Source organism: Oncorhynchus kisutch, linkage group LG17 (genome assembly GCF_002021735.2).
Source record: "Oncorhynchus kisutch isolate 150728-3 linkage group LG17, Okis_V2, whole genome shotgun sequence".
NCBI classification, from domain to species: Eukaryota; Metazoa; Chordata; class Actinopteri; order Salmoniformes; family Salmonidae; genus Oncorhynchus; species Oncorhynchus kisutch.
This window is the reverse complement of record NC_034190.2, coordinates 22,418,532-22,681,031: the sequence shown is the minus strand read 5'-3', so window position 1 is coordinate 22,681,031 and position 262,500 is coordinate 22,418,532. Positions and strand designations below refer to the sequence as shown.

Sequence of the window (262,500 nt, the reverse complement as noted above, 5' to 3'; positions counted from 1 at the left end):
TCCTTCAGCCATTTTGCAGCAACTTTGGAAGTATGCTTGGGGTCACTGTCCATTTGGAAGACCCATTTGCGACCAAGTTTTAACTTCCTGACTGATGTCTTGAGATGTTGCTTCAATATATCCAACAAATTTTCCAGTCCCTCATGATGCCATCTATTTTGTGAAATGCACCAGTCCCTCCTGCAGCAAAGCACCCCCACAACATGATGCTGCCACCCCTGTGCTTCACGGTTGGGATGGTGTTCTTCGGCTTGCAAGCCTCCCCCTTTATCCTCCAAACATAACGATGGTCATTATAGCTAAACAGTGCTATTTTTGTTTCATCAGACCAGAGAACATTTCTCCAAAAAGTACAATCTTTGTCCACATGTGCAGTTGCAAACCGTAGTCTGGCTTTTTTTATGGCGGTTTTGGAGCAGTGGCTTCTTCCTTGCTGAGTGGCCTTTCAGGTTATGTCTATATAGGACTCATTTTACTGTGGATATTGATACTTTTGTACCTGTTTCCTCCAGCATCTTCACTAGGTCCTTTGCTGTTGTTCTGGGATTGATTCGCACTTTTCCCACCAAAGTACGTTCATCTCTAGGAGACAGAACGCGTCTCCTTCCTGAGCGGTATGACGGCTGCGTGGTCCCATGGTGCTTATACTTGCGTACTATTGTTTGTACAGATGAACGTGGTACCTTCAGGCATTTGGAAATTGCTCCCAAGGATGAACCAGATTTGTGGAGGTCTACAATTATTTTTCTGAGGTCTTGGCTGATTTCTTTTGATTTTCCCATGATGTCAAGCAAAGAGGCACTGAGTTTGAAGTTAGGCCTTGAAATACATCCACAGGTACACCTCCAGTTGACTCAAATTATGTCAATTAGTCTATCATAAGCTTCTAAAGCCATAACATAATTTTCTGGAAGTTTCCAAGCTGTTTAAAGGCACAGTCAACTTAGTGTATGTAAACTTCTGACCCACTGGAATTGTAATACAGTGAATTGTAAGTGAAATTATAGGACCGTAAACAATTGTTAGAAACATTACTTGTGTCTTGCACACGGTAGATGTCCTAACCGACTTGCCAAAACTATAGTTTGTTAACAAGAAATATGTGGAGTGGTTGAAAAACGAGTTTTAATGACTTCAACCTAAGCGTATGTAAACTTCCGACTTCAACTGTATGCACTAGCAGACACACGCACACACACACACACATGCACGAGCACATGCACACACAAACACAGGCATGTAGTCATGTACAAACACACACACACTCATACACAGGCACATAGACACGTACAAACACACACGCTCACACACAAGCCTCTATCCCAGCCAGACTGGGTCTCAGCTGTGTGTGAGCTGTAGTGCAAATACAATGTGAAATAGTGATGATAAACTAATCCTCTCCAGTGCGCCAGCGGGCTAAACACACACACACGCACACACACACACACACACACACACACACACACACACACACACACACACACACACACACACACACACACACACACACACACACACACACACACACACACACACACACACACACACACACACACACACACACACACACACTACGCATTCACTCAGACAACCTTTGCCCTGAGACACACACACCCAAACTCTGAATATTTTTCACCCCATAGAAAAAGCAGAGGTTCATTTGAGGTTATACATTTCTACCTTAGGAAGGTGCGGGATGCTACTGGGGTTGACATCAATATGCGAGTCGGGGTGCATTCTGGGAACGTGCTGTGTGGCGTCATCGGCCTCCAGAAGTGGCAATACGATGTCTGGTCGCATGATGTCACTCTAGCCAATCACATGGAGGCAGGGGGCGTGCCAGGGTAAGATCTGCTGTTTCTTGAAATATTTCCCAAGAGATATTTGCATTCACAAACCATTTGGCTTATGTTCATTAATCAACCTCCACCTCTTCCTCTCTCTTCCTTCCTCCCTCTCTCCACCTCTTCCCTCTCTCTTCTCTCCTCCCCCAGGCGTGTCCATATCTCCTCAGTAACATTGGAGCATCTGAAGGGCTCCTATAAGGTGGAACCAGGGGAGGGACAAAGTAGAGACTTTTACCTGAAGGAACACGAAGTCATCACCTACCTGGTCATCAACCCCAAGGTGAGACATGAGAATGTGGTCCAAAGGTGGTCCAAACACAACCACAGATATAATATACACTAAAAACTCACGTTTATAAACTACCGATTTATTGGGTATATGCTACTGTTTATAATACATAAAAACTGCATGAAGCTGTTTGCTTGATTTGAGAAATAGATCTTAGAGAAGATAAAAAAGGGGGGGAGAAATTATACTGCTCTCCATTTTCATTGGTTCACCAGGCTGAGAGGCGGAGCCCCCACCTGTGTACACGTTCTCGTTCTACATTGGACGGAGGGAAGATGAGGGCATCGGTCAGAATGACTCGATACCTGGAGTCGTGGGGGGCTGCAAAACCCTTTGCTAACCTGCACCACAGAGATAGCATGACTACTGACAACGGCAAGATTAACACTACTGTGAGTAAACACACACACACACACAAACACATTGATAAACACTCGTGTCCAGCCTCACCTTCTGCGATTGTGTGTTTCAGGATGTTCCAATGGGCCAGTATCACTACCAGAGAAGAGAGAGGTGAGACTTTACCCCTACAGATCTGTCATCTTTACTCTACACCAGACCACCAGACTTTACCCCTACAGATCTGTCATCTTTACTCTACACCAGACCACCAGACTTTACCCCTACATATCTGTCATCTTTACTTTACACCAGACCACCAGACTTTACCCCTACAGATCTGTCATCTTTACTCTACACCAGACCACCAGACTTTACCCCTACAGATCTGTCATCTTTACTCTACACCAGACCACCAGACTTTACCCCTACATATCTGTCATCTTTACTTTACACCAGACCACAGACTTTACCCCTACAGATCAGTCATCTTTACTTTACACCAGACCACAGACTTTACCACCTACAGATCAGTCATCTTTACTTTACACCAGACCACCAGACTTTACCCCTACAGATCAGTCATCTTTACTTTACACCAGACCACAGACTTTACCCCTACAGATCAGTCATCTTTCCTTTCCACCATTCACGTCTTAAGAACATCCAAACAGGATATAATATTGATCAACGTACTCATATTGTTGGCATCGCTGTACTGTATGTTCTGAATACAGAAAATTGCCTGTTGTTATTGTTCGTATATCAAAATGTATTAAAGAAGGGTTTGATGGGTAAGATCATTCAGGCCTAACCTTGGTTTAATGTTATGACTGTTATGTTATTGGTTGTGTAGAACAATACACGGTTGATGTCACTATTTCCTGTGTCAAGACTGTCTAACCATCTGAGTAATGTTGTTCTCTCATCCTCCTCCAGGAATAGATCTATCTATAGACACCAACCTATGGCTCCTTTCTACACCACTATAGATTCCATTACAGATGTAGGACCTTAGTTTCAGCCAGTTTGCTACAGCAGCAAAATAATCCTGCAGCAACAGGAAATGTGTATTATTACGTGGATATTCTTTTAGGAGTTGCTAAAAAAAAATGTCTTAAGGGAAAATCAAGTCTGAAATTTCAATGTGGAAATGACAAACTTCCGAAGCTTTTTTAAACCTCAAATACACTACATGTTTTACATTTCCTTCATTGCAGGAAAGTTCTCCTGGAACAGGGTGATCAAATTAAGATCCTAGATCGGTGCATGATTCCTATTCATTACAGGTCATCCCCTCTGTTTGTAGGGCTATCTATGTTTGTCCTTGAGTATGCTGTGTCTTGTTCTTCCCCTCAGGACTAAATCTCAGAAGAGACGCTTTGAAGAGGAACTGGAAGAGAGGATGATCAGAACCATCGACGGCATCAACTCCCAGAAGTTAGTACGACTACAAACCTGCTTTATTACTAGAACAGTGACAGCCATGTTGTTGTTATGCATCATCAAGTGTGGTAGGTGCTTCACATTGGTGGTAGATGAGGTGAATTCCCCACCTTATTAACTAAAGCTCTTTGAGACCTAGTGAAAAGCCTGTTGTATAATCCATTCATCATCATTTGCATGAAGCACTTAGTTCAGTACCTTTTATGTGACAAGTGGATTTACGTTCAATTCAATTCAATTCAGGAGTGCAGATACTTAAAGAGCAACATAAAATAACAGACAAAACAATAGTTATTAAAAACATGACGTGTAATGGGGGGAAAAACGTCCCAATTGCATCGAAATGATGGTTGGAAGGGAGGAAATTGTGAGGTGTCTTGTTTAATATCACTGATGAATTGCTGGTGTCTGTGTGAACCGCTGTCTGAGTGTCTCTGTGTTCTCTTCTCTGTAGGCAGTGGCTGAAGTCTGAGGACATCCAGAGGATCTCACTCTTCTTTCACAACAAGACTCTGGAGAAGGAGGTGCTGTAGGACAACACAGCACTGCAGTTCAGTCAAATGCAATTGACCCACTGCTGCCCCCAGACAAAAATGCAGTGACTCCATAAAAAAAAAAGATGATTGCTGTGAAAGTTAGAATGTGTTAGAGAGTTAGAATGTGTTAGAGAGTTAGAATGTGTTAGAGAGTTAGAATGTGTTAGAGAGTTAGAATGTGTTAGAGAGTTAGAATGTGTTAGAGAGTTAGAATGTGTTAGAGAGTTAGATAGTTAGAATGTGTTAGAGAGTTAGAATGTGTTAGAGAGTTAGAATGTGTTAGATAGTTAGAATGTGTTAGAGAGTTAGAATGTGTTAGAGAGTTAGAATGTGTTAGAGAGTTAGAATGTGTTAGATAGTTAGAATGTGTTAGAGTTAGAATGTGTTAGAGAGTTAGAATGTGTTAGAGAGTTAGAATGTGTTAGAGTTAGAATGTGTTAGAGAGTTAGAATGTGTTAGAGAGTTAGATAGTTAGAATGTGTTAGAGAGTTAGAATGTGTTAGAGAGTTAGAATGTGTTAGAGAGTTAGAATGTGTTAGAGAGTTAGAATGTGTTAGAGAGTTAGAATGTGTTAGAGAGTTAGAATGTGTTAGAGAGTTAGAATGTGTTAGAGAGTTAGAATGTGTTAGAGAGTTAGAGAGTTAGAATGTGTTAGAGAGTTAGAATGTGTTAGAGAGTTAGATAGTTAGAATGTGTTAGAGAGTTAGATAGTTAGAATGTGTTAGAGTTAGAATGTGTTAGAGAGTCAGAATGTGTTAGAGAGTTAGAATGTGTTAGAGAGTTAGAATGTGTTAGAGAGTTAGAATGTGTTAGAATGTGTTAGAGAGAGAGTTAGAATGTGTTAGAGAGTTAGAGAGTTAGAATGTGTTAGAGAGTTAGAATGTGTTAGAGAGTTAGAATGTGTTAGAGAGTTAGAATGTGTTAGAGAGTTAGAATGTGTTAGAGAGTTAGAATGTGTTAGATAGTTAGAGAGTTAGAATGTGTTAGATAGTTAGAGAGTTAGAATGTGTTAGAGTTAGAATGTGTTAGAGGTAGAATGTGTTAGATAGTTAGAGAGTTAGAATGTGTTAGATAGTTAGAGAGTTAGAATGTGTTAGATAGTTAGAGAGTTAGAATGTGTTAGAGAGTTAGAATGTGTTAGAGAGTTAGAATGTGTTAGATAGTTAGAATGTGTTAGAGAGTTAGAATGTGTTAGAGAGTTAGAATGTGTTAGAGAGTTAGAATGTGTTAGAGAGTTAGAATGTGTTAGAGAGTTAGAATGTGTTAGAGAGTTAGAGAGTTAGAATGTGTTAGAGAGTTAGAGAGTTAGAATGTGTTAGAGAGTTAGAATGTGTTAGAGAGTTAGAATGTGTTAGATAGTTAGAATGTGTTAGATAGTTAGAATGTGTTAGAGAGTTAGAATGTGTTAGATAGTTAGAATGTGTTAGAGAGTTAGAATGTGTTAGATAGTTAGAATGTGTTAGAGAGTTAGAATGTGTTAGAGAGTTAGAATGTGTTAGAGAGTTAGAATGTGTTAGAGAGTTAGAATGTGTTAGAGAGTTAGAGAGTTAGAATGTGTTAGAGTTAGAATGTGTTAGATCGTTAGAATGTGTTAGAGAGTTAGAATCTGTTAGATAGTTAGAATGTGTTAGAGAGTTAGAATGTGTTAGAGAGTTAGAATGTGTTAGAGAGTTAGAGAGTTAGAATGTGTTAGAGTTAGAATGTGTTAGATCGTTAGAATGTGTTAGAGAGTTAGAATCTGTTAGATAGTTAGAATGTGTTAGAGAGTTAGAATGTGTTAGAGAGTTAGAATGTGTTAGATAGTTAGAATGTGTTAGAGAGTTAGAATGTGTTAGAGAGTTAGAATGTGTTAGATCGTTAGAATGTGTTAGAGAGTTAGAATGTGTTAGATCGTTAGAATGTGTTAGAGAGTTAGAATGTGTTAGAGAGTTAGAATGTGTTAGAGAGTTAGAATGTGTTAGATCGTTAGAATGTGTTAGATCGTTAGAATGTGTTAGATCGTTAGAATGTGTTAGATCGTTAGAATGTGTTAGAGAGTTAGAATGTGTTAGAGAGTTAGAATGTGTTAGAGAGTTAGAATGTGTTAGAGAGTTAGAATGTGTTAGAGAGTTAGAATGTGTTAGAGAGTTAGAATGTGTTAGATCGTTAGAATGTGTTAGATCGTTAGAATGTGTTAGATCGTTAGAATGGGAAGTTACAGTAAAGAATTGTTCATTTTGACCACCAGCTGTTGACCATGTGTGTGTTGATGTCCCCAGTATCGAGCCACCACTCTGCCAGCCTTTAAATACTATGTCACCTGTGCCTGTCTCATCTTCTGCTGCATCTTCATAGTGCAGATACTGGTCCTGCCCAAGTAAGTCTGGACCCTACATAGTACACTTCATAGTTGACTACATAGTACACTACATAGTATGGATGCAGTACTTGTCCTGTGCATCTGTACTCTTCACAGTGCCTTTCATAGTACTCTTCATGGTACCCACCAGTTCAATGCTACTTAGCATACAATCTGAAAAGTATGGTCTCATAGTAGCCCTCATAGTGGGAATAGTAGATGTGCTAAAAGCCATTAAAGTCAGTGTTCTTTTCTCTATAAAAACCCAGAACTTTGCAATTACAGTGTCAAGAGACGAAATACATCTTTGATCGATTGAGTCTCACATCAATAAGGTCCCCAACTGCAGCTGCAAATGATACGCCTTAAGATACAGCAATTAAGAGAAGAAAGAAAGAAAGAAAAGAAAGAAAGAGAATAAAGAACAAAAAAGAAAGAAAACACAGATGAAAAGATATGAATAACGTCTGATTGTTAGAATGTTAATCAAAAGGTCTGAGTCTGAGATGTCGATGATGATGATGAAAATCTCTTTGATGATGACAAAGATAATGATGATGATGAATTCTCGTTATGAAAGGAAAAAAGGTCCAATGCACTGCGTCATCATTTAGTTAATTGTGTGTGTTTACAGGAGCCAGGAGGGGTAGAGCCATAGACAGAGATACTCTAGCATCTGAAAGCATCATTGATTTTCTCATTCAGACTAATGTCTCTTCCATTTAGACATTACATCATCATTTTATGACACGCCTAAATCAGCCGTCTACTTGGATAACTTCTGTTAGAAAATATAAACTGTATTCAGGAAATATAGGCCTGCCCTACTGCATAATAGGGGGAAGTATGTCGTACTTAGTGGAAGTGGGTCGCAGTTCACTGGTTCCAATTCAAATACATTATCGTTTTACTGCTCTCTATAGTACCCATCTGGAGGTAGTTAACACATTGTGTGTGTGTGTGTGTGTGTGTGTGTGTGTGTGTGTGTGTGTGTGTGTGTGTGTGTGTGTGTGTGTGTGTGTGTGTGTGTGTGTGTGTGTGTGTGTGTGTGTGTGTGTGTGTGTGTGTGTGTTACAGAACAGCAGTGTTGGGGATCTCCTTCGGCATGGCTTTCCTCCTTTTAGCTCTGATCTTGGTCATATGTTTCTCTAGCCACATCTTGGTAAGTTACACACACACACGCATGCAAACACATACACACACACACACACACACACAATTTATCAGAGTACCCACATCATCTACTCCTTTCTCTTCATACCTCTTCTCTCTCTCTCTCTCTCTCTCGCTCTCTCTCCCTGTCTCTCTTGTACTCTCTCTCCCTGTCTCTCTCTCTTTCTGTTTATCTCTCTCTTTCTCTTGCTCTCTCTTCACTGTCTCTCTTTGTTCTCTCTCTCTCTCTCTCTCTCTCTCTCTCTGAAATCAACAAAGCATGAGAAGACTTTGCCTTTGTTTTGGTTTGTTTGTTTGTCAATTAGGGTGTGCAGGGTGAATACGTGGTCTGTCGTATGATAATTTGTTAAAAAGCCAATTTGACATTTGCTCAGTACATTGTTTTCACTGAGGAAATGTACGAGTCTGCTGTTAATGATAATGCAGAGGATTTTCCCAAGGTTGCTGTTGACGCATATTAGTTATTGGGGTCAAATTGGTCCTCACTGTTGTCGATTGGGGTGATCAGTCCTTGTTTCCAAATATTGGGGAAGTTGCAAGAGCTAAGGATGATGTTAAAGCGTTTTAGTATAGCCAATTGTCTGTATATTTTATCATTTCATTGAGGATACCATCAACACCACAGGCCTTTTTGGGTTGGAGGGTTTGTATTTTGTCCTGTAGTTCATTCAATGTAATTGGAGAATCCAATGGGTTCTGTTAGTTTTTAATAGTTGATTCTAAGATTTGTATTTGATCATGTATATGTTTTTGCTGTTTGTTTTTTGTTATAGAGCCAAAAGGATTGGAGAAGTGGTTTTAACCTATACATCTGAATTTTGGATAGATAATTATTTGTGTTGTTGTTTGTTTAGAGTTTTCCAATTTTCCCAGAAGTGGTTAGTCTATGGATTCTTCAATTACATTGAGCTGATTTCTGATGTGCTGTTCTTTCTTTTTCCATAGTGTATTTTTGTATTGTTTTAGTGATTCACCATGGTGAATCTCTATCTCTCTTGCACTCTCTCTCTCGCTCTCTCTATATCTCTCTCTCTCTCTCTCTCTCTCTCTCTCTCTCTCTCTCTCTCTCTCTCTCTCTCTCTCTTTCTCAATGGGTCAGGCTGAATGAACGAGGTTGTCAGTGATGACCTTGAGTTTACTGTTGAAACCGAAAATCCTGTCTATTGTATGCAAGTGTGGAACACACTGAGAGAGAGAGAGAAGTGGGAGGGGGGAGAGAAGAGAGATGGATGAAGAGGAGGAGAGAGAGAGGAAGAACGAGCTGGGGAAGAGCGAGGGAAGAATAGAGAGGAATAGAACGAGAGTCACTTTAGACTTTCTGTCTTCATTTAATGAGCCATCTTCATTTGACTAAAAACACCATAGTAACCTCCTCGCACCCAGAGAGAAAGAGACAGGAAGATAGAGAAGGGAGAGAGAGAGACAAACTATGGAGAAGGCTTACAGTGTATATTTGATTAAAGCTGCATGGTATTGCAGTCACACCGTATCATTAATTTATCAGCATATGGATTCTCAGATTGCAACAGCTTTGTCTGTCACACCAGCACTGGAGAACAGAGTGTGTGTGTGTGTGTGTGTGTGTGTGTGTGTGTGTGTGTGTGTGTGTGTGTGTGTGTGTGTGTGTGTGTGTGTGTGTGTGTGTGTGTGTGTGTGTGTGTGTGTGTGTGTGTGTGTGTGTGTGTGTGTGTGTGTGTGTGTGTGTGTGTGTGTGTGTGTGTGTGTGTGTGCACGTGTGCGTGTGTGTGAGTGTGCGTGCATGCGTGCGTGCGTGCGTGTGTGTGTGAGTGTGCGTGCATGCGTGTTTGCTTCAAAGACAGGCTGTATTCAGCCTGGAACATGGGGTTTTAAACGACAAGACACACACACTCCTGCATTAGCTGTGTCCTTACAGCAGCAGGGTGAGATGAGATGAAGATAAGAAAGACTAGAAAGTAAACAAATAACAAAGAACCCATAAACATTTTTCTCATCCTCTCTGAAGGCTTTAACCTGAGACCAGACAGTGGAGGAGAGATGAAGCCTGAAAGACTGTAGTCTGGGACTCATTATTTGGTGAAACACATTATTATACAACAACAGTCTGTCTGGCCTTGGTCCCTGCATGGTGTTCTGCCTTGAGATTTGTCCTAAAACCATTTGTGATGTCTCAGAGTGTCTCTGTATACTCTATCTGAGCCAACCCAAATCCTGTGATTGGTAGTAAACACATTATAGACAGAAAGACAGAACAAAAGACAGATGGGAGGACATGGGATAGTATAGTGCTCAAGACTGCAAACAAACCAAACTGTTTTCAATATTTGAATTGCAAATTCTTATGATTAACAGTGACACGCTTACTTACACTCTCTTCCCAACAATGCAGAGAGAAATAACATGGGTTACCAGTACCGAGTCCATGTGCAGGAGTATGACGTAACTGAGGTAGACATATAACTAGGAATAAAGTGACAGATACTACACAGCAGTATGTGATGAGTCAAAGTTAGTGCAAAAAGGGTCAATGCAGATAGTCACAGAGTTAATTATTCACCAGTCTTATGGCTTTGGGGTAGAAGCTGTTCAGGGTCCTGTTGGTTCAAGACAGTACCACTTGCCCTGCGTTAGCAGAGAGAACAGTCTATAACTTAGGTGGCTGGAGACTTTGGCAATTTTTAGGGCCTTCCTCTGACACCGCCTTGTATAGAAGTCCTGGATGGCATGAAGCTTGACCCAATGATGTACTGGGCCGTACACACTACCTTCTGTATCGCCTTGCGGTCGGATGCCAAGCAGTTTCCATACCAAGTGGTGATGCAGCCAGTCAAGATGCTCTCAATGGTGCAGCTATAGAGCTTTTGGAGGATCTGAGGGCCCATGACAAATCTTTTCAGCCTCCTGAGTGGGAAGAGGCGTTGTCGTGCCCTCTTTTTAAATGTTCTGATTTCACCTTTATTTAACCAGGTAGGCCAGTTGAGAACACCTTTATTTAACTAGGTAGGCCAGTTGAGAACACCTTTATTTAACTAGGTAGGCCAGTTGAGAACACCTTTATTTAACCAGGTAGGCCAGTTGAGAACAAGTTCTCATTTACAACTGTGACCTGGCCAAGATAAAGCAAAGCAGTGGGACAAAAACAGCAACACAGAGTTACACATGGGATAAACAAACATACAGTCAATAACACAATAGAAAAATCTGTATACAGTGTGTGTAAATGAGGTAAGGAGGTAAGGCAATAAATAGGCCATAGTGGAAAAGTAATTACAATTTAGCAATGAACACTGGAGTGATAGATGTGCAGATGAGGATGTGCAAGTAGAAATATTGGTGTGCAAAAGAGCAGAAAAACACAACAAATATGGGATGAGGTAGGTAGTTGGTAGGATGGGCTATTTACAGATGGGCTGTGTACAGCTGCAGTGATCGGTAAACTGCTCTGACAGCTGATGCTTTAAGTTAGTGAGGGAGATATAAGTCTCCAACTTCAGTGATTTTTGCAATTCGTTCCCGTCATTGGCAGCAGAGAACTTTAAGGAAAGGCGGCCAAAAGAGGTGTTGGCTTTGGGGATGACCAGTGAAATATACCTGCTGGATCACGTGCTACAGGTGGGTGCTGCTATGGTGACCAGTGAGCTGAGATAAGGCGGGGCTTTACCTAGCAAAGACTTATAGATGATCTGGAGCCAGTGGGTTTGGTGACGAATATGTAGCGAGGACCAGCCAACAGGTCACAGTGGTGGGTAGTATATGGGACTTTGGTGACAAAACGAATGGCACTGTGATAGACTGCATCCAATTTGCTGAGTAGAGTGTTGAAGGCTATTTTGTAATTGACATTGCCGAAGTCAAGGATCGGTAGGATAGTCAGTTTTACGAGGGTATGTTTGGCAGCATGAGTGAAGGATGCTTTGTTGCGAATAGGAAGCCGATTCTATGTGTCTGGAAGGAGAGTTTACAGTCTAGCCAGACACCTAGGTATTTATAGTTGTCCACATATTCTAAGTCAGAACCATCCAGAGTAGTGATGCTAGTCAGGCGGGCGAGTGCAGGCAGCGATCGGTTGGAGAGCATGCATTTAGTTTTTCTAGCATTTAAGAGCAGTTGGAGGCAAGGGAAGGAGTGTTGTATGGCATTGAAGCTCTTCTGAAAGTATGTTAACACAGTCTCCAAAGAAGGGGCCAGATGTATACAGAAAGGTGTCGTCTGCGTAGAGGTGGATCAGGGAATCACCTGCAGCAAGAGTGACATCATTGATATATACAGAGAAAAGAGTTGACTCTTCACGACTGTGTTGATGTGTTTGGACCATGATAGATCCTTAGAGATGTGGACACAGATGAACTTGAAGCTTTCGACCCGCTCCACTACAGCCCCGTTGATGTGAAGGGGGGCGTGCTCAGCCCTCCGTTTCCTGTAGTCCACGATCAGCTCCTTTGTCTTGCTGACGTTGTCCTGGCACCACACTGCCAGGTCTCTCTGACCTCCTCCCTATAGGCTGTCTCGTCGTCATTGGTGATCAGGCCTACCACCTTTCTGTCATCAGCAGCATATCACCCTGCATCCCAATCCTGGCTTTCCTCTGAAGCTAAGCTGGGTTGGTCCTTGTCGGTCCCTGGATGGGATACCAGATGCTGCTGGAAGTGGTGTTGGACGGCCAGTAGGAGGACCTTCTTCCTCTCTTCAAAAATAAATAAATGTCCCAGGCCAGTGATTGGGACATTGCCCTGCGTAAGGTGCTGTCTTTCGGATGGGACGTTAAACAGGTGTCCTGACTCTTTGTGGACACTAAAGATACCATGGCACTTATCGTAAGAGTAGGGGTGTTAACCGTGGTGTCCTGGCTACATTCCCAATCTGGCCCTCATACCATCATGGCAACCTAGTCTTCCCCAGCTTCCAATTGGCTCATTCATCCCCTCCCGCTCCCCTGTAACTATTCCCCAGGTTGTTGCTGAAAATGAGAATGTGTCCTCAGTCAACTTACCTGGTAAAATAAGGGGGTAAAAATGTATGATGGTGTTGGAGTCGTGGGTGAATAGGGAGTACAGGAGGGTACTAAGCACTCACCCCCGAGGGATCCCTGGGTTGAGGGTCAGCATGGCAGGTGTGCTGTTGCCTACCCTTACCACCTGGGGGGGGGGGGCAGTCAGGAAGTCCAGGATCCAGTTGCAGAGGGAAGTGTTCAGTTACAGGGTCCTTAGCTTTGTGATGAGCTTGGAGGGCACTATGGTGTTTAACGCTGAGCTGTAGTCAATGAACAGCATTCTCACATAGGTGTTCCTCTTGTCCAGGTAGGAGAGGGCAGTGTGGAGTGCAATAGAGATTGCGTCATCTGTGGATATGTTGGGGCGGTATTCAAATTGGAGTGGATCCAGGGTGTCTGAGATGATGGTGTTGATGTGAGCCATGACCAGCATTTCAAGCACTTCTTGGCTACAGATGTGAGTGCTATGAGGCGATAGTCATTTATACAGGTTATTGTAGCGTTTTTGGGCACAGGGACTATGGTGGTCTGCTTGAGCATGTAGGTACTACAGACTTGGCCAGGGAGAGGTTGAAAATGTCAGTGAAAATACTTGCCAGCTGTAATTTGTCTGGCCCTGTGGTCTTGTGAATGTTAACCTGTTTAACCCTTTACTACATAGGCTAAATCAGGGTCACACAGAGTGATATTACACTTTATATTCATCACATAAGACTGAAATATAACAAAAGTGTTTGACATAGAAACACGGGATTTTCATCATTTAAAAAATATGAACATTCCACCCATGAGGCCAAAGAGGGAACTTTTGGTAATTGACTGCAGGAAAGGGCTACAGGTCGTACAACGGGCTACAGAGAACGTAATCAGCTTCAATGATAGTTTGTAAGCCCTGCCACATTCTCAGAGCCGGCATAGTAGTAGTAGTTTCATTGGAGGGTAGCGGGATTTCTTAGAAGCATCCAGATAAGTGTCCTTGAAAGGGGCAGCTCTAGCCTTTAGCTCAGGCCAAGATGTTGCCTGTAATCCATGGCTTCTGGTTCGGATATGTACATACCGTCACTATGAGGACGACATCATCAATGCACTTATTAATGAAGCTGGTGACTGATGTGGTAAACTTCTCAATGTCATCGGACGAATCCCGGAACACATTCCAGTCTGTGCTAGCAAAACAGTCCTGTAGCTCAGCATCCACTTCATCGTACCATCTCCGTATTCAGCGCGTCACTGGTGCTGTTTGAGTTTTTGCTTGTCAGCAAGAATCATGAGGATAGAGTTAAAGGCAATTTATGCTCGATCCAAAAATGTGGTCAGAGGCTCCGTATTGAGGGTGTGACGCAGCGCCGTATAGCTCTGCATTGACATGTTTGGTTGACGGTTGGTGGTGTTGGTTGGTGGTGTTGGACCTCACTTCCTTGACAACTTCCTTCACACCAGGTAGGCTCTGCTACGCGAAGCACAAGAAGTATGAATGCCCTGACTTTTGCAGAAGTCATATTGTAGTAAAGGCTGTGTGGCCACTGCAGACATCGGATTGACCATGTAGAGCATTTTATGGTCATATTTGCCAAATGGAGGGCCAGGGAGAGCTTTGTATGTGGAATAAAGATGATCTAGAGTTTTTTGCCTTTAGTTGCACTGGTGACATGCTGGTAGAAATGAGGTAAAACAGATTTCTGTTTTCCTGCATTAATATCACCGACCACTAGGAGCGCTGCCTCTGGATAAGTCTTTTCTTGTTTGCTTATTCCCTATACAGCTCATTGAGTGTGGTCTTATTGACAGCACCAGTTTGTGGTGGTAAATAGAGAGCTACGAAAAATATAGATGAAAACTATTTTGGTCAATTGTATGGTTTACAGCTTATCATAAGCTATTCTAACTCCGGCGAGAAGAACCTCCCACCTTGAGCTTACCCGACGCTGCCGTCCTGTCGTGCCGATGCATATTATCCATGTCCTTATTCAGCCACAACTCAGAGAAACATAGGATATTACAGTTCTTCACGTCCCGTTGATAGGATTTATGTAATTGTAAAGTAGAAATCTTCATCCAAATCGAGATTAGTGGTCACTGTTCTGATGTCCAGAAGCTCTTTTCGGTCATAGGAAATGATGGCAGAAACATTATGTACAGTTAAGATCAGCCAACAAAAAAGCCCCATAAAATTACAGAGTTGGTCAGGAGCCCGTAAAACGATAGCTATGGTCTCTCTTTCTCTGGTCTCTCTTTCTCTGGTAACTCTGTCTCTGGTCTCTCTCTCTTTCTCTGTCTCTGGTCTCTCTCTCTCTGGTCTCTTTCTCTTTCTCTCTACTTAAGATTTTACTCACTATTCTGATCTCTTTTCCCTGTCCCATTGTCATTTTATCTGTCCCCCTGCTTGTCTCACTGTCCCCTCTCTCTCTCTCCCTTCCTTCCTTCCTTCCTTCCTTCCTTCCTTCCTTCCTTCCTTCCTTCCTTCCTTCCTTCCTTCCTTCCTTCCTTCCTTCCTTCCTTCCTTCCTTCCTTCCTTCCTTCCTTCCTTCCTTCCTTCCTTCCTTCCTTCCTTCCTTCCTTCCTTCCTTCCTTCCTTCCTTCCTTCCTTCCTTCCTTCCTCCCTCTCTCTCTCTGTCTCTCTCAGCAGGGAGGTAAAGGATCGTGGTGCTCTCTCCCCTGGCTCCCTACTTCCTCACGCATCATCATCGCCAACAAACCCTGGCTCCGATTGGTCCTCACCATGACAACCACCGCTCTTATACTGGTCATGGCTGTGTTCAACATGGTGTGTGTGTGTGTGTGTGTGCGCGTGAGTGTAGAGGATGTGCCAGGCAAAACTGGCAGGCGAGTCTTCCGTTATAGTACCAAAATGGTACTTGCAATATAATGAATGTCATTCCACTGGTAGATCACACTGGAATACAGCCTAGTAGGGCTAAAATCTAACTTCTCTTCTTTCTCTCTTCAAAAACCTCTTTCCAGTTCTTCCTGGAAGATGAGGTTTTGACCACACACCCTACCATGAACCTGACCAATGACAGCATTCTCAGCTCCCACAGCCACACCCACCTCACGGATGGAAATAAGTTCTACTTACCTGTGAGTACATCTACCAGCCATGTAGGCACAGGTGGGCCACCCACAGGGAAGCCAAGCCCAAGTCGAATCAAACTGGAAAATCTGTTTGAAAAAATGTATGCTCTCTACTTGTCAGTCAAATCAATAAAATGTCATTTGTCACATGCTTCGTAAACAAAAGGTGTAGACTAACAGTGAAACGCTTACTTTCGGCTCCTTTTCCAACAATGCATAGTTTTAGAAATATACAAATAACATGGCTATATACAGGGAGTACCAGTACTGTTGTGTCGTCAGCAAATTTGATGATGGTGTTGGAGTCATGTGCTCCCCTGTAACTATTCCCTTGGTTGTTGCTGAAAATGAGAATGTGTCCTCAATCAACTTACCTGGTAAAATAAGGGGGGAAAATGTATGATGGTGTTGGAGTCGTGGGTGAACAGGGATTACTGGAGGGGCTAAGCACACACCCCTGAGGGGCCCCCGTGTTGATGCTCAGTGTGGCGGATGTGTTGTTGTCTACCCTCACCGCTTGGGGGAGGCCCGTCAGGAAGTCCAGGATCCAGTTGCAAAGGGAGGTGTTCAGTCCCAGTGTCCTGAGTTTGATGATGAGTTTGGAGGAGACTATGGTGTTGAATGCTGCGCTGTAGTCAATGAACAGCATTCTTACATGGGTATTCCTTTTGTCCAGGTGGGTGAGGGTAGTATGGAGTGCAATAGAGGTTGCATCATCTTGATTTTGATCTGTTGCGGCGGTATGTGAATTGGAATGGGTCCAGGGTGTCTGGGATGATGGTGTTCATGTGAGCCATGCCTTTCAAAACCTTTCATGGCTATAGATGTGAGTTCTAAGGGGTGAAAGTAATTTAGGCAGGTTACCTTGGTGTACTTGGGCACAGGGACTATGGGGGTCTGCTTGAAACAAGTTGGTATTACAGACCTTGTCATGGGTCCAAAGATCCCCAAAAGTTGCACCATCAGGAGCATCCTGTTGGAATCGGCTAAACTTTGAACATTGAGATATTAAATACATGATAGAGAAGAAGCCTTGAGTAGAAAGAGTCTGTAGAAAGCCAGAAGGCTTTGGAATGTGTTTGATGGAGGAGAGGAGAGCGACGTGTTGATATAGGGAAGACAGATGGATATGTGTGGATTTGTTGAAGGAGGGTTTGAGGTCAGGAGGTGAGGGGTGAGGTCAGTTCCCCTTAAGGGAGTAATCAGGGTTTAGTATCTGGTTACCTTGTTCCTGTTGGGCATAAACTAAGGATGGAGAGAGGGAGTGTCTTAAGTAGGATGTATATAACTGTGATGGAGAAAAATGTTTTGCGGTCTGATTACAGCTGTACAGAACCTTTGGGTGTCCGTGTGTTATTAACCTCTCTAGTGTCCGTGGGTTATTAACCTCTCTAGTGTCCGTGGGTTATTTACTCTGAAAAATATGAACCAACAATCCTGACCGGTTGCATCAGCGCCTGGTATGGCAACTGCTCGGCATCCGACCTTTAGTCACTACAGAGGGTAGTGTGTACGGCCCAGTACATCAGTGGGGCCAAGCTTCTTGCAATCCAGGACCTACAGTTGAAGTCGGAAGTTTACATACACCTTAGCCAAATACATTTAAACTTAGTTTTTCACAATTCCTGACATTCTAATTCAAGTAAAATTTTCCCTGTTTTAGGTCAGTTAGGATCACCACTTTATTTTAAGAATGTGAAATGTCAGAATAATAGTAGAGAGAATGATTTATTTCAGCTTTTATTTCTTTCATCACATTCCCAGTGGGTCAGAAGTTTACATACACTAAATTAGTATTTGGTAGCATTGCCTTTACATTGTTTAACTTGGGTCAAACGTTTCGGGTAGCCTTCCACAAGCTTCCCACAATAAGTTGGGTGAATTTTGGCCCATTCCTACTGACAGAGCTGGTGTAACAGAGTCAGGTTTGTAGGCTCGCATATGCTTTTTCAGGTCTGCCTACATATTTTCTATAGGATTGAGGTCAGGGCTTTGTGATGGCCACTCCAATACCTTGACTTTGTTGTCCTTCAGCCATTTTGCAACAACTTTGGATGTATGTTTGGAGTCATAGTCCATTTGGAAGACCCATTTGTGAGCAAGTTTTAACTTCCTGACTGATGTCTTGAGATGATGAGATCATGATGCCATCTATTTTGTGAATTGCACCAGTCCCTGCTGCAGCAAAGCACCCCCACAACATGATGCTGCCACCCCCGTGCTTCACGGTTGGGATGGTGTTCTTCGGCTTGCAAGCCTCCCCCTTTTTCCTCCAAACATAATGATGGTCATTAACAGTTCTATTTTTCTTTCATCAGACCAGAGAACATTTCTCCAAAAAGTACAATCTTTGTCCCCATGTGCCGTTGCAAACTGTAGTCTGGCATTTTTATGGCGGTTTTGAAGCAGTGGCTTCTTCCTTGCTGAGCGGCCTATCAGGTTATGTCGATATAGGACTCATTTTACTGTGGATATAGATACGTTTGTAACTGTTTCCTCTAGTATCTTCACATGGTCCTTTGCTGTTGTTCTGGGATTGATTTGAGCTTTTCGCACCAAAGTGCGTTCATCTCTAGGAGACAGAATGCGTAATAAAATAACATGTCTGTAAACAATTGTTGGAGAAATTACTTGTGTCATGCACAAAGTAGATGTCCTAACCAACTTGCCAAAACAATAGTTTGTTAACAAGATATTTTTGGAGTGGTTGAAAAATGAGTTTTAATGACTCCAACCTAAGTGTATGTAAACTTTCGACTTCAACTGAATATACTAGGCGTCAGTGAAGGCCCCAAAAAATGTCAAAGACTCTAGTCACCCTAGTCATAGATTGTTCCCTCTGTTACAGCACGGCAAGCGGTACCTGAGGGCAAAGTCTAGGTCCAAAAGGCTCCTTAACAGCTTCTACCCCCAAGCTACAAGACTGCTGAACAATTAATTAAATAGCCACCGGGACTATTTACATTGACACCCTCCCCCTTTGTTTTTACACTGCTGCTATTCGTCACTGTGCTTCTATGGCTATATGCACCATGTCACTGTGCTTCTATGGCTATATGCACCATGTCACTGTGCTTCTATGGCTATATGCACCATGTCACTGTGCTTCTATGGCTATATGCACCATGTCACTGTGCTTCTATGGCTATATGCACCATGTCACTGTGCTTCTATGGCTATATGCACCATGTCACTGTGCTTCTATGGCTATATGCACCATGTCACTGTGCTTCTATGGCTATATGCACCATGTCACTGTGCTTCTATGGCTATATGCACCATGCCACTGTGCTTCTATGGCTATATGCACCATGTCACTGTGCTTCTATGGCTATATGCACCATGTCACTGTGCTTCTATGGCTATATGCACCATGTCACTGTGCTTCTATGGCTATATGCACCATGTAACTGTGCTTCTATGGCTATATGCACCATGTCACTGTGCTTCTATGGCTATTTTTTTTATTTTTATTTCACCTTTATTTAACCAGGTAGGCTAGTTGAGAACAAGTTCTCATTTGCAACTGCGACCTGGCCAAGATAAAGCATAGCAGTGTGAGCATACAACAAAGAGTTACACATGGAGTAAACAATTAACAAGTCAATAACACAGTAGAAAACAAAGGGGGGGTCTATATACAATGTGTGCAAAAGGCATGAGGAGGTAGGCAAATAATTACAATTTTGCAGATTAACACTGTAGTGATAAAAGATCAGATGGTCATGTACAGGTAGAGATATTGGTGTGCAGAAGAGCAGAAAAGTAAATAAATAAAAACAGTATGGGGATGAGGTAGGTGAAAAGGGTGGGCTATTTACCAATAGACTATGTACAGCTGCAGCGATCGGTTAGCTGCTCAGATATGTATGCACCATGCCACTGTGCTTCTATGGCTATATGCACCATGTCACTGTGCTTCTATGGCTATATGCACCATGTCACTGTGCTTCTATGGCTATATGCACCATGTCACTGTGCTTCTATGGCTATATGCACCATGTCACTGTGCTTCTATGGCTATATGCACCATGCCACTGCCTACTTAATTTGTTCATTTAGCAAACAAGACAGCTCAGAATCCAGTGCCTTTATCACAGTAAACACACTTACAGTATATTTGAACTTTAATTAGCTTAAAAATGCAATATGTTTGCTCTGCCTCATGGCAAAATGTGTAGAATAGCATAAGATTGACTATAAAACAGCATCATTTTCTCTCAGTCTCATGGCAAAATGTGTAGAATAGCATGAGATTGGCTATAAAATAGCATCATTTTCTCTCAGTCTCATGGCAAAATGTGTAGAATAGCATGAGATTGGCTATAAAATAGCATCATTTTCTCTCAGTCTCATGGCAAAATGTGTAGAATAGCATGAGATTAGCTGTTTCCTCTCCTAAAAAATACAGTACCAGTCAAAAGTTTGGACACACCTATTCATTCCAGTGTTTTTCTCGAAATAACACATATGGAATCATCTAGTAACCAAAAAAAGTGTTAAACAATCCAAATATATTTTAGATTTTAGATTCTTCAAAGTAGCCACCCTTTGCCTTGATGACAGCTTAGTGCGTTTGAGCCAATCAGTTGTGTTGTGACAAAGTAGGGGTGGTATACAGAAGATAACCTTATTTGGTAAAAGACCAAGTCCATATTGTGGCAATAAGAGCTCAAATAAGCAAAGAGAAACATACATTACTTTAAGACATGAAGGTCAGTTAATACTGAACATTTCAAGAACTTGGAAAAACCATCAAGCGCTATGATGAAACTGGCTCTCATGAAGACCGCCACAGGAAAGGAAGACCCAGAGTTACTTCTGCTGCAGAGGATAAGTTCATTAGAGTTAACTGCACCTCAGATTGCAGCCCAAATACATGCTTCAAAGAGTTCAAGTAACAGACACATCTCAACATCAATTGTTCAGAGGAGACTGCGTGAATCAGGCCATGGTCAGATTGCTGCAAAGAAACCACTACTAAAGGACACCAATAATAAGAAGAGACTTGCTTGGGCCAAGAAATACGAGCAATGGACATAAGACCGGTGGAAATCTGTCCTTTGATCTGATGAGTCCAAATTAGAGATTTTTGGTTCCAACCGCTGTGTCTTTGGGAGACGCAGAGGAGGTGAACGGATGATCTCCGCATGTGTGGTTCCCACCGTGAAGCATGGAGGAGGTGGGATGGTGTGGGTTTTCTTTGCTGGTGACACTGTTGGTGATTTATTTAGAATTCATGGCCCACTTAACCAGCATGGCTACCACAGCATTCTGCAGCGACACGTCATCTCATCTGGTTTGCGCTTTTTTCATTTGTTTTTCAACAGGACAATGACCCAAAACACACTGTGTAAGGGCTACGTGACCAAGAAGGAGAGTGATGGAGTGCTGCGTCAGATGACCTGGCCTCCACAATCAACCGACCTCAACCAAATTGAGATGGTTTGGGATGAGTTGGTCTGCGGAGTGAAGAAAAAGCAGACAGTAAGTGCTCAGCATATGTGGGAACTCCTTCAAAGACTATTGGAAAAGCATTCCTCATGAAGCTGGTTGAGAGAATGCCAAGAGTGTACAAAGTTGTCATCAAAGGCAAGGGGTGGCTACTTTGAATAATCTAATTTGTTTAACACTTTTTGGTTACTATATGATTCAATTTGTGTTATTTCATGGTTTTGATGTCTTCACTATTATTTTTTAATGCAGAAAATCGTACAAATAAAGACAAACCCTTGAATGAGTAGGTGTGTCCTAACTTTTGACTGGTACTGTATATATTGTTACTTTTTTTCACCCAACTAATGTCTGGCTACGCTACTAACATCTACTCTGGGTCATACCTGGGTTTCAAATATTTATAATACTTCAGGTGAAAAATTTGCTTTTGCTTTCCTTTCAGGAAGAGTCTGAATTTTGGGGATTATTCCATGGTTCCAATATTGGATTTCATTAAGTTAGTGTTCGTCACTAGCGTTCTGTTTTTATTAGTTCACAGTAGAAAAGTCCGTCCTTTGTAAAACATTTTAAGTCAACACTCATATTTCTTTAACCAGGGTCACAAAAGTATTGTTTGTTTACATTGTCTATCATAAACGTTGCGTTACATCAATCACAATCAATCCGTTTGTGTTTGTGTGTGACTGTGTAGACTATAGATTGTTGATCTACTCGGTGTGTTTTCACAGCAGGCTTACAACTGCTGTCAATGTGTCGTGGTGACACTGAGAGGCCTCTAGAAGTGGCCTTGTTTTTGACTTGGATAGTATCTCAATAGTATAAAGTGGCTTCCTCTCCGTGTTTCCTCTCCTTCATCTTAATAGTCAAAAGTAGTTCAAGTTCATGGGAAACTGGCTCGCATCTGGTGTGGTGTCGCAACTGTTTTTCCCTCAATTGCATTTGAATTACTTGTGCGACAGCCCTAGTCTTCCCGCCTTGCTTCACACACTTCACACACAGCCTACATAATCACTCACTCCTAGCTACGTCTGTGGCAAGATCATCTCTGTCTGTAGGAAACAAAAACTCTGTCCTCCTGAGATTTTGTATTGATTTAGTGTTTATCAGCACTAGAGAAGAGCCTTGCTGAATAGGGCTTGACAAGCTCATTACTGATGTTTTACACCTCATGGAACTCATGTGAACTGAAAAAAATTAATGAACAGATCCAGTCCATTTTCATACACAGTTTTCATTTTAATTTTCTACCTTCTGTGTACAACTTTATCTAATAGTTAACAATAATATCTTACACATCATGACCCTCCTCCATAGTGTCCAACACCTCAATCTCATTCCCCTATTTTATAAATAGTTTTTCTTTATACACTGGACCCATTTCTTTTGAATAATTGTGGTTATCTACTTTTCACCACTGATGCATATGCCCCTGTGGCCATTCACAGCCCGCAATCTGATTTAATGTGGCCCATACTTCTAGTTCAGGCTTTCATTCACACATCTCCCTTCACCATTAGTCTTGACTGGGAGCCAATTCCCTCTATTTTCTGCATCAGTATTATTCCTTTATTTTTTCTCTCTTTTTTTCACTTCTCTTGCTAATAGAGACACTTCTCTTCGCTAAAAGAGACACCTCTCTTTGCTAATAGCCCGGACCCATTTCTCATATCTTCTAAATGAATGGTGTTTACCCTCTTCAGCCAGTAATAGCTAGTCCTGATTCACTGCTCTCTACATAATTCAGTTATACTATATACTTCGCTCTTTATTGCTGATTCCTTCCTTCCTTCCTTCCTTCCTTCCTTCCTTCCTTCCTTCCTTCCTTCCTTCCTTCCTTCCTTCCTTCCTTCCTTCCTTCCTTCCTTCCTTCCTTCCTTCCTTCCCTTCTTTCTTTCTTTCTTTCTTTCCTTCCTTCCTTCCTTCCTTCCTTCCTTCCTTCCTTCCTTCCTTCCTTCCTTCCTTCCTTCCTTCCTTCCTTCCTTCCTTCCTTCCTTCCTTCCTTCCTTCCTTTCTTTCTTTCTTTCTTTCTTTCCTTCCTTCCTTCCTTCCTTCCTTCCTTCCTTCCTTCCTTCCTTCCTTCCTTCCTTCCTTCCTTCCTTCCTTCCTTCCTTCCTTCCTTCCTTCCTTCCTTCCTTCGCTCCCTACCCTCCTTCCTCTAGTTCAGTAACTTGTTCTGATCCATTGCTCTGTGTTGGTCCAGCTCTCCCTTAATGGACCATAATACTCCCTCAGTGAAGTGACACTCAGCCCATAAAGAGCCATATTCCATTTTTTTATAGGATATATGATATCCATTATAGTTTTGGGGGGGGAAATGTTGACTGGACATTTTTGGGAGGAACTGTTGTTATGGCTTGCTAATGTAGACTCATAAAGTAGAGTCTAGTCTATTGTTTGACTCTCTCCATCTGTCTACAGAGCCTTCAGAAAGATTTCATATCCCTTGATTTATTTCACATTTTGTTGTGTTACAGCCTGAATTCAAAATGGATTAGATATACATGTTTTTTCTCACCTATCTCCAACAAATAACCTATAATGACAAAGTTCACATTTATTTAAAATGAAATACAGAAATATCTCATTTACATAAGTATCCACACCCCTGAGTCAATACATGTTTGAATTATCTTTGGCAGCGATTACAGCTGTGCGTCTTTCTGAGTAAGTCTCTAAGAGCTTTGCACACCTGGATTGTACAATAATTACACGTTATTATTTTGAAAGTTCTTCAAGCTCTGTCAAGTTGGTTGTTGATAATTGCGAGACAGCCATTTTCAAGTCTTGCCATAGATTTTCAAGCGGATTTAAGTCAAAATTGTAACTAGGCCACTCATGAATATTCAATGTTGGCTTGGTAATATACTCCAGTGTATATTTGGCCTTCTTTTAGGTTATTATCCTGCTGAAAGGTGAATTTGTCTCTCAGTGTCTGTTGGAAAGCAGACTGAACAAGGTTTTCCTCTAGGATTTTGCCTGTGCTTAGCTCCATTCCATTTATATTAACTCCCTGGTCCTTGCCGATGACAAGCATACCCATAACATGATGCAGCCACCACCATGCTTGAAAATATGAAGAGTGGTACTCAGTGATGTGTTCTGTTGGATTTGCCCCAAACATGATGCTTTGTATTCAGGGCATAAAGTACATTTCTTAGTCACATTTTTTGCAATTTTACATTAGTGCCTTGTGCATGTTTTGGAATATTTGTATTCTGTAGAGGCTTCCTTCTTTTCACTCTGTAATTTAGGTTAGTATTGTGGAGTAACTACAATGTTGTTGATCCATCCTCAGCTTTCTCCTATCACAGCCATTAAACTCTGTAACTGTTTTAAAGTCACCATTAATTAATAACTTCACTATGCTATAAGGGATATTCAATGTCTGCTTTTTATTTTACCCATCTACCAGTAGGTGCCCTTCTTTGCAAAGCATTGGAAAACCTCCCTGGTCTTTGTGGTTGAATCTGTGTTTGAAATTCACTACTCGACTGAGGGAACTTACAGATTATTGTGTGGGGTACAGAGATGAGGTAGTCATTCAAAAATCATGTTAAACACTAGTATTGCACACGGAGTGAATGAATGCAACTTATTATGTGATTTATTGAACACATTTGTACTCCTGAACTTATTTAGGCTTACCATAAGAAAGAGGTTGAATATTTATTGACTCAAGACATTTCAGCTTTTCATTATTAATTCATTTGTAAGAATTTCTAAAATCATAATTCCACATTGACATTATGGGGTATTGTGTGTAGGGCCAGTGACAAAATCTAAATCCAAAATCAAAATCCAAAATCTAAATGGGTGGGAATACTTTCTGAAGGCACTGTATATCATCTCAAAAGATTGGATATAAAATATTTGATTGACTTCTCATCCCTTCTTTCCCCTCCTCTTTCTCCCTATCTTCTCTCTCCCATCCACCCTCTCCTGCCTCCTCTCTCTCTCTTTCTTTCTCCCCTCTCCCCCTTTTCTCTCTCTCTCCACCCCTCTGTATCTCTCACTGTAGTATTTTATCTACTGTTGTATCCTGGGTCTGGTGTCATGTTCTGTGTTCCTGAGGATCAACTACGAGCTGAAGATGGTTGTCATGCTAGTTGCCGTGGTGACCTACAACATCATCATCCTCCAGACACATGCACACCTGCTGGACGGATACAGTACTGCACTCTATAGCACACAGACACTGGACAGGTACACACACAAACACATGCACACACACTGAACAGGCTAGAGAGACAGCTTTCCTTTTATGAAAACCCTGTTATTAACACAATGCTCCTTTCCTTCGGCCCTGATGTAATATATAGGGTAGAAGCCATAGACATACAGCCTTCAGGGAATGACTGTGCATGTGTGTGTAGGGTTGAGGCACACACACATTCACACACAAGCACACAGAAACCAACCAACCCACCCACCCACCCACCCACCCACCCACCCACACACACACACACTGTTAACACTGTTTCTTCCCTTACTGTGATTTGTGCAATAATAGGCCAGGATTCAGAGCCACAGACAAAGTCATTAGGGAATGTCTGTCAAAGCGATATTCCTTTCAACTGTCAATCAAAAGTTGTCACTATGGAATAGAACTCGGTTGCCGGGGTAATTGTTGTTCGGATCATGACTGACAGGTTCTATGATATTGGGTTTTTGTCTTCATAGAGTGGAATTTATTTTGCTGATATGAATGAGAGAGAGAGAGAGAGAGAGAGAGAGAGCAGAGAGAGAGCAGAGAGAGAGAGCAGAGAGAGAGAGAGAGAGAGAGAGAGAGAGAGAGCAGAGAGAGAGAGCAGAGAGAGAGAGCAGAGAGAGAGAGCAGAGAGAGAGAGCAGAGAGAGAGAGAGAGAGAGCAGAGAGAGAGAGAGAGAGAGAGAAGAAAGAGAGAGAGAGAGAGCAGAGAGAGAGAGAGAGAGAGAGAGAGAGAGAAGAGAGAGAGAGAGAGAGAGAGAGAGAGAGAGAGAGAGAGAGAGAGAGAGAGAGAGAGAGAGAGAGAGAGAGAGAGAGAGAGAGAGAGAGAGAGAGAGAGAGAGAGAGAGAGAGAGAGAGAGAGAGAGAGAGAGAGAGAGAGAGAGAGAAAGGATTCACTCCTGAGATCGATCAAGTTATTACATTGATTGTAAGTTGCACTTCATGGTGGTGAAAGACTTTAATTGTTTTGTTTTTATTCTTTCCTCACTCTTTTTCTCTCTCATCCCTCTCTCCTCAGGCCAGGCATTCTAAAGGACCTGAAGACGATGGGTTCTGTTTCTCTCTTCATCTTCTTCATCACTCTACTGGTGTTAGCACGACAGGTACAGTACCTGTTATACCTGTTATAGCTATTTTTTTAACATTTGATTTCACCTTTATTTAACCAGGTAGGCCAGTTGAGAACAAGTTCTCATTTACAACTGTGACCTGGACATGATAAAGCAAAGCAGTGCGACACAAACAACAACACAGAGTTACACATGGGATAAACAAACATACAGTCAATAACACAATAGAAAAGTCTATATGAGGTAAGTTAAGGGAGGTCGGGCAATAAATAGGCCATAGTGAAATAATTACCATTATTAATTAAACACGGGAGTGATAGATGTGCAGAAGATGATTGTGCAAGTAGAGATACTGGAATGCAAAGGAGAAAAAAAAACGTATGGGGATGAAGTAGTTGGATGGGCTATTTACAGATGGGCTATTTACAGATGGGCTATGTACAGGTGCAGTGATCTGTGAACTGCTCTGACAGCTGGTGCTTAAAGTCTCCAGCTTCAGTGATTTTTGCAATTCGTTCCAGTCATTGGCAGCAGAGAACTGGAAGGAAAGGCGGCCAAAAGAGGAATTGGCTTTGGGGGTGACCAGTGAGATATACCTTCTGGAGCGCGCGCTATGAGTGGGTGCTGCTATGGTGACCAGTGAGCTGAGATAAGGAGGGGCTTTACCTAGCAAAGACTTACAGATGATCTGGAGCCAGTGGGTTTGGCTACGAATATAAAGCGAGGGCCAGCCAACGAGAGCATACAGGTCACAGTGGTGGGTAGTGTATGGGGCTTTGGTGACAAAACGGATGGCACTCTGATAGACTGTGTCCAATTTGCTGAGTACAGTGTTGGAGGCTATTTTGTAAATGACATCGCCGAAGTCAAGCACCGGTAGGATAGTCAGTTTTACGAGGGTATGTTTGGCAGCATGAGTGAAGGATGCTTTGTTGCGAAATAGGAAGCCGATTCTAGATTTAGTTTTGGATTGGAGGTGCTTAATATGTGTCTGGAAGGAGAGTTTACAGTCTAACCAGACACCTAGGTATTTGTAGTTGTGCACACAGTCAGAACCGTCCAGAGTAGTGATGTTGGACAGGCAGGCAGGTGCGGGCAGCAATCGGTTGAAGAGCATACATTTAGTTTTACTTGCATTTAAGAGCAGTTGATGGCCACGGAAGGAGAGTTGTATGGCATTGAAGCTCGTCTGGAGGTTTGTTAACACAGTGTCCAAAGAAGGGCCAGAAGTATACAGAATGGGGACGTCTGTGTAGAGGTGGATCAGAGAATCACCAGTAGCTATGGACCATGTACTACATATGTATTAACTATGTAGTATCTATGTGATAGCTATGTACTGACTGTGTAACTTCTGACTTCTGCCTGCTTCAATGGTATCAGTTCAAAATAGAACTCAGTAATTCACACAGATGGAAGACAGAGAGAGACAGCAAGATGGAGGGTGTTGTACTGTCTCTTCACTGAGGCAGGGGCTTAGGCATGGGTGGGTCTGGGTAGGCATGGGTGGGTCTGGGTGGGCATGGGTGGGTCTGGGTAGGCATGGGTGGGTCTGGGTGGGCACAATCCCACCAACTTTGGAGCCAGGCCCAACCAATCTGATTGTTTGCTCTATGTGTCAGTGTTCCAAACGGGACATTATTTGTCTTTTTACCTAAGTTAGAGAGGCACGAATATTCTACCCCCAAGATATGCTAACCTCTCACCATTACAATAACAGGGGAGGTTAGCATTCTTGGGGGATATGATATTTATGCCTCAGTAATTTTCTCACTGATCATTATTCACGCTTCATTCAGGATTATCCGTAATCATCCATGTTGAAGTGTTTAGAAACTTATTATACTCTTATTTACAGTAAAAGTGACTTCAATATGACACAGTACATTATTTACCATTAGTTTATATTGAGCACAAAATCATCTAAAACACAAACTAAACAAACAGTAAATTCATCCAACAAGTTTGTAGAGTCACAAGCTTGATGTAGTCATGGCGTAATTGGAACATGGGACCAAATGCTAAGCGTATGAACACAGTGGCTTGCAAAGGTTCTCACACCCCATGGCATTTTTCCTATTTTGTTGCTTTACAATTTGGAATTTAAATATATTTTTGGGAGGTGTTTGTATCATTTGATTTACACAACATGCCTACCACTTTGAAGGTGCAAAATATTTTTTTTTGTGAAACAAACAAGAAATAAGTAAAAAAATGTTTAAAAAAGACAACCTGAGTGTGCATAACTATTCACCCCCCCCCCCCCCCCCCCTCTTGGGGTATGTCTCTATACGCTTGGCACATCTATCTAGCCACTGGGATTTTTGCCCATTCTTCAAGGCAAAACTGCTCCAGCTCCTTCAAGTTGAGAGGTATTTGGTTTGCGCTAGACATAGTGTTTTCTTTGATGGCCAAAAAGCTCAATTTTAGTCTCATCTTACCAGAGTACCTTCTTCCATATGTTTGTGGAGTCTCCCACATGCCTTTAGGTGAACACCAAACGGGTTTGCAGCTCCTTCAGGGTTATCTTTGGTCTCTTTCTTGCCTCTCTGATTTAATGCCCTCCTTGCCTTGTCCGTGAGTTTTGGTGGGCGGGCCTCTCTTGGCAGGTTTGTTGTGGTGCCATATTCTATCCATTTTTTAATAATGGATTTAATTTCTCCCGTGGGATGTTCAAAGTTTCTGATATTTTTTTATAACCCAACTCTGATCTGTATTTCTCCACAACTTTGTCCCTGACCTGTTTGGAGAGCTCCTTGGTCTTCATGGTGCCGCTTGCTTAGTGGTGTTTCAGACTCTGGAACCTTTCAGAACAGGTGTATATATACTGAGATCATGTGACACTTAGATTGCACACAGGTGGACTTTATTTAACTAATTCTGTGACTTCTGAAGGTAATTGGTTGCACCAGGTCTTATTTAGGTGAATACATTTACACGCACCACTTTTCAGATTTGTATTTGTTTGAATTTTTTGAAACAAGTTATTTTTTTCATTTAATTTCACCAATTCTGACTATTTTGTGTTTGTCCATTACATGAAATACATATACAAATTAATTTCAATTACAGGTTGTAATGCAACAAAATAGGAAAAACACCAAGGCGGATAAATACTTTTGCAAGGCACTGTACTGTATAAGTGAATTTGTGCCAATACCTTTTGTCCCTTAAAATGGGGGACTATGTACAAAAAGAGTTGTAATTTCTAAACGGTTCACCCGATATGGAGTAAAATACCCTCAAATGACAACTGACTAACTGCACTAACCTCATAGTCATTGTATCATTTCACATTTCTGGAGCACACAGCCAAAACAAACAAAGAAATGTCACTGTCCCAATACTTTTGGAGCTCACTGTATATTGATAAGAATAATACATTTTATTTAGCAGATGCTTTTCAGGATACTCAAGGACATGTTTAAATAAAATCTATTTCATTTAGGCCTATGTAAGGCATTTTTATTATGCTTGTGATTGTTTACCAGGGGGGGGGGGGGGGGGGGGGGACGAAACAATCAGCGTATCAATTTCAGAAGAATGGGCGGGTTCTGGCACGTGTCACTTTGCAGTGATACCATGTGCAGTAAACAGTAGCTCCACCTGTGTAGTCTAGGGTACATTGTGTGGGCTACACACCGTTAGCTAGCTAGCTAAGACTCACTAGCCAACTTGGCAAAAACAAGTCAAATGGCCAAACAAATCTCACAGTAAAAACATTTCTAGAGACTGTGTATAGAGAGGATGTTCTCGCATTTGCCGAGTTATTTGATATCAGTGATTGATTGCTTTGATCTAATCGGGGGCCTTAAAGAGAGTTTCAGGACATTCAGAGACAACGTTCAGCACTACAACACTGTTTTAATTCCACACTGTTAGAAACCAGGGAACACGCCTCCCCACTTCAACTCGCACTCTGTCCCATCCTCCACTCCAGTGGAATAAAACAAACAGTTACTTCAGCAACATTTTTATTTTATTTATTTATTTAACTAGGCAAGTCAGTTCAGAACAAATTCTTATTTACAATAACGGCCTACCCCGGCCAAACCTGGACGATGTTGGCCCAATTGTGCGCCGCCCTATGGGACTCCCAATCACGGCCGGATGTGATACAGCCTGGATTCGAACCAGGGACTGTAGTGACACTTCTTGCACTGAGATGCAGCGCCTTAGACCGCTGCGCCACTCGGGAGCGCCGATGTGCCTCGCAAGTAGTAGGCTACAACAACTGACCTCTGACCAGTATTATCATATAGCTTAGCTACAACAACTGACCTCTGACCAGTGTTATCATATTACCTAGATACAACAACTGACCTCTGACCAGTGTTATCATATAGCCCAGCTTGAGACTCAAGTTTTGAAATATAAGGGACTCTATGTTATTTATAATAAGAGAAAATGGGCAAATGCATGAAACAATATTTATTTACAGTCAATGTAAATAGCCTATTATTTTGGGGAATTTAATTGAATTGGAAATAGATCATTGCCCTGTGCTTCTCTGCCCATGCATTATAGTTAGGCCCTATAGGCTCTTGGTCATTTAAAATACATTGTAGGCACACTTGATCTCCAGCGCCCAGCAGAGAATTGCACTCGGCTTGCATTTTGGCTCAGTGATCTCAACTTTTTTCACATTTTGTTGTCTTTTACAGCCGGAATTTAAAATGGATTAAAATGCGATTTCGTGTCATTGTCCTACACACAACACACAATCCCCAATAATGTCAAAGTGTAATTATGTTTTTCGAAATTTGTACTAATCAATTAAGAATGTAAGTATTAAACTTTGTAATGGCAAGCATAAATACGTTCAGGAGTAAAAATGTGCTTAACAAGTCACATAATAAGTTGCATGGACAGCACTCTGAGTGCAATAATAGTGTTTAAAATGATTTCTGAATGACTACCTCATCTCTGTACCCCACACATACAAGTATTTGTCACTACAAAGACACTCACTTGCCGGAGAGGAGGGAAACCGTTCAGGGATTTCACCAACTGGCCAATGGTGACTTTAAAACAGTTACAGAACTTACTGGCTGTGACAGGAGAACACTGAGGATGGATCAACAACATTGTACTTACTCCACAATACTAAATTAATGCTAAAACTGCAAAAAATGTGGCAAAAGAAATTACATTTATGTCCTGAATGGAAAGATTTGTGTTTGGGGCAAAACTCAACACATCACCGAGTAGTAGTTTTTTTATGATAAAAAGAAACAGAATAGAGCTAAGTGTTATAGGAAAACCTGTTTCAGTCTGCTTTCCAACAGACACTGGGAGACAAACTCACCTTTCAGCAGGACAACAACCTAAAACACAAGGCCAAATATACACTGGAGTTGATTACCAAGACGACATTGAATGTTCGTGAAGGGCCTACAGTTTTGACTTAAATCAGCTTCATAATCTATGGCAAGGCTTGAAAATGTCTGTCTATCCATGATCAACAACCAACTTGACAGAGCTTGAAGATCTTTTTAAAGAAACATTTTCAAATATTGTACAATCCAGGTGTGCAGAGCTCTTTGAGACTTACCCAGAAAGACTCAGCTGTAAATGCTGCCAAAGGTAATTCTAACATAAATTGCAAACATTTCTAAAAACACATTTTCACTTTGTCATTATGAGATATTGTGTGTAAATGGGTGAGGGAAAAAAGCAATTGAATCCATTTTGAATTTAGGCTGTAACACAACAAAATGTGGAAAAAGTCAAGGGGTATGAAACCTTTCTGAAGGCGCTGTAGTCTATGGCTGCCTATTGTGATTATTACTGTTATATCAGGACATTATGTTCTAGTCTCAGTCTATTAATTATAGACCTATGGTTTATTATGTGTAGGTCTATGTGAGTCGCATTTTAAGAGCAAGACACGTGGATTAACGTAGGCCTACAATACCTTTTATCTGTAATGAGAAATCACTTATTCGATGGTTTGTTGTGTGCGATCGATTAAAGTACACAGCAAATTGGCCAGTGTTACCGTGTATTGATTTTTCAGTGTAACATTTCTAGTGTTGATTCAGGAGTTAAATGAACCCTCAGGTGTAAAAGAACCCTAGTGTTAGTGTTAATAACCAGTGTTGAGTGGAGAGTAAAATGTTCCCATCAAAACTTCGCCCATCTAATTTCACAGCGTGCTCTACTGCAGCTCGAATTTGGTTTTGAATTAGTATCTGTGTTTTTACATGTACATTGATTGATTTCTTAATCTTATGCTACAGAAAGACAAATAACATAGAGTTTTCTCAACTAATTCAATCAGTTAGTTAGATGTATTGCATCCGTTACTGAAGTGGCTGTTACAGTTGAAGTGGTTTAGGCCGTCTCCTTTCTTAATATTCCTTACCCTGACAGTTATTTTGGAAACAGGCTGCAGATGAATAAAGATGTTGGATGTGCTAACTCTGTCTGTATTTCAATAGGAATAACATATCACTTTACAAGCCAGCATAATGTAACTTTAAGGCCTGATGTCAGTGATGATTTAACATTGGAGAATTTGCTGTCTAGGGTATAGGATAGGCTATGCTTTTATGATAATGAAATGATGATTTGAGTGCCTAAATCTGGCCCTGCCATCATCATATGTTTGCCAAAGCCACTGCTCTGGAGTACCATCCATCAGAGGTTTTCAGAGACAGTTTTGTGTACCCAGATATACCATTCCCAGTGGACCATAGCCAGCCCATGCAGTTCCCCCTGTTGTCAAACTGGGTTATAGTCACCAGTAGGGTAGGGGCTGTGTTTTGGGGATGAAGTACATGTTTAATTTAATTGCAGTATTTGGTTAGCTGTATTTTAAACGATTTTACAATTGTAAACCTTTGTTTATTTAAAATATTTTCTGGGGGTGTTAAATAGTCTCTCCCTTGCAGCATCTGGCTCTAAGCCTGAGGTAATGATGAATTAAACAGATTAATGATTCATTAATTAAGCATCATCAGTAGTTGCCTTCTAAACAGCCTCTCATAATACCACTGTTCCTGCCTGACCTAGTTACTAGGCTTTCTCAACTCTTCGCAAGGATGACCTAACTAGTACACACACACACACACACGTATATAAACGTCGGCCCACAGGTACCCATAAGCTCTAATACAGGGCACAGACACAAACATACACACATACACCCACACACACACACCGGGGTTTTTTGACCACCATCTCACAAATAACCAATGAGAAACCAACACCTATACTTTATGCTAATCAGGCTTGGTGCTCAGCGTTTCCTGGAGTGAAGCTGCTATCCTCTGCTTCGTTGTCTTTTTACCAGAGCGCTCATTTTCCATCAATACAAATCATGCTCAAGGGCCAGTTGGTGAGATAGTTCTATGTCCCAAACGGCACTCTAATCCCTATAAAAGTGCAGTAGTTTTGACCAGGGCCCTTGTCAAAAGTAGTGCGCTATATAGAGAAAAGGGTCCCATTCGGGACAGAGTCTCTTATTCTGCCATCAGATTATCTCAATTTTGGATGGAAGGGGGATGATTAGTTGACAGTAGAAGTATTGTAGGTCTATGGGGGAGGAAAATGCCCCACATTTTTTCCATGTCGTTAAAGTTAGGAGAATGTGTGAGAGGAACGGTTATAGATTACAGGTGTAGCTTGAAGCAGTGACTCTCCAAGTGGACAGTAAACGTTTTAAAAAACACTTTGAGAACGATGTGTTTGACCTAGCAGCACATTGACCCTTGTGTTCCGTTTTCAATTCTTTCATTGTTTCAGAAGTCTAGTCAGCACTGAGTCAAGTCCAGTCTCATTTGAATTAACTTGATCTGTTCAGCAAATGAAAGCGTAGTCATTTCAGAGAGTAAAGTAAAATGATTTATAAATACTTTATGACCACCGTATCTTTACCGTCTCTGTGTCCTCCTGTTAACAGAATGAATATTACTGTAGGTTGGACTTCCTGTGGAGGGACAAGTTCAAGAGAGAGTGTGAGGAGATTGAGACCATGGAGAACCTGAACAGGGTTCTACTAGAGAACGTTCTACCGGCCCATGTTGCAGAACACTTCCTGGGACGTAACTGGAAGAACGAGGTGAGGCAGCAACCATTCACAGGACATCAGAACCTTGAGAACTCAGAATCATAGATCGAAGCACATTCCCATTCTAAAATTCTTCAAAGAAGACACAAAGTAAATGCATTCTAGAACTAACTTTAGAACCACACATTCTAACCCTATATGGAACCAGTAGCATAGATCCATTCCACTGACCTCTGTCTGTGTGCTTGTTTCTCCAGGATCTGTACCACCAGTCGTATGAGTCGGTGTGTGTGATGTTCGCCTCCATCCCAGACTTTAAGGAGTTCTACACAGAGTCAGATGTCAACAAGGAGGGCCTGGAATGTCTCAGACTCCTCAACGAGATCATCGCTGACTTTGACGAGGTGAGTTACTCTGTCCTTATTGGCTACTAATCACATCTGTGTGTTGGGCTGTTGTAGAATGTGTCACAGTAATATTACATGTTACTACTGATCATAACCGGATGTTAGACAATAGAGAGCATCTTCACTGATAACAGGAACAAATCTGAAACCGAACTGTCTGTAACATCCTCGTTACAGTATTCTTGCTAATTGTCTACCCTCTCCCTCCCCCTGTGTGTGTGACAGCTGCTGTCCAAGGCTAATTTCCATCCTCTCTCTATCTCTGTGTGACAGCTGCTGTCCAAGGCTAAATTCTACCCTCTCTCTCTCTCTCTCTCTCTCTGTGTGTGTGACAGCTGCTGTCCAAGGCTAAATTCTACCCTCTCTCTCCCTCTTTCTCTCTGTGTGACAGCTGCTGTCCAAGGCTAAATTCTACCCTCTCTCTCTCTCTCTTTTTCTCTCTCTCTCTCTCTCTCTCTCTCTCTCCCTCTCTCTGTGTATGACAGCTGCTGTCCAAGCCTAAGTTCAGCGGGGTGGAGAAGATAAAGACTATTGGCAGCACTTATATGGCTGCTACTGGTCTCAACGCAACACCTGGACCTGAATACACACAGGTACATCTTTTACACACACACACACACACACACACACACACACACACACACACACACACACACACACACACACACACACACACACACACACACACACACACACACACACACACACACACTGCAGAGAACACCAGAAGAAAATGATCAGTTAATTATTGTAATGTTTGTTTATGTGTCAATTAATCCAATTAGGGATGGGTTGCCAACTGTAGATTTGACACACAAAAAAAAATGTAATTAATTGATTACTTCACAAACACACATATACACACACGGTGGGAACTGGATGACATATACTGTATTTTAAACCCACAGAAATGATCAAACTCAGCTACAGCATCAACTCACCTCCAATTACAGGTTTAAAGTTGTGTGATGGTGCTAAACTGAATGATTCTCCCTCTCTCTCCATTCCTCTACCCCCCTCCACTTTCTTGCCCTTTTCTGTCTTCCTCGTCTCTCTTTCCTCTCTCTGTTCCTTTCCATTTTTTCTTTCTCCCTCACTCAATCTTCTACTCTCTCTCCCTCTCAGGAACATGACCGTCAGTACATGCACATCGGCACAATGATGGAGTTTGCCTTCGCTCTGGTCGGGAAACTAGACGTTATCAACAAACACTCTTTCAATGACTTCAGGCTACGAGTCGGTAAGGGAGAGAGAGAGTGTGTGTGTGTATGAGAGAGAGAGAGAGAGAGAGAGAGAGAGCGAGGTATAGTGTAATTGGTACAGTCCGACTCTGTCTTACATGTGACCTCTAACCCTTCTTCCTGGTTGTGTCAGGGATAAACCATGGTCCGGTGATTGCGGGGGTGATCGGAGCTCAAAAGCCTCAGTATGATATCTGGGGTAACAGTGTTAATGTGGCCAGCAGGATGGAGAGTACTGGGGTACTGGGAAAAATACAGGTACTCAATTAATACAGTTATACGAATAGTAATGCTACAGCAGTTTCCCAAACTCTATCTTGTTTCTTTTCTCCCTAGCACTACACACCTGACTCAAATAATCAACTCATCATTAAGCTTTGATTATTTGAATCAGCAGTGTAGTTCTAGGACAAAACCCAAAATGTGCACCCTTGGGGAAACACTGCTACAGTAATAATAGCTCCGTGCAGTTTTATGTTATACCACTAGGGGTCGCTGCAGAAATAGATCAAGGTTAATGAGAACGGTTTACAGGTACAGAGCAGATGTTATGCAAATGTAGATATATAATAATGCAGAACTATACAATATACTCGAAGCCACTATGAACTTATCTCTTTGACTATTCTCCTTTCCTGATTAAGTCTCCAGTTATTACTATGAATTTACCACAGAGATCCATTAAATTAATTTGAGTTAGATATGTACGTCTATAGAATATCCTGCCTACATGTGATGTTTTGGACATGCTGCTTTGTGGTCCCTTTCAGTCACTTGATATAACACACTATGGGGAGCCAACGACCAATCATATTCACCTGAAGAAATTACGCCCAACGGGCTAATGAATGTCGAGACCACCCTCAGAAGCCCCGCCTTCCTGGCTATAATACCAGGGCGCACATTCATTTCCTCTATTCTTCGCTCTTCATCTCGCTTGAAGGAAGAACGTGTCACGCAATTTACAAACTTTTCAAGCACACGAGGCTACGAGATTCGGCTCCGACTTAGGTGTCTGTTGGTGGGGAGAGAGTACTTGTCCCTCTAGATATTATGAGTTTTTGGTCTTGGTATTGTTTTTTGTGTTTGTTAAAAACCCACTACTTTCCGCTCCACTTGTGTAGACTGTGCTTCCTTGCTTGAGTAAGATGGCCAGTGGTAAGAGTAAGTTAAAAATGGCTAACCAGCCAAGTTTGAATCTCCGACCGTGCCCAAGGGCATGTGGTTTCACAATCAAAATGAAAGATACTCATGAGTGCTGTAATGTTTGCCTGGGGTGGAAACACGCTCATGTGACCATTGTCCCCGGCTGGGTTCAACTTCCATTTTGCGTCGGGTTGACTTTGTGAGAAAGATTGGGGCTGCTGGCGAAGGGTCTTCCGGTGAAGTGACCTCGGGGACGGGGTCGTCTGAGGCTGGGAGAGAGCAGCAGCAGCGGTGGGTTGACAGGCGTGTCATCACAGCCCATGTAAGGTATCATTCTGGTTTCTGTGGCAGTGGCAGTGTTCAGGGGATGATGTACCCCTGGTTGGCTCTGCAGGGTTTTCAGAGTGTGAAGCGGATGACATCAGTTCGGGGCAGCCTAAGCCTCAGCTTTGGATTTGGCGGGGGAGAGGGAACCATTGGTGGTTAATGCGCCTTTGATGGAACTGTGTCGTAGGGCGGCAGATCACCTGGGTGTCTTCTCCCCCGCAGAGCAGCTCCTCCAGGTTTGGGGGAAGGGAAGCGTTGGTTACTCCTGTCTAAAGATTTTGCAGATGAGATAAAGGTGATCTGGGATTCCACTCATTCAGCCAGGCTGGTGCTACCAGGTTATAGTGATTTCTTGAATGTAGACAAGGGTTTCCTAACTGGCAACCCACGGGTTGTCTTATTCGGCCCCCTACGTTTTTTGAATAGAGTACACATACACAATATACATATACATACATACAGTACATACATATATACAGTTGAAGTTAGAAGATTACATACACCTTAGCCAAATACATTTAAACTCAATTTTTTAAGTAAAAATTCCCTGTCTTAGGTCAGTTAGTATCACCACTTTATTTTAAGAATGTGAAATGTCAGAATAATAGTAGAGAGCTTTTATTTCTTTCATCACATTCCCAGTGGGTCAGAAGTCTACATACACTCAATTAGTATTTGGTAGCATTGCCCTTACATTGTTTAACTTGGGTCAAACATTTTGGGTAGCCTTCCACAAGATTCCACAATAAGTTGGGTGAATTTTGTCCCATTCCTCCTGAAAGAGCTGGTGTAACTGAATCAGGTTTCTGCTCACAAATTTTCTATAGGATTGAGGTCAGGGCTTTGTGATGACCACTCCAATACCTTGACTTTGTTGTCCTTAAGCCATTTTGCAACAACTTTGGAAGTATACTTAGGGTCATTGTCCATTTGGAAGACCCATTTGCGACCAAGCTTTAACTTCCTGACTGATGTCATGAGATGTTGCTTCAATATATTTCCCTCTCATAATTTCCCCTCTCATGATGCCATCTATTTTGTGAAGTGCACCAGTCCCTCCTGCAGCAAAGCACCCCCACAACATGATGCTGCCACCCCCGTGCTTCACGGTTGGGATGGTGTTCTTCGGCTTGCAAGCCTCCCCCTTTATCCTCCAAACATAACGATGGTCATTATAGGCAAACAGTTCTATTTTTGTTTCATCAGACCAGTGAGCATTTCTCCAAAAAGTACATTCTTTGTCCCCATGTGCAGTTGCAAACCGTAGTCTGGCTTTTTTATGCCGGTTTTGGAACAGTGGCTTCTTCCTTGCTGAGCGGCCTTTCAGGTTATGTCAATGTAGGACTTGTTTTACTGTGGATATAGATACTTTTGGACCTGTTTCCTCCAGCATCTTCACAAGGTCCTTTTCTGTTGTTCTGGGATTGATTTGCACTTTTCGCACCAAAGTACGTTCATCTCTAGGAAATAGAGAGGTATGATGGCTGCGTGATCCCATGGTGTTTATACTTGCGTACTATTGTTTGTACAGATGAACATGGTACCTTCAGGTGTTTGGAAATTGGCTGATTTCTTTTGACTTTCCCAAGCAAAGATGCACTGAGTTTGAAGGTAGGCCTTGAAATACATCCACAGGTACACCTCCAATTGACTCAAATGATGTCACTTAGCATATCAGAAGCTTCTAAAGCCATGACATCATTTTCTGGAATTTTCCAAGCTGTTTAAAGGTACAGTCAACTTAGTTTATGTAAACTTCTGACCCACTGGAATTGTGATACAGTGAATTATAAGTGAAATAATCTGTCTGTAAACAATTGTTGGAAAAATTACATGTGTCGTGCACAAAGTAGATGTCCTAACTGACTTGCCAAGACTATAGTTTGTTAACAAGAAATTTGTGGAGTTGTTGAAAAACAAGTTTTAAAGACTCCAATCTAAGTGTATGTAAACTTCCCACTTCAACTGCATATTTATTTTTAATTGTTGGACATAAAAGACTGTAAAAGCACCAGAAATCTGTTCCAAGCGATTTTAATTTTTTTAATCTGTTCCAAAGTGTTCCTACGCATAATAGAGAGACACGTGATGGTAAAACAATGTTAGTATTGTTTGAAAATGTTATGTTTTCATCAAATATTATATATGTTTGGGCATCTTGTGGTCAATTTGCAGTGTACTAATTCGTCGTTATTATGTTTCGGCGCCCCGACTATCAGCTCAAGAAGATAGGCCCGCGACTGAATCTAGTTGATGATCCCTGAAGTAGAGGGTGGATCGGTCGTTAAATGTGGTAACAATGCTGCAGCGGTATCATAATATCGGTATGCTGTATGAGCTGAATAAGACCGTGGAGGCGTAGAGTCGGATTCAGAGCTTTTCTCTACAAAATCTGTGCTATGGCTGTTTTTGTGCTGCGTCTGTCCCGCGGTACTATCCTGGCTGTCGGGGAAAGTTACTGGTTGCCGAAGTCCCCAAACCCGGTGTGGGCCTGGTATGAGAAATGCGGTACCATGAAAGCCCATTGTTTCAACCCAAGGTTCCTTGGTGTTCAGGGGTATTGGGAGAGCGGTATCGTCCAGATGTGGGCATAATAAACACAGTTCCTTCCGCACGTTCAGACACACGGTTGTCAAGAGTGGTGGATTTGAAAACAAGCATGACAACAACAACAAAAATGATCCCAGTCCTCATGGTGGTGCTCGGTCCCTTCAGGACATAATGTAGAGAGACTGGCAGAGTGCTCCGTCCAGTGTCCGGTTCTGGCATCACTGCTCTGTCTGGCACGGTTTCAGCTGGGGCACTCGGTGCCTTTTCGCAAGTGCCTGAGCGGTACTGAATTGAAGGAATAAATGCGAGCCCCGTTATTATAGCTAGGAAGGCGGAGCTTCCGTGATTTCAGTTTTCCTCTTGGGAATAGGACTGGTTGTTGACTCCCCATAATATGTTATACCTCGTTCCCTCCTTCAGGGAATAGTAGTTATATTCATAACTGTATGATTTCCCTGCTTCCAGGTAACTGAGGAGACAAGTCGTATCCTAGCGACGCTGGGCTACATGTGTTCGTGTCGAGGCATCATCAACGTGAAGGGGAAGGGAGAGCTCAAAACCTTCTTCGTACACACGGAGATGACCAGATCGCTGTCTCAAGGGACTGTGATGCCTTGAACATCATACACTGAACATTACACATACACACACATGAACACACACACATGCAAACACACTTAAACTATACAAACAAATGTATCTACATACACACGGATAGACTTGCACACACATACGTGCATGCACAAATAAAGCACATACAAACATACGAGGACCTACACACACACGTAACACACGCACACAGTACTGCCTGCTGTAGTAGAACATATCAAACAACAGACTTTGTTTACAACAGTAACTCCAGACCACTTCATCTAAACCAGACAGAATGGCAGACAGACAACATTTAGAACAACAAACAGAACAACAGACAGACGGCTGTACATACAGTATTACCTGCATCGTCCCTCCTTAGCTGGACACAGTAGTAACTGAACTTCACAGGGTAACGTTGTCCCTAGATACTGATCTTAGGTCAGTTTTGCATTCCCCTCTCCCCTAATGGTTAAGGTTAGGATGTGTTTAGGGTAAGCTGATCTTAGATCTGTGCGCAAGGGAAATTTCAACCTGGAGTGGATTTCATTGACTACCTGAGCGGTCGAGTGGTGCAGTGCAGACACAGATAGTCGAAGCCATCTTGGCACCGATAGTCCTTTCACTATTACAGTACTTTTAGTCAGAATTCTATTTAAAATGTGGTGCCAACATGAAGTGTTGTTTTCCAAACTGTCTATGGCTAGCCTCTCTCTATGGCTCTGGAGCAGAAAGCGACGTGGACCTCAAGAGCAGTCGGGGAATCAAGAGCTACTGGACTTTTGTAAGAAAACGAGAAAACAATATCAACAACAGGAGAATGTTTCCATGTTTTGACGCCATAATTTTCTTACTCATTAAAACATTTGTATATAAGTGAACCAATGTGCCTCATGTCATTGAAAGTCAACTATTTATGATTGCACTGAAAAAGTCCACTAAGTAGTTCGATAAAGAGGTAGTTTGATCAAGTATTGTACTTTATTATGTACAGTTGTAGTCGGAAATGTACATACATTTTAGCCAAATACATTTAAACTCAGTTTTTCACAATTCCTGACATTTAATCCTAGTAAAAATTCCCTGTTATTGGTCAGTTAGGAGCACCACTTTATTTTAAGAATGTGAAATGTCAGAATAATAGTACAGAGAGTGATTTATTTAAGCTTTTATTTCTTTCATCACATTCCCAGTGGGTCAGAAGTTTACATACACTCAATTAGTATTTGGTAGCATTGCCTGTGCGTCCGCACAGTTTGGGCTACACACTAATATGACCCCTCTATGGAAAGTGCGTCTCTCAACAACACATACAGTACCAGTCAAAAGTTTGGACACACCTACTCATTCAAGGGTTTTTCTTAATTTTTTTACTATTTTCTACATTGTAGAATAATAGTGACAACATCAAAACACTGAAATAACACATGGAATCATGCGGTATCTAAAAAAGTGTTTAACAAATAAAAATATATTTGAGATTTGAGATTATTCAAAGTAGCCACCCTTTGCCTCGATGACAGCTTTGCACATGCTCGGCATTCTCTCAACCACCAGTCACCTGGAATGCATTTCAATTAACAGGTGTGCCTTGTTAAAAGTTAATCTGTGGGATTTATTTCATCATTAACGCGTTTGAGCCAATTAGTTGCGTTGCGACAAGTTAGGGTTGGTATACAGAAGATAGCCCTATTTGGTAAAAGACCAAGTCCATATTATGGCAAGAACAGCTCAAATAAGCAAAGAGAAACAACAGTCCATCAATACTTAGACATGAAGGTCCGTCAATCTGGAAAAGTTCAAGAACTTTGAAAGTTTCTTCAAGTGCAGTCGTGTCCAAACTTTTGACTGGTACTGTACATGTTGGTTGTTTTGCTCTAGGATGCCCACAAGCCTCACAAGACTCATCTGATGGTCCCTCGGTACCAGTTGAAAAAATGAATGGAAGTATACTGTATATGGAGGTAGTCCCCTTTTTTAGCACTAAACTATCTGTTGTTTCATGTAGTGAATCTATTATTCATTGCGTTTGTATAGGCTAATAGCAGTAAGACCAAATAACATTTTTCATCACATAATTATTTTCTTTTTTTGATATTTCAAGGGGTCTTAAAATTCAAACTCAAATAGATAAGTGATCCTTTGTATGACCTTCTTAAAACAATGATGTATAGTTTATTAGGAATCCCTGTTCCCAGTGTCAACAAAACTCTCTCTATCCTCTATATTGTTAAGTGTGTTCAGATGTGTTGGCCACGCCCACTAATTGGCCACGTTTGATCTTAATGAGTGCTTGTTTCCTTTGAAATGTGGTCTATTTGAATAGACTAAAATGAACTGATTTTTATGCCAGCATGGCATCCTGTTGGCGCAGTGGACTAGTTCCACAGATAGAATACAGAAGATCACAGCTTTGAATCTCACTGTTGCCATGTCACAATAAAAAAATACATGTGTTTGCATGATTAATGCCTAAACAAACACATTTCCATGGCTGTGTTTAGACAGGCAGCCCAATTCTGATTTTCTTCTCACTAATTGGTCTTTTGATCAATCAGATCAGCTCTGAAAAGTTCTGATGTGATTGGTCAAAAGACCAATTAGTGGGAGAAATATCAGAATTGTGCTGCCTGTCTAAACACAGTCACAGTGTTCTAATGGTTCATCCAAACTAAACTGGCAGTGTTATTAAAAGTCTTACTGAAACATGTTCTCAGAATGTTATCTAATTAACTTGAAATAACCTACAATGTTAATAAAACGTCCCAGGATAACTTTCAGGAACACATAGTAAAAGGTTCTCAGAACCTCCATGCAACCTAAAAATGTATGTTCCGTTTTACCGGTCGAGAAACGTGTGGCTTTGTTCACAGAATCAATGGGAAACCAAAAACGTACATTCCCAAAACGTCAAAGGAAACAAATCTGCTAGCTGGGCTGGTTCTACTATTTTTGGACATTTTCTGGTGTTTTGTCGTGGAAAACTGAGCAGGTCGAACATAACATGTCAACCCTGTTATAAATAGACAGGCTAGAAAACAATTAAAAAACCATTTGTGAAGCTTGTGTAACAAATAGATGCCAGGAGTCATCAAAGAGAGGAGGGGAGAGTGTAATGGGTTGAAAACAAAGTCACTAAAAACAGACAGCCCTTTATTATAGGTTGGATCGTATCCAGCAAGGGAGTACAAATCAACCCAAAATACTTTTGGAGGCTGTGTTGCGGCTAAAGGAGAGGGAGCCACAGACAGTTGGAGACGTCAGAACACTGCTGGGATTTTTTGGCTACTACACGTCATTCGTCCAAGATTTCTCCAGGATGGCCAAACCCTATTTTAGCTGCTACAAAGTCCATCAGAAGAAAAGGGGGAAACTGCCAAGCCCAAATCAACCAGAGGGAAAACCCAGGCCAAAAAGGTTAGCAATGGACAACGGCATCCCAAGAATCCAGTCCAGTGGACAGCTGTACATGCTACATGCTGACATGCTAACCAATCCACCCATACTAGCATACCCAGACTGTGACTTACCAGTTGTGCTACACACTGACGCTTCCAATGAGGGTCTAGGAGCTGTCCTTTACCAACAGGAGACTACGTGTAATCGGGTATGGGTCCAGAACGCTAAGTCCAACAGAGAAAAACTACCACCTCCACTCTGGCAAACTTGAGTTTTTAGCACTTAAATGGGCAATCTGTGACAAATTTAGAGACTACCTATTGTACTATGCACCCACCTTTACCATATATACAGACAACAACCCTTTGACCTTTGTTCTGAGCACAGCTAGACTCAACGCAGTAGGTCACCGCTGGCTCGTAGAGTTGGCCGACTTCCACTTCGACCTGAAATACAGGCCTGGGAAAATGAAAGCAGACGCTGATGCACTGTCTCGTTGTCCTGTCGTTCTCCACAACCACTTGGGTGAATACACAGAATCTATGCCACCAGCAGTCATCTCAGCGGTATGGCAAGGAAGCAGAGCAGTGGAAAACCACAGGCCTACCCAACGAAGAACAAGTCAGGAAAAACTGCAGCTGAGAAGATATTCCAAGACTTCATTCCTCGGTTTGGCTATCCTAGACAACTTGTTCCAGAGACTCCAGCAGCTTGCATGGATCTCACACTCTCGAACTACCCCATACCATCCACAAGGTAACCCTGTTGAAAGGATGAATAGAACACTCCTACAGATGTTCCGTACTCTGCAAGAAGAGAAGAAGACAGAGTGGAAAGACCATCTACTAAACATCGTCCATGCCTATAACTGTACAAGGCACGAGGCAATGGGATACTCACAATTTTTCCTCCTGTATGGCAGAGCCCAACACCTTCCTATCAACCTACTGTTCAACCTCGAACCAGAAATAGTGACAAGAACCCAACAAATATTAGCAGAGAAGTGGGCAACAAAGATGCCAGACGTATATAAAATCGCTCTGAGAACAGTCAAAAGTCCTCCCCGAAAGGGAAGAAGTACTACGATAAAGGTGTGAAAGGTGCAGCTCTACAGCCAGGTGATCGAGTCCTTGTGAGGAACCTGCCGGAAAGAGGTAGACCCGGGAAACTCCGTGCTTACTGGGAGAAGACAGTACACAGAGTTGTGGAAAGAATTGAAGAGGGTCCAGTGTATAAGATCCAGTCAGAGTCTGGAGACAAAGCTCCTCGTGTGCCGCACCGGAACCTCCTGTTACCTGTAAATGACTTGCCAGTGCATCAAGCCACTCCAACCAAACCTGTGTAAACACCAAGACAAAAACAAAAACAAACAGTAACCTAATTGACCAAGAATCTTACAGTTCAGATGAAGAGGAAAGCTACTATACTAACAAGCACAGTCCTCGGGTCTATCAGGGCAATGTCAGACCACAACCAAGTCAACCAGAGTGGCGTACCAGACTGCAAGCTACAGGAGCTCAGACCTTCAGCGGCACAGGATATAGAACAGATCTAGCAACAGTCTGAAGGACCTGAACAGCATGGAGTGGAGGATATAGTGTAGGAGGAACTCCAGGATGTTGTTATTGTACAGCAGCAAGAGGTCAATGGAAAGGAAGACTTACTGTGAGAAGATCCATGCGCACTGGAAGGCCCAGATACATTTTTAGCTCTGAGAGTCTGGGACAACCGTCATACCAGTCATGGAGACAAGGAGCAAACACAGTTGTGCTCAATTCTTACATGGTGCATGGAAACATGATGCCTTATCCAGTGTTACAAGGAGGTAAAGGAAAAACACTTGTCTGGACATGCAAGACACTGACTAGAAATTGACTTGACTATAGACAGACAAACAAATTGATGCCAGGAGTCATCAAAGAGAGGAGGGGAGAGTGTAATGGGTTGAAAACAAAGTCACTAAAAACAGACAGCCCTTTATTATTTTTATTTTTAACTAATTTGTTTATGTATTTGTCTTAATTAATCTAAATTGTATATTCTACATGCTTTAGCATTAGTAGTCCATCAGGCCAATAGATGGCGATGTTGCAACGTGGTAGAAGGAGAAACAGCAAGTTCTGGCCAAGCGCACGCATCATTCTTCAGAATAAGAAAGCGCCAGAACTTTGTAGACGTACACTTGTGTCCGTTCTTTTTTACTATGACAGGCCACTTCAGCTACAGACTGAGGCCGGTAACAGTTGCCTTCAGTTGCCTTCATAACACCATAGTGCCCTCCAAGCTCGTCATCAAGCTCGAGACCCTGGGTCTCGACCCCGCCCTGTGCAACTGGTACTGGACTTCCTGACGGGCCGCCCCCAGGTGGTGAGGGTAGGCAACAACATCTCCACCCCGCTGATCCTCAACACTGGGGCCCCACAAGGGTGCGTTCTGAGCCCTCTCCTGTACTCCCTGTTCACCCACGACTGCGTGGCCACGCACGCCTCCAACTCAATCATCAAGTTTGCGGACGACACAACAGTGGTAGGCTTGATTACCAACAACGACGAGACGGCCTACAGGGAGGTGAGGGCCCTCGGAGTGTGGTGTCAGGAAAATAACCTCACACTCAACGTCAACAAAACTAAGGAGATGATTGTGGACTTCAGGAAACAGCAGAGGGAACACCCCCCTATCCACATCGATGGAACAGTAGTGGAGAGGGTAGTAAGTTTTAAGTTCCTCAGCGTACACATCACAGACAAACTGAATTGGTCCACCCACACAGACAGCTCTGTACCATCACTCATTCATATATCTTTATGTACATATTCTTTATCCCCTTACACTTGTGTCTATAAGGTAGTAGTTTTGGAATTGTTAGCTAGATTACTTGTTGGTTATTACTGCATTGTCGGAACTAGAAGCACAAGCATTTCGCTACACTCGCACTAACATCTGCTAACCATGTGTATGTGACAAATAAAATTTGATTTTTGATTTGATTTGCCACTCCCTGTTGCACACAACATCCATTCTACCTGTCACAAGGGGATTCATGTTTGATTTAAGAAGATATCAACCCTGTTACAGTTCCATCAATGTCTCGCCAAACATGCACAGAACATGTTTGCCTTGTTATCGTAACAAAATATATTAATGTTCTAGACACGTTTCAAATCAAATCAAATCACATTTTATTAGTCACATACAAATGCTTAGCAGATGTTATTGTGAGTGGAGCGAAATGCTTGTGCTTCAAGTTCCAACATTGCAGCAATATCTAACAAGTAATATCTAACAATTCCACAACAAATACCTAATACACACAAATCTAAGTAAAGGAATGGAATATGAGCATATAAATATATGGATGAGCAATGTCAGAGCTGCATAGACTAAGACGCAATAGATGGTGTAGAATACAGCACTGTATATACAGTCATGGCCAAAAGTTTGAGAATGACACAAATATTAACTTCCACAAAGTTTGCTGCTTCAGTGTCTTTAGATATTTTTGTCAGATGTGACTATGGAATACTGAAGTATAAATACAAGCATTTCATACGTGTCAAGGGCTTTTATTGACAATTACATGAAGTTGATGCAAAGAGTCAATATTTGCAGTGTTGACCCTTCTTTTTCAAGACCTCTGCAATCTGCCCTGGCATGCTGTCAATTAACTTCTGGGCCACATCCTGACTGATGGCAGCCCATTCTTGCATAATCAATGCTTGGAGTTTGTCAGAATTTGTGGGGTTTTGTTTGTCCACCTGCCTCTTGAGGATTGACCACAAGCTCTCAATGGGATTAAGGTCTGGGAAGTTTCCTGGCCATGGACCCAAAATATTGATGTTTTGTTCCCGAGCCACTTTGTTACCACTTTTGCCTCATGGCAAGGTGCTCCATCATGCTGGAAAAGGCATTGTTCATCACCAAACTGTTCCTGGATGGGTTGGGAGAAGTTGCTCTCGGAGGATGTGTTGGTACCATTCTTTATTCATGGCTGTGTTCTTGGGCAAAATTGTGAGTGAGCTCACTCCCTTGGCTGAGAAGCAACCCGACACATGAATGGTCTCAGGATGCTTTACTGTTGGCATGACACAGGACTGATGGTAGCGCTCACCTTGTCTTCTCAGGACAAGATTTTTTACAGATGCCCCAAACAATCAGAAAGTGGATTCATCAGAGAAAATGACTTTACCCCAGTCCTCAGCAGTCTGTAACTTTTGCAGAATATCAGTCTGTCCCTGATGTTTTTCCTGGAGAGAAGTGGCTTCTTTGCTGCCCTTCTTGACACCAGGCCATCCTCCAAAAGACTTCACCTCACTGTGCGTGCAGATGCACTCACACCTGCCTGCTGAGCAAGCTCTGTACTGGTGGTACCCCGATCCCACAGCTGAATCAACTTTAGGAGACGCCCTGGCGCTTGCTGGACTTTCTTGGGCGCCCTGAAGCCTTCTTCACAATTGAACCGCTCTCCTTGAAGTTCTTGATGATCCGATAAATGGTTGATTTAGGTGCAATCTTACTGGCAGCAATATCCTTGCCTGAAGCTTTGTGCAAAGCAATGATGACGGCACATGTTTCCTTGCAACCATGCCTGACAGAGGAAGAACAATGATTCCAAGCACCATCCTCCGTTTGAAGCTTACAGTCTGTTATTCGAACTCAATCAGCATGACAGAGTGATCTCCAGCCTTGTCCTCGTCAACACTCACACCTGTGTTAACGAGAGAATCACTGACATGATATCAGCTGGTCCTTTTGTGACAGGGCTGAAATGCAGTGGAAATGTTTCCTTGGGATTCAGTTAATTTGCATGGTAAAGAGGGACTTTGCAATTCATCTGATCAGTCTTTATAACATTCTGGAGTATATGCAAATTGCCATCATACAAACTGAGGCAGCAGTTTATTAAAATATTCATATTAAAATATTCATATTAATTTGTGAAAATTAATATTTGTGTCATTGTCAAAACCTTTGGCCACGACTGTACACAGATTTTTTTTTTACATAACATGTGAAGTGTTGGTCCCATGTTTCATGAGCTGAAATCAAATGTCCCAAAAATATTCCATAGGCACACAAATATGATTTATCTTAAATGTTGTGCACACATTTGTTTACATCCCTGTTAATGAGCATTTCTCATTTGCCAAGATAATCCATCCACCTGACAGGTGTGGCATATCAAGAAACTGATTAAACAGCATGATCATTACACAGGTGCCCCTTGTGCTGGGGACAAAAAAAGGCCACTCTAAAATGTGCAGTTTTGTCACACAACACAATGCCACAGATGTCTCAAGTTTTGAGGGAGCGTGAAATTGGCATGCAGACTGCAGGAATGTTCAACATAGCTGTTGCCAGAGAACCAAATGTTCATTTCTCTACCATAAGCCACCTCCAACGTCAGTACATTGAAACGGCCACACAACAGCAGGCCACGTGTATATGGTCGTGTGGGCGAGCAGTTTGCTGATGTTGAGAACAGAGTGCCCCGTGGTGGTGGTGGAGTTGTGGTATGGGCTGGCATAACCTACAGACAATGAACACAATTGTATTTCATTGATGACAATTTCAATGCACAGAGATACTGTGACGAGATTCTGAGGCCCATTGTCGTGCCATTCATCCGCCGCCATCACCTCATGTTTCAGCATGATAATGCACTGTGGCATTGCCATGCTGAAACAGGAAAGGGTCTTCCCCAAACTGTTGCCACAAAGTTGGAAGCACACAATCGTCTAGAATGTCATTGCTGTAGCGTTAAGATTTCCCTTTACTGGAACTAAGGGGCCTAGCCCAAACCATGAAAAACAGCCCCAGATCATTATTCCTCCCCCACCAAACTTCACAGTAGGCTCTATGCATTCGGGCAGGTAGCGTTCTCCTGGCATCCGCCAAACCCATATTCTTCCGTCGAACTGCCAAATGGTGAAGCGTGATTCATCACTCTAGAGAATGCGTTTCCAGAGTCCAATGAGCTTTACACCACTCCAGCCGACGCTTGGCATGTCCATGGTGATCTTAGGCTTGTGTGTGGTTGCCCGGCCATGGAAACCCATTTCATGAAAAGTTACTGTGCTGACGTTGCTTCCACAGGCAGTTTGGAACGTGGTAGAGAGTTTCAACCGCGGACAGACTATTTTTTACGCGAGCTGTGCTTCAGTGCTAGACGTCTCGGTCTGTGAGCTTGTGTGGCCTACCTCTTCACGGCTGAAACGCTGTTGCTCCTAGACGTTTCCACTTCACAATAACAGCACTTATAGTGGACCGGGGCAGCTCTAACAGGGCAGAAATTTGACAAACTGACTTTTTGGGAAGGTGGCATCCTATGGCAGTGCCACTTTGAAAGTCACTGAGCTCTTCAGTAAGGCAATGCCACCTTCCCAAACATTGCCAATGTTTGTCTATGGAGATTACATGGCTGTGTGCTCGATTTTATACACCTGTCAGCAACAGGAAATTGCAACTTTGAAATTGTTGCATGCTGCATTTATATTTATTTTCAGCATATGTTCGTGTCATTATTTGGCAACAGTTACAACATACCTATCTGATCTCAATAAATTATAAAACTGGGTGGTTCTCGCCCTGAATGCTGATTGGCTGACAGCCGTACTATATCAGAACTTATACCAACGGTATGACAAAATATTTATTTGTACTCCTCTAATTACGTTGGTAACTTTATAATAGCAATGAGGCACCTCAGGGTTTGTGGTATATGGCCAAGAACAGCACTTAGCCGTGGTATATTGGCCATATGCCACACATACTTGTGCCTTATTGCTTAAATATACCATGGGTGGGTCTAATCCTGAATGCACATTCCTGAATGCACATCTATGATGTTAAATGCCCATTTACTCTGTTCCATTTAACTGCACAATCCACTGTCTCATCAGCCTAGCCAGGCGATTTATAAACTTTATCTCCACTATAAAAAGCATCTAGACATTATCTCACATTTCTTTTAGACTAACATTTAGTTTCAACAGCGGAGATTTGTATAAACCTTGCTGTTTGTCTCTCCGACATTTGCAACATTGTTTCAATATTCAAATTTGATCTCCAGCTGTCCCATAGTAATGAACATGTCGTGAGTCGTGACGAGACAGCGTTTCTCAACCAGTCGAAATCATAAATCAGCTGGCATCGTTTTTATGGATATATACACAGAAATGTTAATTGAAAAAAGGTCAAACGAAACAAAGTGCAGCTAGTTTGCAGTCTTTCAGCTTCAGTTGGAAGTGATTGTGTTAGCTGTGTTGTTGGCTAGCTCCTCTGAACAACATGTTCCTGGAGAGAGAGCACATTTTCTATGCCAGGCAAAATCGTGCCTCATTAGCTCATTGTTATGGATGTATCCAAATAAATGTCACTATAAAACAGCTTAAACAAATGCAAATGCAGGTACTGTTGTTATTCTGGCTGCACTGTTTGATGTGACTAAGTTAGCCGTAGTTGGCTAGCAAGCAAGGGATAAGAAAGTTGCCAGCTAGTACGGCCATGGAACATTTAAAACGAATGACTGCGTCGCATCCATACAGTAGATACAGAACAAAAAGAGAAAACGACTGGGTCGCATCTCTGGCAACCGAACTGATAGAACTAACCACCAGCCGGCTTGGGTAGCAATGCTAGATTTGTGTTGGGACTATATCTTGAGGAGGATGAAATAGTATTAATAAATTAAACAAAATAACATTTTTAATGAAAATATGTCAATCATTATTTGAATATATTCGTAACCTGTTGAATTAAAGTGATAATGCCCCCAAAGCCGGTGTTTGGAGGATATATTGACTTCGTCTCGGGCCTAACAACACCCATGCAAATATATCCTCCAAAACACTGGCTTCTCGAGCATTATCACTTAATTCGTTTCTCATTTAAAGACGGAGTTGATAGAATTCTAGATAGCTGAGCATCTCAAAAATAATTCTCTATCATCTTTCACACCCAATATAACATGTAGAACAAACATATGTCTCTGATACGGAATCACATCAGCTCTCGTCATTGCATTTCTATCTGGAACATTCCAAATTTGTTTCTGAAACATGGCTCAGGTTGTAGTGTTGCTTCTGATAGAAACCAACCCAGAACATGGTTGCCATGTTCTCAGAATATCAGAAATTGATATATTTATAGTAGCATGTCTGTATTTTCTCACATTGGACATTTAGGCAATGATGAAGCCAGTTATACCAAAACAAAACAAAAACACATAGTTACATCTCAGTTTTAATGTGGAAAAACACAACATGTGAACAAATGTAATGTGGACAAGTTACAACAGAATCAATTGGGACCAATGTTTGGGGTAATATATTACTTACAGATATATATTCATTTTATGATTTAACGGAGTAATAAAACAAATTACTGTCTTCAAATGACCTGTTTATTACGTTCAGAAGCATTTTTCTACCAACATGTTATATACAGTGGGGAGAACAAGTATTTGATACACTGATGATTTTGCAGGATTCCCTACTTAGAAAGCATGTAGAGGTCTGTAATTTTCAACTGTGAGAGACGGAATCTAAAACAAAAATCCAGAAAATCACATTGTATGATTTTTAAGTAATTAATTTGCATTTTATTGCATGACATAAGTATTTGATACATCAGAAAAGCAGAACTTAATATTTGGTACAGAAACCTTTGTTTGCAATTACAGAGATCATCCTGTAGTTCTTGACCAGGTTTGCACACACTGCAGCAGGGATTTTGGCCCACTCCTCCATATAGACCTTCTCCAGATCCTTCAGGTTTTGGGGCTGTCGCTGGGCAATACGGACTTTCGCTCCCTCCAAAGATTTTCTATTGGGTTCAGGTCTGGAGACTGGCTAGGCCACTCCAGGACTGTGAGATGCTTCTTACGGAGCCACTCCTTAGTTGCCCTGGCTGTGTGTTTCGGGTCGTTGTCATGCTGAAAATCCCAGCCACGACCCATCTTCAATGCTCTTACTGAGGGAAGGAGGTTGTTGGCCAAGATCTCGCGATACTTGGCCCCATCCATCCTTCCCTCAAAAACGAACAGGTCTGTAAGAGACGGAATTCTTACTGGTTGGTAGGTGATCAAATACTAATGTCATGCAATAAAATGCTAATTAATTACTTAAAAATCACACAATGTGATTTTCTGGATTTTTGTACCTATGATCAAAATTACAGACCTCTACATGCTTTGTAAGTAGGAAAACCTGCAAAATCGGCAGTGTATCAAATACTTGTTCTCCCCACTGTATATATTTTTAAACCTTTGTCTAATGCTAACGGTATTCATGCTGTAGGCTAACTCTTTTTCAATAGGCTATTGTAAAGCCAAAAATCTAAGAAAGGATATCAGCGGTGTTGTTATAACCTTTTCCTTGTGGAAATGCTCCCATTATTTTGAGTTAATAGAGGAGAAAGGGAAAAACATTTTTGTCAAATACAAACTCAATTACAAATTTGACCATATCATGTTAGAATTCAATGGCCATAGTTCATTTTACATGTTTTGTTTGAGCAGCATTTTAAAACAAAAGTCGAAGTAAAAACACTATGGGTTTTGTTTAATTTGATTTTCATAATACCGAGCTAGGACTGATGGTTTGGTTAGCTACACTAGCAGGTCTGTTTTTCTGGTTACCAAGGCAACTACTGTAGCTAAACTTGCCAGCTACTTCAGTGGATGTTGAACACATTTCTTGTGGTAAATGTGTTAAATTATAGTAATGGTATAAAAGAGATAATCAACTTGGGGCTCTAAGCGTTCTCTGGAAAATAATGCAACTCTGTGGAAGTTCATTCTTTTCTATAGAACACATAGGCCCTCATTTAAATACCATGTCATGTGCGTGTTTGGTGAGATGTTGATGGAATATTTTCCTCAGAAAACTGGACACATGAATGTTCTTGCAACGTCCTATGAAACGTGTCTAGAACATTAATATCATATATTCTGAGAACCTGGCAACCAATTCCTTTGTATGTTTGGTGCAGTGGCGATATTAGCATGTAAGTCTTGGTGGGGCAAAAAAATCAATAATTGTATATGCATGCCAGCAACGCCACTACACAACACTAAACAATACATGAATTACACTATAACGGTGACAAACAGTGCCCACAAAGTGTTAGGGCCGACATAAAGCTGTCCCAATAGCAGTCTCAACAGCAGTACCAACACCTTACCACTGCTACACCTGGCTATCAGCGGAGCCTTGTCTGTCAACAGTTCATTCAGCCTCATTTACTGCCTTTTAAAATAACATAGTTGATGTGGGTGACTTGCTTAAACAAATGTGGTTTCTAATGACATTTGAGATGTACAAACTATAGCATAAAGGGAAGATGAGCGGATAAGAGGTAATCCGTCATTTCGATTAAGACAATAATGAGTGAGCAAGGATGGACATAGTCAATATAACTATTTGAAAAGAGACCAAATTATTAGGATGAGGCACATGGGCTATTAACAACCTACCACACAACATACACTTAGTATTACTTTCTTAGCTACAGTATACATATCTCCCTGGAATATAACATAATTTATGCAGCAACATACAATACATTTTTGGACTCACATTGTTGTACTGTGCTCACTTGAAGAGGAAGGTGGTGCGGCATTCCTTTGTGGGCAACTTTTGTCATCAAAGTCTGGCATTCTTTGGATTTATGGTGCTTTGAAGACAACTGGGAACTCAGAAAGAAACAAGGTTGAATCATGATTTCAGTGATCTTCAGGTCAGAGCTCTAGAAAGAGGCCAGAGTTCCCGACTTGCAATTCCAAGTTGGATGACCGTTCAAAACATATTTTCCCAGTCGGAGCTTGTTTTTTCAGAGTTCCCAGTTGTCTTGAACTCACTGAAGTCTGAGATTTCCCAGTTCCGAGTTTCCAGTTGTTTTGATTGCGGCAGAAGTCTGATGGATTGACAGCATTGCCAATGTTGAATGTTTATCCTTTTAAGCTTGGAAAAGAGACCCTTAAATGCAGAAATGGACCACACACCCACTCCACTGAATAGCAGGATATTAATTGCTTTACAATGCTTGCAGTTAGCAACCGATTCATTCCAAACCACTCATTTTTGAATTTGCGATTTCCAACATGTTGTGTAATGTTTATGTCCAATGGCCGATGAGCACCAATACGTTTAATCTATCATTTCTCTTCATTATTTATTTTCATATGACAAGGATTAAAAAGGATTTGTCAGTAGATTGTCGACTTGATTCATGATGATGACTGCTATCTACGTTTTTGAATGTATGATGTTTACATGATCAATCCAATCAAAGCTACTGTACATATAACTTGATTTGATATCATTTTATCTGTGGCCAATGACCTTGAGCCTTCTTGGATGGGCACTTCTAATGTAACTCTATGGCAGCACCCAAGGGGCTAGAAAATGTTGAGATCTAACCTTAGACTTGGCGGTGACGAAGTGTCCCCATGAGTGACAGAATACTGAGCCAATCACGGCGCAACGCTCCGTATTTTCTGCTGGCTTGCCCCACCACCACAGAAAGCACTGAGCTAGGCTGAAACACCTGCATTTTGAAGCTGCCTTACTCACGAAAACAAAAAAGAGACCATGTTTGTATGTGGCTTGTGTTAACTCAAGGATAAATATATTTTTTACATTGTTTACAAACTGATATGTGACACGTATTCATGCCAAAATATCCCGTAAGTTGTAGTAGCAGTGGTCGAGTGTTTTAGCAGCTCGAGTACTGCAGTCATTGTGTTGATGGTGATGGTGCTGTATCAGATGACCTAGCCTCCACAATCACCCGACCTCAACCCAATTGAGATGGTTTGGTATGAGTTGGACCACAGAGTGAAGGAAAAGCAGCCAACAAGTGCTCAGCATATGTGGGAACTCCTTCAAGACTATTGGAAAAGCATTCCAGGTGAAGCTGGTTGAGGGAATGAATGAGTAGATGTGTCCTTGACTGTTACTGTATATTTTTTTGCTAAACAGTTGGGGCTCAAAACCTGAATCCCTGGTCGACACTGGTTTGGTGGAACGTTGATGGAATATTCTCCTAACCCTCAGAAAACTGGAACATTAATGTCCCATAAAACATGTCTAGAACATTGTTGTATGTTCTGAGAACATTGTAATCATGTACTAAATCATTTCTGCTTGACATTAAGTTCATGTTCTCCTAACTTTAACACTCAAACATGTTAAAAAGGTAGATTTTTGCTAACAAACAGTAGATAGAATGTTCCCCTAACTAACAGAAAACTGAACACTCAAACACTTGGGGAATATTACAGGTAACATTACAAAAATGTCCTCTCTCCCTAGAATTGTTAGCTGGGCTGTAATTATTTTTTGCCACTTAATAGGCACTTACTATAGTATATATATATTTTTTTATTTAACCTCCTGAGATGGGAAAATGTGCTCTTTTTTACAGAATGTTAAAATTAGGTGAGATCTAAAGTTTTTTTTGACCAAGTTACACTTTCAAACGGTACCGAATTGGTGGAACGACCCAGAATCTCTGTGTTTTACAACTGTAATTGGAGGTTGGTTGATGCTGTAACTGAGTTTGATCATAACTGTGTATCTATCTCCCCCAGTTCACACCACTCTCAGAAAGATAACACTTAACTTTACTGTAACTCTACAAGGATGTGTACGTACTGTATGTATGTGTGTGTGCATCCACTCGTTTAGCTAGCCAGCTTCTCCACTGTCCCAGAAAATAGACCAACCACTGATGCTGCTTCCTACCTGACAAGCATAATCACTCTGACATAGTTGCAGCACAGCAGGCGTTGGGAAACATCCACCTCGCTAACAACCATCAGTGGCATACAGTGACAGCCAGCTGTTAGCTGTAGCTATTTACTCCATTCGACCTAACTACGCACTTGCCGGCTAGAGCAGATGCTGCCACACCTGCCTCCAGTCAAACGCACTGTCAACAGGGGAAGTGTAGGACTAGTTTCATGAAACTACAGCTAGATTTGGACTGGTCTAATAACAGGCTATTCAAATGTGCCTGGTAGGAATTGTCATAGACAGAGGTCTAGGGGCAAAAACTCTGTGGTTTCAGAGTGAGCGCATTAACACCTGTGCCATAAAGGTCCAAACCCATTGACAGAGGTTATAACACACTATGGTTCAAGTACACATAGTGGTCATAATAACCGTATCATGGCATACAGGGAGGCTGCATCCCTTTACCCTCCCCAAATCCTAACACCACCCACTTAGATCAGCGTAGGAGCAACGGGTGTTACTGTACAGCTGCAGTATATTAATTTGCTCCAGTTTCTCACAGTTGGAAAATAATCCTGCAGCAACAGAAAATATGAATTATTATGTGTATTACAATTAATGGAGAAAAAAATTATTCTCGAGATTGATAGGTTTTCCGTTAGGGCAAATCAAGTATGACATTTTAAAGTAGAAATTGTAATCATTAGAAACCTTTTGTTTTATCCTGCAACAACAGGATGACCAAATTAGCTAACTACCCACTGGGCACAGACATCAATTCGACGTCTATTCTATGTTGGTTAAACGTAATTTCATTGAAATAACGTGGAAACAACATTGATTTTACCAGTGTGTGCCCAGTGGGTAGTTACCTTAGAGTACATGTCTAGTCCCCTGCTGTTGGAGTGCTCTCTATCGTTGCGGTGTAGTTTGTTGTCATCGTCCTCCACCGTAGGTATATGCAGTCGCATAAGAATGCCTCTCGTGCTTATGGATTATTGGATAAGAAATATGAATTATAGGTTGCTGGATGTGTTTGTGTGTGTGTGTGTGTGTGTGTGTATGACAGAGAGGAGGGTGGAGGGAGGCAGCTGCAGACAGACAGACAGACAGACAGACACAGAGGGAGGACGTGGAAGACAGTGGGATACAACATTAGTGATTATATACTGTAGCTAGCCAGCTAAATGTGTTACAGCAAGAGGTGTGATAGATGAGAGGGGGTGAGGGAGCAACATTAGTCTTGAAAACACCACCCTAGTGTGGCCTTGGGTCGGGTTTTCAAAACTACCGTACTGAGAGGGAGAGAGGAAAGGTGAAGGGAGAGAGAGAAAAGAGAGAGGGAGAGACAAAGGGGTTTAGGGAGAGAAAGAGAAAAGGTGAGGGTAAGATGGACAAAAAAATAGATAAATATATTTTATAACTAGCTAGCTAAGGAAGTTAGCTAAACCGTTAGCTAGCAAGTAACTTAGCAACCATCCATACCTTGGAGTCACCGTTAGGATATGTTCTCTCTTTTGGTTCAGTTCGTCGTGGTGGAATGTAATACACAGATAGGATAACAAATCAAGTTTAGACTATAGCTATCTAGGTCTAAACAAAGAACTTTCCACAGCTAAAACTATCTTCACTAATTAGCTAACCTAAAACAAAATAGCTACAAGGGGCGTGTATGGTTAATAAGACTCGAATCCAGTGCACACTCCACAGGTACACCACAGATATTTCACCGGATGTATAAATGTGAAGCATCCGGTTGGCGTTTTCACTCACTATCAAATATGGTGGCAAGAGGAAGCCCAGTGCCTGGCAGTGGGGGAAGATGGTGTGAGATGGATTTGGGTCAACGTTCTGCAAATTTTCTCAATTAAACATTTGATCTATAGTAGAATATGTTATGAACAGAATGGACTAAGTTTTGTAGACTACGTTTGCCAAGTAAAAAAAAAAAAGGCATTGTTTAGAAAGAGTGCAAGGTCGAATTGAGTTATTGCACACGGGCACTTCACATAGCAAGCGTTCCCTAACCGAAAAAATGCATGCTAGAACATGCCTATACTGTAGGTTTCCACTATCTCATGTTTGGCTGTCCACCACCTTGCTTGTTCTGCCCATTCATTTGCTCCCATTGGAAATGACAGATTGTGGTCTATGTTGGGTTAGTTATACAGATCTTTGGGTGCAATATCACCTGATAGATCGCTGCAGCTCAATGATCTAAACGTGGCTTTCTCTTTTCATCCCATCTCCTTCATCTGCACTTGATCAATCTAAAAATAGTTACTTGAAAGCAAAATGGTGATATGCACCTTTACAAAATCACATGAAAATGCATTACAAAAATGACTAACAGTAACTGATATTATGCCAAATCTCCTAAAAAGTGTTGATCAAAAGGAGAAATAGACAGTATTTAGTTGTGAGGCATTGACAGCTCTCCAGCTCTACAAAGAACATAATGCCCCCAAAGAGTGCTAAATGGGTGTGATTATGAGCTAACATAATGACCAGTCCTGTCCTCTGCCTGGTCCACTGATTGCTTTGAGCTAGCAGTCTGTCTGTCTAATGTGTGGTCAGCTCACCCCAGCTCTGATTGCTTGTGGAACAGGCGGCGTGCGTGTGTGTCACGGGTGGCTGGTGGCACCTTATTTGGGGAGGACAGGATCATAGAAATGGCTGGAACGGAATTAATGAAATGGTATCAAACACATGATACCACTCCATTCACTCCATTGCAGCCATTATTGTGAGCCGCTCTCCCTTCACCAGCCTCCTCTGTTGTGTTGGTGTCAGGTCTCTGTCACCTCTCCTTTAGAGAGCTGCTGGTACAGGTCTCTGTCACCTCTCCTTTAGAGATGTTCTGGTACAGGTCTCTGTCACCTCTCCTTTAGAGAGGTTCTGGTACAGGTCTCTGTCACCTCTCCTTTAGAGAGGTTCTGGTACAGGTCTCTGTCACCTCTCCTTTAGAGAGGTTCTGATACAGGTCTCTGTCACCTCTCCTTTAGAGAGGTTCTGGTACAGGTCTCTTGTCACCTCTCCTTTAGAGAGGTTCTGGTACAGGTCTCTGTCATCTCTCCTTTAGAGAGCTGCTGGTACAGGTCTCTGTCACCTCTCCTTTAGAGATGTTCTGGTACAGGTCTTTGTCACCTCTCCTTTAGAGAGGTTCTGGTACAGGTCTCTGTCACCTCTCCTTTAGAGATGTTCTGGTACAGGTCTCTGTCACCTCTCCTTTAGAGATGTTCTGGTACAGGTCTCTGTCACCTCTCCTTTAGAGAGCTGCTGGTACAGGTCTCTGTCACCTCTCCTTTAGAGATGTTCTGGTACAGGTCTCTGTCACCTCTCCTTTAGAGATGTTCTGGTACAGGTCTCTGTCACCTCTCCTTTAGAGAGGTTCTGGTACAGGTCTCTGTCACCTCTCCTTTAGAGAGGTTCTGGTACAGGTCTCTGTCACCTCTCATTTAGAGAGTTGCTGGTACAGGTCTCTGTCACCTCTCCTTTAGAGAGGTTCTGGTACAGGTCTCTGTCACCTCTCCTTTAGAGATGTTCTGGTACAGGTCTATGTCACCTCTCCTTTAGAGATGTTCTGGTACAGGTCTCTGTCACCTGTGTGTGTGTGTGTGTGTGTGTGTGTGTGTGTGTGTGTGTGTGTGTGTGTGTGTGTGTGTGTGTGTGTGTGTGTGTGTGTGTGTGTGTAATAACACCAATGGTCAGGTTGCCTGTCCTGTATGTTGGGACATATCAGAGTGGTGTGTGAGTTCTAACCACTTGACACGGAGCGACAGTAGCACAATTGGAAATCCTAGTTAATCCTAACAACTCAAAGTGATGGCTCTGCACACACACACACACACACAGGCGCACAAAAAGCACATATGATAACGCACTATAAGAAGGTGTAAAAAATATGGGCACTTACAAATGGGCATACACACATACACAGATGCATCAATCTCTCCATCAATCTCCACACACATACACAGATGCATCAATCTCTCCATCAATCTCCACACACATACACAGATGCATCAATCTCTCCATCAATCTCCACACACATACACAGATACATCAATCTCTCCATCAATCTCCACACACATACACAGATGCATCAATCTCTCCATCAATCTCCACACACATACACAGATGCATCAATCTCTCCATCAATCTCCACACACATACACAGATGCATCAATCTCTCCATCAATCTCCACACACACATACACAGATACATCAATCTTTCCATCAATCTCCACACACACATACACAGATACATCAATCTTTCCATCAATCTCCACACACACATACACAGATACATCAATCTCTCCATCAATCTCCACACACATACACAGATGCATCAATCTCTCCATCAATCTCCACACACACATACACAGATGCCCTATCTGTGTATGTGTGTCCATCTCACCCCCTGTTGATCTCTCTCTCTCTCTCTCTCTCTCTCTCTCTCTCTCTCTCTTTCTCCACCTGCTGTTGTTTTTCTCTCTGTCTACCATAATTACAGAGGAACAACAGGAGATAGGCCAATAAAAGACACACTGTGCAGCAAGCTGGGATGGGGTATCACAGACTCGCGAGGGAGACGGGGAGCCCACACACACACAGACACACACAGACACCCCCCCCCCCCACACACACACACGCATTTACTCTAGAGGAGAAAACCAAAGAGAGAGAAAGAGAGATAAAAAAAGAAGAAAGAGAAATGTTCTATCTCATCATTCAACAAAGCTCTAAGATGTTAATGTCCCAGGCTCCCACAGAAAGACACCACAGATGGTGATGCAACTACTGGCCATTCAATCTGATAGATGTCTGGCTGTATCAGGAGCCCATGAAAGGCAGCATACACCTGTTTGAATAGATCCCATCTTATGAGAGAGGGAAAGAAAGAGATAAATGAGAGTGAAGATAGAATGCAAAAAAAATCCCCTGTGTACAGCGTAAATCACCAAATAATGCATGCAGAACAGAATTAGGCCGATACCTGCTAATTATCAAAATCCAGAAAAGAGACGTTAAATTCTACAACCACCTAAAAGGAAGCGATTCCCAAACCTCCCATAACAAGAGAGATTAACCTAGTGAAGCAAGCTATTCCTGGAGTTCTGTTCACAAACAGACCCCACAGAGCCCCAGGGCAGCAACACAATTAGACCCAACCAAATATTGAGAAAACAAAAACATAATTACTTGACACATTGGAAAAGATTTACCCAAAAACAGCTAACTGAAATGTTATTTGGCCCTAAACAGAGAGTACACAGTGGATGAATACCTGACCACTGTGACTGACCCAAAATTACGGAAAGCTTTGTCTATGTACAGACTCAGTGAGCATAGCTAGGCAGACTTGGCTCTCAAGAGAAGACCAGCTACGTGCACACTACCCACAAAATTAGGTGAAAACTGAGCTGCTGCCAAATGTATGACCTTATTAGAGACACATATTTCCCTCAGATTGCACAGACCCACAAAGAATTTGAAAACGTATCCAATTTTAATAAACTCCCATGTCTATTGGGTGAAATACCAGTGTGCCATCACAGCAGCAAGACTTGTGACCTGTTTCCACAAGAAAAGGGCAAAGAGTGAAGAACAAACACTCGTATTTTCCCTTTTGTACTTTGCACATCGTTACAACACTGTATACAGCTATAATATGACATTTTAAATGTCTCTATTCCTCTGAAACGTTTGTGAGTTTGATGTTTACTGTTCATTTTTGATTGTTTATTATCTATCTGTATTTGTGTTATCTACTTCACTTGCTTTGGCAATGTAAACATGTTTCCCATGCCAATGAAGCCCTTTGAATTTAATTGAGAGAGACCTTCTTTCTTTCATTAGTTTCAGTGTGTTCTCTGCCCAGTAGAAACCCAGGAGTAATCCAATTATGGGTCTGACATTTGAGAGGGAGATGGTGATATTTGGTTAGTTTCTCTCTTTCGCTCTCTCTCCCTGTGGGAGGGGAACACCTGGGGGTTCAGGTCATTCAGTTGTCACACACACACACACACACACACACACACACACACACACACACACACACACACACACACACACACACACACACACACACACACACACACACACACACACACACACACACACATGCTGTGTCATGCACACTCACTCACACTCGGACGGACAGACACACGCACACAGACACATGTCGAACCCACAATGACATGTCATTCATACACATGCATCTGTTTCATGCACTTCTAAGAAGAGCAGTGATTCAGTATGGTTAGTGTGCCCTCTTCTGTCTGCTTTTGGCAGTGCATGCATCAGGTCCATTCACTAATCTACTGTACTGATAAGGCAGGTTTATTGGTTGATAATAAATCCAATAACTGCTAACAAAGGCTTGTCAGATTATTTATTGCGCAAATAAACATATAAAAAGAAGGGCTTGTTACTGATCACTGATATGTTTATTACACTGGTTCAGTTGTTACAATGTTCTCACACAGCTTAGTTTACGACATAAATCATGATGACCTATGACCATCACAATCTGGAGACATTGCTGGGAGGTGAATTGAAGCATGACCCATGGAGGGGGTTGATCAAATGGTGTGAAGTTCTATGTTCCATTAATAACCAAAGTCCTACAGATGTGGGATCTTAATTTGATCACCCTGTTGCAGGAGAGCATTAAATGTATAGTGTGTTTGAGGTTTAAAAGGCTTCTGAATTTGATTATTTCCACAATTCAGAATACATTTTCAATTATAAAAAATGTATCAACCTCTATAAAAAACTGGCTCAAATTAAGATCCTACATCTGTACTGATTAATACATCAGTAGCATGTCATTTCAGCCATTATCCTTCCTCGACAATTACTCATTAAAAATCCATATACTGTACCAGTCAAAAGATTGGACACACCTACTCATTCAAGGGTTTTTCTTTATTTGTACTATTTTCTACATTGTAGAATAATAGTGAAGACATCAAAACTATGAAATAACACATATGGAATCATGTAGTAACAAAAAAAGTGTTAAACAAATCATAGTATATGTCACGACTTCTGCCAAAGTCGATGCCTCTTCTTGTTCGGTGTGCGCCCAGTGTAAGACTCCTAGGCACCTACCCAGAGGTAAGTTACACCCCTTACCCGTTCCACAGCGGCCATGGTCACACCTGTCGATCGATTTCCTGACCGATCTTCCCCCATCACAGGGAAACACCACGATCCTGGTCATGTGGATCGTTTCTCTAAGTCCTGCTGTCTCCTCCCTCTGCCTGGTCTCCCTACGGCCCTACTGACTGCGGAGGTCTTGTTTACGCACGTCTTCCGGCACTACGGGGTGCCTGGGGATATAGTGTCTGATCGAGGTCCCCAGTTCACTTCAAGGGTCTGAAAGGCGTTCATGGAACGTCTGGGGGTGTCGATCAGCCTTACCTCAGGTTTTCACCCCGAGAGTAATGGGCAGGTGGAGAGAGTTAACCAGGATGTGGGTAGGTTTCTGAGGTCCTATTGCCAGGACCGGCCGGGGGAGTGGGCAGCGTTCGTGCCCTGGGCAGAGATGGCCCAGAACTCGCTCCGCCACTCCTCCACTAACCTCTCCCCCTTTCAGTGTGTATTGGGGTATCAGTTCCTTGGCATCATAGTCAGACTGAAGCTCCTGTGGTGGACGACTGGTTCCGGCGTGCGGAGGAAACATGTGACGCCGCCCCTGTTCACCTTCAGCGCGCCGTGCTGCGCCAGAAAGTTGGTGCAGACCGTCCTCATAGTGAGGCGGACTGGGTCTGGCTCTCGACCCGAAACCTGCCCCTCTGCCTGCCCTGCCGGAAGTTGGGGCCACGGTTTGTGGGGCCATTTAAAATCCTGAGGAGTGAATGAGGTTTGTTACAGGTTACAACTTCCCCCCATTACCGCATTAACCCCTAGTTCCATGTATCTCTCCTCAGGCCGGTGGTGGTTGGCCCGCTCCAGGAGTCTGAGGTGCGGGAGGTTCCTCCGCCCCCTCTGGACATCGATGGGGCCATGGCGTACTCCGTTCATTCCATACTGGATTCGAGATGTTGGGCGAGGGGCCTCCAGTACCTCGTGGACTGGGAGGGGTATGGTCCGGAGGAAAGATGCTGGGTTCCGGTGGAGGACGTGTAGTATCCTTCCCTGCTGTGAGAGTTCCACCGTCTCCATCCGGATCACCCTGCGCCTCATCCTCCGGGTCGTCCCCGAGGCCGGTGTTGACGCACTGCTGGAGTCATGCGTCTAGGGGGGAGTACTGCCATGACTTCTTCCGAAGTCGATGCCTCTCCTTGTTCGGGCGGTGCTCGGCGGTAGACGTCGCCGGTCTTCTAGCCATCGCCGATCCATTTTTCATTTTACATTTGTCTTGTCTTGTTTTTCCACACACCTGGTTCTCATTTCCCTCATTGTGGGTTGCATATTTAACCCTCTGTTTCCCCCATGTCTTTGTGTGGTATTGTTTATTCTGTTTCATGTTATGCGAACGTTAGTCTGTTGCGCTGGGTTATGTTAACCCATATTGTTATTTCGTGTTCACTTTGCCGTGTGCTTTTGGTTCGCCTAAATAAAAGGCTCCGTTGGCTACCCAATATCTGCTCTCCTGCACCTGACTCCCTTACAGCCATTTACGCATACCTGACAATATATTTTAGATTTGAGATTCTTCAAAGTAGCCACCCTTCACCTTGATGACAGCTTTGTACACTCTTGGCATTCTCTCAACCAGCTTCATGAGGTAATCACCTGGAATGCATTTCAATTAACATGTGTGCCTTGATAAAAATTAACTTTGGGAATTTCTTTCCTTCATAATGTGTTTGAGCCAATCAGTTGTATTGTAACAAGGTAGGGGTGGTAAACAGAAGATAGCCCTATTTGGTAAAAGACCAAGTCCATATTATGGCAAGAACAGCTCAAATAAGCAAAGAGAAACAAAAGTCCATCATTACTTTAAGACATGAAGGTCAGTTAATACTGAACAGTTCAAGAACTTTGAAAGTTTCTTCAAGTGCAGTCGCAAAAACAATCAAGCTCTATGATGAAACTGTCTCTCATGAGGACCGCCTCAGGAATGGAAGACCCAGAGTTACCTCTGCTGCAGAGGATAAGTTCATTAGAGTTAACTGCACCTCAGATTGCAGCCCAAATAAATTATTCACAGAGTTTGAGTAAGACACATCTCAACATCAACTGTTCAGAGGAGACTGCGTGAGTCAGGCCTTCAGGGTTGAAATGCTGCAAAGAAACCACTACTAAAGGACACCAATAAAAAGAAGAGACTTGCTTGGGAAATGGATGTTAGACCGGTGGAAATCTGTCCTTTGGTCTGATGACCAACAGCTGTGTCTTTTTGAGACACAGAGTAGGTGAACGGATGATCTCTGCATGTGTGGTTCCCGCCGTGAAACATGGAGAAGGAGGTGTGATGGTGCTTTGCTGGGGACACTGTCTGTGATTTTTTTTTTATTCAACGCAGACTTAACCAGCGTGGCTTCCACAGCATTTTGCAGTGATACGCCATCCCATGGTTTGGGATGAGTTTAACCGCAGAGTGAAGGAAAAGCAGCCAACAAGTGCTCAGCATATGTGGGAACTCCTTCAAGACTGTTGGAAAAGCATTCCAGGTGAAGCTAGTTGAGAGAATGCCAAGAGTGTGCAAAGCTGTCATCAAGGCAAAGGGTGGCTACTTTGAAGAATCTAAAATCTAAAATATATTTGGATTTGTTTAACACTTTTTTGTTACTACATGATTCCATGTGTGTTATTTCATAGTTTTGATGTCTTCACTATTATTATACACTGTAGAAAATAGTCTAACTAAATAAAAACTCTTAAGAGTAGGTGTGTCCAAACACTTGACTGATACTGTAAGTATTCCTATAATTTACCACTGTGCAAAGAATAAGGCCTCTCATTGCTAATGTATTCACTAAAACATTAATTAAGTTGTAAAGGAGAGGGGCCATTTCAATAAAACACTGGGGCATATTCTGTAGGGAATAATACATGGTGTTAAAAAAAGACACTGCTTCATTTTCATTGGGCACCAAATAGATGAAAATGGACTGAAACGGGGAGGGACTACATGGGACATGTCCAATAAGAAACACTCATTTTCATTTTCTCTTGCAAACTATTCAAAACGCATCCATTTTGTGCCCTAAAGGTAGTTCCACCCCTTGTAGAGAAGACAGTGGGCCTGATGTCATAAAGAAACTTAATCAAATTATCTTAATTAATCTATTAAGCTAAAGGTCCCAAATTTTTTTTTTAATGATTGGCTGTTAAAGTGATGGATATATTTTAAAAAATGTAGAAAAAAATGTCTTTTATTTCCTGTAGTTTTGGGTGAAATCTGTTGAACACAGTTTTTTATGTCATTTATACTGTTATGGTAATATTGTTTATTTTTGTTTGTTAAATTTAGTCACAAAATGTCTCAATGTACAGTATGTCAACTAATCAGCTGAGCAGCTTGACTTGTTTGCACCATTTATTTGAACCATACAATTTTTCAATTCATCATCGATCCAACAATGTTCAGGTCAACAAGAAAATACTTTTCTCTGTTAGCGCCTTATCTAACATCACACACATATTGTCCAGATACTGACAGCTTGTACCTGGTGGACTATAGCAGCATTCTAAAAGAAGAGGCTTCAGATGAGGCAGGTGAACCTGCAGCCATGTCACCTCTTCATCATTTATCATGAGATCCTCGCTGAGCTTAACAGGAATATGACTCTGAATATATTCAGCAACACCTCCCACATAGACATACCGGTCTTATTTATAGATGTTATATCCTTGTATTCCTACTGCTGTATCATCAAAGGTGCTGTCTAAGTGAGTCTCAGAAATGGCTAATATATTAATATTATCTAAGATTAGCAAATCACTAATCTCATGAATTTTGTTTCTGAGGCTACATATATTTATACAAACTCATTTTAACCTTAAACACACAATGATAATAGGTTGTGTTACTAATCATTCTACTTCTGATAACAGTAAGAAGGAATTAATGGATTTTTTAGCAGATTATGTGCAGCAGATGCCTTTTTTACAGCAGGGTGTAAGTAGGCACATGATCTTCTTGCAGTTGTCTGTAGGGTCTTCATTAGGCCTAACCAATGGTTATTGGTTAGGCTATACACTTTAGGCCTACGACCAAATCAGAATTAGTTTATTCTGCACCATGACATTTGAATTTGAAAACTCCACCCAAAAACTATATTTTGGTATTTGTTTCATTAGTACATTGTTGATATAGTCCCAAAATGTTGTGCATGTTAGCAATCAAGTTCTCAAGATATATAACCACAGAAAAAACAATGAGACATATATTTCCCCGGAAGTATAAATGTGAAGCATCCGCTTGGTGTTTCCACTTGTGAGAGGAAGCCAAGTGGCAGGCACTGGGTGAAGATGGAACAAGATGGATTTTGGCCGATATTCTGCATTCTCATCAATGAAACATTTGATCTAGAATCTGTTATGAACAGAATCCCGTTGTTTAGGAGTGCAAAGGCAAATTGAGTTATTGCGCACATGCATTTCACAGAGTATGCGTTCCCTAACGGCAATATGCAAATATTTGCCAGAATGGCCAATAGGATCTTGCTAGCTTGTGCTTGGCTCTGCCCACCTCCTTGCTTGTTCTGCCCACTATTACTAATTTGTTCCCATTGGAGACGAAAGGCTGTGGTCTATCTTGGGTTAGTTATAAAAAATCTTTGATATGACTTTCAAAATACAGAAATACAGCCAGTATGATGCTGTATTTAAAAAAAGCACAAATCACTGTCATGTTCATTAATGACTCACAGACAGTCGTTGCCGGTCAACCCGTGCTCGCCCGCTCTCTGTCTGGCAGTTTCCGAATGCTTCCGGAGAGTCACCGAACAGAGACCCAGCCCCTCCCGAATACCATGCCCCTCTGCCCCCCTCTTCGCGTCTACAACGACTCTCTTTTCGGCTCGACTCGGAGGAGGAACCCGGCGGCCGCCCGGCTGTGCGTTTGCATTACCCAAGATGGAGGTTTGCTTATGGCGCTAGCATCTAGGAACGATTCTGTCAGTCCCGGTGTCTCTTGGCCTACGCTTTTCCGAGGAACGAACTGATTTTTGTCTTCCACCGCATTGGGAATTTAGTTGGGATCGCGGCTGTTGGTGGCCACCATCATGAGCTCTGGGGAAGGAGCTGATGAGACGTCAAAGGACGCAGCCGATATAGCGGCGTTCTTTAAATCTGGTAAGTCCGAAAACGGATCAGAGAGAGCAAATGAGCCGTCCCGTAAAGGCGACATAGGGGTGGGGGGGCATTGTTCCTGGTTGAGCACTGTGTTTTCGGTGCAATGGTGGGGTGGGGGAGGTTTCAACTAAACATTCGCCCAGGTGTCCTTATTCGTTTGTAGAAGCGACAATGGATCATAAATGGGTGGCTGTTATGCAGACATAATGGTGAGAGCTGTCGTGCATTTGTTACACAGTCATTAAAATGTAACTAACCATGTCAACCAGCCATGAGAGCTCTCGACTCCCTTAGCAGCCCAACTCCGTCCACAGACACATGCTAAATAATGTTAGCTTGGTTAGCTTTTATAACCGACTCACCCCGAAATTAGCTAGCTATCGTGCTTACATTGGGCAAATACAAAGACAATAGCCACATTAGATAGATAGCCAATATACTTGTGTACTACCATTGACGTTTATAAAAATAGATAAATAACTACATTAGGTCCGCTAGCTGGCTATGTTCAGAATCAAATATAGCTAGGTCGCTAACTAGGTAACCAAGGGACTGGGAAATCACAAACAGCTCACTGTCTGATTGCTAGCTATAACGTTAGAGACATATTTCATTGAAACCGCCGAACGTTAGTTGATTGTTACCTAAAACGTATGTAACGTATGTATAGTTTCCGTGCTGTCAAAATAGGAAACAATCGAGCGTGCTATGTAAACAATACAGTGGCATGCATTACTCTATCTGAACTGTGGCTAGGTTAGCTTGCTACCTAGTTATACGGTTTCCCCTATGACCCAATATGATCATATGATGCATGCATTTGATTTATATTGCAATGCATATCTTAAACAGTTCAGGTAACGTACTATTTGCTCAATTAGTAGTAGTGACTGCACAATGTGTGATTTCATGGTAGATTAAATATGATCATAGTCATTTTCTCGGCTAACGTTAGTCATGCTAGCTAGCTTAGTGAGCTATGAGCAATCATCATTTCTGGATCTATCCTGATCAGTAGATGGATAACAGCTCGCCCGTGGATATTTGACATTCTTCAATTTCTATTCCATTATTCAATTCTGAATTCTAGACTGAAGGAGATCATTTATGTGCTTTGAATAAGGAGCTCATTTGGGGTTAGTGTTTATCATCTGTGGTGTATTCATTAGTCAGATTATGTTGCAAACGTTCTGCAATGGAAACCTTTTACTGTAGGAACCAAGCAGAAAAAACAGTAAACTGAACGAAACGGAGAGGGACCTACCTGAATTTGTCCAATGGCAACTGTCCTTTGTTGCAAAATGTTTTCTGTTTGGAGTAAATGTTTCCGTTGCAAAAGTTTTTAACAGACGAAATGTTGTGCAACGGTATCCGACATTCTGCCGATTCTGTTGCAAAACGTCTGTTAAACAAGCAGACTGATAAAACGGTGAGGGATGTACCTGAATTTGTCAATTTAAAAACATCAGTTTTGTTCTGTTTGCTTACGTTTGGTTCTTAAACGCTAAACTGTTTCCGTAATGAATACACCCCATGCCTTTCGTGAACTAACACTCGCACTTGACTTTTTTCTACCTTACTGGCTCTGACTTTGCTGATAGCTACATTGAGGAAAATGTACTTACTGTGACAGCTAACGTTAGGTGGATCAACCACCTATCCCAATCTTAAGAGGAATGAAATGATACAACAACCATATGCTGAAAATCAAATGGGACTTATCATTATTGCTTGATGATTTTATAGATGGGTTCTATGTATTGGTGCTGCATTATAGGCCTACATGACTACTGTATTGCACTAAACTACCACTGTAAAAAATCTATTACTTAGATCAATTAGAGGGTGGCATTTGGGTTGATGGGAGGGTGACATTAACCCTTTGTGTGTTTGTTCAATGGCTCACTGTTCAGGCTAAACCTCAGTGTGAGGAGATGAAGGGGGAAGGTAAGGGACGGCAGGTAGCCTAGTGGTTAGAGCGTTGGGCGAGTAACCGAAAAGTTGCTAGAACGAATCCCTGAGTTGACAAGTTAAAAATCTGTCGTTCTGCCCCTGAACAAGGCAGTTAACCCACTGTTCCTAGGTTGTCATTGTAAATAAGAACTTGTTCTTAACTGACTTGCTCAGTTAAATAAAGGTCAAATACATTTTAAAAGGGAAGCCTTTGACTCCACTCAGTGTCTGTAGATAATAGGCCACATGGGAAGTGCTGGATCCTCATTATGACTGCAGTTACTTCCTCTGTAAAGATGGATCCAGTCTTCCTGCTTTGAGGGAGACATGATAGAAATTCCCAGTCTACAACCACATCCAATTTTAACCACCAGGCCCATCAAACTCAACCCTGGACCTCAAAGCCAGTTCCACTGGAGTTTTTCATTGTTCCCCTCTAATTAGGGACTGATTTTAGACATGGGACACCAGGTTGGTGAAATGAATTATCAGGTAGAACAGAAAACCAGCAGGCTCCGGACCTCATAGGGTAAGAGTTGAATACTTTTGCACTAGGCTTGCCTAAACCACTTGTCTACCCTAACCTTAACCATTACCCACACCCTACTCCCTATTTCTTTTGAGTTGAAAAACTTCCTATGGAGATCGGTTAAAATGTTCATTTGTGCTTCCTTCAGCTGTTTGTCTGTACCAGCTGTTTTGGCGCTCTCGTAGAAGTAGCCCATAGGCACAGATCTAGGATCAGCTTACCTTCCCTCCCAACTTTTAGGGGGAAAAACTCAAAGCTGACCTTAGATCAGTGTCTAGTGTCATCTTTTGTGGCTGGATTATTATGGGTAATTATTATGGGGTGTCATTGCAGTGTTTTGATCCCCCTAGGGAGAGTTCTTGGTAAGCTGCAGAGCTGTGCCCTGTTATCACTGCGGGCAAACAAGCTCTGATTGACAGCTGAGCTCAGGTTGAGTCGTCTCTGTGTGCGTCTGTCTGTGTTTGTATTTGTGTGTGTGGATGCATGCAAATTGGAGCTGGAGAAGATTCAAGCCCTCTCACTCTACAGTCTGAAATCATCTCTATAATACGCAGCAATACTACAGGAACAGAGATAGTTCAAGTGAAGTGAAACAAGGAACTGTGTGTACTATTACGACGTCCTCATCTGAATTCATAATATAGTCTGAGTATACAAAACATTAGGAACACCTTCCTAATATTGAGTTGCAATCTCCATCGGGGCATCATGTACAGGTTCCAACATGTACAGGTTTAAGACCTGCCTGCTTAGTAGTGCCTAGCCATCGGGTATGTTTTTATCCTCACTCTCCCTCTCTGTCTTCCCTTTGTTTGTCTCATTCTTGTTCTCTCGCTCATTTCTGTCTCACTCTCTCTCGTTTCAGACGTTGTGAGGATCCAGCCTTACGTGTAAAAGCACTCAACCGCCCCAGACTTTTGTTTATGATCGTTGTACATGAATGCGTAAAGGATAATAGTTATCTTTGATCTGTGAATGGATGAGCTCACACACTCACTTACCTTTACACTGAGCTATAGGAGCAGAGCTGTAACTAGGACCATGAGATGTCTCTCACTACATAACATGGCTATGACTATAACATCATTGTAACACGACAGGATGACTATAATAAAACATGATGAACAAAGGTGACATATAATTCACCTTTATTGTGTTTAGCCTATGACACAACTATAACTTGGTAATAACATTCTACTAACACGATGAGAGCATAACTACATAACTATAAGGAACTGCATCTCTCTCTTCTCCCAGCTTGAGAAACTGAGCCAGAGCTCAAATTCTCCCCAAGCCCCCAAGCCCACACCAGAGAAATTAGTGAAAGAAAGTAGGACGACCTCTTTTTGGTGAGAGAAAGGTCTGTGTGTGTCGTGTGTGTGCGATGCCAATTTAGCAGACTGCAAAATTCACACTAACTACCACAAACAAATCACTTGAGTAATGCTACACGGAATTGAATTTATTGATTGGTTGCTTAAATGATTGATATAGATTAATGAACAGAGGACTTGAAATACATTGACACCTGCTGGGATGTTAATTAATAGCCTCTGTTTCTCTCTGCTTAATCAGGACTGTACACACCCTACATATCACTGTCACACCTTTTCAGTTGACCTGCTTCCTTATCTTGTTGCAAGGTGGTGACGCAATTGCGTGTCTGTGTTAATGTCTGTAAGGGAGTTCAGTACAGCTGCAGTGGGCCACACGGTAATGTGCTGTACAGGTAGGAGGCAGACATCACTTATACCATGGGAACAGACTAGCGCCACATACACACACAGTCCTTGTTCTGTGAAAGTGTAGGCTATGTGTGTTTTCTCTTTGATATCAGCATTGGGATCAACACAGGAAAGATCTCTCTTTATTACTTTGACATTTTGTCTCTCGCTCTCCTTTCACTCTCTAATTTTTCTCTGCCACTCTCGTTGCCTCAGAGGGTCAGGCTGACAACCAATATCACACATCCCTCTTAGTGTGTGTGTTTGTGTGTGTGCTTGCTTGCGAGCATTAGTGTGATTTATGAGTTTGTGTGTGTGTGTTAAAGGCGGCAGGTAGCCTAGTGATTAAGAGCGTTGGGTGCCACAAACCAAAATGTTGCTGGTTCGAATCCCGAGCTGACTAGGTGAAACATTTTGATTTGCCCTTGAGCAAGGCACTTGACCTTAATTGCTCCTGTAAGTGGCTCTGGATAAGAGTGTCCACTAAAATGTAAGTATTAAATATAACTGTGTGGCATCTCAAGGCTGTAATCCCAGGGAATGGTTAGATTAGAGGATAGGTCAGTATATAATAAAACTCAACACTCACACTAATGCTGTTAGTCAGGACAGTCTGGTACACAGTACACACACTAGTGCTTTCTTCTCCATGTTCATCTCTTTCCTCTCCATCAGACTTGCCCTGTGTGTGTGTAGAGGAGCAGTGACTTTGGGGTGAAGTCCCCTGTGCTAACACACGTCTGAGTTTCAGATCAATTTACCCCAAACCTCGCACCACACACACACACACACACACACACACACACACACACACACACACACACACACACACACACACACACACACACACACACACACACACACACACACACACACACACAGAGTGTGTGCTGGCCACAGCACTCCACTGTCTGAACTCAGGCATCATCTCTTAACCCACTTTGTATGCTGGTTTTCTGTTTGTACTGGATTCAATTCATTCAACACACTAAGTTTTGTCTAGAATTGTGTCTTGCTTCACCAAACATTGTATTTGTCAGACTCAGTCATGCTAATAAAGCTTGATTGAAACGTTTATAATTGAATAGCGAAAGACTCCAGATTGATTGATTGGTTGCATGGAGACAGAACGCTGCTCCTATTTTAAAGTGACACCAGAACAAGAGAGAGGTAAAGTAGGACAAGTCCTCGTGGACCATTACACCCTTTCTTTGTCTCTCTGGGCCACTGGTGAGCTTTAACATGCTGTCTCACTCACACTCTTTCTCTCTGTTCTTTATCCTTCTATCTATTGTGATCAATAGCATTGCTATGCTGAGTTGAGAGGGGTTCAGTGTGTGTCAGTCAAGTGTGACTGTGACTGTGTGTATGTGAGTGAGTCGCAGTGATGACTAGCCCTGCAGAGAAGTCGATGGGGGAACAGAGGCCTATAAAAAGTGTGTGCGCGTGCATGTTCGCCCGTCCCGTAATGTGCTGTCTATAGCCCCAGTAAAGAGGGGGAATATCAGAGAAAAGCTGTGTGTATCAAACGGACGGTGACACCATCCTGAATCATACCCACTGTTTAGAAGGTCAAAGGTAGAGAGTGGGGAGGGGGTTACACTTCTGACTGTGCTCTTAGTTCTGCTTTGTCATTTCCTCTATGACTCTCGTGTGTGTGTGTGTGTGTGTGTGTAGGCCTATGTCTATGTTAGGCTGTCAGCTGGCCTTGCGCTCTTCACTTCAAGTGTGTGTTTGTGAAGAGTGTGTATCTCAATAGATTAGCCCACTTCTGATCCTGACAAACCTCTTGGTTTCTCTCTCTGGGATCTGACACACCTCCACACCACGTGTGTGTGTGTTTGTTTCTGCGACCGTGCATGTTTGTGTGGGCGTACGTGTGCTCTATCTCAACAACATGTTTTGTATTTGTTGTTTTTAGCTTCATACTATTAGAACTGGGATGTTATGCAGTTAGATAACTGTAGTACTACTGCCACTACTGCTGCTGCTTTTGCTACTGCTTCTACTACTGCTACTACCTACTGCTGCTACTACTGCTACTGCCTCTACTACTGCTACTACCTACTTCTACTGCTGCTACTACTGCTACTGCTTCTACTACTGCTACTACCTACTGCTGCTACTACTGCTACTGCTTCTACTACTGCTACTACCTACTGCTGCTACTACTGCTACTGCTACTACTGCTACTACTGCTACTACCTTCTGCTGCTACTACTGATACTGCTACTACCTACTGCTACTACTACTGCTACTACTGCTGCTGCTACTGCTTCTACTACTGCTACTACCTACTGCTGCTACTGCTGCTACTACTGCTACACCTACTGCTACTACTGCTACTACTGCTACTACTGCTACTACCTACTGCTGCTGCTACTGCTACTGCTGCTACTACTGCTACTGCTTCTACTACTGCTACTACCTACTGCTACTACTACTGCTACTACCTACTACTACTGCTACTACTGCTACTACCTACTGCTGCTACTACTGCTACTACCTACTGCTGCTACTACTGCTACTGCCTCTACTACTGCTACTACCTACTTCTACTACTGCTACTGCTTCTACTACTGCTACTGCTTCTACTACTGCTACTACCTACTGCTGCTACTTCTGCTACTGCTACTACTACTGCTACTACCTACTGCTACTACTGCTACTACTACTGCTACTACTGCTACTACTACTACTGCTACTACCTACTGCTGCTGCTACTGCTACTGCTGCTACTACTGCTACTGCTACTGCTACTACCTACTGCTTCTACTACTGCTACTACCTACTGCTGCTACTACTGCTACTGCCTCTACTACTGCTACTACCTACTTCTACTGCTGCTACTACTGCTACTGCTTCTACTACTGCTACTACTGCTGCTACTACTGCTACTGCTTCTACTACTGCTACTACCTACTGCTGCTACTACTGCTACTACTGCTACTGCTACTACTACTGCTACTACCTACTGCTACTACTGCTACTACTACCGCTACTACTGCTACTACTACTACTGCTACTACCTACTGCTGCTGCTACTGCTGCTACTACTGCTACTGCTACTACCTACTGCTACTACTGCTACTACTACTGCTATCACCTACTGCTACTACTACTGCTACTACTGCTACTACCTACTGCTGCTACTGCTGCTGCTACTGCTACTGCTACTACTACTGCTACTACTACTACTACTACTACTGCTACTGCTTCTACTACTGCTACTGCTTCTACTACTACCTACTGCTGCTACTATTGCTACTGCTACTAATACTGCTACTACTACTACCTACTGCTACTGCTGTTACTACTGCTACTGCTACTACTACTGCTACTACTACTACTACTACTACTACTGGTACTACTGCTACTGCTACTGCTACTGCTAATACTACTGCTACTGCTACTACTACTGCTACTGCTACTACTACTGCTACTGCAACTGCTGGTACTACTGCTACTGCTACTACTACTACTACTACTGCTGCTACTACTGCTACTGCTACTACCTACTGCTGCTACTACTGCTACTGCTTCTACTACTGCTACTACCTACTGCTGCTACTACTGCAACTGCCTCTACTACTGCTACTGCTGCTGCTACTGCTGCTACTACTGCTACTGCTACTACTGCTGCTGCTACTACTACTACTACTACTACTGCTACTGTTACTACTACTGCTACTACTACTGCTACTGCTGGTACTACTGCTACTACTACTGCTACTACTGCTACTACTGCTACTGCTACTACCTACTGCTGCTGCTACTGCTACTGCTGCTACTACTGCTACTGCTACTATTACTGCTACTACCTACTGCTACTACTACTGCTACTACCTACTGCTACTACTGCTGCTACTACTGCTACTGCTACTACCTACTGCTGCTACTGCTACTACTACTGATACTACTACTACTACTGCTACTGCTTCTACTACTGCTACTACCTACTGCTGCTACTACTGCTACTGCTACTACTACTGCTACTGCTACTACTACTGCTACCACTACTACCTACTGCTACTACTACTGCTACTACCTACTGCTACTACTGCTACTGCTACTACTACTGCTACTACTACTACTGCTACTACCTACTGCTGCTACTACTGCTACTGCTACTAATACTGCTACTACTACTACCTACTTCTACTGCTGCTACTGCTGCTACTACTGCTACTACTACTACCTACTGCTACTGCTACTGCTGCTACTGCTGCTACTACTGCTACTACTACTGCTACTGCTACTACTACTACTACTACTACTACTACTGGTACTACTGCTACTGCTAATACTACTGCTACTGCTGGTACTACTGCTACTGCTGGTACTACTGCTACTGCTACTACTACTGCTACTGCTACTGCTGGTACTACTGCTACTGCTACTACTGCTGCTACTACTGCTACTGCTTCTACTACTGCTACTACCTACTGCTGCTACTACTGCTACTGCTACTGCTTCTACTACTGCTACTACCTACTGCTGCTACTACTGCTACTGCTACTGCCTCTACTACTGCTACTACCTACTGCTGCTGCTACTGCTGCTACTACTGCTACTACTACTACTGCTACTACTACTACTACTACTACTGCTACTGTTACTACTACTGCTACTACTACTGCTACTGCTGGTGCTACTACTACTGCTACTACTACTACTACTACTACTACTACTACTGCTACTGTTACTACTACTGCTACTGTTACTACTACTGCTACTACTACTGCTACTGCTGGTGCTACTGCTACTGCTGGTACTACTGCTACTGCTGGTACTACTGCTACTACTACTACTACTGCTACTGTTACTACTACTACTACTACTACTACTGCTACTGTTACTACTACTGCTACTACTACTACTGCTACTACTACTGCTACTGGTACTACTGCTACTACTGCTACTGCTGGTTACTACTGCTACTACTACTACTACTGTTACTGCTACTGCTACTGCTACTGCTACTGCTACTGCTACTACTACTACTACTACTGCTACTGTTACTACTACTGCTACTACTACTGCTACTGCTGGTACTACTGCTACTACTGCTACTGCTACTGCTGCTACTACTACTACTACTACTACTATTACTACTGCTACTGCTACTACTACTACTACTACTACTGCTACTACTACTGCTACTACTACTACTACTACTGCTACTACTACTGCTACTGTTACTGTTACTACTACTGCTACTACTACTGCTACTGCTGGTACTGCAAGTATGTACTGTATGTTAATGTTTAGTCTTTTCATTATAGCATCTGCCAGTCTGTCTGTCGTAGGGAGAAATTCCATGAATGGAGTCACTGCCCCCATCATGTATCCCATCACCCAACGCTCAGCGGTGAGGACACAGCGTCCACAGGAAGTGTGTGTCAGAGAGAGCATGTGTTCAGACACACACACAAACACAGGGAATAATGTGCTAGTGACTCGTCAGCCCAGAGGGTTGTTGATGTTCACAGCACATGTGTTTAGTGGTGTCTTGGTTAGCTAGCTAGCACATTAGCATACTAGCTGTCTTCCACATTTTGCAACCGAAAACATTTTAAAACAAAAACTTGTTTATATTGGACTAATGCAGGTAGGTCTCTGCGTCAGTTTTTTTGTTTCTAATGAATACACTGCTGGTATCCCAGGTCTGAACCAGTCCCTGATATACTGTATCTTGTCCAGGCCTGGAGTTGAATAGCTTGGCAAAGACACACAACTGACTACCTACTGTACACCTAATAGTGATATGTTCTTTCTTTCTCTCCCCAGACGGTTCCCTCCAAAAAGAGCCCAAAGGAGACTTGTCCAGTCAGCTACCAGGTAGGATGACACAGACACACACACACACACACACACAACAGCGTTTGGTGTGTTCCTGTGATCTACCCTCCCTTCCCTTTTTTTTCTCTCATTTTGTTTCACTGTTCCGTCTGGCACACAGACACAGGGATGTTCCATTGATGTCTGTCTTTCACAGCGGTGTGTGTTTACTGTGTTTTAGTGTGTGTGTGTTTTGACTGGGAGTGTCTCCCCTGAAGTGTCCTCCTTATCTCACCAGTCCTGTCTAAAACATATTTGTTTTACTTCCTTGTTTGTAGACAGGGTTATAGGTTGGGCATATTGCTCTGTATACATTCACCAGTGAGGCCACTGCTCTGCCCTGTAAAGGGTTAAATGCTTGATGTCATCTAAGAAACCAGTCCATCTGGTGGCCTGCTCTCTCTCCCACTAGTCACACTGGGAGATGGAGAGGGTGGGGGTGGGGGAGAGGGAGAGTGAGAGAGATGGACAGGGGGTGAGATTGATGGAGGAAGGGGGCACTGGTCCCATGTGGCTCAGCTGGTAGAGCATGACGCTTGCATTGCCAGGGTTGTGGGTTCGATTCCCATGGGGGACCAGTACGAGAAAGAAAGTATGCATTGTATGCAGTCACTACGGTAAGTCGCTCTGGATAAGAGAGTCTGCTAAATGACAAACAATTAAAGTGTAAATGTTGTATTTTTGGTCCCTGACAAATGTTTGTTTAGGATGAGGGTGCTAGGGTTGGCTTATTGTCTCTCTCAATTCTATTCAAGGGGGTTTATTGGCATGGGAAACATATGTTTACATCGCCAAAGCAAGTGAAATGGATAAACAAAAGTGAAATAAACAATAAAAAGTGAACAGTAAATATTACACTCACATAAGTTCCAAAATAATAGACATTTCAAATGTCATTATGTCTATATACATTTTTGTGTCAACAGGTCACAAATATTGCTGCTGTGATTGCACACTGTGTTATTTCACCCAATAGTTTATCAAAATTGGATTTGGCTCTCTCTCTTGCTCTCTCTCTCCCTCCAGGTCATTGAGGGTAACCCTGGCCTGTGTCTCAGTCAGTTAGTCTACCCTGTTATTAGAGGTCTGGGCGGATGGAGAGAACGACACAGGGGGAGATGGAGAGATTCAGCTGGCGCACACACATTCTGGGGAAAACAGGATGATCAGAGGGAGAGAGAGAGGGAGAGAGAGAGGGAGAGGGAGAGAGAGGTGGATAGACCGATGGCAAGAAAGACAGATTTGAAATCTATTATCAATGCTGGTCACTAGCTACAGGGCTATTTTTGAAAGTGTGTGTGTGTCAGCTGTACACACAGTGAGGGCATTGTTAGAGTGCCACAGCTGTGGCTGATCAGCCTGGCCATCAGCCAATAAGATCGCCCCCCCCCCAGTCTCCGGAACCAATAGGATTACACCTTCAGTTTTAGCGACCAATCAAAATCTTCTCCGTGGGGCAACAAGACGAAGATAGGGGGAGAGAGAAAGAAAAAGAGTGTGAGAGTGCATTGCTGCGTCTAGTAAATAATTACTAGCAACAATCTGGTCGATGAACAAGTAGAAAGAAAGGTGGAGGGAGAGGGGGAAGGAGAAATGTGTTCTGAAGCTCTGAGGAAACTGAACATTAGGAGAAAGAGACCACGAGGGAGAGGGGGAAGGAAGGAGAAATTAGTTCTGAAGCCCTGAGGAAACTGAACATTAAGAGAGCAAAAGAGACCACGAGGGAGAGGGGGAAGGAAGGAGAAATACAATAGTGAGACGGGCAATAGTGATGCGAGGGTTGACTCATAATGGGGTTATAGCTGCGGGGTGGGCGGGTTTAGGGTCATTAAATATCGTGTGGATGAAGGGCGGGTTTAACAAAGAGAAAACAATACCTTCATAAATCCATAATTGGGTCATTCTTGTGCAATTTATCTATAGGCTAAATTGAGCCTAAAATAATGAAAGGAAACCCTATCTGGGATTAGTGCATTAGCCTAAATGTTAGGGCCTAAAGGTATGGGTGCCAAATAGCCTACAGACCAATCACCAAATCAGAGTTGGTGTTATGGGCGGGCCTTAGGTACGGTAGGTACGGTATGGTAGGCCCGCCCTACCGTACCTCCTTGCCCGTCCAAATAAAATATTGAAATATTTCTCATTTATTTGACAGAGACGCAGGCAAACAGAAAGACGCATACATTTCAGGTAAAGCATTTGATCATGCGAAACAGCACCTCTTTGTCTCAGGATGTGTAGACCATGTATCTGATGCTGTCTGGACCAAAAGAGTATGGCATGTCATACTATGTCTGGCCAGACAGCATCAGATACATGGACTTCATATAGAGGGGCGCTGTTTCGCTCGCTCTGATACTTTCTCTGGTTTTAGCAGAGAGGAAGAGGCGAAGCGAGAGGGCTCACTCTCGCCTAATTCTGTCCAGTATAAACTCAATGTGTTTCTATGGGAATAATATGCAGACCTAAGCTTGTCGCCTGCCTTCCCGCCTTTGGGACAGAGTCCCACTGTTAGGGTGGAGACGTAAGATCTCGTCATTATATAAGGATCTCTGGTTTCAGCTTCTTATGAATTGGAAAGGAATGTTGGCCGGTGCACAGTTGGAATGCTGCATTTCCTTAAAGTAAATTGATGTTTTGCCAAAATTAGATAATTACTCCTGTCTCAATAAAATAATTAAAACACCGGGAGCATGACTTGGCCATAGAGGATCATTAGCTTCTTTGAAAAAATGTGGATTGCTTCAAATCCCCAGTGTTTTTGGGAAGCCAGTGATTTGGGTAGTGGCAATAGGTCTAGCTGATTTGAGTTGCTGCTCTCCGTGAAATGCGTCTAAAATATGTGTGAAGATGTGTCTTGAGTATAGTTAAACATATTGCATCAAGAAGAAGGGGAGGGAGAAGATATGATGCGTCTCTCTCCAGAATGCATCCATCTGTAGGAAAGTGCCCATTGTCTTAACACTTACACCACTCATTTCTTCTTCACCTCACACAAGTCAACCAAGTCGTTTTTTTAAACATCCATTGCGAATGTACAAATACTGAGGAACTATCAATCTTTCCAACATTCCTGGCCTTCACCAAGCCGTGTGAAAGCTCAAAATATCATGATCTGATGATCCCATATATCCAATGGAAACGTAATTTAAAAAAATTGCTTTCTGTCCTGAGCTCACTGGGCAGGAAACTCTGAGGACACGCAATAGGCTAGTTGATACAATGTTGCAAGTTTGCTAGCGACAGACAGTCTGGCTGGACCAAGTGATGATTTTATTCAATGTTGCACTTCACTAGCAATAGCTCAAGTCGAGACAGATCGAAAGTGAGGCAGACAGGCGGAGTAGATGGATGAATGTGATTGAAAGAACTGACATTTTCATCAGGATATTTTCTACTGTTTGTATTTGTGTGCTTTAGGCTTATGTATTTAATTAGTAATAGGACTTCTTACGGATCGGCGTCCCGTCAAAGGGACAGTTGTAATCATGCAGCACCTTGTGTCACGATTGCAGATTTTTAGAGAAACAACAAATGTCGGTACATATAAGTGTCTTATATCGGCTGAAAGCTTACATTCTTGTTAATATAACTTCACTGTCCAATTTACAGTAGCTATTACTGCGGGAAAAAATGCCATGCTATTGTTTGAGGAGAGCAACAAAACTTTTTTTCGCCACAATAGTTTTGAAAAATTTACCTCTGAAGGTGAAATGTGTACTTACATTTTGAAATCTTGCTATGATTTATCATCCAAAGGGTCTCAGAGATAACATAAAGTGTCGGTTTGTTAGATAAAATAAATGTTCATATCCTAAAAGGTCCATATAGCACGATCGATTTTGTATTTCCACTCATTCAATTTGCAAAGAAAGGAATCTGTGAAAATCTAACCCTAAACGTTGTTTCAACCAGTCAAATCACATTCGTATGTATTCCTCAGAGATCCTAGAACATAACCAGACTTATCATTAGGGGTTTAGTATATCCTATAGGACACCAAATTTGGTCAGAGAATGACGCCTTCATGGCACGCAGATGACGTGGGCGGTCTTCACTTGAACGACTCTAACTTTGTCAAATAAGCACCAATCGGGGTCAAATAAAGCTAGCTACATAGCCAATGGGCTGGGCTTTACGGGAGTACCCGGAAACCCTGTATCTGTCGTAAAACGGAGCTACTAACCTTGTGCAACAGCATGCCTTTTCCTTTTGGACAAAAATGATAAGAATATTCAGAGTTATGAAAACTGGTTGTTTTGAAAATGTTGACCTTACAATATGGCTACTAATACTGGAAAAGTTCAATCAAAGTCCAAGTATACAGATTTGATGATATTCTTGCAGAAAAATGTCATATTAATGGAAATGTCTCCTTCACAATTTGCCCATATGTACCTGGGGGAATTCACACTAAATGTCATATAGTTCGCTCATACTTAAAGTTATCTGTCTGAAACTTTGCACATACACTGCTGCCATCTTGTGGACACCATCGGAATCAGAGTGATGGCTAGAACTGGGGCCTTTCTGTTGCATTTCAAAGATGGTGTATTTTCTTCTACCAGATCTATTGTGTTATATTCTCCTACATTCAATTCACATTTCAACAATCTTCAAAGTGTTTCCTTTCAAATGGTACCAAGAATATGCATATCCTTGCTTCAGGGCCTGAGCTACAGGCAGTTCGATTTGGGTATGACATTTTAGGTGAAAATGGAAAAAAAGGTGGCTATCCCTAAGAAGTTTTATAGGCCTACTGCTGTTTCTCTGAGTCCTATGCTCTCATTTCTTTAGCCGCCAATGGATCACAGAGTATCAATGTGTCCATATGGCAGAGGCTAGTGCTCTCGGCAGAGCAGAACTTTTTTATATTTTTGCCTTTTTACTTCAGATTTTTATGTTTAACCATGTGACCAATGATTTTGTGAAACAAACATTTTAATTTTGAAATGTAACTGTTCCAAGAAAATGGCCATATGAAAATAGTCATACCTGGCATGCAGATTCGTAGAAATGGTGTGATACATTGTAAGCTTCCCCAAACTTGATACTCACAAGCTGCCAATAGAGCCCCACAGTGGAGGTGTCATAATACCCAGAAAACCTAGCAGTCAAATGGTTCCAATAATTTCCCCACCATACATTTTTCCCATAGAGAATTTGAGAAACAATTAAAATAAGGGCTGTGTTTTGTGTATGTTTTACCCTGGCGTGACGTTTTCATAACCATGTGAATCTATTTCGGACAAGGTAACTTTTTTATCAATATATTTGGCTTTATTTATTCTGATTCAAAACTAATTAGCATTAAAGTAGACAACATGCAAAACTACAAATCCCTGCAAGCTCCTGCATGTCACCTTTAGCTGACACCTTTGCTAACAGGTATTGTGTCCGTTTAAAACTTGCACAAGCCTGTTCACAGAATTGTAAATTTTAAAGAAATGTAGCCAATTTATTAATTACTACATTTAGCTAACATTAGACAGTTAACTCAGAGATTCTTATCTTTGCCTCGATTCACCAGTCTTGTCCAGATCATCATGGCATTTGTAGTTCTTTATGATAGCAACACTAGCAGCGAATTAGTATTTTTTGGGGCGGGGGGGGGGGGGTGTAAATACAGGCAAATATATTGATGAAAGTCACCTTGTCCTAGAGAGATTTAGTTATCAAAACGTCACACCGGGGTAAGCCTAAATGAAACACAGCCTTTATTTGAAGTGTTTCTAAAATCCGGTATGGGAAAAATGAATGGTGGAAAAACAATTGGAACTATTTCCCTGTTTGGCTACTAGTTTTTATGGCTATTATGACTCATACTGTGGTACTCTATGGTCTTTACTATTACAGTCATTTAAAAAAAATGTGAATGAGCAAGCGTGTGCACACACAGGAGGTCCCGTGAAAAAACGTGCCCCCCTATGGAAATCAAAGGCCCATCCAACTGATTTTCGTTCTGCCGCCGGGTCTGGAATGGGCAGAAAGCGTTTACGTCAATCCACGGAAGCAAACAGAACAATGTTTATGTTTAAGTTTAATGTTTAGAGTTTAATTCAATAAGAGAAAAAACATGCGAAATGGAGAGTTGAAGAGAAGGGAGGGCCAGAAAATGTATGTTTGGGAAAGATTAGGTGAAGTGGTAAAAGAGGATGATGGCAGTGTGTTATGTGTCATGATTGTGAGGCGCTATACAAATTCCACAGTCACAAGACGGGGACTTCAAATAGGCCTATGGCATGTCAAGGGAACTGTAGCCTACTGTTCAGATGGGTTAAATGAAATCTGGACACTGACTGTAGGTCTGTAACCTCTCACATAGCCTTAATATTAACTCCTGCAGAATCAAGCATTTCTTGCAGTAAAATTCTATACCAAATGTAGGTAAAATTTTAACTACGAAACAGGAGTGGAGAAATAAGATTTCTTTCTTTCAGCATCTTGAGAGAATGCAAATGAAATGAGATACCATCTGTAGAGGTGCTATCTTTATCAGCATCATAAAAGCTGATTAGGAGAATTTCAACCACAAAATATGCATCCAAGCCAAACTGAAATCTAATCAGAAAAATGTTGGGTCATTTTCACAGTTTTCTATTTCCTTAAAACCGGTTATTGTCATTTGGAAATTTAGCACAGAAAATCTTTCCTATTGTTTTTATTTTTTATTTTCAGTTATTATGCTTTTTATTATAATTTTTATTTTTTTACAGTTATTGCAAAGAAGCGGACATGGTATAGATAACTTTACAGATGTCAACTAGATTGAAGCATTTATTGTATCGATTTATGACCTAATTATTTAGTGTTCTAGGGCAGGGTTTCCCAAACTTCGTCCTGGCCTCCCCCTCCACTGGCTGCATGTTCTGGTTTTTGCCCTGGCACTACACAGTGATTCAAGGGCTCCCGAGTGCCGCAGCAGTCTAAGGCACTGCTTCACAGTTTTTCCTAGCCACCGTGCTTCTACACCTGCATTGCTTGCTGTTTGGGGTTTTAGGCTGGGTTTCTGTACAGCACTTAGAGATATCAGCTGATGTACGAAGGGCTATATAAATAAATTTGATTTGATTTGATCCGTATTTTGTCATCGGTCAAACGACCAACCCTCATCACTGTCAAACGCTTCCTAAAACACTTCAGCGAGCAGGCCTTTCTAATCGACCTGGCCCGGGTATCCTGGAAGGATATTGACCTCATCCCGTCAGAAGAGGATGCCTGGGTACCATCTTAAATAAGCATCACCATCTTAAATAGGCATGCCCCATTCAATTTGTTTTTAACCAGGAACAGATATAGCCCTTGGTTCTCTCCATACCTGCCTGCTCTTGACCAGCACAAAAACATCCTGTGGCGTGCTGCATTAGCATCCAATAGCCCCCGTGATATGCAACTTTTCAGGGAAGTTAGGAATCAATATACACAGGCAGTTAGGAAAGCTAAGGCTAGCTTTTTCAAGCAGAAATTTGCATCCTGTAGCACAAACTTAAAAATGTTCTGGGACACTGTACAGTCCATGGAGAATAAGAGCACCTCCTCCCAGATGCCCACTGCACTGAGGCTAGGAAACACTGACACCACCGGTAAATCCACTATAATTGAGAATTTCAATAAGCATTTTTTTGTACGGCTGGCCATGCTTTCCACCTGGCTACCCCTACCCCGATCAACAGCCCTCACTCCCCACAGCAACTTGCCCAAGCCTCCCCATTTCTCCTTCACCCAAATCCAGATAGCTGATGTTCTGAAAGAGCTGCAAAATCTGGACCCCTACAAATCAGCCGGGCTAGACAATCTAGACCTTCTCTTTCTAAAATTATCTGCCAAAATTGTTGCAACCCCTATCACTAGCCTGTTCAACCTCTTTTTCGTATCGTCTGAGATTCCCAAAGATTGGAAAGCTGCCGCGGTCAACCCCCTCTTCAAAGGGGGAGACACTCTAGACCCAAACTGCTACAGACCAAAATCTATCCCACCCTGCCTTTTCTAAGGTCTTCGAAAGCCAAGTTAAACAGATTACCGACCATTTCGAATCCCACCGTACCTTCTCCGCTATGCAATCTGGTTTCAGAGCTGGTCATGGGTGCACCTCAGCCATGCTCAAGGTCCTAAACGATATCATAACGGCCATCGATAAGAGACATTACTGTGCAGGTGTATTCATCGACCTGGCCAAGGCTTTCGACTCTTTCAATCACCACATTCTTATCTGTAGACTCAACAGCCTTGGTTTCTCAAATGACTGCCTTGCCTGTTTCACCAACTACTTCTCTGATAGAGTTCAGTGTGTTAAATCGGAGGGCCTGTTGTCCGGACCTCTGGCAGTCTCTATGGGGGTGACACAGGGTTCAATTCTCGGGCCGACTCTCTTCTCTGTATACATCAATGATGTCACTCTTGCTGCTGGTGATTCTCTGATCCACCTCTACGCAGACGACACCATTCTGTATACATCTGGCCCCTTTTTGGACACTGTGTTAACTAACTTCCAGACGAGCTTCAATGCCATACAACACTCCTTCCGTGGCCTCCAACTGCTCTTAAATGCAAGTAAAACTAAATGCATGCTCTTCAAATGATCGCTGCCCGCACCTGCCCTCCCGTCCAGCATCACTACTCTGGACGGTTCTGACTTAGAATATGTTGACAACTACAAATACCTAGGTGTCTGGTTAGACTGTAAACTCTCCTTCTTGACTCACATTAAGCATCTCCAATCCAAAATTAAATCTAGAATCTAAATCTAAATCTTCCTATTTCGCAACGAAGCATCCTTCACTCATGCTGCCAAACATACCCTCGAAAAACTGACCATCCTACCGATCCTCGACTTCGGCAATGTCATTTACAAAATAGCCTCCAACACTCTACTCAACAAATTGGATGCAGTCTACCACTGTGCCATCCGTTTTGTCACCAAAAAGCCCCATATTCTACCCACCATTGCGACCTGAAAGCTCTTATTGGCTGGCCCTCGCTTCATACTCGTCGCCAAACCCACTGGCTCCAGATCATCTACAAGTCTCTGCTAGATAAAGCCCCGCCTTATCTCAGCTCACTGGTCACCATAGCAGCACCCACCTGTAGCACATGCCCCAGCAGGTATATGTCACTGGTCACCCCCAAAGCCATTTCTTCCTTTGGCCGCCTTTCCTACCAGTTCTCTGCTGCCAATGACTGGAACTAAATGTAAAAATCACTGAAGCTGGAGACTCATATCTCCCTCATTAGCTTTAAGCACCAGCTGTCAGAGTAGCTCACAGATCACTGCACCTGTACATAGCCTATCTGTAAACAGCCAATCTATCTACCTACCTCATCCCCATACTGGTATTTATTCATGTATTTATTTTGCTCCTTTGCACCCCAGTATCTCTACCTGCATAATCATCTTCTGCCGATCTACCATTCCAGTGTTTAATTGCTATATTGTAATTACTTCGCCACTATGGCCTATTTATTTCCTTAACTTACCTCATTTGCACTCACTGTATGTAGACATTTTCTACTGTATTATTGACTGCATGTTTGTTTTACTCCATGTGTAACTTTGTGTTGTTGTATGTGTTACAGCTCAGTTTTTTCTTGGCCAGGTCTCAGTTGTAAATGAGAACTACTAGTATTGCTAGGGCTAAAACCAAAACGTGCCCACGGGGAAGGCCCCATATAATGACAGAAGAGAAGCTGCATGTATCTAATTATAGACAAGTTGACTATCAAATAGTCTACCAAAATGTCGGAAATGATGAGCAGAAACATACGGTGCATACGGAAAGTATCCAGACCCCTAAACCGTTTCCATATTTTGTTACGTTACAGCCTCATTCAAAAATTGATTAAACACTTTTTTCCTTCATCAATCTCCACAAAATACATAACATTTACAAAGCAAAAAACTGGTTTTTAGAAATGTTAGCAAATGTAAAAACAGAAAAAACATTTACATACGTATTCAGACCCTTTACTCAGTACTTTGTTTAAGTACCTTTTGGCAGCGATTACTGCCTCAAGTCTTCTTGGGTATGACGCTACAAGATTGGCACACCTGTATTTGGTGAGTTTCTCCCATTCTTCTCTGCAGATCCTCTCAAGCTCTGCGAGGTTTGATGGGGAGCATCGCTGCACAGCTATTTTCATGTCTCTTCAGAGTCTGACTTCGGTGTTCCTCTGACACCTTGGTGCGGCTGGCTTCCGGGTTAAGCGTGTGGGTGTTAATAAACGTGGTTTGGCGGGACATGTTTCCGAGGACGCATTACTCAACCTTCACCTCCCGAGCCCGTTGGGGAGTTGCAGCGATGAAAGAAGATCGAAAATTGGGGAGAAAAATGGGGTATAATCAAAAAACTGATTCCTAACTCAGTTGCCGGAGGTGAAGGAAACAGCTCAGGGATTTCAACATGAGTACCACTATTCATATTTTCAAACATGGTTGTGACTTAAATCGGAATGAAAATCTATGGAAAGATTTAAGTCTTAAGTTGAAAATGGCTGTCTAGCAATGATCAACAACCAACTTGAAGGATATTTAAATGAGTATTGGGCATTTACATATTGAAAATACATATTCCCCCCCCCACACACACACTTTAACATTACAAAGTATTTTGTGTAGATCGTTGACAAAAAATGACAATTCAATCCATTTTAATCCCACTTTTTAACACAGCAAAATTTGTAAAAAAGTAAAGGGGTGTGAATACTTTTGAGGCACTATAAATCTGGCAAAAAAAGATCCTGCACCATCAAAAAAATCATTCCACTGTCTTTGATTGTAGCCTAGAGCGCATTTTCTATACTGAAAAATATATATAAAAGCAACAATTAACATTAAATTCTCTGGCAACAGCTCTGCTGGACATTCCTGCAGTCAGCATGCCAATTGCACGCTCCTTCAAAACTTGAGACATCTGTGGCATTGTGTTTTGTGACAAAACTGCACATTTTAGAGTGGCCTTTTATTGTCCTCAGCACAAGGTGCACCTGTGTAATGGAGCATTTCTGGAATCTTATATTTCAGCTCATGAAACATGGGACCAGCACGTTACCTGTTGCGTTTATCTTTTTGTTCAGTGTATATATTAGCGGGTTAGGGTCAGATGTAGGCCGATTTTTATTTTCACTTTACAGTCGTGTGGTTGCCGAAGGTTATTAACATTTGCGGGTGGGTGCGGGTAAACAAACAGCTGACCCGCGCCCCACTAACCCATAAGTAAAGAAATGGGGAAAAGAGGGAAGGAGCGAGAAAGCCAGAACGAGCTCAGTGTAGAGAGCGAGCAAGGGGGAGATAAATGACACCGTGTAAAACTGATGGCATCTCTGGTGACAATCCTCTCTGTCTCTGTCAGGATGTAGTGACACCTGCATCTATCACACACACATTAACCTGACACACATACAGATTCACATCCCAGACCCCCCCCCCCCCCCCCCCCTTCTCACAAAAGGTCTGTCTGTCAGTAATGTGTAGTGTGAGTTAACTTGGAGAATGTCATGTTTATATGTTAATATGATAGTGTTTTATCATTAGGAGCCCTTACTTATCACTCCTCCTATGTCCTGCTCTGGAGAATGGGCATCAGCTTTTGGGAATCCTAGGAATTCCAATACAGCCCTCCAACACTAACCCCAGTTGGAGAATGCCAGTGATGCAATGTATGTGGGCACGCCCCTATGCTATCCCAAACCTAACATTACCCAAACCGGCCTGACCCATTCTCTCTGTCTGGCCCCTCATAGATGCCCCTTTAACAGTTGGTTTCAGATCAGTTTTCATGAGTTTAATTCTGACCATAACCATTATGTGATTAGCACTAACAGGCTCTGGATCAGCATGTTATATCAACATGTATGCTGTAGGGTTAGTTTGTTTGTGTGTGTGCTGGTATGAAGGCAACTTCTGCCCTTCCTCTGTTTTCCCTTTCCATCTGTCTCTGTCCTGGCCCGTGGCACATTCTGACTGACACACACACATTTCTCATCTGTGTGTTGCGTAAATTCCTCTGCTGCCGCAAGGAACTAATGCTCACTTGACCTATTGGAGCCTTCCTTCATATGCAGCCTTTAGTGTGTGTGTGTGTGTGTGTGTGTGTCTCCCCCCCCCTGTTCTGATGTTGACCGTGAACCCGATGCCATGATCCTCATTCTCAGGATGAACGACGTACGGAATGGTGAAGTTCAGTAACAAGGACACACATACTGTAAACAGGATTATTTGACCTGTTGTCCCTTGGTCACGTAGGTATGACAGTTTCCCTAGATGCCAGACATAGATTGAAGAGATCTACAGCTACTCTACCATGTGACCTGCTGGGTTCTGAGTAACTCCTCACCCCAATAACCCCCTCATACTCCCTCTATCCTTCCTATCTCTCCTTCACTGCTGGAGGTGGTTGTGGTTCTGTTGGTCTGTCTCTGACCATTGTCTGACCGCTGTCTTGGGGTCATGGCAGGACTAAATGTTATCTTCCATGTTCTGTATGGGATGTTTACTAGAGACGGCTATATTACCCAGGACAGGACCAATGCTGGTAAGACTAGGTCTTTATAGGCATGCTAATAGTGAACACAGACGTTATAGGAACACACATTGGGCATTTTAAGCCAATGGTTGAGCACAATATGTTACTGTACGTATTATGGATGCATGCATCCATCTGAGGTCTTCCACCAACTTAGTAATAAAGTCCGTCTGTCTGTCTGTCTGTCTGTCTGTCTGTCTGTCTGTCTGTCTGTCTGTCTGTCTGTCTGTCTGTCTGTCTGTCTGTCTGTCCGTCCGCCGCTCCTCACACTTTTTAAGAAGCTTCTCTCTAATCCCCCTCCCCCACACACACAGTCACACACAGTCACACACACAGTCACACATACACACAGAGTGCAGCGCTGGCACATTTAGGGGTCCACATTCAAGGTCTGTGTTTGACCACTGTCAGGATTACTTCATATGCCCCCCATTCTCTTATCCCTCTCACTGACACACACACACACACACACACACACACTGAGGGAGTTAAGACTTGAGATTAAGAACAGTCTGGATAGAAGCCTGTTCCTCTCCTAAACCCACACAGGACAGCAGTTCACACAGGAGGGGCTGCAAGCTACTTAGCTTAGCATACATTAGCCTAGCTTAGCACCACTTCTTAAAAGCAAAACACTTTTTTTGTTTTATCCCAAAAAAGTGTCTCTTAGCCTTGATTAGCCTAATTTTGCTAGCGTAGCATTGTGGGTCTAATGCTAGTTTCTCACAATGCAATGAGTATTATTTTGTCGTAGCTTAGCACTGTAATGTAGGTTAGCTGGGGGGGTTGTGTTAGCAGAGGAGGTAGTTCCTCATGTTCCCTGGCCGGTTGGAGTTACAGACTTTGGAATACTTGGAATATACAGTACCATGCAGACGTGTTGGTACTGGGGGAGGATAACATCGTCACTGATGACCAATCACGTGTGGCAGTATGCTCAGACAGGCTCCGCCCTCATCCAGCTGACAGGTATGCTGTTGATGCCGAATGGTGCCAAACTTTTTGGATGCATCTGAAATGAAAAAGTCTAAGTCGCATCCTTGGGACTTACAACTCTGACATACCCCATTGACGTTTAAATTGATAAGAGTTAAGGTTAGGTTTAGGTAAGGCTAATGGTTAAGGTTTGGGTTAGGATTTAGGTTGGGGACCTCAGAATGTTCCCACTTAGCACCTACCCGTCTGAAATGGCAACAGGTTCATTTTAAATGAAATTAAATGGTATTTGTCACATGCTTCGTAAACAACAGGTGTGGACTAATAGTGAAATACTTTCTTACGGGCCCCTTCCAACAATGCAGAGAGAATGAAAATAGTAGAAAAGTAAGAATTGATACACAATGAGTATATGTGTGTGTTAGAGGTCGACCGATTATGATTTTTCAACGCCGATACCGATATATTATTGGAGGACCATAAAAGCCAATACCGATTAATCGGCCGATTTTTATTTATTTATTCATTTGTAATAATGACAATTACAACAATACTGAATTAACACTTATTTTAACTTAATATAATACATTAATAAAATCAATTTAGCCTCAATTAAATAATGAAACATGTTCAATTTGGTTTAAATAATGGAAAAACAAAGTGTTGGAGAAGAAAGTAAAAGTGCAACATGTTCCATGTAAAATATGTGCCATGTAAGAAAGCTAACGTTTCAGTTCCTTGCTCAGAACATGAGAACATATGAAAGCTGGTGGTTCCTTTTAACATGAGTCTTCAATATTCCCAGGTAAGAAGTTTTAGGTTGTAGTTATTATAGGAATTATAGGACTATTTCCCTCTATGCCATTTGTATTTCATTAACCTTTGACTATTGGATGTTCTTATAGGCACTTTAGTATTGCCAGTGTAACAGTATAGCTTCCGTCCCTCTCCTCGCTCCTCCCTGGGCTCGAACCAGTAATAAAACGTCAATTAGCGTGCGCTAACTAGCTAGCCATTTCACTTCGGTTACACGAGCCTCATCTCATAGGCTTGAAGTCATAAACAGCGCAATGCTTGACGCACAACGAAGAGCTGCTGGCAAAACGCACGGAAGTGCTGTTTAAATTAATGTTGACGCGCCTGCTTCTGCCTACCACCGCTCAGTCAGATACTTGTATGCTCAGTCAGATTATATGCAACGCAGGACACGCTAAATAATATCTAGTAATATCATCAACCATGTGTAGTTAACTTATGATTGATTGTTTTTTATAAGATACATTTAATGCTAGCTAGCAACTTACCTTGGCTTACTGCATTCGCGTAACAGCCTCCTTGTGGAATGCAACGAGAGAGAGGCAGGTCGTTATTGCGTTGGACTAGTTAACAATAAGGTTGCAAGATTAGTTCCCTGAGCTGACAAGGTGAAAATCTGTCATTCTGCCCCTGAACAAGGCAGTTAACCCACACACACACACACACAGAAGTTGCATACACCTTAGCCAAAGACATTTAAACTCAGTTCTTCACAAGTCCTGACATTTATATTTATATATATATATATATATATATATATATATATATATATATATATATATATACATACACACACACACTAGAGGTCGACCGATTAATTTAAGAACACATATATATATATATACATACATACACACACACATACACCTGAGCCAAATACATTTAAACTCAGTTTTTCACAAGTCCTGACATTTAATCCTAGTAAAAATTCCCTGTCTTAGGTCAGTTAGGATCACCACTTTATTTTAAGAATCTGAAATGTCAGAATAATAGCAGAAAGAATGATTTATTTCAGCTTTTATTTCTTTCATCACATTCCCAGTTGGTCAGAAGTTTACATACACTCGATTAGTATTTGGTAGCATTGCCTTTAAATTGTTTAACTTGGGTCAAATGTTTCGGGTAGCCTTCCACAAGCTTCCCACAATAAGTTGGGTGAATTTTGGCACATTCCTCCTGACAGAGCTGGTGTAACTGAGTCAGGATTGTAGGCCTCCTAGCTCACACACGCTTTTTCAGTTCTGCCCACAATTGTTCTATAGGATTGAGGTCAGGGCTTTGTGATGGCCACTCCAATACGTTGATTTTGTTGTCCTTAAGCCATTTTGCCACAACTTTGGAAGTATGCTGTGGGTCATTGTCCATTTGGAAGACCCATTTGCGACCAAGCTTTAACTTCCTGACTGATGTCTTGAGATGTTGCTTCAATATATCCACGTAATTTTCCTCCCTCGTGATGCCATCTATTTTGTGTGCACCAGTCCCTCTTGCAGCAAAACATCCCCAGAACATGATGCTGCCAACCCCGTACTTCACGTTTGAGATGGTGTTCTTCGGCTTGCAAGCATCACCCTTTTTCCTCCAAACATAACAATGGTCATTATGGCCAAATAGTTCTATTTTTGTTTCATCAGACCAGAGGACATTTCTACAAAAAGTATGATCTTTATATAAGAAATAATTATCATTATATAAGAAATAAGAGTAATTTCAGATTCACCCTTTTGATCAGGAGAGGAAGTCTTTGAGATGCACGATCCCACTCTCACCTCTTTCCTTTTGAATGGTAAAGTAAAGGTTAAAGATGGCCACTCTTTCAAAACTGAAGTGTGAATAAGGTAGGGAGAGAGAGGACAGAGAGGGGAAAAGAATGACCGTCCCTCCATCCTTGTCGTCTGCTGTGGTTGAGTCAGGGTGACATCATCGTCTGCAGCGGCATTGTAGAGTTTTTACTTTCCTTCTTTCTTTTCTCCTTCACTCATTTTATTTGCTCGTACATCCCGTCTATCACTTCTCAGCTGCTTTCATCAGTCCTCAATTCTCTCATTCTGTTTTTCTCTTTCTATATATACTCTCTCTTTGTGGCCCTTTTGTATCAGATATTGTCTGTGTGTGTGCAGTTGTTACAGCGATCCTATGGATTCTGGCCAGTGTCCAGCTGGTCACATAAGTCATGTAAAGATGTGTGCAAGAAACGCAGTAGGATGCGTTATGTCTGTGTGTGCATTGTATTTAAAGCAATTAGCTGTTTTAATTTCCTCATAAAATGCACCGGGGGATTATCGACCCAATGACCTACACACACATACACCCCCCCCCCCGACTGGGTATGGTTGTGGGAGTGTAGAAAGTGTTCCAGAAGCTCACCACAGGGGCAGCTAAATATAGAGGAGCTCAGGTCGTAACACACTAGAAATAAAACTGGAATTATTATGGAATACAGAGCAGGGCCAAGGAACACACACCGATGGAAAGACGGTCTGGAGCACAGCGACACAGACACACACATACATACACGCACACATACACACACACACACACCGATGGAAAGACGGTCTGGAGCACAGCGACACATACATACACATACTCCTGCTTCCTACAGGCAGACTATTAGGAGCCTGTCCGAGTCTGGTCGCAAGTCTCCCATCTGACTTAATTGATGTTTGTGTGTGTGTTATAATTGAGTACTGGAGGGCTAGAGCTCTGAGGAACAATACGGTAACAGTTTAGTGAATTCGCAGAGAACTACAAGGCTTTCACTGCAAAACATTATTATCTCCACTACCTACGACACACACACACACACACCATAAAGATAGTCATTGAGTTGGACAGCTGACGGTGTGTTTGTTCCATGATCTCCTGATCGGTCCATCCCTAAATCTCATATTTAAAATGACAAAATGACTGTTATTATTATGGTTAGACCAGTGGAGGCTGCTGAGGGGAGGACGGCTCATAATAATGGCTGGAATGAGACAAATGGAATGGCATCAAACACATAGAAACCATGTGTTTGATACCATTCAACCAATTCCACTCCAGCCATTACCACGGGTCCGTCCTCCCCAATTAAGGTGCCACCAACCTCCCTTGGACTCAGACGGAAAGACAGACAGACGGCATGATCGGCACATTTCAGTGATGAGTGAAGGATACAGGCTTTTATCACCCTTTCGTTGGACGTCTCTAAATAATCCAAAATGGGCCATTGTGTCAAACAGAACATGTTGTTGCAAACAAATTCATAGGATAGCTACATGCCCTAATAGGCTGAACACGTATACTATGTTTGCAGTGCCAGTGCACTCAGTCGCATTGATTACCATGCCACCAGTTTATTTATTCATTGTTTTATTTGACCTTTATTTAACTAGGCAACTTTTTATTTTTATTTTTTTTATTTTTATTTCACCTTTATTTAACCAGGTAGGCTAGTTGAGAACAAGTTCTCATTTGCAACTGCGACCTGGCCAAGATAAAGCATAGCAGTGTGAGCATACAACAAAGAGTTACACATGGAGTAAACAATTAACAAGTCAATAACACAGTAGAAAACGAAGGGGGGGTCTATATACAATGTGTGCAAAAGGCATGAGGAGGTAGGCAAATAATTACAATTTTGCAGATTAACACTGGAGTGATAAAAGATCAGATGGTCATGTACAGGTAGAGATATTGGTGTGCAGAAGAGCAGAAAAGTAAATAAATAAAAACAGTACGGGGATGAGGTAGGTGAAAAGGGTGGGCTATTTACCAATAGACTATGTACAGCTGCAGCGATCGGTTAGCTGCTCAGATAGCTGATGTTTGAAGTTGGTGAGGGAGATGAAAGTCTCCAACTTCAGCGATTTTTGCAATTCGTTCCAGTCACAGGCAGCAGAGTACTGGAACGAAAGGCGGCCAAATGAGGTGTTGGCTTTAGGGATGATCAGTGAGATACACCTGCTGGAGCGCGTGCTACGGATGGGTGTTGCCATCGTGACCAGTGAGCTGAGATAAGGCGGAGCTTTACCTAGCATAGACTTGTAGATGACCTGGAGCCAGTGGGTCTGGCGACGAATATGTAGCGAGGGCCAGCCGACTAGAGCATACAAGTCGCAGTGGTGGGTAGTATAAGGTGCTTTAGTGACAAAACGGATGGCACTGTGATAGACTGCATCCAGTTTGCTGAGTAGAGTGTTGGAAGCCATTTTGTAGATGACATCGCCGAAGTCGAGGATCGGTAGGATAGTCAGTTTTACTAGGGTAAGCTTGGCGGCTTGAGTGAAGGAGGCTTTGTTGCGGAATAGAAAGCCGACTCTTGATTTGATTTTCGATTGGAGATGTTTGATATGAGTCTGGAAGGAGAGTTTGCAGTCTAGCCAGACACCTAGGTACTTATAGACGTCCACATATTCTAGGTCGGAACCATCCAGGGTGGTGATGCTAGTCGGGCATGCAGGTGCAGGCAGCGACCGGTTGAAAAGCATGCATTTGGTTTTACTAGCGTTTAAGAGCAGTTGGAGGCCACGGAAGGAGTGTTGTATGGCATTGAAGCTTGTTTGGAGGTTAGATAGCACAGTGTCCAAAGACGGGCCGAAAGTATATAGAATGGTGTCGTCTGCGTAGAGGTGGATCAGGGAATCGCCCGCAGCAAGAGCAACATCATTGATATACACAGAGAAAAGAGTCGGCCCGAGAATTGAACCCTGTGGCACCCCCATAGAGACTGCCAGAGGACCGGACAGCATGCCCTCCGATTTGACACACTGAACTCTGTCTGCAAAGTAATTGGTGAACCAGGCAAGGCAGTCATCCGAAAAACCGAGGCTACTGAGTCTGCCGATAAGAATATGGTGATTGACAGAGTCGAAAGCCTTGGCGAGGTCGATGAAGACGGCTGCACAGTACTGTCTTTTATCGATGGCGGTTATGATGTCGTTTAGTACCTTGAGTGTGGCTGAGGTGCACCCATGACCGGCTCGGAAACCAGATTGCACAGCGGAGAAGGTACGGTGGGATTCGAGATGGTCAGTGACCTGTTTGTTGACTTGGCTTTCGAAGACCTTAGATAGGCAGGGCAGGATGGATATAGGTCTGTAACAGTTTGGGTCCAGGGTGTCTCCCCCTTTGAAGAGGGGGATGACTGCGGCAGCTTTCCAATCCTTGGGGATCTCAGACGAGATGAAAGAGAGGTTGAACAGGCTGGTAATAGGGGTTGCGACAATGGTGGCAGATAGTTTCAGAAATAGAGGGTCCAGATTGTCAAGCCCAGCTGATTTGTACGGGTCCAGGTTTTGCAGCTCTTTCAGAACATCTGCTATCTGGATTTGGGTAAAGGAGAACCTGGAGAGGCTTGGGCGAGGAGCTGCGGGGGGGGAGGAGCTGTTGGCCGAGGTTGAAGTAGCCAGGCGGAAGGCATGGCCAGCCGTTGAGAAATGCTTATTGAAGTTTTCGATAATCATGGATTTATCAGTGGTGACCGTGTTACCTAGCCTCAGTGCAGTGGGCAGCTGGGAGGAGGTGCTCTTGTTCTCCATGGACTTCACAGTGTCCCAGAACTTTTTGGAGTTGGAGCTACAGGATGCAAACTTCTGCCTGAAGAAGCTGGCCTTAGCTTTCCTGACTGACTGCGTGTATTGGTTCCGGACTTCCCTGAACAGTTGCATATCACGGGGACTATTCGATGCTATTGCAGTCCGCCACAGGATGTTTTTGTGCTGGTCGAGGGCAGTCAGGTCTGGGGTGAACCAAGGGCTGTATCTGTTCTTAGTTCTGCATTTTTTGAACGGAGCATGCTTATCTAAAATGGTGAGGAAGTTACTTTTAAAGAATGACCAGGCATCCTCAACTGACGGGATGAGGTCAATGTCCTTCCAGGATACCCGGGCCAGGTCGATTAGAAAGGCCTGCTCACAGAAGTGTTTTAGGGAGCGTTTGACAGTGATGAGGGGTGGTCGTTTGACTGCGGCTCCGTAGCGGATACAGGCAATGAGGCAGTGATCGCTGAGATCCTGGTTGAAGACAGCAGAGGTGTATTTGGAGGGCCAGTTGGTCAGGATGACGTCTATGAGGGTGCCCTTGTTTACAGAGTTAGGGTTGTACCTGGTGGGTTCCTTGATGATTTGTGTGAGATTGAGGGCATCTAGCTTAGATTGTAGGACTGGCGGGGTGTTAAGCATATCCCAGTTTAGGTCACCTAACAGAACAAACTCTGAAGCTAGATGGGGGGCGATCAATTCACAAATGGTGTCCAGGGCACAGCTGGGAGCTGAGGGGGGTCGGTAGCAGGCGGCAACCGTGAGAGACTTATTTCTGGAGAGAGTAATTTTCAAAATTAGTAGTTCGAACTGTTTGGGTATGGACCTGGAAAGTATGACATTACTTTGCAGGCCATCTCTGCAGTAAACTGCAACTCCTCCCCCTTTGGCAGTTCTATCTTGACGGAAGATGTTATAGTTGGGTATGGAAATCTCTGAATTTTTGGTGGCCTTCCTGAGCCAGGATTCAGACACAGCAAGGACATCAGGGTTAGCAGAGTGTGCTAAAGCAGTGAGTAAGACAAACTTAGGGAGGAGGCTTCTGATGTTGACATGCATGAAACCAAGGCTTTTTCGAACACAGAAGTCAACAAATGAGGGTGCCTGGGGACATGCAGGGCCTGGGTTTACCTCCACATCACCCGCGGAACAGAGAAGGAGTAGTATGAGGGTGCGGCTAAAGGCTATCAAAACTGGTCGCCTAGAGCGTTGGGGACAGAGAATAAGAGGAGCAGGTTTCTGGGCATGGTAGAATATATTCAGGGCATAATGCGCAGACAGGGGTATGGTGGGGTGCGGGTACAGCGGAGGTAAGCCCAGGCACTGGGTGATGATGAGAGAGGTTGTATCTCTGGACATGCTGGTAGTAATGGGTGAGGTCACCGCATGTGTGGGAGGTGGGACAAAGGAGTTATCAGGGGTATGAAGAGTGGAACTAGGGGCTCCATTGTGAACTAAAACAATGATAACTAACCTGAACAACAGTATACAAGGCATATTGACATTTGAGAGAGACATACAGCGAGGCATACAGTAATCACAGGTGTTGAATTGGGAAAGCTAGCTAAAACAGTAGGTGAGACAACAGCTAATCAGCTAGCACAACAACAGCAGGTAAAATGGCGTAGACTAGGCAACGGGGCCAACAGATAAAACAAACAAGCAGAATGGAGTACCGTGATTTATGGACAGTCCAGCGTGCATCAGCTATGTAGCCAAGAGATCAGTGTCCAGGGGGCAGCGGTGGATGGGGAAGGGAAGCTGGACTGGCGAGTGTTATCCAGGTTAAAAAAACGAACAATGACTAAATAGCTTGTAGCTAGTTAGCTGGTTAGCTTCTGGAGGTTCTTGAGTGTGTTCTAAAAATAAATAAAAAATAATAGCGATTCCGTATCACATTGGGTGAGGCAGGTTTCCGGAAGGTATAAACAAATTAAAAGTCAAAAGAGATAGAAAGTAAATATGGGTCCGGTGGGCGTTTGGGACGCGGCGATTCAGGCGGTTAGCAGGCCTGTGCTAACAAGCTAACAGTTTGTAGGCCCGGGCTAGACAAGGTAGCAGTTAGCGGACCGGAGCTGGACAAGCTAGCAGTTAGCAGGCCGAATTAGCAAGCAGGGAGATAGCGAGGGCTAGAGAGTTAGCCTTTGGGGGACGTCGCGATGGGGTGAGTCTGTTTATTCCTCTTCATGCGGTGACATCGATAGACCGGTCGTGGGCCCAGGTATTGTAGCTCAGGAGTATGCTACGGTGGTAGCGCAGGCCGGGCTAGCTTCAAGCTAAGTGGGTGGAAACGCTAGCCAGGGGTAATCATCCAGGGTTGCAGTTTAGCTAGATAGCTAGTTGTGAAGATCCAGCGTATTTGGAGGCTTAGGTTTAGCAAAATGTTTTTAAAGGGATAGCTATGTAAAAAACGAAAAATATGTAAAAAAAAACGAAAAATAAACAAAATATAAACAAAATATACAGGGACACGACACGACAGGACGACTTACTGCTACGCCATCTTGGAATAACTTGTGTCTTGTCATTCCCAGTGGAACAGGACATCAGTTCCATTGATCATTTTGTTGTTATGTGTCTCTCCCTGCATCTCTCACTCATCTCTTTCTTTCCCCTGTTGTCACCATACGAAGGTATCTATTTTGTATGGAATATATATATAAAGGTAATTTAATATAAGATTGGTCTTAAAGATACATGTGCTGATGATTTTTTTTTTTTCCTAAATAAAGACATTTCAGGAAGTATACATTGTTAATATAAGTGGAGAAGGTATGATACAACTGACGTCATCATGATCATGAGCTACACAGTGTGAGGAACAGTGTTCACTGGGAGTACTGAAAATCAAATCAAATTTTATTTGTCACATTCACATGTTTAGCAGATGTTATTGCGAGTGTAGCGAAATGCTTATGTTTCTAGGTCCAACAGTGCAGTAATATCTAACAGTAATAGCTAACAATTTCACAACAATACACACAAATCTAAAGTAAAGGAATGGAATTAAGAATATATAAATATTTGGGTGAGCAATGTCAGAGCGGCATAGTATAAGATACAGTAGAATAGGATAGAATACAGTATGTACATATGAGATGAGTAAGGAAAAATATGTAAACATTATTAAAGTGACTAGTGTTCCGTTATTAAAGTGGCCAGTGTTTCCAAGTCCTATGTATATAGGGCAGCAGCCTCTAATGTGCTAGTGATTGCTATTTAACTTGATTTAACAGTCTGATGGCCTTGAGATAGAAGCTGTTTTTCTCTCGGTCTCTCGGTTCCAGCTTTGATGCACCTGTACTGACCTCGCCTTCTGGATGGTAGCGGGGTGAGTAGGCAGTGGCTCGGGTGGTTGTTGTCCTTGGTGATATTTTTGGCCTTCCTGTGACATCGGGTGTTGTAGGTGTCCTGGAGGGCAGGTAGTTTGCTCCCGGTGATGCGTTGGGCAGACCGCACCACACTCTGGAGAGCCCTGCGGTTTCGGGCGGTGCAGTTGCCGTACCAGGCGGTGATGCAGCCTGACAGGATGTTCTTAATTGTGCATCTGTAAAAGTTTGAGGGTTTTAGGTGCCAAGCCAAATTTCTTCAGCCTCTTGAGGTTGAAGATGCGCTGTTGCACCTTCTTCACCACACTCTGTGTGGGTGGGCCATTTCAGTTTGTCTGTGATGTGTACACCGAGGAACTTAAAGCTTTCCACCTTCTCCACTGTGGTCCCGTCGATGTGGATAGGGGGGTGCTCTCTCTGCTGTTTCCTGAAGTCCACTATCAGCTCCTTTGTTTTGTTGAAGTTGGGTGAGAGGTTATTTTTCTGGCACCACACTCCCAGGGCCCTCACCTCCTCTCTGTAGGCTGTCTCGTCAGTGTTGGTAATCAGGCCCACTACTGTTGTGTCATCTGCAAACTTGATGATTGAGTTGGAGGTATGTGTGGCCACACAGTCATGGGTAAACAGGGAGTACAGGAGGGGGCTGAGGACGCATCCTTGTGGGGCCACAGTGTTGAGTATCAGCAAAGTGAAAGTGTTTTTTCCTACCTTCACCACCTGGGGGGCGGCCCGTCAGTATGTCCAGGACCCAGTTGCACAGGGTAGGGTTCAGACCCAGGGCCTCAAGCTGAATGATGAGCTTGGAGGTTACTATGGTGTTGAATGCTGAGCTAGAGTCAATGAACAGCATTCTTACATAGGTATTCCTCTTGTCCAGATGGGATAGGGCAGTGTGCAATGCGATTGCATCGTCAGTGGATCTATTGGGGCCATAAGCAAATTGAAGTGGTTCTAGGGTGTCAGTTAAGGTAGAGGTGATATGATCCTTGACTAGTCTCTCAAAGCACTTCATGATGACAGAGGTGAGTGCTACTGGGCGATAGTCATTTAGTTCTGCCTTTTCCTTTGCTTTCTTGGGTACAGGAACAATGGTGGACATCTTGAAGCAAGTAGGGACAGCAGACTGGGATAGGGAGAGATTGAATATGTCCGTAAATACTCCAGCCAGCTGGTCTCGGAGGACGCGGCTAGGGATGCCGTCTGGGCCGGCAGCCCTGCGAGGGTTAATACACTTAAATGTCTTACTCATGTCGGCCACGGAGAAGGAGAGCCCACAGTCCTTGGTAGCGGGCCTTGTTGGTGGCACAATCCTCAAAGCGGGCGAAGAAGGTGTTTAGCTTGTCTGAAATCAAGACGTCGGTGTCTTTTATGTTGCTGGTTTTCCCTTTGTAGTCTGATTTTCTGTAGACCCTGCCACAAACGTCTCGTGTCTGAGCCGTTGAATTGCGATGCCACTTTGTCTCTATACTGACGTTTTGCCTGTTTGGTTGCCTTTCAGAGGGACTAACTACACTGTTTGTATTCAGCCATATCCCCAGTCAGGTTGCCATGGTTAAATGCGAGGGTTTGTGCTTTCAGTTTTGTGCGAATGTTGCCATCTATCCATGGTTTCTGGTTAGGGTAGTTTTTAATAGTCACAGTGGGTACAACATCTCCTATAGACTTCCTGATAAACTCCGCCACCATATCAGTGTATTCATCAATATTATTCTCGGAGGCTACAGGAAGCATATCCCAGTCCGCGTGATCAAAACAATCTTGAAGCGTGGATTCCGATTGGTCAGAGCAGCGTTGAATAGTTGAGTGTTTTAGCGGCACGAGTACTACAGTCAATTTGTTGATAGAACTTAGGCAGCCTTTTTCTCAAATTTGCTTTGTTAAAATCTCTAGCTACAATAAATGTGGCCTCAAGATATGTGGTTTCCAGTTTGCATATAGTCCAGTGAAGTTCTTTGAGGGCCGTCGAGGTATCGGCTAGAGGTAGGACACACACGGCTGTGACTATAACCGAAGATAATTCTCTTTGGAGATAATATGGCCGGCATTTGATTGTGAGGTATTCCAGGTCGGGCGAACAAAAGGACTTGAGTTCCTGAATGTTATCACAATCACACCATGAGTCGTTAATCATGAAACATACACCTCTTCTTACCGGAGAGATATTTATTCCTGTCTGTGCAATGAACTGAGAACCCAACTGCCTGGACGGACTCAGACAGTATATCACGGGAGAGCCATGTTTCCATGAAACAGAGTATGTTACAATCCCTGATGTCTCTTTGGAAAGAAATCCTCACCCTGAGCCCGTCAACTTTATTATCCAGAGACTGAACATCAGTGAGTAATATACTTGGAAGTGGTGGGTGTAACGGTTTTCTTCTGGTGAAAGAGAGGCGGACCAAAATGCAGCGTGGTGGTTATTCATGTTTAATTTATAAAGACACTATACATGAATAAACTAACAAAAACAATAAACGTGCGAAAACCTAAACAGTCCTATCTGGTGCAAACACAGAGACAGGAACAATCACCCACAAAACCCAACACAAAACAGGCTACCTAAATATGGTTCCCAATCAGAGACAATGACTAACACCTGCCTTTGATTGAGAACCATATCAGGCCAAACATAGAAATAGACAAACCAGACACACAACATAGAATGCCCACCCAGCTCACGTCCTGACCAACACTAAAACAAGGAAAACACATACGAACGATGGTCAGAACGTGACAGTGGGTGGTGTGCGCACCTCCTAAGTCAGTTTAGAAGACCACTCCGAGTACCTCTACTCTGCCAACGTTGTTTTGGATCGGCCTCTGGAATCAGTTCAATTGCCCTGGGGGGGACGAACAATGGAATCTGAAAGTTGAAAGTTGTATTCCTAGTCGTAATGCTGGTAGTGCTGAGGAGTTACTGCCACTCTGCCACTCTGATATCAATTAGTTCTTCCCGGCAAAAAATTATCAGCTAATCAGAAATAACACATTAAAAAAATTATCTAGAAACACAGCAGCCCTCTCTGTCGGTGCCATTTTCCAACTTTTTTCCCAATTGAACACACACCTGTAGTGTGAGAAACAGTGTTAACTGGGAGTACTGAATACACACAGACACAGTGTGAGGAACAGTGTTAACTGGGAGTACTGAATACACACAGACACAGTGTGAGGAACAGTGTTTACTGGGAGTACTGAATACACACAGACACAGTGTTAACTGGGAGTACTTAACACACACAGACACAGTGTGAGGAACAGTGTTAACTGGGAGTACTGAATACACACAGACACAGTGTGAGGAACAGTGTTAACTGGGAGTACTGAATACACACAGACACAGTGTGAGGAACAGTGTTAACTGGGAGTACTGAATACACACAGACACAGTGTGAGGAACAGTGTTAACTGGGAGTACTGAATACACACAGACACAGTGTGAGGAACAGTGTTAACTGGGAGTACTGAATACACACAGACACAGTGTGAGGAACAGTGTTAACTGGGAGTACTTAACACACACACACAACCCCCTCTGAGGGAGGATATAAAGGTAGAGGTGCTAAGAATAAAGTTTGCTGTGTGTCCTCACTCTCACTACTTTCATGAACTCCAAACTCTACACCGAAAACCAGTATATCCCCAGATGGAACAATGGGCAACAAATCAAGAACACAAATGTACATAGTTAACTATTTTGACAGGACCTAATGCATATTACAATATCATTATCATATGGTGAGGGAACACGCCTTCAGAATGAAGAATCCATAAACCCCAGACCAATTTCAAAAAAATCTGTGATGTCAGTGGGCACGCAGAAGTAGAGGAGTTGATACCGGCGAATGGACAGATCATGAAAGTCAGCAAATTTCTCCACATCTGAAAGATCAAGTGACTAATATCTGTCACATATTCGATACCAGAACCTTATATAATGGACGTATATTGCTGCAGACGCTTTCGCTGTTTTGATCCGATTCAAATGGACCGGGATCAACAACTTGCTAGCATTCGGTAATGATGTGCCCCATGCTCGAGACGTTAGCAAGCTAGATTCAAATTAAATGTGTTGTCATTACTTGAGAAAAAAATCTATCGATTTGAGAACAAAATCAGTGGTGATTAATGCTGACTACTGTCAATACATTTTTTAACTAGGCAAGTCAGTTAAGAACAAATTCTTATTTTCAATGACAGCCCCTTGTTCAGGGGCAGAACGACAGGTTTTTACCTTGTCAGCTCGGGGATTCGATCTTGCAACTTTTTGGTCACAAGTCCAACCCTCTAACCACTCAGCTACCTGAGGTTCCCCAAGTGCTGTCACAGAGCAATTGACAGAAATCAAATGCACATAAAAAAGCCATTCTACTTGTAAAATGCGGTGAAATAAGATTGGGCAGTTTTTGGGCAGTTATTGGGCAGTTATTGGGCAGTTATTGAGCTGTTTTGTAACAGTTGTTTGTTTGTTAAAGTGTTTCATACACTCCATTTGAACTTTCATCACACACTTCTCATCAGTGTCCGATCAACACACGCAACCATTTCAGACCATGTTAGCGCAATGGCTATTGGGCAAACCATCTCCACACTCTTAGGTGGATTGACTTGGCAATCCAATCTGATGTTTGAATCTGATTTTATACCCCCTCACAGAAGGAAAGACAAATGAGAGAAAGATGGAAAGAGAGACAGGATGAGAGTAAATGATAGATCATTATTTTCTTGTCACCTCAGAGATAGGAGGATTGTCTCCATAAACACTCCCACAATGCCTGTGAGGGGAGGGAAGCCATGCAGTATACTACCAACCCCCAGGTGTGTGTGTACTCGCCCCCAAGCTCTAAATGTATGGCCCAGGATTAGCTACACGATATACGCTTCTTTCTATAATGAGTGTGTCTGGGTGTGTGTGTCTGGGTGGGCGTGTGTGTGTGTGTGGGTCTGTGCTCACTTACTCCTCTGTGAGGCGCTGTAACATTGCAAAAGAGAGTAATGACATCATCATCTCTCTCTTCTCTCTCTGTGTGTGTGTAATGTGTTGTGTTGTCCTGGATAACTCTAAGGACACAGATGTATGAGTTTGCAGGGACAGAGGGAAGAATGGAGGGCAGAGCGAGTGAGAGAAATAGAGAGGGGAGAAGGGAGGGAAATAGAGAGGGGAGAAGGGAGGGAAATAGAGAGGGGAGAAGGGAGGGAAATAGAGAGGGGAGAAGGGAGGGAAATAGAGAGGGGAGAAGGGAGGGAAATAGAGAGGGGAGAAGGGAGGGAAATAGAGAGGGGAGAAGGGAGGGAAATAGAGAGTGGAGAAGGGAGGGAAATAGAGAGGGGAGAAGGGAGGGAAATAGAGAGGGGTGAAGGGAGGGAAATAGAGAGGGGAGAAGGGAGGGAAATAGAGAGGGGAGAAGGGAGGGAAATAGAGAGGGGAGAAGGGCTGTGGTGGCATAAAAAATCCATCATATAGTCTTAGCCCCGAGCTAACACTTCCCTTTCTAACCTGAAAACAGGTCTTTGTTACAGTGGGAGTCCCTATTTCTATAGCCTCACTGCTTCCTGTGTGTGTTTGTGTGTGTGTGTGCGTGTGTTCTTGCCTTATACTCTTCAACAGTTAATCCAGCCAGACAAAATCAATGGTATGAGATCCTACGACTACAGAGGCTTACTGGATATCCTATCTAAAAACATTGACCCCTAGTGGTCTGAATATTGATTTTGATCTCAGGCCCTTTTTATGAACAATTCTCTCTTTTATGAACAAGTTCCCCTGGTTGATGATACTTATTATGCATTATGGTTGAACCAAAAGATTACATGTAACATTTCTTTTTTATGAAATGGGAAACAATTGAATTTCTATGTGAAATTGAATTGGACAATGATGTATGTTGATGCTAATATTATGTACAATATTCAGTTATGTTTCCATATGATGACAGTGGCCTAATGTGTTCAATGTGCCGTGACCTGTTGTTTTTTGTCTGTTTCGTTCAGTTCATTCTAATTAACTTAATGGTTATGACACACCCCTCCCTATTGTCATTGGTTGCACTAGTTGCACTAGTTGCACTGTTTGTCTACATAACCTTGTACAAGCATTCATGGCATTTCCCTGAAGAAGACACATTGATGCTGAAACGTTGGTGATCGACCCAGTAAATGACTGGGAGTTTATATATGGAGTGTGCCACTCTCTTTATTTGTATATCTTCTAGTTTATTCGCCTTTAGTCAGCACCTCTACATAAAATCATTTTCTCTGGGTGTGCGCCAGCTCATGTCTTTTCTTTGACTATGATGCTGACATAATCAACCTCCTATTCCCTATACTCAAGTAAGAAATACAAACTCAGACATTTGAATTGTTAAACAAGGTGGATAAAACTAGGCCTATTTTTCCTGAATCCTTTCGAAGGAAGAAGAGAGGATTTGAACATTTTGCTCTGTCATGTTTCTATGTGATTTTTGATCCTAACCCTTCTGCCATTCCTTCTCTCCTTCCCTCTCTTCTCTCTCTCTCCAGGTTTTCGCAGAAATGAAGACATGAGAGCGATGGAGGTGTTGCCTATTCTGAAGGAAAAAGTTGCCTTCCTATCAGGTGTGTGTGTGTGTGTGTGTGGGTGTGCGTGTGCGTGCGTGTGTGTGTGTGTGTGTGTGTGAGAGAGAATCGTCCTTGTTTCTTTCTTCATAAACCAAGCTAATGGAACCTGACACATTGGCTACTTAGAGCTTTACACACTTACAGCTCCCAGGCATGGAATTACACACATGCACACTCTCTGAGTGTGTGTAATTATCAAATCAAATGTATTTATATAGCCCTTCGTACATCAGCTGATATCTCAAAGTGCTGTACAGAAACCCAGCCTAAAACCCCAAACAGCAAGCAATGCAGGTGTAGAAGCACGGTGGCTAGGAAAAACTCCCTAGAAAGGCCAAAACCTAGGAAGAAACCAAGAGAAGAAACCTAGAGAGGAACTCTCTCTCCGAGAGAGAGAGAGAAAGAAAGAGAGAATTAAGAGAGGGCATACTTAAATTCACACAGGACACCGGATAGGACAGGAGAAGTACTCCAGATATAACAAACTGACCCTAGCCCCCCGACACATGAACTACTGCAGCATAAATACTGGAGGCTGAGACAGGAGGGGTCAGGAGACACTGTGGCCCCATCCGATGACACCTCCGGACAGGGCCAAACAGGAAGGATATAACCCCACCCACTTTGCCAAAGCACAGCCCCCATACCACGAGAGGGATATCTTCAACCACCAACTTACCATCCTGAGACAAGGCCGAGTATACCCACAAAAATCTCCGCCACGGCACAACCCAAGGGGGGGCGCCAACCCAGACAGGAAAATCACATCAGTGACTCAACCCACTCAAGTGACGCACCCCTCCTAGGGACAGTATGAAAGAGCCCTAGTAAGCCAGTGACTCAGCCCCCTGTAATAGGGTTAGAGGCAGAGAATCCCAGTGGAAAGAGGGGAACCGGCCAGGCAGAGACAGCAAGGGCGGTTCGTTGCTCCACAGCCTTTTCTAAAAATGTTGAGAGGAATGGAAGATTCGATATAGGCCGGTTAGTTTTTTATATTTTCTGGGTCAAGGTTTGGCTTTTTAAAGAGATGCTTTATTACTGCCACTTTTAGTGAGTTTGGTACACATCCGGTGGATAGAGAGACATTTATTATGTTCAGCATAGGAGGGCCAAGCACAGGAAGCAGCTCTTTCAGTAGTTTAGTTGGAATAGGGTCCAGTATGCAGCTTGAGGGTTTAGAGGCCATGATTATTTTCATCATTGTGTCAAGAGATATAGTACTAAAACACTTGAGTGTCTCTCTTGATCCTAGGTCCTGGCAGAGTTGTGCAGACTCAGGGACAACTGAGCTTTGAAGGAATACGCAGATTTAAAGAGGAGTCCGTAATTTGCTTTCTAATAATCAGGATCTTTTCTTCAAAGAAGTTCATGAATTTATTACTGCTGAAGTGAAAGCCATCCTCTCTTGGGGAATGCTGCTTTTTAGTTAGCTTTGCGACAGTATCAAAAAGGAATTTCTGATTGTTCTTATTTTCCTCAATTAAGTTGGAAAAATAGGATGATCGAGCAGCAGTAAGGGCTCTTCGGTACTGTCTTTCCAAGCTAGTCAGAAGACTTCCAGTTTGATGTGGCGCCATTTCCGTTCCAATTTTCTGGAAGCTTGCTTCAGAGCTCGGGTATTTTCTGTATACCAGGGAGCTAGTTTCTTATGAGAAATGTTTTTAGTTGTTAGGGGTGCAACTGCATCTAGGGTATTGCGCAAGGTTAAATTGAGTTCCTCAGTTAGGTGGTTAACTGATTTTTGTCCTTTGGCGTCCTTGGGTAGACAGAGGGAGTCTGGAAGGACATCAAGGAATCTTTGTGTTGTCTGTGAATTTATAGCACGACTTTTGATGTTCCTTGGTTGGGGTCTGAGCAGATAATTTGTTGCAATTGCAAACGTAATAAAATGGTGGTCCGATAGTCCAGGATTATGAGGAAGAACATTAAGATCCACAACATTTATTCCATGGGACAAAACTAGGTCCAGAGTATGACTGTGACAGTGAGTAGATCCAGAGACATGTTGGACAAAACCCACTGAGGTGGTGATGGCTCCGAAAGCCTTTTGGAGTGGGTCTGTGGACTTTTCCATGTGAATATTAAAGTCACCAAAAATGATAATATTATCTGCTATGACTACAAGGTCCGATAGGAATTCAGGGAACTCAGTGAGGAACGCTGTATATGGCCCAGGAGGCCTGTAAACAGTAGCTATAAAAAGTGATTGAGTAGGCTGCATAGATTTCATGACTAGAAGCTCAAAAGACGAAAACGTCTTTTTTTTTTTTTTGTAAATTAAAATGTGCTATCGTAAATGTTAGCAACACCTCCGCCATTGCGGCATGCACAGGGGATATGGTCACTAGTGTAGCCAGGAGGTGAGGCCTCATTTAACACAGTAAATTTATCAGGCTTAAGCCATGTTTCAGTCAGGCCAATCACATCAAGATTATGATCAGTGATTAGTTCATTGACTATAATTGCCTTTGAAGTAAGGGATCTGACATTAAGTAGCCCTATTTTGAGATGTGAGGTATCATGATCTCTTTCAATAATGACAGGAATGGAGGAGGTCTTTATCCTAGTGAGATTGCTAAGGCGAACACCGCCATGTTTAGTTTTGCTCAACTTAGGTTGAGGCACAGACACGGTCTCAATGGGGATAGCTGAGCTGACTACACTGACTGTGCTAGTGGCAGACTCTACTAAGCTGGCAGGCTGGCTAACAGCCTGCTGCCTGGCCTGCACCCTATTTCATTGTGGAGCTAGAGGAGTTAGAGCCCTGTCTATGTTAGTAGATAAGATGAGAGCACCCCTCCAGCTAGGATGGAGTCCGTCACTCCTCAGCAGGTCAGGCTTGGTCCTGTTTGTGGGTGAGTCCCAGAAAGAGGGCCAATTATCTACAAATTCTATCTTTTGGGAGGGGCAGAAAACATTATAGCTGTGGCTAGGGATCAGACCCCAGACACTTGACCTTTGACCTCTCGTCTGTTCTTCCTGCCAGCTCTCGACTATTTTAGTGTTCAATGTTTCTCATCGCGCCGAAACAGGAGGAATAAATGTGTGTGTGTTTGTGACTATGTGTGTTTGTGACTGTGTGTTTGTGACTGTGTGTGTGTTTGTGTCTGTGTGTTTGTGACTGTGTGTGTTTGTGACTGTGTGTGTTTGTGTCTGTGCGTGTTTGTGACTATGTGTGTTTGTGTTTGTGACTGTGTGTGTTTGTGTCTGTGTGTCTGTGTGTGTGTTTGTGACTATGTGTGTTTGTTTGTGACTGTGTGTGTGTGTTTGTGACTGTGTGTGTTTGTGACTGTGTGTGTGTGTGTGTTTGTGACTGTGTGTTTGTGACTGTGTGTGTGTTTGTGACTGTGTGTGTGTTTGTGTCTGTGTGTGTTTGTGTCTGTGTGTTATTCCTCTTCCTCTTTTGTCTGACTCCATTCTCCTCCTGTGTGTGGCCAAGGTCACTGACAGACCATAATAAACAGAAGTATGACTCAGAGAGAAAAATAAAGAGAGGAAGAGAGAGGAGGGTCTGAGTGAGTGGTTGCTATAGTGATTAGTTACTGTCTGTCATAACCATTTCCCATCAATGCATTTTGGAAAGTAATTGGCTTTGAAAGGAGAGGAGTGGTTTGGGGAGGGAGGGAGGGTGAAAGGAAGAGGGTGGTGTAGGAAATGAGTAGGGAGGTATTGAAATATGAAGAAATGTGGGGGTGGAGGGTGGTATAGATTGTGTATCCAGATACAATTAGGTCTACATAACACATATTGATATAGTCAAAGAAATGACTACAGGGTTTCTATAGAAATAGTTATATGTTTCTGTATACTGCTATATAGTTTTCCTGATAAAAAATACATGTTTTCCCTGCCTCTGAGTACCTGTTACTGACTGTGGCCATGATCGTACTCATGGGAATATAACTATCTGTTTCGGTCTATGTTCACCAGGAGGCAGAGGTGTGTGTGTGTGTGTGTGTGTACGCTGCACTGTGCTCTAAGCGGACCGTTATATCCTCTCTGTGTGTGTGTGTGTGTGTGTGTGTACGCTGCACTGTGCTCTAAGCGGACCGTTATATCCTCTCTGTGTGTGTGTGTGTGTGTGTGTGTACGCTGCACTGTGCTCTAAGCGGACCGTTATATCCTCTCTGTGTGTGTGTGTGTGTGTGTGTACGCTGCACTGTGCTCTAAGCGGACCGTTATATCCTCTCTGTGTGTGTGTGTGTGTGTGTGTACGCTGCACTGTGCTCTAAGCGGACCGTTATATCCTCTCTGTGTGTGTGTGTGTGTGTGTGTACGCTGCACTGTACTCTAAGCGGACCGTTATATCCTCTCTGTGTGTGTGTGTGTGTGTGTGTGTGTGTACGCTGCACTGTGCTCTAAGCGGACCGTTATATCCTCTCTGTGTGTGTGTGTGTGTGTGTGTGCACGCTGCACTGTGCTCTAAGCGGACCGTTATATCCTCTCTGTGTGTGTGTGTGTGTGTGTGTGTGTGTGTACGCTGCACTGTGCTCTAAGCGGACCGTTATATCCTCTCTGTGTGTGTGTGTGTGTGTGTGTACGCTGCACTGTGCTCTAAGCGGACCGTTATATCCTCTGTGTGTGTGTGTGTGTGTGTGTGTGTGTGTGTGTACGCTGCACTGTGCTCTAAGCGGACCGTTATATCCTCTCTGTGTGTGTGTGTGCACGCTGCACTGTGCTCTAAGTGGACCGTTATATCCTCTCTGTGTGTGTGTGTGTGTGTACGCTGCACTGTGCTCTAAGCGGACCGTTATATCCTCTCTGTGTGTGTGTGTACGCTGCACTGTGCTCTAAGCGGACCGTTATATCCTCTGTGTGTGTGTGTGTGTTCACTCTCTAAGTTGATTGTTTTATCCTGTGTGTTCCAGGGGGCAGAGACAGACGCGGTGGTCCAGTGTTAACATTTCCTTCACGCAGTAACCATGACAGAATACGAGCCGACGACCTCAGAAGACTCATAGCGTACCTCGCTGGCATCCCCAAGTATGTCTGTTTGTGTCTTTGTGTGTGTACAGTGTCTGCATGCGTACATATTGTGTGTATATTTGTATGGTTGGTTTAGTCTCTTGTATTCAGATCTTTAGCCAAACACGAGAGATAGAGAGCGGGGGAGGGAGGAAGAGAAAAATGGAGTGATGAAAACAAAGAGAGAGATATTGTGGGCCAGAATACCTGCTGCAGCTCCTCTGCTGCCAAGAACCCTTCCTCCACACTGTCACTAGAGAGAGGGAGAGAGAGATGGATGGAGAGATGGAGAGTCGGAACGAGGAGGAGGGAGGGATAGCGAGAGGGATGGGGAGTCGGAAACGAAAAGGAGGGAGTGAGAGATAGAGACAACGAGGGGAAGAGGATAGAGCGAGAGAGAGAGAAAGAGAGAGAGAGAGCATGTGCGGAGAGGTTTGTGTGAACAACAGTGTCGCAGCAGCAGAGGCGGTACGGTTGCTGTATCTGCTCAGTAATAGTTGTTGGCTAAGTTTGAGTAGGTCTACGCTGCTGCTGTCTCCTTCTAGGTACGTCTCTCCTCTCTCTCCATCATATCGCTCTCTCCTCATTAAAAATCTCTTTAACGGTTCTTCTCGCTCTCTATGTAAATGAGATGTCGATCTCTCTTAGCTTTTTCACTCTATCCTCTGTATAATGTATTTCTGTGTGTGTGTGTTCTCTCCCTCTCTTTTCAGTGTATAGGGAGTCAGAGTTTCTGTTTTAGATTTAGTTTACCTGGAAAACATCTGCAGACTCTCTTTAGCTGACAAACAAATAGACAGACAGAGGAGGGAAGGATGGATAGAAAGAGAAGGAATCCAGAAATAGTATTGGGAGGGAATAAAGGGATTGAGAGAGATGAAGGATAGATCCTAAAAGATAGTGAGTATTCTCCGAGAGAGAGAAAGAGAGAGAGAGAGAGAGAGAGAACTCTCTGTTGTGGTCCACAAAGAGAGGGAATAGAGGAAAAGACATGGTGGGATGACTAGAGGCTGTTTATTACTTGCCATGCAGGATGTATAGTGCAGTGGGACAAGATCAGTTGAACTACGGTCTTGATGCTGATGATGGATTCAGTCTCTTCTTCTTTGTTTTGGTCGTTATACTGAGTGTTAGGTTGCAGATTTTTCTTATCTGGCTGGAAATCACTGTACTTGTGTGTTTGTGTGCGCGTCTGTGCGTGCGTTGTAGTGCATGCTATGTGTGCTTTTCACAGTACAGAAAATGTGTCATCTCCATCTCATGGTTTGTTTTGATTCTCTCCCAACCTCCTCCCTTTCCTCTCTTTCTCTACCTCCCACTCACCCTCCTCCCTCTGTCTCTACCACTTCTCTCTCTGCTCCCTCCCCTTTCCCACCCTCCCACTCTCACTCTTTCGCTACCACCTCTCCCCCTCCTACCTTCTCTCTCCCTCCACACCTCCCTCCACCCTATCTTTCGCTACCACCTTCCCTCTCCTTCCTCCCACCCCCTCCCTCCTCCTCCTCCCTCCCTCCCCTTGTCCAGTGAGGAGGTGATCCAGCATGGCTTCACAGTCATAGTAGACATGCGAGGCAGTAAATGGGACAGTATCAAACCTCTACTGAAGATCCTCCAGGAGTCGTTCCCCTGCTGTATACACATAGCGCTCATCATCAAACCAGACAACTTCTGGCAGAAACAACGCACCAACTTCGGCAGCTCCAAGTTCGAATTTGAGGTAAAATGACTGTTTTTCTTTATCCAATTGCAGCGATTTGGTGTGCCTCAAACTTGATTTTGAGGTTCATATTGTTTTTTTTTGGTCAGTCAAGCAATTAAAATAATTAATTGTAGTTAAGGACATTTGTTAATCATAATGAATTACAATTTTAGAATTAGCTCAAATGTGGCCTAATAAAAAGCAGTGCAGTGAGTTATAGGCATACTATATTTTAATATAATTAAATAAACATCAAATAATTTTTATCAGAATGTTGTAATGACATTTTTACCATACACAACACAAAAGGCACTAACATACAGCTAGCTATTAGGCCTAATGCTCCCAATATTTTCAGGCCTACTACCTGTTATCAATGTTTTTGTAGTTTAGCACTTGCATGCATGCACGCACACACACACACACACACACACACTGTTAAAGCTTCAGGCATTCTAAATGAGCATTCTCCCCTTTTCTGATTGGGGGGTTGACTATTGGTAAAAATAACTGGCTCTATGGATACAAAGACCAAAAAGCTTTTAAACCTGTCCAACAATGTTGTGAATCCCACCGAAGACAATGACAATAGATCAGCCAGGTCTGAGTTCATGTAAAATGTCAGAACTATTATCTAGCCTAGGCTACATATCCATGTTCTTCAACATGAACTAGTCTCAAGCTGCTAGTACTACAATTGGGATAATTTGCTTAAATCTTTTGACCTATGAACTACAACAAAAACAGTAGCCTAGCTAAATGGAATGGATTTCCTGTTCTGATTTAAAATAATTGTGGGAAGTTAGTTGAATCAAGAGGCATTCAGCCGTTGTAAACATTATTTGGGTTAGCTAGCTAGGTAACGCTAGCACAATGAGCAAGCTACTTCTGTACAATTTTTAGTTTTTACTGTTATCTAAAGAAACGCCTGGGAATGTGTTAATGGTTGAACTTTCCTTAAAAATGGTTGCTGAAAGCAACGCGCATAATGGATGTTTAAGCACCACAGTAGATGTGTTGGCTTTATAACGGAAATGATGCGCTCGCATTTCTGTGGCCAGAAGCCGTTCTTTGTTATAATTCTGAGCAGTCAGGCAGCGAGCGACAATGACAAGAAGCTGCCATGTGGGGAATCATAGGTGGCTTGTTTCAGCTAGCTGTATCTCTCTCTTGATTCTTACTATGTCTTGGTTTGATGTGTTTTGCCTTATTTCATGTGAATGCTAAAATTCGCTAGCTAGCTAACCAACAACTGTACCGATGTATTTGAGAGACAAAAGCGCAAATTGTGCAAATGTATTTATGTTTTCAGTAAGGACTTGGTGACGAATACAGCATGTTGTCAACAATCTATGCCAACCCTGTCTGTTTTGCCCCAAAATTGCACTCGCGTCAGTTTTGTTGCTAAACAACCAATCCATCTATAGAGACAGACAGCTAATGAGAAAGAGTGCACATTGCACAGTGTGTGTGTGCGTTTGTTGCGCTTTAAAGGATCAGTGTGGAAACACGTGCGCTTAAAAGGGTCTGTGCACTGAAGAAATGGAGATGCGATTAACGGCATCCGAAGAAAATATGGCCATAACACGTTATTAGCGTCTTATCTTTGACAGGCCTTTTATTATGGCCTTTTTTTGTTCTTCCAATGCATTTTAATACCAGTGCCTTAGCCCAATCAGAACAAACTCAACAGCAACATGGTATGGTGTGTGTTAACTGTCAGATGGAAGTCTACTGCTCCGTTATGCTCTGCTGTATTACATTTTTGATTTAGAATCACAATGGAGTATTGTTAGGAGCTGCTTGTTTTGACACACACAAGCTGCCGTTTTCAGTTGTTTTTGATAGAACTAATCAAGCCTATGTAATATTGTTGAAAATCCTGCAGAGCAAGGCAATAATGTAATATTGTTGAAAATCATGCTGAGCAAGGCAATAATTTAATAGTGTTAAATCCTGCAGAACAAGGCAATAATTTAATAGTGTTAAATCCTGCAGAACAAGGCAATAATGTAATAGTGTTAAATCCTGCAGAACAAGGCAATAATGTAATAGTGTTAAATCCTGCAGAGCAAGGCAATAATGTAATAGTGTTAAATCCTGCAGAACAAGGCAATAATGTAATAGTGTTAAATCCTGCAGAACAAGGCAATAATGTAATAGTGTTAAATCCTGCAGAGCAAGGCAATAATGTAATAGTGTTAAATCCTGCAGAGCAAGGCAATAATGTAATAGTGTTAAATCCTGCAGAACAAGGCAATAATGTAATAGTGTTAAATCCTGCAGAGCAAGGCAATAATGTAATAGTGTTAAATCCTGCAGAACAAGGCAATAATGTAATAGTGTTAAATCCTGCAGAACAAGGCAATAATGTAATAGTGTTAAATCCTGCAGAGCAAGGCAATAATATAGTAGTGTTAAATCCTGCAGAGCAAGGCAATAATGTAATGGAGTGATATGCTATTTGGTTTGATTTATATACAGTTTTATTTGCCGTGTCTAATGTGATAATGCGTGGAGCTCTACTTTTTGTTGTTGTATTAAGTTAACATACACACACGCAGTTGCACACCCTGTTAGAGCAGAACCACGGGTGTATTGGCTTGTTTCGATTGGTTGATGGTGTGTGAAGCCATGTCACTGTCAGCCAGTTGCCACAGGGCAAAATACACATACAGGATTAAACACCACCTGCTCTCTACCCTGCTGTGCGTGCGTGTGTGTGTGAGGCCGTGCCTGCGTTTGTGTACGTGTGTGTGTTTTTCAGCGCCACATTTTGCTCTGTAAAATCACTTTGTCGTCCAATGCTGGGTTATGCTTTTAAAATGTGAACATTAAATATTAACATTCCATTAAGGGCTGAAACAGATGGAACATTACTGTATAAGAGATTGAGGGAATAGAGCGAGAGACGAGGGGAATAGAGCGAGAGATGGAGGGAATAGAGCGAGAGATGGAGGGAATAGAGCGAGAGATGGAGGGAATAGAGCGAGAGATGGGGGGAATAGAGCGAGAGATGGGGGGAATAGAGCGAGAGATGGGGGGAATAGAGCGAGAGATGGGGGGAATAGAGCGAGAGATGGGGGGAATAGAGCGAGAGATGGGGGGAATAGAGCGAGAGATGGGGGGAATAGAGCGAGAGATGGGGGGAATAGAGCGAGAGATGGGGGGAATAGAGCGAGAGATGGAGGGAATAGAGCGAGAGATGGAGGGAATAGAGCGAGAGATGGAGGGAATAGAGCGAGAGATGGAGGGAATAGAGCGAGGGATGGAGGGAATAGAGCGAGGGATGGAGGGAATAGAGCGAGAGATGAGGGAATACAGCGAGAGATGGAGGGAATAGAGCGAGAGATGGGGGGAATAGAGCGAGAGATGGGGGGAATAGGGCGAGAGATGGAGGGAATAGAGTGAGAGATGGAGGGAATAGAGCGAGAGATGGGGGGAATAGAGCGAGAGATGGGGGAATAGAGCGAGAGATGGAGGGAATAGGGCGAGAGATGGAGGGAATAGAGCGAGAGATGGAGGGAATAGAGCGAGAGATGGGGGAATAGAGCGAGAGATGGGGGGAATAGAGTGAGAGATGGAGGGAATAGAGCGAGAGATGGGGGGAAATAGAGCGAGAGATGGGGGGAATAGAGCGAGAGATGGGGGGAATAGAGCGAGAGATGGGGGGGAATAGAGCGAGAGATGGGGGGAATAGAGCGAGAGATGGGGGGAATAGAGCGAGATGGGGGATAGGGAGGGGAATAGAGCGAGGTATGGAGGGAATAGAGCGAGAGATGGAGGGAATAGAGCGAGAGATGGAGGGAATAGAGCGAGGGAATAGAGCGAGAGATGGAGGGAATAGAGCGAGGGATGGAGGGAATAGAGCGAGGGAATAGAGCGAGAGATGGAGGGAATAGAGCGAGAGATGGGGGGAATAGAGCGAGAGATGGAGGGAATAGAGCGAGAGATGGAGGGAATAGAGCGAGAGATGGGGGGAATAGAGCGAGAGATGGGGGGAATAGAGCGAGGGATGGAGGGAATAGAGCGAGGGATGGAGGGAATAGAGCGAGAGATGGAGGGAATAGAGCGAGAGATGGAGGGAATAGAGCGAGAGATGGAGGGAATAGAGCGAGGGAATAGAGCGAGAGATGGAGGGAATAGAGCGAGGGATGGAGGGAATAGAGCGAGGGATGGAGGGAATAGAGCGAGGGATGGAGGGAATACAGCGAGAGATGGAGGGAATAGAGTGAGAGATGGGGGGAATAGAGCGAGAGATGGAGGGAATAGGGTGAGAGATGGAGGGAATAGAGTGAGAGATGGAGGGAATAGAGCGAGAGATGGGGGGAATAGAGCGAGAGATGGAGGGAATAGAGCGAGAGATGGGGGAATAGAGCGAGAGATGGAGGGAATAGGGTGAGAGATGGAGGGAATAGAGCGAGAGATGAGGGAATAGAGCGAGAGATGGGGGAATAGAGCGAGAGATGGAGGGAATAGAGCAAGAGATGGAGGGAATAGAGCGAGAGATGGGGGGAATAGAGTGAGGGATGGGGGGAATAGAGTGAGGGATGGGGGGAATAGAGTGATGGATGGAGGGAATAGATTGAGAGATGGAGGGAATAGAGCGAGAGATGGAGGGAATAGAGCGAGAGATGGGGGGAATAGAGCGAGAGATGGGGGGGAATAGAGCGAGAGATGGAGGGAATAGAGCGAGAGATGGGGGAATAGAGCGAGAGATGGGGGGGAATAGAGCGAGAGATGGGGGGAATAGAGCGAGAGATGGGGGGAATAGAGCGAGAGATGGGGGGAATAGAGCGAGAGATGGGGGGAATAGAGTGAGAGATGGGGGGAATAGAGTGAGGGATGTGGGGAATAGAGTGAGGGATGGAGGGAATAGAGTGAGGGATAGAGGGAATAGAGTGAGGGATGGAGGGAATAGAGTGATGGATGGAGGGAATAGAGTGATAGATGGGGGGAATAGAGTGAGAGATGGAGGGAACAGAGTGAGGGATGGAGGGAACAGAGCGAGGGATGTAGGGAATAGAGCGAGGGATGGGGGGAATAGAGCGAGGGATGGGGGGAATAGAGCGAGGGATGGGGGGAATAGAGTGAGGGATGGGGGGAATAGAGTGCGGGATGGGGGGAATAGAGTGCGGGATGTGGGGAATAGAGTGAGGGATGGAGGGAATAGAGTGAGGGATGGAGGGAATAGAGTGAGAGGGGGTGAATAGAGTGAGAGATGGGGTGAATAGAGTGAGGGATGGGCTGACACGTTCTAACCTTGACTTGTGATTTTCTCCTCTCTGCCTTTCTTTGGATTTAGAGGGCTATGCATCTTTCATTTGTTTCTTCCATCACTCCTTCTCTCATTCTGACTATCATCCTGCCCACACAAGGCTTTGTCAGGTCTCTCTCCTCAGCCCTCTCTCCTCATCCCTCTCTCCTCTCTCTATCCTTCAATCTGAGTGTGGGTGTTAACCTTGCTGTGTGGGTTGGTATTATCTTGGCAACATAAAGCACTTGAGAATGGAAACAATCTCTCCCATATTTCTCAATCTGTACAGACATGTCTTTACCTTTTCTGAGCAAAAAGTCCTTTTAGAAATGTCCCCCAAAAACGTTACATTAATCATCGGACTATCAATATGAAGAGAGAGGGAGATGAGACCTCAGAATCATTTATCTCTGTCCACTCCCCTTTTTGTCACAGCCAATCAAAACTTTGTCTGAGTGTCTGAATCACCATTACTGTTGTGTGGGTCACTGACAGAGTTGACACGGGGTGGGCACGGAGTGGGCACGGAGTGGGCATAGGGTGGGCACGGGGTGAGCTTCTCCTGGTCCTGTCTACCATTGTTAACCAAAAAGCTGTGATGATTCAGTTGGAATTGATTTAAATGTTCTCTATCCCTCACTCTTGTCCCTATCTTTCACTTCGCTCGTCATCTTTCTTCCTCATCTCTCTCTCTCTGTCCCCCACGTCTCTCCTCTCTTCCTCCCCCCTCTCTCGTATTCTCTCTAGACCACCATGGTATCGTTGGAGGGTCTGTCTAAGGTGGTTGACCCCTCCCAGCTGACCGCTGACTTCGAGGGAAGTCTTGAATACAACCATGATGAGTGGATCGAGGTACATCCTGCCGATCAATTAATCAATCAATGAATCAATGGTTTGCCTTTTTTTTAGATAAGATATATACAGTACCTTGCGAAAGTATTCGGCCCCCTTGAACTTTGCGACCTTTTGCCACATTTCAGGCTTCAAACATAAAGATATAAAACTGTATTTTTTTGTGAAGAATCAACAACAAGTGGGACACAATTATGAAGTGGAACGACATTTATTGGATATTTCAAACTTTTTTAACAAATCAAAAACTGAAAAATTGTGCGTGCAAAATTATTCAGCCCCTTTACTTTCAGTGCAGCAAACTCTCTCCAGAAGTTCAGTGAGGATCTCTGAATGATCCAATGTTGACCTAAATGACTAATGATGATAAATACAATCCACCTGTGTGTAATCAAGTCTCCGTATAAATGCACCTGCACTGTGATAGTCTCAGAGGTCCGTTAAAAGCGCAGAGAGCATCATGAAGAACAAGGGACACACCAGGCAGGTCCGAGATACTGTTGTGAAGAAGTTTAAAGCCGGATTTGGATACAAAAAGATTTCCCAATCTTTAAACATCCCAAGGAGCACTGTGCAAGCGATAATATTGAAATGGAAGGAGTATCAGACCACTGCAAATCTACCAAGACCTGGCCGTCCCTCTAAACTTTCAGCTCATACAAGGAGAAGACTGATCAGAGATGCAGCCAAGAGGCCCATGATCACTCTGGATGAACTGCAGAGATCTACAGCTGAGGTGGGAGACTTTGTCCATAGGACAACAATCAGTCGTATATTGCACAAATCTGGCCTTTATGGAAGAGTGGCAAGAAGAAAGCCATTTCTTGAAGATATCCATAAAAAGTGTCGTTTAAAGTTTGCCACAAGCCACCTGGGAGACACACCAAACATGTGGAAGAAGGTGCTCTGGTCAGATGAAACCAAAATTGAACTTTTTGGCAACAATGCAAAACGTTATGTTTGGCGTAAAAGCAACACAGCTCATCACCCTGACCACACCATCCCCACTGTCAAACATGGTGGTGGCAGCATCATGGTTTGGGCCTGCTTTTCTTCAGCAGGGACAGGGAAGATGGTTAAAATTGATGGGAAGATGGATGGAGCCAAATACAGGACCATTCTGGAAGAAAACCTGATGGAGTCCGCAAAAGACCTGAGACTGGGACGGAGATTTGTCTTCCAACAAGAGAATGATCCAAAACACAAAGCAAAATCTACAATGGAATGGTTAAAAAATAAACATATCCAGGTGTGGCCAAGTCAAAGTCCAGACCTGAATCCAATCGAGAATCTGTGGAAAGAACTGAAAACTGCTGTTCACAAATGCTCTCCATCCAACCTCACTGAGCTCGAGCTGTTTTGCATGGAGGAATGGGAAAAAATGTCAGTCTCTCGATGTGCAAAACTGATAGAGACATACCCCAAGCGACTTACAGCTGTAATCGCAGCAAAAGGTGGCGCTACAAAGTATTAACTTAAGGGGGCTGAATAATTTTGCACGCCCAATTCTTCAGTTTTTGATTTGTTAAAAAAGTTTGAAGTATCCAATAAATGTCGTTCCACTTCATGATTGTGTCCCACTTGTTGTTGATTCTTCACAAAAAAATACAGTTTTATATCTTTATGTTTGAAGCCTGAAATGTGGCAAAAGTTCGAATACTTTCGCAAGGCACTGTATATATATATAGAAACTAAAATACGCGCAGACACACACACACACACAATGTAGCTGTCTTAGTCAGTACTACAACCAGAAGTGAATCAATACATCCATATCTGTGTTCTTTTCCAGGTGCGGGTTGCGTTTGAGGAGTTTACGGGGCACGCGGGTCACATGTTGTCGAGGCTGGAGGAGATGCAGGAGGTGGTGGCGAGGAAAGACTTCCCCACGGACCTGGACGGGGCGCGGCGCATGATAGAGGAACACGCCACGCTGAAGAAGAAGGTCATCAAAGCTCCTATAGAGGAACTGGATACGGAGGGACAGAGGTAGGCTATGCAACACACGTACACAGGCACACACACATTGACGCAGACATGCGTGCACTCACTCACTCACAAACAGACTGATGGTGATGCTAATTTTACTCTTCTGATGATGTGTCTGTGAATGTGTATGTTGTGTGTGTCCTCTCCCAGGTTACTGCAGCGTATCCAGAGCAGTGAGTCGTACAGGAACTCTAACGCCAGCGGTGTGTGTAACGCTGACACCCAGGGGCTGGTGCCACGCGTCGCCACCCTGCTGGACAAACTCCACAGCACACGACAACACCTCCACCAGGCCTGGCACATCAGGAAACTGCAGCTGGACCAGTGTTTCCAGCTCCGCCTCTTTGAACAGGATGCTGAGAAGGTACCATGGATGGATGGATGGATGGATGGATGGATGGATGGAAGAAAAGAAAAGTGCAACAGTTACTGGTGCTAGTATGATTTGCTGTGTGTGTGAAGGGGGGGTGAATAGTTCTAGTCTAATATACTGATAAATAGGGGATAATAGATGGATCGTTTCAGTAAAGTAGACAGATTGCAGTGTTGGACTGCGGTAAGGGCTTGTTGCTAGGACACCGTGGACAGTAGTTGGCTCTGAAAAGCCTGTTGGTTTTCTCTTTTGACACTCAGTCCATTGCTCTTCTCCCTGTGCTTTGTGCTGATATATATATATATATATATATATATATATATATATAATATATATATATATCAGCACAAAGCTGGATGGAGCCATATATATATATATATATATATATATATAGATATATATATATATATATATATATATATATATAGATGTATCACACACATACGTGCACACGTGCAAGCATAGACACTCAACACATAGAGTACACACAAAGATACACCCACAAACACAGTCTACCATCTGTAGCTGTTGGCTGCCTGCCCTATCCCATCTCTAACGTGTGTGTGTGTGTGGGACTTTTACAGATGTTTGATTGGATCATGCACAACAAGGGTCTGTTCCTGGCCGGCTACACAGAGATCGGCAACAACCACCCTCACGCCATGGAGCTACAAACTCAACACAACCACTTCGCTATGAACTGCATGGTAAGAACACACAGACCGGAATCAACACACACGCACACACTGAGCAGCGGGCTGTTAGATAACTAGAAGCTGTGTCCATACTGGCTTACGTAATGGTTATCAATGACTTTAGAGGCATTCTGCCGTTTCTGCAGTACATACAGTGCATTCAGAAAGTATTCAGACCCCTTCTCTCTTTCAACATTTTGTTAAAATTGATTCAATTAAATAAGAATCCTCATCAATCTACACACTACCTCATAATGACAAAGCAAAAATAGCTTTTTAGAAATGTTTGCAAATGTATAAAAACAAAAAACAGATACCTTATTTACATAAGTTTTCAGACCCTTTGTTATGACACTCAAACTTGAGCTCAGGTGCATCCTGTTTTCATTGATCATCCTTGAGACGTTTCTACAACTTGATGTGAGTCTACCTGAGGTAAATTCAATTGATTGGACATGATTTAGAAAGGCACACACCTGTCTATATAAGGTCCCACAGTTAATGGTGAATGTCAGAGAAAAAACCAAGCCATGAGGTTGAAGGAATTGTCTGTAGAGTTCAGAGACAGGATTGTGTTGAGGCACAGATCTGGGGAACCATACCAAAAAATGGGGTACCTGCTGCATTGAAGGTCCCTAAGAACACAGTGGCCTCCATCATTCTTAAATGGAAGAAGTTTGGAACCACCAAGGGCTGGCCGCCTGACCAAACTGAGCAAACAGGGGAGGGCCTTGTTTAGGGAGGTGACCAAGAACCCGATGGTCACTCTTACAGAGCTCCAGAGTTCCTCTGTGGAGATGGGAGAACCTTCCAGAAGGACAATCTTCCAGAAGGACAACCATCTCTGCAGCCCTCCACCAATCAGCCCTTTATGGTAGAGTGGCCAGACGGGAGCCACTTCTCAGTAAAATGCACATGACAGCCCACTTGGAGTTTGCCAAAAGGCACTTAAAGGACTCTCAGACCATGAAAAATAAGATTCTCTGGTCTGATGAAACCAAGATTGAACTCTTTGGCCTGAATGCCAAGCATCACGTCTGGAGGAAACTTGGCAATATCCCTACGGTGAAGCATGGTGGAGGCAGCATCATGCTGTGGGAATGTTTTTCAGTGGCAGGGCCTGGGAGGCTAGTCAGGATTGAGGGAAAGATAAACGGAGCAAAGTACAGAGAGATCCCTGATGAAAACCTGCTCCAGAGCGCTTAGGACCTCAGACTGGGGCCAAGGTTCACCTTCCAACAGGACAACCACCCTAAACACACAGCCAAGACAAAGCAGGAGTGGCTTCGGGACAAGTGTCTAAACATCCTTGAGTGACCCAGCCAGAGCCCGGACTGGAACCAGATCGAATATCTCTGTACAGGGCTGAAAGTATCTGTGCAGCGATGCTTCCAATCCAATCTGACAGAGCTTGAGAAGATCTGCAGAGAAGACTGGGAGAAACTCCCCAAATACAGGTGTGCCAAGCTTGTAGTGTCATACTCAACGACTTGAGGCTGTAATCGCTGCCAGAGGTGCTTCAACAAAGTACTGAGTAAAGGGTCTGAATACTTATGGAAATGTAATTATTTAAGTTTTTTATATTTAATACATTTGAAAACAGTTCTAAGAACCTGTCTTTGCTTTGTCATTATATGGTATTGTGTGTAGATTGATGACGGAACAAATCTATTTAATACATTTTAAAATAAGGCTGGAACGTAACAACATTTTCAAAAGTCTAGGGGTCTGAATACTTTCTGAAGGCACTGTACATTTTCTGACGTATAAATGAATGATAGAATGCCTTGTTATTGTTTCAACTGTGGATTACCCCTTTAAAGCAGGAGATGAATCTAATGTATTGCCTCAGCTAGATGATGGACACTGGCACTGACATTTAGCTCTGCACTAAAATCAATACAATCGCTCTCTCTGTCTCAGTTGCTCTCTGTCTCTCTCTCTCTCATTCTCTGTCTCTTCCTCTCAATTTTCTACTACTTTTCTACTAAGTTTTTTTTTGGCATGGGAAAGATATGTTAACATTGCCAAACCAAACGAAGTAGATAATAAACAAATGTGAAATACACAATACAAATGTACAGTAAACATTAAGTTCCAAAAGAATAAAGACATTTCAAATGTCATATTGAAATGATGTGCAAATAGTTAAAGTACAAAAGGGAAAATAAATAAACATAAATGTAGGTTGTATTTACAATGGGGTTTGTTCTTCAATGCTTTTTCATCACCTTTTTCTTGTGGCAACAGGTCACAACTCTGTTATTGCTGCACATTGTGGTATTTCACCCAATACATATGGGAGTTTATCAAAATTGGATTTGTTTTCAAATTCTTTGTGGGTCTGTGTAATTTGAAGGGAATATGTGTCTCTAATATTGTTATACATTGGACAGGAGGTTAGAAAGTGCAGCTCAGTTTCCACCTCATTTTGTGGGCAGCGTGAACATAGCCTGTCTTCTCGAAGGTCTGCCTTCGGTGGCCTTTCTCAATAGCAAGGCTATGCTCACTGTGTCTACATAGTCAAAGCTTCCCTTCATTTTGGGTCAGTCACAGTGGTCAGGTATTCTGCCGCTGTGTACTCTCTGTTTAGGGCCAAATAGCATTCTAGTTTGCTCAGTTTTTTTTGTAAATTCTTTCCAATGTGTCAAGTAATTCTCTTTTTGTTTTCTCTCTCTGTCCCCCTCTGGTGTGCACACATACCGTGATTAGTTCAGATGCTCTGAGGCTAGGTCATTAGGGAGACCATAGGTAGCGTCTAAAAAGCTGGCGTCCTTCCAAACTTGCATCACTCAATCATTTTATTTATGTTCTACCTTCAGAAGAATCACTGTGATCCACTAACATAGATTGATGTCCTTTGCCTGTGAGCTACGTTTTGTTTTGTGTGGACAAAGTGCTGACTCCATTTCTTTTGTTTTTGGCTTGTTATGAAATATCTGTATATTTATTTGTCTGTTATCTGAATAGCAAAATAAGCCAAATCAATCTCTTCCCTCTCCCTCCCTCTCCCTCCCTCCCTCCCTCCCTCCCTCCCTCCCTCCCTCCCTCCCTCCCTCCCTCCCTCCCTCCCTCCCTCCCTCCCTCCCTCCCTCCCTCCCTCCCTCCCTCCCTCCCTCTCTCTCTCTCTCTCCCGCTCTCTCTCTCTCTCTCTCTCTCTCTCCCTTCCACACCCCATCCCCCTCTCTCTCTCTCCCTCCCCATTCCCCCTCTCTCTTTTCCCCACCCTATACCACTCTCTCGCACTCCCCCCGTTCCCCTCTCTCTCTACCCCTTCTCCACCCTGTTCCCCTCTCTCTCTACCCCTTCTCCACCCCGTCACTCTTTCTCCCCCGTCCCTCTCTCTCTCTCTCTCTCTCACCCTGTCCCCCTCTCTCCCTCCTCCCTTTCTCCCTCCCCCTTCCCCAACCAGTCCCCCTCTTTCTCCCTCACCCCGTCCCCCTCTCTCTCTCCCCATGTTATCCATTCCCTCTCTCCCTCCTTTGGTTGGAATTGTGTTGCTGTCCTGGGACTCTGTGGGGTCTGTTTGTGTTTGAACAGAGCCCCAGGACCAGCTTGCTTAGGGAACTCTTCTCCAGGTTCATCTCTCTGTAGGTGATGGCTTTGTTATTGAGGGTTTGGGAATCGCTTCCTTTTAGGTGGTTTTAGAATTGAATGGCTCTTTTCTGGATTTTTGATAATTAGCGTGTATCGGCCTAATTTGCTCTGCATGCATTATTTGGTGTTTTACATTGTACACAGAGGATATTTTTGCAGAATTCTACATGCAGAGTCTCAATTTGGTGTTTTTCCCATTTTGTGAAGTATTTTTTTGCCAGAAATTCCTATAAATAAACTTAAGAAGGCACACCTGTTAATTGAAAAGCATTCCAGGTGACTACCTCGTGAAGCTGGTTGAGAGAATGCTAGCGTGTGCAAAGCTGTCATCTAGGCAAAAGGTGGCTATTTGAAGAATCTCAAATATAAAAAATATTTTGATTTGTTTAACACTTTTTTTGGTTACTACATGATTCCATTTGTGTTATTACATAGTTTTGATGTCTTCACTATTATTATACAATGTGGACAATAGCAAAAAATAAAGAAAAACCCTTGAATGAGTAGATGTTCTAAAACATTTGACCGGTAGTGTATATGTTGAAAAGGGTGGGGCTTAAGCTGCATCCCTGTCTCACCCCACAGCCCTGTGGAAAGGAATGTGTGTGTTTTTTGTTGTTTGTGTACATGGATTTAATAATGTTGTATGTTTTTCCCCCAACCTCACTTTCCATCAATTTGTATAGCAGACCTTTATGCCAAATTGAGTCAAGAGCTTTTTTGAAATCAACAAAGCATGAGAAGACTTTGCCTTTGTTTTGGTATGTTTGTTTGTCAATTAGGGTGTACAGGGTGAATACGTGGTCTGTCGTATTTGCTAAAAAGCCCATTTTACATTTGCTCAGTACAATGTTTTCACTGAGGAAATGTACGAGTCTGCTGTTAATGATAATGCAGAGGATTTTCCCAAGGTTGCTGTTGACGCATATCCTACTGTAGTTATTGGGCTCAAATTTGTCTCCACTTTTGTGGATTGGGATGATCAGTCCTTGGTTCAAAATATTTGGGAAGATGCCAGAGCTAAGGATGATGTTAAAGAGTTTAAGTATAGCCAATTGAAATTTGTGGTCTGTATATTTGATCATTTCATTGAGGATACCATCAACACCACAGGCCTTTTTGGGTTGGAGGGTTTGCATTTTGTGTTGTAGTTCATTCAATGTAATTGGAGAATCCAGTGGGTTCTGGTAGTCTTTAATAGTTGATTCTAAGATTTGTATTTGATCATGTATATGTTTTTGCTGTTTGTTCTTTGTTATTGAGCCAAAAAGATTGGAGAAGTGGTTTATCCATACATCTCTGTTTTGGACAGATAACTCTTCATGTTGTTGTTTGTTTAGTGTTTTCCAATTTTCCCAGAAGTGGTTGGAGTCTATGGGTTCTTCAATTACATTGAGCTGATTTCTGACGTGCTGTTCCTTCTTTTTCTGTGGTGTATTTCTGTATTGTTTGAGTGATTCTCTCTCTCCTCCATCCTCTCCAGAATGTGTATGTGAACATCAACAGGATAATGTCCGTGGGTAACAGGCTGTTGGAGTCAGGTCACTATGCCTCGGTGCAGATTAAACAGATCTCAGGTCAGCTGGAAGCGGAGTGGAAAGCCTTCGCTGCTGCCCTGGACGAACGCAGCACACTGCTGGAGATGTCTGCCGCCTTCCACCAGAAATGTGACCAGGTGGGTGGTGGTGGTACACACACTAACGGTGGAAACATGCTGTATACGCGTATGCAGGGACACACATATCCAGGCAAACACACACACACAGATAATTGATTTGTTTGTTTCATTCCAAATACAGAATCTGGGCGGTTATCTTTCCCAATAGGAATATTCCATATGATTATTTTCATGTTCCACAGTTAAAGAAAGAAAAACAGTGTGTTTTCCAAGGAATTGAACCATTTCCCATAGATACTACTTCACAAAGGCTCTCTCTCCTCTCTTTGTGTATTCTGATTGCTCGAGGGCAGGCACATGGAGAATGCTTGCACACATCCCCGTGTGTGTGTGATCAGTGTATGATGTGGTCGTACAGTGAGACGAACATTTGATTAGAATCCTACTGTCTGTTTAATATTCCCACGAGGCGTCTGTTTAAAACATTTTCTCTGCCATGTCTTCCTCTGTTGTCCCATAAGGATTGGAACAATTTACAGAGATCTAACCTAGCCATGTGAAATCCAGGTCATCATGGTAGAATAATTCAGTGAATCTCTGAATAATACAGAATAGAACAATAGAACATACCTTTTGTGTGTGTGTATAATATGCGTGTGTTTTAAGTGTGCCGTGTATAAATGGTGTGTTTATATAATGTGTGGCACCTTAATCAGGGAGGACAGGCTCATAGTAATGGAATCACCATTCCATTCACTCCATTCCATATTTCGAGGCGCCCTCCTGTGATGTATGATGTGTGTCGTCTCTCTCTACAGTACATGAGTAATGTGGACTTGTGGTGTACAGCGTGTGTGTTCCTGTCTCTACAGTACATGAGTAATGTGGACTTGTGGTGTAAAGTGTGTGTGTTCCTGTCTCTACAGTACATGAGTAATGTGGACTTGTGGTGTAAAGTGTGTGTGTTCCTGTCTCTACAGTACATGAGTAATGTGGACTTGTGGTGTAAAGCGTGTGTGTTCCTGTCTCTACAGTACATGGGTAATGTGGACTCGTGGTGTAAAGCGTGTGTGTTCCTGTCTCTACAGTACATGGGTAATGTGGACTCGTGGTGTAAAGCATGTGGAGAGGTGGATCTACCCTCGGAGCTCCAGGACCTAGAGGATGCTATCCACCACCACCAGGGCCTTTACGAACACATCACTGCTGCCTACTCAGAGGTAAACGGCACTGCTGCATACCCAGAGGTAACATACCTGTGTGTGGGTGTGTGTGAGGTGTCACTAGCAAGTTCTATAGCAACACGTGTGTGTATGTGATCACGCCTTCCTCCCTCCCCCTCCCCCAGGTCAGCCAAGACGGTAAGGCCTTATTGGATAAGCTCCAGCGCCCTCTGACCCCGGGGGGAGCTGATTCACTGACAGCCTCGGCCAACTACAGCAAGGCGGTGCACCACGTGCTGGATGTGATACACGAGGTGCTGCACCACCAGAGACAACTGGAGAATATCTGGCAACACCGCAAAGTCCGCCTGCACCAGAGGCTCCAGCTGTGTGTGTTCCAGCAAGATGTACAGCAGGTGTGGACTAGTTCTGTGGCTCAGTTGGCGTTGCTAGAGCCAAGCTCTTCCCAAGGTTGTTGGTTCAATTCCCGCAGGGATCACATACAGTGCCTTCAGAAAGGTTTCATACCCCTTGACTTATTCCACATTTTGTTGTGTTACAGCCTGAATTCAAAATAATAAAAAATCTCACCCATCTACACACAATACCACATAATGACGAAGTGAAAGGCTGTTTTTAGAAATGTTTGCAAATGTATTAAACATTAAATACAGAAATATTTAATTTACGTAAGTATTCACACCCCTGAGTCAATACTTTGTAGAAGCACCTTTGGCAGCGATTACAGCTATGAGTCTTTCTGGGTAAGTCTCTAAGACACTCAGGAACATTCAATGTCGTCTTGGTAATCAACTCCAGTGTATATTTGGCCTTGTGTTTTAGGTTGTTGTCCTGCTGAAAGGTGAGTTTGTCTCCCAGTGTCTGTTAAAAAGCCGACTGAACCAGGTTTTCCTCTAGGACTTTGCTTGTGCTTCGTGCTGTTCTGTTTCTTTTTATCTTAAACTCCCTCGTCCTTGCCGATGACAAGCATAACCATAACATGATGCAGTCACCACCATGCTTGAAAATATGAAGAGTGGTACTCAGTGATGTGTTGTGTTGGATTCACACCAAACATAACACTTTGTATTCAGGACATAAAGTACATTTCTTTGCCACATTTTTTGCAGTTTTACTTAAGTGTCGTATTGCAAAGAGAATGCATGTTTTGAATTATTTTTATTCTCTACAAGCATCCTTCTTTTCACTCTGTCATTTAGGTTAGTATTGTGGAGTAACTAATCATCCTCAGTTTTCTCCTATCACAGCCATTAAACTCTGTAACTGTTTTTAAGTCACCATTGGCCTAATGGTGAAATCCCTGAACTGTTTCCTTCCTCTCTGGCAACTGAGTTTGGAAGGACGCCTGTATCTTTGAAGTGTAATTAATAACTTCACCATGCTCAAAGATATATATACGTATATATGTATATGTATATATGTGTGTGTGTGTGTGTGTGTATATATATATATATATATATATATATATATAATATATATGTATGTATGTATGTATGTGTATGTATGTATGTATGTATGTAATGTCTGCTTTTTTTTGTTTTACCCATCTACCAATAGGTTCTCTCCCTGGTCTTTGTGTTTGAATCTGTGTTTGAAATTCACTACTTGACTGAGGGACCTTACAATTATCTGTATGTTTGGGGTACAGAGATGAGAGAGTCATTCAAAAGTCATGTCAAACACTATTATTTTACACGGAGTGAGTCCATGCAATTTATTTTATGACTTGTTAAGCACATTTTTACTCGTTAATTTATTTAGGATTGCCGTAAGAAAGGGGTTGAATACTTAATGACTCAAGACATTTTCATTTTTATGAATTAGTAAAAAAAACGGGGGAAAAAACGAAATAAGTAACACAACAAAATGTGGATAAAGTCAAGGGGTGTGAGTACTTTCTGAAGGCAACGTACATGATACATATACTAGAAATGTATGGATACACTCACTAGTCTCACCCCCGTAGCCAAGGTAACTGTTGCCATGGTGACGCTGCTGGCCAGTATTCAGATGAGTTGTATTCTGCCAAGTGGTAGAGGTAGAGAGAGAGGGATATAGAATGATTTGTGGAGGGAGAGAGCAGGACAGGGAAGGTGTGAAAAGGGAGGGACGGGAGGGCTTCGTTTAGATGGGATACAGCTTTTGTCAACAGATTTTTCGTAGCAGGTACAGGAGAACTAACATAGCAGGTCAGGAAAAGGGTTAGGGTTAGCTAAAATGCAAAAAAATGCAACTTGACTTCAATTTGACAAAAGCTGTATCTCATCTAGACAGTACCAGACAGGAGGGAACTCATCCACTCTGTCATCTCTCTCTGCCTTCTGACTGGAGTAGTATGCTGTTCTGTCGATCAACCCTAGAGCTCCCCTAGTGTTGGACTGGCAGCATGACACTGCATTTTTCCTGTGGCCCACAGCCTCCAATTCTATGCCACTTCGCTAACTGTGCATACTTGTGTTTATGCAGGTTCTGGACTGGATAGAGAACCATGGGGAGGCGTTCCTGAGTAAACACACAGGCGTTGGGAAGTCCCTCCATCGAGCCAGAGCACTACAGAAACGACATGAGGACTTCGAGGAGGTCGCCCAGGTAGGATAGAACCCTGTGCTTTTACATCTTTCTCTCTCTTTACCTTTCCTCTCTTGGTCGACCTTTCTGACATTTCACTTTCATCTCTCTGTCACATACAGTACTTCCTCTCTCTGTCACATACAGTACTTCCTCTCTTTATCACATACAGTACTTCCTCTCTTTATCACATACAGTACTTCCTCTCTCTATCACATACAGTACTTCCTCTCTCTATCACATACAGTACTTCACATACAGTACTTCCTCTCTCTATCACATACAGTACTTCCTCTCTCTATCACATACAGTACTTCCTCTCTTTATCACATACAGTACTTCCTCTCTCTATCACATACAGTACTTCCTCTCTCTATCACATACAGTACTTCCTCTCTCTATCACATACAGTACTTCCTCTCTCTATCACATACAGTACTTCCTCTCTCTGTCACATACAGTACTTCCTCTCTCTGTCACATACAGTACTTCCTCTCTCTGTCACATACAGTACTTCCTCTCTCTGTCACATACAGTACTCCGTCTCTGTCACATACTCCCTCTCTCTGTCACATACAGTACTTCCTCTCTCTATCGCATGCAGTACTTCCTCTCTCTGTCACATACAGTACTTCCTCTCTCTATCGCATGCAGTACTTCCTCTCTCTGTCACATACAGTACTTCCTCTCTCTATCGCATGCAGTACTTCCTCTCTCTATCGCATACAGTACTTCCTCTCTCTTTCACATACAGTACTTCCTCTCTCTTTCACATACAGTACTTCCTCTCTCTATCGCATACAGTACTTCCTCTCTCTATCGCATACAGTACTTCCTCTCTCTATCGCATACAGTACTTCCTCTCTCTTTCACATACAGTACTTCCTCTCTCTTTCACATACAGTACTTCCTCTCTTTATCACATACAGTACTTCCTCTTTCTATCACATACTTCCTCTATCTTTTCACTAAATATATTCAGTCAAGTTTCCCTCTCTGTCTCTCTCCTCCTCTCTGTCTCTCCCCCTCTCTGTCTCTCTCCGCCTCTCTGTCTCTCTCCCCCTCTCCCCCTCTCTGTCTCTCCCCCTCTCTGTCTCTCCCTCTCTCTGTCTCTCTCCGCCTCTCTGTCTCTCTCCCCCTCTCCCCCTCTCTGTCTCTCCCCCTCTCTGTCTCTCCCCCTCTCTGTCTCTCTCTGTCTCTCTCCCCCTCTCTGTCTCTCTCTGTCTCTCTCCCCCTCTCTGTCTCTCTCCCCCTCTCTGTCTCTCTCCCCCTCTGTCTCTCTCCCCCTCTCTGTCTCTTTCCCACTCTCTGTCTCTCTCCCCCTCTCTGTCTCTCTCTGTCTCTGTCTCTCCCCCTCTCTGTCTCTCTCCCCCTCTCTGTCTCTCTCCTCTGTCTTTCTCTGTGTGCTGGTTCTGTCCCTCCTCCAGAACACCTATACTAATGCTGACAAGCTGCTGGAGGCAGCAGAGCAGCTGGCCCAGACAGGAGAGTGTGACCCAGAGGAGATCTACCAGGCAGCCCACCAGCTGGAGGACCGGATCCAGGACTTTGTCAGGAGGGTGGAGCAACGCAAAGTCCTGCTGGACATGTCTGTCGCCTTCCACACACACGTCAAAGAGGTACGAAGTGTGTGTGTGTGTTTTGTGGGGGAAGTGCAACATTCAACTGGATTGTGTGTGTGTGACATGCTGGGTTGGTGTGTGTGTGTATTAACTCTCTGTCCCTAGCTGTGGACGTGGCTGGAGGAGCTGCAGAAGGAGCTGCTAGATGATGTGTATGTGTGTGTGTGACATGCTGGGTTGGTGTGTGTGTGTATTAACTCTCTGTTCCTAGCTGTGGACGTGGCTGGAGGAGCTGCAGAAGGAGCTGCTAGATGATGTGTATGTGTGTGTGTGACATGCTGGGTTGGTGTGTGTGTGTATTAACTCTCTGTCCCTAGCTGTGGACGTGGCTGGAGGAGCTGCAGAAGGAGCTGCTAGATGATGTGTATGTGTGTGTGTGTATTAACTCTCTGTCCCTAGCTGTGGACGTGGCTGGAGGAGCTGCAGAAGGAGCTGCTAGATGATGTGTGTGTGTGTGTATTAACTCTCTGTCCCTAGCTGTGGACGTGGCTGGAGGAGCTGCAGAAGGAGCTGCTAGATGATGTGTATGTGTGTGTGTGACATGCTGGGTTGGTGTGTGTGTGTATTAACTCTCTGTCCCTAGCTGTGGACGTGGCTGGAGGAGCTGCAGAAGGAGCTGCTAGATGATGTGTATGTGTGTGTGTGTATTAACTCTCTGTCCCTAGCTGTGGACGTGGCTGGAGGAGCTGCAGAAGGAGCTGCTAGATGATGTGTATGTGTGTGTGTGTATTAACTCTCTGTCCCTAGCTGTGGACGTGGCTGGAGGAGCTGCAGAAGGAGCTGCTAGATGATGTGTATGTGTGTGTGTGTATTAACTCTCTGTCCCTAGCTGTGGACGTGGCTGGAGGAGCTGCAGAAGGAGCTGCTAGATGATGTGTATGTGTGTGTGTGTGTGTGTGTATTAACTCTCTGTCCCTAGCTGTGGACGTGGCTGGAGGAGCTGCAGAAGGAGCTGCTAGATGATGTGTATGTGTGTGTGTGTATTAACTCTCTGTTCCTAGCTGTGGACGTGGCTGGAGGAGCTGCAGAAGGAGCTGCTAGATGATGTGTATGTGTGTGTGTGTATTAACTCTCTGTCCCTAGCTGTGGACGTGGCTGGAGGAGCTGCAGAAGGAGCTGCTAGATGATGTGTATGTGTGTGTGTGTATTAACTCTCTGTTCCTAGCTGTGGACGTGGCTGGAGGAGCTGCAGAAGGAGCTGCTAGATGATGTGTATGTGTGTGTGTGTATTAACTCTCTGTTCCTAGCTGTGGACGTGGCTGGAGGAGCTGCAGAAGGAGCTGCTAGATGATGTGTATGTGTGTGTGTGTATTAACTCTCTGTTCCTAGCTGTGGACGTGGCTGGAGGAGCTGCAGAAGGAGCTGCTAGATGATGTGTATGTGTGTGTGTGTATTAACTCTCTGTCCCTAGCTGTGGACGTGGCTGGAGGAGCTGCAGAAGGAGCTGCTAGATGATGTGTATGTGTGTGTGTGTATTAACTCTCTGTCCCTAGCTGTGGACGTGGCTGGAGGAGCTGCAGAAGGAGCTGCTAGATGATGTGTGTGTGTGTATTAACTCTCTGTTCCTAGCTGTGGACGTGGCTGGAGGAGCTGCAGAAGGAGCTGTTAGATGATGTGTATGTGTGTGTGTGTATTAACTCTCTGTCCCTAGCTGTGGACGTGGCTGGAGGAGCTGCAGAAGGAGCTGTTAGATGATGTGTATGTGTGTGTGTGTATTAACTCTCTGTCCCTAGCTGTGGACGTGGCTGGAGGAGCTGCAGAAGGAGCTGCTAGATGATGTGTATGTGTGTGTGTGTATTAACTCTCTGTTCCTAGCTGTGGACGTGGCTGGAGGAGCTGCAGAAGGAGCTGCTAGATGATGTGTATGCTGAGTCTGTGGAGGCGGTGCAGGATCTGATCAAACGCTTCAGCCAGCAGCAGCAGACCACCCTGCAGGTCACTGTCAATGTCATCAAGGAGGGAGAGGACCTCATCCAGCAGCTCAGGTAGAACACACACATACAGGGACAGACACGAGACACACCCCCACAGGCTGGGACAAACACACACACACATACAGGGACAGACACGAGACACACCCCCACAGGCTGGGACAAACACACACACACATACAGGGACAGACACGAGACACAACCCCCACAGGCTGGGACAAACACACACACACACATACAGGGACAGACACGAGACACACCCCCACAGGCTGGGACAAACACACACACACATACAGGGACAGACACAAGACACACCCCCACAGGCTGGGACAAACACACACATACAGGGACAGACACGAGACACGCACCCACAGGCTGGGACAAACATACACACACACACACACACACACACACACACACACACACACACGAGACACACACCCACAGGCTGGGACAAACACACACACACACACACACGAGACACACCCACAGGCTGGGACACACACCCACAGGCTGGGACAAACACACACACACACACATGAGACACACACCCACAGGCTGGGACAAACACACACATACAGGGACAGACACGAGACACACACCCACAGGCTGGGACAAACACACACACACAGGGACAGACACGAGACACACACACACAGGCTAGGACAAACACACACACACATACAGGGACAGACACGAGACACACCCCCACAGGCTGGGACAAACACACACACACATACAGGGACAGACACGAGACACACCCCCACAGGCTGGGACAAACACACACACACACATACAGGGACAGACACGAGACACACCCCCACAGGCTGGGACAAACACACACACACATACAGGGACAGACACGAGACACAACCCCCACAGGCTGGGACAAACACACACACACACATACAGGGACAGACACGAGACACACCCCCACAGGCTGGGACAAACACACACACACATACAGGGACAGACACAAGACACACCCCCACAGGCTGGGACAAACACACACATACAGGGACAGACACGAGACACGCACCCACAGGCTGGGACAAACATACACACACACACACACACACACACACACACACACACACACACGAGACACACACCCACAGGCTGGGACAAACACACACACACACACACACACACGAGACACACCCACAGGCTGGGACACACACCCACAGGCTGGGACAAACACACACACACACACATGAGACACACACCCACAGGCTGGACAAACACACACATACAGGGACAGACACGAGACACACACCCACAGGCTGGGACAAACACACACACACAGGGACAGACACGAGACACACACACACAGGCTAGGACAAACACACACACACATACAGGGACAGACACGAGACACACCCCCACAGGCTGGGACAAACACACACACACATACAGGGACAGACACGAGACACACACCCACAGGCTGGGACAAACACACACACACACAGGGACAGACACGAGACACGCACCCACAGGCTGGGACAAACATACACACACACACACACACACACACACACGAGACACACACCCACATGCTGGGACAAATACACACACACACGAGACACACCCACAGGCTGGGACACACACCCACAGGCTGGGCCAAACACACACACACACACACAGGCTGGGACAAACACACACACACATACAGGGACAGACACGAGACACATACCCACAGGCTGGGACAAACACACACACACATACAGGGACAGACACGAGACACACACCCACAGGCTGGGACAAACACACACACACATACAGGGACAGACACCCACAGGCTGGGACAAACACACACACACACGAGACACACACCCACAGGCTGGAACAAACAAACACACACACACACACACAGGGACAGACGTGCACGTATACACACACACCCACAGATGTGCTAACACAAAATAATGTGGAAGTAACTGAGCAAAATATGAATGTTTCAGAGAGTGGGCAGAATGTGAGTAGGATGGAATAGACAACAGGAGGAGAGAGAGAACCAACAGCCTCCCATAGTGAACTGGCAGAGGAGAGAGAGAGAGAGAATCAACAGCCTCCCATAGTGAACTGGCAGAGGAGAGAGAGAGAGAACCAACAGCCTCCCATAGTGAACTGGCAGAGGAGAGAGAGAGAGAACCAACAGCCTCCCATAGTGAACTGGCAGAGGAGAGAGAGAGAGAGAGAATCAACACCTCCCATAGTGAACTGGTAGAGGAGAGAGAGAGAGAACCAACAGCCTCCCATAGTGAACAGGCAGAGGAGAGAGAGAGAGAGAACCAACAGCCTCCCATAGTGAACTGGTAGAGGAGAGAGAGAGAGAACCAACAGCCTCCCATAGTGAACAGGCAGAGGAGAGAGAGAGAGAGAATCAACAGCCTCCCATAGTGAACTGGCAGAGGAGAGAGAGAGAGAGTCAACAGCCTCCCAGAGAGAGAGAGAGAGAGAGAACCAACAGCCTCCCATAGTGAACTGGTAGAGGAGAGAGAGAACCAACAGCCTCCCATAGTGAACTGGTAGAGGAGAGAGAGAACCAACAGCCTCCCATAGTGAACTGGCAGAGGAGAGAGAGAGAGAGAACCAACAGCCTCCCATAGTAAACTGGCAGAGGAGAGAGAGAACCAACAGCCTCCCATAGTGAACTGGCAGAGGAGAGAGAGAGAATCAACAGCCTCCCATAGTGAACTGGTAGAGGATAGAGAGAGACAACCAACAGCCTCCCATAGTGAACTGGTAGAGGAGAGAGAGAGAGAGAATCAACAGCCTCCCATAGTGAACTGGTAGAGGATAGAGAGAGACAACCAACAGCCTCCCATAGTGAACTGGCAGAGGAGAGAGAGAACCAACAGCCTCCCATAGTAAACTGGCAGAGGAGAGAGAGAACCAACAGCCTCCCATAGTAAACTGGCAGAGGAGAGAGAGAACCAACAGCCTCCCATAGTGAACTGGCAGAGGAGAGAGAGAACCAACAGCCTCCCATAGTAAACTGGCAGAGGAGAGAGAGAACCAACAGCCTCCCATAGTGAACTGGCAGAGGAGAGAGAGAGAGAGAATCAACAGCCTCCCATAGTGAACTGGTAGAGGATAGAGAGAGACAACCAACAGCCTCCCATAGTGAACTGGCAGAGGAGAGAGAGAGAATCAACAGCCTCCCATAGTAAACTGGCAGAGGAGAGAGAGAACCAACAGCCTCCCATAGTAAACTGGCAGAGGAGAGAGAGAACCAACAGCCTCCCATAGTGAACTGGCAGAGGAGAGAGAGAGAGAGAACCAACAGCCTCCCATAGTGAACTGGTAGAGGAGAGAGAGAGAGAACCAACAGCCTCCCATAGTGAACTGGTAGAGGAGAGAGAGAGAGAACCAACAGCCTCCCATAGTGAACTGGCAGAGGAGAGAGAGAATCAACAGCCTCCCAGAGAGAGAGAGAGAGAGAGAGAGAACCAACAGCCTCCCATAGTGAACTGGTGGAGGAGAGAGAGAGAGAACCAACAGCCTCCCATAGTGAACTGGCAGAGGAGAGAGAGAACTGGGCCCTGGGCCCTGACAGTAAATCTCAGTAAGACCAAAATAATGGTGTTCCAAAAAAGGTCCAGTCACCAGGACCACAAATACAAATTCCATCTAGACACTGTTGCCCTAGAGCACACAAAAAACTATACATACCTTGGCCTAAACATCAGCACCACAGGTAAGTTCCACAAAGCTGTGAACAATCTGAGAGACAAGGCAAGAAGGGCATTCTATGCCATCAAAAGGAACATAAATGTCAACATACCAATTAGGATTTGGCTAAAAATACTTGAATCAGTCATAGAGCCCATTGCCCTTTATGGTTGTGAGGTCTGGGGTCCGCTCACCAACCAAGACTTCACAAAATGGGACAAACACCAAATTGAGACTCTGCATGCAGAATTCTGCAAAAATATCCTCCGTGTACAACGTAGAACACCAAATAATGCATGCAGAGCAGAATTAGGCCGATACCCACTAATTATCAAAATCCAGAAAAGAGCCGTTAAATTCTATAACCACCTAAAAGGAAGTCATTCCCAAACCTTCCACAACAAAGCCATCACCTACAGAGAGATGAACCTGGAGAAGAGTCCCCTAAGCAAGCTGGTCCTGGGGCTCTGTTCACAAACACAAACACACTCTACAGAGCCCCAGGACAACAGCACAATTAGACTCAACCAAATCATGAGAAAACAAAAAGATAATTACTTGACACATTGGAAAGAATTAACAAAAAAACAGAGCAAACTAGAATGCTATTTGGCCCTACACAGATAGTACACAGCGGCAGAATACCTAACCACTGTGACTGACCCAAAATTAAGGAAAGCTTTGACTATGTACAGACTCAGTGAGCATAGCCTTGCTATTGAGAAAGGCCGTCGTAGGCAGACATGGCTCTCAAGAGAAGACAGGCTATGTTCTCACTGCCCACAAAACGAGGTGGAAACTGAGCTACACTTCCTAACCTCCTGCCCAATGTATGACCATATTAGAGAGACATATTTCCCTCAGATTACACAGATCCACAAAGAATTCGAAAACAAATCCAATTTTGAAAAACTCCCATAACTACTGGGTGAAATTCCACAGTGTGCCATCACAGCAGCAAGATTTGTGACCCGTTGCCACGAGAAAAGTGCAACCAGTGAAGAACACACACCATTGTAAATACAACCCATATCTATGCTTATTTATTTTATCTTGTGTCCTTTACCATTTGTACATTGTTAAAACACTGTATATATATAATATGACATTTGTAATGTCTTTATTGTTTTGAAACTTCTGTATGTGTGATGTTTACTGTTAATTTGTATTGTTTATTTCACTTTTTATATTCACTTTATATATTATCTACCTCACTTGCTTTGGCAATGTTAACACATGTTTCCCATGCCAATAAAGCCCTTGAATTGAATTGAATTGAGAACCAACAGCCTCCCATAGTGAACTGGCAGAGGAGAGAGAGAGACAACCAACAGCCTCCCATAGTGAACTGGTAGAGGAGAGAGAGAGAGAACCAACAGCCTCCCATAGTGAACAGGCAGAGGAGAGAGAGAGAGAGAATCAACAGCCTCCCATAGTGAACTGGCAGAGGAGAGAGAGAGAGAGTCAACAGCCTCCCAGAGAGAGAGAGAGAGAGAACCAACAGCCTCCCATAGTGAACTGGTAGAGGAGAGAGAGAACCAACAGCCTCCCATAGTGAACTGGTAGAGGAGAGAGAGAACCAACAGCCTCCCATAGTGAACTGGCAGAGGAGAGAGAGAGAGAGAACCAACAGCCTCCCATAGTAAACTGGCAGAGGAGAGAGAGAACCAACAGCCTCCCATAGTGAACTGGCAGAGGAGAGAGAGAGAATCAACAGCCTCCCATAGTGAACTGGTAGAGGATAGAGAGAGACAACCAACAGCCTCCCATAGTGAACTGGTAGAGGAGAGAGAGAGAGAGAATCAACAGCCTCCCATAGTGAACTGGTAGAGGATAGAGAGAGACAACCAACAGCCTCCCATAGTGAACTGGCAGAGGAGAGAGAGAACCAACAGCCTCCCATAGTAAACTGGCAGAGGAGAGAGAGAACCAACAGCCTCCCATAGTAAACTGGCAGAGGAGAGAGAGAACCAACAGCCTCCCATAGTGAACTGGCAGAGGAGAGAGAGAACCAACAGCCTCCCATAGTAAACTGGCAGAGGAGAGAGAGAACCAACAGCCTCCCATAGTGAACTGGCAGAGGAGAGAGAGAGAGAGAATCAACAGCCTCCCATAGTGAACTGGTAGAGGATAGAGAGAGACAACCAACAGCCTCCCATAGTGAACTGGCAGAGGAGAGAGAGAGAATCAACAGCCTCCCATAGTAAACTGGCAGAGGAGAGAGAGAACCAACAGCCTCCCATAGTAAACTGGCAGAGGAGAGAGAGAACCAACAGCCTCCCATAGTGAACTGGCAGAGGAGAGAGAGAGAGAGAACCAACAGCCTCCCATAGTGAACTGGTAGAGGAGAGAGAGAGAGAACCAACAGCCTCCCATAGTGAACTGGTAGAGGAGAGAGAGAGAGAACCAACAGCCTCCCATAGTGAACTGGCAGAGGAGAGAGAGAATCAACAGCCTCCCAGAGAGAGAGAGAGAGAGAGAGAACCAACAGCCTCCCATAGTGAACTGGTGGAGGAGAGAGAGAGAGAACCAACAGCCTCCCATAGTGAACTGGCAGAGGAGAGAGAGAACTGGGCCCTGGGCCCTGACAGTAAATCTCAGTAAGACCAAAATAATGGTGTTCCAAAAAAGGTCCAGTCACCAGGACCACAAATACAAATTCCATCTAGACACTGTTGCCCTAGAGCACACAAAAAACTATACATACCTTGGCCTAAACATCAGCACCACAGGTAAGTTCCACAAAGCTGTGAACAATCTGAGAGACAAGGCAAGAAGGGCATTCTATGCCATCAAAAGGAACATAAATGTCAACATACCAATTAGGATTTGGCTAAAAATACTTGAATCAGTCATAGAGCCCATTGCCCTTTATGGTTGTGAGGTCTGGGGTCCGCTCACCAACCAAGACTTCACAAAATGGGACAAACACCAAATTGAGACTCTGCATGCAGAATTCTGCAAAAATATCCTCCGTGTACAACGTAGAACACCAAATAATGCATGCAGAGCAGAATTAGGCCGATACCCACTAATTATCAAAATCCAGAAAAGAGCCGTTAAATTCTATAACCACCTAAAAGGAAGTCATTCCCAAACCTTCCACAACAAAGCCATCACCTACAGAGAGATGAACCTGGAGAAGAGTCCCCTAAGCAAGCTGGTCCTGGGGCTCTGTTCACAAACACAAACACACTCTACAGAGCCCCAGGACAACAGCACAATTAGACTCAACCAAATCATGAGAAAACAAAAAGATAATTACTTGACACATTGGAAAGAATTAACAAAAAAACAGAGCAAACTAGAATGCTATTTGGCCCTACACAGATAGTACACAGCGGCAGAATACCTAACCACTGTGACTGACCCAAAATTAAGGAAAGCTTTGACTATGTACAGACTCAGTGAGCATAGCCTTGCTATTGAGAAAGGCCGTCGTAGGCAGACATGGCTCTCAAGAGAAGACAGGCTATGTTCTCACTGCCCACAAAACGAGGTGGAAACTGAGCTACACTTCCTAACCTCCTGCCCAATGTATGACCATATTAGAGAGACATATTTCCCTCAGATTACACAGATCCACAAAGAATTCGAAAACAAATCCAATTTTGAAAAACTCCCATAACTACTGGGTGAAATTCCACAGTGTGCCATCACAGCAGCAAGATTTGTGACCCGTTGCCACGAGAAAAGTGCAACCAGTGAAGAACACACACCATTGTAAATACAACCCATATCTATGCTTATTTATTTTATCTTGTGTCCTTTACCATTTGTACATTGTTAAAACACTGTATATATATAATATGACATTTGTAATGTCTTTATTGTTTTGAAACTTCTGTATGTGTGATGTTTACTGTTAATTTGTATTGTTTATTTCACTTTTTATATTCACTTTATATATTATCTACCTCACTTGCTTTGGCAATGTTAACACATGTTTCCCATGCCAATAAAGCCCTTGAATTGAATTGAATTGAGAACCAACAGCCTCCCATAGTGAACTGGCAGAGGAGAGAGAGAGACAACCAACAGCCTCCCATAGTGAACTGGTAGAGGAGAGAGAGAGAGAACCAGCAGCCTCCCATAGTGAACTGGCAGAGGAGAGAGAGAGACAACAGCATCCTCCCATTGTGAACTGGCAGAGAAGAGAGAGAGAGAACAGCATCCTCCCATAGTGAACTGGCAGAGAAGAGAGAGAGAGAACAGCATCCTCCCATAGTGATCTGACAGAGGAGGTAGAGAGAGAGAGACAACAGCATCCTCCCATAGTGAACTGGCAGAGAAGAGAGAGAGAACAGCATCCTCCCATAGTGATCTGACAGAGGAGGTAGAGAGAGAGAGACAACAGCATCCTCCCATTGTGAACTGGCAGAGAAGAGAGAGAGAGAACAGCATCCTCCCATAGTGATCTGACAGAGGATGGAGAGAGAGAGAGAGAACCAACAGCCTCCCATAGTGAACTGGCAGAGGATGGAGAGAGAGAGAGAACCAACAGCCTCCCATAGTGAACTGGCAGAGGATGGAGAGAGAGAACAGCATCCTCCCATAGTGAACTGGCAGAGGAGAGAGCGAGAGAACAGCATCCTCCCATAGTGAACTGGCAGCGGAGAGAGCGAGAGAACAGCATTCTCCCATAGTGAACTGGCATAGGAGAGAGAGAGAGAACAGCATCCTCCCATAGTGAACTGGCAGAGGAGAGAGAGAGAACAGCATCCTCCCATAGTGAACTGGCAGAGCAGAGAGAAAGGGAATTGAGAGATGAGAGATGAGGAAGAGATGAGAAGGAGTAGGAGGTTGACAGTTAGAAGAGCTGCATGAATTTGACTGCTCTGACCAGGATTCTGGTTGTATTTTCATCAAGTGTGTGGGGTGAGACCTGGCCCTCCTACACACACACACACACACACACACACACACACACACACACACACACACACTGAAGCGATCTCTCTCTGTCTCCATCCCTGGTGTATTCTGTCCTCTGAGTATTGTTACATAATGCTGGTTTCATAATTCAGTGTGGCTTATTGTGTAACATCCCCCAGGACTCTGCTACAACACTGTGTGTGTGAGAGATTAGAGGTGTGTGTGTGTGTGCATGTGCGCGTGTGTGTGTGATTATACAATGATTGAAGCAGTGCCAGTGAAATTACCGCTGCACCGAATAAGGTGTGTGTGTCCGTCCAACTTTGTATTTTCTTCAGTGTGTGTGTGTGTGTGTGTGTGTTCTCTCGTGTCGTAGGGACTCTGCTATCTCCAGTAACAAGACTCCCCACAACAGCTCTATAAACCACATAGAGAGTGTTCTACAGCAGCTGGATGAGGCCCAGGCTCAGATGGAGGAGCTGTTTCAGGAGAGGAAGATCAAACTAGAACTCTTCCTGCAGCTACGCATCTTCGAGAGGGACGCCATCGATGTGAGTGTGTGGAAAGGGCGTGTGTGGCAAAGGTGGTTCCTGTGAAGTACCCTTGTCTCTTCTTTAGGGCAGTGGTTAAATGTAGTCTTCAGATGACCTGATAAATGTCATACACGTGTGTGTATCTTCAACTTATGTGTGTGTGTCTCCTCACCACGTGTGTGAATCTTCACCTTATGTGTGTGTGTCTCCTCACCTCGTGTGTGTATCTTCACCGTATGTGTGTGTGTCTCCTCACCTTGTGTGTGTGTGTATCTTCACCTTATGTGCGTGTGTCTCCTCACCTCCTGTGTGTAATCTTCACCTTATGTGTGTGTGTCTCCTCACCTCCTGTGTGTATCTTCACCTTATGTGTGTGTGTGTGTCTCCTCACCTCGTGTGTGTATCGTCACCTTATGTGTGTGTGTCTCCTCACCTTGTGTGTGTGTATCTTCACCTTATGTGTGTGTTTCCTCACCTCGTGTGTGTATCTTCACCTTATATGTGTGTGTGTGTCTCCTCACCTCGTGTGTGTATCTTCACCTTATATGTGTGTGTGTGTCTCCTCACCTCGTGTGTGTATCTTCACCTTATATGTGTGTGTGTGTGTCTCCTCACCTCGTGTGTGTATCTTCACCTTATATGTGTGTGTGTTTCCCTCACCTCGTGTGTGTATCTTCACCTTATATGTGTGTGTGTGTCTCCTCACCTCGTGTGTGTATCTTCACCTTATATGTGTGTGTGTTTCCTCACCTCGTGTGTGTATCTTCACCTTATATGTGTGTGTGTGTCTCCTCACCTCGTGTGTGTATCTTCACCTTATATGTGTGTGTGTCTCCTCACCTCGTGTGTGTATCTTCACCTTATATGTGTGTGTGTTTCCTCACCTCGTGTGTGTATCTTCACCTTATATGTGTGTGTGTGTCTCCTCACCTCGTGTGTGTATCTTCACCTTATATATGTGTGTGTGTTTCCTCACCTCGTGTGTGTATCTTCACCTTATATATGTGTGTGTGTGTTTCCTCACCTCGTGTGTGTATCTTCACCTTATATGTGTGTGTGTTTCCTCACCTCGTGTGTGTATCTTCACCTTATATGTGTGTGTGTGTCTCCTCACCTCGTGTGTGTATCGTCACCTTATGTGTGTGTGTCTCCTCACCTTGTGTGTGTGTATCTTCACCTTATGTGTGTGTTTCCTCACCTCGTGTGTGTATCTTCACCTTATATGTGTGTGTGTGTCTCCTCACCTCGTGTGTGTATCTTCACCTTATATGTGTGTGTGTGTCTCCTCACCTCGTGTGTGTATCTTCACCTTATATGTGTGTGTGTGTGTCTCCTCACCTCGTGTGTGTATCTTCACCTTATATGTGTGTGTGTTTCCTCACCTCGTGTGTGTATCTTCACCTTATATGTGTGTGTGTGTCTCCTCACCTCGTGTGTGTATCTTCACCTTATATGTGTGTGTGTTTCCTCACCTCGTGTGTGTATCTTCACCTTATATGTGTGTGTGTGTCTCCTCACCTCGTGTGTGTATCTTCACCTTATATGTGTGTGTGTGTCTCCTCACCTCGTGTGTGTATCTTCACCTTATATGTGTGTGTGTTTCCTCACCTCGTGTGTGTATCTTCACCTTATATGTGTGTGTGTGTCTCCTCACCTCGTGTGTGTATCTTCACCTTATATATGTGTGTGTGTTTCCTCACCTCGTGTGTGTATCTTCACCTTATATATGTGTGTGTGTGTTTCCTCACCTCGTGTGTGTATCTTCACCTTATATGTGTGTGTGTTTCCTCACCTCGTGTGTGTATCTTCACCTTATATGTGTGTGTGTGTCTCCTCACCTCGTGTGTGTATCTTCACCTTATATGTGTGTGTGTTTCCTCACCTCGTGTGTGTATCTTCACCTTATATGTGTGTGTGTGTCTCCTCACCTCGTGTGTGTATCTTCACCTTATATGTGTGTGTGTGTCTCCTCACCTCGTGTGTGTATCTTCACCTTATATGTGTGTGTGTGTCTCCTCACCTCGTGTGTGTATCTTCACCTTATATGTGTGTGTGTGTCTCCTCACCTCGTGTGTGTATCTTCACCTTATATATGTGTGTGTGTTTCCTCACCTCGTGTGTGTATCTTCACCTTATATATGTGTGTGTGTGTTTCCTCACCTCGTGTGTGTATCTTCACCTTATATGTGTGTGTGTTTCCTCACCTCGTGTGTGTATCTTCACCTTATATGTGTGTGTGTGTCTCCTCACCTCGTGTGTGTATCTTCACCTTATATATGTGTGTGTGTTTCCTCACCTCGTGTGTGTATCTTCACCTTATATATGTGTGTGTGTGTTTCCTCCCCTCGTGTGTGTATCTTCACCTTATATATGTGTGTGTGTTTCCTCACCTCGTGTGTGTATCTTCACCTTATATATGTGTGTGTGTTTCCTCACCTCCTGTGTGTATCTTCACCTTATGTGTGTGTGTCTCCTCTCCTCGTGTGTGTATCTTCACCTTATATATGTGTGTGTGTCTCCTCACCTCGTGTGTGTATCTTCACCTTATATGTGTGTGTGTGTCTCCTCACCTCGTGTGTGTATCTTCACCTTATATGTGTGTGTGTGTCTCCTCACCTCGTGTGTGTATCTTCACCTTATATGTGTGTGTGTGTCTCCTCACCTCGTGTGTGTGCAAGTTTTTCCTTATGTGTGTACTTGTGTGTATCCACACCTGTCTCGGTCTTTGTCTCGGTCTTTGTCTCGGTCTTTGTCTCGGTCTTTGTCCCACTCTCTCTCGGTTTTTCTCAGATCATCTCAGACCTGAAGTCTATATATCTCACCTATCTCTCTCTCTCCCTCCGCCTAGATCATCTCAGACCTGGAGTCTATATATCTCACCTATCTCTCTCTCTTTCTCCCCCCAGATAATCTCAGACCTGGAGTCTATATATCTCACCTATCTCTCTCCCTCCCCCTAGATCATCTCAGACCTGGTGTCTATATATCTCACCTATCTCTCTCCCTCCCCTAGATCATCTCAGACCTGGAGTCTATATATCTCACCTATCTCTCTCCCTCCCCCTAGATCATCTCAGACCTGGAGTCTATATATCTCACCTATCTCTCTCCCTCCCCCTAGATCATCTCAGACCTGAAGTCTATATATCTCACCTATCTCTCTCTCTTTCTCCGCCCAGATAATCTCAGACCTGAAGTCTATATATCTCACCTATCTCTCTCCCTCCCCCTAGATCATCTCAGACCTGGAGTCTATATATCTCACCTATCTCTCTCCCTCCCCCTAGATCATCTCAGACCTGAAGTCTATACATCTCACCTATCTCTCTCTCTTTCTCCCCCCAGATAATCTCAGACCTGGAGTCTATATATCTCACCTATCTCTGTCTTTCTCCCCCCAGATAATCTCAGATCTCAGACCTGGAGTCTATATATCTCACCTATCTCTCTCTCTTTCTCCCCCCAGATAATCTCAGACCTGGAGTCTATATATCTCACCTATCTCTCTCCCTCCCCCTAGATCATCTCAGACCTGAAGTCTATACATCTCACCTATCTCTCTCTCTTTCTCCCCCCAGATAATCTCAGACCTGGAGTCTATATATTTCATCTCTCTCTCTCTCTCTCTCTCTCTCTCTCTCTCTCTCTCTCTCTCTCTCTCTCTCTCTCTCTCTCTCTCTCTCTCGCTCTCTCTCTCTCTCTCTCTCTCTCTCTCTCTCTCTCAGATCATCTCAGACCTGGAGTCTATATCTCTCTCTCTCTCTCTCTCTCTCTCTCTCTCTCTCTCTCTCTCAGATCATCTCAGACCTGGAGTCTATATATCTCTCTCTCTCTCTCTCTCTCTCTCTCTCTCTCCCTCCCTCAGATCATCTCAGACCTGGAGTCTATATATCTCACCTATCTCTCTCTCCCTCCCCCTAGATCATCTCAGACCTGGAGTCTATATATCTCACCTATCTCTCTCCCTCCCCCTAGATCATCTCAGACCTGGAGTCATGGAACGAGGAGTTGAGTGTTCAGATGAGTGAGTTTGATACAGAGGACCTAACCTTGGCAGAACAGAGACTCCAGCACCACGCTGACAAGGCCCTGACCATGAACAACCTGACCTTTGATGTCATCCACCAGGGACAGGAACTGTTGCAGTACGTCAACGAAGTACAGGCCTCTGGTGAGTAGCAGTACACACGTGTGCACAATAGAGCTTACATATGCAGACACACACACACACACACACAGACACACAGAAAATGAGCTACTGTGATAGCCCGTTTTGTAGGAGGAGTGGAATGACTTGCTCTCTCTCCTTGCCTTTCTCTCCCTCTCTTCTCTTTTCCCATCTCTCACTGTCCTCTCCCTGTCCTCTCTCTGTCCTCTCCCTGTCCTCTCCCTCTCTTCTCTTTTCCCATCTATCCCTATCCTCTCCCTGTCCTCTCCCTCTCTTCTCTTTTCCCATCTATCCCTATCCTCTCCCTGTCCTCTCCCTCTCTTCTCTTTTCCCATCTCTCCCTGTCCTATCCCTCTCTTCTCTTTTCCCATCTCTCCCTGTCCTATCCCTCTCTTCTCTTTTCCCATCTCTCCCTGTCCTCTCCCTCTCTTCTCTTTTCCCATCTCTCCCTGTCCTCTCCCTATCCTCTCCCTGTCCTCTCCCTCCAGGTGTAGAGTTGCTGTGTGACAGGGATGTGGACATGGCTACTCGTGTTCAGGACCTGCTGGAGTTTCTCCATGAGAAGCAGCAGGAGTTGGACGTCGCAGGCGAACAACACAGGAGACACCTGGAGCAGTGTGTACAGCTGAGGCACCTACAGGCCGAAGTCAAACAGGTATACACACACACACACACACCAGGAGCAGTGTGTACAGTTACGACACCTGCAGACCGAAGTCAAACAGGTATACACACACACACACACCAGGAGCAGTGTGTACAGTTACGACACCTGCAGGCCGAAGTCAAACAGGTATACACACACACACACACACAGTTGACACCAAAACCATCAATTGATACCACATAATCTCCTATTAAATACCAGTAGAAATAATACCATAGTAAATACCAACCAAGTACCAGTGGAAACCATAATAAAATTTTCTCATGATAACTTCTATCCTTGTTCCTGGTCTGTGCAGGTCCTGGGCTGGATCCGTAATGGGGAGTCTATGCTGAATGCTGGTCTGATCACAGCCAGTTCTCTACAGGAAGCAGAACAACTACAGAGAGAACACGAACAGTTCCAGCATGCCATCGAGGTGAGCTCATCACTCCGTGACGCAAACACCAATACACATCCTTTTTATACACAATAATAAGTACATATATATATATATATATATATATATATATTCTCTCTTTATGTTTCTTTCTCTCTACAGTAGCTCTATATCCCTTTAGCCTTGTTTAACCAGCCTGATCTCACAAGCTCAGATTTCACTTCATCTCTCCCACTTTCTTTGGCTTTCCCCCCTCCTGTTTACCTTTTCCCTCGCTCATTTCTTTAAACATATCTGATATTCTAGAATAAAACTCTACTATAAGGTGCCAGACAGAGCTACGATATTCTGTGTCTCTCCTCATCCCTCTCTGCTGTCCTCCTCGTAGAAAACCCACCAGAGTGCTCTGCAGGTGCAGCAGAAGGCTGAGGCGTTACTGCAGGCCAACCACTATGACATGGACCTGATCAGAGACTGTGCTGAGAACGTAGCGTCTCACTGGCAGCAGCTCATGTTAAAGATGGAGGACAGGCTGAAGCTGGTCAATGCCTCTGTAGCCTTCTACAAGACCTCCGAACAGGTAGGGGGTGCTGTGGCTGTTATAGTTATGGTGTTATTATGTAATGACAGGTAGGGAGATAGTACTCTAATAGGTGTTGTAATTCCCTAATAACATCGTTAGATAAATACTTCTGTAGCCATCTACAAGACCTCCAAACAGGTAGGGGGCGCTATTGCTCTTGGTATCCAGTTCAGTTAGCTCTAGTAGAGCTAACTAGCTAGTTACGTTAGTAGATTAGCTTCAGTTAAGGAGACTGGCGGAGCCTGTGCTGTGTCCTGTAGGTGTGCTGGAAAGCCTCCTGGAATGTCATGGGAGCTGTGGTGTGTTATGGGAGCTGTAGTTTTAATCCTGTGTTGTGATCTGTAGGTGTGCAGTGTGTTGTAGAGCCTGGAGCAGGAGTATAAGAGGGAAGAGAGCTGGTGTGGCATTATGGGAGCTGTAGTTTTAATACTGTGTTGTGATCTGTAGGTGTGCAGTGTGTTGGAGAGCCTGGAGCAGGAGTATAAGAGGGAAGAGGACTGGTGTGGGGGGGCTGACAAACTGGGTCCTAACTGTGAGTCAGATCACGTCACCCCCATGATCAGCAAACACCTGGAACAGAAAGAGGCCTTCCTCAAGGTAAGAACACACACACACACACACACACACACACACACGTATACAGCAATGACCCATGTCTCTAACTGTGTGTGTGTTTCTCTAGGCATGTACCCTGGCCAGACGCAATGCTGATGTGTTCCTGAAGTACATGCACAGGAACAGTGTTAACATGCCTGGGATGCTCAGCCATGTCAAAGCACCGGAACAACAGGTCAAGAGTGAGTATCACACACATACACACACACTGTGTGGTAATTCTACCTTTTACCTATTCCTAAAGCAACCACAAAACATCAATCTATCTAATCTAGTGTAATCTCTGTGTTTGTGTTGCGGTCAGACATCCTGAATGAGTTGTTACAGAGAGAGAACCGTGTTCTCCATTTCTGGACCATGAGGAAAAGACGGTTAGACCAGTGCCAGCAATACGTGGTGTTCGAACGCAGCGCCAAGCAGGTACACACACAATTTACACACTCTCTCTAGCTCTCTCCATCTCTCTCTAGCTCTCCTGATCTTTCTCCATCTCTCTTTAGCTCTCTCCATCTCTCTCTAGCTCTCTCCATCTCTCTCTAGCTCTCTACATCTCTCCATCTCTCTTTAGCTCTCTCCATCTCTCTCTAGCTCTCCTCATCTCTCTCCATCTCTCTTTAGCTCTCTCCATCTCTCTAGCTCTCTCCATCTCTCTCCATCTCTCTCTAGCTCTCTCCATCTCTCTAGCTCTCTCCATCTCTCTAGCTCTCTCCATCTCTCTACATCTCTCTCCATCTCTAGCTCTCTACATCTCTCTACATCTCTCTCCATCTCTCTCTAGCTCTCTCCATCTCTCTAGCTCTCTCCATCTCTCTTTAGCTCTCTCCATCTCTCTCTAGCTCTCTCCTGCACTCTCTAGCTCTCTCCATCTCTCTCTAGCTCTCTCCATCTCTCTCTAGCTCTCTCCATCTCTCTTTATCTCTCTCCATCTCTAGCTCTCTACATCTCTCTACATCTCTCTCCATCTCTCTTTAGCTCTCTACATCTCTCTAGCTTTCTCCATCTCTCTTTAGCTCTCTCCATCTCTCTCCATCTCTCTCTAGCTCTCTCCATCTCTCTCCAGCTCTCTTTAGCTCTCTCCATCTCTCTCCATCTCTCTTTAGCTCTCTCCATCTCTCTGTAGCTCTCTCCATCTCTCTTTAGCTCTCTCCATCTCTCTTTAGCTCTCTCCATCTCTCTCCAGCTCTCTTTAGCTCTCTCCATCTCTCTTTAGCTCTCTCCATCTCTCCCCATCTCTCTTTAGCTCTCTCCATCTCTCTTTAGCTCTCTTTAGCTCTCTCCATCTTTCTTTAGCTCTCTCCATCTCTCTCCATCTCTCTTTAGCTCTCTCCATCTCTCTTTAGCTCTCTCCATCTCTCTTTAGCTCTCTCCATCTCTCTTTAGCTCTCTCCATCTCTCTCCAGCTCTCTTTAGCTCTCTCCATCTCTCTTTAGCTCTCTCCATCTCTCTCCAGCTCTCTTTAGCTCTCTCCATCTCTCTCCAGCTCTCTTTAGCTCTCTCCATCTCTCTTTAGCTCTCTTTAGCTCTCTCCATCTTTATTTAGCTCTCTCCATCTCTCTCCATCTCTCTACAGCTCTCTCCATCTCTCTTTAGCTCTCTCCATCTCTCTCCATCTCTCTACAGCTCTCTCCATCTCTCTTTAGCTCTCTACATCTCTCTCCATCTCTCTTTAACTCTCTCCATCTCTCTTTAGCTCTCTCCATCTCTCTTTAGCTCTCTCCACCTCTCTTTAGCTCTCCATCTCTCTCCATCTCTCTTTAGCTCTCTCCATCTCTCTTTAGCCCTCTACATCTCTCTCCATCTCTCTCCATCTCTCTACAGCTCTCTCCATCTCTCTTTAGCTCTCTCCATCTCTCTCCATCTCTCTACAGCTCTCTCCATCTCTCTTTAGCTCTCTACATCTCTCTCCATCTCTCTTTAACTCTCTCCATCTCTCTTTAGCTCTCTCCATCTCTCTTTAGCTCTCTCCACCTCTCTTTAGCTCTCCATCTCTCTCCATCTCTCTTTAGCTCTCTCCATCTCTCTTTAGCCCTCTACATCTCTCTCCATCTCTCTTTAGCTCTCTACATCTCTCTCCATCTCTCTTTAACTCTCTCCATCTCTCTTTAGCTCTCTCCATCTCTCTTTAGCTCTCTCCATCTCTCTTTATCTCTCACCATCTCTCTTTATCTCTCTCCATCTCTCTTTATCTCTCTCCATCTCTCTCCATCTCTCTCCAGCTTTCTCCATCTCTCTCCAGCTTTCTCCATCTCTCTCCAGCTTTCTCCATCTATCTTTAGCTCTCCATCTCGCTTTAGCTCTCTCAATCTCTCTTTATCTCTCTCCAACTCTCTCCATCTCTCTCCAGCTCTCTCCATCTCTCTTGAGCTCTCCATCTCTCTTTAGCTCTCTCAATCTCTCTCCAACTCTCTCCAACTTTCTCCATCTCTCTCCAGCTCTCTCCATCTCTCTTTAGCTCTCTCAATCTCTCTTTAGCTCTCTCAATCTCTCTTTATCTCTCTCCAACTCTCTCCATCTCTCTCCAGCTTTCTCCATCTCTCTTTAGCTCTCTCAATCTCTCTTTATCTCTCTCCATCTCTCTCCAGCTCTCTCTAGCTCTCTTTGTCTTTCTTACTCAAAGCTCTATTCCATTCTCTGTTTCTGTCCTCTCATCTGTAATCTCTGTCTCTCTCTTTTCCTTAATGTCCACCTCAATGGTCTGTGTGTGTGTCCCCAGGCTCTGGAATGGATCCATGACACCGGAGAGTTCTACCTGTCAACACACACCTCCACCGGCTCCAGTATCCACCACACACAGGAGCTGCTGAAGGAGCACGAAGACTTCCACATCACAGCCAGGGTAGAAAAGAACGCGCGCGCGCACACACACAGACACACACACACACACACACACACACACACACACACACACACACATATTCACGTCATAATTTTTTGGGGACCAAACATTACACATTTTAAATCAAACCCTATCTCTCTCCCCTCTCTCCTCCTCCCCATCCCTCCCCCCTCTCCCTCCAGCAAACCAAAGAGCGTGTGAAGCTGCTGATCCAGCTAGCGGATGGCTTCTGTGATAAGGGCCATAGTCACGCTGTGGAGATAAAGAAGTGGGTGACAGCGGTGGACAAACGCTACAGAGACTTCTCCCTGCGTATGGACAAGTACCGGACCAGTCTGGAGAAGGCACTGGGCATCTCATCTGACTCTAACTCCAAGGCTGTGAGTCAAGGGGGTGTAGGGGGGTTGGAATGGTGGGGGGTTGGTTGGGATGGTGGGTGAGGTGAGGTGGGGTGGGGTGAGGTGGGGTGGGTTGGGGTGAGCTGGGTTGGGTTGGGGTGAGGTGGGGTGAAATGAGGTGGGGTGAGGTGGAGTGGGGTGGGGTGAGGTGGAGTGAGTGGGGTGAGGTGGAGTGAGGTGAGGTGGGGTGAGGTGGGGTGGGGGGAAATGAGGTGAGGTGGGGTGAGGTGAGGTGTCTATATAATGGTTGCTGGAAACCATTATGAAGAATGATCTCTACACACTGAAGATGGCTTTAAGCAGAAACATTGGTCCATTCCCTAATAATAATAAAATAACTACGCTCTTTATAAGTACTTTTTGGATACTTTTGGGGATTTACATTTTTTTAAATCATCTCTCCCCATGTCTCTCCAAACTTCTCCCTCCATGCCTCTCTCCCTCTCTCTCTGTCAGAGTAAGGATCTCCAGTTGGACATCATTCCGGCCACACCTCAGGGGTCAGAGGTCAAGCTGAGAGACGCGGCTCACGAACTCAACGAGGAGAAACGCAAGTCCGCTCGCAGGAAGGAGTACGTCATCACTTCCTCTTAACTTCCTGACACCGATTTAGATCAGTGACACTCATAATCAAGCAAGCCCAAAAGCCAATCAACCAGTCATCCCCACTCATCATGTCATAACTACAACTGCAGTACTACTACAGGACACACACACACACACACACACTAAACAGCCACAACTAGACACGACTTTGACCAGATTCATCCGTGTAAATGGACAGAGCAGAGGGACTAAAAGTATTCTATTGATAATGATATGAATCAGCAAAAGAGGCTAACCGTGTGTCTGTGTGTGCGCGCGTGTCTGTGTGTGCGCGTGTCTGTGTTTGAGCGTGTCTGTGTGTGCGCGTGTCTGTGTTTGCGCGTGTCTGTGTGTGCGCGTGTCTGTGTGTGCGCGTGTCTGTGTGTGCGCGTGTCTGTGTGTGCGCGCGTGTCTGTGTTTGCGCACGTGTCTGTGTGTGCACGCGTGTGTGTATGTAGGTTCATCATGGCTGAGCTGATCCAGACAGAGAAGACCTATGTGAGAGACCTGAGGGAGTGTACGGACGTAAGTAAACCTACTCTCTCTCTTTGTCTACCCCCTAACCTATAGTGGGCTTCTGCTGCCACTGTCTGGCGCCACCTTGTGACATTTTAACACAACACACGTGGACAAACATCTGACCAACATGGAAGACCAATAACACAACACACGTGGACAAACATCTGACCAACATGGAAGACCAATAACACAACACATGCACATATAACATGTAGGGTTGCCGTGTAGATTTCCGTTAAATGCAGCAGCTGTGACTCAATGGATCGGATATATCTGGCCCCTCCGTGTGTGTGATCTAACCCCCCCTCTCCATCCTCCTCCCTCCAGACGTACCTGTGGGAGATGACAAGTGGGGTAGAGGAGATCCCTCCTGGCATCGTCAACAAGGAACACATCATCTTCGGGAACATGGTGGACCTCTATGAGTTCCATCACAAGTAAGTCCCGCTCCCTGAGCCATTGTCCCTGTACATCCACAACAAGCTATATCCACTATCAGGTTCATTTCCAGTGCTGAAGCTTTGTATACTAACAGGAGTTATTCTCTGCTTTTATGGTGTTCGCTCACATCCTCTCGCTCTCTCTCTCTTCCTCCCTCTCCTCTTCTCTCCTTTTTCAACAGTATCTTTCTCAAAGAGCTGGAGAAGTATGAACAGCTACCAGAAGATGTGGGCCACTGCTTTGTCACCTGGGTGAGTGAGTGTGTATCTGTTCTTGTCTTTCTTAAGACCAGTGAGTTGGTTCATAAAATGGCCGAATGTAGGTTTGTGATCAAAATCAAATTGTATTTGTCACATGTGCCGAATACAACAGGTGTAGACATTACATGCTACACCTACATGCTTTAGCAAGTTTTAAGGAAAACACGTTTTAAGGAAAAAGTCAAAGTAACTTGACATCAAATAAAATAAAAAATAAAATGTATTTATATAGCCCTTCTTACATCAGCTCATATCTCAAGTGCTGTATAGAAACCCAGCCTAAAACCCCAAACAGCAAACAATGCAGGTGTTGAAGCACGTTGGCTAGGAAAAACTCCCTGGAAAGGCCAAAACCTAGGAAGAAACCTAGAGAGGAACCAGGCTATGAGGGGTGGCCAGTCCTCTTCTGGCTGTGCCGGGTGGAGATTATAACAGAACATGGCCAAGATGTTCAAATGTTCATAAATGACCAGCATGGTCAAATAATAGGTCTGGGGTAGCACGTCCGGTGAACAGGTCAGGATTCCATAGCCACAAGCAGAACAGTTTAAACTGGAGCAGCAGCACAGCCAGGTGGACTGGGGACAACAAGGAGTCATCATGATTTCTTAGGACAGGTACAAATAATGATTTCTTAGGACAGGTACAAATAATGTTTTCCTAGGACATGTACAAATAATGATTTCTTAGGACATGTAAGGGTAGGTACAAATAATGATTTCTTAGGACAGGTACAAATAATGATTTCTTAGGACAGGTACAAATAATGATTTCTTTGGACAGGCACAAATAATGATTTCTTAGGACAGGTACAAATAATGATTTCTTAGGACATGTACAAATAATGATTTCTTAGGACATGTAAGGATAGGTACAAATAATGATTTCTTAGGACATGTAAGGATAGGTGGAAATAGTGATTTCTTAGGATAGGTGGAAATAGTGATTTCTTAGGACATGTAAGGACAGGTACAAATAAGGATTTCTTAGGACAGGTATAAAGACTTAATATCTCTACTTATATGTGATTGGTCAAAAAGGAAACACATGCCTTTTTAAAAATTGTATTCATTTATTTAGCCTTTATTTAACTAGGCACTTTTGAGTAGCTACATTTGTTTTAACTCTTTGTTGTGTATCTGTGTGTCCAGGCTGATAAGTTCCAGATGTACGTCAACTACTGTAAGAACAAACCAGACTCCACCCAGCTCATCTTAGAGCATGCTGGACCCTACTTTGACGTGAGTACCCTGCCCTCCTATTGGCCCATACTGTGAGTGACAGCTCCCTGCACCCAATCACACCCAATGTGTTTCTCTGTGTGGGCGTGTACAGGAGATCCAGCAGAGGCACCGATTGGCCAACTCCATCTCCTCCTACCTGATCAAGCCTGTTCAGCGAATCACCAAGTACCAGCTCCTGCTCAAGGTAACCATAGCAACCCACTTTTATAAAGCACACACAACCTCTACAAATGTTTGTTTATATTTGCTTATGTTTACATAGTGATGAGCAGGAATGTAGGGACATACCTTTTTATTTGGTGAGTAGCTTTTATGCACCCATCACACTAGTTAGCATCAGTGTTTACGGTACATGCCATCTCGGCTGGCGTTCAGCTCATCTTTTTGTTCACCAGTACATCCCAGGTTATGGGTAATCCACCTAATGGGCATATTATCATTTACAATTAATATGACATATTTGCTTTCAAATGGTATTTGTTGATGGCACCTCTCTGGTATATGTAGGAGCTGCTGACATGCTGTGAGGAGGGGAAAGGAGAGATCAAGGATGGACTGGAGGTCATGCTCAGTGTCCCCAAGAGAGCCAACGACGCCATGCACCTCTCAATGCTGGAGGGTGAGAGACACATACACACACACGCGCATACACACGTGCACATACACGCACACACTTTCAAAGTCAACAATTCTTATGCACATGCGCATGGTGAAGGAACTCTTTCTTGAACACTCTCTTCCTCCCCCCTCCCTCACTCCCTCACTCCCCCTCTCCTGTAGGTTTCGACGAGAACATCGAGTCTCAGGGAGAGTTAATCCTGCAGGAGTCCTTCCATGTGTGGGATCCTAAAACTCTGATCCGTAAGGGACGCGAGCGTCACCTCTTCCTCTTCGAGATGTCCCTCATCTTCAGCAAGGAGGTCAAAGACTCCAACGGACGGAGCAAGTACATGTACAAGAGCAGACTTTACGTGAGTACAACATTCTCTCTCTCTTGTCTCTTTCTCTTTTCTGTTTTAGTTGTTCCCTTTGTCTGTCTCTCTCTCTCTATCTGTCTTTCTTTCTCTTTAGTTGTGTCTCTCTCTCTCTCTGTCTTTCTTTCTCTTTAGTTGTGTCTCTCTCTCTGTCTTTCTTTCTCTTTAGTTGTGTCTCTCTCTCTGTCTTTCTTTCTCTTTAGTTGTGTCTCTCTCTCTCTCTGTCTTTCTTTCTCTTTAGTTGTCTCTCTCTCTCTCTCTGTCTTTCTTTGTCTTTAGTTGTCTCTCTCTCTCTCTCTGTCTTTGTCTTTAGTTGTGTCTCTCTCTCTGTCTTTCTTTCTCATTAGTTGTGTCTCTCTCTCTCTGTCTTTCTTTCTCATTAGTTGTGTCTCTCTCTCTCTGTCTTTCTTTCTCATTAGTTGTGTCTCTCTCTCTCTCTGTCTTTCTTTCTCTTTAGTTGTCTCTCTCTCTCTGTCTTTCTTTCTCTTTAGTTGTCTCTCTCTCTGTCTTTCTTTCTCATTAGTTGGGTCTCTCTCTCTGTATTTCTTTCTCATTAGTTGTGTGTCTCTCTCTCTCTGTCTTTCTTTCTCTTTAGTTGTGTGTCTCTCTCTCTCTCTGTCTTTCTTTCTCATTAGTTGTGTCTCTCTCTCTGTCTTTCTTTCTCTTTAGTTGTGTCTCTCTCTCTGTCTTTCTTTCTCTTTAGTTGTGTCTCTCTCTCTGTCTTTCTTTCTTTCTCATTAGTTCTGTCTCTCTCTCTCTCTGTCTTTCTTTCTCATTAGTTGTGTCTCTCTCTCTCTGTCTTTCTTTCTCATTAGTTGGGTCTCTCTCTCTCTCTGTCTTTCTTTCTCTTTAGTTGTGTCTCTCTGTCTGTCTTTCTTTCTCATTAGTTGTGTCTCTCTCTCTCTCTCTGTCTTTCTTTCTCTTTAGTTGTGTGTCTCTCTCTCTCTGTCTTTCTTTCTCTTTAGTTGTGTGTCTCTCTCTCTGTCTTTCTTTCTCTTTAGTTGTCTCTCTCTCTCTCTCTCTCTCTCTGTCTTTCTTTCTCATTAGTTGTGTCTCTCTCTCTCTGTCTTTCTTTCTCATTAGTTGGGTCTCTCTCTCTCTCTGTCTTTCTTTCTCTTTAGTTGTGTCCTCTCTCTCTCTGTCTTTCTTTCTCATTAGTTGTGTCTCTCTCTCTCTGTCTTTCTTTCTCTTTAGTTGTGTGTCTCTCTCTCTCTGTCTTTCTTTCTCATTAGTTGGGTCTCTCTCTCTCTCTCTCTGTCTTTTCTTTCTCTTTAGTTGTGTCTCTCTCTCTGTCTTTCTTTCTCATTAGTTGTGTCTCTCTCTCTCTCTCTGTCTTTCTTTCTCTTTAGTTGTGTGTGTCTCTCTCTCTCTCTCTGTCTTTCTCTTTAGTTGTCTCTCTTTCTCTGTCTTTCTTTCTCTTTAGTTGTGTCTCTCTCTGTCTTTCTTTCTCATTAGTTGTGTCTCTCTCTGTCTTTCTTTCTCTTTAGTTGTGGTCTCTCTCTCTCTCTCTGTCTTTCTTACTCTTTAGTTGTGTGTCTCTCTCTCTCTCTCTCTGTCTTTCTCTTTAGTTGTGTCTCTCTCTCTCTGTATTTCTTTCTCTTTAGTTGTGTCTCTCTCTCTCTCTCTCTGTCTTTCTCTTTAGTTGTGTGTCTCTCTCTCTCTCTGTCTTTCTTTCTCTTTAGTTGTGTCTCTCTCTCTGTCTTTCTTTCTCTTTAGTTGTGTCTCTCTCTCTGTCTTTCTTTCTCTTTAGTTGTGTCTCTCTCTCTCTCTGTCTTTCTTTCTCTTTAGTTGTCTCTCTCTCTCTCTCTGTCTTTCTTTGTCTTTAGTTGTCTCTCTCTCTCTCTCTGTCTTCTTTGTCTTTAGTTGTCTCTCTCTCTCTCTCTGTCTTTCTTTGTCTTTAGTTGTGTCTCTCTCTCTATCTTTCTTTCTCATTAGTTGTGTCTCTCTCTCTCTGTCTTTCTTTCTCATTAGTTGTGTCTCTCTCTCTCTGTCTTTCTTTCTCATTAGTTGTGTCTCTCTCTCTCTCTGTCTTCTTTCTCTTTAGTTGTCTCTCTCTCTCTGTCTTTCTTTCTCTTTAGTTGTGGTCTCTCTCTCTGTCTTTCTTTCTCTTTAGTTGTGTCTCTCTCTCTCTCTCTGTCTTTCTTTCTCTTTAGTTGTGTCTCTCTCTCTCTGTCTTTCTTACTCTTTAGTTGTCTCTCTCTCTCTCTCTCTGTCTTTCTTTCTCTTTAGTTGTGTCTCTCTCTCTGTCTTTCTCATTAGTTGTGTCTCTCTCTCTCTGTCTTTCTTTCTTTCTCTTTAGTTGTGTCTCTCTCTCTCTCTCTCTCTCTGTCTTTCTTACTCTTTAGTTGTGTCTCTCTCTCTGTCTTTCTTTCTCTTTAGTTGTGTCTCTCTCTCTCTCTGTCTTTCTTTCTCTTTAGTTGTGTCTCTCTCTCTCTCTGTCTTTCTTTCTCTTTAGTTGTGTCTCTCTCTCTCTCTGTCTTTCTTTCTCTTTAGTTGTGTCTCTCTCTCTCTGTCTTTCTTACTCTTTAGTTGTGTCTCTCTCTCTCTCTGTCTTTCTTACTCTTTAGTTGTGTCTCTCTCTCTCTCTCTGTCTTTCTTTCTCTTTAGTTGTGTCTCTCTCTCTCTCTCTGTCTTTCTTTCTCTTTAGTTGTGTCTCTCTCTCTGTCTTTCTTTCTCATTAGTTGTGTCTCTCTCTCTGTCTTTCTTTCTCTTTAGTTGTGTGTCTCTCTCTCTGTCTTTCTTTCTCTTTAGTTGTCTCTCTCTCTCTCTGTCTTTCTTTCTCTTAGTTGTGTCTCTCTCTGTCTTTCTTTCTCTTTAGTTGTGTGTCTCTCTCTCTCTGTCTTTCTTTCTCATTAGTTGTGTCTCTCTCTCTCTCTGTCTTTCTTTCTCTTTAGTTGTGTCTCTCTCTCTGTATTTCTTTCTCTTTAGGTGTCTCTCTCTCTGTCTTTCTTTCTCATTAGTTGTCTCTCTCTCTCTCTCTGTCTTTCTTTCTCTTTAGTTGTGTCTCTCTCTCTGTTTCTAGTGTGTCATTGGCTTGAAATAGACAGATACGTATTGCATATTGCCAAAGGAATTCCTATGAAATGGCAGTAATTTGTCTCCCTCTCTCCAGACGTCAGAGTTGGGGGTAACAGAGCACGTTGAGGGAGACCCCTGTAAGTTTGCTCTGTGGGTGGGACGAACCCCCACCTCCGACAACAAGATCGTACTCAAGGTAAGAACAGAGAAGAATACCTCTCTCCTCTTCTCTCTCCACTCCCTCTCCTTCCGCTCATCTCTCTTCTCTCCTTTCTCTTTCTTTTCTCTTTCCTCTTCTCCTCCTCTCCTCTTCTCCTCCCCTCTCTCCCCTCCTCTCTCTCTTCTCCTCCTCTCTCTCCCTCCTCTCTCTCTTCTCCTCCTCTGTCTCCCTTCTCTCTCTTCTCCTTCTCTCTCTCCCTTCTCTCTCTTCTCCTCCTCTCTTCTCTCCTCTCCCTCTCATTTTGCTCTCTTTTCTCTTCTCCTCCTCTCTCTCCCTTCTCTCCTCTTCTCCTCTCTCTCTCTCTTCTCCTCCTCTCAGTCTCTCCTCTCCCTCTCCTTTCTCTCTCTTTTCTCTTCTCCTCCTCTCCTCTTCTCCTACTCTCTCTCCCTTCTCTCTCTCTCCTCACCATCTCCTCTCTCTCTTCTCCTCCTCTCTCTCCCTTCTCTCTTCTCCTCTTCTCCTCCTCCTCTCTCTCTCTCTTCTCCTCCTCTCCGTCTCTCCTCTCCCTCTCCTTTCTCTCTCTTTTCTCTTCTCCTCCTCTCCTCTTCTCCTACTCTCTCTCCCTTCTCTCTCTCTCTCCTCACCATCTCCTCTCTCTCTTCTCCTCCTCTCTCTCCCTTCTCTCCTCTCCTCTTCTCCTCCTCCTCTCTCTCTCTCTTCTCCTCCTCTCCGTCTCTCCTCTCCCTCTCCTTTCTCTCTCTTTTCTCTTCTCCTCCTCTCCTCTTCTCCTACTCTCTCTCCCTTCTCTCTCTCTCCTCACCTCTCCTCTCTATCTCCTCTCTCTCTTCTCCTCTCTCTCTTCTCCTCCTCTTCTCCTACTCTCTCTCCCTTCTCTCTCTCTCTCCTCACCATCTCCTCTCTCTCTTCTCCTCCTCTCTCTCCCTTCTCTCCTCTCCTCTTCTCCTCCTCCTCTCTCTCTCTCTTCTCCTCCTCTCCGTCTCTCCTCTCCCTCTCCTTTCTCTCTCTTTTCTCTTCTCCTCCTCTCCTCTTCTCCTACTCTCTCTCCCTTCTCTCTCTCTCCTCACCTCTCCTCTCTATCTCCTCTCTCTCTTCTCCTCTCTCTCTTCTCCTCCTCTCTCCTCATCTCTCTATCTCCTCACCTCTCCTCTCTCCTCTCCTCACCTCTCCTCTCTATCCCCTCTCTCTCTCTCTCCTCACCTCTCCTCTCTATCTCCTCTCCTCTCTATCTCCTCCCCTCTGCTCTCGCTCTCCCCCTCTCTCTGCCTTATTACTCTCTCCTCCTTTCTTTTACTTTCCTCACGTCCCATCTTTTCTTTTCCGTCTCTTCTCCTCCCCTCTTTTCATCTTCCCCATTTGATTGCATGAATCTATGCTGCTGTCTGGTGGATGTGAAGCTTTGTGTGAAGCTTCGTATGTGCTTCTCTGTTTCTTGTTTCTCTCTGTATTTCTCTCCCTCTCTCGATCTCTATACGTATGTTACCCTGGTCTCTTTATCTCTCTGTGTTCTGTCTGATGACTGTTCTATCATACAGTCTAGTCTAGTACAGTACATCTGTTACCCTGGTCTCTTTATCTCTCTGTGTTCTGTCTGATGGCTGTTCTATCATACAGTCTAGTCTAGTACAGTACATCTGTTACCCTGGTCTCTTTATCTCTCTGTGTTCTGTCTGATGGCTGTTCTATCATACAGTCTAGTCTAGTACAGTACATCTGTTACCCTGGTCTCTTTATCTCTCTGTGTTCTGTCTGATGGCTGTTCTATCATACAGTCTAGTCTAGTACAGTACATCTGTTACCCTGGTCTCTTTATCTCTCTGTGTTCTGTCTGATGGATGTTCTATCATACAGTCTAGTCTAGTACAGTACATCTGTTACCCTGGTCTCTTTATCTCTCTGTGTTCTGTCTGATGGCTGTTCTATCATACAGTCTAGTCTAGTACAGTACATCTGTTACCCTGGTCTCTTTATCTCTCTGTGTTCTGTCTGATGGCTGTTCTATCATACAGTCTAGTCTAGTACAGTACATCTGTTACCCTGGTCTCTTTATCTCTCTGTGTTCTGTCTGATGGCTGTTCTATCATACAGTCTAGTCTAGTACAGTACATCTGTTACCCTGGTCTCTTTATCTCTCTGTGTTCTGTCTGATGGCTGTTCTATCATACAGTCTAGTCTAGTACAGTACATCTGTTACCCTGGTCTCTTTATCTCTCTGTGTTCTGTCTGATGGCTGTTCTATCATACAGTCTAGTCTAGTACAGTACATCTGTTACCCTGGTCTCTTTATCTCTCTGTGTTCTGTCTGATGGCTGTTCTATCATACAGTCTAGTCTAGTACAGTACATCTGTTACCCTGGTCTCTTTATCTCTCTGTGTTCTGTCTGATGGCTGTTCTATCATACAGTCTAGTCTAGTACAGTACATCTGTTACCCTGGTCTCTTTATCTCTCTGTGTTCTGTCTGATGGCTGTTCTATCATACAGTCTAGTCTAGTACAGTACATCTGTTACCCTGGTCTCTTTATCTCTCTGTGTTCTGTCTGATGGCTGTTCTATCATACAGTCTAGTCTAGTACAGTACATCTGTTACCCTGGTCTCTTTATCTCTCTGTGTTCTGTCTGATGGCTGTTCTATCATACAGTCTAGTCTAGTACAGTACATCTGTTACCCTGGTCTCTTTATCTCTCTGTGTTCTGTCTGATGGCTGTTCTATCATACAGTCTAGTCTAGTACAGTACATCTGTTACCCTGGTCTCGTTATCTCTCTGTGTTCTGTCTGATGGCTGTTCTATCATACAGTCTAGTCTAGTACAGTACATCTGTTACCCTGGTCTCTTTATCTCTCTGTGTTCTGTCTGATGGCTGTTCTATCATACAGTCTAGTCTAGTACAGTACATCTGTTACCCTGGTCTCTTTATCTCTCTGTGTTCTGTCTGATGGCTGTTCTATCATACAGTCTAGTCTAGTACAGTACATCTGCGTCTTGGGCCGTTTTGTTTATGTTTGTATCTCTGAATATTAACCGTTCGTTCACTAACCAACCGTGGGCTAACATGCTTACGCCAACACCACTGACATGAACTTGAACCCCTAAACTCCAACAATTCTTCAAGCTCCCACACGCTCCCACTACATTCTATATCCTTTGTATGGAGTCGAGGCCTATACATATTTATTGTCTAGAAAAATGGATCTCTTCTTTTTTTAAATGATTTGACCCCTCACATGTTGACCCTCTTTCTTTAATTTTCCTTCTCTCTCTCCCATCTTTCTTTAATTTTCCTTCTCTCTCTCCATCTTTCTTTCTTCCTCTTTCCATCGCTCTCTCTTTTTTCTCTCCTTACCAAACTAAACATCTTACTTTTTTGAGCACCCACCTCAAAGCTAGTTTTAATACTGAAGCTTTGTGTTTGTGCCAGTGGTTGGAAATGTATGTGTCCCTGCTCCTAACCCGATGTGTCTAACACAGTGTATTGACTCTGTTCCTGTTCTGCTCATCTACCTGTGCTGCCCTTATTAACCATTAACTGGCCACCACCAACATACTGTGACTGTTGTCCGTCCGTCATCTCCAGACATTCTGTCCTCATAGAAAATGTCATATAAATGAACTAAAAACAAAAAAGTGAAATTCTCTATTCTATATTTGAACCAAAGCCAAGTCAGGGATGCAAACATGGATCGATGGTGAGTAATACTGTACTAACTAGCCTAACACCTAACACAGCCCTCAGCTGCATCTCAATACTCTACTGTGGAGCTCTCTGTCTCCTCTCCTACTCTCCGTTTCTGTGTTTCAATGTCCACACTAGCTTACTACTTAGAATGAAGCCATGTGATGCGCATGCATTCTAAATGGTATGCTAATGTGGGTATTGGAATATAACTGTTTCTTCTCCAGTGGGGTCTATGGAACTGTTTAGACTCAAATATGACTTCAGAGACCGTGGTGATTTTGGGAAGTAACCTTTGACCCCTTCTCCCTGGCCAATGGCAGGCGTCGAGCATTGAGAACAAGCAGGACTGGATCAAACACATCAGGGAGGTGATTCAGGATCGAACCATCCACCTGAGAGGAGCTCTGAAGGAACCCATACACATCCCGAAGTCTGCCACCGCCAAGCACCACAAGGGACACCGCAGGTACAGGTACACAAGTGCATTATTATACTATACACACCTACACACACAGAGACACACATACACTTATATGCGTGTATACACACACACACACACACACACACACACTGACCTCTGTCTGTGTTTGGGGTTTGATAGGGATGGAGAGGACTTGGACAGCCAGGGTGATGGCAGCAGCCAACCAGACACCATCTCTATTGCCTCACGCACCTCACAGAACACACTGGACAGTGACAAGGTGAGCACACACTCTGGTCATCTCTCTGGCCTCACAGAACATAGACGGGTGAGAACAGCATACAGTATTTCTAAAATGACGTTTTATCATGAAGAGAAGGCTTGAGTTAAAAAGGACCTGAGGACTATGTTGCCTGCTTTACCCTCTTAGGGGAATGATGTAATCATGATCTATTCACCTCCTCCTAGGATTCTACATTCCCCCTGACCATCTCTCTCTCCTCTCCTCCAGCTGTCCGGCGGCTGTGAGCTGACCGTGGTGATCCATGACTTCATGGCTGGTAACAGCAACGAGCTGACCGTCCGGAGGGGCCAGACTGTAGAGGTTCTGGAGAGGTGCCATGACAAGCCTGACTGGTGTCTGGTGAGGACCACGGACCGCTCCCCTGCCCACGAGGGACTGGTACCCTGCACCATGCTCTGCATCGCCCACTCACGCTCTTCCCTGGAGATGGAGGGGATATTCAACCATAAAGGTGGGTGAGGAGATCTGTAGTAGGGGACAGCGTCTTTTGAGTTTCAGAAAAGTCCTATATTTAAGCCAGAGGGGGTGTGGTATATGGCCAATATAACACGGCTAAGGGCTGTTCTCAGTCAAGACGCAACGCGGAGTGCCTGGTTACAGCCCTTGGCTGTGGTATATTGGTCATATACCACAAACCCCTGAGGTGCCTTATTGCTGTTATAAACTGGTTATCAACGTAATTAGAACAGTAAAAAACATGTTGTCATACCCGTGGTATACGGCTGTCAGCCAATCAGCATTCAGGGCTGGAACACCCCAGGTTATAATGATGGTTATTATTAGATGTGTTATGGGTGTGTTCAAGCCTTTGATAACCTCTCTTTCGCTCTCCCTCCTCCCTCTCCTCCTATCCAGACACTCTGTCAGTGTGTAGTAATGACTCCATCATGCCAGGCTCCTCTGCCACCCTGCAGCCCGGGCATCACGGCATGGGCTCACACACCTCGCCCGGACCTAAACGACCAGGTAAACACACTCACCTCGCCCGGACCTAAACGACCAGGTAAACACACACACCTCGCCCGGACCTAAACGACCAGGTAAACACACTGACCTCGCCTGGACCTAAACGACCAGGTAAACACACTGACCTCGCCTGTACCGAAACGACCAGGTAAACACACACACCTCGCCCGGACCTAAACGACCAGGTAAACACACTGACCTCGCCTGGACCTAAACGACCAGGTAAACACACACACCTCGCCTGGACCTAAACGACCAGGTAAACACACTGACCTCGCCTGGACCTAAACGACCAGGTAAACACACTGACCTCGCCTGGACCTAAACGACCAGGTAAACACACTGACCTCGCCTGGACCTAAACGACCAGGTAAACACACTGACCTCGCCTGGACCTAAACGACCAGGTAAACACACACACCTCGTCTGGACCTAAACGACCAGGTAAACACACACACCTCGCCCGGACCTAAACGACCAGGTAAACACACTCACCTCGCCAATTTTTTGCAAAGGGATTGAACAAACAGTTCTAAATTCACAGTGGTGGAAAAGGAGAAGGTGTGTGATTGTGCGTGCCTAGATGTCAGTGTTAACATTCTCTACCGCCTTGTCCCAGGTAACACCCTGCGTAAGTGGCTGACCAGCCCAGTGCGTCGTCTGAGCAGTGGCAAGGCAGACGGGCACGTGAAGAAGCTGGCGCACAAACACAAGAAGGTGAGGAAGAGTGGCGAGATGACGGGCAGCACCCAGAAAGACTCTGACGACAGCGCTGCTACACCCCAGGACGAGACTGTGGAGGAGGTAAGGGGGAGACCTCAAAGTCTTCTGTATGTCTGTGTCTTCTCTTTCCCTCCACCCTCTCTCCTCTCTCTACCCTCTCCTCTCTCTACTCTCTACTCTCTCTACTCTCTACTCTGTCTGTCTCTATCTCTATCTAACCTCTTTCCCTCTCCCTCTCCTCTCTCTACCCTCTCCTCTCTCTACTCTCTACTCTGTCTGTCTCTATCTCTATCTAACCTCTTTCTCTCTACCCTCTCTCCTCTCTCTACCCTCTCCTCTCTCTACTCTCTACTCTGTCTGTCTCTATCTCTATCTAACCTCTTTCTCTCTACCCTCTCTCCTCTCTCTACCCTCTCCTCTCTCTACTCTCTACTCTGTCTGTCTCTTTCTCTATCTAACCTCTTTCCCTCTCTCCTCTCTCTACCCTCTCTCTACCCTCTCCTCTCTCTACTCTCTACTCTGTCTGTCTCTTTCTCTATCTAACCTCTTTCTCTCTCTACCCTCTCCTCTCTCCTCTCTCTACCCTCTCTCCTCTCTCTACCCTCTCCTCTCTCCTCTCTCTACCCTCTCTCCTCTCTCTACCCTCTCTCCTCTCTCTACCCTCTCTCCTCTCTCTACCCTCTCCTCTCTCTACTCTCTACTCTGTCTGTCTCTATCTCTATCTAACCTCTTTCCCTCTCCCTCTCTCCTCTCTCTACCCTCTCCTCTCTCTACCCTCTCCTCTCTCTACTCTCTACTCTGTCTGTCTCTATCTCTATCTAACCTCTTTCTCTCTACCCTCTCTCCTCTCTCTACCCTCTCTCCTCTCTCTACTCTCTCCTCTGTCTGTCTCTATCTCTATCTAACCTCTTTCTCTCTACCCTCTCTTCTCCCTCTCTCCTCTCTCTACCCTCTCTCCTCTCTCTACTCTCTCCTCTGTCTGTCTCTATCTCTATCTAACCTCTTTCTCTCTACCCTCTCTTCTCCCTCTCTCCTCTCTCTACCCTCTCTCCTCTCTCTACTCTCTCCTCTGTCTGTCTCTCTCTGTCTAACCTCTTTTCCTCTCCCTCTCTCCTCTCTCTACTCTCTCCTCTGTCTGTCTCTATCTCTATCTAACCTCTTTCCCTCTCCCTCTCTTCTCTCTCTCTCCTCTACAGAGAGTGCGTAACGAGGGCCTCTCTAGTGGGACCCTGTCCAAGTCCTCGTCCTCTGGGATGCAGAGCTGTGGAGAGGAGGAGGGTGAGGAGGGGGCCGACTCTGTACCCCTACCACCCCCCATGGCCATCCAGCAACACAGCCTACTGCAGCCTGACGCACAGGACGACAAGGTAAGGGTTAGGGCAGAGGGGAGGTAGAGAATAGGTCAGCCTGACTCTCAGGAGGGTAAGGTGGAGGGGTGGGGAGGGGGTAAAGAAAAGAGAGCCGAGATCAACTGGTAGACGCATCAAAAATGACAGATCGGTTTATAACCAGTAACAACCCTAAACTACCCCCATTTCAACTACCCTTCATTTGAGAAAGAAGACTGATAATAATATTTGATTAATTCAATGTTTTTTGTTGTTGTTAATAAAAATAGTACAAAATGTGCCCTTGAACAAGGCACTTAACCCTAATTGCTTCTGTAAGTCTCTCTGGATAAGAGTGTCTACTAAATGACTACAATGTAAATCGAAGATCTCCCACCCAGCGAACTCATCCTTTCTGTTACAGTTTCTCTCTCCTATGATTTAGTCATGAGTTTGATTATTTTGTTATTATATTCTACAGACAAACATTACAATCAATTTGAGTTAGTTTTCTTATCACGTCCTTCTTAGCAGGGGCCATAATTCACAAAACGTCTCAGAGTAAGAGTGCTGATCTAGGACTGGGTCCCTTCTCTTATTCATTACGATGAAAGGCAGAACTGATCCTACTCTGAGACTCTTTGTGAATACAGGCCTCGATGAAAATTGATTATGAAACATTGAGGCTGCTATTCGAATAGAAATGCAAGGAAATGCATCAGTTACTGTTGCCGTCGTAGATTCACCTTTTCTTGGCGCAGCAGCGTTTTTCTCTGACACTAATTTGTGTTTCTCTTTTTGTTTTTGTTTCCGACTGTATCGTTGGTTTGCTGTCTGTTCACTGTTTACCATACTATAGCATTATCTTGATTTATGTCCTGTCTTTGCTTTGTCTCAGTTTCCATACCTCTCCATCTCCTGAAACAATCCTTCCATCTCTCTCTCCCTCCTTTTCTCTTCCCTCGATACTTCAGTTCTCTCTCCTCTCTCTCACACTCTCTTTCGCTCTCTCTCTTTTCCCCCTATCGGTAACTGTACTATAGACGTAGTTGCTGTTTTTCTTCCAGCTCTTCTTATGAAAGTTAGTTGAAGGACAACAGATGTCGAATTTTTACGCCGTTCCTGTCTTCTAGGTCTTTCTAGGTTTCTCTCTGAGGAAAAGGACACTCTTCCAAACGTCTCTCTCTCTCTCTTTTATTCTGCCTACCTTACTCTCGCTTGCTCTCTCAGCCTCTCTTCTACGCCCAAATCTGCTCACTCTCTCAGTATCTGCAGGGCTTTATTCAACTATAGAATTACTCCCCCTCTCCATCTTTATTTTTAGTTTGGATTATTTTACATTTTATCATCATCAGACTAGTTCCTTCAAAAAACGACATTCAATTTTATTATGCACTTTTACATGTAATTTTTTTAAATGATTTATCTGCCTCGTAACTCCTCCGTTTGTTGCGTGATTGCACCCTCAGAATAACTCGGAGGCACATGCAGAACTGAGTAGGTAGAAGTCTCTAGAGGCTGATGCAAGGTCAGTTTTGCGTTCTTTCACATTATTCCGGATAAAATTGGTGCAAACTGATCCTAGATCTGTACCTAAGGGCAACGTCTTGCGTTCGGAACACTCGTACAGACAAACCGATGACTCAGACCCCCCTTACTCCCTCCTCCTCACCCCTCCTCACCCGTCTTCACCCCCTGTGTGCGTTAACCCCATTGCACCGTGTGATTAATTGGCACCTACTGTAAGCCCTGGCGTGGCCAGAGGGTACAGCCCAACACCCCACCACACACAGACCCTTAGTGGGGCACAGCACAGTCTGGAGACAGCGCAGCAAGGGTGAGACTCTCTCATACACTTTATTGTCCCTCCTTTCTTTATCAATGTACTTCTGCAGTGTACAGTTCATATTTAACTAATCTCACATCTTTATTTTGTATTCTCTGATTCTTTAAAGCTCATATCTTACGCTTAACATCTCTTTTTTCTCTTTCAATGGCCAGTTCCAGTTCATTATCGTTTATACACGTTTTCCAATTCCCTTATTATTATTATTATAATGAGTTCACATCTCATACACTTTCTCTTTTTTACATCTCCTAACATTAACCTCTCTCATTTACACTCTCTTACACTTTCTCTTTTTTACATCTCCTAACATTAACCTCTCTCATTTACACTCTCTTACACTTTCTCTTTTTTACATCTCCTAACATTAACCTCTCTCATTTACACTCTCTTACACTTTCTTTTTTACATCTCCTAACATTAACCTCTCTCATTTACACTCTCTTACACTTTCTTTTTTACATCTCCTAACATTAACCTCTCTCATTTACACTCTCTTACACTTTCTTTTTTACATCTCCTAACATTAACCTCTCTCATTTACACTCTCTTACACTTTCTTTTTTACATCTCCTAACATTAACCTCTCTCATTTACACTCTCTTGCACCCTCTTTTTTACTTATTTTTTACTTTTACTTTCTGACTTGCACACCTGTGTAACGTCTTTCCTGCTCTTGTTTATCAATGTCATAGATTTGACCTCGTTCCTAGGAGACTCATTGTAGACTGTTTTCCCCTTTTGTCATGTTAAGCACTTTCTTTTAGTGATCATAGATTCACTTTACCCTTCAACCTCATATCAGAACCTCTTTCTTGTTCTGGTCAACATTGGATCATTCATTGGGAGCAGAGGATCAAAATACAACCGTAACGGTAACATTGTAGAGGTAGACTAAGAGAGATGACATCATCGTAAACAAACCAACATCCGACTTCAGACATCACCAACATACAGGCCTCATTTGTACCCGTCATTAAATGTACTGTATGCCTGAGGAATATTTGGGGATCTATCCAGAAAAATAAATGTTTTCTTAAATTGTCTTTTCAGTAGTTTTGGGTCCATCTCTCCAGATGAAATGTTTTTCATTTTCTCCCTTCAAAGGGTGTTCCACAAGTGGACTTTTATTGATTGGTTGTTTGATGGATAACTGAACAGGAATGGTATTAAATGAAGCCTTTAGCCAAATCATGTAGTAGGACTACGCTGAGGGGAATATGTTAACATCTTTCTCCCTGCATCCCTGTCCAGAGCTCCTCCCGTGTGTCCGTTCGGCCGTGCAGTTCTGAGACGCCCAGCGCAGCAGAGCTGGTGAGCGCCATCGAGGAACTGGTCAAGAGCAAGATGGTGAGTGGCTATGGCTGTGGTGGTCATAACATTTTGTCAGCCGGTTATTGTCATGTAAAAGACTGCCGTTCTCATGGTAATTGTCCGTTAATTAACATGCGGTGCTTTCGGAAAGTATTCAGACCCCTTTACTTTTTCCACATTTTGTTACATTACAGCCTTATTCTGAAATTGATTCAATTGTTGTTTTTTCTCATCAATCGACACACAATACCCCATAATGACAAAGCAAAAACTGATTTTTAAAAACAGTTGCAAATGTATTAAATATAAATAAGTATTCAGACCCTTTACTCAGAACTTTGTTGAAGCACCTTTGGCAGCGATTACAGCCTCAAGTCTTCTAGGGTATGACGCTGCAAGCTTGGCACACCTGTATTTGGGGAGTTTCTCCCATTCTTCTCTGCAGATCCTCTCAAGCTCTGTCAGGTTGAATGGGGAGGCTTGTTCATTTAGCAGACAAGACATGTGTATAAGTCCTGTGCCATTTTTATATATTATATGATTTTATAGTAAGAAGAATAGAATCAAACTTAGCTAAATAAAATAGGAAGGATATTTTTCCCATTCCAGAGTGAGTTCACCCGTATGAAGTGGCTATGTTGAGCATAACAGTGATCGTTTGAAATGGGTCCTATTTAGAGTTATTTGGCAACTTTAGTTGTGGATGATACAAACCTTAGAATGTCTTAGACATCAAAACTATAGACTATTGATGATTTGAGAAAGTTCCCTAAAAAAAGCAGGGGGAAAAAGACATGTCAGCAACACGGACTTTCAACTCCCTCCAAAGATTTTCTATGGGGTTGAGATCTGGAGACTGGCCAGGCCACTCCAGGACCTTGAATTGCTTCTTACGAAGCCACTCCTTCGTTACCCGGGCGGTGTGTTTGGGATCATTGTCATGCTGAAAGACCCAGCCACGTTTCATCTTCAATGCCTTTGCTGATGGAAGGAGGTTTTCACTCAAAATCTCACGATACATGGCCCCATTCATTCTTTCCTTTACACGGATCAGTCTTCCTGGTCCCTTTGCTGAAAAACAGCTCCAAAGCATGATGTTTCCACCCCCATGCTTCACAGTAGGTATGGTGTTCTTTGGATGCAACTCAGCATTCTTTGTCCTCCAAACACGATGAGTTGAGTTTTTACCAAAAGGTTCTATTTTGGTTTCATCTGACCAATGTTCTATTTTGGTTTCATCTGACCATATGACATTCTCCCCATCTTCTTCTGGATCATCCAAATGTTCTCTAGCAAACTTCAGACCGGCCTGGACATGTACTGGCTTAAGCAGGGGGACACGTCTGGCACTGCAGGATTTGAGTCCCTGGCGGCGTAGTGTGTTACTGATAGTAGGCTTTGTTACTTTGGTCCCAGCTCTCTGCAGGTCATTCACTAGGTCCCCCCGTGTGGTTCTGGGATTTTTGCTCACCGTTCTTGTGATCATTTTGACCCCACGGGGTGAGATCTTGCGTGGAGCCCCAGATCGAGGGAGATTATCAGTGGTCTTGTATGTCTTCCATTTCCTAATAATTGCTCCCACAGTTGATTTCTTCAAACCAAGCTGTTTACCTATTGCAGATTCAGTCTTCCCAGCCTGGTGCAGGTCTATACTTTTGTTTCTGGTGTCCTTTGACAGCTCTTTGGTCTTGGCCATAGTGGAGTTTGGAGTGTGATTGTTTGAGGTTGTGGACAGGTGTCTTTTATACTGATAACAAGTTCAAACAGGTGCCATTAATACAGGAAACGAGTGGAGGACAGAGGAGCCTCTTAAAGAAGAAGTTACAGGTCTGTGAGAGCCAGAAATCTTGCTTGTTTGTAGGTGACCAAATACATATTTTCCACCATAATTTGCAAATAAATTCATTAAAAATCCTACAATGTGATTTTCTGGATTTTTTAAATCATTTTGTCTGTCATAGTTGAAGAGTTCCTATGATGAAAATGACAGGCCTCTCTCATCTTTTTAAGTGGGAGAACTTGCACAATTGGTGGCTGACTAAATACTTTTTTGCCCCACTATATATATATATATATATATACACACACACACACACACACACACACACACACACACACACACACACACACACACACACACACACACACACACACACACACACACACACATACAGGGAGGCATTGTCTCGTTTACAATCTACCTCTTTCTTTCTCCCTCTCTTTCTCTCTCCCTCTTTCTCTCCCTCTCTCTCCAGGCTCTAGAGGACAGGCCTAGCTCTCTCTCAGTAGATCACGGGGACAGCAGCTCTCCCTCCTTCAACCCCTCTGACAACTCCCTCCTCTCATCCTCCTCTCCCATCGATGAGATGGAAGAGCGCAAGACTGGCTTCCTCAAGCGACGACAGTATGTACTGGATTGATAGATGTATTGGTTATAAGGTGTTAAAGCAATTCCATTTGTTTCCAACATGGATCACTAGCACTTTCAGTCACTCACTCTCTCTCGCTCAATGTTAGTGTCCATATTAGGACAAACTTAGTCTCAGCAGCATTTTACTGAAGCTATCCTAATATGGACACTGTACACTGAAACTCATTTTATTCGTTTGACACTCTTGTTTAAGACATGTTACTGACCCTCTCTCTCTGTCTCTCTTTGTCTCTCTCTCTGTGTAGTTATGTTTTGTTGGAACTGGTGGAGACAGAGAGGGACTACGTCAGAGACCTGGGCCTGGTGGTGGAGGTGAGTCCAAACCCATTACTTCCTCCCTCCCTCTGACCTCACTTCCTCTTCCTCTAGAGTTAATTGATGTTCACGTGTGTGTGTGTGTGTGTGTGTGTGTGTGTGTGTGTGTGTGTGTGTGTGTGTGTGTGTTTCAGAGCTATATGACTCGGATGAAGGAGGAAGGGGTACCAGACGATATGAAGGGAAAAGACAAGATAGTCTTTGGAAACATCCACCAGATCTACGACTGGCACAGAGAGTATGACATACACACACACACACACACACACACACACACACACACAACATATAATGGATATGCCTTGTTAACCCTCTCTCTTTCTCTCTGTAGTTTCTTCATGGGAGAGTTAGAGAAGTGTCTGGAAGACCCTGACCGACTTGGAACGCTGTTCGTCAAACATGTGAGTGATTTACTGTTGCTGAGTGAGTGAGTGAGTGAGTGAGTATGTGTATATATCTACAGTATCCTAACCCTGTGTGTGTGTGTGTGTGTGTGTGTGTGTGTGTGTGTGTGTGTGTGTGTGTGTGTGTGTGTGTGTGTGTGTGTGTGTGTGTGTGTGTGTGTGTTCGGTCTTCAGGAGCGGAGGCTCCACATGTACATAGTGTACTGTCAGAACAAGCCCAAGTCGGAACACATCGTGTCAGAGTACATCGACACCTACTTCGAGGACCTGAAACAACGTCTCGGTCAGCGTCTCCAGATCACTGACCTCCTCATCAAACCCGTCCAGAGAATCATGAAGTACCAACTACTGCTCAAGGTAGGTAGGGTGGGTCTGTGTGTGTTTTCATCATCATCTTGTGATGATTGTAAGTCTGCTAAATGACTATAATGTAATGTAAATGTTAGGGAACTAAGTGCTGTACATTATCATGTTCTTAGTTGTCCAGCAGGGGATGCTAAATCACACCCATTTCTTAGCCGTACCAGGGGCCCCAGTATCGAATCAGTTTGTTACCTTACTCTAACATGTTGTCTTGTCATTGGGTAATCATTATCTTTCACCTTTTGGTAATATCAAATACATTTTGTCTGGTTTTGTTCGTAGGACTTCCTCAAATTTTCTAAAAAGGCAGGGTTGGATTCAGTAGAGTTGGAGGTGAGGAAGAGAGGACACTATCTTTCCTGTAGTCTTTTCATTTTGTTTTATACATTTTTATACTATATTTTATTTCCTTAACCATGTGTTTTTTTTTTACTCATTGTGTGTGTGTGTGTGTGTGTGTGTGTGTGTGTGGGGGGCCTACAGAAAGGAGTTGAGATCATGTGCATCGTACCAAAGAGATGCAACGATATGATGAACGTGGGGCGACTCCAAGGATTTGACGTAAGATCACCCTGACATTAAATAGTTACCCAACAAAACAGAATATCAAACATTTAAAGACTTAAGAATAGATCAATCAACCCACCTTATTCACATGGTCGTATTTTCTCTCCTTCCTCTCTGCTCTCCTCTGTCTCCCTTATCGTTTTCGTTCTTCACCTCTTCCTACATTTTGCTACTTTTGTTTCCTACTTTCTTTCTTTCTTTTGCCTTCCTCCGTCCTCCAGGGTAAGATTGTGGCCCAGGGTCGTCTGCTGCTCCAGGACACCTTCATGGTATCAGACCCCGAGGGAGGAGGAGGGAGAATGAGGGAGAGAAGGGTCTTCCTCTTTGAACAGATTGTCATCTTCAGCGAGCCACTGGACAAGAAGAGAGGCTTCTCCATGCCTGGCTTCCTATACAAGAACAGCATCAAGGTATCGTCTATAGATCCTATGGAAATGTGTATTTAATTCCAAGCAACAATGCAGTTTCTCTCCATTTCTTTCCCTTAATATTTTTTTTCTGCGTTTTTCTGCATCGAAAGACAATGTAAGCCTTGAGTGCTGTATCCGTCCCTCAATGTGTTGATGAAGGTGTGTTGAAACTCTTTCTTTCTGTCTCCATTCCTCTCTCTCTCCAGATCGGTTGTCTGGGGTTGGAGGACAGTGTGGACGGTGACCCCTGTAAGTTTATGTTGACCTCTCGGGTGACCAATAGCAGCGTAGACTCCTTCGTCCTCCACTCCTCCCACCTGGGAGTGCGTCAGGTCTGGACCCTTCAGATCAGCCAGATACTGGAGAGCCAACGCAACTTCCTCAACGGTACACGCACTCACATAAACCCTTTGCGTAACTTATTCCAAAATAGTCCATTTTGAAATGTTGTGGTTTGTGATGTAGCCAAAATAAATACTGCAAAGGTTAATATTTTGTTTGTTTGTATTTCTCTGTCCCTCTCTTTCTCACTCTCTCTCTCCAGCTCTGACCTCCCCTATAGAGTACCAGAGGATTCATGTAGGGGCTAGCGACGGACCATGTCTACCCAGCAGCGGCGCTCCGTCAGTGGGGAGCGTCATGCCCAGTGTGGCCCCTGTTGGAGGTCTACAGGGTGTGCCTCTCACTGGTCCCCTCGGTGTAGGTAGTCCCCTCATTGGAGGTGGTCCCCAGGGCGGAGCTGGCTCCTCCAGGAGGCCCTCCAGGATCCCTCAGCCCTCCCGCCTGCCCCAGCCCCTGCGACACCCACACCACCCGGGGGCCGCAGACCCAGACGGCCCCAACAAGATGTCAGGTAGGCATGGCCTTTCCCAGTATTACAGAGGGTGTGTGTGTGTTGACATTTCCCTGGTTAAGATGTTTCCCTCCCTTCACTCAGTTTTGCTCACTTGTGATTCAGGCTCCTCCCCTCGTCTCCCCCCTCATTCCTCGCTCCCTCACGCCGTCTCAGCAAACCCGGGGTCGCAGGCTCCAGCGGGGGGGGTGAGAGACACGAGGGAGGCCCAACGTGGGGTGAGGGTCCAGGGGGGCAGTCCCCAGGGCAAGCGCACATTCTCAGCCTCAACCGACCAGCACCCTCCCATCCCCCCTATTCCCCGAGCCAGTGTGGCCCCTCTCTCTGGGCCCGTGCTTCTTTCCACCCCCAGCAAGCCTCGCCCGGGCACCGTCTCCCCCATGGCCTCCCCCCTGGCAACTCCCGCCTTTGGGAAAGACGCCCTCCCGCCTCCCCCTCCCAGCCCTGGCCTGAAGTCTGGCTCCTTCTGGAGCTCCATGCCTGGTTCTCCAGCCAGTCGGCCCGGCTCCTTCACCTTCCCAGGGGAGACAGGAGAGACCATGGGGAGGCAGAACCAAAACACGTTCCAGACCTCCTCTCAGTCCGCGACAGGCTCCCACAGACACTCCACCCACAGCAAGGAGGCGGACCGCATGAGTACGTGCTCATCCACCAGCGAGCAGTCCACCCAGAGCAACGGGGTAAGAGATGTACCCGCTGCCCAGGCTTCAGTGCGGCCTAGTGCTACTCCTGCTCCTGGTTGACTAATCCAGCACCCACGGGAGACCTGTCCTGTCTGCCTGTGTCCTGCTGCATCCCACTGGAGATGGCTCTACTAAACTGCTACTACATGTTCTACTACATGTTCTACTACTACTAGTAGTACTCTTCTACTACTACTGCGCATCTAACGAATTGACAACTGTACTAAACTACTCTACAACGCACCTCTCTAACCAAGCTTTACCTGCACTCCAAGTAGTAATCCACTACTACTGTACTACTTCGTAGTCCTCTACTGTTACTACTACGTGTCTCTTGTCACTGTCTCTAACAACGCTGCACCGCTTTGTAAGCTCTAATACAACTCTACTAAACTCTACTGAAGACTTTTTCTCCTCTTTTTTTAACAAGGCTTTTATAACACTTCAGTCTTTAACAACGACTCACATTTCTATTTAACTCTAACAACGCTTCTGACGAGGTGCCTGAAACTGAAACTCCTTTTCAACACCTCCACCTGAGTGTGTACATCTCCATCGTATTCACTCGTTCTCCAAAGGAGGAGTGGTGCCTTTCTCTCTCTCTCTCTCATGGAGGTGTGTAAGTTATTCTGTTAAACTGGTGAATGGATGGCTAACCACAGCACTCACATGGAGGAGTATCTAAAGCTCTACTCAAATAGTATCTCTTTCCTCTTCACTCTGCTGCTTTTTGTCCGTCCTCTTCCCTCTCTACCTAAACCTCGTTGTGAGTGTGGGGTGTGTGTGTAGGTTGGTGTCGCCATGATAGAATCTGTGTGTTTGGCCTGTTACTGATGAGGGAATTGATCTACGTGTGTGTGTGTTGGGCGGGGGGGGGTGAGTGTGTGTGAGGGAGTGAGTTTCTTGCAAGTTATTCAACATGCTTCCACCACTCCCCCCCCCCCCCCCTCTCACTCCCCCCACCCCACTCTCCCTCCCCTATCCCCCTCTCCCTCCCCCCCTTCTCCCTCCCCCCATCTCCACAGAGTGAAAGCAGCAGCAGCAGTAGTATGTCGACCATGTTGGTGACCCAGGACTACGTGGCCCTGAAGGAGGATGAGATCAGTGTTTCCCAGGGAGAGGTGGTCCAGATCTTGGCCTCTAACCAACAGAACATGTTCTTAGTGTTCCGGGCCGCTACAGAACAGGGCCCCGCCGCCGAGGGCTGGATCCCCGGCTACGTTCTGGGACACACCTCCACCATCATCCCCGACTGCCCAGACGGAACCATCAAGTAAGTGGGAAGGATTTTAGTGTGACACCACACAAAATGTTGTTAGCCTAAAACTAGGAATTGTGTGGTATGATGAGATATATGTTATTGATTAGTAGTATATCATATACCTTTCAACTTTGTACTTATTTGGGTAAACAGGAAGTCCTCATCCTGGCACACCACCCTGCGTATCCGTAAGAAGTCTGAGAAGAAAGAGGAGGGAAAGAAAGAGAGCAAGCTGGAAAACGGTTACAGGAAGTCAAGAGATGAGCTAACCAATAAGGTTTCTGTAAAGGTAAATCATCATCAATCATTTTTGTCCAGTCCTTAACGACCACTAGCCCTACCCGTGACGCCTAGGCAGACCTACTTATGTAGGTTCGGAGAGGCTTGGATTGGTATAAGCAATAGGCTAGGATGAATGTTCACCACATCAGAGAGCTAGGCTGTGCTATTGTTGATGTGTTACTAGTAACCAACCAAGAATATCAGAACGACACAAAACGTACTTCTATGATGTCTGATGTTTGGTTTGCTGTCTGTTTTTTCAGCTTCTAAATCCCAACTATATCTATGATGGTAAGTCTCTCATTGTGTAGTCTAAATAAAGATCCCCTCAATATAACAGAATTGATATACAGATCTACATATATTGTTTGCGTACATGACCATTTTCCACGTACAAACAATACATTTTATTGTACAATATTAAATAATAACCAAAGAATGAACAGAAAAACACATTTAAAAACAAACAAATGAATGTAAATAAATGATATGCTCTCACTTTGACACAACCTCTGGCACTCTCAGCTGCTCAGTGATGATGTCATTTTACCTTTGACCCTTAGTTCAACCAGAGTTCCTGGTCCCCCTGAGTGAGGTGACGTGTGACAATGGGGAGAGTGTGACTCTGAGGTGTAAGGTGTGTGGCCGACCCAAAGCTACTGTCACTTGGAGGGGACCTGACCAGACCACCCTGAACAACAATGGACACCACTGCATCGCTTACAGGTACACACAGAGAGAGTGACACACACACACAGAGGAACACATACACACGGTGACAGGCACACACACACACACTACATAGAGGTATCACTTGTTTGTGAGACAGTGAAACAATAAGGTTATTGGCTGTTAAAGTGTGTGTGTGTGTGTGTGTGTGTGTGTGTTGTGTGTTGTGTGTGTGTGTGTCAGTGAGACGGGCGAAGCGACACTGAGGATAGTAGGTGTGTCTTCGGTGGACGACGGTGTTTACACCTGCGTCGCCGCTAACGACCTGGGCTCAGTGACATCATCAGCCATCCTCAGAGTGCTAGGTAAGACCACACACACACGTACATACATACTGCCACAGGCCAGTAATTAAGCAGTAATAAATGTCATGTAACGATAAATGACTTGCATATTTAGGAAAAGTCAAGTACGGAGGGGGGCATGACTTTAAAAATGGCTGATATTTTAAATTCATATTGAGTCAAAATGACTCTGCTCTTCTAACTGTACTATTCCCCTTTTGTGTGTAGCTGTGTCCAATGATGGGGTCAGGGTGAGCTGGAAGGACAACTTTGAGTCCCACTACACTGAGGTGGCAGAGCTGGGCAGGTACAGTACACTCTGTTCTTGACACCCCTAGGTGTGTGTGTACTCTTGTACTTAACTAAAGAGTCTAAACCCTGTCTAAGCTGGGGGAGGGGAGGGGTACTGCTAAGCTATATAAAACATTTTAAGAAGGTGTCATAGCAAGGATAATGTTGGTATTTGATTTAGAATTTTAAGACCCCTTGAAGTATAAAAAAAATCTACAGTCAAAAGTTCGGACACACACTCATTCAATTTTTTCCCCGTTCTTTAAAATTATATTCTACATTGTAAAATAATTGTGAAGACATCAAAACTATGAAATAACACATATGGAATCATGTAGTAACCAAAAAAGTGTTATGTATTTTTCTTCAAAGTAGCCACCTTCTCCCTTGATGACAGGTTTGCACCCTCTTGGCATTCTCTCAACCAGCTTCATGAGGTAGTCACTGCTTTTCAATTAACAGGTGTGCCTTGTTCAGTTAATTTGTAGAATTTCTTTCCTTCATAATGCGTTTGAGCCAATTAGTTGTGTTGTTACAAGGTAGGGGTGGTAAACAGAAGATGGCCCTGTTTAGTAAAAGACCAAGCCCATATTATGGCAAGAACAGCTCAAATACGCAATGAAAAACGACAGTTTACTTTAAGACATGAAAGTCAGTCAATGCGTAACATTTCAAGAACGTTGAAAGTTTCTTCAAGTGCCTTCACAAAAACCATCAAGCTCTATGATGAAACTGTCTCTCATGAGGACCGCCACAGGAAAGGAAGACCCAGAGTTACCTCTGCTGCAGAGGATACGTTCATTAGATAGAGTTAACTGCACCTCAGATTGCAGCCCAAATAAATCCAGAGTTAAAGTAACAGACACATCTCAACACCAACTGTTCAGAGGAGACTGCGTGAATCAGGCCTTCATGGTCGAATTGCTGCAAAGAAACCACTACTAAAAGACTCCAGTAAAAAAATTAACTTGCTTAGGCCAAGAAACACGAGCAATGGACATAAGACCGGTGGAAATCTGTCCTTTGTTCTGATGAGTCACATTTGAGATTTTTGGTTCCAACCGCCTTGTTTACGGATGATCTCCACATGTGTGGTTCCAACTGTGAAGCATGGAGGAGGAGGTGTGATGGTGCTTTGCTAGTGACACTGTCGTGTTTTATTTTGAATTTAAGGCACACTTAACCAGCATGGATAACACAGCATTCTGCAGCGATACAGCATCCCTTCTGGTTTGCGCTTAGTGGGACTATCATTTGTTTTTCAACAGGACACTGACCCAAAACACACCTCCCGGCTGTGTAATGGCTATTTGATCAAGAAGGAGAGTGATGGAGTGCTGCATCAGATTACCTGGCCTCCGCAATCACCCGACCTCAACCCAGTTGAGATGGTTTGGGATGAGTTAGACGGAAAAGCAGCCAACAAGTGCTCAGCATATGTGGGAACTCCTTCAAGACTGTTGGAAAAGCATTCCAGGTGAAGCTGGTTGAGAGAATGCCAAGAGTGTGCGAAGCTGTCATCAAAGCAAAGGGTGGCTACTTTGAAGAATCTCAAATATAAAATATATTTTGATTTGTTTAACACTTTTTTTGGTTACTACATGATTCCATGTGTGTTATTTCATAGTTTTGACGTCTTCACTATTATTATACAATGTAGAAACTAGTAAAAAATAAAGAAGGATCCTTGAATGAGTAGGTGTCCAAACTTTTGACTTGTAATGTATATGTATTTGATGAAAAAAATGTTTTGGGCCTTACTGCTGTTAGCCCATACAAACACATTGAATAACAGATTCACTACATGGAACAAAAGATAGTCCCCCCCAAAAACCTAAAGGAAGTTTGTTCTGAAGTGTCTGAGAGATATAAGAAAGATCAGGAAAAATGTGTTCTTTTTATTGACATGTATTTAACCCCTTAAACTAACACATTGTTATATTATGCTAATTTGATAACCACGGGGCGGGACATCGACCTCAAGGGGTTATTAATGACGTTTCAATGATAATGATGAAGAATCAGCCTGAAGATGACCACCGTAACCTCTTCTCCTTGCCCCAGGGGCCGGTTCTCTGTGGTCAAGCGTTGTGACCACAAGTCGAGCAAACGCACGGTGGCGGTCAAGCTGGTCAATAAGAAGCTGATGAAGAGAGACCAGGTGACCCAGGAGCTCAGCCTGCTACAGAGACTACAACACACACACCTTGTCAGACTGCTGGACACATATGAGACCCCCAGCAGCTACGTACTGGTCCTGGAGATGTGAGTTACACACACACACTAGTGCTGAGTGATTAGTGCTTTTTGAGGTCAGTTCGATTTCAATATATATATATATATTTTTTTTTTACATGAAATACACTATGCATTTTGTGGACTGAATTCTCTAACAACACAGAATAAAACAATTAGGCCCATGATGGTAGTGACCGCCCATTACTGCTTAGCACTTATTAACCATCATTTATTCACATTACTGTAATTGAATGAAATATTTCAGCTGTTGTGTACACTGAGTGTACAACACAGTAGGAACACCTTCCTAATATTGAGTTGCACCCCATTTTGCCCTCAGAACAGCCTCAATTCGTCGGGGTATGAACTCTACAAGGTGTCGAAAGCATTCCACAGGAATGCCGGCGCATGTTGACTCCATTGTGTCAAGTTGGCTAGATGTCCTTTGGGTGGTGGACCATTCTTGATACACACGGGAAACTGTTGCATGTGAAAATTTAGCAGCGTTGCAATTCTTGACACACTTAAACCTGTGCGTCTGGTACCTGCTACCATATCCCATTCAAAGGCACTTCAATATTTTGTCTTGCCCATTCACTCTGAATGGCACACATACACAATCCATGTCTCCATTGTCTCAAGGCTTAAATCCTTATTTAACCTGTCTCCTCCCCTTCATCTATACTGATTGAAGTGGATTTAGCTGTCATCAATAAGGAATCATATTTTTCACCTGGTCAGTCTATGCCATGGAAAGGGCAGGTGTTCTTAATGTTTTGTACACTCAGTGTATATTACATTTGTTTTATTTGATGACTTTATTATTTCATTCCAAGTCATCATCTCATCTCTGTAGAGTTGCTGCCTACGCTGTCTGACAAAATCACTATTTTAGTAGTTCTTCAAAGTAAATAAGGCACACTTTTATGACTGCTGAATACCAACTATCAATCACTTAGATTGTGTTCAGGTAGAGATGCCTCACGAAGCAACAGCTCTATATCCCTCTCCATCGCAGATTCTTCTGTCTCTTCTCCATTTCCATGTTGGTTAATCGCTCAACATGAACACACACACCTGGTAGCACTCCTAGACCTCTTCAGCTACAGATTGGTCCTGGAGATGTGAATACACACACACACAGAGTAGAATTCAACATTCTCACAGATCTGCTTGACCCGTGTGCGTGTGTGTTTCTCTCTACAGGGTTGACCAGGGTCGTCTTCTGGACTACATAGTCAGCTGGGGGAATCTGACTGAGGAGAAAGTGGCCAGCTACCTACGGAACATCCTAGAAGCTTTACATTACCTACACAACTGTAGGATAGCCCATCTGGACTTAAAGGTACTGTACTGTGGTATTCATCATCTTTCTTTTCAATTCTGTCTCTCCTTTCTATTTCTCTCCTTCATATCTCCATATCTCTATCCTTTTAATGTCTCCATTCTTCCTATCTCTATCCTTTTAATGCCTCCATTCTTACTTCTATTTATACTATCCCATATCTCCCCTCTGTTTTCACTCACTTTCTCTCCACCTCTCTCTTTTCTAAACCTTCTATTTATACTCTATCTCCCTCCCCCATATCGCTCTCCCTCCTTCACCTCCCTCTTTCCCTCCTCTCCCCCAGCCTGAGAACCTGTTGGTGTCCCACACCTCGTCCGGCCAGCCCATGGTCAAACTGACTGACTTCGGGGATGCCGTCCAGCTCAACAGTGCCCACTACATCCACCCTCTCCTGGGAAGCCCCGAGTTTTCCTCCCCCGAGCTGGTCCTGGGGGAGCCAGCCGCCCTGACCTCTGACCTCTGGAGTCTGGGGGTTGTGACCTACGTCCTCCTGAGCGGGGCCTCTCCTTTCCTGGATGAGAGCGTGGAGGAGACGTGTCTGAACATCTGTCAGCTAGACTTCAGCTTCCCCCACCACTACTTCAAGGGCGTGTCCCAGGGGGCCCGGGAGTTTGTCTGCCTGCTGCTGAGGGCCGACCCGTCCAGGAGGCCTCCGGCTGGGCTATGTCTACAGGAGCCCTGGGTCCAGGGCCAGGCCAAGTTAGCAGACGTCCAGGGACAGGGTAGGGTGGAAGGTGGGTGTCTGGACACGTCTCGCCTAGTGCTGTTCATAGACAGGAGGAAGCACCAGACAGACGCAAAGCCCATCGGAGGGGTACAGAGCTTACTACACAGCCGGCTACAGCCACTGGCCTGAGTGAGGGATGGAGCGATGGAGAGAGATGCCCCCTCCCACCACCCTAATAGGAAGGAGAGAACAGGACGTCCAGTCCATAACGGACTCCTCGCTACATTCCCACTAGCTGCTTGTGCAGATCTAAAGATTTAATAGGTATAAGCAATATTATTTCCACCTAACCTCTCAGAAGACAAGGTGGAGACGGGATTGATAGAACCATATTGCTTAGACCTATCCAAATCCTTTCAGATCTATATGAGGTGACTAGGGGGTAGTGACTAGGGGTTGATTTGGGACTGGACATCTCAGAGAAAGAATAAGGTGGGGGGAAAATGAAATTCGCTGATCTCATCCTCTTTCAGATATGTTGTGGTTTTAAAGAGTTCTGTGGTCCTTCAACCAATCAAAACATGAGGCCTGTAGGCCTAGAGGTCCTTAGCCAATCAGAGTATTCCCTGAGAGAACACACACTGAGTTCTTAGCCAATCAAAACAAGGATAACAATGTCCTCACCAGTCTACTGCTGCTTGCTTGTTTACACTAAAACTGATTTTCGAAAGAAGAAAAAATCTAAAACAAGAAAAATACTGACAAATCGATGGAGTAACATATTTGTCCTCTATCTTACTGAGAGTCAAACAAACAGAGATTTCAGAGGAGAGAGTGTTGCCAAGGAAGCTAGTGTTAGCACAAAGCAACCATCCCTTCCCTCTTGTTGCCAGAGAAAGAGAGAGACGTTTTGTTTTTGTGCTTTTACAATATGTGACTCAAAGACTTTTGAGACACCCCCTTTCTTAAAGAACCAATGTATAAAGAGAGAGAATATTGTTCACAACTTTTTGAAAAAGTTTTTGAAAAAAACAACAAAAAAACTCAAATTAACATTTCAAAAGAAGATTGAAGAAAAACGCTCAGCAGTAGAAAGTCGCTACGCTACTTTACAGCCCGGAGAGGACTCATCCATTGACTGAGCTCCTCCACTTTGTTGAGATAGTTTTATGTCTAATCAGAGTTTTCCAATTGCTGCGCTTATGTACTTAATCTAAGAAACCTTAATCTAAGTAAAGATAGAGATTCTGCTGACTGCTGCAAAGTCTCAACAACAGAAAATAATGATTTGTTTTGTTTTTGCTTTTACTAGAAAACAAAAATGGTGTTGCGCAGATTTAAGATGATTAAGCCTTACTTTGTATATAGACTCTTAACTGCCTTCTGTCCCTCATGGTTCAAAATGGCCGCCTGCTTTTAAGAACATTCTTGGGACTAAATAATCCTGCAAATGAAATGTAGTAGATCACCAATTGGGCGACTGAGCCTGAGTGGCAGCAGAGATGGTCAATCGGATGGAGAGTGAATGAGGAAAAGGAGCAGGAAGACAGAATACTGTAAATGCACTCAATGTATGTTATGTTTCCCCCATTCTTATCATGTGCAATGTTGCGGCTTTAACATTTTATGCAACTATTTATGAAGACATCTGTTGTACATGTAATAAATAGAGATAAAAGCATGTACTTGGTACTGCAAGCTCCGCTGGTAGTAGTCCTCATTATTTGACCTATGACCCTGTTGGGGTGTTAACTCATCACCATAGAATTAGAATGAGTAGAACGGACATCCCCATTCAGGTCAGTGATGCCATAATGGGTGCTGGTGGCCATTTTGAGTGTCCCCATAGGACATTCGAATCCTATGGTTATCACTTCCTAGGTAACCTAACCTTCTGGGGTCGCCCTCTACATGGCACTTATGGCTAGATCAATGAATCATTTTTTATTTGTCACTTTTTCTTTTTCTATAGAAGTTTACTGATATACCAAAGTTGTCCCAGCATTACCTTCCCTGTCCTACGCTATTGTTTTAATGATATTTTTATGAATTAATGACATTTCACTTTATTTCTAATGTTTTACGCTATGGAACCCTAAAAAGGGTTGTTTACACTTTGTTTGACTGGAAGTTATGGTCTGGTTTGATTCTGGTGTTATGGTAACTTTAGCCAGTCTACAAGGCAATAACGATCTCCATTTTTGGCTTGGATCTCTGGAAATGCAGGGGGTTTCTGAACTTCACCTACCTGTTTAATCTAGACCATTGTAGACTACTGTTGAAAAATAGGTAATGTCCACTCACTGATTACTCTTCTACAAATGACCTGTGTCAAGTGTTAAAACAAGACTTGGCACTCTCTTCCTGAGGGCTTGTCTTATTGGGAGTACTCGAGTGCATCCCAAATGGCACCCTATTCCCTTTATAAAGCCCTACCAGGGCCCAGGTCAAAAGTGGTGCATTACAAAGGGAATAGGATGCCATTGTGTTAATGAGCTGAATGCAAAACCCCTTTTATATGAAGTTATTTATGTAAAAAGAGATCCTATTACAGCTGTTTCTCATGATTGAGATGATTAAGTGTGCTGTGTCAAACACCTGGGCTGCATCTCAAATAGGACCTTATTCCCCATCCAGTGCCCCACTTTAGACCAGGGCCCTATGTTGGAACTAGCTATGATTTGACCTATAGGTGCCTCTAGCTTGCTGTCTAACCTCATACTAAACCTACTACACGGCTCTCCAACCCTGTTCCCAGAGAGCTATTGTCCTGTAGGTTTTCGCTCCAACCCCAGTTGCAACTAACCTGATTCAGCTTAATAACCAGCTAATTATTAGAAAATCTGTGCGCTATATTAGGGTTGGGGTCGAAAACCTACAGGACGGTAGCTCTCTGAGAACAGGGTTGGAGTCGAAAACCTACAGGACGGTAGCTCTGGGAACAGGGTTGGAGTTGAAAACCTACAGGACGGTAGCTCTGGGAACAGGGTTGGAGAGCCTTGCTCTACAACATGCTTACAAACACAACACAACACTGATGAATGATTCTGGTGTTTATGATAGATGTCTACAGACATTGTTCCTTTGGGTTGAATGGGGGGTAATTTAGTGGTTTAACCCTAGCCCCAATCTGGACATTAACCATTAGGTTTTGGGAAAATCTGACCCTGCATCATCTCTGAATCAAATGTCCTGTTACCAGATTTGAGTTGATGCCATAGTTTGGGGTAAAAAGTAGTGGAATGTTTTATTAGAACACTATATGGCCAAACAGTCAGTTAGATTTGTCATATAATTAAATGTGTTGTTGCTATGTTTGCTGTTAGGGAATTATAGTGCAGGTTTTGAATGGGTCACGGGTGTCTGAGGTAAAGAAAATGGTATTTAATTTTTACAATGAAAAAATACTCCAGTCTGAACTTAAATGACCAGTTGAAAGTGTGTAGAAAGGATAGTGAAATAAAAATATATATATAATTTAATCTTTAATTTTTCTTCAATGACAGTATTTTCAATAAAGCTATTAGCCGTGCTAATTTGGTTGATTTTGTGGTCTCAAACCAGTGAGTTTATTAACATTCTTCATCAAGAATGTGGGAAAAATGTTGACAATGAAAGAGGTGGGAATGTTGTTCCCTTGTCATATAATTGCAACATCTACTATCAACATAGCATCAAAAATAGTTTTCCAGATTCTATTTTGGCTATTATTTTTTGCAATACAAATATTGGGTTGCGACAGACAACCTGGTTCAATTTGGGTATAGTATACTGGTATAGTGAGTCACCTGATAGGAACTTGCTAAATTTCCTTCTGGCAGAGGGAGAAAGAGAAAAGGCCCATTGACCAGCCCATGCTGTCAGGGAAGTATGTTGATTTATCTGATAGGAACATGCACAACTGGAATATTTCCTTCTGGTAGGGAGGGAGGGAGGGAGAGAGGGAGGGAGGGAGGGAGAGAGGGAGAGAGACAGAGAGAAGTGGCCCATTGTCAGGTTACCTGTACATTACCATACCATATCATGTCCTTTAATTTATTTGTTAATCCATTTTTTGTAAAGTTGTATAAGGATGTTGAAATAGGGGAATGTGGACTGGGTTGTTTTTTCTGTTTCTTGTCCTTTTTTTGTGCCAATCTCATCCTGTTTTATACATAAAGATTTTTAAAGGGTTTTATTTCACGCTATTTTCTTTACTTTTGCATGTATATTTCTTTGTACAGAGACCATGAGTGCTTATGCGAATGTATGTAAATATTTTAATTGTTTTTGCCATCAGTTATTTGGAAATTAAACATGGAACATACCCACTTGTGCTGTCCTCACTAAAGCCTTGCTAGCATTATCTAGGTTTCCATCCAATTGGCGACAGATTTTCATGCAAAAATAAGATATGTGTTCATTTTCCTACCAGTGGTGTATTTCCACCAAATTGACTTGTTTCAGTTTTTTTATCAATACTTGATGACGTAGTGCACACAACATGTAGTTTTTCGTTTTCATAAACGGGAAGAAAATAAATCTAGAGTTCAATGTGTATCCAATGCATTTTCAACTCTACGAATAGTTTTGTCACAAAAACTGTTGCGTAAAATAGCAAATATGCCTACTCTGGTCTTGGCACGTGCGCTCTAGCCAACTGCTGGCGGGTACAGTACGGGTAGGCTAGTGAGTCGACATGATGAGATTACTTATTTGTCAAAATGGCAATTAAGCATCGATCAGAAAAAGACCGTCAAGTTCATTATAATTTATTTCATGTGTAGCCTAATAAACTGCATTATTTCCCGAGACGTAGTGGGAGGACCACACACCATATCATCGCATAACTCCAATTTACTTAGATTATTATTTTATTTTTGTTCACCTTTATTTAACCTGGTAGGCCAGTTGAGAACAAGTTCTCATTTCAACTGCAACCTGGCCAAGATAAAGCAAAGCAGTGCGACACAAACAACAACACAGAGTTACACATGGAATAAACAAACGTACAGTCAATAACACAATAGAAAAAAATCTATATACAGTATGTTCAAATGAAGTAAGATTAGGGAGGTAGGGCAGTAAATTTGCCGTAGTGGCGAAATAATATTATGATGGTTATTAAATCAATATTTGCGCATAAAGTAGTTTCTACCTCCTTTACCGCATAATTTACCGACACAAAAATATCACACCATGTTGAACAAATAAATTATCGGTCGGCATTTATACAATTGTACCGAAACTTCCTGTTTCATTACAGCTGTCATGGTTTTATTTTTATACGATATGGCTTTACTCCCATATACACTGGATGGGAACGCGGTTATTGAGTGCTTTTTTTTTGTTGTAATTTGTACTCTTCAACACTACATCTTCCAAGAACCAGGCTAGAAATTGATTTAATTAAACAGTTGAATTCGGAAGCTTACATACACTTAGGTTGGTGTCATTAAAGGTTGTTTTTCAACCATTCCACTAATTTCTTCAAACTATAGTTCTGGCAAGTCGGTTAGGACATCTACTTTGTGCATGACACAAGTTATTTTTCCAACAATTGTTTACAGACAGATTATTTCACATAGAATTCACTGTATCACAATTCCAGTGGGCCAGAAGTTTACACACACAAAGTTGACAGTGCAAAACCAGTGACGTCATTAGGCCTGGGCTTCTACAGCTTCAGCCACAGATGTTTTTGGACCAGCCACAATTCCTTTTATGGTCAGTCTGATATGTTTCCATAACCACACATCACTTGTGCTATGCAGTATAAAATGATATGTTTTACTGACACATTTCAGCCACGGGTGTGGCTGAAATGGACGAATCCACTGATTTGAAGGGGTGTCTATCTAATTTTGGCCATGTAGTGTATGTGCAAATCATATTTTGACTGCCACTCACAGCCTGGTCTCATAGACTAGACGTAACATAGTAAATGTAAATCTGGGACACTTAAATGAGTATTATGTGTTACGTTTGGTATGGTTACATAAGACCGATGATTACTTAAAGCAAACTCATCACAGACAACATTAACATTTTAACAACATTCAACATCTAGTAACTATGTAGCCTGTTAGCTAACCCTAACCTTAACCATTTTAGTTAACCCTAACCTAAACCCTTTACCCTAACTCTTAAACTTAACCCTAACCTATACCTAACCCCTAGCCTAGTTAATGTTAGCCAGCTATCTAATGTTAGCCACCTAGCTAGAATTTGCTCATTTGTAACATATAGTATGTTTTATGTGTTGTATATTTTGCAAATTCGTAACATATAATAAGATTTTTGTCATTCGTAACATTTATGAAATGGGTGATTGACATCCACATATGAATACATGCAATATGAAAAGTAACATATACTATGTTACTTACAGAATAATATGAAATTCTCTGCGACCAGGTTGCCACTCAAGGTAATCTGTTGAAAGAATCCTGACTGAATGAGGTCTATATCCCACAGAAGCAATGATGTTAATCTCGGTCTCATTTCAATAAACACAAATTAATGTCCCTTTGCAAATACACTTGTACAGTAGAGACCTTGCAATCACACACTACATTAGAGTTTATTTGATATTAATTTAATCACACATTTATTTTGGCAACACCTTATATGAAGGGGTCTTTAAAACATCTTGAGTGTAGGGGGCAGTATTTTCGTTTTTGGCTAAAAAATTTACCCATTTGAAACTGCCTGTTTCTTAGGCCCAGGAACTAGAATATGCATATAATTGTCAGATCAGGATAGAAAACACTCTAAAAGTTTCCAAAACGGTCAAAATATTGTCTGTGAGTATAACAGAACTGATATTGCAGGCGAAAACCTGAGGAAAATCCAACAAGGAAGTGCTGTTTTTCCTGAAAACTCTCTGTTCCATTGGATGCCTTGCCTCCATTTAAAGGGATATCAACCAGATTCCTTTTCCTATGGCTTCCTCAAGGTGTGAACAGTCTTTAGACATAGTTTCAGGCTTTTATTTTGACAAATGAACGAGAAAGAACCCATCGCGTCAGTGGATGGCTGGGTGCCAGCAGAGTTTTTCATGCGCAACAGCCATTTTCTCTCTCTCTCCTATGGAAGAAGCTACTTTCCGATTGACATATTACCGATTATATATTGTAAAAACAACCTGAGGATTGATTATAAAAAACATTTGACATCTTTCTGCGCACTTTACGGATACTATTTGGAATTTTTGTCTGCGATGTCGTGACATGCGATGTTTCTGAACATAACGAGCCAAACAAATGGAGGTATTTTGGATATAAAAATTATCTTTATGGAACAAAAGGAACATTTATTGTGTAACTGGGAGTCTCGTGAGTGCAAACATCTGAAGATCATCAAAGGTAAGCGATTTAATTTATTGCTTTTCTGACTTTCGTGACCAATATACTTGGCTGCTAGCTGTTTGTAATATTTTGTCTACTGAGAGAGATGTTCTTACATAAACGCTTGGTATGCTTTCGCCGAAAAGCTTTATTGAAATCTGACACGCCAGGTGGATTAACAACAAGCTAAACTGTGTTTTGCTATATTGCACTTGTGATTTCTTGAAAATGTAATATTTTTAGTAATTTAATTTGAATTTGGCGCTCTGCAATTCAGTGGTTGTTGATGAAAATGATCCCGCTAACGGGATGGGTGCATCAAGAAGCTTAGTTAAGAAACCAGGTATAACACCTTTATGTGTGTTCCAGTATAATTTATAAACAACCGTCATAACGCATTTATTCAACATCATTCATAACCAAGGTACCACTGAATAGCTCTTTATCAGTTCAATGGAAATTCATATTTTTCTGTCACAGTACCAAATCCGCTGTCATACTATTCATGCAACAATCTGGGAGCAGGTAAGCTTCAGAGCCTTACCCAGTTAGCAGTGTAACATGCTGACCAGACCGGACACGTCGCATGCGCGAGCGTCGCAAAATAAATGTAGAAATGCATGTTATTCAATATTGCACCCACACCGCGCGCGCCAACGAGCATCTGTGACGCCAAGGGCTAAAATAGAACTCATTCCTATTTCTGACGCAGATCGTGCTGAAAGTCCTGCCTCTCTCATCTCCTCATTGGTTTATAGAAGCAGGTACCCACGTGCCATCTCCTCATTGGTTATACCAATGTGGGTGACTGAAAGACTAACTGTTTTGCAGTCGTGGTAATAAATACAGTGAAAGTTTAGATGCGATCACCATATAAGTTAAACGATGAAAAGGCCTGGAAGGAGGAGAGATGACTAGAAATGATTCAGTTAGCCGTTTTATGTGTGGATTAATTGTCGGAGTAGAGGTCCTTGTGCATTTCAGGTAAAATAACAACTCAATGTTTATATCCCAGGACAAATTAGCTAGCAACAGCAAGCTAGCTAAATCGGATAAATTAACGTTACCTAGCAAGTCCAAGCTAACTAGCTAAATTGCCATACATGTTTAATGATTTTCGACCTGTCCCCAAATTAATGTCATTGGTTCAGAGTTTGTCTTGACCTGCGTGTCGTGATCGCGTTTGGTGTGGGGGGGCAAAATAAATGTATGCACGATAGCGCACGATGGCGCACATGCGCAGCCGGTTTGGGTTCCGTGTTAGAGTTTATTCCTTGCTTAAGGCCACATTTTCATTGTCAGGGCCTCTGGCCTTTTGGGGGCCCTTAGCGAGACTTGGTTGGCGAACCCCCCCACCAAGAGGTAAAAAACATTTTGTGGCCCCCATCTTGATGTCAGAGAGAAAAAGATTTTAATGTTTATTTCCTGAAATTCTACACGTATTGCCATGGGCAGAGATAGAATTTAAAAAAAATGTATAACAAATTTCATGCAATTTGACTAAATTTGCCATGGTGCAGAGCAATTTTTTTCAGTATTAAAGCTAATTTCCTGAAATTCTAAACATTTTGTCATGACTTATGTAACATTAATGATATCTGAGTGACAGTGACTAACATAATCCAAGATGGCGTAGCAGTCAGACGTATTTGTCCTTCGTCTTGTCGTGTCCCATGTATATATATTTTTATATTTTTTTCTTCGCATTTTTCAAAACCCTTACTTCAAAATACTCTCCTGCAGCCCGCCTCACCCAATGTGGTGTGGACCTGCTTTTTCTCTAACGTATTTTTATTTTCCTCTATTACTGGAATCTCTCCAACATAAACTAGCCAGCTAACTAGCCAGCTAACGGTCATCAGCTAACCTCTAGCTCGGAAAGCTCTCGCCAGTCTGTACAACGCCTTTCAACCTATCCCCGGATTCCTATCGCAAGTTCTGAACCTTCTCACCTTCCAACCTTCGCAGCTAACGTCCCCTGAATGCTAGCTGTCTAGAGCACAACGGACTGTTGGCTTACGAGGCCCATCAAATACATTCCAAAGCCACTAGCTAGCAGTCAGCTATCCTTTGCTACCTTTATCCCGGACAACTCTTGCCAGTCTGTACAGCGTGACTCAAATCAGAGCTAGTCGGAATTATTCTTCTCGATATCTCCGGATTCCTACCGAAAGCTCTGAACCAATTTTTTTAAACATTTTGTTACATTTTTTTATTTTTTTTCCCACCTGGAATTATAGCAGCTAGCGACCCCTGAAAACACAGCCGCTAATCTGCGGCCTGCTAGCTATCTAAAGCACATTGGACTGCTGGCTTAAGAGGCCCTTCGGACATATTTCTTCGGCCACTATACATATTTTGCTAATTGGCCTGGTTTACCACACGGAGCCCTGCTGATCCATCCACTGATGTAACTGCACGAGGGGGCCACAACAGACTTCCCTCCGTCGCGTCATCCCTCTTAGGCCTTTCTGTTAGCCTGCTAGCACCGTGCCGCTAGCTGCCTGAAGCCATGCACTGGACTTGTATGATCACCCCGCTACTCATGCCTTTCCCTAACGTCACCAATCCGTGTCGATTGCTGTTCTGGTTTGTAACTATTGTTTTATTTCACTGTAGAGCCCTAGCACTGCTCAACACGCCTCGGCTAACAATTTAGTTCCACCCCCCACACACGCAGTGACATCACCTGGTTTAAATGCTATTTCTAGAGACAATATCGCTTTCATTATCACTATATGCACAGGTTTACCCCCACTGTATTCACATCCTGCTATACCTTTGTCTGTACATTATGCCTTGAATATATTCTACCGTGCCCAGAAATCTGCTCCTTTTACTCTCTATTCTGAACGTACTAGGCGTCCAGTTCTGTTAGCCTTTAGCCGTACCCTTATCCTACTCCTCCTCTGTTCCTTTGGTGATGTAGAGGTTAATCCAGGCCCTGCAGTGTCTACCTCCACTCCCATCCCCCAGGCTCTCTCATTTGTTGACTTCTGCAACCGTAAAAGCCTTGTTTTTTAATATTAGAAGCCTCCTCCCTAACTTTGTTTTATTCACTGCCCTAGCACACTCCACCAATCTGGATGTCCTAGCCGTGTCTGAATCCTGACCACCAAAAACCTTGAAATTTTCATACCTAACTATAACATTTTCCGACAAGATAGAACTGCCAAAGGGGGCGGTGTTGCAATTTACTACAAAGATAACCTGCAGAGTTCTGTCTTACTATCCAGGTCTGTACTCAAACAATTTGAGCTTCTACTTCTAAAAATTAACCTTTCCAAAAACAACTCTCTCACTGTTGCCGCTTGCTATAGACCACCCTCTGCCCCCAGCTGTGCCCTCGACACCATATGTGATTTGATTGCCCCCCATCTATCTTCTGAGCTCGTGCTGCTAGGTGACCTAAACTGGGACATGCTTAACACCCCGCCCATCCTACAATCTAAGCTCGATGCCCTCAATCTCACACAAATTATCAATGAACCTACCAGATATAACCCCAAATCCGTAAACACGGGCACCCTCATAGATATCATCTAAACTAACTCACCCTCCAAATACACCTCTGCTGTTTTCAACCAAGATCTCAGCGATCACTGCCTCATTGCCTGCATCCGTAATGGGTCTGCGAGCACCCCTCATCACTGTCAACCGCTCCCTAAAACACTTCTGCGAGCAGGCCTTTTTAATCGACCTGGCTGGGGTATCCTGGAACGTCATTGACCTCATCCCGACAGTAGAGGATGCCTGGTTATTCTTTAAAAGTGCCTTCCTCACCATCTTAAATAGGCATGCCCCATTCAAAAAATGTAGAACCAGGAATAGATATAGCCCTTGGTTCACTCCAGATCTGTCTGCCCTTGACCAGCACAAAAACATCCTGTGGCGTTCTGCATTAGCATCGAATAGCCCCCGTGATATGCAACTTTTCAGGGAAGTTAGGAACCAATATACACAGGCAGTTAGGAAAGCTAAGGCTAGCTTTTTTAAACAGAAATTTGCATCCTGCAGTAGAAACTCAAAAAAGTTCTGGGACACTGTAAAGTCCATGGAGAATAAGTGCACCTCCTCCCAGCTACCCACTGCTCTGAGGCTAAGAAACACTGTTACAACTGACAAATCCACTATAATTGAGAATTTCAATAAGCATTTCTCTACGGCTGGCCATGCTTTCCACCTGGCTACCCCGGTCAACTACCCGGCACCCTCCACAGCAACCCGCCCAAGCCCCCACCATTTCTCCTTCACCCATATCCAGATAGCTGATGTTCTGAAAGAGCTGCAAAATCTGGACCCCTACAAATCAGCCAGGCTAGACAATCTGGACCCTCTCTTTCTTAAATGATCTGCCGGAATTGTTGCAACCCCTATTACTAGCCTGTTCAACCTCTCTTTCGTATCGTCTGAGATTCCCAAAGATTGGAAAGCTGCCGCAGTCATTCCCCTATTCAAAGGGGGAGACACTCTAGACCCAAACTGCTACAGACCTATATCTATCCTACCCTGCATTTCTAAGGTCTTCAAAAGCCAAGTTAACAAACAGATTACTGACCATTTTGAATCGCATCGTACCTTCTCCGCTATGCTATCTGGTTTCCGAGCTGGTCATGGGTGCACCTCAGCCACGCTCAAGGTCCTTAACGATATCACAACCGCCATCGATAAGAGACATTACTGTGCAGCTGTATTCATCGACCTGGCCAAGGCTTTCGACTCTGTCAATCACCACATTCTTATTGGCAGACTCAACAGACTTGGTTTCTCAAATGATTGCCTCGCATGGTTCACCAACTACTTCTCTGATAGAGCTCAGTGTGTCAAATCGGAGGGCCTGTTGTCCGGACCTCTGGCAGTCTCTATGGGGGTGCCACAGGGTTCAATTCTTCTCTTCTCTTCTCTGTGTACATCAATGATGTCGCTCTTGCAGCTGGTGATTCTCTAATCCACCTCTACGCAGACGACACCATTCTGTATACTTCTGGCCCTTCTATGGACACTGTGTTAACTAACCTCCAGACGAGTTTCAATGCCATACAACTCTCCTTCTGTGGCCTCCAACTGCTCTTAAACTCAAGTAAAACTAAATGCATGCTATTCAAACGACCATTGCCCGCACCTGCCCGCCCATCCAGCATCACTACTCTGGACGGCTCTGACTTAGAATACGTGGATAACTACAAATACCTAGGTGTCTGGTTAGACCGTAAACTCTCCTTCCAGACTCACATTAAGCATCTCCAATCCAAAATTAAATCTAGAATCGGCTTCCTATTTCGCAACAAAGCTTCCTTCACTCATGCTGCCAAACATACCCTCGTAAAACTGACCATCCTACCGATCCTTGACTTCGGCGATGTCATGTATAAAATAGCCTCCAACACTCTACTCAGCAAATTGGATGTAGTCTATCACAGTGCCATCCGTTTTGTCACCAAAGCCCCATATACTACCCACCACTGTGACCTGTACCCTCTCGTTGGCTGGCCCTCGCTTCATACTCATCGCCAAATCCACTGGCTACAGGTTATCTACAAGTCTCTGCTAGGTAAAGCCCCGCCCTATCTCAGCTCGCTGGTCACCATAGCAGCACCCACTTGTAGCACACGCTCCAGCAGGTACATCTCACTGGTCACCCCCAAAGCCAATTCCTCCCTTGGTCGCCTTTCCTTCCAGTTCTCTGCTGCCACTGACTGGAACGAACTGAAAAAATCACTGAAGCTGGAGATTCCCATCTCCCTCACTAACTTTAAGAACCATCTGTCAGAGCAGCTCACAGATCACTGCATCTGTTCATAGCCCATCTGTATACAGCCCATATACAGTGCCTTGCGAAAGTATTCGGCCCCCTTGAACTTTGCGACCTTTTGCCACATTTCAGGCTTCAAACATAAAGATATAAAACTGTATTTTTTTGTGAAGAATCAACAACAAGTGGGACACAATCATGTAGTGGAACGACATTTATTGGATATTTCAAACTTTTTTAACAAATCAAAAACTGAAAGATTGGGCGTGCAAAATTATTCAGCCCCCTTAAGTTAATACTTTGTAGCGCCACCTTTTGCTGCGATTACAGCTGTAAGTCGCTTGGGGTATGTCTCTATCAGTTTTGCACATCGAGAGACTGACATTTTTCCCATTCCTCCTTGCAAAACAGCTCGAGCTCAGTGAGGTTGGATGGAGAGCATTTGTGAACAGCAGTTTTCAGTTCTTTCCACAGATTCTCGATTGGATTCAGGTCTGGACTTTGACTTGGCCATTCTAACACCTGGATATGTTTATTTTTGAACCATTCCATTGTAGATTTTGCTTTATGTTTTGGATCATTGTCTTGTTGGAAGACAAAGCTCCATCCCAGTCTCAGGTCTTTTGCAGACTCCATCAGGTTTTCTTCCAGAATGGTCCTGTATTTGGCTCCATCCATCTTCCCATCAATTTTAACCATCTTCCCTGTCCCTGCTGAAGAAAAGCAGGCCCAAACCATGATGCTGCCACCACCATGTTTGACAGTGGGGATGGTGTGTTCAGGGTGATGAGCTGTGTTGCTTTTACGCCAAACATAACGTTTTGCATTGTTGCCAAAAAGTTCAATTTTGGTTTCATCTGACCAGAGCACCTTCTTCCACATGTTTGCTGTGTCTCCCAGGTGGCTTGTGGCAAACTTTAAACAACACTTTTTATGGATATCTTTAAGAAATGGCTTTCTTCTTGCCACTCTTCCATAAAGGCCAGATTTGTGCAATATACGACTGACTGTTGTCCTATGGACAGAGTCTCCCACCTCAGCTGTAGATCTCTGCAGTTCATCCAGAGTGATCATGGGCCTCTTGGCTGCATCTCTGATCAGTCTTCTCCTTGTATGAGCTGAAAGTTTAGAGGGACGGCCAGGTCTTGGTAGATTTGCAGTGGTCTGATACTCCTTCCATTTCAATATTATCGCTTGCACAGTGCTCCTTGGGATGTTTAAAGCTTGGGAAATCTTTTTGTATCCAAATCCGGCTTTAAACTTCTTCACAACAGTATCTCGGACCTGCCTGGTGTTCCTTGTTCTTCATGATGCTCTCTGCGCTTTTAACGGACCTCTGAGACTATCACAGTGCAGGTGCATTTATACGGAGACTTGATTACACACAGGTGGATTGTATTTATCATCATTAGTCATTTAGGTCAACATTGGATCATTCAGAGATCCTCACTGAACTTCTGGAGAGAGTTTGCTGCACTGAAAGTAAAGGGGCTGAATAATTTTGCACGCCCAATTTTTCAGTTTTTGATTTGTTAAAAAAGTTAGAAATATCCAATAAATGTCGTTCCACTTCATGATTGTGTACCACTTGTTGTTGATTCTTCACAAACAAATACAGTTTTATATCTTTATGTTTGAAGCCTGAAATGTGGCAAAAGGTCGCAAAGTTCAAGGGGGCCGAATACTTTCGCAAGGCACTGTCTACAGTGGGGAGAACAAGTATTTGATACACTGCCGATTTTGCAGGTTTTCCTACTTACAAAGCATGTAGAGGTCTGTAATTTTTAATCATAGGTACACAAGGCACTGTATCTACCTCATTCCCATACTGTGTTTATTTGTTTTGCTCCTTTTGCACCACAGTCTCTCTACTTGCACATCCATCTTTTGCACATCTACCATTCCAGTGTTTAATTGCCATATTGTAATTACTTCGCCACCATGGCCTATTTATTGCCTTAACTCCCTTATTTGACCTTATTTGCACTCACTGTATATAGACTTTTTTTTCTTTTTTTTCTACTGTATTTCTACTGTATGTTTTGTTCATTCCATGTGTAACTCTGTGTTGTTGTATGTGTCGAACTGCTATGCTTTATCTTGGCCAGGTCGCAGTTGCGAATGAGAACTTGTTCTCAACTAGCTTACCTGGTTAAATAAAGGTGAAATAAAATTTTAAAAATAGGGGCCTGTTATGCCAGATAGTGTCCCCACTGTGTCACAATGGGATTCAATGAGTTCTAGCTTCCGTTGCTAGGGCTGTTGCTAGAACTTGCAAAATGCTGACTGGGTTATGTGAACCAAAGCGTCCGTTGCTATGCTGGTTGCTTGGCTCTATTTTTACCTGGTAGCGGTAGCGAAGGACTGAGGACGTGGGCAGTTCTAGTTCTTTTCACCTAATAATAGCTTGCTCAGTCCACGCAAAATTATTAGCTCAGAATTTCTCTCCAAGGACTGTGTTTTTGACGGTGACTACCTGCTGAAAGAGAACCCTCTTTCTTTACCATATATTTGTCTTTATATAAGAACATATTGTTAAATAGGAAGAAATCATTTAAGCTGTTTTTAAATTTACGTTGCTAGCTACTATACTTATTTACCTCAGCCTGCCTAGTCAGCTAGCTTGCCAGACAGTTTATTTAGCTAACGCTAGCTAGCTACTGTAATTGTAGCTTTCTGTTTGTATGTAAGTTAGCTTGCACTTCAATGGCATCCCTCAAGGAGACTTTCTTTTCTATTTCCAACCAGGCAAAGTACTATGAAGGCACCACTGATCTCGACAAGAGACGCAACATTAAGAGAAATTCACAATTCAGGGTAACGTTAAGCAGTTAACTTTTATTAGATAACTGGATGGATTTAGCTATGTACAACCATTTTTCAACACAATTTTTCATCTAGCTAGTTTGTCATCTACATGTTGCTAGCTAACGTAAACTCACGTAAACTCGTACATCGCCTTGGTCCGTACAATTGCCCTTATTTTAGCTCCCCAAAAACGTAATACTTCTAGATCAACTGTAATGTCAATACCATTGTAAAGCACAATTTCTCCCCTTTCCAACAGAATCAATTACATGACCTAAACGCTGCCCGTTTCTGCATAATTCAAGCGTGCAATGAGCTCCATCGGGTCTTTTTTTTAAATGGCGGGTGGGGAAGCGAAACTAATGCGTGATGGTGAGAAGGAGAGATGTTGTGTGGGAAAATTGCTTTTTTTCACTCAATCTGTCCAACTTATCACCTTCTCGCCTCTAAAATTTTAATAAAACACTATAAAGAGTTTATATAATGTATCATTACATACCTCAAATCAAATCAGAAATAGTTGCTTTATGCGTGCTTTACGTTACGACATGACACGTCAAGATGTAACGGAGGGTCAGTTTTTTTCAACTTTTCTCCAATAGTATAGAGCCATTACCATGTCGATCAACGCTTGAATAAAAACCTAGTTCACCCCCCCCCCCCCCGTGCGGAATGGGGTGAGTTTACGTTATACATATAGTTCAGTGAAGGCTGCTGAGGGGAGGATGGCTCATAATAATGTCTGTAATGGAGTCAATGGAATGTTATCAAACCCGTGGTTGATACCATTCCATTGTACAGGGAGTGAACATTTAATGAATAACAGACATGAAACTAAACAAGGACAGTGTCACGATCGTTTATAGAAACGGACCAAGGCGCAGCGGATGTTGAGTTCCACATACGTTTAATGATAAAGTGAAACTTAACAAAAACAAATAAACAATAAACTAACAATGAACCGTGACTACAGAGGTGCTATGTGCACTAACTCAAAACAATATCCCATAAAACACAGGTGGAAAAAATGCTACTAATATGATCCCCAATAAGAGACAACGATAACCAGCTGCCTCTAATTGGGAACCATATCAAGCACACCAACCTAGAAATATGAAAACTAGAATACCCACATAGAAATAATAAACTAGAATACAACATAGACATACATATACTAAATCACCCCCTAGTCATGCCCTGACCTACTATACCATAGAGAAACAATGGTTCTCTTTGGTCAGGGCATGACAGACAGCATCTGGACAAGGGAAACGAAACAACATCAATACTGACACGAGGATCAAACTGAGGAATAGACAGATTTAGGGGAAGCAATAAAACGTGAAGGAGTCCAGGTTAGTCCAATGATGTGCTGATGCGTGTAACAATGGTGACAGGTGTGCGTAATGATTGTCAGCCTGGCGCCCTCTAGAGCCAGGGAGGGGGAGCGGGAGTGGGCAGAACATCCATTGACTCAATTCCAGCTATTATTATGAGCCGTCCTCCCTCAGCAGCCTCCACTGATATAGGTATATGTCTGTCATATTGAGGTATCTAGCTATAAGTTGAACCTGATCAATCAGGTGGGTGTAAGCAAATATGGTAATTCCAAATGCCCTTAACTAGGTGACTTTGCTAGACAAGCACAGAGAGAGAGAGGGGGTGGAGAGAGAGGAAGAATTTGAGAATGAAAGGATGAAAGTGAGAGAGGGAGAAAGAGATGTGGAAAGAGTAGAAGACAGAGAGAAACAGAGAAAGAAAGACAGCAGTGCAAATGTACTCGTCTCTTCCAACTTGTTAGGCAATCGCATGTACCCACAGGGGAAGGATTGGCAGCCACACAGGAGGGTGATTTTTATTAAGGAGGAGAAGGAGGCCATGCTGACCTAGATGCATGCTGGCCATTTCGGAGTAAAGCGCAGCTTTGCCAAAATCAACCTACGCATCTTCTGACAGGGAATTGTCAAGGAGGTGGACAGCTGGGCAAGACTTTTGTTTATCAATCACATTCTATTATTTCTGAAACTATTATGATTTCAATGAATGTCATATCAGAGAACAGCCAAAGTTTCAATTTGTCACTTTTTTTTAACTAGGCAAGTCAGTTAAGAACAAATTCTTATTTTCAATGACGGCCTAGGAACAGTGATATCTGCCTGTTCAGGGGCAGACAGACAGATTTGTACCTTGTCAGCTTGGGGGTTTGAACTTGCAACCTTCTGGTTACTAGTCCAACACGCCAACGCTCCTCCCCAGATCTTTGTTTCACGAAACATGGCTCACTCGGGATACGTTATCAGAGAGGATACAGCCACCTGGTTTCTTCACGCATCGCGCCGACAGAAACAAACATCTCTCTGGTAAGAAGAAGGGCCTTATGATTAACGAGACGTGGTGTGATCATAACAACATGGAACTCAAGTCCTTTTGTTCACCTGACCTAGAATTCCTTATAATCTACCAAGAGAATTCTCTTCGATTATAATCACAGTCATGTATATCCCCCACCCAAGCAGACACATCGATGGCCCTGAAAGAATTTCATTGGACTCTATGTAAACTAGACACCACATATCCTGTGGCTGCATTTATTGTAGCTGGGGATTTTAACAAGGATAATCTGAAAACAAGGCTCCCTAAATTTTATCAGCATATCGAATGCGCGACCCGGGCTGGCAAAACCCTGGATCATTGTTATTCTAACTTCGCGACGCATACAAAGCCCTCCCCCGCCCTCCTTTCTGCAAATCTGACCACGACTCGATTTTGTTGCTCCCAGCCTATAGACAGAAACTAAAACAGGAAACGCCCAAGCTCAGGTCTGTTCCAAGCTCGTCCGACCAATCGGATTCCACGCTTCAAGATTGCTTCGATCACGTGGATATGGGATATGTTCCGCATATAGTCGGACAACAACATTGATGAATACGCTGATTCGGTGAGCGAGTTTATTAGCAAGTGCATCGGTGATGTTGTACCCACAGAGACTATTAAAACATTCCCCAACCAGAAACCGTGGATTGATGGCAGCATTCGAGCAAAACTGAAAGCGCGAACCATTGCTTTTAATCAGGGCAAGGAGACCGGAAACATGACCGAATACAAACAGTGTAGCTATTCCCTCCGCAAGGCAATCAAACAAGCTAAGCCCAGTATAGAGACAAAGTAGAGTCGCAATTCAACGGCTCAGACACGAGAGGTATGTGGCAGGGTCTATAGTCAATCACAGACTACAAAAAGAAAACCAGCCCCGTTGCGGACCACAATGTCTTGCTCCCAGACAAACTAAACAACTTCTTTGCTCGCTTTGAGGATAATACAGTGCCACCCACACGGCCGCTACCAAAACCTGCGGGCTCTCCTTCACTGCAGCCAATGTGAGTAAAACATTTAAACGTGTTAACCCTCGCAAGGCTGCCAGCCCAGACGGCAACCCTAGCTGCGTCCTCAGAGCATTTGTGTGTTTAAGGACATATTCAATCAAGCCCTATTCCAGTCTGCTGTTCCCACATGCTTCAAGAGGGCCACCATTGTTCCTGTTCCCAAGAAAGCTAAGGTAACTGAGCTAAATGACTACCGCCCTGTAGCACTCACTTCCGTCATCATGAAGTGCTTTGACAGACTAGTCAAGGACCATATTACCTCGACCCTACCTGACACCCTAGGACACCCCAGGGAAACTACCTGCCCTCCAGGACATCTACACCACCCGATGTCACAGGAAGGCCATAAAGATCATCAAGGACAACAACCACCCGAGCCACTGACTGTTCACCCCGCTATCATCCAGAAGGCGAGGTCAGTACAGGTGCATCAAAGCAGGGGCCGAGAGACTGAAAAACAGCTTCTATCTCAAGGCCATCAGACTGTTAATCAGCCATGGCTAATATTGAGTGGCTGCTGCCAACATACTGACTCATCTCTAGCCACTTTAATAATTAAAATTGGAAGTAATGCATTTATCGCTAGCCACTTTAAACAATGCCACTTTATATAATATTTACATACCCTACATTACTCCTCCCATATGTATATACTGTACTCTATACCATCTACTGCATCTTGCCTATGCCGTTCGGCCATCGCTCATCCATATATTTTTATGTACATATTCTTATTCATTCCTTTACACTTGTGTGTATAAGGTAGTTGTTGAGAAATTGTTAGGTTAGATTACTTGTTAGATATTACTGCATGGTCGGAACTAGAAGCACAAGCATTTCCCTACACTCGCATTAACATCTGCTAACCATGTATATGTGACAAATAAAATTTGATTTGATTTGATTTGATATGCAGATTAACTAAAAACACTAGCACTGCAAACACTCAGAACAAAGAGAGGGGCTGCAGTGCCTGGACTTTGCAGTCTCCTGCTACAAGTCCCCCTTCTGCCTGTTGAGAACAAGTGACAGGCAGAACCTCCCACCCACACAGCAACCACCTACTCTATATTCCACACACCAGAATTCAGTATTTGGGTCTAGGATTGCCATGTGAGTGTACAAACAAATCTGTGAAAATGATTTAATGACACAACTGTACAATTTTTTGGGGAAGTTTATGTATAAAAAATCTTAAAATACTGCCAGGTTGGCTTTCACAGCTGTTTCATAAGGTGTTCATTTTTATAAGTTGTAAGGTATCCTTTGATGGTATTTATTTGTTGCACATTATTCATTGTTGTGTCCTAGGACCAACAATAGATACATATAACAGTAGATTCAACCACAAGGGTGTACTAATGAGCTATGCAAAATGATATTTCAGTGTAGATAAGCGAAGGGCAGGTGAAAATAAAAACATGGCAGCCAGACAAGCCAGTGTATCAAATGGATTTGCATATGAATGGAGTGGAAATTAGCTGACTTTGTGATCTGTAAGGTAAGTAACGTTAATGTGTCAAGCAGATTACACCTTTTCTTTGCCATTTCTGAAACGTAGCAACATGTAAGACATGGATTTCATGTTGTCATGTTAACAAGGTACCCAAAAGTAATTTGAAGTAATGTTTTCATTTTATTAACTAAACAAAACTTGTTAAAACAGCGACATTGTCACGGAAATTTGCATAGTGAAATTTGCATAGCGATGATGAAAAGAATGTAATTTAGGCTGTAATAATCTCCAAAATTCTAATCATTAGGTCATCACGCCGTTCATATAGCAACAGACGCTAATAGTTTATTGAAAACCATTATGATGCAGGGGGGGACACTTTTTGGCTGGGGGACATTATTTGGCATGACAGGCCACCTCGAGGTCAGGGGCCCTGGGCACGTGCCCTGCATGCCCGGTCAGTATTCAGTCATGATTACTACAAGTTTAGATAACTGACTAGACTACCTTACCAAACTAAAAATTGTTATCTGACATGGTTTATTGAGTTTATTTATTTAACTAGGCAAGTCAGTTAAGAACAAATTCTTATTTACAATGACAGCCTAACCCGGACAATGCTGGGCCAATTGTGCACTACCCTATGGGTCTCCCAATCACAGCTGGTTGTGATACAGCCTGGAATTGAACCAGGGTCTGTAGTAATGCCTTTAGTACTGAGATGCCATGCCTTAGATTGCTGTGCCACTCTAGAGCTTGCACCTTGTGTATTCTACTATTCAAACTCTCAACAGTATTTACATTTTTTTAATTTTACCTTTATTTAACTAGGCAAGTCAGTTAAAAGAACACATTCTTATTTTCAATGACGGCCTAGGAACAGTGGGTTAACTGCCTGTTCAGGGGCAGAATGACAGATTTGTACCTTCTCAGCTCAGGGGTTTGAACTTGCAACCTTTCGGTTACTAGTCCAACGCTCTAACCACTAGGCTACCCTGCCGCCAACTGTTGAGACCCCAACTGAATTTCTAAGTGAACGCTTATGTCGCTAATGCCTGGAGCCGGTCCTGGTCATTGTAACATGTTGAGTAACATTCACTGAGACGTGAAGACTTGCATTTGCTCCAAAAGCTAATGCCTAGGCTTTAGCTAAGCAGAGGCTAAACAGTATTGTGGTGTGCAGGACTAACCCAGTCAGTAACACAAGCTATCATTGGGCTCACTCCCACCAGATTCCTGTGTTATGAATGCGCTATGTATACCCCCTTCATATAAAGTGTTACCTTTTAGGTCGTGATTCACTAAACCAGATTTAGGCCCCCGCCATCAGTGACTATGAACCCACCTCATTGAGGTGTACTACTATTGATACTTCATTTATAAGCTTCAATGCCATTACAACACTCCTTCCTTAGCCTCCAACTGCTCTTAAATGTAAGTAAAACTAAGTGCATGCACTTCAACCGATCACTGCCCGCACCGGCCCGCCCGTCTAGCGTCACTACTCTGGACGGTTCTGACTTATATATATACAAATACCTAGGTGTCTGGTTAGACTGTAAACTCTCCTTCCGAACTCACATTAAGCATCTCCAATCCAAAATTTAATCTAGAATCGGCTTCCTATTTTGCAACAAAGCCTCCTTCACTCATGCTGCCAAACATACCCTTGTAAAACTGACTATCCTCCCCTTGACTTTGGCGATGTCATTTACAAAATAGGCTCCAACACTGTACTCAGCAAATTGGATGCAGTCTATCACAGTGCCATCCTTTTTGGCACCAAAGCCTCATATACTACTCACTCATACTCCTCATATACTATGCACTCGTTGGCTGGCACTCGCTTCATATTTGTCGCCAAACCCACTGGCTCCAGGTAATCTATAAATCTTTGCTAGGTATCTCAGCTCACTGGTCACCATAGCAGCACGTGTTCCAGCAGTTATATTTCACTGGTCACCCCCAAAGCCAATTTCACATTTTCTTCCAATTCTCTGCTGCCAATGACTGGAACGAACTGCAAAAATCACTGAAGTTGGAGACTCATATCTCCCTCATATCTCCCTCATCATTGCACCTGTACATAGCCCATCTGTAAATAGCCCACCCAACTACCTCATCCCCATATTGTTATTTTTAATTGTTTATCCTTTGCACCCCAGTAGCTCTACTTGCACATTTATCTTCTGCACATCTATCACTCCAGTGTTTAATTGCTAAATTGTAATTATTTCACCATTATAGTCTATTTATTGCCTTACCTCCCTTAACTTACCTCATTTACACACACTGTATATAGACTTTTTTATTGTGTTATTGACTGTACGTTTGTTTATTCCATGTGTAACTCTGTGTTTTTTGTGTCGCACTGCTTTGCTTTATCTTGGCCAGGTCGCAGTTGTGAATGAGAACTTGTTCTCAACTGGCCCACCTGGTTAAATAAAGGGGAAAAACAAAATGTCCAAAATAAATTATATCACCTGCGTGTGACAATGTCTCACAGTACACCTGGTACGCGGAAGTTATGAAAGACGTCTTTGGCAATGCCAACTGGTATGGATGGAAATGTATTGTCTAGGCTGCCTAGAACATAAATGACTCTCTGTCGGATAACATAGAGAATTGTGAGTTATTGTCTATAGGTATGTTTCCATCAGGCCTGTCCTGGCGTTGAATGGAAGCCTGGCTATTGTAATTCTTTGCAGGGTGCATCCTCAGGTCAGGAAAAAAACCATTTAGAATGAGGAAATACTGAGATTATGGGTATAAATGACTGTCTATTTGTTCAATACAGTTGACACTGGTAGGTTGTGTCAACTCAATACAGAGAAAGCAGCTGAAACATGCGTTAATGAATGAAGTGAATGAGAAACATAAACGTGTGTCAGGCTGAACAACGTCATTTCCTTGTGACTGTATTGCCTCTTGTGCATTACTGTATTGCCTCTTGTTCCTTATATGTCAGACGTGGTTCTCGAAAATTGTGGGTCAGCGAATTCTACGAAAGATTGTGGATTAATCAAAGATGTCACACTAAGGCCGTTTACCATTGAAACATTTTTAAATTTCCGGTCTACTTAAGGGGTAGCTCTCCCATAGACACTAATGGGATAGCAGCTGTGTCTGGTCTACTTAGTTTATTGACTGTATATGAACCATAAAAAAATGAGGGAGAGGGATGTCTCGCTTCCTCTTTCGTCTCTGATTCTACAAGATGAAAAGCTGAAATGAGTATGACATCCTGGCATTTAAAGCATACTAAATGTTAGATATTATTCACATGGCCTACTATAAATCTTGTTTTTTGGGAATACCCTAAATACCTAGGCTTCTATTTAGAATGTAAGCACAGGTGTTCGGATATGGCTGTCCCAGGCTACTATTACTCATAATGAATTAGTATGTGATCTCTTCACCTGAGTCAGGCCCAGGACTGTTGATGCTGTTCAGTTTGAGTGTAGGTCTGAATAAGATTTTATTTTCATTGTAAATAAAGTATTTGATCTGAATCTGCTGCATTGCCCTTACGGCTGCTACAAGGTCCTATTCTACAACAGGCGGGGGACTTTCAGAGACTAGTGCATCCTGACTGATAATCACTCAATCATATCAACACCATACGTATTTCACATTTTTGACCTTCTGTAACATTGCCCCCTTGTGAAAAACTGATTGAACTTCAAACAGGAACTAAGAAGCTTGTCTGGTGATTAGGGCCCCTATCCACAAAGCGTATCAGAGTGCTGATCTAAGATCAGTTTTTCCTATTAGATAATAATGACTAAGATTATATGGATCCTAGATCAGCATTCCTACTCAGAGATGCTTTGTGGATACGTGCACAGTTCATCACCCCAGTCCCTTCACATGGCCATTAGACCACCAGGTGGCGGTGTCACTCCAGGCAATATCCCTTGCAGAATAATGCTCAAACCCTACACGAAGACTGAATTTGTGTGTGCGGGTATGTTTCAAAAATATATATATTTAACCTTTTTATTTAACCTTTATTTAACTAGGGAAGTCAGTTCAGAACCATTTTTACTTGCAATGATGGCCTACCTAGTGTGTGTGTGTGTGTGGGGGGGGGGGGGGGGGGGGGGGGGGGGGGGGTTGCAAAGGCTGCGCTGTCCCACAGTGTGTTTCTGTGAAGGCAGAAAAACAACAAACGTCACCTCTGTTCTGTCCTGGGGTGTTATCTCCCCCCTCTGACAGACTCCCCACCACCCAACAAAGACAGGAAGCTCCCTGTCTCCCACTTCCTGAAAGGATGACTTCCTGTCCTTGCTGGGGAATGTGGGAAAAACAGAGAGAAACAGGAAGTATCGATAAATCAGACCTGTAGTAGATGCTTATTGTTGCTGATTTCCCCTCTGCCACTCTACTGTAAGAAGTGATGTGCCCAGCCAGCCACCACTTGAAAGAGAGATTGGAGAGGTGAGCGGGTTGTTGGTGGAGAGTGCGTGTTTGTGCGCACGTGTGTGTGTGTAGGCATGTGTGTGTGTTTGTGTTATCCCCGTGAATCAGAGGGCTTGATTCACCACAAAAAGCCAAGCACTTAGGAGAAGCACTACAGTGTGATGTGGTGACTGATGCTTAAAGTGTTTTATTTTGGGGGTGCGGCATGGCTGCGTCATTCAGGGCCGTCCTGTCTGTCTTTATCTTCCTTCCTTCCTGTCTCCCTCCTGCCTCTCCATCAACATGTTTGTGTTCAGGGTCACATCCCAAATGGCACCCTATTCGCTATTTAGTGGACTACTTTTGACCAAGGATAGGGCTCTGGTCAAAAGTAGTGCACTAAATAGGGAGTAGGGTGCCATTTGAGATGCATCCCAGGCCTAGTTGCGACTGTTACCAACCAGGAAATCCTGTGTGACCTCTCACCCCGTTCTCCCCTGAAAACACGGACTGCCTGTCAGTGACGTTCAGGAGGTGGAATGTTCATCTGTGTTGTTGAACTCCTTATGTAACGTACCTCGGCTGCTAATCAGTGTTTGAACAGGCCATCGGAGGAGGTGGTGGTGGTGGAGGTAGTAGAAACATCAGCAGGACTTAGCCAGGGTATTGATGGAATGGAAGCCCTGTGACACAATTCAATACATCAACAGACAGTAACATACAGTGCACACACCCGTTCCATCCCATTCAAGCACGCATGCACGTACACACACATGCACACACTGAAGCACAAGATGGCGCAGACAGAGTGACTTTTATTGTGTTTATCTTTACTTTTTCTGTACAAAAAGGTCACACTATTATCATATATTATGACTGCCAACGACTTCTGGACATCAGATCCACAGTTACTAACCTCGATTTCAACATCAAATACGACTTCAACTCCAACTCAGCTGTTCCACTGTTCATATGGGCCCTATTCCTTCATTCCATGGGATACCAAAACGCCGCAGGCGTGTGAGACGAGGTGGAGTCCTGGTGAAATTGAGGCGAAGAGAAAACCGAGAAGGTGCTCCCCTCCGTTCCTTTGGCAAATGTCCAGTCACTCAAGAATAAGATGGATGAGCTTCATTTGAAAGTCTCCTATCATAGAAAGTTGAAAAGCTGTCATATTTAGTCTTACTGAAACGTGTCTGGATTATGACGCTCTATGCATGTAGTACTCAGTGGTTTCTCCATGCAGCAGCAGGATCAGACGACGGCTTTGGGTAAGTTTAGTTTTTTGATAAAAAAGCAACTTGTGTGAAAGAAATCTCAAGCTTTTGCTCACCTGATACAGAATACCTCATGATAAGCTGCAGACCCTTTAATCTACCAAGAGAGTTAAAACCATCCTACCTCACTTCTAGCAACACATCTCCTGCCCCACTAGGGGCCCTAAATCTCTTGACCACTATTATTCTACACACAGAAACACATACAAAGCCCTCCCTCATTCTCAAATATTTTATTCTACACACAGAAACACATACAAAGCCCTCCCTCATTCTCAAATATTTTATTCTACACACAGAAACACATACAAAGCCCTCCCTCATTCTCAAATCTATTATTCTACACACAGAACCGCATACAAAGCCCTCCCTCATTCTCAAATATATTATTCTACACACAGAAACGCATACAAAGCCCTCCCTCATTCTCAAATATATTATTCTACACACAGAAACGCATACAAAGCCCTCCCTCATTCTCAAATATTTTATTCTACACACAGAACCGCATACAAAGCCCTCCCTCATTCTCAAATATATTATTCTACACACAGAAACGCATACAAAGCCCTCCCTCATTCTCAAATCTATTATTCTACACACAGAAACGCATACAAAGCCCTCCCTCATTCTCAAATATTGCGCAGACCAGCTGGCAAGTGTCTTCACAGACATTTTCAATCTCTCCTTGTCCCAGTCAGTAATCCCAACATGTTTCAAGCTGACCACCATTGTCCATGTTCCCAAGAGCTCCAAGGTAACCTGCCTTAATAATGACTATCGCGACTAGCACTCACATCTGTAATTATGAAGTACTTTGCAAGGCTTGTCATGACACACATTAACACCATCATCCCAGACACGCCAGACCCCCTCTACTGCACCAACACCATCATCAAGTTTGCTGAAGACACGATAGTGGTAGGCCTGATCACCGATGGCAATGAGTCAGCCTACAGGGAGCAGGTCAGAGACTTAGCAGTGTGGTGCCAGGACAACAACCTCTCCCTTAATGCCAGTAAGACCAAGGAGCTGATCGTGGACTATAGAAAAAAGACGGGAGAGCAGTTCCTTGGCGTCCACATCACTAAGGACTTAATATGGTCCACACGCACCCACACAGTTGTGCAGAGGGCCCAGCAGCACCTCTTCCCTCTCAAGAGGCTGAAAACATTTTGCGTGGGCCATCGGATCCTCAATAAGTTCTACAGCTGCACCACCGAGAGCATCTTGACTGTCTGCATCACCGCTTGGTATGGCAAATGCACCTCCCTTGACCGCAAAGTGCTACAAAGGGTGGTGCGGACAGCCCAGTACCTCATGGGGCCGAGCTCCCAGCCATCCAAGAACTCAATAACAAGTGGTGCCAGAGGTGTCTGTGAACACTCTATCATATATACACAACATAATGCATCTGAATAGCACATTCACGCAAGCACACATGCACACACAGACTGTGACAGTCAGACAGTACCTCCAGCACACTCACTTACCTCATATGCCTCCTACCCCAGCCCCTGATAGGTTGCCCTGCTTTTTCTGTATCGTTCACAGGATGTTTTCTCTTCACTGATTGGGCCACAAGCTTGTCTTCCCTGTTTCTATTGGCCTTTGGCCAGAATCCCGGTCTATGGCTACGAGATAAGAAAATCAGGGTGGCCTTGTCAATCCTGGGGTTATCAGGACTACTGTTTATTCAACTCTAACTTCAGCTGCCACTCAAACCTTGCTAACTCTTTCTGTTTGTGTGTGTGTGTGTGTGTGTGTGTGTGTGTGTGTGTGTGTGTGTGCATGCATGTGTGCTTGCTTACTTATATGTGTGTGTGTGTCACTCTACCCTGCCCTTGTTGTAACTATAGGAAACAAACCATCACACTGCAGTGTATCACAGGGTGGACCAGGCTATCAGGCTCTGGGCTCACTATTGCATACTACACTCCAATGAGAACAGTCATACTTCCCCCCTCTTTCTTTCTTTTTTTCTTTCTTGGCGTGCTCAGAACAGATGTGTCAGCGTCTGGACCACTGCTAACTGCTCAGCCCCCCGTTCCCCATTCCCCTTATACTATTCTCTCTCCCTCCCTCCTCCTCTCCCTCATTCATTTTGTTCTAGTTGTTCTGAGAAAGGACATGTTTGATGTTTTAAACGGAATGTTCCACAGCTCCTCAGTGGGGGTGTAGGGGTGAGTTTAAGAGGTTGCAGCGATGCTCTTGTCATGGACATTAGCGTGTTCATGGAAAGCTGAGCCTTTCAGTGGACAGTCTGATATGGAAAGGTACTGTACGTACCATATGCTGGGAGGTGTGTTTGTGTGTGTGTCCTGATAGCACAGCACATAAGGCAGACAGAGAAAACTCGACACAGGTGATGGGATAGGAAAATAGCATATCCTCTGGAAGCTATACACTCTTAGAAAAAAGGGCTCCAAAATCATTCTTTGGTTGTCCCCAAAGGAACCCTTTGAAGAACCCTTTGGTTCCATGTATAACTCTTTTGGGTTCAATGCAGAACCCTCTGTGGAAAGGTTCTATCTGGAATCTAAAAGGGTTCTTCAAAGGGTTCTCCTACGGGGACAGCCAAAGAACCGTTTTAGGATCTAGATAGAAAAAAAGGTGCTAAGTGTAGGGAGGGAGAGAAGGAGGAGAGACAGATGGAGGCAGGGAGGGAAGGAGTTTGGGGGAGGGTGAAAGAGGGAGGGGTTTGGGGGAGGGTGAAAGAAAGAAAGAAAGAGGGAAGGAGAAGGAAGTTATACTTCTAGTATCATCCGTCATCCATCCCTGCCACAGCAGACCCGGGATTCAAACCAATTTAAAACTAGACTAGACTTGCTCAGTGTAACAACCGGCCGTGACCGGGAGTCTCATAGGGTGATGCACAATTGGCCCAGCATCGTCTGTGTTAGGGTTTGGCTGGTGGGGCTTTATTTGGCTCATCGTGCTACAGCGTCTCCTTGTGGCAGGCCGGGCACCTGCAGGCTGACTTCGGCAGTCAGTTGAATGTATTTCCTCCGACAAATTGGCGCAGATGGCAGGCGGGTATTAAGAAGCGTGGTTTAGCGGGTCATGTTTCAAACTCTCTTAACATACCGTATCATAACTCAAATGTAACGGAAATATTGCTACATGTAATTGGGTTTTTGGTTTTAAGTTTAAGTTTTAGTAAACAAAGAATGGGTAGCGTCTGTAGAATGTGTAAAAAAAGTCATGTTGATCTCAGGGAACAGACATGATAGCAATTAAGTACTCTTTGCATGTGCTTATAGTCATGGATTGCATTTGCTCCATTCATTGTAAAAATGTTGTTAGTCTGGCTTGATGGTGCACATATTGACTTGTTGCTCTGTTGACTAGGGCGGTTGCCTTTGAGATGCGTGTCGTGCAGAAAGTAGATAGACCGTTTGAAGCAGAATAGAATGCATTTCATTACATCTAGACTAACTTACTGTAAGCTACCTATACACTCAGTATCGGCAGTTTGGTATTCATAATTTGTTTCACATGATGTGAATATGCTTGTTTACAATCCTAACAAAGCTGTAAGATTCCATCGCCTTTCTCTTGGTGAAAACCCATCTGCATCCAGTGTGTTTCACACATTCCAGTCGAGGCTATATCTAATTCCTCCACTGATTATTGCTCAATGTATTTTAAGGAGTTGCTGGAAAAAGAGAGGACTTGCAGGTTCAGGAAAAGGAAATGGGAAAAAAAAGGAGAAAGCAATCCTTTATAATTCTGTTGAAAGGAGAATGATGTTCTTGTGTTTCTTAGTATTCTATTCCAGTAGTGGCGTATTCCTTGTGCCAGATGGGAGGCTGGTGTTCCAACTCAAACATCTACAGCGCCTCTACACCAGACTCTGGGAGATGGAACACAGGCCAGTTTAGCCTTTTAGAACATAATGAGTAAGATTACATGGTCTAGGTCCCAAATGGCACCCTATACCCTATGTAATGCACTGCTTTTGACCCTATGGGCCCTGGTTAAAAGAAGTGCATTAAGTAGGAAATAGAGTGCCATTTATGACACAACCACGGACAGGGGTAACCTCGTCCTCAGGCTAAATCCTACCACATAATACAGAAGGCTAGACAAAGGGGTATACAGCTGGTGGACGAGACTTTAGAGATAGGGGAAACCGGATCCATGATCAGCAATCCTACTCTAAGACAGTGGAAGGTGGATTGTGTGTGTGTGTGTGTGTGTGTGTGTGTGTGTGTGTGTGTGTGTGTGTGTGTGTGTGTGTGTGTGTGTGTGTGCGTGCGTGCGTGCGTGCGTGCGTGCGTGCGTGCGTGCGTGCGTGCGTGCGTGCGTGCGTGCGTGCGTGCGTGCGTTAAGGCGGGCGGGCGTGCGTGCATGATGTAACAGCCAGACGTGATCTACTGTATGAGAGGAATGTTGTAGTGAATCAAAGCTTCTGTTCTGTTCTCAGTATTATAATCTACACATCGACCTCATAACTGATTGACTAACTGACTGAAAAAGGGACACAGCACACACATACACATGCACACACATGGGCACACACAGACATGCACGAGAATGCATGCACACACACGTACACACACTACAGACCTGTTAACAACCAGCCAAAAAAAGGATGGATTTGGAGCATATGTGTAAAGTTCATTGCAGGTTAGAAAAAAAATAAAAAAATCTGACTCCCAAATCTGTGTGTTCAGGGGTTTATTATGTTGATACAGTACCTCAGTACAACCAAATCCATGTTAAACCAATGACTGAATCTCCTCACACAAAAACAAGATTAGGCCATTTTCTCTTGCTAATTTAGGCCACAGAGATTACCAGATGATTTATACAATGATGCATGGTTACATTCGCTTTTCAGAAAACAATAACCAGAAGTAGTAGATCACTACAGTTCTCAGAGGGTTAAGCCTCCACTTCAAAGGTTAAAGGTTCAATGCAGCCATTTTTATCTAAATATCAAATCATTTCAGAGTCAAAATAAAGTACCTTACTATGATTGTTTTCAATTAAAATGTTTAAAAAGAAACAACAAAAACTTTTAAAAATGCAATTTGTCAAGCAAGGATTTTACTAGGTCTAGGAGTGGTCTGGGAGAGGGGCCTAATAGGAGGGATGTGTAACCTGAAAACTAGCTGTTGTCCAACATTTCCTCTTCTCCCACCCCTTCTAATGCGACTAGCCCTGATGCTCCTCCCTCTTTTTCCCCTTCCCCGCTACAAAGTTTCTCCCTGCAGGCAGTCACTGAGTCCGATGTGCTAAATGAGCTCCTTAATCTTAACCCCCAAAAAACATCTGGGTCTGCCCCTATCATTGCCAAACCTATCTCTGACCTTTTAAACATGTCTCTCCTCTCTGCTGAGGTTCCTATTGCTTGGAAGGCAGCCACGGTGCATCCTTTGTTTAAAGGAGAGCTCAAGCTGATCCTAACTGTTATAGCCCAATTTCAATTTTTCCCTGTTCATCAAAAGTGTTGGAAAAACTTGTCAATAATACAGTGATTGGCTTTATTGATTTTTATAGTATTCTCTCTGGTACGCAATCTGCTTTCCGCTCAGATTATGGATGTGTCACTGCAACCTTAAAGGTCCGAAATGATGTCCCCATTTCCCTTCATTCTAAGCAATGTTGTTCTGCTATTTTTATTGACTTGGCCAAAGCTTTTGAGAGAGTATGGCTAGAGTATGGCTAGACGGTACACTGTCCTTCTCTCAGCACATATCAAAGCTGCAGGCTAAGGTTAAATCTAGACTTGGTTTCCTCTATCGTAATCGCTCCTCTTTCACCTCTTTCACCCCAGCTGCCAAACTAACCCTGAATCAGATGACCATCCTACACATGCACATCCCTGGGTTGCTCCTCTTTTCAGTTCGCTGCAGCAAGAGACTGGAACGAGCTGCAAAAAACACTCAAACTGGACAGTGTTATCTCCATCTCTTCATTCAAAGACTCAATCATGGACACTCTTACTGACAGCTGTGGCTGCTTCGCCCTAATGTATTGTTGTCTTTGCCCAATAATGTTTGTACCATGTTTTGTGGTGCTACCATGTTGTGCTGCTGCCATGTTGTGTTGCTTCCATGTTGATGTCATGTTGTGTTGCTACTAATCTGTGTTGTCATGTGATGCTGCCATGCTATGCTGTTGTCTTAGGTCTTTCTTTACGTAGTGTTGTGGTGTCTCTCTTGTCGTGATGTGTGTTTTGTCCTATATTGTTTTTTTTATATATTTTTTTATCCCAGCCCCCGTCCCCACAGGAGGCCTTTTGGTAGGCCATCATGGTAAATAAGAATTTGTTGTTAACTGACTTACCTAGTTAAAAGGTTATATGTATATTCATTTTTTATTTTTTAAATACATTGGCAGAGGAGGGCATACCCTCAGGTGGTCCAAAAACCCCACCCAGCCAAACAAGCTGACATTTCAGGCTGTCTTTTCAAACAAGTCTTAAACTAAAAGTGCATTATCATAATTTTCCCAATTTCACAGTATTGTTCCAACCTCATAGTGTGGAAATTTAGTGGGGCAAAAAAGTATTTAGTCAGCCACCAATTGTGCAAGTTCTCCCACTTAAAAAGATGAGAGAGGCCTGTGATTTTCATCATAGGTACACTTCAACTATGACAGACAAAATGAGGAAAAAAAATCCAGAAAATCACATTGTAGGATTTTTAATGAATTTATTTGCAAATTATGGTGGAAAATAAGTATTTGGTCACCTACAAACAAGCAATATTTCTGGCTCTCACAGACCTGTAACTTCTTCTTTAAGAGGCTCCTCTGTCCTCCACTCGTTACCTGTATTAATGGCACCTGTTTGAACTTGTTATCAGTATAAAAAACACCTGTCCACAACCTCAAACAGTCACACTCCAAACTCCACTATGGCCAAGACCAAAGAGCTGTCAAAGGACACCAGAAACAAAAGTATAGACCTGCACCAGGCTGGGAAGACTGAATCTGCAATAGGTAAACAGCTTGGTTTGAAGAAATCAACTGTGGGAGCAATTATTAGGAAATGGAAGACATACAAGACCACTGATAATCTCCCTCGATCTGGGGCTCCACGCAAGATCTCACCCCGTGGGGTCAAAATGATCACAAGAACGGTGAGAAAAAATCCCAGAACCACACGGGGGGACCTAGTGAATGATCTGCAGAGAGCTGGGATCAAAGTAACAAAGCCTACCATCAGTAACACACTACGCCGCCAGGGACTCAAATCCTGCAGTGCCAGACGTGTCCCCCTGCTTAAGCCAGTACATGTCCAGGCCCGTCTGAAGTTTGGTAGAGAGCATTTGGATGATCCAGATGAAGATTGGGAGAATGTCATATGGTCAGATGAAACCAAAATATAAATTTGGTAAAAATTCCCCTCGTCGTGTTTGGAGGACAAAGAATGCTGAGTTGCATCCAAAGAACACCATACCTACTGTGAAGCATGGGGGTGGAAACAGCATGCTTTGGGGCTGTTTTTCTGCAAAGGGACCAAGACGACTGATCCGTGTAAAGGAAAGAATGAATGGGGCCATGTATTTTGAGTGAAAACCTCCTTCCATCAGCAAGGGCATTGAAGATGAAACGTGGCTGGGTCTTTCAGCATGACAATGATCCCAAACACACCGCCCGGGCAACGAAGGAGTGGCTTTGTAAGAAGCATTTCAAGGTCCTGGAGTGGTCTAGCCAGTCTCCAGATCTCAACCCCATAGAAAATCTTTGGAGGGAGTTGAAAGTCCGTGTCGCCCAGCAACAGCCCCAAAACATCACTGCTCTAGAGGAGATCTGCATGGAGGAATGGGCCAAAATACCAGCAACAGTGTGTGAAAACCTTGTGAAGACTTACAGAAAACGTTTGACCTCTGTCATTGCCAACAAAGGGCATATAACAAAGTATTGAGATAAACTTTTGTCATTGACCAAATACTTATTTTCCACCATAATTTGCAAATAAATTCCTTAAAAATCCTACAATGTGATTTTCTGGATTTCTTTTCTCATTTTGTCTGTCATAGTTGAAGTGTACCTATGATGAAAATTACAGGCCTCTCTCATCTTTTTAAGTGGGAGAACTTGCACAATTGGTGGCTGACTAAATACTTTTTTGCCCCACTGTATATATAAAACACAGAAAAATCACGTTTTAGACTGCTCTGCCCCTTTGAAGGCACAGTCTACAATATTGTTTCCTGCTTTTCAACAGTAATTTCAACTAATTAAAGATAAACCCATTGAACGAGTTTAACTTGGCCTCCCAAGTGGCGCAGCGGTCTAAGTCACTGCATCCCTCCAGACCCGGGTTCGATTCCAGGCTGTGTCATAACCTTCTATTGCCGGGAGTCCCTTAGGGTGGTGCACAATTGGCCCAGTGTCATCCGGGTTATGGGAGGGTTTGGCCGGGGGGCTATACTTGGCTCATTGCGCTATAGCAACTCATTGTGGCAGACTGGTTCCACTGCAGGCTGACTTTGGTAGTCAGTTGAATGGTGTAGTGATGGTGCAGTGATGAGACAAGATCGCAATTGGATATGATGAAAAATGGGGTAAAAAAAATCTAGAAATGAGTATAACTTATAAATGCCTAATGAGCTTGTCTTAACATACTGTATCATATCTCAATTCGAAGGAAATTATTGCTACATGTAAATGGGTTTTTGGTCATTTAAGTTTTAGTTAACAAAGGATGGGTAGCTTCAAATCAAGTTTTAAAAAAGTAATGTTGATCTCAGGGAACAGACATGATAGCAATTAAGTGATCTTTGCATATGCTTATGGTATTGGATTCTATTTGCTCCATTCGTTGTAAAAAAATGTTGTTAGTCTGGTTTGACGGTGCATATATTGAAGACCGTGGCTTTATTAACGAGAGGGATTCCCTGTATGGGGAGGAGTCAGCTGCGTATGGAGGCGGTTCAGGGAAGAGTTTTCCTTCTTGTGTGCGTTAAACTTGTGGCAGTCAGCTGTTAGATGTGCAGTGTTAAATGTGTGTGTGTGTGTGTGAGTGGATGTTGTGTGTGACCGTGTACCCAGCTCAATAGGACAACGTGAGAGATAACTACAGGAGATTTTCCCATTTGTTTGGTCCTTTTATCTAAAGGAATAGCCTACCGACACCGATTGTCACGCGCTCCCCTCTCTTGGCTCCCTGTGTTTCAGCTCCCTGCGTTTCTGTGTGCTAGTCCAGCAGGTCTCGAGGTGAGTCGTCCTTTCTTTACCTGATCTAATCCGTTATGTTTCTGTTTGGAGAAGTGCCGCAAAGACTATTTTCTTGGCAAACGTTATGTTGTTTATGCTTACTTTACATATGTCATGCACTGAGAGGGCGGGGGGGGGGGGGGGGGTGTAACATTGTAAACATGCCCCCTGACAGCCTGGCCTATAGGACCCACTCACACATACTGTTGAGCAGACTAGTCTACCGGTTTCGTAAAGCAAACGTCGCCTACAACAACAACACACTATGCATCTTTACCTAAGTCACAGACTAAATCATAATAATATGTTTTACATTTTATACAGTGTGTAGAGTGGACCTCAAATCATGGTTCTATCAGGCCAGAGTCTGAGATTCTGTTAGTTTATGACAGTAAGTAGTTACTTTTGTTTGTCTACATGGATGACTGTCATAAAGACCATGACTTATTATACATAGACATTACATAATGTAATCTGCACCTTTTATGGTCTCAGCTATCTGACTGGCTAAGCTGCTCTGTCACTGAGTCATCTGTCAACCCTCCTCTCTCGTGCTCTCTCTCTACTAATCAGCTGTGCCTCCAGATATTGAATTGCAGGATCAGGTGTGTTAGTGCAGGGAATTTTGCAGAATCAGCAGAATTTACTTGGGATGGGGGCCTTCTCAATAAAACCGCACACACTAGAGAAGGCTTGTGGGAGGAGCTATACGAGGACCGGCTCATTGTAATGGTTGGAATGGAATAAATGGAACCGAGTCAACTGTGGTTTCCATATGTTTGTTTGATACCGTTACATTTATTCCATCCATTACAATGAGCCCATGTTCCTATAGCTCCTCCCTCCACACACACACACACACACACAGGGCCCTGACATTATTAAGTTGCTCTTTGTTCCAGTCAGCTCTCTGGTCCTCTCTGTATGGTCAGTTAAATAGTTTCTCTCTCTCTTGCCCCCCTCTTCTGAAACACAAATGTCAGAAAATGTCAAGTGGGTTGTGTTTCAATACATCAACATGGTTATTAAGATGGACATGGCATGTCATTAACACCCATTCCCTGTCCAACTAGATGCCAAATAACATGAAGCTAATTAGTCTCTCTCTCACATGAAGCTAGTTAGTCTCTCTGTGGGTGTCTGAATGAATGAAGGGGTCAGTGAGATAAGACAGGAGAATGGGGTAGCTGTTAATAGCTGGCTACTATTTTCAGCTTCTCGAGTTAGTGAGTTGGCCCAGTCATTTCTCCTAGCGTTAAAGCTCAGACATACAGGTAGAATTGTCAAACGTTTTTTTCTGCCGACAGTACTTAGCACCTCTGTTCAGAGTGTCGGCAGTCAATCTCTTTTGTGTTCACACAGCAACGACCTTGGACGTCTCCAGCCACTCAGCCTTGTTAACATACTCCAAACCAGAAGGTGGCAGTAGCGTTGCTTGGCAACACCTGTCCATGCGTATTGCTTATGGTCTCGCTTCCAAGCTATCTGCGCTGATGTTGCTTTTTTGTAGAAAGCCCTTGTTGATACTAGCCAGATGCCCACAGCTAAATAACTACTTAGCAAAGTGACAAACAATTTTATTCACTTTCCATAATTACATACTGCCAGTGCTAGCCCTCAGCCAAATGTTTAGCTAACTTGCTGATGCTAGTGTATTCGCTAGCTAGCAGAACTAGAGCTAGGTAGCTAGCTAAGGACACTGCACTAACTTGGCAGTTGTTTCATGGAAACTATCCATTGTGATTTAATTATAATGTCAGTACTAGCTACAGAGGTTTCCTAACTTGTAGGAAGTATTTAGTGTTGTGTGCATTACGTCTGTGCAATTAGCTAGCTACCATCCCATATCCTACATTGCATATGAAGTGTGACTGGCTTATCTGTGGATATATGGATGCTGCCCCACATGGGGGATATTGCTCTTTGATTGGCTCAAAGTCAAGTTGTTGGCCACTGACGAGCATTGCGATTCTACAAATAGAATCGGTAGGTTCATCGCTACCGGGTCGGCATACAGCAGGTACTGTTTTTGTTCTAGCAAGATGAGGAACGACCTTCCACTGATAAGAACCGGAGAGATTCTGTGTTCCATGCTTTACAGTGAGTTAGCCCAGTCAGTGTTTCTCCTAGCGTTACAGTGCTGCGGCAGCCCACCGAAGATTGCCTACTAGCTCCACTCTGTTCAAGGTGAAAATGTTAACTTCCACTTAAATATAATTTTTGCGTGCTCTTTGCCATCAGCAGTTGAAACAATAACAAAGCGCTTTTCCCACCCCTGTTTCTGTAAAAAGCTGAGGGATGTTGCTGGAGAAGTGTAACCAGTCTAATTCATAGACAGAGCTAAGGACTGATTGATCATCCATGATATAAAAAGTATAGTTTTAACCATGTTTAAAGTGCTATAAAGTGTTAGTTTACATTTCTTTGTTTACAAACATTGGTAAAACATGCTTATATTTTGGGTTCTGATGGTGTCTGACAGTTGAACTAAGCTGAGGCATTTAAGTTATATTCTTCAAGAATCAATGGGCACATATCATTAATTTATAAGTTCAAAAATGGATGTAGCAACTGCAGATTGCCTCTTTTTTTAATGGAAGTTAGGAGATGTCCCAGGGGAGAGAAACTGCCCTCTCTCATTGAACCACAAGTTCAAGGCCAACTGCCCTGTGGGCATTGTTAGCAGGAAACAGGATCCCCATTATAGTGAATGAAAAAATATCAATATTTGTGTAAAAAAAATCTAAGACAATCATGGTACCAATAATTTTATTCTAATACAGCTAGCTAAGGGCATGTATGTCCTTGAACCAATTATTTTAAAATCACACACAGAAGATGTTTAGTTGCTAATGGCAACCTGCAGTACCCCAGTCAGCCTTCAACTTGAGTTACACAATGAGAGGGGGCAGCACTGAGCTATCCTGCAACATCAGTTCCTGGTGTCCTTAAACTGCACGTCTCCATAAAATGCCATCTTCACCAACCTAATTTGTCTCCAATGTGCTATTGAGTCTTCACATAGGAATAAATGTGTCATGTGATCGATGGCTTTGTCCATTCATATACTGTATATACAGTCATTGATTTGTCCCCAAGCAGGCAAGGTTAGGATAAGCTTCATCATGGTACGGTCAGGAATGTAGCAGTGAGTTATCTGGGACCAGTGTGCTTAGTCAATGCATGTAGACCAATTTAGACACTCTAAGACTAGCCCATATTAGATAAGAAAGAAGATTTGAGTACTAGACCTCGAAGCAATTTTACTGGAGATTCTCTTCTGAGCATGCTTTTTAGTTCAGGACTATAGGCTTACTTTTTGTCTGGGAAACTGGCCCTTAGTTTGTCACTCTCCTCTCTTTTTCTTTCTTTCTCTCTCTCTCTGCAAGTGTTAAGTAGTCATGTGATATGGGATAATCCCTTATTTAGTCTGAGGAGTTGTTTGAGAAGCATCAGAGCTGTGTGTGTGTGATTTTTGTTATTGTCTTTCTCTACAGTTAGGGTTCCTTGTTTGATGGTCCGTTGGTCTCTCTGTGTAGGTATCTGGTCAGTGGAGTGAGAAGTAAATGTGATCTCCAGAACCGGAGCCTGCAGAAGGATAACATGGCCTTAGCCGGGTGTCCAGACTACTTCCTCCTCCAATCTAACTTCCAGGTAAAGACTATACACACACACGACACCTGTGTCTGTGACTATAACCATAGTGACAAGGCTGGGTCTCACATGTTTGCATGCCTGCTGTAACCGTGACAATGCTCAGCTGTCACACAGACCCATTAGAAGTGGTTATAGAAGCAGTAGTATTTAGGGTTTCTTCAACTGGAATTTCTGAAAAATGTTGGGATAGTTACCCTAGTAGCATTACTATTATTCCACTGTACCAGGTAGCCTAGTGGTTAGAGGCAGGTAGCCTAGTGGTTAGAGGCAGGTAGCCTAGTGGTTAGAGGCAGGTAGCCTAGTGGTTAGAGGCAGGTAGCCTAGTGGTTAGAGGCAGGTAGCCTAGTGGTTAGAGGCAGGTAGCCTAGTGGTTAGAGCGTTGGGCCAGTAACCAGCAGGTAGCCTAGTGGTTAGAGCGTTGTGCCAGTAACCAACATGTAGCCTAGTGGTTAGAGCGTTGGGCCAGTAACCCCCAAAAGGTTACTGGATCGAATCCCCGAGCTGACAAGCTAAAAATCATTCGTTCTGCCCCTGAGCAAGGCAGTTAACCCACTGTTTCCCGGGTGCCAAAGGTTTGGATGTCGACTATGGCAGCCCTCCGCACCTCTCTGATTCAGAGGGGTTGGGTGAAATGCGGAAGACACATTTCAGTTGAATGCATTGTTGTACAATTGACTAGGTTTTCCCCCTTACTACTGTAGTGAATGAGGCTATTGTGAGTCAAGCAGGCTTTTGTGCTTTAGTCTGAGTCTGAACCGTTGTGTCCTATAGGACTAGACTGGAGGCCCTCAAGGCCTATAAATAGACCAGCAAAACAAACAACTTCACAACATCAGACACACACCACCTTTCCCACCCACCCCAATCAGCATTTTAATTCATTAGGGCTGAAAGCGTGGAATGTTTGTGTGTAAACTGTCATGCTGTATCATGTTGATGGGCCAACCTTATCCATTATATAATGCATTGTCTCACACACACCATGCAGCCTCTCAGGGCTGAGACAGTAGGTTGAGTGTGTGTAGATGAGGATGAACCTCTCTTCCACATATTGTACTTACAAAACTCTCTCTGGGTATAGTTTGTCCATCTGAGCCATGTTTCAAGACTCTCGGAGCGGAAGAGCTGAGCGCGTGTGTGTGTGTCCAAGCGGGAGACCTGGATGTGAGCCATGGACACATTAGAGGGAGAAACGCTTTGTGTGAGTGTGTAGCAGAGAACCATGCTAGAAGACTTTTCTCTCCAAACTAGGCTTTAGCTCAGCGGGCTAATTCTGTCTTGTGGCACACTGATAACCTGTGTTCAAACTCGGTGGTCTCCATATGTATGGATATGGTGTGTATTGTGCAGTCCCGAGTTCTGGCATGCTTGCTAAGATGGTCAGACCTGCTAATTTTTACAACACTAGCTTCTCAAACCTCTCTCTTTCACCACTTTTGTCCTCGATCTGTTCAATACAGTCAGAAAAGACCTTCCGCAAGGTAAGGAAACAAATACCTAAATATGTAAAATTGCGAAAATATCCCTTTATTGTGGTAATATACATATAATAGTTGACTCTGTCCTACAGACATGTGGTAGTTACAACCTTCCTGCACAGTTATATGGTATCACTGCTGCCATGGACCTGTGTGTCTGTGTGAAAGGTCAGTATGGTTGTGGGTATAGGACTGTTCTGGTGTGTGTGTGTGATGTGTGTCAAGTTTGTGGATGACGTGCATATTATATGTGTGTTTGTGTTGTGTAGTTCTGGTTTCCACAGACGTATGTATGCAGCAGAGCTGTCCCAGGAAAATCCTTGGCTGCTTCTCGGAGCTGTAAATCTCTCTGGGCGTTTATGGATGTTTTCAGAGGGGAGTGGTGTGTGTGTGTGTGTGTGCCGTACCCCTGGCAGCGGGCAGTTCCTGGAAACTGTACTTCCGTGTTCTCCGCTTTCCTGGAAAATTGAAAATGTTTTCCTTTTTTTTATTTTTTATTCTCCTCAGCAGTGCTCCTTATCTGAGGCTGCTGTGTGTGTGTGTGAAGAGCAGTTTGTGCATCTGTGTGTGCAGGCACATGCAAACGTTTGTGTGCGTTTGTATATATTGGCTGGATGACAGATTCATATCCGTGCAGACAAAGCTCTCCCAGACGTGTTCCAAACGGTTCTCTTTCTCAAATGACACCTTAATCCCTACCACTACTTTGACCAGAGCCCTATGGGTACCTATGTGCCATTTGCATAAAAAAACAATACAATGCTAAGGGAATATGCATGCTTCCCTGCAGTGTATACTACCATTCAAAAGTTTGGGGTCACTTAATATCCTTGTTTTTGAAAGAAAAGCACTTTCTTTTTTTGGTCCATTTAAAAAATAAAAAAAATAAAACATAAAATAGTGTAAACATTGTTAATGTTGTAAATGACTATTGTAGCTGGAAATGGCTGATTTTTGTAAAAAAAAAAATATATATATATATTGAATATCTACATAGGTGTCCAGAGGCTAATTGATCATTAGAAAACCTTTTTGCAATTATGTTAGCACAGCTGTAAACTGTTGTTCTGATTAAAGAAGCAATAAAACTGGCCTCCTTTAGACCCTTCATTTCTCAAAACAAGAGTAGACTGATGAGTTTCAGAAGAAAGGTCTTTGTTTCTGGCCATTTTGAGACTGTAATTGAACCCACAAATGCTGATACTCCACATACTCAACTAGTCTAAAGATGGCCAGTTTTATTGCTTCTTTAATCAGCACAAGTCTTCAGCTGTGCTAACATAATTGCAAAAGGGTTTTCTAATGATCAATTAGCCTTTTAAAATGCTAAACTTGGATTAGCGAACACAACATGCCATTGGAACACAGGAGTGATGGTTGCTGATTATGGGCCTCTGTACACCTATTTAGATATTGAATAAAAAAATCTGCCGTTTCCAGCTACAATAGTCATTTATAACATTAACAATGTCTACACCGTATTTCGGATCAATTTGATGTTATTTTAATGGACAAAAAATTTGCGTTTCTTTCAAAAACAAGGACATTTCTAAGTGACCCTGAACTTTTGAATGGTAGTGTTTGTCCTGATTTTATTGTGCTTTCTGTTTCTCCATTCACACAGGAAACTGTGGACCGGACTTCCTCCCACAGACCGGACGATTTGAATGGTCAAGGGTTTCAACTCTCTGTCCATCGGAACTCCGACCACCAAGGTGATTGTCCTCTCCTCTCAACTAACCTCCCCTTTCTCCTCTCCTCTGTTGTCCAAATGAAGAGGCTATAATAGTGTTATTTTTTTTAGGTGCTCAGCATTTTTCTCACTCGCTGGTGGATTGATTTTTCCAGAATATCCAGACTCCTTGGAATTCTGTAGGAATGCTCTTCTAGGAATACTGTGGGAAGGCAGGCTGTAAATCTTCTTCCTGTTTGACCCGTTACTTCCTGGGGGTGTCGTCAATGCCTGGTCTCCATGGTGATTGTTGCTCACAGTCATGTTGTAAATATTGGCTCACTGTAAAGTATGTAGGCCTAAAGGACCATGAATTACACTGGGGCAAAAAAGTATTTGGTCAGCCACCAATTGTGCAAGTTCTCCCACTTAAAAAGATGAGAGGCCTGTAATTTTCATCATATGTACACTTCAACTATGACAGACAAAATGAGAAAAATAATCCAGAAAATCACATTGTAGGGTTTTTTTATGAATTTATTTGCAAATTATGGTGGAAAATAAGTATTTGGTCACCTACAAACAAGCAATATTTCTGGCTCTCACAGACCTGTAACTTCTTCTTTAAGAGGCTCCTCTGCCCTCCACTCGTTACCTGTATTCATAGCACCTGTTTGAACTTGTTATCATTATAAAATACACCTGTCCACAATCTCAAACAGTCACACTCCAAACTCTACTATGGCCAAGACCAAAGACCTGTCAAAGGACACCAGAAACAAAATTGTAGACCTGAACCAGGCTGGGAAGACTGAATCTGCAATAGGTAAGCAGCTTGGTTTGAAGAAATCAACTGTGGGAGAAATTATTAGGAAATGCACTGACCACTGATAATCTCCCTCGATCTGGGGCTCCACACAAGATCTCACCCCGGTGTGCAAAAATCCCAGAACCACACAGGTGGACCTAGTGAATGACCTGCAGAGAGCTGGGACAAAAGTAACAAAGCCTACCATCAGTAAAACACTACGCCGCCAGGGACTCAAATCCTGCAGTGCCAGACGTGTCCCCCTGCTTAAGCCAGTACATGTCCAGGCCCGTCTGAAGTTTGCTAGAGAGCATTTGGATGATCCAGAAGAAGATTGGGAGAATGCCATATAGTCCGATGAAACCAAAATAGAACTTTTTGGTAAAAACTCGTCGTGTTTGGAGGACAAAGAATGCGGAGTAGCATTCAAAGAACACCATACCTACTGTGAAGCATGGGGGTGGAAACATCATGCTTTGGGGCTGTTTTTCTGCAAAGGTACCAGGACGACTGATCCGTGTAAAGGAAAGAATGAATGGGGCCATGTATTTTGAGTGAAAACCTCCTTCCATCAGCAAGGGCATTGAAGATGAAACGTGGCTGGGTCTTTCAGCATGACAATGATCCAAACACACCGCCCGGGCAACGAAGGAGTGGCTTTGTAAGAAGCATTTCAAGGTCCTGGAGTGGCCTAGCCAGTCTCCAGATCTCAACCCCATAGAAAATCTTTGGAGGGAGTTGAAAGTCCGTGTTGCCCCGCAACAGCCCCAAAACATCACTGCTCTAGAGGAGATCTGCATGCAGGAATGGGCCAAAATACCAGCAACAGTGTGTGAAAACCTTGTGAAGACTTACAGAAAACGTTTGACCTCTGTCATTGCCATCAAAGGGTATATAAAAAAGTATTGAGAAACTTTTGTTATTAACCAAATACTTATTTTCCACCATAATTTGCAAATTCATAAAAAAATCCTACAATGTGATTTTCTGGATTTCTTTTCTCATTTTGTCTGTCATAGTTGAAGTGTACCTATGATGAAAATTACAGGCCTCATCTTTTTAAGTGGGAGAACCTGCACAATTGGTGGCTGACTAAATACTTTTTTGCCCCACTGTATATTGACCTTTTTATTTAGTCAAATAAAATTGTATTTGTCACATATACACGTTTAGCAGATGCAATTGTGGGTGTAGCGAAATGCTTGTGTTTCTAGCTCCAACAGTGCAGTAATATCTAACAATTCACAACAAAACACACAACCTAAAATGGAATTAAGGAATATATAAATATTAGGATGAGCAATGTCAGTGGCATTGACTAAATACAGTAGAATAGAATACAGTATATACATATGAGTTAAGTAAAGCAAAAATATGTAAACATGATTAAAGTGGCCAGTGATTTCAAGTCTATGTATATGAGGCAGCAGCCTTTAAGGTTCAGGGTTACGTAACGGGGTGGAAGCCGCCTAGTGATGGCTATTTAACGGTCTGATGGCCTTGAGATAGAAACTGTTTTTCAGTCTCTCGGTCCCAGCTTTGATGCACCTGTACTGACCTCACCTTTTGGATGAATGCGGGGTGAACAGGCAGTGGCTCAGGTGGTTGTTGTCCTTGATGATCTTTTTGACCTTCCTGTGACATCGGGTGCTGTAGGTGTCCTGGGGGGCAGGTAGTTTGCCCTCGATGACGCAATGTGCAGACCGCACCACCCTCTGGAGAGCCATGTGGTTGTGGGCGGTGCACTTACCATACCAGGTGGTGATACAGCCCGACAGGATGCTCTCAATTGTGCATCTAAAAGTCTGAGGGTTTAAGGTGCCAAGCCAAATTTCTTCAGCCTCCTGAGGTTGAGTCAAATGTATTTATATAGCCCTTCTTACATCATCTGATATCTCAAAGTGCTGTACAGAAACCTAGCCTAAAACCCCAAACAGCAAGCAATGCAGGTGTAGAAGCACGGTGGCTAGGAAAAACTCCCTAGAAAGGCCAAAACCTAGGAAGAAACTTAGAGAGGAACCAGGCTATGAGGGGTGGCCAGTCCTCTTCTGGCTGTGCCGGGTGGAGATTATAACAGAACATGGCCAAGATGTTCAAATGTTCATAAATGACCAGCATGGTCAAATAATATTAATAATCGCAGTAGTTGTCGGGTGCAGCAAGACAGCACCACAGGAGTAAATTTCAGTTGGTTTTTCATAGCCGATCATTAAGATCTACCACTCCTGCTGTCTCTAGAGAGTTGAAAACAGCAGGTCTGGGACAGGTAGCATGTCCGGTGAACAGGTCAGGATTCCATAGCCGCAGGCAGAACAGTTGAAACTGGAGCAGCAGCAGGCCAGGTGGACAGGGGACAGCAAGGAGTCATCATGCCAGGTAGTCCTGAGGCATGGTCCTAGGGTCCTCCGAAAGAGAGAATTAGAGAGAGCATACTTAAATGCACACAGAACACCGGATAAGACAGGAGAAATACTCCAGATATAACAAACTGACCCTAGCCACCCGACACATAAACTACTGCAGCATAAATACTGGAGGCTGAGACCGAGGGGTCAGGAGACACCGTGGCCCCATCCGATGACACGCCCGGACAGGGCCAAACAGGAAGGATATAACCCCACCCACTTTGCCAAAGCACAGCCCCCACACCACTAGAGGGATATCTTCAACCACCAACTTACCATCCTGAGACAAGGCCGAGTGTAGCCCACAAAGATCTCCACCACGGCACAACCCAAGGGGGGGACGCCAACCCAGACAGGAAGATCACTCAGTGATCAGTCAATTAGTGACTCAACCCACTCAAGTGACGCACCCCTCCTAGGGACGGTATGAAAGAGCCCTAGTAAGCCAGTGACTCAGCCCCTGTAATAGGGTTAGAGGCAGAGAATCCCAGTGGAAAGAGGGGAACCGGCCAGGCAGAGACAGAAAGGGTGGTTCGTTGCTCCAGAGCCTTTCCGTTCACCTTCACACTCCTGGGCCACACTACACTCAATCATAGACCCACTGAAGAGATGAGTCTTCAGTAAAGACATAAAGGTTGAGACCGAGTCTGCGTCTCTCACGTGGGTAGGCAGACCATTCCATAAAAATGGAACTCTATAGGAGAAAGCCCTGCCTCCAACTGCAATTAGGAGGCCTGCGTCTTGTGACCGTAGCGTACGTGCAGGTATGTACGGCAGGACCAAATCAGAGTAATATGATCAAATTTTGGGGTTCTAATCAGGATTCCAGCATCCGTATTTAGCATTAACTGACGTTTATTTAGTGCTTTATCCGGGTAGCCGGACAGTAGAGCATTGCAGTAGTCTAACCTTGAAGTAACAAAAGCATGGATTCATTTTTCTGCATTTTTTTGGGGGCAAAGTTTCTGATTTTTGCAATTTGTACGTAGATGGGGAAAAAAGCTGTCCTTGAAACAGTCTTGATATGTTCGTCAAAAGAGAGCTCAGGGTCCAGAGTAACACAGAGGTCCTTCAGTTTTATTTGAGACGACTGTACAACCATTAAGATTAATTGTCAGATTCAACAGAAGATCTCTTTGTTTCTTGGGACCTAGAACAAGCATCTCTGTTTTGTCCGAGTTTAAAAGTAGAAAGTTTTCAGCCCTCCACTTCCTTATGTCTGTAACACAGGCTTCTAGCGAGGGCAGTTTTGGGGCCTCACCATGTTTCATTGAAATGTACAGCTGTGTTTCATTGAAATGTACAGCTGTGTTTCATCCGCATAGCAGTGAAAGTTAACATTATGTTTTTGAATGACATCCCCAAGAGGTAAAATATATAGTGAAAACAATAATGGTCCTAAAACGGAACCTTGAGGAACACCAAAATATACAGTTGATTTGTCAGAGGACAAACTGATATCTTTCAGACAGATAAGCTCTAAACCAGGCCAGAACACTTCCGTGTAGACCAATTTGGGTTTCCAATCTCTCCAAAAGAATGTGGTGATCGATGGTATCAAAAGCAGCACTAAGGTCTAGGAGCACGAGGACCGATGCAGAGCCTCTGTCTGATGCCATTAAACGGTCATTTACCACCTTCACAAGTGCAGTCTCAGTGCTATGATGGGGTCTAAAACCAGACTGAAGCATTTCGTATAGATTGTTTGTCCTCAGGAATGAGTTGCTGCGCAACAGCCTTTTCTAAAAATTTTGAGAGGAATAGAAGATTCGATATAGGTCGATAGTGTTTTATATTTTCTGGGTCAAGGTTTGGCTTTTTCAAGAGGCTTTATTACTGCCACTTTTAGTGAATTTGGTACACATTCGGTGGATAGAGAGCCGTTTATTATGTTCAACATAGGAGGGCCAAGCACAGGAAGCAGCTCTTTCAGTAGTTTAGTTGGAATAGGGTCCAGTATGCAGCTTGAAGTTTTAGAGGCCATGATTATTTTCATCATTTTGTCAAGAGATATAGTACTAAAACACTTGAGTGTCTCTCTTGATCCTAGGTCCTGGCAGAGTTGTGCAGACTCCGGACAACTGAGCATTGAAGGAATACGCAGATTTAAAGAGGAGTCCGTAATTTGCTATCTAATAATCATGATCTTTTCCTCAAAGAAGTTCATGAATGTATTACTGCTGAACTGAAAGCCATCCTCACTTGGGGGATGCTGCTTTTTAGTTAGCTTTGTGACAGTATACAAAATACATTTCGGATTGTTCTTATTTTCCTCAATTAAGTTGGAAAAATAGGATGATCGAGCAGCAGTAAGGGGTCTTCGATACTGCACGGTACTGTCTTTCCAAGCTAGTCGGAAGACTTCCAGTTTGGTGTGCCGCCATTTCCGTTCCAAGTTTCTGGAAGCTTGCTTCAGAGCTCGGGTATTTTCTGTATACCAGGGAGCTAGTTTCTTATGATAAATGTTTTTAGGGGTGCAACTGCATCTAGGGTATTGCGCAAGGTTAAATTGAGTTCCTCAGTTAGGTGGTTAACTGATTTTTGTCCTCTGACGTCCTTGGGTAGGCATAGGAAGTCTGGAAGGGCATCAAGGAATCTGTGTTGTCTGTGAATTTATAGCACGACTTTTGATGCTCCTTGGTTGGGGTCTGAGCAGATAAGTTGTTGCAATTGCAAACGTAATAAAATGGTGGTCCGATAGTCCAGGATTATGAGGAAAAACATTAAGATCCACAACATTTATTCCATGGGACAAAACTAGGTCCAGAATATGACTGTGACAGTGAGTAGGCCCAGATACATGTTGGACAAAACTAGAGGTCGACCGATTTTAATTAGGGCCGATTTCAAGTTTTCATAACAATCGGAAATCCGTATTTTTGGGTGCGGATTTGCCATTTTACATATATATTTTATTTTTTATATACCTTTTTATTTAACTAGGCAAGTCAGTTAAGAACACATTCTTATTTTCAATGACGGCCTAGGAACGGTGGGTTAACTGCCTTGTTCAGGGGCAGAACAACAGATTTTCACCTTGTCAGCTCGGGGATCCAATCTTGCAACCTTACAGTTAACTAGTCCAACGCAATAACGACCTGCCTCTCTCTCGTTGCACTCCACAAGGAGACTCCCTGTTACGCGAATGCAGTAAGCCAAGGTAAGTTGCTAGCTAGCATTAAACTTATCTTATAAAAAACAATCATAATCACTAGTTAACTACACATGGTTGATATTACTAGGTATTATCTAGCGTGTCCTGCGTTGCATATAATCTGACTGAGCATACAAGTATCTAAGTATCTGACTGAGCGGTGGTAGGCAGAAGCAGGCTCGTAAACATTAATTCAAACAGCACTTTTGTGCGTTTTGCCAGCAGCTCTTCATGTGCGTCAAGCATTGCGCTGTTTGACTTCAAGCCTATCAACTCCCGAGATGAGGCTGGTGTAGCCGACGTGAAATGGCTAGCTAGTTAGCGCGCGCTAATAGCGTTTCAAACGTCACTCACTCTGAGCCTTCTAGTAGTTATTCCCCTAGCTCTGCATGGCTAACGCTGCTTCGATAGTGGCTGTTGCCGTTGTGTTGCTGGTTCGAGCCCAGGGAGGAGCGAGGAGAGGGACGGAAGCTATAGTCTTACACTGACAATACTAAAGTGCCTATAAGAACATCCAATAGTCAAAGGTTAATGAAATACAACTACATCCTAAAACTTTTTACCTGGGAATATTGAAGATTGAAGTCTCCTGTTAAAAGGAACCACCAGCTTTCATATGTTCTCATGTTCTGAGCAAGGAACTGAAACGTTAGCTTTCTTACATAGCACATATTGCACTTTAACTTTCTTCTCCAACACTTTGTTTTTGCATTATTTAAACCAAATTGAACATGTTTCATTATTTACTTGAGGCTAAATTGATTTTATTGATGTATTATATTAAGGTAAAATAAGTGTTAATTCAGTATTGTTGTAATTGTCATTATTACAAATACATTTTTAAAAATCGGCCGATTAATCGGTATAGACTTTTTCGGGCCTCCAATAATCGGTATCGGCCTTGAAAAATCATAATTGGTTGACCTCTAGACAACCTACTGAGTCGATGATGGCTCCGAAAGCCTTTTGGAGTGGGTCTGTGGACTTTTCCATGTGAATATTAAAGACCAAAAATTAGAATATTATCTGCTATGACTACAAGGTCCGATAGGAATTCAGGGAACTCAATGAGGAACTCTGTATATGGCACAGGAGGCCTGTAAACAGTAGCTATAAAAAGTGATTGAGTAGGCTGCATAGATCTTGAAGAGATGCTGCTGCGCCTTCACCACACTGTCTGTGTGGGTGGACCATTTCAGGTCATCAGTGATGTGTATGCTGAAGAACTTGAAGCTTTCTACCTGCTCCGCTACGGTCCCGTCTATGGATAGGGGCGGGCTCCCTCCGTTGTTTCTTGAAGTCCACCATCAGCTCCTTTGGTTTGTCGACATTGAGTGCGAGGTTATTTTCCTGGCACTACACTCCCAGGGCCCTCACCACCTCTTTGTAGGCTGTCTCATCATTGTTGGTAATCCGGCCTACTACTGTTGTTATCTACGAACTTGATGATTGAGTTGGAGGCATGCGTGGCCACACAGTCATGGGTGAACAGGGAGTACAGGGGGGGACTGAGCATGCGCCCTTGTGGTGCCTCTGTGTTGAGGATCAGCGAAGTGGGGTGTTGTTTCCTACCTTCCCCGCCTGGGGGATGGTCTGTCAGATAGTCCAGGAACCAATTGCACAGGGTGGGGTTCCGACCCAGCCGATAGTCATTTAGTTCATTGACCATCGCTTTCTTGGGTACAGAAACAATGGTGGACATCTTGAAGCAAGTGGGGTCAGCAGACTGGGATAGAGAGAAATTGAATATGTCTGTAAACACACCAGCCAGCTGGTCTGCGCATGCACGGCTAGGGATGCCATCTGGGCCGGCAGCCTTGCGAGGGTTAACACGCTTAAATATCTTATTCACGTCGGTCATGGAGAAGTGGAGCTCACAGTCGTTGGTAGCGGGCCTCGTCGGTGGCACTGTGTTATCCTCAAAGCAGGCGAAGAAGGTGTTTAGCTTGTCCAGAAGCAAGACGTCAGTCTCCACGACTTGACTGGTTTTCCCTTTGTAGTCCGTGATTGTCTGTAGACCCTGCCACATGCGTCTCGTTTCTGAGCCGTTGAATTACAACTCCACTTTGTCTCTCTACTGACATATTGCCTTAAGGAGGGAATAACTACACTGTATTCGTCCATATTCCCAGTCACCTTGCATTGGTTAAATGTGGTGGTTCGCGCTTTCAGTTTTGTGCGAATGCTGCCATCTATCCACGGTTTCTGGTTAGGGTAGGTTTTCATAGTCACAGTGGATACAACATCTCCTATACACTTCCTGATAAACTCAGTCACCGTATCTGTGTATTTGTCGATGTTATTCTTAGAGGCTACCCTGAACATATCCCAGTCCGTGTGATCAAAACAATCTTGAAGTGTGGATTCTGATTTGGTGAGACCAGCTTTGAATAGTTATTAGCACAGGTACATCCTGTTTTTCAGTTTCTGCCTATAGGAAGGGAGGAGCATAATGGAGTCATGATCAGATTTGCCAACGGGAGGGCGGGGGTGGCCTTATAGGCACTTTGAAAAGCTGAGTAGCGGTGGTCTGTTTTCCCAGAGCGAGTGCTACTATCAATGTGTTGGTAGAACGTTGTTGTGTTTTCCTCCAATTTGCTTTGTTAAAATCCCCAGCTACAATAAATGCTACCTCACGATATGTGGTTTCCAGTTTGCATCAAGTCCAGTGAAGTTCTTTTTAGGGCCGTCCTTGTATTGGCTTGAGGGGGAATATACATGGTTGTGACTATAACCGAAGATAATTATTAGCATTTGATTGAGGTATTCTAGGTCGGGTGAAGTACTAGAGTTTCTGTATGTTATCACAATCACACCATGAGTGGTTAATCATGAAACATACACCCATGCCTGCCTTCTTCCCAGAGATTTCTTTATTCCTGTCTGGGCGATATATTGAGAACCCAACTAGCTGTACAGTCTCAGACAGTATATCCCGAGAGCCATGTTTCCATCAACATTAGCGAGTAATATTCTGGAAATGGTGGGTGGTGTGCGCGCTTCCTGAGTTGGACTAGAAGTCCACTCCGATCACCTCTTCTCAGCCGGTGGTGTTTTGGATCAGCCTCTGGAATCTGTTCAATTGCCCTGGGGGGTACGGACAAAGGATAAAATTCGGGAAAGTCGTATTCCCGGTCCTAATGCTGGGGAGTTATTGCCTCTCTGATATCCGAAAGTTCTTTCCCGCTGTATGTAATAACACCAACAATTTCCTGGGCTAAAAATGTAAGAAATAACACACACAAAAAAACATAATACTGTGAAGTTGCTTAGGAGCTAGATGTAGAGCTGACTTATCTATCGGCGCCACCAGACTATATTATGCCAGGCTATATTATGCTAGGTTATAGGGATGTGCATCTCTCCTTACAATCACGATTCAATATGCATCTAGGTACATGTGCTCCAATATGATACAGGAATAATACTTTTTGTTTGAAACGATCGGTGCGCTTTGATTAGTGGAATGGATCGGTGTAATATATGTTTCTGTCCCCCCCCCCCACCTTTTATCTGAAATACTCATCACCCACTGGTTTAACTTGTCAGATATCAGATTTAAAATGTTATTTTTGAGCTAGTAATATGTCAATATTTATCTTTAGAAATTAGCTATGGCGTACATAGCTAATTAACATAACAGTTTTGCATTTCACCCAGTCTCAAAAGCAAATGGTTTTGACCAAGAGCAGCTCTCTTCTCCCGTTCCGACCGATGCGGCTCGCAAAAATGATTGCTGTCCTTGTTATGAAATTACACCTTTACCCTGTTCAGGTAAAAAGTGACCAAAGTGACTGTTTAATAAAAGCAGAGCCAAACTAATATTTTGTACGGTGGACCTGGCAATCGAAAATCAGCAGTTAGATGTGCAATCAGCAAAATTGTTGTCCACTCCGGTAGCCCGGTACGTCTCCACAGGTAAAACATTTTCTACAGTGCGTTTGGTATCAATGACCCAAAAAATTACATTGATTGTCCCTCATGTAGCTCTTTGCACTTGCACCCATATACATGTTGAAAATGGCAGATTTGGACTCTGATAAGCACTTAAATTGTAATGCTGTACACTTCACATTTCCATATCATAAAACTCATGCTATATACAGTGTTAACTTTCATGATCACTATGTTAGATGTACAGTTACAGATGGCATGGTGTTATATTCTGGGTCGTCCTGAACAGAATGAGCCTATGTTTGTTGTATTGTGAAGGAAATGCACTCATGGCTCCATTCTGTTGCACCAAAATTACGATCTGCTTCTCTAAATTGCCTTGTGAAAGCCTAAGATCATATTTTATAAAATGTAACAAGCTTTCAAATTATACCCATGTGACCCAGATTTGGATTTATAATGGACGTTTTTGTATTGCTTAACAGTAACTGTGTAAAGGCGAAGATGCAGGGTTGTGTTCCAAACAACACAACTACAAGTGTTCTTGCTCTAGTTCCTCAACGGCACAGCTAGGAGAGCTCAAAAAAATACTTTCTAGTTGAAGACTTTTCTTTGAGTCATAAAAGTGCATTGAAATGATTTAGGAACTGTGCACACTTTGGAGATGTGTGTGTGTGGCCACATGGAAACACCAGTTAGATCAGTGATGACCTCTTACTCAAACTGACAGTCTGGAGATGTGTGCGTGGCCACTTGGAAACACCAGTTAGATCAGTGATGACCTCTTACTCAAACTGACAGTCTGGAGATGTGTGCGTGGCCACTTGGAAACACCAGTTAGACCTCTCACTCAAACTGACAGTCTGGAGATGTGTGTGTGTGTGTGTGTGTGTGCGTGTGCGTGTGTGTGTGTGGCCACTTGGAAACACCAGTTAGACCTCTCACTCAAACTGACAGTCTGGAGATGTGTGTGTGGCCACTTGGAAACACCAGTTAGACCTCTCACTCAAACCCTTGTCATTTTTTTTGTCTTATGTTGCAACTACCCCAAATCAACATTCTAATGTTTGGATTCAGTCTTGTGTCAGGTGAACTGTTGTGTTCTCACCTTTGTCTAATTTTCCCATTTATCTCCAAACTGTTCACTTTTTTTAATGGCTACCGGTATTGCATATTCTTTCCATATTTCTTCTGTAAGAAACATTTAAATTTAGCCCTATCCGTACAGTATAGGACAATTCCCACGAGTGTAAGAAGTTAATAGTATATGATTTTATATTACGAAAGTCATTTTACAAACATCTGAATGCTGAAGGTGCCATGCAGATATAGCCTACCAATATTAGAACAGGGATAGAGTAGGCCTACCTCTCGTTGGCTTGTGCAGCTCCATCTTTTGCGCTGTGCACACAGTTGTTATCTGACTTGTAACGCAATGTCATATGCAGCTCCATGCACAAAGTTCGATGGGCTGAAGGAGAGGACGAATCAATTCCATCACAACAAATTCGAGATATTTGCAGAATAAGGCAGAAACGATTGAGTTAAAAACATTGGTGAACCTGCAATTCGTAACGTTTGAATCAGTTTTCTTGCCGATGTATGCTTCATTTGGATCAGTGTGGGGTCCCGCAGACCGATACACTTGCCTAGAGGCATATTTAGCTGGTTTAGTAACTTGAAGACTTCTGTATGATAACTGTAGAGGGTGATGGAGACTTTGGTATGTTGACTGTAGGGGATGATAGACTTCAGTATGTTTTAAAAATGTTAAATAATCTTTTATTTAACTAGGCAAGTCAGTTAAGAACAAATTCTTATTTACAATGAAAGCCTACCGGGGGAACAGTGCGTTGTTCAGGGGCAGAAGGACAGATTTTTACCTTGTCAGCTCAAGGATTCGATCCAGAAACCTTTCGGTTACTGGCCCAACGCTCTAACCACTAGGCTACCTGCCACCCCATGTTGACTGTAGGGGATGATAGAGACTTCGGTATGTTTTTTATGATTGTACATTCTAGATTTAACATATGAGAGGCAGTGACCGTGCTCCAGAGTCAGCAGACTCAGGCCTACACATGCACACACACTCAGAGCCTAGGGACACCTTAGAACATGGTAGAGGAAACATTTTAGTGGAAGGCTGGAGTCTTCCGTTATATTCCAATGGTTTCTTAATGTCCTTCTGACATACAGTAGCTCTCTCTCTGCTCTGGACAGTATCCTAACTATCTCTAGTCTACTGTAGCTTGAGGAACTTGAAACTCTCGACCCTGCTCCACTACAGCCCCATTGATGGGAATGGAGGTGTGTTTGGCCCTCCTTTTCCTGTAGTCCACAATCGTCTCTTTTTGTCTTGCTCACGTTGAGGGAGAGGTTGTTGTCCTGGCACCCCACTGCCAGGTCTCTGACCTCCTTCCTTCCTATAGGCTGTCTCATCGTTGTTGGTGATCATGCCTACCACCGTTGTGTCGTCAGCAAACTTAATGATGGTGTTGGAGTCGTGTTTGGCCACGCAGTCGTGTTTGAACAAGAGTACAGGAGGTGACTAAGCACGCACCCCTGAGGGGCCCTTGTGTTGAGGATCAGCATGGCAGAGGTTGTTGCTTACCCATACCACATGGGGGCGGCCCGTCAGGAAGTCCAGGATCCAGTTGCAGAGGGAGGTGTTTAGTTCCAGGGTCCTTAGCTTATGGTGTTGAACGCTGAGCTGTAGTCGATGAATAGCATTCTCACATAGGCATTCCTTTTGTCCAGGTGGGAAAGGGCAGTGCCCCTCTGGTAGGATCGCATCACTGATCACTTCGTGGCTGGGTTTCCCTGTTGTAGTCTGTAATAGTTTGCAAGCCCTGCCACATCTGACGAGCATCAGAGCTGGTGTAGTATGTTTCTATCTTTGTCCTGTATTGAAGCTTTGCCTGTTTGATGGTTCGTCTCAGGGCATAGCGGGATTTCTTATAAAAGCTGTCGCTCCTTGAAAGCGGTAGCTCTAACCTTTAGCTCGGGTGCGGATGTTGCCTGTATTCCATGGCTTCTGATTGGGATATGTACGTACGGTCACTGTTGGGACGATGTCGTCTATACATGTATTGATGAAGCCGGTGACTGAGGTGGTAAACTCCTCAATGTCATTTAATGAATCCAGGAACATATTCCAGTCTGTGCTAGCAAAACTGTCCTGTAGCGTAGCATCCGCATCATCTGACCAATTCCATATTGAGTGAGTCACTGGTACTTCCTGCTTTAATTTTTGGTTGTATGAAGGAATCAGAAGGATAGAATTATGGTCAGATTTGCCAAATGGAGGGCGGAGGAGAGCTTTGTACGTGTGTCTGTATGTGGAGTGAAGGTGGTCTAGAAGTTTATTTATTTTCCCCCTCTGGTTACACATTTAACATTCTGCTAGAAATGAGGTAAAGTGGATTTAAGTTTGCCTGCATTAAAGTCTCGGGCCACTAGGAGTTCTGCTTCTGGATGAGTATTTTCTTGTTTGCTTATGGCCTTATACATCTCGTTGAGTGCGGTTTTAGTGCCAGCATTGGTTTGTGGTGGTAAATAGACCGCTTCAAAAAATAGATAGTGTGGTCTACAGTTTATCATGAGGTACTCTACCTCAGGCGAGACAGACCTCAAGACTTCCTTAATATTAGACATTGTGCACCAGCTTTTATTGACAAATAGACACAAACCACCAACCCTCGTCCTACCGGACGCAGCTGTTCTGACCTGCCGATGCACGGAACACACAGCTAACTGTATATCCATGTCATCGTTCAACCACGCCTCGGTGAAACAAGATATGACTGTTTTGTCCTGTCCTGTTGGTAGGATAGTCTGGAACGGAGCTCATCTTGTTTATTCTCCAGTGATTGCACATTGGACAATAGAGCGCATGGTAAAGGTGGGTACTCACTCGCCGACAAATTCTCGCAAGGCACCCGGATCTGCACCCCCTGTATCTCCGTCTTCATGCGAATAACGGAGATTTGGGAGTAGCTCTCTCTGTGCTCAGGACAGCATCCTAGTTATCTCTGGTCTACAGTGACATCTATTGGTAAGAGCAACATTTGCAGCATGTATCTCCTTTTTGCTGTGTTTTTAAATACACCTCTATCTCTCCCTCTTTCTCTCCCCACCTCCCTCCTGTCTTTATCTCTGTCTCTCTCTCTCTGTCGCTCTGTCTCTCTGTGTAGATGATGTGGATCTGGAGGCGTTGGTGAATGACATGAACTCCTCTCTGGAGAGTCTCTACTCCAGCTGCAATACCCACACAGAGACGGCCCCGCTGCTGCACAACAGTCACGTGCACACCCCTCATCACGGGCATGCTCCTCATCGGCGCGGCCCTCGCTCCCAGCGCCCTACGCCCCCTATTCCCCTCTCCTGCCCCCAAGAGAGGCTGTGTCGCTCTCAGCCCGTACACATCAACGCCTTCATGTAACTATGTCTCTCTCTCTCTCTCACACACATGTGCACACACACACAGTATCTATATCTTTCTATGAGTAAATGTAAATCTGTGGTTGTGATTGAGGTGTCTTTTTTATTTTTGTGCAACTCTGTCTCCCTCTACAGGAGGCTCCAGGAGGAGCAGCAGCAGTGTCGTCCCTCCTCTCTCCCTGCCGTCATCAACCCCTTCCCTGAACTCTGCACCCCCACTGGCTCTCCCATCCTCAGCCTCATACACACCACAGACAACCATGTAAGCACACACACACACACACACACACACACAGACAGAGTTACTTTTGAGTGCAAGTGCGTGTCTGTTTCTGAATCAGCTGACTGGACTCTAATGTCCTGGCATAATGTTGTGTTTGTCCATAGACCTGCCTTTCTTATGTTACTCAACAGTTTATCATACTTGTGTGTGTGTGTGTTATTCATTCTGGTATGATGGTCACTAATCTTACACACACACCCATTTGGCGCCAGACAGGTGACCGGAAAGATTTCAATTGATCTGACATTTGAGAAATACATCCATATGTATTGGGTACGTAACCCATTAGGCCATCCTCCCACGCAGTCAGCTCCATCAATAAACCAGGGATATTGGCCAAATGAGCCACATTTGTGTCCTTAAACAGCCTATATCTAATTACAAAAACACTATTCCTTGTCTTTCGATCTGTAGCATATGCAAAAATGTATAGCCTATTTTATTGGTTTTTACATTCCTAAAACACGTTGTCCATCTCACGGTTCAGCTGTTGGAGATTTGAGCACCAAATGCATAACGGCACTGCATGCATTGGCCTATAGGCTTAAGCGTCCACTGTATGATTTGAATATTTAAAAGATAAATGGAAAGAAAGGCCTAGCCCCAGAGAGAGATGCCGGTGGCCTGATATGACACGGACATGCATTGTTTCATGTCAGACAGGCTGCTGCATCTGTCAGATTTACAGGAGGAGTTCATTCATAAATGTTCTATAAGAATTTGTTATGAAGATAAGCGTTAGATTACAGGATTAACTCTGGTAGGCCTGAAACATCCTTCCAATAGGTAGGCCTGAAACAACCTTCCAATAGGTAGGCCTGAAACATCCTTCCAATAGGTAGGCCTGAAACAACAAGTTCAGCTGTCGGAGTCAGTTGGAGCACCAGTGCGCACAGTCGTCATATCATAGGCCTTCAGTATAGTAGGCTAATAGCCACACCACACCAAACCTTCACAAATGTTTCTAAACTTTTATTAAGGTAATATCAAAAGTAAGTCAAGCCATTGTTTATAGGGAAAATATGAGCAGGATATTAAATTGCGGAAAACAACATTACAGTTAACCTAATAAAATGTCTCAACAGAATGAAACAACATGTTTTGCATATTTAAAGAACTGGTTTAGATTAATAAAAAGGCCTACAATAATAACAATGACATACAACAATAATAATCATAATAATAAATAAATAAAAATGGCGAGGTGCAAAGTAGCATGCATTTGGCCACACCATTCTTCTCATCTTTATCCACTACAATAGCTCAACCCCTCCACACCGAGGACATTCCCTTTGTAGCAGGGCTCCAGACTAACAGACTTGTGCCACTAAGTTTTTCAGTTGGTGGCACCAGCCCATGATTTGGTCGTACCAATTATTTTTTGTGGGATCATGCAGCAGATTTTTTTTTTAGGCCTATCAAGTTATTCACAATGCTTTATAAAAAAGTGTACTTAGTCTACTGAGATGGTACTGAATAAATAAATAATTTCATCTTGTGATGTTGTGATTCAAAATATTTTAATGTGCAACTTAATCCAGTGATTCTCATGCATTTTGGGTAGACAAATAAGCTATTGTTAAATATGGCTCCAGAATTGTAAAAAAAAATATATTCATTTTCCTGCGTCTTTGTGCTCTAATATCATAGGCTAATATACAGTGTATTCAAGGTATTCATACCCCTTCCCTTTTTTCACATTTTATGTTATAGCCTTATTCTAAAATGGGTTAAATGTAAAAAATCATCTTCAATCTACACACAATACCCCATAATGACAAAGCGAAAACAGGTTTTTAGAAATTTTAGCTAATTTTAATAAAATAAATAAATAAACTTTAAGTATTCAGATCCTTTGCTATGAGACTTGAAATTGTGTTAAGGTGCATCCTGTTTCCATTGATCACCTGTGGTAAATTCAATTGATTTGAAATGATTTGTAACGGTACACACCTGACTATATAAGTTCCCACATTTTGACAGTACATGTCGGAGCAAAAACCAAGCCATGAGGTTGAAGGAATTGTACGTAGAGCTCGAGACAGGATTGGGGGAAGGGTACCAAAACATTTTCTGCAGCATTGAAGGTCCCCAAAAACACAGTGACCTCCATTTGGAACAACCAAGGCTCTTACTAGAGCTAGCCGCCCGGCCAAACTGCGTCCAGCGTTCCACTGTGGAGATGGTTGTCCTTCTGGAAGATTCTCCCATCTCTGCAGTACCACCAATCAGGCCTTTATGGTAGAGTAGCCAGACGGAAGCCACCCCTTAGTTAAAGGCACATGCCAGCCCACTTGTAGTTTGCCAAAGGGCACCTAAAGGACTCTGACTCTTAGAAACAAGATTCTCTGGTCTGATGAAACCAAGAATGAACTCTTTGGCCTGAATGACAAGCGTCATGTCTGGAGGAAATCTGGCACCATCCCTACTGTGAAGCATGGTGGTGGCAGCATCATGCTGTGGGGATGTTTTTCAGCGGCAGGGACTGGGACACTAGTCAGGATCGAGGGAAAGAGTAACGGAGCAAAGTACAGAGAGATCCTTGATGAACACCTGCTCCAGAGTTCTCAGATCCTCAGACTGGGGTGAAGGTTCACCTTCCAACAGGACAAAGACCCTAAGTACTCAGCCAAAACAACACAGGAGTGGCTTCGTGACAAGTCTCTGAATGTCCTTGAGTAGCCCAGTAGGAGCCTGGACTTGAACCTGATCGAACATCTCTGGAGAGGCCTGAAAATATCTGTGCAGAAACGCTCCCCATCCAACCTGACAGATCTTGGATCTGCAGAAAAGAATGGGAGAAACCATTTTAGAATAAGGCTGTAATGTAACAAAATTGGAAAATCAAGGGGTCTGAATACTTTCCGATAGAACAGTATTTGGGGCTGATTCACCACCTGAGTAAGTGGAAACTCAAACATATTAGCGAGATAGCTAACTCTAAATTTAATACCACTCATAGTAGCCATGTATTCATCTAAAAGTTCATTTCATTTCCAGTTGTAGCATACTGTTCAATGAGGCCATTCACTCGCAATGGCCAATATGCTTTTCGCACACTCCATGTCTGAAAGCCAGATCAAATATCTTTGTAAAATAGTTGCTGTTGAGTTTAGAATTGAGAGCTGAGACATTAAAAGTATACCTTCGGAAAGCTGAGGCAAACAGACCCTTTCATTACAGGATTCATGAGGATAATGAATATATCCTTCAAACTCAACTCTGGACCTCGAAGCCAGTTCCATTGTTCCCCTCTAATCAGGGACTGATTTAGACCTGGGACACCAGGTGGGTGCAATTAATTATCAAGTAGAACAGAACCAGCAGGCTCCGGAGGTGAATGAATGTGCAGCCTGCACTGATGTGACCAATACATTTCTTAACTCACACAACCAAGTCTAAGGTCGCATAATGTGGCTACATGGTCACAGTTTGGAGACCTGCCTTGTAAGCTTTTCACAATAGGCATACTCTAACTTTAATTTGACTTCAATTTAAAAGGCCTTCATCCTCACAATCAACAGTAGCCAAAGCTCCTTTCTTGCTTTCTCTGTCTTCAGTAGCAGGGCAGCCGCTGACTGACACACACACACACACACACACACACAGTGTTCTAGGGCTACAGGATGCTCGGTGTCCCTCTTCCTGGAGATGTTGCTGGGAACCTCTCAGTATCTGGGCTGTGGGAGCCCTGCCTATCCGTCCGGTGTTCCGGCTTCTCCGACAGCATCTGGGAAAGACAGACGCTCATTTCCCGTTCACACGCTTCCACCCCAGCTCGGAGCGTCACGGCTGTGTGAGTGTGAGAGAGTTTGTCAGAGTCCAGCTTTTCCTTCCCCCAGTGTGTGTTATTCAGAGTCCCAGTCACGGGCACACACTGCTCCTTCTAAGCTACAGGACTGTATCGCTAGTACAGACAGGAACATGTTCTGGGATTCATGTGATAACTTTAAGGAGTTTACCACATCAGTCATAGGCTTCATTAATTCATCTATTGTCCCTCTAACCACTCTGACATCAATGCAATTGAAAATCACATCCAACACTTATCATAACAGTATCATGCATTTAAAACTCATCTCACTGTGATCGATCATAAAGTTGAAACTGAGTGGAAAACATGGTCCTTCTGGATGTTGTTTCAAAGCCCCCAAAAAATGGACAGCTCTTTCTAAGGTGATGCTAAAAATGTAACCTACGCATATTAGAGCTTATGTATACGCATAGGCCTATAGGCTTGACCTTCATATCTTAAAGAAATGGACTGTTGTTTCTCTTTGCTTGTTTGAGCTCTTCTTGCCATAATATGGACTTGGTATGTTACCAAATAGGGCTATCGTCTGTATACCATCCCTACCTTGTCACAACACAACTGATTGGCTCAAACGCATTAAGAGGGAAAAATATTACACAAATTTAACAAGGCCCATCTGTTAATTGAAATGAATTCCAGGTGACTCCTCATGAAGCTGGTTGAGAGAATGCCAAGAGTGTGCAAAGCTGTCATCAAGGCAAAGGGTGGCTACTTTGAAGTATCTCATATAAAATATATATATTTTATTTGTATAACACTTTTTTGGTTACTACATGACTCCATATGTGATGTTTCATAGTTTTGATGTCTTCTATTATTCTGCCATCTAGAAAATAGTACAAATAAAGAAACCCTGGAATGAGTAGGTGTGTCCAAACGTTGTGTTCTTTATAAGCCCAGACATTTCTATATGCAATCCTTTTTGAAAGCAGAGTTTTGATGGTTGCCACTCAAAATAGGAGGATTCCAGGTGCTACTATATTTATTTATCAGCCGCTACAATTAAGCACATGATCCACTATAAAACTGGAACAGCCTGCCTGGCAGGATTGAAAATCAAACTGTGGCCACAATTTGCTATTAGAGTCCATAGGAATGACATCTTTTTCTCGCTTCCCCTGTTCCTACCCATTTGATAATGGGCCATTCTGAATCGGAACAAATTGTACATGCTAGTAAAGACGAGATTAAGTTGAGAATAGTCAATTAAAATATGACCACTTGAGTGAACTGTGCAACCTGAGATGAGGATTATTTTTTTCAATGGCTTGTGTTCATGGAGATGCTAAACGTGTTTGTTAATTGACAGTCAATTACCGTGAGACCAGCAATTATTTGCATGAAAATAACCAGCTAACAAAATGTCATAACTGCCACAGCCCTACGTATGTGCATGTCTCAACCAGAAGCCATGAATTATAGGCAACATCTGCACTGAACTAAAGGCTAGAGCTGCCACTTTCAAAATGCGGGAAACTAATCCGGATGCATATAATAAATCCCGCTACAACCTCAAACTTCAAACAGGCAAAGCATCGATACAGGACTAATGCCTAATCCTACTATGCCAACTCTGATGCATGTCGGATGTGGCAGGGCTTTCAAACTATCACGGATTACAAAGGGAAACGCAGCCGCGAGCCTCCCAGTGACACCAGACGAGCTAAATGCCTTCTATGCTCGCTTCAAGGCAAGTAACACTGAACCATGCATGAGAGCACTGGCTGTTCCGGACGACTGTGTGATCTCATTCTCCGTAGTCAATGTGAGTAAGACCTTTAAATAAGTTTACATTTGCAAGGCCGCAGGGCCAGATGGATTACCAGGACGCGTACTCTAGCATGCGCTGACCAGCTGGCAAGTGTTTCACTGACATTTTCAACCTCTCCCTGACCCAGTCTGTAATACCTACATGTTATAAGCAGCCCAGCATAGTGCCCAAAAACGCCATTGTAACCTATCTAAATGACTATCACCCCATAGCACTCATATCTTTAGCCATGAAATGCCTCGAAAAGCTGGGTATGACTTACATCAACACCATCGCAGATGCACTAGACCGACTCCAATTCGCATACCACACCAACAGATCCAAAGATGATGCAATCTCCATTGTACTCCACACTGCCCTCTCCCACCTGGACAAGAGGAACACCTATGTGAGACTGCTATTCATTGACTACAGCTCAGCCTTCAACACCCTTGTGCCCTCCAAGCTCATCACTAAACTAAGGAACCTGGGACTGAACACCTCCCTCTGCAAATGGATCCTGGACTTCCTGACAGGCCACCCCCATTGGTTAGGGTAGATGACACATCTCCCATGCTGACCCTCAACACAGGGCCACCTCAGGGGTGCGTGCTTAGTCCCCTCCTGTACTCCCTGTTCACCCATGACTGCGTAGCCGCATGACTCCAACACCATTCTTAAGTTTGCTGACGACACGATGGCGGTAGGCCTGGTCACCGACAACGATGAGACAGCCTATAGGGAGGGCAGAGACCTGGCAACCTCTCCCTCAACATCAGCAAGACAAATGAGCTGATCGTGGACTACAGGAAACGGAGGGCTGAGTATGCCCCCATTCACATCAGGGCTTTAGAGGAGAGGGTTGAGAGTTCCTCTGTGTCCACATCACTAAGGATCTATCATGGTCCACAAACACACACAATGAAGTCGTGAAAAGTGCACAACAATTCCGCTTCCCCCGCAGGAGGTTGAAAAGATTTGGCATGGGCCCTCAGAGCTTTTAAAGGTTTTACAGGTGCAACATTGAGAGCATCTTTATTGGCTTCATCACTGCTTTGTTTGGCACCTGCTTGGCATCCGACCGTAAGGCGCTACAAAGGTTACTGCGTACGGCCCAGTACATCACTGTGGCCAAGCTTCCTGCCATGCAGGACCTCTCTACCAGGCGGTGTCAGAGGAAGACCCTAAAAATGGTCAAAGACTCCAGCCACCCAATTCATAGACTGTTCTCTCTACTACTGCACGCCAAGCAGTACCGATGCACCAAATCTGGAACCAACAGGACCCTCAACAGCTTCTACCCCCAAGCCATAAGCTAAATAGTTAGTGCGGGTAGCTATTTGGTTAACAATTTCACTGTTTATTATCTATCCTGTTTCCTAGTCACTTTATCCCTAACTAAATGTACATATCTACCTCAGTTACCTTGTACCCCTGCACATCGACTCGGTATTGATACCCTGGGTATATAGCCAAGTTATCGTTACTCATTGTGTATTTATTAATTGTATTATTACAGGTTATTACTTTTCTTTTATTTCTCTATTTTCTTTCTGCATTGTTGCGAATGGCCTATAAGTAAGCATTTCACTGTTAGTCTACACCTGTTGTATACAACTTTATTTATACCTACACACCAAGGTCAAACGTTATTTATACATGTTACTGACTTCTTCCCACACACAAACAGGGTCTTACCAGATGGCATAGCCTCCACAACAATGCAGACAGGAGTCTCAGACATGCCTTGTGGAAAGAGAGAGGGAGTTAGCCTACCATTTAAAAAAATATGTTTAGGCCTACCTGGTCTAAAAAGCAAGGAAAATACTATCACTAGAGTCCACTTTTCTAGACGAGAGCATACATTTACATAAGAAGAGAGGGGGTAAATATGAGAAATGAGATCACTGCACACCGTGGTAAATACAACTCATGTTTCTCTTTATTTATTTTCCCTTTTGTACTTCAACAATTTGCACATTATTACACACTGCACATAGCCATAATATAACATTTGAAATGTCTCTATTATTTTGAAACATTTCTCAGCATAATGTTTACTGTTCATTTCTGATTGTTTATTTCACTTTTGTTTATTATCTATTTCACTTGCTTTGGCAACATCAACATATGTTTCCCATGCTAATAAAGCCATGTGAATTAGAGCGAGTCAGTGTGTTTGTGTACTTAGTTTTCACTGGCACTGTTCTCTTCTAGAATAGACAGGACTTCTCTCTTTCTTACCATCTTTTCTGTAATTCTTCCATCTGTCTTTCTGTGTGTCTGTATCTATGTAATTTTCTCTCCATCCCTCTATCTTAGTTGCTGTATGATCTGAAATTGATCTGATCTGAAAATGTGAAAGTTTAAACATTCTGACCTACCGTTACAGTCAAAATTTTGGACACCTACTCATTCAAGGTTTTTTATTTTTACTATATTCTACATAGTTTTGATGTCTTTGCTATTATTCTACCTATGGAATCATGTGGTAACCAAAAAAGTGTTTAAACAAATCCAAATGTATTTGAGATTCTACAAAGTAGCCACCCATTGCCTTGATGATTGGCACACTCTTGGCATTCTCTCAACCAGCTTCATGGTAGTCATGCCTTGTTAATTTGTGGTATTTTTTCCTTTTAATGTGTTTGAGCCAATCAGTTGTGTTGTGACAAGGTAGGGGTGATATACAGAAGTTGGACCAAGTCCATATTATGGCAAGAAAAGCTCAAATAATCTGAGAAAAACAGCAGTCCATCATGACTTTAAGACATGAATGTCAGTCAATCTGGAACATTTCAAGAACTTTGAAAGTTTCTTCAAGTGCAGTTGCAAAAACCGATAAGCTCTATGATGAAACTGGCTCTCATGAGGACCGCCACAGGAAAATAAGACCCAGAGTTACCTCTGCTGCAGAGGATAAGTTCATTAGAGTTACCAGCCTCAGATTGCAGCCCAAATAAATGCATGAACTCTTCAGAGGAGACTACGTGAATCAGGCCTTCATGGTCGAATTGCTGCAAAGAAACCTCTACTGAAGGACACCAATAAGAAGAAGAGACTTGCTTGGGCCAAGAAACAGGAGCAATGGACATTAGACCGGTGGAAATCTGTCCTTTCGTCTGATGAATCCAAATTTGAGATTTTTGGTTCCAACCGCCGTGTCTTTGTGAGACACAGAGTAGGTGAACAGATGATCTCCACATGTGTGATTCCCATCGTGAAGCATGGAGGAGGTGGTGTGGGGTGCTTTGCTGGCGAAACTGTCAGTGATTCTATTTAGAATTCAAGGCACTCTTAGCCAGCGTGGCTACCACAGCATTCTGCAGCGATACGCCATCCCTTCTGGTTTGTACTTAGTGGGACTGTCATTTATTTTTCAACAGGACAATGACCGAACACACACCTCCAGGCTGTGTAAGGGCTATTTGACCAAGGAGAGTGGTGGTGTACTGCCTCAGATGACCTGGCCTCCACAATCACCCGACCTCAACCCAATTCAAATGGTTTGGGATGAGTTGGACTGCAGAGTGAAGGAAAAGCAGCCAACAGGTGCTCAGCATATGTGGGAACTCCTTCAAGACTGTTGGAAAAGCATTCCTGGTGAAGCTGGTTGAGAGAGTGCCAAGCATGTGCAAGCTGTCATCAAGGCAATAATAATAATAATAATTTTGATTTGTTTAACACTTTTTTGGTTACTACCTGATTCCATACGTGTTATTTCATAGTTTCGATGTCTTCACGCTTATTCTACAATGTACAAAATAGTAAAAATGAAAAACCTTGAATGAGTAGGTGCGTCCAAACTTTTGACTCGTACTGTAAGCCATGTTCTCATAGGCCTCAGCTTTAGACCGCTTTTAGTAAGGACACGTGAAGTCAAGTGTGTGTGGGTACGTGCGCAACTGGCTCTCACAGTCTCACATCCTAATTAGACGTTCATCCATGTTTCTTAAACATCAAATTTGTAAGTATTTAAGGTTAAGTTTAGGCATTAAATCTCAATAATAACATCGCTGGATTTGAACTTGCAACCTTTGGAATCAGAGGCATAAGGTAGACAGTAACAGCACTCACTGTTGTCCCTAGGGGCCAGTTTCCACCTCATCTCCCAACGTCCATAGACATGGATGGACGTCAAATACTGACTTGTATCACAGGTGACCTGGCTGGCGTGTGTGTGAGAAGTCAGTTTCCCAGACAATGGGAATGGCCAGTCTTACGCAAGTCTCAGTCAGGCCCTCCGGGTTAGCTGCCCTCACCACTGCTGTCTCATTGGCTTGGTTTACTTTGGCATCTGTGTGCGTGTGTGTGATTGATTGAGTCAGTCCATCTGTAATGTAATTCTTGCTTTTAAATGAGCCCAGAGGCACAAGTCTTTTTTTAGAACATCAAATAAAAATGTGGACGACTGTTTCTGTAACCCTTGGCTTCAATCTCTCGCTCCCTCCCTCTTCCCCTTAATACATGTAAAGGTTCGGTGATAAAGGCCATAAGATCATTGAGTGTGTGTGTGTTTTCTTTATTACTTAACATCATTTATGTGTTTCGCTCTACTTCCCTGAAACCAATAGAGGCTGAAAAACCTTTGAAAACAAAAATGTAAAAACATAGTTCTGTTTTTCCTTCAAGGAGGGAATCTATTATCTGTTTATCTGTTAGAGAGCCTGAGTCATGATAAGGGGGTAGACCACAGCGTGTGTGTGGTTAAGACAAGGTTAGTTAAGTGGTAAATTGAGTTTGAGGCTGAACTGTGGCCTCTAATCAAGTTCAGACCACGAGTGTGTGAGCGAGCGTCTCGGTGTGACACACACACACTGACCCAGACTAACAACCACATAATTCTGCCTGCTCATAATGTCTAGACGCTTCGCTTCCATCTCTCTCTCCATGACATGGTCAGATATCTGAGATGGAGAGCGGGGAGAGGTGTGAGGAAGTCCGAGTGAGAAGGAAGGAGCCAGTAGGGTCGTGGAGAGGTGTGAGGAAGTCCGAGTGAGAAGGAAGGAGCCAGGAGGGTCAGGGAGAGGTGTGAGGAAGTCCGAGTGAGAAGAAAGGAGCCAGGAGGGTCGGGGAGAGGTGTGAGGAAGTCCGAGTGAGAAGGAAGGAGCCAGGAGGGTCGGGGAGAGGTGTGAGGAAGTCCGAGTGAAAAGGAAGGAGCCAGGAGGGTCGGGGAGAGATGTGAGGAAGTCCGAGTGAGAAGGAAGGAGCCAGGAGGGTCGAGGAGGAAAGGGGATTGATGGAAGGGAAGAGGATGTTAATAGTTTAGATGTAATGTGAAAGAAGAGTTTTACTGACACACACACACAGATATTCATCTCTGTGGATGTAACCTGCTCTCTCTCTCTTGCTGTGGGGCTACTTAACATAACATTTTATGTTCTGTGTGTGCGTGAATGCTTGCATGCATGTCTGTGTGTGTGTGTTCTCATCCAGGCTGTATTAGGGGCCAGCTGGCATGCAGCGATCCACACATGAGGCTGATTATGACTCAGTACTACATTACATTACAGACATTCTTCTTTCTTTCTGTCTCTCATTCTGCCTCTCTCGCTCTTTCTATCTTTCTGCCTCTCTCGCTCGTTCTATCTTTCTGTCCCTCTGTCTTAGTGCTGAGAGATTAACTAAATGTTTTGTTTGTTTTTTGAACAACCAATTGATCAAAGTCTGTTCATTTATTTGAATTGCATTTCTGTTTTTTTTTCTTCCTGTGAGCTCAATGTGAAGTTTCTGTCGAGATAAATCTGATCAAGCCCGAACTGTGGGATGTAGTAGGGAGTTGTAGTTTCCAACAGGTCAATATTCTACATATTCCGTTGTGCAGAAAACGTGGTAATTAACTACAACAGTGATCGCCAACCTTTCTGAGTCAAGATCAATTTCTGAATCAAAATGCAGGCCAAGATCTACTGATCAGATTTTTTTAAAACATGACTTAAAAACATAAGCCTATGCAATTTCAACATATTAAAAACAGTAGCTGTAGCAATGAGGTTTGTAGTAGGCTAAAGCTCATTTACATTATGACTTCATATTGGCTATGCTTGAATTGCCCTGTCAATGTTGTTCTTCTCAGACCATTTTGAAATTAGATTTCAAAATGTTATGTATATGATCACACTGGTAATAAATAGATCAAGGATAGATCAATATATTTAGATTTGTTTATCAAGATTCCATATGTGTTATTTCATAGTTTTGACGTCTTCCCTGTTATTCTACAATGTAGAAAATAGTAAAAATTAAGAAACACCCTTGAGTGAGTAGGTGTGTCCAAATATACAGTACCAGTCAATTGTTTGGACACACATACTCATTCAAGGGGGGCTCCCGAGTGACACAGCGGTCTAAGGCACTGCATCTCAGTGCTAGAGGGGTCACTACAGACCCTGGTTCTATTCCAGGCTGTATCACAACCGGCCGCGATTGGAAGTGCCATTGGACCGAGCACAATTGGCCCAGCGTCGCCCGGGTTAGGGTTTGGCCAGGGTAGGCTGTCATTGTAAATAAGAATTGGTTCTTAACTGACTTGCCTAGTTAAAATAAAAAAATGAGCAATGCTTTTCCAAGAGTCTTGAAGGAGTTCCCACATATGCTGAGCACTTGTTGGCTGCTTTTCCTTCACTCTGTGGTCCAACTCATCACAAACCATCTCAATTGGGTTGAGGTCAGGTGATTGTAGAGGCCAGGTTATCTGAGGCAGCACTCCATCACTCTCCTTCTTGGTCAAATAGCCCTTAGTGTCACGGTCTGACCATCGTTCGTATGTGTTTTCCTTGTTTTAGTGTTGGTCAGGACGGGAGCTGGGTGGGCATTCTATGTTGTGTGTCTGGTTTGTCTATTTCTATGTTTGGCCTGATATGGTTCTCAATCAGAGGCAGGTGTTAGTCATTGTCTCTGATTGGGAACCATATTTAGGTAGCCTGTTTTGTGTTGGGTGTGGGTGATTGTCCTTCGTGTCTTGATGTCCTTGTTCTGTGTGTATGTGCACCAGTATTAGGCTGTTACGTTTATTGTTTTGTAGTGTTTGTATTTAGATTCGTGTTACTTCAGTTTAATAAACATGGATCGCAATCTACACGCTGCATTTTGGTCCGACTCTCCTTCGCCACAAGAAAGCCGTTACACTTAGACAGCCTGGAGGTGTGTGTTCGGTCATTGTCCTGTTGAATAACAAATGATAGTCCCACTTACTGCAAACCAGATGGGATGGCGTATCGCTGCAGAATGCTGTGGTAGCCACGTTGGCTAAGAGTGGCTTGAATTCTAAATAAATAACTAGCAAAGCACCATCCCACCACCACCTCCATGCTTCACGGTGGGAACCACACATGTGGAGATCTGTTCACCTACTCTGTTTCTCACAAAGACACGGCGGTTGGGGGAAAAAAATCGCAAATTTGGACTCCTCAGACCAAAGGACAGAATTTCACCGGTCTAATGTCCATTGCTCATGTTTCTTGGCCCAAACAAGTCTCTTCTGATTGGTGTCCTTTAGTAGTGGTTTCTTTGCAGCAATTTGACCATGAAGGCCTGATTCACTCCTCTGAACAGTTGATGTTGAGATTTGTCTGTTACTTAAACTCTGTGAGCATTTATTTGGGTTACAATCTGAGGCTGGTAACTTTAATGAACTTATCCTCTGCAGCAGAGGTAAGTCTGAGTCTTCCAATCCTGTGGCGGTTCTCATAAGAGACAGTTTCATCACAGCGCTTGATGGTTTTTACAACTGCTCTTGAAGAAACTTTCAAAATTCTTGAAATGTTCCGTATTTACTGACATTCATGTCTTAAAGTAATGATGGACTCTCGTTTCTCTTTGCTTATTTGAGCTGTTCTTGCCATAATATGGACTTGGTCTTTTACCAAATAGGTCTATCTTCTGTATACCAACCCTACCTTGTCACAACACAACTGATTGGCTCAAACGCATTAAGAAGGAAAGAAATTCCACAAATTAATTTTTAACAAGGCACACATGTTAATTGAAATGCATTCCAGGTGACTACCTCATGAAGCTGGTTGAGAGAATGCCAAGAGTGTGCAAAGTTGTCATCAGGCAAAGGGTGGCTACTTCGAAGAACCTACATTTTTTTATATATTTTTATTTTGCAGTCTTTTGGTTACTACATGATTCCATATGTGTTATTTCATAGTTTTGATGTCTTCACTATTAATCTACAATGTAGAAAATAGTACAAATAAAGAAAAACCCTTGAATGAGTAGGTGTGTCAACTTCTGACTGGTTATGTATTTATGTATTTATTTATTTAATCCCAGACAGATAAACACTTAACAGCCTATCAACCGCACGGCGGCGTCCGCATGGTCCTAAAGCACACCGATGCCTCCGTTTTGTATCACATTCCAATGATAAAACTGGAGCGTACAAAAATGCTATATCAGAATGTGGTACCAGTGAAAGTTCCGCCCCTGGTTTGAGAGGAGGGAGAGAGCGGCTGTGAGGCTGACTCACCATCCCTCTGCTGAGAAAAGGGGACACTGTCTACCAGCTGATGGCGAAATTCAGTTCGCATTATTATAATAACTGCAATATTTCTGTCTCATGCACCAATTCATTGTGTTAATCCGGTGTCCAGATAAAGTGAAATATTACTTGATATAAAAAAAAAGGGACAAGCTGCTAATAATAACGCAATCTAGCTTATTGTAACTCTTTGCTATATCTATTCATTATAGCTGCAGTGCTGGTTGTCTTGCATTTTATGGCTTCTAGAAGTGTTGAGCGTTTTGTTTTGACAGTGCAGAATAACAACTTTAAACATGAACGTATTCATTGAGTCTCTCTCTCTAGTCATGGTTTTAAAAGTTTTTAAATCTCACGGTATCAACTTTGCTGTTCGCTCAAGGCTTCTTTTTCCTGTCTATAGGCTCAAGGAAACAGTGCAGAAACTGTGATCTGAGCTATCTGATTGGCCAGTGGTAGGCTTGATTTGCTCTCTGGGCTCGTCAACAGCACGAAACAAATAACACATTTTTGAACCGACCATTTTTGAACCGACCTCAAAGCACTAATTGCTCGGCACTAGTCTCATTTATATTGTTATTTACAATTTATACACTTGAATAATTGTTTGATTTTATTCAGTTTAAACTAAAATAATAAATTAATGAATAAATGGATAATAAACTAGAATCTAAATAAATATCAAATGATTTGTCACTCACTGTCTCTCTCCCTCTCTTAATCCCCCCTCTCTCTCTCCACTTTATCTTCCATTTTCTCTCAGCAGAATAGCTGAGCAATCGCCAGTCTCTCTCGCCCCCTCTCCTGTCTGCCAGCCCTTATAGCTGACACGTGATCCCAGTCTAAAACTAAAGAACTCTTTACAGACTCTTCCACTTTAACTAGTGACCAAACTGTTTCTCCCCCACAGCCCCATGAAAGACAACAGACATCTGTTCCTCACACTGCTCCATACCTAACCCTTCATCCCTCCATCTCACACCCATCTGTAGAGGAGAGGAGGGCTGGAAGGGAGAGGAGAATAGAGGGGGAGGGAAGAAAACAAAGGGGGAAGGTTGGTCTGATAAGAGAAATTGAAACCGTGAGGCAACTAGAAAATGTTTGGAGATGCGTGACTATGACTGGGTCTGTGTGTGTGTGTGCATGCATTTGTTTGTACGTTGTGTGTGACATGAAGTGAATTCTCTGCACGCATGACGCACACACACAAACACACACACCGCACTAATCCACTGGCTGAGTCTTAGACAGAGGAGCATTCAGGCATTATCCTGCCCAGCATGAGAGGAAGTGCTCTCCTCTCTCTCTCTCTCTCTCTCTCTCTCTCTCTCTCTCTCCTTTTCATTCCCCCTCTCCTCACTCCATCTCTCTCCCCCACCAATATTCCTTGTTCTATTTCAATGTCCCCTCCATCGCTCCTTCTCCCTCTGCCAATCTCGTGTTCACTTTACCTCTCAGTCACTCCCTCTCTTCCCCTCCTTCCCCTTATCCCTCCCTCTTTCTCTCACTCCACTCTCTCTGTCTCAGTAAAGTGAGGCTCAGTGTGAAAATGCCATCGTGCTCTCCTGACTGTTGCCTCTTTCAGGCTGTAGAGGTAAGCATGTTTGTGTGTAGTGGGTAGCTTGTGTGTGGGTAGAGTGTGTGTGTGTGTGTGTGTGGGTAGAGTGTGTGTGTGTGGGTGTAGAACTTTAGCGGTGATGACATTCCACATTTAGAAACTTTCTCAAACTACTACGAGACGCAATAAATACTTTTCTTCTTTTGTTTCTGGCGTCTCCTTTCCAGTGCATACCCTTTGTGTTCTCTGCTGTCCTGTCTCTGTCCTGTCCTGTAATGGTCAAGACACAGCCCGGGCACTGGGCTGGGACGGTGGAAGGAGGAGGCAGAGAGAGCTGTGGCGTCATTTTTGGTGTCCTGTGATTCTCTGTGTTCTACCGTGAAGTTGTTTCTATTGTTGTGTGATTCTGTGTTCTACTATGGTGTTTGTAGTGTCGCGTGATTCTGTGTTCTACTCTGGACTTGTTTCTAGTGTCGTGTGATTCTGTGTTCTACTCTGGACTTGTTTCTAGTGTCGTGTCTTGATGGGTTTGGGGATAAAACTTAATGATGGAAATTTAGGCACATTTTCTGCGGACACACACAACACGCTCATACCCACCCTTACACACACACACACACACACAAACACACTTCCCTGCTGGGAGGAAGAAGATTAGGATGGAGAGATGGTTAGATAGAGATAGCTCTATCAATAGGGTTTTGCTCACAGGTGTATGTGTGCACATTAAATGTGGGTGTGTTTTTGAGGCGTGAATATTTGTGTGTATATCGTTAGGTGCGTATGTGTATTTTTAAGTGTGAGTACTGTGTATGTTTATGTGTATGTATGTATATTTTCAGGCATATGTTTAGTGCGTATATCAGAGGTGTATATGTACACTACTGGTCAAAGTTTTAGAACACCTACTCGTTCAAGTGTTTTTCTTTATTTTTTACTATTTTCTACATTGTAGAACAATAGTGAAGACATGAAAACGATTAAATAAAGGGTAGCTATTTGAAGAATCTCAAATATAAAATATATTTCGATTTGTTTAATACTTTATTTTTGAGTTACTATATGATTCCATATGTGTTATTTCATAGTTTTGACGTCTTGACTATTATTATACAATGTAGAAAAAAGTAAAAAATAAAGACGAACCCTTGAATGAGTAGGTGTTCTAAAACTTGTGACTGGTAGAGTATGTGTGTGTGTGTAGTGTATCTCTGGCATATTGTTAAATGTGTATGTTCAGGTGTGTATGTGTAATCACGAGTCAACCGTTTTTCTGACGAGAAACGTAGGTCATGGTCAGCATTCGAGAATATCCTCATTTACATCAAATTATATTATATTTGTCACTTGTGCCGAATATTGTGAAATGCTTACTTACAAACCCTTAACTGACAATGTAGTTTTAAGAAAAATAAGAGTGAAGAAAATATTTACTAAATTACCTAAAGTGAAAAAAGTAACGCAATAAAATAACATTAGCGAGGCTATATACAGGGGGTACCGGTACCGAGTCAATGTGCTGGGGTACAGGTTAGTCGAGGTAATTGAGGTAATATGTACATGTAGGTAGGGGTAAAGTGACTATGCGTAGATAATAAACATTGAGTAGCAGGGGGAAGTCAATGTAAATAGTCCGGGTAGCCATTTGATTAGTTGTTCAACAGTCTTATGGCTTGGGAGTAGAAGCTGTTGAGGAGCCTTTTGGACCTAGACTTGGCGGGCTGGTACTGCCTGCCATGCAATAGCAGAGAGAACAGTCTGTACCACAGGATCCGGATTCAACCATCTGGATAGTACGTAGAACGGATAGTGTGGTGTGTGTGTGTGTGTGTGTGTGTGTGTGTCAGTCTGAGAAACAGACACACAGTGGGACTAAGTCTAACAGCTCATTGGAGATCAGGACTAGGCTTAACCTGTTTTATTAACATTTCAACTGACTCACAATGGCCGTTATTTAGTCTGGATTATTATGACATGAATATAAGGCAGACAGTCATGCTTATTACAAGTCTTACGATGTGTTATAACTCCATCATAATGCATTATAGTTGCATTGTTAGTTTGAGCTCAGGAGGAAAGTCTTTAGCAGCTCTATATGCCAACTCCCTGGACACAGATTAAGCCTAGTCATATTGAGCATGCTTTTTAGTCCGTGGGCCAGGCTTAACGGTTAACCGGACCTTCATGTTCCCACTGCTCTTTAAAGTGGCTTGTTTGGAAATGACTGGAAATGTATTTTGTGACCTTTCATTCAAATAATGGTGAACAGTGATGATGGGGCAGGGACGGTGTCATATTGTTTTTAAATGAAGACAATATTTATCTCTCTCACTGTG

The 262,500-nt window shown here is 43.5% G+C and overlaps 3 protein-coding genes across 12 annotated transcripts in view; all 3 read left to right on the top strand.

The window, feature by feature from the left end:
* adcy2b (adenylate cyclase 2b (brain)) overlaps window positions 1–42,086 on the top strand; it is an 83,046-nt gene extending 40,960 nt beyond the window's left edge. The window contains exons 8-25 of one of the 3 annotated variants that reach the window (XM_031793343.1): window positions 1,686–1,844; window positions 1,995–2,127; window positions 2,352–2,528; window positions 2,609–2,649; window positions 3,835–3,915; window positions 4,376–4,445; window positions 6,716–6,813; window positions 7,873–7,957; window positions 15,561–15,701; window positions 15,899–16,015; window positions 25,485–25,669; window positions 26,691–26,775; window positions 34,649–34,807; window positions 35,014–35,160; window positions 35,649–35,756; window positions 36,289–36,403; window positions 36,538–36,662; window positions 40,893–42,086. In XM_031793343.1, the coding sequence (XP_031649203.1) occupies window positions 1,686–1,844; window positions 1,995–2,127; window positions 2,352–2,528; window positions 2,609–2,649; window positions 3,835–3,915; window positions 4,376–4,445; window positions 6,716–6,813; window positions 7,873–7,957; window positions 15,561–15,701; window positions 15,899–16,015; window positions 25,485–25,669; window positions 26,691–26,775; window positions 34,649–34,807; window positions 35,014–35,160; window positions 35,649–35,756; window positions 36,289–36,403; window positions 36,538–36,662; window positions 40,893–41,045 (2,179 nt within the window). In that variant the 3' untranslated portion in view covers window positions 41,046–42,086. Of the gene's footprint in view, window positions 1–1,685; window positions 1,845–1,994; window positions 2,128–2,351; window positions 2,529–2,608; window positions 2,650–3,834; window positions 3,916–4,375; window positions 4,446–6,715; window positions 6,814–7,872; window positions 7,958–15,560; window positions 15,702–15,898; window positions 16,016–25,484; window positions 25,670–26,690; window positions 26,776–34,648; window positions 34,808–35,013; window positions 35,161–35,388; window positions 35,493–35,648; window positions 35,757–36,288; window positions 36,404–36,537; window positions 36,663–40,892 lie in introns of those variants that run through there. The other 2 variants (XM_031793345.1, XM_031793346.1) reach the window with 2 other exon arrangements.
* Window positions 42,087–69,072: 26,986 nt separating this feature from the next.
* On the top strand, window positions 69,073–191,487 carry LOC109908624 (triple functional domain protein). Of its 7 annotated transcripts, none has more exons than XM_031793332.1 (62): window positions 69,073–69,412; window positions 79,409–79,459; window positions 109,100–109,174; window positions 114,046–114,160; window positions 115,667–115,859; window positions 121,846–121,950; window positions 123,743–123,939; window positions 124,090–124,303; window positions 124,897–125,019; window positions 130,088–130,279; window positions 131,311–131,469; window positions 131,571–131,801; window positions 133,873–133,995; window positions 135,402–135,593; window positions 137,412–137,581; window positions 146,454–146,628; window positions 150,586–150,781; window positions 151,267–151,433; window positions 151,744–151,863; window positions 152,213–152,404; window positions 152,855–153,004; window positions 153,090–153,204; window positions 153,327–153,442; window positions 155,736–155,858; window positions 156,041–156,238; window positions 156,713–156,828; window positions 157,300–157,366; window positions 157,688–157,797; window positions 157,983–158,052; window positions 159,213–159,302; window positions 159,397–159,489; window positions 159,813–159,924; window positions 160,086–160,276; window positions 163,392–163,493; window positions 167,134–167,163; window positions 167,474–167,625; window positions 167,755–167,854; window positions 168,086–168,329; window positions 168,734–168,844; window positions 169,464–169,648; window positions 170,764–170,934; window positions 173,996–174,091; window positions 176,311–176,459; window positions 176,732–176,798; window positions 176,936–177,039; window positions 177,133–177,202; window positions 177,380–177,562; window positions 177,851–177,901; window positions 178,052–178,129; window positions 178,357–178,545; window positions 178,752–178,932; window positions 179,090–179,398; window positions 179,504–180,078; window positions 181,107–181,354; window positions 181,496–181,631; window positions 181,888–181,915; window positions 182,188–182,350; window positions 182,537–182,658; window positions 182,866–182,944; window positions 184,993–185,193; window positions 186,373–186,511; window positions 186,798–191,487. In XM_031793332.1, exons 1-62 carry the CDS (start codon window positions 69,343–69,345, stop codon window positions 187,368–187,370), a joined length of 9,447 nt encoding a protein of 3,148 aa, XP_031649192.1. In that variant the 5' UTR covers window positions 69,073–69,342; the 3' UTR covers window positions 187,371–191,487. The 7 variants fall into 7 exon arrangements, with proteins under 7 accessions (XP_031649192.1, XP_031649194.1, XP_031649193.1 ...); XM_031793334.1 differs by having other exon boundaries at window positions 69,074–69,412; window positions 131,311–131,442; XM_031793333.1 differs by having other exon boundaries at window positions 69,074–69,412; window positions 167,474–167,619.
* A 30,964-nt stretch (window positions 191,488–222,451) lies between these two features.
* Window positions 222,452–262,500, top strand: part of LOC109907342 (growth factor receptor-bound protein 10) — a 54,279-nt gene continuing 14,230 nt past the window's right edge. Inside the window, exons 1-6 of one of the 2 annotated variants that reach the window (XM_020505246.2) lie at window positions 222,452–222,504; window positions 222,725–222,763; window positions 226,303–226,417; window positions 229,523–229,613; window positions 244,025–244,268; window positions 244,407–244,533. In XM_020505246.2, the coding sequence (XP_020360835.1) occupies window positions 222,470–222,504; window positions 222,725–222,763; window positions 226,303–226,417; window positions 229,523–229,613; window positions 244,025–244,268; window positions 244,407–244,533 (651 nt within the window). In that variant the 5' untranslated portion in view covers window positions 222,452–222,469. Of the gene's footprint in view, window positions 222,505–222,724; window positions 222,764–226,302; window positions 226,418–229,522; window positions 229,614–244,024; window positions 244,269–244,406; window positions 244,534–259,993; window positions 260,201–262,500 lie in introns of those variants that run through there. The other variant, XM_020505248.2, reaches the window with a different exon arrangement.

Excerpts from the sequence above, each read along its gene's own strand:
- LOC109908624 (XM_031793332.1), top strand. The coding sequence starts at position 69,343 with ATGAGCTCTGGGGAAGGAGCTGATGAGACGTCAAAGGACGCAGCCGAT. Across the intron at positions 150,782-151,266 it reads CAACGAAGTACAGGCCTCTG|GTGTAGAGTTGCTGTGTGAC; the intron begins GTGAGTAGCAGT and ends CTCTCCCTCCAG. Across the intron at positions 182,659-182,865 it reads AGCCATCCTCAGAGTGCTAG|CTGTGTCCAATGATGGGGTC; the intron begins GTAAGACCACAC and ends TTTTGTGTGTAG.